The sequence below is a fragment of the Cervus elaphus genome, chromosome 29 (genome assembly GCF_910594005.1).
Source record: "Cervus elaphus chromosome 29, mCerEla1.1, whole genome shotgun sequence".
Classification (NCBI taxonomy): domain Eukaryota; kingdom Metazoa; phylum Chordata; class Mammalia; order Artiodactyla; family Cervidae; genus Cervus; species Cervus elaphus.
The window spans coordinates 57,745,854-58,028,656 of record NC_057843.1 but is presented as its reverse complement, the minus strand read 5'-3'; the positions used below and the strand labels follow the sequence as shown (position 1 = coordinate 58,028,656).

Sequence of the window (282,803 nt, the reverse complement as noted above, 5' to 3'; positions counted from 1 at the left end):
ACTCAAGGTACCAGAAACACCAACCTAGCTTCACTGTAAAGTCCTTCTAATGCGTTTTACCGTTTGGTCATTATTTAGGTGACTTTCACCCGATGTATGAATTACGGTTGTCATGATAACTCGATCCTGACGTAAAAAAACATTATAGCAAGAGGAAAGAAAAAGTATTAAGTATAAATTTATACACGTGATTTTAGGGGCTTCCCTGGTGGCTCAGACGGTAAAGAATCCGACTGCAATGCGGGCGACCTGGGTTCGATCCCTGGGTTGGGAAGATCCCCTGGAGGAGGGCATGGCAACCCACTCCACTAACAGAGGAGCCTGGTGGGCTGCAGTCTACAGGGTCACAAGGACTCTGACACGGAGCGACTAACAGCACGGCATACCACAGTAAAAGATTTTCAAGCAAAAAAAAAAAAAAATTACACTAAGATAACATGTGTGGAACCGAAATATGAGTTAGAGGGAAAATAAGCAAGTTAAAAAAGAAATCGCATATTTTGTGTATTTTTTAAGTAATAGTAGGTATCAAATCATCTGGTATTTCCAATCCATTGGATATCTTCAAAGGAGTTATTGCTTCACTTTCTGAGGTTTACAGTAAACAGTTGTTCTAAAATACATAAATACAATTAACCCAAAAATTAAAACTTTTGTGGACTATGAAAATCATGAAGAGAGCGTGCGCGGTGGAAAGCAATTCGGTTTTACAGCCTCGCCCCAGCATTATGACAATACAGTTGAAACCTAAAGGGCTAGGTTTTAAAGACGGCACAGCTCTAAAAAGTTTGGAAGCCTTGTAAAGGCAGTTTTATGCAACTTTCGCCAGGAATTAGGGTTAGCAAGATCGCAGCGATTCAGCGCTGCTAAGAGGGCGCGGACGGTCCTGGTCATCCAGCCAAGAGCCGGAACAGACGTTTCTATGGTCCAGTAAACAGAGAGCGGGTCCTCGCTTCCCCACCTGCGCATGAGCAGTAGTCGCAGACCGGAAAGATGGCGGAGGAGGAGCTAAGAGGGAAGATCCTTTTGGTTCTAGAAAACCTCCTGAAAAAGTGGAAGTTTTATCAGGTCCTCGGAGCCATCCAGGCAAAGCTTTTGCAAAAGAAGGAACAGAGGAATGGAAAAGCGGTCAAGTTTTAGCGACTGAAATGGTTCCTCCATGATTCCTAGCCGAACTGTGTGACAACTGAAAGTGAAACCTTGGCTTGAAAGTGCCAGGTAAACATTCTTTGGCCTTTGTTGTAGTCATCTAGAGGATTAATGGGGTGAGTTTACTGGTGCAGTGGACCATTGCAAGACAGCCTGAATAAGATTTTCAGTGATGTCTTTGTGAAAGTAACCCTTCAAACCATAAAAACCCTTCCTATTGTGGAACCTCATGTGGCCTGGGGATTTCCAAATCTGAAGTCTGTTCCGAAACTCATCTATGGAAGTGAACGCATAAGTCAGGTGAACCAGCAGCTGAACTAAATAAACCCAGAATATCTGAAATCATAGCGCATTTGGAAGCATGTGTTTTTGTTTTCTGGAATTGTTACCCAATATCTTTAGAGTTTATTTTCTCCTCTATCTTCAGAAACTGGAGGGGGAAAGTTCAGGGAAAAGATGGTGATATTGGCACCCCATTTGCAAGGAAAAATTCCTGTGTGTTTTCTGTGTTGGTCGCTTTCCACCTCTGAAACCAGCCAAAGACTCATGCCATGGAGGAGGGACGCTTTGTCACATCTTGTATCCTGGGGTTAATGAATGAATACCTGAGCATGAATACAAGACAGCAGTGGACCAACCCCAGGGGGCGTACTTGAACCTATTAAGAATGCCATGGTAGGGGTGGGGAGGAAAAAAGAAAAAAATAAAGAATGCCATGGTAGATTACTGAGTCCCTGTGCCATTTATGACTCCGGGAAATGCCCACCATTTAGTTCTGCTGGGTTTCAAGATGGAATTTTCTGGTTTTCCTGATGGTTTCTTAAAACCCAAGTCAGGAAAGAGTGAGCCAGTTTCTTGGTTTGGTATGGATGAAATTAGCACCATTTGGTCTTTCAGGCCCCGGACAAGCAGCACAATTGGACCCTTTCCTTATATATTCTAGAATCCAGAAGTATTGCCCTCTGCCCACTCGTGGAGATGTTAGACCTAAAAAGGAGTTCTGATCATGCTTGTGTTTGTCATTGGTGTCCATCCCTAAATGGGCCTTGCCTCTGCTCCTATCACTCATAGTTGCTTCAACTTGCCATCTAAGTAGGTGGTGAGAGTGTGCCAGGCCAAGCTTAAGAGCTAAAAACATGCTTAACTATTGTGTTCCCTGGTCCTTTAAGATCAGCTCCTCTGCAGTTTGGGTTCATGGAGCACTCAAACGTGTTAGTCCAAAATCATACTGTTTGCTACCTGACAGGTCAATAAATGGAGAGATGAGTTGTTGGGACAAGGAATGGGGACTTTATTCAGAAAGCCAATAAGCCAAGAAGATGGTGAGCTTGTACCCCAAAAAACTGTCTTGCCTGAGTTAGAATTCACGTTTCTTTTATATTGATAGGAGAGGGAGTAAAGTCAAGTATTTCTGGGTTCCCATCAGCCTTCAAAGGGGCTGTGTTAGTTGTTCACAGGTGGGCCTGGTCAGCAAACAAAGGTTTCTTAGCTTAATGCTCATTACCTGGGAGCAGATTCCCAGACATGGGCCGTTATGTATAATTTAAGTTTATAGGCAACATCCCTTTAGTGGTGAACTTGTAATAGAATACAGAATGTTCTTCCCTGTTATACACATAGCTGTGAGATTGAGTTGGAGGTATTAACAGTGCCTTAAAATGTGTCAGATTATGAAGTAATTATGTTGGTTACCCCCAGAGTTAACCTGCCGGGATTACATGTTACAGATGTTACTCTTATACTGTGAAGCATTGTGAAATCAGGTTACTTTTAAAATGATGTATCAAAAAGTCATGGGAAAAGAGCAGTTGCAAGTGTGGAAGTCCAGGGTTTATATTCTGGATCTTATACTAAATATGAGAATGTTCCCATTCTTACCTGTAAAATGGGGTTAATATAGTCTAGGCTGTCTGTGTCATATGGTTATGAGTACTAAGGAAAATAACCATTTTTAACTTAAAATTCTATATAAGTAAAGGAGGTTATAATTAAAAGTATGGTGTGAAAAATTAGATGTCTACTTAAAAGTTTTTCAAAATCATGTTGAGTGTGCGTATTCAAAAGCATTTGAGTGTTGCTGAATTAAGGAGAGTAATTACGCTGCGAGAGGAAAGGGTTCAGTGCAGGGAGGCAGGGCCTGACTGTGGGACCTGGCCTGAAAGAAGTGCTTGCCCCTCTGTCAACCCGTTTCCTCAAGTGGACAGTAAGGAGATTGGATATGATTTTGCTGCTCCCTGTTTGTTGAGCCATTAAATGGGTGGGTCAGGCTATTTGGAGTATAACATCTCTACCAATATTAACACCATTAGCAGCAATAATAAAACCCTCTACAATTTTTCGAATGATTAATATGCATTTATATGCATCATCTCTATAACCAAGTGTCTGCCCCTCCCACACAGGGTAATTCATGCTGTTCATTCTATAATCAGTCACCAGTGTCTACCCTGTGCCTCACCCTGTTCAGGACAATGCCTAAGGAAAAAGAAAAGAGAGATGGCTTCTGCACAAGGAAGCTCAAACGCAGAATTGCCAGATCCACAGAGCGACCAACTCTAACAAAGGACCAGACAGAAGCACTGTTAATACCAGTGCACTCACTCATGCCGGTTCAAACTCCAAATGGGGAGCAATTATTTCTAACAAAGGGACTGAAGTATTTTGTACTGGAGTTAGGCCTTGGGGGAAAAAATAGAAAATTTTGACGAGGGAAGAGCATTCCCCAGATGGGGAATTCTGTGTGCAGAAGCACAGAGGCAAGGAAACACAAGTCTCCTGGAAGAAAGTTCTGTTGGATGGAGTACAGGAAATGGGTGTGGCGGGAGAGGAAGAGCCAGTAATCAGGGCACTCCTGGTGAAGGGCCGGCCTTGGGTGCCATGCTTGAGTCGGGAGGGGTGTAACCAGCAAAGAGAGATGAGCAGTTGTGCATTTCACAGAAAGCCCAGGCATCCCCTCTGCCCACATGAGTATCCGTGCCTAGAGCTGTGCTTCCCCGGTGGAGGAATGAATGCCTGAGTGTCAGCACCATTTGTGGCTGAGTCATCAGTGGGGACGGGAAGCAAAGGTCCGTTCATTACAGTGTTGTTTCTCTTCTGAATCCGTTGAGGTTAGCACACCTCCGGCTACAAATCATGCCTTGATTCTTATATCCAATCCAAGAGAAAATGGGAAACCACACAAAATTCAGTTTGGGGCCATCGTTCTGCTGGAAGAGGAGATAGCGCCAAAAAACTTGTTAAAAATACTTCAGGAATTTGAATGTGAAAGCTACTTTGGGAGTTTTGTTAAATTTCCTAATTTTGATAAATTGTGGGTGTGTGTGAGAATGTCTTTGTTCACAGGAAAGCATGGTGGGAAGATGATGGTGGTGATAGGACAAAATGTGGAATTAGTGAATCTGGGGAAAGGGTATATGGGAATTCCTTGCTCTGTTCTATTCTTGCAACTTTCTAATAACTTTGAAATTATTTTGAAATTAAAAGTAACCCCAAATGTCAACAATGTTTCTTTTCTTATTATATATTTATTTATTTGGCTGCACCAGGTCCTAGCTGCAGCACTCGAAATCTTCAATCTTCATCTGCAACATGCAGGATCTTTTTTTTTTTCACGCAGGATCTTTTAGTTGGCATGCAGGATCTTTAGTCACAGCGTGCGAACTCTTAGTTGCAGCATATAGGATCTGGTTTCCTGACCAAGGATCAAACCTGGGCCCCCCCTGCATTGGCAGCATAGGGTCTTAGCCACTGGACCACCGCGAAATCCCAGGAATATGTTTCTTTTTTTTTTTAGGAATATGTTTCTTAATTCTGTTTATCCCTTAGCACTTCCCACAGGGTCTTAAAATTGCTATAATTAAAAATGTTTTATCACTTTCTTTTAATATTAAAAAAAGATTTGATGTGTGTGTTTATTGATTGATTTGGCTGCGTTGGGTCTCCATTGCTGCACACGGGCTTTCTCTAGTTGCGGCAAGTGGGAGTTCCCCTTCTTTGTGGTGCTCCAGCTTCTCAATGGGGTGGCTTCTCCTGTAGAACCCGAGTTCCAGGGCATAGGCTTCAGTAGCTGTGGTGCATGGGCTTAGTGTTTTGTAGTATGTGGGATCTTCCTGGACCAGGGATCGAACTTGTGTCCCCTGCATTGGCAGACGAATTCTTAACCACTGGACTACCAAGGAAGTCCCTACAATGTTTTTAGCTCTTGAATTCCATTCTCTGCTAGACAGTGTACTATAGGTTGTATATACATTATTTCTAATCCCGCAGAATAGGTATTCTTATACCCATTTTACAAATGAGGACACTAAGTTTCAAGAAGTTTAGATATCTGATAAGAATGAGTCAGGAATCCAAAGCCCAGGATTTTTTGGCTATAATTCTCAGTTAATTTTTGCTGAATGAAATTTTAGAGAAGTTTGAACAATTTCAGGTGCCATACAAATACAAGAGACTTTATGAATTACTGAGAATGATAATGAACACTCTGACCTAAAGAGCACCTTCATCAATAGGCAAAGGCTAAGTATTAGTAGGATACTACATAACCAGTTTTTCAAAAGAATTAGGTAAATATATTGCCATTAGGTTCGCTAGATAAAATTGCAACATACTGGAGACATATTTACACTTTAAAAAATCCATTATTTATCCAGAATTCAAATTTAACAGCATTTTGTATTTTTATTTGCTCTATCTGGCAACCCTAAATGCCATGAAATGATGTCTGTTTTTTAAGTAAACAAAATAAGCTGCTTACTTAAACAAATTGTACAGTGCCATTTGTGTTTAGAGGAATGTGTAATATAGGAAAATGTCTGGGAGGTTATACGTTATAGTGTTAATGGTCTCTCCAGAAAATGGAATTAGGGTAAGGTATGGAAAACAGACTTAGTTTTTACTTTCCATACTACTATATTGAGGCTTACTATATTGCATGTATTTTAATTGAAATCTTTATTGAGATAATTGTCGATTCATATGCAGCAGTAAGAAATAATGCAGAGAGTTCTCTTGTATGCTTTGCTCTATTTCTCTCTAACTTGGAAAAAAAAATCCCTCTTTTTTTCTAGACTGCTACTTATTCTGAACACTTTTGACACCTATTAATTATCTACAATTCAATTCCATTTTGACACTTTCTACCTGAAATTAGCATTAGCGTAAGAGCTTAGTCCCATAAAACTGGTCCCATTTCAGATGCCAGTCTGGAGTTAAGGCCTCCTGTATTTCTGACCAAACAATTGTAAAGGAGGGGTTCCCATGACCCCCTTCTTGAGTTGGATAATCTGATAAAGCAGCTCGCAGAACTCAGAAAAATAGTTTATCTACTACATTACTGACTTATTATTAAAGGATACAACTCAGGACCAGCCAAACAGAAGAGCCAAACATAGAGCAAGATGTGTGGGAAGAGGCACGGAGCTTCCATGCCCCCTCCAGGACCATCAGCCTCCTGGCACCTTGATGTGTTCAGCAGCTACTGTAAATGCTTCAGCTAGGGTTTTTGATAGAGGTTTTTCTATGTAGACATGATTGATTAAATTATTGACCACTAATGATTAGCCCAACCTCCAGCTTCTCGTCCCCTCCCTGGGTGTTAGGAGACTGGGACTCAAACTTCCAACCCTCTAATCATGTGGTTGATTTTCCAAGTGGAAATCAGTCCCCCATCCTTAAGAGCTTTTTTAGATGCCTCCAGCCACAAGTCATCTCATTAACATACAAAAATACACTTATCTCTTCAGAGATTACAAGGCTTTTAAGAGCTGTGTGCCAGGAAAAGAGGAAGTGAGGAAGGCAGACACCAAATATGTATTTCTTATTATGTCACATTGCCCCAGTGGTAACATTTTGCAAAACAAATTCATCCAAGTTGTCACATGTATCAGTGGTACATGCCTTTTTATTGCCAGGTAGCATTCCATGGTTGGATGTGCCACAATCTATTTAACCATTCACCTGTTGAAGGACATCTGGGATGATCACAGTTTGGGGCTATTAGCTCCCTGGTGGCTCAGTGGTAAAGAATCTGCCTACCAATGTAGGAGATACAGGTTTGATTCTTGATCCAGGAAGATCCCACATGCCACAGAACAACTAAGCCCATGCACCCCAACTACTGAAGCCTGGGCACCTAGAGCCCGTGCTCTGCAACAAGAGAAGCCACTGCAATGAGAAGTCTGTGCACCGCAACTGGAGAGCAACCCCCGAAGACCACAACTAGAGAAAAGCCCGGGAAGCAACAAAGACCCAGCACAGCCAAAAATAAAGAAAGAAAATTATTTTTAAATAATTTTATTTTTAAAAAATTACAGGGGCTTCCCAGGTGGTGCTAATGGTAAAGAACCTGCATGCCAAGGCAGGAGACAAGAGACACAGTTCATTCCCTGGGTCAGGAAGATCCCCTGGAGGAGGGCAAGGCAACCCACTCCAGTGTTCTTGCCTGGAGAATCCCATGGACAGAGGAGCCTGGTGGGCTGCAGTCCATAGAGTAGTGACTAAAGCGACTTAGTACATATTTTTTTAAAAAATTTTTAATGTGTATGAGTAATCTTCTGTATGAAATAAACAACAGAAAAATCCCTGTATGTGGACAGTGGTTTCAGAACTAGATTATCCTCTCTGAATGGTCTGCACTCCCAGAACCTGGGAACCTGGGCAGGAACTGTTGCTCTGATTGGAATTAATAGAATTTATGAAAATCACCAAAATTTAGAAATCTTGCCCACTCAAGGCATTAAATTGTGTGTGTTGCCAACAAAATAAAGATGTTTTCCTCAAATCTTTACCAGAACAGAAACCAGCCAATTAAGATGGTCACAATGATCAGAGAAACACTAATCCAGGAAACATAAGTTATCAGTGACAAAAGTGGGGGAGGATAAACAAAAGTAAAAATAAATGAATGAGACCTAATTAAAATTAAAATCTTTGCACAGCAAAAAAAAAAAAATCTATCAACAAAGCAAAAAGACAGCTTACTGGATGGGGGAAAATATTTGTAAATGATATGATCAATAAGGGGTTAAGATCCAAAATATAGAAATTACACAACTCAGTATCAAAAAAACAACCTGATTAAAAACATAGGCAGAACACCTGAATAGACATTTTTTCAAAGAAGACATACAGATGGTCAATAAACACATGAAAAAATGTTCAACATTGGTAATCATCAGAGAAATGCAAATCAAAACCACAATGAGATATCACCTCACACCTGTCAGAATGGCTATCATCAAAAATAGCACAAATGTTGGTGAGGATGCAGAGAAAAGGAAACCCTTGTACACTGTTGGTGGGAATTGTAACTTGGTGCAGCCACTGTGGAAAACAGTATGGAGATTCCTCAAAAAACTAAAAGGAGAACTACATATGATCTAGCATTTCCACTCCTGGGTATATAGCCAAAGAAAATCAAAACATTATTTCAAAAAGGTACATGAACCCCAGTGCTCATAGCAGCATTATTTACAAGGGCCAGTATATGGAAGCAACCTAGATGTCCATCAACAGACGAATGGATAGAGATGTGATATGTATACACAGTAGAATATTACTGAGCCATAAAAAAGAATGAAAAGTTGCCATTTGCAACAACATAGTGGACCTAGAGAGTATTACGCTTAATGAAATAAGTCAGACAGAGAAGGGCAAATACTGTGTGATATCACTTGTATATGGAATCTAAAAAATAAAATCAGTGGATATAACAAAAAAGATGCAAACTCACAGATAAAAAGAGCAAACTAGTGGTTCCCAGTGAGGAGATGGAAGATAGGGGTAGGGAATTAAGAGGTACAAACTAGTATGTATAAAATAGGCTACAAGGGTATATCGTATAGCAACATGGAATATAGCTAATATGTTCTAATAACTTTAAATGGAGTAGGATCTATAAAAATTTTGAATCACTATATTGCATACCTAAAACCATATAATACTGTAAATAACACATCAATTTTCTTTTAGAAGTGGAGAAGGAAAGGGACCTGAGTGTCACATCAAGGAAAGAAGACCAACATTTAAGAAATAAACACTGTGTATCCAGTGCCCGTGGTTGGAAGACTTGTCCCCAGAGGAGAGGCCGAGCAGGATGGCAGGGAGGACTTTGAACCCTTTCAGAGCCAGGAGGGACCGCCCCACAGCAGCCTCCCGTCCCCCTGCCTCTCTCAAAACCTGCCCTCTCTGAGCAGTTTTCTGGAAGCTGAGAGTGGCCAGTCCCCACATGTCTGCTGTCCTCCTGTGAAGGAATCTGCAAGCTCCAGCTTTCTCTAGGAGTCTTGTAGGAGTTTGGTGACTATTGTAAGCACCCCAAAACTGGGGTCTTCTGAGTCTGTGGCGCCTGAGTTGTAGTTCCCAGGAGAATGCACACTCTACCTCTGTGATCTTATAGCCTTATGTACACATCTCCAATAGTGCACTTGGTAGCAAGGTCAGCTGGTTGAATGGTGCTCCCCCAGAGAGACTCTAACTCTAGAGACCAGAATCCATGTCTGTGTGGCTTATCCATCTTGATACACGGTAGAAGCTTAGTCAACTTTCTTTTTTAAATAGTGCGTGTGTGTGTGAAAGAGAACTCAGCTTAATTTTTAATTTAAATCTCCATTCTGCCAAAGTAGCAGAAACATAATCCTTTAGAATCCACCCTTCAGTTTCTCCCCATCCCATCAAGATGATGGAGGTGAGCATCTGACCTTTGGTCATCATGACAGCCTTGGTCATCATAGTGACAGCCCGTGCCAGTGACTGTCACTACTGCTCTCCTTCCTGAGAGCCAGGACCTTCACCCCAGAAGCTCTTTTCCCCTCTGTGCCATCTAACAGTAGGGGAATCAAGCTGCTCCCTCCTTCCAGACTTCAGCTTTGCCTCTTGGGGCTCTGTACAGAAGGCAGGTCTTATCTCTTGGAATGCCACCAAAATCTGCATCATCAGGACTTCTGCTTTGTCTTTTCTTTCTTCCAGCCTTAGGGAAACCTCTTTTCTGTTTGAGGGAGGGGTTTGCGAAGCCCTGCTGTCTCCCGCAGAGGTTTTATCAATTCTTGAAGTCTTCTTTATGGAAAGGCACACATTTTTGGACACAAAAGCAAGAGAGACTCCTTTGATTTTTCTTTCATATCTATCATATTCCTTCCCTAGGGACATAAACAACAGAAAAGGGCAGCACTTTGAATGAAGGAGGGTGTTGGGGGGGATGAGTTGAGGGGAGAATAGTAAACCACATGGAGAAAGGAATATCGTTAAACATCACAAAAATGTTCAGTTCAGTTCAGTTGCTCAGTCGTATCCGACTCTTTGTGACCCCATGGACTGCAGCACGCCAGGCTTCCCTGTCCATCACCAACTCCCAGAGCCTACTCAAACTCATGCCCATTGCATCAGTGATGCCATCCAACCATCTCATCGTCTGTCATCCCCTTCTCCTCCCGCCTTCAATCTTTCCCAGCATCAAGGTCTTTTACAATGAGTCAGTTCTTCGCATCAGGTAGCCAAAGTATTGGAGTTTCAACTTCAGCATCAGTCCTTCCAATGAATATTCAGGACTGATTTCCTTTATGGTTGACTGGTTGGATCTCCTTGCTGTCCAAGGGACTCTCAAGAGTCTTCTCCAACACCACAATTCAAAAGCATCAGTTCTTCGGCGCTCAGCTTTCTTTATAGTCCAACTCTCACATCCACACATGACTACTGGAAAGACCATGGCTTTGACCAGATGGACCTTTATTGGTAAAGTAATGTCTCTGATTTTTAATATGCTGTCTAGGTTGGCCATAACTTTTCTTCCAAGGAGCAAGAATCTTTTAATTTCATGGCTGCAGTCACCATCTGCAGTGTTAGGTCGTAATAATTCAATACATAAATCATAATGGAAGAGAATATAAAAAGAATGTATATATGTGTATACCTGAAGTCACTTCGCTGTACAGTGGAAATTAACTCAACATTGTAAAACAACTGTACTTCAATTTTTTAAATAATTTTTTTAAAAAACCTCAATGCATTTTAAATGACATGTAAATGAATGAACATCCACACCTACCAAGGAAACAGGGATCTTGCATTGTCTCCCAGCTCCAATTCAGCTGCAGTACTATGTGTGTGCCTGAGATCATGGCCTTCAGAAGAACAGATTGTCTGGAGGGTCATCTTCAGTAACCCGAGCCCACAGAGCAGCCTTCTTAAAATAGCTTTAACTCTCCGTTCAGAAGCTATTCGTGCCAGCCAAGAGTCCCAGAATCCCTGAAACTGGGCTGTAGGGGGGAAAGCCCAACTTGTTCATTCTGAAGAATATTTCCAGGTTCAGGCAAGGCAGCAGGTCCCAGGGCAGAAAGATCCGGGCCAGTACCTTAGGACCAGACGGGCTGCGGCTGAGGCACTCTGGCCTGTCTCCTTGGCCTCTGTTGTGCACTGAGTCCTCTGTAACAGATATTGTGGACCCCTCCTTGTCATGAGTTCATCCCAGCAGAGCTTCCTCCACTCTGCATCCACTGGGATGTATGTAGATCTGAGCTGAAGGACAGAGAGAAGGGCTGTGACTAAGAAACGGCCGTGGCCGCAGTAAGAAGCCTCATTGACAGTCTTTTTAAACCTCCAATCCCGTAGTCATGATACTCACCCTGCCCTGGAGAAGGCCATGCAGAGCCCTCAGGGGGATCCTAGGGAGCTCACACACCATCAACCCCCAAGTCCAGAAGGGGCTGCGCCAGGCCTGGAGGTTTCCGAATCAGGGCCTGGACTCTAAGATTCTGCAGTGAGCAGGCGTGTGCTGAGCGCTTGCTGTGGACAGAGAAGGAGGTGAACGTGATTCTGCTCACTCATTAACACACTCAACAAATACCCACTTCGGAGAACACACACATAAGTGATTTCATTTCAGAGGGTGACGTTTGTTGACTAGGAAGATAAGTAGGGAGAAAGAATAGAAAGTGATGCAAAGAGAGAGTTGCTCTTTTTTATTTTTATTGAGATATAGTTGATTTACAATGTTAGTTTCAGGTGTTCAACATAGCAATTTAGGATTTTCACAGATTATACTCCATTAAAAGTTATTCTAAGATAACGGCTATAATTCCCTGTGCTATACAGTATGTCCTTGTTGCTCGTCTGTTTTATACACAGTAGTTTGTGTCTCTTCATCTCACAGCCCTATCTTGCCCCTCCCTCCTTCCCTCTCTCCACTGGTGGTCCCTGGTTTATTTTCTGTATCTTGAACCTGTTCATGTTTTGCCATATATAGCAGCGCTGTTTGCTACCGCCACGGAATGGAAGCAACCCAAGCGTCCATCAACAGACAAATGGATAGAGAAGATATGGTGGGGACTTATCTGGTGGTCTAGTGGTTAAGATTCCAAGCTTCCGATACTAGGGGTGAAGGTGTGATACCTGGTCAGGGAACTAAGATCCTACATGCCTCACAGTGTGGCCGGGAAAAAAAAAAGATGTGCTATATACATATACAATGGAACATTAGCTGAAAAGTAAGAATGAAATTCTGCCATTTGCAGCAGTGTGGATCGACCTAGAGAATATTATACTTCGTGAAATAAGTCAGAGAAACACTGTGTGATATCCCTTACATGTGCAATCTAAAAAATAAAAGAGACAAATGTGTGTAGCAAAATAGAGAGCTGCTGCTTTTGATAAGGCCATCCAGAATGTCCCCTCTGAGATGACAGGAGAGTGGAGGTAAGAAGGGGAAGAAATAGAGAGAACCAAGTGAAGATGGGAGAGAACATTCCACACAGAGGGGACAGCAAAGGCGGGCTCCAAGCAGGACAAGGCTCGGCACGTTCAAAGGCCCGTGTGGCTGGAGTGGACAGAGCCGAGAGGCTGGCAGTTAGGTGGCGAGGTGGGGCCACCAGATTGCATAAGGCCCTGAAGCCCCAGTGAAGTACTTCAGACTTCACTGCACGTGTGATGTAAAGTCATGCTTGGGGAGTGATATGACCTGATTTACGTTTTTTAAAAAGCAGAAGGCAGTTGTGCAGGCAATCAACTGGATACATTTTTAATATATCCAGCGTCCCAAAAGCTTTTCACCATCCATTACTGTCGCTCAGATCCAAGCCACTATCATCCACTTGGACAACAGTAGTGGTCTTTCTTGATTGTCTTACTGCTTAAACTCTTACCCCTTCCAGTTGATCGCTTACACAGCTGCCTTCTGATTCTGGGACGCTGGGTATATTTTGAAGGACTTCCCTGGAGGCTCATACAGTAAAGCGTCTGCCTACAATGCAGGAGACCCAGGTTCAATCCCTGTATCGGGAAGATCTCCTGGAGAAGGAAACAGCAACCCACTCCAGCATTCCTGGAAAATCCCATGGACGGAGGAGCCTGGTAGGCTATAGTCCATGGGGTCGCAAAGAGCCAGACACAACTGAGTGACTTCACTTTCACTTTCCATATTTTGAAAGAGGAAACTTTTTGAAGAATGAGGAAACAAGAAGAATCAAGGATAACTCCAAGGTTTTTGAGCTGAGCAACTGGGTGAATCGTGATACCATCAACTGAGATGGTTATATATAGGGGCGGGGTGGGAGGAGGTCTGGAATCAAGAATTCTATCTGAGGCTTGTTAATTTTGGAACAACAAGTAGGCAGCTAGATACATGATTGTGGAGCTCGGGAGATAGGTTGAGACTACACACAGTCTGGAGTCATTGTGCAGAGGTGGTATTTAAGCTCCAGGGCTAGATGAGACGAGTAGGAAGACAGTGGAGATGAAGAGGCTTGTGAACTGCACACCAGGACATGCCACCACGATGTGGTCAGAAAGACAAAAAGTGGCTGAGAGGGTACAAGGACAAGCATGTGGTAACTGGGAAGCCTGGGGAGGAAGTGCTTCAAGGAGTGCATCAAAAGCTGCTAGGAGGGAAAAAAAAAAAAAAAGCTGCTAGGAGGTAACAATAAGATGAGAATGGAGAGTTAACTGTTCACTAGGGAAGGTGGAAACGGTGGCAACCTTTCAGAGAAGCGCTAGGGAGCTTGCCTCACTGAAGTGAAGTGAGAAGAAAATGAAAGGTGAGGACATCAATGAATATGAGAGAGTCCCAGAAGGAAGCACAGGCCCGCAGCTGGGGGGTTGTCATGAAGATGCGCTTTACGGAGGTAGGTGGAGTCAGCCTATTAAAGGGGAAGTTGAGACTCCCAGGAAATAGAACAGTGAGAAGCTGAAGCCTAAGGAGCAGGAGAAGATTGTATTAACTGAAGTTGGGTGAAAAGCCATGGAAGAGGGGCAGTCTGGCGCAGAAGTTGTAGTTGAGGGAAGCAGCCCTTGGAAACCGTGGGGTGGGGGAGAAGCACAAAGTATAAATTGGGGTGAATTCAGTTGGAAGCCATTGGAAGCCAGCAGGTAAGGAAGCCTGGTGATAAAATCCACAGAAACCAGCTTCCTGGGGCAGGGACGGGTGGAGAGAGAATGGAGGAGAGGGTGGGAAGGGAGCTGGAAAAAAAAATTAGCAGAGCTGTAAGTTCGGGGAGGGAGAGGACAGCAACTACAGGTGACTCCAGCACAAACCAAAAGAGAATGCAGCAAGGCACAGAAATGTTCAAGAGAACAGTGTGGACATCAAACCCCAGCCTCGCCACTGTTATGCTACTGACGCAGTGATGAACTTTCCTGGGGGTTGTGAATATTAAATGAGATTGTAGATGGAAGGTTCTTGAGTTCAGTGAAGTGTAGCTATTATTACATGCTATAAACATGCTATAAAGATAAAGCATTAGTATCATGTTTAAAAATCACAGTGATTTAATGTAGGTTCAAAATGAGGAAACCGTGTCCCGCCTCTGGGATCTCTGCCCAATAGTGGCTCTTGTTCTGCTGCTTGAACCTGCGGCTATGCGTCCTGCTACCGCCTGGGGGCAGCATGCCCCAATCACGGTTTCATTGTTTTGAAGAGCCGACTCCTTTTAAAAGGTTTTGAACAGGGAGGTGGGAGGGGGTTCAGGATGGGGACCACATGTACACCCATGGCGGATTCAAGTCAATGTATGGCAAAACCAATACAATGTTGTGAAGTAAAATAAGTAAATTAACTAATTAAAAAATAAAATGCACATATTAAAAAGTAAAATAAAATAAAAGGTTTTGAACAGAAGGACAGCCAGACATTATGGATCTCCTGATGACGTGCACAGCGCCACCTCTGAAGCAGCCTTGCCAAAAAAGCAAACCTGACTCCAAATCAGGCTCTGGATCCAACTACCAATTTACAGAAAATACAGGAAAGAAAGAGCCGTGTTAATCAACCTCATGAGGATGCAAAGCAGCAAAACCAACACCTTGGTTTCTTTAAAGGAAAAAAAAGTGAGGAAAGAGCAAGGCTGGAAGAAGAATCTTCCAATTAAAAGGGACGGAAGAGACAAACTGAACATGTCACAATAAAGAAGCCCTGAGGGAGATGTGAATGCTGACTGGATTTGGGGTGATATTAAGTAATCACTGTTAATTTTTGGAGGGGGGAGAGTGTTGGTCTGGTAGTTATATTTTTTCAAAGGGAGTATTTTAATATCTCTTTTTAGAGATACATAACTGAAATATAGATGTAATGAAACAATGTCTGCAAACACTTCAGAATAATCTGTAGAGGGCAAGGGGAAGAGGAGATGGATGAGGAAGTGAAAACAAAATTGGCCATGAGTTAACTGCTGTTGAAGTTAAGCGGTGTACCTGGAGGTTTATTATATCCCTGTGTTATGGGCTGTATATCTGTGTCTCCCCGATATTCTTATGTTGAAGCCCTAACCTTTATGATGTAATAATATTAAGGAGTATTAGGGGATCATGAGGATGGAGCTCCTATGATGGTATTAGTGGTCTTATGAGAACAGGGAGAAGTACCAGATCTCCCTCTGGTGAGGGTACAGAAAGAAGGCCGCCGTCTGCAAACCAGGAAGACAGCCTTCACCAGAGCCCGACGACGCTAGCGCCCTGATCTGACGGACTAGCCTCCAAGACTATGAGAAATAAACGTCTGCTGTTTACGCCACCCAGTCTATGGTGTTTTGTTAGGGCAGTGCAAACATACGGTAGTTGCAGTCAGCAACATGTCAGTCACAGGGAAGCTATGTAAAATGCAGAGTCTCAGGCCCCACCCCAGACCGCTGAGTCAGAATTGCAGTTTAACAAGCTCCCCAGGTGAATCATAGGGACACTTAATGCTTAAGAAGCATCAGATTACATTCTTCTTTCTACTTTGTGTATGTTTGAGATTTCCACGGTAAAAATGTAAAAACTAAGAAATTATAAAAAGAAAATGTGTACTGTATAGCAAGTATTACATCAAAGATGCTCATTAGATATTGGTTGGGATGAACCAGATGCTGCTCAGATAGCAAATATTTCTAATTTTCTTATAAAAAATAAATATGTCACAACTTCAGTGTGTTATGGTTAAAAATATAGCACATATCAGTATATTTAATCTTTGCAAAAAACCTCTAAAGTAACCTTTTGCTACAGATTTCAGCAGTGAGTAAAATAAAATTTAGAGAGACCACGTGACTCATCCAAGATCTCACAGGTTCTAAGTGGAAAAATCCAGGACTTCTAACTCCAAAACCCTTTCTCTTTCTACCACTACACTATAATTCTAGGAATTGAAATGTTTCCCTGGTTTTTGTAGTTTGTTTTTATATAATTTGATTTGGGTTTTAGTCTTTTATACGTCTGTTTTTGAGGTTTCCTCTTATAATAGGGCTTGTTGGACCAGTTATTTTTACTTCCCCCTTTGCTTTCTACTGACACCCTGCTGGGAATATACTGCAGCTCCAGCTTTTCAATCTTTCTTTATTCAAAAGACAATTACCTCAATCCTTAAATTTATCTCATTCACAGAATCTTGAAACTTTAGGATTAAAACGAGTAAGTTATGAGAATAACATCAGTGTTTCATGAATTTGTGTGTTGAAATCCCTTGGGGAACTTTAAAAATTCCCAGTGGGATTAGTCTCTGAGGGAAGGACCCAAGCATAAGTTCCCCAGGCAATCCCAATGGGCAGTCTAGTTTGAGAACAAGTGACCTAGCTATTCTCATTGGAAGCAGGGCTACCTAAGAAACATTTCAGAAATTTGTGGAGGAATTTTGACTGCCAAAATATTAAAAATGGCTAAAATTTAAAATAAGTGATGGTGAGGATACAGAGAAAATGGATCACTCGTACATTGCTGGTGAGAATGCAAAATGATGCAGCTGCTCTGAAAAATAGCTGGATGGTGTCTTTTAAAATAAAAAATGGACTTAACATGTGACCCAGCAATTTCACTCTTAAGCATTTATCTCAGAGAAACGATTATTTATTTTCACACAAAATCATGTCCATGAATGTTCAAATGTTCATAGCAGCTTTATTCACAATAGCCCTAAATTGGAAACTGCCCAAGTGTCTCTCAACAGATGAATGGTTAAATAAACTGGGGTACATCCACACCATGCGGGATGGCTAATTTTATGTGTCAGCTTGATGAGCCACAGGGTGCCCAGATTAAACGTTGTTTCTGGTTGTGTCTGGATGAGATCAGCATTTGAATTGGTGGACTCAAAGCAGATTACCCCTCCCCCCCACTCCCCCAGTTTGAGTGGGCATCATCCAATCCACTGACAGCCCGAATAGAACAAAGGCCACAGGAGAACAAATTTGCCCTTTTTTTCCTGCCTCACTGCTTGAACTGCTGGGATGTCCCATCTCATCTTCTACCCCTGGACTAGGATTTATGCCATCAGCTCACCTCTTCTCAGGTTTTGGGACTCTGACTGAATTACAGTTCTGGCTGTCCTTTTTCTCCAGCTTGCAGACTGCAGATTATGTGCCTTCTCAGCCACCATAATTGCACGAGCCAATTCCTCATAATAAATCAATCTCTTTCCATACATACATATATATATATGTATATGTTTTTCTCTCTGTATCTATCTGTATGTATATATAGAAGGAAAGAGAGAGAGTATGTTCTGGGGGATCTGGAGATGTGTGTCCTGGCTGAATTTCAGGATTGAAGGGAACCAACAACTGCCACGTACTGATCCCTGTCTCTATGAGGGATGGGGTCTGATGTGGTTATCTTATCCCTCTTATCCCCACTTCACCACTCTGAGTTGCACATCTCACAGCTAGACCTGATTTAAAGGATAAGCTCCTAGACTTCAAACCAAGGCCTTAATAGAATGAGACTTTGCAGGGAGGATGTGAGTCTGTTTTATGTGCGGGAGAGATGTGAATTGTTGTGGTCAGAGGAGTGACTGGTAGATGGTCTCTAAATGTGGCTTTCATTCATTCCTTTCCTCCCTGTCCTTGCATGCCATCCCTCTATCAAGAGGTAAATTCTGCTTCCTCACCCCTTGAATCTAGCTGGCCTTGAGACTTGCTTTGGCCAAAAGAATATGGCAGAAGTGTGTCACTGAGCCTCCACTTTAGCAGAACCGGCTTGATGCCCTCTTATAAGCCAGCCACCATGTAAGAATGAGATTCACCTGAGACCACCATCCTGTGAAGATACCTTTCCTCACAGGAAACCCAAGGAAACCTGGAGAAAGACTGTGGAGGAGCGCTGAAGCTGCTTCCACTGCCCAATTGCCAGCCGAACGCACCTGAGTGACCCAGCTATTATCATGCAGAACAGAAGCACCACCCAGCCAAGCCTGGACTTAATTCCCGACCCATAGACTCATGAGAATGATTTGGTTTTTTTTTTACTTTTTAATTTAATAAATCTGAAGTCTTACAATTGGAAGCAGAGGGGGTTTTCTTCCCCTCCGAGAGTCCCCTGGAGGGAGATCTCTACTCACACTCCCTCACATACTCTCACTGACTCACTCACAGTTCCTGGCCAGAACCCAGGGATGGGAGGTGGAGACCTGTTCACTCGCCACCTCGAGGTGGCCTTGAGCAGGTCCCTATAGTGTCTTCCACGACCTCAACACCACCTCGCCCAGCCCTTGACAATATCCAGAGCATGTCCTCATCCTCGTGGACCTTCACTATGAAATGAGCAGGGATTAATGTGTCCATTTTGTAGGTAAATAAAACTGAGTCTCTGAAAGTCACCTGCTCATAGCAGCTGAGGATGGAAAAGAGAGTCTGGACAAAGCAAGATGGGGATGGGAAGATTTAAAAGTGTAAAGTTAAGTTAAGGAGCAGGAGAGTGTCATTGCTAATCCTCTGGTGGACTGTGATCCCAGACCTCAGAACAATATGTTATTGTTTTAATCATTGAGTTTTGGGGTGTTAGGTAGCAAGAAATAGCTATTCTCAATGGCTCGAGGCCTCCCCTGCTGAAAAGCAAGTACTATTACTTTAATAAACAGGTACGGGTAAAAATTTTCCAACATATATTGTATGTTATAATATAATATATATATAGATATATTATTGGGAGGCATATAATATATTGGGAGGCTTCCAGGTCAAAATTGGACTCCGTTTCAGCAGATTCATTCCAGAGAGGGAAACTAGGTACACAACTGGAATTATTGAGAAAGACCTGCCAAGGCGATTTGTTCCACCTTATGAAATTCTTCTGGCCACTCCCGTGACTGTACTTTGTACCAGACCACCCATGTGGATACGCGCATCTCTTTGCAAGCCTGCCAGGAGATTGGAGACAAGCCACAGCCACATCAAAAGTCCTAAGAGCTGAGAAGCCACAGCCACATCAAAACGCTCTGAAAACCAAGTACTCCTGAGTCCTCTCCAGATCACAGTACCGTCCAGGACTATGAGAGCCAGAAAGGGAATTCCTCAGTTTTCACTGCTCTGTAGTAGCTTTCACCGGGAAAGAGAAGCAACATCCATAACTAACTAGGAAATAGCCACTGTGAAGAGTTCTTGGAGAATTGTGTGGATATGCAGATAAATAACCCGAGGACTAGCTGTGTGATCTGGGACACCTCAGAGAGAATCCTGCCTATAGGATTCCTTGCAGTCTTTACCTTACTTGTGATGGTAGTTTGCTGCTGCCTACGTGGAAGGTCTTCCTTTCCCCCACTCACCTTCCCCATCATACAGTGATGGTGAATAGCAGTTATCCCTAGAAAGGCACACCCACAGCCTAGTGAACGCACAGATATGAATTCGTGGATTGATCTATCCCAAGAGGGGAGAAAATGATGGGGAAAGCAGCCCTTCCCTAATGAAACATTGGAAAATATCAGGCTGGCAAAACTCAAGTGTCAAAAATATCTCTAATGTTTTACTCACCTGCACAAATACTGTAATGCTTTTATAGAAATTCTAAATATTTTTCTGGGCAAATGACTGTGACTTCTTTCAAGTTAATGTTATTGCTACTCTTTCAAAAATGCTTTTTAAAAAACAAAGCTAGACTATTTATATTGGAAATTTTGAAATATGTGCAACAATGGACCAGAATAGTATAATGAACCCATACACTCATCAACAAGCTACAACACTTATCAGCTCATGGTCATTCTGGTTTCATCTGTATGCCTGCCTAGTACCCTTGCCCGGATATTATATCTTTTCATATAAATATTTTAGATGTCTCTAAAAATGAGAATTATTATTTTTTTTTTATGTGATACCTTTTTTTTTTTCTTTTTTTTTTTTTTCATAGATAGTATACATGCTGTTCTTTTGAAATATCCCACCCTCACATTCTCCCACAAAGTTCAAAAGTCTGTTCTGTATTTCTGTGTCTCTTTTTCTGTTTTGCATATTGGGTTATCGTTATCACCTTTCTAAATTCCATATATATGTGTTAGTATGCTGTAATGTTCTTTATCTTTCTGGCTTACTTCACTCTGTATAATGGGCTCCAGCTTCATCCATCTCATTAGGACTGGTTCAAATGAATTCTTTTTAATGGCTGAGTAATATTCCATGGTGTATATGTACCACAGCTTCCTTATCCATTCATCTGCTGATGGGCATCTAGGTTGCTTCCATGTCCTGGCTATTATAAACAGTGCTGCGATGAACACTGGGGTGCACGTGTCTCTTTCAGATCTGGTTTCCTCAGTGTGTATGCCCAGAAGTGGGATTGCTGGGTCATATGGCAGTTCTATTTCCAGTTTTTTAAGAAATCTCCACACTGTTTTCCATAGCGGCTGTACTAGTTTGCATTCCCACCAACAGTGTAAGAGGGTTCCCTTTTCTCCACACCCTCTCCAGCATTTATTGCTTGTAGACTTTTGGATAGCAGCCATCCTGACTGGCGTGTAATGGTACCTCATTGTGGTTTTGATTTGCATTTCTCTAATAATGAGTGATGTTGAGCATCTTTTCATGTGTTTGTTAGCCATCTGTATGTCTTCTTTGGAGAAATGTCTGTTTAGTTCTTTGGCCCATTTTTTGATTGGGTCATTTATTTTTCTGGAATTGAGCTGCAGGAGTTGCTTGTATATTTTTGAGATTAATCCTTTGTCTGTTGCTTCATTTGCTATTATTTTCTCCCAATCTGAGGGCTGTCTTTTCACCTTGCTTATAGTTTCCTTTGTAGTGCAAAAGCTTTTAAGTTTCATTAGGTCCCATTTGTTTAGTTTTGCTTTTATTTCCAATATTTTGGGAGGTGGGTCATAGAGGATCTTGCTGTGATTTATGTCGGAGAGTGTTTTGCCTATGTTCTCCTCTAGGAGTTTTATAGTTTCTGGTCTTACATTTAGATCTTTAATCCATTTTGAGTTTATTTTTGTGTATGGTGTTAGAAAGTGTTCTAGTTTCATTCTTTTGCAAGTGGTTGACCAGTTTTCCCAGCACCACTTGTTAAAGAGGTTGTCTTTTTTCCATTGTATATCCTTGCCTCCTTTGTCAAAGATAAGGTGTCCATAGGTTCGTGGATTTATCTCTGGGCTTTCTATTCTGTTCCATTGATCTATATTTCTGTCTTTGTGCCAGTACCATACTGTCTTGATGACTGTGGCTTTGTAGTAGAGTCTGAAGTCAGGCAGGTTGATTCCTCCAGTTCCATTCTTCTTTCTCAAGATTATTTTGGCTATTCGAGGTTTTTTGTATTTCCATACAAATTGTGAAATTCTTTGGTCTAGTTCTGTGAAAAATACCGTTGGTAGCTTGATAGGGATTGCATTGAATCTATAGACTGCTTTGGGTAGAATAGCCATTTTGACAATATTGATTCTTCCAATCCATGAACACGGTATGTTTCTCCATCTGTTTGTGTCCTCTTTGATTTCTTTCATCAGTGTTTTATAGTTTTCTATGTATAGGTCCTTTGTTTCTTTAGGTAGATATACTCCTAAGTATTTTATTCTTTTTGTTGCAATGGTGAATGGTATTGTTTCCTTAATTTCTCTTTCTGTTTTTTCATTGTTAGTATATAGGAATGCAAGGGATTTCTGTGTGTTAATTTTATATCCTGCAACTTTACTATATTCGTTAATTAGCTCTAGTAATTTTCTGGTAGAGTCTTTAGGGTTTTCTATATAGAGGATCATGTCATCTGCAAACAGTGAGAGTTTTACTTCTTCTTTTCCTATCTGGATTCCTTTTACTTCTTTTTCTGCTCTGATTGCTGTGGCCAGAACTTCCAACACTATGTTGAATAGTAGTGGTGAGAGTGGGCACCCTTGTCTTGTTCCTGATTTCAGGGGAAATGCCTTCAATTTTTCACCATTGAGGGTGATGCTTGCTGTGGGTTTGTCATATATAGCTTTTATTATGTTGAGGTATGTTCCTTCTATTCCTGCTTTTTGGAGAGTTTTAATCATAAATGAGTGTTGAATTTTGTCAAAGGCTTTCTCTGCATCTATTGAGATAATCATATGGTTTTTATCTTTCAATTTGTTAATGTGGTGTATTACATTGATTGATTTGCGGATATTAAAGAATCCTTGCATTCCTGGGATAAAGCCCACTTGGTCATGGTGTATGATTTTTTTAATATGTTGTTGGATTCTGTTTGCTAGAATTTTGTTAAGGATTTTTGCATCTATGTTCATCAGTGATATTGGCCTGTAGTTTTCTTTTTTTGTGGCATCTTTGTCTGGTTTTGGAATTAGGGTGATGGTGGCCTCATAGAATGAGTTTGGAAGCTTACCTTCATCTGCAATTTTCTGGAAGAGTTTGAGTAAGATAGGTGTTAGCTCCTCTCTAAATTTTTGGTAGAATTCAGCTGTGAAGCCATCTGGTCCTGGGCTTTTGTTTGCTGGAAGATTTTTGATGACAGTTTCGATTTCCTTGCTTGTGATGGGTCTGTTAAGATCTTCTATTTCTTCCTGGTTCAGTTTTGGAAAGTTATACTTTTCTAAGAATTTGTCCATTTCATCCAAGTTGTCCATTTTATTGGCATAGAGCTGCTGGTAGTAGTCTCTTATGATCCTTTGTATTTCAGTGTTGTCTGTTGTGATCTCTCCATTTTCATTTCTAATTTTGTTAATTTGGTTTTTCTCTCTTTGTTTCTTAATGAGTCTTGCTAATGGTTTGTCAATTTTGTTTATTTTTTCAAAAAACCAGCTTTTAGCTTTGTTGATTTTTGCTATGGTCTCTTTAGTTTCTTTTGCATTTATTTCTGCCCTGATTTTTAAGATTTCTTTCCTTCTGCTAACTCTGGGGTTCTTCATTTCTTCCTTCTCTAATTGCTTTAGGTGTAGAGTTAGGTTATTTATTTGGTTTTTTTCTTGTTTCTTGATGTAAGCCTGTAATGCTATGAACCTTCCCCTTAGCACTGCTTTTACAGTGTCCCATAGGTTTTGGGTTGTTGTGTTTTCATTTTCATTCATTTCTATACATATTTTGATTTCTTTTTTGATTTCTTCTATGATTTGTTGGTTATTCAGAAGCGTGTTATTTAGCCTCCATATGTTTGAAGTTTTAACAATTTTTTTCCGGTAATTGAGATCTAATCTTACTGCACTGTGGTCAGAAAAGATGACTGGAATGATTTCAATTTTTTTGAATTTTCCAAGACCAGATTTATGGCCCAGGATGTGATCTATTCTGGAGAAGGTTCCGTGTGCACTTGAGAAAAAGGTGAAGTTGATTGTTTTGGGGTGAAATGTCCTATAGATATCAATTAGGTCTAGCTGGTCCATTGTGTCATTTAAAGTTTGTGTTTCCTTGTTAATTTTTTGTTTAGTTGATCTATCCATAGTTGTGAGTGGGGTATTAAAGTCTCCCACTATTATTGTGTTACTATTAATTTCCTCTTTCATACTCGTTAGCGTTTGCCGTACATATTGCGGTGCTCCTATGTTGGGTGCATATATATTTATAATTGTTATATCTTCTTCTTTGATTGATCCTTTGATCATTATGTAGTGTCCTTCTTTGTCTCTTTTCACATCCTTTATTTGAAAGTCTATTTTATCTGATATGAGTATTGCGACTCCTGCTTTCTTTTGGTCTCCGTTTGCATGAAATATTTTTTTCCAGCCCTTCACTTTTAGTCTGTATGTGTCTCTTGTTTTGAGGTGGGTCTCTTGTAGACAGCATATATAGGGGTCTTGTTTTTGTATCCATTCAGCCAATCTTTGTCTTTTGGTTGGGGCATTCAACCCATTTACATTTAGGGTAATTATTGATAGGTGTGGTCCCGTTGCCATTTACTTTGTTGTTTTGGGTTCACGTTTATACAACCTTTCTGTATTTCCTGTCTAGAGAAGATCCTTTAGCATTTGTTGAAGAGCTGGTTTGGTGGTGCTGAATTCTCTCAGCTTTTGCTTATCTGTAAAGCTTTTGAATTCTCCTTCTTATCTGAATGAGATCCTTGCTGGGTACAGTAATCTAGGTTGTAGGTTATTCTCTTTCATTACTTTCAGTACGTCCTGCCATTCCCTTCTGGCCTGGAGGGTTTCTATTGATAGATCAGCTGTTATCCTTATGGGAATCCCTTTGTGTGTTATTTGTTGTTTTTCCCTTGCTGCTTTTAATATTTGTTCTTTGTGTTTGATCTTTGTTAATTTGATTAATATGTGTCTTGGGGTGTTTCGCCTTGGGTTTATCCTGTTTGGGACTCTCTGGGTTTCTTGGATTTGGGTGGCTATTTCCTTCCCCATTTTAGGGAAGTTTTCAGCTATTATCTCCTCGAGTATTTTCTCATGGCCTTTCTTTTTGTCTTCTTCTTCTGGAACTCCTATGATTCGAATGTTGGGGCATTTCACAGTGTCCCAGAGGTCCCTGAGGTTGTCCTCATTTCTTTTGATCCTTTTTTCTTTTTTCCTCTCTGCTTCATTTATTTCTACCATTTTATCTTCTACCTCACTTATCCTATCTTCTGCCTCCGTTATTCTACTCTTGGTTCCCTCCAAAGTGTTTTTGATCTCATTCATTGCATTATTCATTTTTAATTGACTCTTTTTTATTTCTTCTAGGTCTTTATTAAACAGTTCTTGAATCTTTTCAATCTTTGTTTCCAGGCTATTTATCTGTAACTCCATTTTGTTTTCAAGATTTTGGATCATTTTTATTATCATTATTCTAAATTCTTTTTCAGGTAGATTCCCTATCTCCTCCTCTTTTGTTTGACTTGGTGGGCATTTTTCATGTTCCTTTACCTGTTGGGTATTTCTTTGCCTTTTCATCTTGTTTAGATTGCTGTATCTGGAGTGGGCTTTCTGTATTCTGGAGGTCTGTGGTTCCTTTTTATTGTGGAGGATTAACCCAGTGGGTGGGGTTAGACGATTGGCTTGTCAAGATTTCCTGGTTAGGGGAGCTTGTGTCAGTGTTCTGGTGCGTGGAACTTGATTTCTTCTCTTTGGAGAGCAATGGAGTGCCCAGTAATGAGTTTTGAGATGGGTCTATGTGTTAGGTGTGTCCTTGGGCAGCCTGTATGTTGATGTTCAGGGCTATGTTCCTGCGTTGCTGGAGAATTTGCGTGGTATGTCTTGCTCTAAAACTTATTGGCTCTTGGGTGGTGGTTGGTTTCAGTGTAGGTATGGAGGCTTTTGGACGGTCACTTATTACTTAAAGTTCCATGTAGTCAGGAGTTTTCTGGTGTTCTCAGGTTTTGGGCTTAAGTCTCCTGCCTCTGGATTTCAGTTTTATTCTTCCTGTAGTCTCAGGACTTCTCCAACTATACAGCCCTGATAAGAAAACTTCTAGGTTAATGGCTAAAAGATTCTCCCCAGTTAGGGACACCCAGAGAGGTTCACAGAGTTACATGAAGAAGAGGAGAGGGAGGAGGGAGATAGAGATGAACAGGAGGAGAAAAAGGGGGACTCAAGAGGAGAGAGACAGATCTACGCAGCTGTCTGTTCCCAGAGTGTTCTCCGTAGCCCAGTCACCTACAAGGATTCACAGAATTGGATTGGGAAGAGAAGGGGAAAGGAGGAAATAGAGGTGTTCTGAGGTAGAAAACAGAGAGTCAAGATTGGGAGAGAATAATCTTTGGTTTAAAAATAGGGCTTCTCTTCTTTTTTTTTTTTTGTAAGGTTATAGTGTATTGAAAATGAAAATTAAGGAGTAGTAGAGGAGTACTAGAGGACTTTAAAAGAAATAAGAGAAAAAGAAAAATAGAAAATAGAAGAGAAAAAGGAAAGAAAAAAAACAAAAAAAAGAAAGAAAAAGAAAAAAAAAAAGAAAAAAGAAAAAGAAATTTTTTTTTTCCCCCTAATTAAAAAATCGTAAAAGTCTGTGGAAATGAAAGTTAAGGAGTAATGGGGGAGTAATAGGGGATTTTAAAGGAAAATAAAAGAGAAGAAAGAAAAAAGAAAAAAAAGAAAAAAAATTAAAAAAAAAAAAAAAGAGAAAAAAGTAAAATTATATCTAGGAGTTTCTCTGGAGCTATTGCGGTCAGTGTGGGTTCGGCTCAGTTTCAGATAGCTCCTCGTTCCAGCTTACGCTTCTCGATATCTACAGGCCCCTCCGGTGTAGTCAGCGTTTCTAGAGGGATTTTAATCTGTTGCACCAGTCCCTTCTGAAGCGGTTCCCTTTGTTTATTTGGCTTCTGTTTGCCGGTCTCTTCAGAGCCTCATTTCCGCCCTGACACAGGCGGGCGGAGGTGGACTCTTACTCAGATAGCTAGTTCCGTCGCTCTGCGGGGCAGGGAGGGCCCTGCGCTGTGGGGACAGGCTTGCGCCGCAGGGATGGGCCGGGGCTGCCGGGAGGGGCTGACGCCGCTTTCTCCGTCTGCGCTGCTCAGGCTCCCGGCCGGTCTATATGGAGCGCGCCCCGCGCTGCGCGAGGTTCCAGCCCTCGGGTGTTCCACAAAAGCGCGGAAGGAAAAGCTGCGCCCCCTCTCTGTGCCTTCCCCGTCAGAGCGGTCCAGGCAGCCAGGGGCTTGGTGGGCGCACTCTACCCAGGTGTGGCGCGCCCCCTCCCTTCCGCGGACCCAGACTCAGTTTCCGCTGGCGCCAGTCGGGCGTGCGCGCCTTCCGCCCTCCGCGTCCCCAGCCCCAGTCCCCGCCCGCGCGGTCGGGTGCCTGCGGCCTGTGTCTCACCGCGACCTTCCCCTCCCCCCTGCCTCCTGCCTCCGGCGGGGCTGGGCCGGTCCGTAGCCTGCGAGTTCCTCTCTGGACCCTCTCGGTCTCTTTGTTCTGCGAACGGCCGGCAGTGTGTTCGGGCCGGTTAATTTACTCTCTCTCTTTTGGTCTCCCACAGTTCAAGTTGGAAACTCACAGAAGTTCCCTCCGATTGTCCTCAGGGCACTCGGCCCGGACCCTACCCCAAGCAATGCCGCCTAAGAGCTCCCGGGACGGATCTCCGTCCTTAGCTCTTTTGTCTCACTTTTTATCTTTTATATTTTGTCCTACCTCCTTTCGAAGACAATGGGCTGCTTTTCTGGGCGCCTGATGACCTCAGCTAGCGATCCGAAGTTGTTTTGCGAAGTTTGCTCTGCGTTCAGTTATTCTTTTGATGAATTTGTAGGAGAGAAAGTGGTCTCCCCGTCCTACTCCTCCGCCATCTTGGCTCCTCCCCGACCTCTGTTTCTAATACCTGGCTTCAACTAAGCCAGGTATCATCAAACTAAGAGAAGAAAATCTAAAAATGAGAATTATTTTTAAACCATAACCACAATGCTATTCTCACATGTAAAAAAGTTTATAAAACTTACTTAATATAATCAAATATTCAGAGTGTACATTCCCTCAATTGTCTCATTTTTACCAGTTTGTTCAAATCAGGATTCAAAGTATAAAGATCTATACTTTGTAGTTGGTGGCAAGTTTCTAAAATCTCTTTTAGTATATAGGATCTTTCTTATTATTTTTCTCTTGTGATTTTTAATAAGAAATAGGACCAATTATCTATAGTGTTTGTAATCAAATAGTCTTTTTTAAATTGGTTAACTTATGACAATTTTTGAAATTGGCTGACTTTTGGCTATATGTCCACCACGGAGAGTCATAATGCCTCATCTGCCCTGCTTATGTCACAAGGGTCCTCCTGCAGTTTGATACTACAATCACAGGTGCTTTTGGAGGAGAATCTGAGGTTTTACCGCTGGATAAAAGGGAAGTCTCTATTTTGATGGGTTAGGGAATTAAAACTTCATAGTCCTAACCTCTGTCTAGTAAGCATTCCCTTCTTCCCTCCCTTCTTGCAGTGTAGGTGCTACAAATAGCAAGGTCTTGTTTTTCAATTCAGAGTCTGGGATCCGAGTTCCAAAACAGTTCACTACCAGCTGACTGCCTAGGATCTTGAACTTTCCCCCAGAGTAGTCCTCATATCCCCACATTTCCCCTGAACAACCAAACAACATTTATTAAGGAGATGGCAGGTAGAAACTTCAGTTCTCAAATTTACGTTTCAAGAAAAGAAACTTTATTCCAAAGAAGACATACAAAGGGCTAATAGGTCAATGAAAAGGTACTCAATGTCACTAATCGTCAGGGAATTGGAAGTCAAAACCTCACTGAGATATCACCTCACACCTGTTAGGATGGCAACAGGGAGGCCTGGGGTGCTGCCGTCCATGGGGTGGCAGAGTCAGACAAGACTGAGCGACTGAGCTGAAAGTGAGGTGAGGGAATGGAGAAAAGGGAAAACTTGTATACTGTTGCTGGGAATGTAAGTTAGCACAGTCATTAGGAAGTTCCTTAAAGCATTAAAAATTGAGAGTTCTCTGGCAGTCCAGTGGTTGGGACTCAGCACTTTTGCTGCAGGGGTCCAGGTTCAATCAATAGTGGGGAACTAAGATCCTTCAAGCTGCGTGGCATGGCCAAAAAAATAAATTAATTAATTAAAATGAGAATTACCATGTGATCCAGTAATCCCACTTCTGAGTATATAGTCAAAAAACTGAAGTCAGGATCTAAAAGTGATATCTACAGTCCTATGTTCATTGTAGCATTATTCACAGTAAGCAAGATACGGAACCAGTTTTAATACTTAGGACTTTTCTTATTCTTTTTCTCTTGTGATTTTTAAAAAGAAACAGGTCAACAGACAAATGAATAAAGAAACTGTGAGATATATACATATATGTTTATTTACACATATAAGTTAACCCTTAAACTTAGATTCTTTTTTTAAATAAATATGTTCCACAGTACTGGACTTTCCTGGCGGCTCAGCGGTAAAGAATCCACCTGCCAATGCAGGAGAGGTGGGTTCAATCCCTGGGTTGGGAAGGAAATGGCAACACACTCTGTTATTCTTGCCTGGGAAATTCCAAGGACAGAGGAGCCTGGTGGGCTATGGTCAAAGGGGTCACTAAAGAGGGGTTGCTAAAGAGTTGGACACAACTGAGCGACTAAGCAACCACAACCACAGTACTACCTGATCTGTGATCGGTTGAATCTGAAGGGACTCTCACCAGGAGGGCTGACTGTAAAGCTACGTGCATGTTCTTGACAGCAAGAGGGTTGGTGTCCTTAACATCTGCCTTGTTCAAGTCAGCTCTATAAAGGGAAGTGTTATTCATCCATAAGAAGAAAGAAATCCTGCCATTTGTGACAACATGGATGAACCTGGAAGACACATGCCTAGTGAAAAAAGCCAGACACAGAAAGACAAGTACTGCACGACCTCATTTCTACTTAAATCTAAGAGGTTCATCTCAGAGAAGCAGAGAGTTGAATGGCTGCTGCCAGGGGCTGAGGGTAGAGAAAATGGGGAGATATTGGCCAAAGGGCACAAACGTTCATAACTGATGAGTAAGATGGGTCAGTTATGGCAGTCTACTGTACAGCGTGGTGACTATAGCTATTAACACTATAACACTATGAGGAGGGTTTGGCAACCAACTCCAGTATTCTTGCCTGGAGAATCCTGGTGGGCTGCAGTTCATAGGGTCGCAAAGAGTTGGACATGACTGAAGCCCTTAGCATGCACACACACACTATAACACTATATGGTATATTCGAAATCTGTTGAGTAGATCTTAAATGTTCTTACCAGAACAAAAAAGGTAACTATGTGAGGTGATGCATGTGTTACTTAGCTTATTTGTGGTAATTGTTTTACAATGAATACGTAAATCAAATGATCACATTGTATACCTTAAATATATATAATTTTTACGTGTCAGTTATACCTCAGTAAGGCTTAGGGGGAAAAAAATAATTTATTTTTTCTGCACCTAAGTTCTGTTTTTTTCTGTTGTTTGTCAAAAGCCACTCTCAGTCACCTGGGAATCCTGCATCTTTCCTTTTCTAAATGTTGCCCTCACTGAGATGTGTCTCTGCCCCGCTGAGCTGCAGTCCTTGTCCCACGTTTGCTATCACATCTGCCTTTGATCCCAATCATGTGACTTTGAACTCAACTCTCTTTCAGCTGCCTCTGTCCCCTTCTCAGGTCCATGGGGATCAGGCAGCATCTCAAGGCCATGCAGAGTCACAAGGACTTTGAGCTGCTGGCTGAGGCCCTGCCTACCGAGCTTCTCAAATTCTTTGGTGCTTTAGCACCACCAGGAGGGCTTCTGATTCAGTGGGTCTAGAATGAGGCTGAAGAATTTACAATTCGAACAAGCTTCCAGGGGATGTTGATGCTACATGTATGAAGATAAGGCTTTGAGAACCAGGGGCCTGGACTTGCTAGGCAGTCACTAAATTCTCCAGTTTTACCCCTCTCTGGGGCTCTCACCAGTAACGGGGTCGACTGCCTGCATTCAGATTACCCAAACTGGAAGTTCTGTTATTTGATACTCTTTACTCCTTACCTGCCCCGGTTTGGTCTAGCGGGGAGGTAGGGAGACTGGGGTCACTCTTTGTGAAAGACCCAAAAATCTACCCTTTTCTCAGTTCACCAGCTGTCCTCCTCTCCCATCCAGAGAATCTTTATCTAGACCAAGAATCAGCAGATTTCTTCTGTAAAAGGCCAGCTAATAAATATTTAGGCTTTGTGGGCAATACAGTTTCTGTTGTAATTACTCAGTTCTGCTTTTGGAGTGCAAAAGCAGCCATTAACACTAGATAGATGAACAGTTGTGATTTTACATTTCAAAAAACGTTATGGACCTTGATTAATTCTTTTTTAATACAGTTTTATTTATTTTTGGCCGGGCTGGGTCTTCGCTGCTGCACAGGCTTTGCTCCAGTTGTGAGACCAAGGGCTCCTCTCTAGTTGCACGGGCTTCTCTTGCTGCCGGGCACGGACTCTAGGTGCGCGGGCTCCGGGAGTCGCTGCGCCCGCACGTGGACTCGGTAGTCGAGGCTCCTGGGCCCTGGAGCCTGAGCTCAGTAGGTGTGGTGTAGGGGCTTAGTTGCTCCGCAGCCTGTGGGATCTTCCCGGATCAGAAGTCAAAGCCAGGTCTCCTTATTCATCTCATGTTGAGTTTTTTAATAATTTAAAATTGTAAATCATTTTTAGCTCACAGACTTTACAAAAACAGGCACTGATTGGATTGGATTTAGGCCATGGGAAGAACTTGGCCTACTGGCCATAATTTGCTCACCATTAACCTTAGATCATAACTTCTGCACGACGTTTCCCAAACTTGAAATCTGGCTTTTTTAGGGATGGAACTTGAACTTGATAGTAAGTCACAAGCACATGGGATTGTTGCAGAGAAGAAGCCAGTTCTGACTTCCTGTCGAAAATTGTTTCTTTGACTTGCTTTTCATTGTTTCTGTTATGATAATCATACATAAGGGCCTGCTTCAGAGGACCCTGCCCCTCTGCCTGACTGTAAAGTGCCCGTTCAGCTCCTAGAGAGATAATCTCACCCTGCCCACCTGTGAACAGCTACAACAAGAAGAAGAGATTAACAACCCCCTTCCAAAGACTGGCCATTCCCAGAAATGTTTTGGAAGACTGAAGACGCTTTCACTTTACTTACCCACTGTCTCTCCCTCTCTATTCTACCTTTTGACTTTAGTTCTTCATTGCTTTTCTCTCTCTGACTGTATAAAAGAACCTGGCCTCCAGACCTTGACAAGATGGTTAATCTGAGACATTAGTCTGCTATCTTCTTGGTCAGCCAGTTTTCCAAACAAAGTCATATTCCTTGCCTCCACATTTCATCTCTTGGACACATTGGCCTGTTGTGCGGCGAGCAGAGTGAGCCTGGACTCAGTAACAGGATGCGTCCACTTCAGCTTTCTTGTTGTCCAGTTGCTCAGTCATATACAGCTGTTTGCGACCCCATGGACTGCAGCTCGCCAGGCTTCCTTGTCCTTCACCAGCTTAGGACAGGAAATAAAGCTGACTCTTTCATCTCACTTTAACTGTTGGGTGGTGAATGTATCTAGAACTGAGGGCTAAATCCTCACTTTATTCCAAACATTATTATTATAGATGAGATGCATTTTTGAGAGAATGACGAAGCCAAGAAAGAAAAGTAACTGACCATGATCTGCAGTTTGATACTTGACATTGATAAATGACAGTGATAAATGTTATTCTCTGAATAACTTACCTATGTGAAAAAGACACCTAATATTCTGTTTAAATGAGCTTAAAGGTTTAGCAAAGTAACATATAAGATGTCCCATAGTGAATGAATGTCATTCCTTTTAGAGAAGTGATTCTCAACCTTAGCTGCATTTTAGTCACCTAGAAACTTTTACAGCTCCGAATTCCATGGCTACACCACCATCATTGAACCAGAATCTTGGGATGAAGACTTCAGAATTTTGGAGAATGTGTATCCAACATTGGGAACCATTACTATGGCATAATATTCAGAATTTCTTCTCTTTTACCAGGTGCACTGTGTCATGTCTGATATCAAAAGACACAATTTGCAGTGCTTCCATAATCTTGTGTAGTCTAACTCCTAAGTATACTCAGATTCTTTGATTATAAACACCTTTCTGGCCTTGAACCTGTGTGCCAGCTCCAGGTGAACTCCAGGCGGTCTTCTGGATTATGGGTAACCTTGGCAACAAAGAATTCTTCATGTACAAATCAATTTAAAAAATAGCAGAAGACTTGGAACAGACACTTCACAAGAGAGGGTATATGAATAAGTACATAAGAAGTTTCCCAACATATTTAGTCATCAGGGAAATACATTTTAAAGCCAAAATGAGATACAATTTCACAACTACTGACAATACCAAAAGACTAACAGTGCTAATTATCGGCAAGGATATAGCAACTGGGACTCTCGTACAATGGTGATGAGAGCATAAAATGGCACAACTACTAAACTTAAACCCTCATTTATCCCATGAACCAGCAATTCCACTCCTAGGAAATCAAAATAAATATCCACTAGAAATACTCAAGAATGTTCATAGTAACTTTATTCACAATAAAACTGCAAGCAACTCCAATATCCACCAACAGGGAAATGGATAGACAAATTGTGCTATATTTGTACAATGGAATACTACACAGCAATAAGAAAGAATGAAAAATTAATGCATGCAAAAACACAGGTGAAACTCAGAAACATTATGTTGAGTGAAAGAAACATGACACAGAATATGTTCTGTGTGGTTCTATTTATATGAGGTTCAAAGAGAGGAAAAACTAATCTATGGTAATAGAAACCAAAGCAGTTGTTTTCTGGGAGGTGGGAGGTGCACAGGATTGACTGGAAAGGGGGCCAGAGAATGAGTGAAATTTTTGGAGTGATAGAAAAATTCTAAAGCTTCATTAGACTGGTATTTACCATGTGAATACAATTGTCAAAACTCATAGAACTGTACACTTTAGATCCATGCATTTTATTGTATATACATTGTACCTCAAGTGAAAAATCATAAAAGAAGAAGGTTGCAGTCCCTAAGACCACATATCATTGATTCCTCTCTTCAGGAGGCTTCTCGACCTTCTCTGAGGTGAGGATGGGCACAGGCTCTGAACAACACTCTGGGCAAGGCTGGGGTCCCAAATCTTCCTCCACATAAGGGCAAGAACCCAGCAGTGGCAAAGCGAAGGAGCAATCAGAGTCTATCAAGTATGCCGTTCTGCAGTTCTGCTGGAGGTTGGGGTGTGTAAAGGAGAGGCTGGGAAACAGAAATGGCCATTGAATGCCAGGCTGAAGAACTTGATCTTAACCATAGGTGATGGAGTCTGCTGGAGATTTTGAGCAGAGAGTTTCTCAAATAAATGCCTTCTTCTTGAAGGTTTCACTGATTCACCTTTCATTTTCCTTAATGCCTTTTTGAATTCAAAGGAATTCATAAAACTTATTAGCCGAAGTTCCTCCTCCTGGATTCTATCAAACTCATAACCTTAGTCTTCTGATGATGAGCAAAAGCATGAAGGCTGCTGTTTGCTTTGGATTCAGACTTGTTTAATCCTTTCTCAGTACCAGGGAGATGCTTTGATGGAAATTTTCCCGAGAAGCTTATACTCTGAGTCCATTTTCCTCATCTCCAATTCATCCCTCACACTCTGCAATCTTATTTCTCTTTCCACTATTCTTAAACCACTCTCATAGAATGCTAACCCTATTAATTAAGACTCTGTAATAGTTTATGTAGCACGGTAGAACAAATTACCCCAAACTCAGTTTCATTAAAACTGTGATAATCATTTATTATCTTTCATGTTTTTTGTGGATTAGGATATCAGACAGGGAACCACCAGAGTGGCTTGTCTCTGCCCTATGAGGTCTTGAGTTGCAGCTAGAAGACTTGAAGACTAGAGGCTGGAATCAGTTGAAGGCTCATTCACTCATGTCTAGTGATTGAATCTGACTGTCAGCTGAGACCTTAGCTGGGATTGTTGGCAAGAATATCTACACATGGCCTCTCCAAGTGGCTTAGGTTCCCTTACAGTATAGTTGGGTGGGTTGCAGAGGCAAACAGAGAGAGTGAGGTGGAATCCTTTCCTTTTCATACCGTAACATAGGATTTCACACAGCATCACCATGCCAAACTCCACTGGTTAGGGCAGTCACAAACCCCACCCAGACTCAAGGAATGGGAACACAGACACAGTCACATTGCGTGTAGAGAATGTACAATAGGATATAAATACACTGATGCAGCCATCTTTGAGAAAAACAATCTGCTACACTCTTTAGCTTTTGTGTTGTAGAAAATCCAAGACTTACTGGCTTAAGCAATGAAGAAGTTTATTGAGTCACATATGTGAAAACTCCAGGGGTGGGCCTGTCATTCCAACCTGGTTTCTCTTTCTTCATCTCTGGGCTCAGCATGTTCTGTACTAGCTTTTGTCTCAGAATCCCCCCCTCATAATGACAAGATGCTGCCACACATCCTCCATCCACATATCCTCTCTTGCTCAACTACTTCAGGAAAAGTCTGCTTTTCTGATATTTCACACAAATATCCAGGAAATTGAGTTTCTTTGGCTCTAATTGTCCTGAGGACTTGGCTTGTGCCCATCCCTGAACAATTTACTGTTGTCAAGGAAATATTCTGTATGAACCAGCTCAGACTTGAGTCACACATCCAACCTCTGGAGCTAGGGGCAAGGTCAGCATCACCCAAAGTCACAAGTCTTCTGCAACAGAGATTAAATGATCCCTACCCCTGGAGTTTTCACATATGTGAGTCAATACACTTCTTCTTTGTTTAAGCCAGTTAGTCTTGGGTTTTTTGTAACATGAAACTGTTAGAGTCTGCAGCAGACGGTTTATTCCAAAGATGGCTGCATCCATCTATTTATCTCATTGCACACTCTCTTCTTGCAATGTGACTGATACACCACCCACTGAAAAGTGAGGCTATACTTCTCAGACATCAGGAGTTTATATTTCTCACATCATAAAAAGCCTGGAGTCATGACTTCTCCTGGTGCTCCAGTGACTGAGACTCTACTGCAAGTGCAGGGGGCATGGGTTCAACGCTTGGTTGGGGAACTAAGATCCTGTAAGCCATGCAGCATGGCCCAAAGATTAAAAATAAAAAGCCTAGAGTCATACAGCTACTGGTGTCCATCCAGTGGGAAATGATTCAGGGCTGGTAGAGCTGTGACTCTCTTGATCTTTCTACTTTTTCTCAAAAGATAGATGCCCCAGCTCTAGTCATCATGTCTGACTAGACATTATGACTCCTTTGTGTCTCACATCACATTGCCACTGCTTGCTGTAAAAGCAATCAGGAAAGTGAGTATGGGGCAGGGGGTAAGCAAGGGAGAAGAGGGATGGGAATGATGTTAGGTTATTCAACCCACTTCAGTCCCAGACTTGTCACCTTCATCTGAATCACATGGCTCCAATAAGAAGGGCTGTGTCTTCTGTAACAAAATTGGAGTCACTTACTGTAAGAAGGCTAATAAAATGCTGGATGGCAAGCGTGAAAAATGACCACTAACTCCATGTCTTTTGAAATTCCTCAAGTCTTTTATTTCTGTGAGAAGCTAGAAGAAACTCTCACAAACTCTTACTGGTAATTGCCAAATTCTGTAGAAGTTTCAGTTCAGTTCAGTCACTCAGTTGTGTCCGACTCTTTGCGACCCCATGAACCACAGCACAACAGGCCTCCCTGTCCATCACCAACACCCAGAGTCCACCCAAACCCGTGTCCATTGTGTCGGTGATGCCATCCAACCATCACATCCTCTGTCGTCCCCTTCTCCTCCTGCCCTCAATCTTTCCCAGCATCAGGGTCTTTTCAAATGACTCAGCTCTCTGCATCAGGTGGCCAAAGTATTGGAGTTTCAGCTTCAACATCAGTCCCTCCAATGAACACCCAGGACTGATCTCCTTTAGGATGGACTGGTTGGATCTCCTTGCAGTCCAAGGGACTCTCAAGAGTCTTCTCCAACACGACAGTTCAAAAGCATCAATTCTTCAGTGCTCAGCTTTCATCACAGTCCAATTTTCACATCTATACATGACTACTGGAAAAACCATAGCCTTGACTAGACAGACCTTTGTTGGCAAAGTAATATCTCTGATTTTTAACATGCTGTCTGGGTTGGTCATAACTTTCCTTCCAAAGAGCAAGCGTCTTTTAATTTCATGGCTACAGTCACCATCCGCAGTGATTTTGGAGCCCAGAAAAATAAAGTCAGCGACTGTTTCCCCATCTATTTGCCATGAAGTGATGGGACCGGATGCCATGACCTTAGTTTTCTGAATGTTGAGCTTTAAGCCAACTTTTTCACTCTCCTCTTTCACTTTCATCAAGAGGCTCTTTAGTTCTTCTTCACTTTCTGCTATAAGGGTGGTGTCATCTGCATATCTGAGGTTATTGATATTTCTCCCGGCAATCTTGATTCCGGCTTGGGCTTCCTCCAGCCCAGCATTTCTCATGATGTACTCTGTATATAAGTTGAATAAGCAGGGTGACAATATACAGCCTTGACGTACTCCTTTTCCTATTTGGAAGCAGTCTGTTGGTCCATGTCCAGTTCTAACTGTTGCTTCCTGACCTGCATATAGGTTTCTTAAGAGGTAGGCCTGGTATTCCCATCTCTTGAAGAATTTTCCACTGTTTATTGTGATCCACACAGTCAAAGGCTTTGGCGTAGTCAATAAAGCAGAAATAGATGTTTTTATGGAACTCTTGCTTTTTCGATGAAGCAGCGGGTGTTGGCAATTTGATCTCTGGTTCCTCTGCCTTTTCTAAAACCAGCTTGAACATCTGGAAGTTCATGGTTCACATATTGCTGAAGCCTGGCTTGGAGAATTTTGAGCATTACTTTACTAGCATGTGAGATGAGTGCAATTGTGCAGTAGTTTGAGCATTCTTTGGCATTGCCTTTCTTTGCAATTGGAATGAAAACTGACCTTTTCCAGTCCTGTGGCAACTGCTGAGTTTTCCAAATTTGCTGACATATTGAGTGCAGCACTTTCACAGCATCATCTTTTAGAGTTTGAAATAGCTCAACTGGAATTCCATCGCCTCTGCTAGCTTTGTTCGTAGTGCTGCTTCCTAAGGCCCACCTGACTTCACGTTCCAGGATGTCCAGCTCTAGGTGAGTGTGAGTGATCACACCTTCATGATTATCTGGGTCATGAAGATCTTTTTTGTACAGTTCCTCTGTGTATTCTTGCCACCTCTTTTTAATATCTTCTGCTTCTGTTAGGTCCCTACCATTTCTGTCCTTTATTGAGCCCATCTTTACATGAAATGTTCCCTTGGTATCTCTAATTTTCTTGAAGAGATCTCTAGTCTTTCCCATTCTACTGTTTTCCTCTATTTCTTTGCATTGGTCTTTTTTTCCCCCTCTGTTTCTTTGCATTGTAGAAGTTTAAGTAATTTTGTTATTGGATCTCTTTTTCACATTTGATGCTGTTGGTTTCTCCCCTTGCAACTCATTGCTTCTTCACTAAAACTATGTTTCCCTTGCTTCTGTGACACTGAGCTCTTTTGGTTGCCTTGAACCCCTCTGGCCATATGATTTATGCATTTGAGAGGCCCTTCTTCCTCATTCTGCCCCTACCATGGACGTGACTGCAGTCAAACACCTTTCTTATTCTATCTGTTCCCTTCTCTTCGTCAAGTTTCTTAACTGGATTGCTCAGTTCAGCTATCTCCTTATTTCTATAATAAGGAAATTTAAGAGTGTTAATCTTCCTGTAAGTAGAGATTTGGCCCATTCCCATAAGCTTTGTTATGTAGTGCTCTCCCTTTGGTAAAATATCTAAATAGATTTTGCTTTCCTTGAATTTATTTCGTAATATGAATTATGCATATTCTGCTTTCTTTTGTGTTTGCACTTGCCTGTTGTCTTTTCCTAAAGGTTATGTTTAATGTTTCTGCTCATTCATATGTTGCGCACACTTGACTTAAACACACGCACTTAACTTTCATCTAGCACACATATGGACCCTCTTTATCCTCTATGTTGATTAATTCAAATGCCACTGGCACATGCCCAGGGATTTCTGAACTTAGGGCCCACTGATGAAAGCACTTTGGACATCCTTGATATACTTCATGGAAGAGATGTTAAGGGAGCTGAACCAGGCAGGATTTTTTGGTTGCCAACAACAGAAATCAGTTCTGGCTAACTTAAGAAAAAATTATATGGGCTAGCTCACAGCAGAAAAGGAAAGGCTGAAGAATTGAACTCACCCATCACCCACAGGCCAGGTGGCGCTAAGTGGTAAAGAACCATTTGCTAATGCAGGAGAGCAGGAGACACAGGTTTGATCCCTGGTTCAGGAGGATCTCCTGGAGAAGGGAATGGCTACCCACTCCAGTACTCTTGTCCAGAGAATCCCATGGACAGAGGAGCCTGGCAGGGCTGTAGTCCATGGGGTCACAGAGCAGGACACGACTGAAACGACTTCACACAGCACGTCATCCACAGGGAATGTTTCCCACCACCTCTTACGGAAATATTCAAATCCATTAAACATAGGAGAATAACCTTGATTCCTTCCCCTGAGCAGACACTGCTCTAGGCAGCAGACAGTCAATGGAGAGTATGAATGATGGCCTGCTTTCAAGACTCAGATGTTAAGCATTGAGCTAGACCCAATACTATGGCTCAGCAGCCTGCTTTCCTGACACTTTTCAGCATACACCCTAAATTTCCTGCCATGCACTTCCATGGTGCACCAGGTTCTTTAATGCTCCCGTAACGTTGATTATGCTTCTTCTTCTATTAATACCTGTAATGCCCTCTCCCACATCCTTACTTGGCAACCTTCTATTCAGTCTTCAAAAATCAAGCAAAATGTCACTACTATTGGGAAGTCAATAAATGACTCTCCCCTTTTCCCTACACAGTTCAGAACTATTTGAGATGTAGACAGAGGGACTGGCTGATTGAGATTAACATGTCATTTTTATTATTAATAAAGTCTAGGTTGGGGAATATAGCTTATGTTTGAGGTCAAATGACTGTTAATATTTGGCCATGGAATGAGTCAAACATTTTTAAAAAATTTTTATCTATTAAAGGTACTATTCCAAACATTATTTTAAAAATGAGTTTTACCTTATTTTACCTATTAGGTAAATAAAAAAGCATTTTTTACCAATGATAATATTTTAGTGAATATCTTATGATTGAATGTATTTTAGTGTTTTTAAAACTTTAAAAATAATTTATGATATAGAAATTTGATGATCTATGCTCATGTCAGCTTTTTTAAATGTTTGTTCTGAAGTTGTCCTAGCTAAAAAAGATGCCTCACAGTGATATGTAGATCCAAGACTCTGTTATGTATATCAAAACCTGATTTCTTCTTTTAACTATACACTCCTACTGCTTTTTCTTAAACTTTAGCTAGTATTTCCATTTTCCTTTATGTTAATCAATTTTTTCCTGCAAACTATTTGCAAGATGTAGCATTACAATAATTTTAACAAATGAGTTTTTAAAAATCCACTGATGCTCTTTATCTTGAAGATTTTAAAACTGGTTAATAATTTTTTTCCATTTGCTATCTATGCATAAGTAAATTTTATAGGTGACTCTCACTGGTTTTTTACAATAGAATGATGTTATTACAGAAAATGCTTTTTCACTGTTCTCCCTGCATTTACTATCTAGTTTTTCCCCAGCTTTATTGAGATATATTAAACTGTACATATTTAGAGTGTACAATCTGACATTCCTGTACACCTATGAAACTATCAACAAAATCAAGGTAATGAACATATCCATCACCTCTGAAAGCATTCTATACTCTTTTCTAACATACCTCCTGGCCCTCTCCTCATTCACCTCCCAGCAATCATTGATTTCCTGTAATACATGAGGCATGAAGGAACAGTTCAGAATATCCAATCATAAGCCACTACTTCTCCATTTAAGGTGTTCAGTCCATGAGAATGCATGAAACCTGGGATAAGGAGGTTCCTTCCTCAACAGTTCCTGTGATGTTTACCCTCATCCTCACACAGAGTTCATAACTCTTCTGGACTCCCACCTTATAAACACCTCTGTAAGAAGATATCAATAATTATACTCAGAATTCCTGGAAGATTAGCACAGAATATGTTGAGACTGCTCTGCACTTGTAGAAGGTGGTGGAAAGTCAGATGGAGTTTCAGAGACAGATTAAAGTTACACTTTATGTGTTACATCCATCTCCATTTCCCAATCCAGAAAGCAAACTCAGGTCTCCCACACTACAGGCAGATTCTCTACCATCTGAGCCACCAGGGAAGCCCTTCATCTCCATTTACTCTAGGACAATGTCTAATTGAATTTTAAGAACATCTTACTCATTTCTGGTTCCGTCGGGTCCTGGCTATGGCACAGGGCTCTCTGCTGCAGGCCTCGGGCTTCTGTCTAGTAGTGGCAGGCAGACTCCAGAGAGTCCATAGTTGTGGCTCATGGGCTTAATTGCCCCATGGTGTGTGGGATCTTCGTTGCCCAACCAGAGATAGAACCCACGTCCCCTTCATTGGAAGGCAGATTGTCAACCACTGGACCACCTGGGAAGTCCCAACCCTAGCTGGATCTTTATATGTAAAAATGGTGATGACCAGAGAGCCAAGACCAGGTTTGATGAGGAGCAGAATAGAGGCACTGTGCCAGTGCTGAGAGAACACACACACTTAGATATCCAAAGGTTTTTCCAAGGGGCGTTGTGGTAACTAGCCTCCAAGATGGTCCCCAGTGATTCTCCTCTCCTGGCCCTCACTCCCTTCTACAAAGAATAGTAACCTGTGTAATCTATGGGATGTTATGCTAGTGATGGAGAGTGACTTCCAAGATGAGGTCATAAAAGATAGTGTGACTTCTGCCTCGCTCTTTCTTGGATCTCTCACTCTGGGGGAAGCCAGCTGCCACGCTGTGAGGACACTCCAGCAGCGCTATAAAGAGGTCGACACGGTGAGAATCTAAGGCCTTCTGAGCAGCTGTATGAGGCCATTCTGGAAGTGGATCCTCCAGCCTCCACGCCAACATCTTGACTGCCATTTCACAAAAAATCTATTACCATTGACCTTATCTCATGCTTTGCAGGCTGTCTGGTTACTCAGCAGCCTCTCTGATGGGCTGTGAGCTCCTTGAATCCTGAGCCTTGAACTTGGTCATTTAACTCTGTCCCAACACAGCAGACAGATGAAAGGCTCAAAGAGAGAGCGCTGGATGAATGACGGCTGCCTTCTAGCCAAATGAATGAATGCTGGAGTGAATGTGTGAGGGAGATTCCCAGTGTTCTTAAGTCAAAAAGCAGAGACTTCATCTAAGGGTCTTTCTGAAAAACCAGACCTAGGTCTCATAATAGCAACATCCAAGGGAGAGACTACTTTCACTTGGCAAGACTGCCAACACCCACTCCCCCCTTCCCCCCGCCAACCTCTGCCCCAAATAATGGACAGAGCGGGGAGGAGTCTTCAAGTATCACTGCAAGAAGAAATGTCACTTTGGGTAACTGTGCGTGGCACAGCAGGATTAGAACAAGGAGACAATAACTACCCTACTAACACCTCACTTCATAGCTTACTTTTCCAACAGTTTTCTGAGGCATTCAGAGATAGGACTGTAGTTTCGTTTTGGTGAAGAGAAAACAGAATCAGAGAAAGAGAGCAATGAGCCCAAATTCACACGGAAAGGAAGTAATCCTTGTATTTCAAACAGAGAATTGTTACAAAACTCCCCAATGTCCTTCTCAAAAGACTCTTGTCTCCTGAGACTCGGCCCAAGCCTGCACTCACCAAAGACTCCTAGGCAGAGATGAAGTTAAAAGTAGTTTGCTTCTTACTGAGAACACTTTCAGCCTATTTGCAAAGAAATCCCAACAAACCAAGTGTGAAGGGAGAGGGGTGCAAGACTTGTGAAATGGAAGGGAAAGGATTAAAGAAGTTTCTGGATGGCAAAATTCAGCTGTAGTTCATTAAGAGCCCCTCCCTCCTCTTGGAAACCAGCTTGGGATGATGTTCTGAGCCTGAAATTCCCACTCCTTTTCGCTGAACTCATTATGAATGTTGGAGAGTGATGTGTTGGGGGAGCAGAGTTGTGGGAGGGAGAAGGACATTGCCTGGATTTCCCCAGTTGACATCATTTACGTCCCCTTCTCTATACTCGTGATGCACTTTATACGGGCTTCTATCGTGGGCCTTAACAACCTACTTCTGTCTAAATCTTAAGAACTCTTTTCTGGGATATTTGACAAAGAATGAATGATTTCTGCAGTTTCTCAGGAACCATCTGATAAACATTAATAATTGAGATGAGGATGATAGAAGAGATAATTGAATGTCAATATTTACAAATGCTTCTGCCCTCCTCTCTTCACCCTCTCTCCAGGAGAGTAACAGAAGCTGAGAGCAGAGAGAACTGCTCTTCAGGAGAAAGGATGGGAGCAGGGAAGGAGGAGGAGGGAAATCAGTAGAGGCTGAGGAAGAGAAGAGTTGGAGACTGCCAAATGAACTGTCACCCTCAAGAGTGGAACTGTAGGAGCAGGGCTTTGTAAGAAGGATTTCCAGAAAACAGCTGTATGTTTTGTGATATAATTCCCCTCTGTTTTCAAGGATATTCTGCAAAGATTTATACTACTTTTCAATGTTTCTCAGAAGTTGCATTTCTTTAATGCATCACTAACCTAATTTTGTCCTGGAAGCAATAAGATACATTCCAGTTAATACTGGAATGTACTTTTTTTTTTCTTTTTTTGGTGACACCACACTGCTTGCAGGATCTTAGCTCCTTGACGAGGGATTGAATCCAGGTCACAGCACTGTAAGCGCCAAGTCCTAACCTCTGAACCACCAGGGATGTCTCATAACACTTTTGATATTATTACTACGAATCGCAACTGCTCTTTGTTGAATGCCTATAATATGCCAGGTCTAGACATTCTGTAATCTCATTCACTGCATTTAATTTTTTTCTAATTGACTGCAAATAATTTCATATGATTATTGATTCACACATAGAGAATTGCAGTTATAATCTATTCCTGGAGTCATAAACTTACATGTCTATGGGGATCAGGTGCTAGTGAAGTGGGCCATGGTTAGCAGTATAAAATTGATATTGACCATGGGAGTCAAGTGATCTAAAGGAGGAACAGAGACTGATCAGATGGAGATTTCATGCCCCTAAGAGGGAATTTCTGCTTAGTCCTAGTCAATTTTATCCTGAGAAAATGTGCTCTCATTGTTACTGGACTTTGTGTATTTATTCCCAGAGAAGCTAGAAATGCCTTTTGTATATTCTTGATTTTTAAATTTTGAAACATTTAAATATAAATCTCTAGGGTAACTACCTTATGTCCCCTATTAAAATGGGCCACTTGGCTCTTGAGAAAAAATGGAGATCAGAATGAGGACAGGGTTTGTTGCAAAGTTTCCGTAGAAACTTGGTTTCTTTATTACCCAGTTTGTGTACTTTAAGTCTGTACTTTTCTAACTGAACCCTGGATTTCCCTAAAGGAACTGTGATTCTAGATGAGAATAATAGAGTGAAATCGTGAAGTAGAGCACTCAAATTAAAAAGGTAGGCTGTACTCCAGCTAAGGGAGATGACCAACTCTGTTCTAGGCTTCTCTCCACTTCCAACTACGTTGATTTCTGGGACTGGATCCTATTGGTAGTCCGGAGGTGAAATCCATTTCTTAATCCTTCTACCTGCATGGTAACCCCATGGCCTATAGCCCACCAGGCTCCTCTCTCCACCCGGTTCTCCAGGCAAGAATACTAGAGTGAGTTGCCATGCCCTCCTCCAGGGGATCTTCCCAACGAACTATGATTCTGTGCTCAGAGTTCTATATTGCTATTTTACTTAAGTATTACCACTCCTCTGGGGTAGTTATTCTCATATTAGAAATAAGGAAATTGGGGGTTAGAGGGCCTATTAACTTATCCAGTGTCACACTACTAGAAATGTGGAGTAACTACCAATAGAACCCAGGTCTCTCTGACCCTCAACTTTCAATCCCATGTCCACTTAACCTCTGTGCAATAATAGTTTATGAAAAGAATGATGATATTTTCACTATGATGGCTGTATTTTTTTCTTCTTCTTTTTTTTTTTTTTTACAACTTTGCAAGCTTACTTTCTATTTACAACTACTACAAAATATTGGCTATATTCCCTGTGTTGTACATTTCATCCTTGAGCCTGGCTTACGTTCAGTACGTTGTATCTCCCCCTCCCTTACCCCTATGTTGCCCCTTTCTACCCATCTCCATGGGCTTCCCAGGTGGCGCTAGTGATGAAGAACCCATCTGCCAATACAGGAAACACAAGAGATTCAGTTTCCATCCCTGCGTCGGGAAGATCCCCTGGAAGAGGGCATGGCAACGCACTCCAGTATTCTTGCCTGGAGAATCCCATGGACGGAGGAGGCTGGCAGGATATGGTCCATAGGGTCGCAAAGAGCTGGACACATCTGAACCGACTTAGCACGCATCCCTCCCCACGCCAACCACTAGTTTGTTCCCCATGTCTGTGAATCTGCTTCTTTTTTGTTATATTCACTAGTTTGCTGTATTTTTTAAATTCCATATATAAGTGATATCATGTAGCATTTATCTTTGTCTTATTTCAAGATAAGTGTGTATTAATTATGCAATTTTCCAATTTTTATTCTGAAGTGGGAGAGTGGAAAATAAGTACTTAGCGTGCTGCAGTCCATGGAGTCGCAGAGTCAGACACAACTGAGCAACTGAACAACAACCCACTGACAGCCCACAAGGAAAGGGAAAAGAGTCCTGCTGCTCAGACACAGGGGCAGCATATTTTGGTAAGCAGTGAAGAAAACCCAGCAGAATTGGGTCCTCAGGCTATCTTCCACCATAATCTAGCCGTTTGACCTGGTCTTTGTTTTCTCATATATAGAATGGTACAAAGAAAAGATTAGATCAAATGCATTATGAGGTTCCTTCCAACACGAAGGTCTATATTTCTAAGGCTAGATAGAGGTGCCCAGTGGGAAGATGTTTTTAAACCAGCAAGAAAGCTAACAAGCAAAAAAAGAAAGAAAGAAAGAATAAAAGAGTAGAAGACAGGTAGACTACAGAGAATACCTAATCCAGTATCTAAAACACTGAAAAGAGATATCTAGTCTGTAGAAATGAGCCTTTGCTCCAGTGAGATAAGCCATGGCATTTTTGGCCAGTTCTGATGGCTAGAATTCCTTATAATGAGTCGAGATTGCTTTCTTAGTCCTAGCAGTGCCATGGGGACCACACAGCCTATTTCAAATATACTTCCCCAAGTTAGTGCTACAAATATTGGAAAATAGTGAGTATATCCCCTGAGTTATCTCTTCTCCAGGTTAACTATCCTCTGGGCTGTATTCATCTTTCAACAGACATGGTGTCAAGTCCCTTGACCCAGGCTTATTTATTCAACAAACATTAGTCAGGCAATACACATGTGCCAGATTCTGTAGGTTGTTGCTATTGCTGAGTCACTAAGTCGTGTCCAGACTCTGCGACTGCATGCACCGTAGCCCACCAGTATCTATATGCATGGGATTTCCCAGTCAAGAATACTGGAGTGGGTTGCCATTTCCTTCTCCAGGGGATCCTCACAACCCAGGGACCGATCTAGTACCTCTTGCATTGACAGGCTGATTCTTTACCTCTGAGCCACCATGGAAGCATAACGTAGAATACAGAAGAGTGACTTAAAAGTAAGAGTAATTTAGAATACAGAAGGTGAATAAGATGTAGTCCCAGTACTCAAGTGGCTTAAATACAGACCCAGTTCGCAGCATCCCTGAAAATTTACGTCAGTAACATCACAGATCACTGATCACAAGTCGGCATAATGAGTATAATAATAATGAAAAATTTCGAAGTATTATAAGAATTACCAAAACAGATGCTAACTGAGCTGTTGGAAAAATGGCCCCAATAGATTTGCTCAATGTACATTTGCCACAAGCCTTCAATTTGTAAAAAAAAAAAAAAAAAAGAAAACCTCAGTATCTGCAAAGCACAATAAAGTGAAGTGCAATAAAATAAGCCATGCCTCTATTATCTAATGGGAATGACAGACAGAGAACCTCCTAAACCATTGTACCAACCCTAGTAGAAAGTGTGCAAGTCTAGTGGGAGTCCAGGAGGAAATAACTCCGCCCAGGAGGTCAGGAAGGCTCGAGGAAGAGGAAAGACTTCTGCCTCCATAGGTCCATGCATAAATTATTTTATCTTCCTCTCATCCAAGGACTTTACCTCCTTCTGTCTTCTTTTCTTGGCATTTCTCTAACACATCCTGTTGGAGTGTTATGTTTCAAGAAAAAAATTTAAAAATATATTCATTTGCCACCTTAGAAATGTTTTCATAAGAAAAAAATTTAGCAGCTTGTGACAAGAATGACTATTTCAGCACATAAAGTCTGAGATAATCTCACCAGCTCCCATTCTTCTGACAGTCCATCCAACCTGGCTTCCTCTCTTACATCATTTACTTTTTCTTTCTGTCTCTTTCAGTCTTTCTCTCAATCTCCCTTTCAAGGCATTTTTACATTCTCATGGTTATTCCTCACAACACAGCCTTTTTAAAAAAATAAACTCAAAAGGGTTAAGCAAGGGGAACAAGCTCAGAAGTCACAGAAGTCGGATTTGAACCTATCTCCTCTGATAAATATTCATATTCATTTATAGGAAATAAGTCACAAGGTTTCTACCTAACCCTTTGCTAATCTGTTATATTTGAAAATATAATCATTTCCATAACACTCCAAAACTCAGACTTAACTCTCCTTTCTAGTTGCCCTCTAGTTGCCCTTGAATAGAATATCTTCTCCTAACTGCTTTTAACCTGTTTCTACTAAAGGTACATATGTCCAAACTCTCCATCATCACTTTCACATCAAAAAGTCACCTTCTGACAATATCCTGAGGAGGTAGATTTGTAAAAGTACTTTGTTTTATCTTGCAGGGATGTAGCATGATATAATAAACACAGTGTTTCCTAAACTTTAGTAATTTGTATACTTCTTTCATGATTTTTATCACATGCTTATACCAGTTGCACATCTTTTAAAAAATATTTTAATTCATCCACCTTTAAACTTAAATTTTTTGTTAATATTTGTTTGTTTATATATATATTTATTTTATTTACTTGGCTGTGCCAGTTCTCAGTTGCGGCATGCGAGATCCTCAATCTTCGCTGTGGCATGAGAATTCTTAGCTGTGGCCTCTGGGGTCTAGTTCCCCGACCAGGGATCAAACCTGAGCCGCCTGCACTGGGAGCCACAATCTTAGCCACTGGAACACCAGGGAAATTCTTCAACTTAAATTTTAAAGGAAGCTCTAGATTACTGTATAATATCCCTATCCATAAAATCGAAGTGCTTTTTATGTTTCCTAAACATTTAAATAAAGGCATAACTATTAGTATCTTTAAATATTTGTCTTGAACTACTTCAAATGATCTCAGGAGCACTTTGGTGAAACCAGGGCTGTTGCCATTTGCATCACGGTCACGTCAGAGCTGGTCAGGGCACAGCCTGTGGCTGTACACATTAACCCTGAAAAAACCGTGGAAACCTTAAAAATAGTGGAAAATGCAGAGAGTGTTTGATGGGAGCCTGTGAACCTGTGCTCCCACTGCACACGGTCACTGATTGGCCGTGTGACTGTGGACAATCCTCCCCCCTCTCTGGACTCCATCTTCCAGATCTAAAAAATAAGGTGGTTGAATTGGAAGAGCTTTAAAATCCTTGTTTAGTCACTATGATCCTTTTTTCGAGTAGTTCTAGTCATTCTGGATATCATTCTGCGGCTTTTAATCCCAAAGGAAAGCCTTGCTATTATTGTAATCCAATCAGATACAAATGAGTATTTATTAATAGATACCGAGGAAGAGAATTTTCTTTGTCCTTTGCTCTGGAGGTAAGATCCAGTAAATCTTCCAAGACAGGGTTCATGTTGGGCCAGAGGGCAGCTCCAGGCAAAACTGTGGATTTGACATTATTGTTCAGAATCAGATACTATCACCACGGTTGCTGTTTGTGAGTGTTTCCCGCTCTTGACTAGAGAGTAAACTCTTTGAAGGGAAGCACTGGAATCCTCACAGTACATTAATGTGGCAGGATCTCAGTAAATGTTTGAATATGGGAACAGAAGGGAAAGGAGATGGGGAAGAAATTCAAGGGAAAGCAAGGAGATGGGACCGAAGGGCTTACCCTTTTATTTCTCAGAATAACAGAAATACCCTTACTCAGAATATTCCGAGAAGAGGCAGTCTCAGAATACCCTTTTATTTCTCAGATTTATTTCTCTAAATCATTTTGGTTCAATATGGGAGTGACACCTAGATGTGAAGGGAATTTTTTCACTATTCCTGTTTCCTGTTTTAATTTTCAATGATGCATTGTTTCATATAGTGGAAATATCATGTAGGATGTTTTTCTAATACTTCACCATAGTTAAGACTATTTTGAGATTTCCCTTACGTACCTTTCTTTTCCTTAATGTATCTTTGACTTATTATTCATAAATGCATCCTATTTAAATGATTTAAATGCAATGCTAACACTTAAATATTTCCACTAATTCTTTCATCTATTACAGAAATATTTTTGAACCCCTACTATGTGTCAGAAACCATGCTAGATATTGCTGAAAATATGATGATGAATAAGAAATGGTTCACAACTTTAAAGGTTTCACAGGCTATTTTGGGAGATAGGTAAATTAGAACAGACCCTTGACACTTGTGATTTACTATTCTTTGTTTCAGCTATTCAATTCACAAACAGCCTCAAAGATCCATGACATGAATTTAATTGTATTGAGAATAATTATTCTGATATTATGGGCTGTTGAAAGGATTAACTGAGATAATGCATTTTTAAACACTTAGGATGAATTTAAATCAAGAGCACTGTAAAAATATTGTATAAGAGGGACTCACTTGGCTAGCCAAGCCAATCAGAGGGTAAGTAACTGGGATGAGTTGCAAGGAGGAGGGAATCTGCGCAGAATGCCCCATTCTCCAAGTTTGGGTGAGAGATAACATTGCTAATAACCAATAAAAATATGGTAGATCGTGAAAAAATATTAATTGATCATAGGAACTGTAAAACATAAGTCATGGTCCAATTACTTGTGTGGCACTATTTTTAAAAATCACAAAGTATTCATTAAGGTTGAAAAGAAGAAGTATGAGCACCCTGGTGTAAATACAGTGAAGATCATTGCTCCTGCCGTCTCCATCTAGGGGAAGTTCTGCTTCCCTGCCTGCATAAATATGGCTGCTCATATCAATACTTGCACAACTCTGCATCATTTAGAACACATATTTATCACTCTTCTTAACTACCAATATTTGTAAACTCTGATGACATTCTTTGAAATTGTCAAAAGAAAAAAATTTTTTTTTTCTGTTTTTGTTTGCTCTCTGGCCTTCTTTCATCAGCAATGTTCTGAGAAATCTCTGTTCTCTGTCCATTTCTTTCTTTCTCTTTTGGCCCTTACTGTTTTTTTTCTTGCTGTTGCTTCCTTCTTGCTTCATCAGAATTGGTTAGTGAGTTGGTCAAAGAGACTGAGTGTCTCAGAGACTGGAAAAAAACAACCGTGTCCTAGCGTGCTTGAAGTTTCAGAACCTTGGACAGCAACACAAATGCCCTCCCCATTTAAACATTCTCCTTATACTCTGCCGTATACAGTTAATAACGAGCAGGAATATAAAGGTGTGTGTCAGGGACCTGCTATAAGACTCAATTAGGCAAGTGTTATCCTCGCAGAGTAACCAAAGAGCTGCAGGAGAACCAAAGAGGGAGAGATTTAACCTTCTCAAAGGATCTGGAAAAGTTTCATATAGAAAGGTGACACCACATTGGGACCTCAGAGAATAAAAGTCATAATATACAGCTATTTGAGCTAGAAGGGATCTCAGTTGTCCTTTTATACAATTTTGGTTTTGAAAAAAATTTTTCTTACTGTATCAGTAGAACTGGCTGCATACAACAGAAAACCTAAATAAATAACTTAAAGACAAGGTAGAAGTTTGTAAGAGAAGTCCAGAGACAGTCAATACAGAGCTGATACGGAGACTTCACAGTCATCAGAAACCCAAGATCTTTATTTCTTTCTCTTCCACTGTCCTTAGTGCATTCAATTTTGAGGGGGGAACTCAGGACCCAAGATGGCAGTTCAAACTTCAGTCATTTTCTACGTAGAAAAAAAAGAAGAGGGTGATAATGTTATCACCCTGTTATCTAAGTGAGCCTCTTTTAAGGTGATATCCTAGAAGTTCGCCTGCCACTTCCATTCACATCTCACTGGTCATCCCTGGCTACAAGAGAGATTGGAAAATGTAATATTTTGGATGGACATATTAAAGCCCATAACAAAATCAGAATTTTGTCAGTAAGGCAGAAGAGGAGAGGAAATATTAGATAGGCAAACTTCAGTCTCTGATACAGTTAGTAAACTCCATAAGGGACCTTGGGGGTCATGTTCCCTGTATCCCAGAGCCTAGCACAGTAAATGAAAATGTGCATGAATAAATTTCATTTGGGGAAAATTATGAGGCCTCTAATTCTTCACGGAAGGTTCTCCTCACTGCACTCTATTTCTCAGAATTTCCACTCACTTGTCCTGGTTCCTCTCTGAGTCATCCTGAGCAGGTTGACCTTTTCCTTTCATGGCAAGCATTTAGATATCTGGAGACACTTCTCATGTTCTGTCCTCTTCCCCCATAGCTTTACTTTGCCAGGACCATTTCTCATAACACATGACTCCTGGATTCTCCCTTTTAATTTTTTTTTTAAACATAATTTTTAGCAATTCTTTACCTTTTTTGTTTTGTTTGAATTTTTGTTTGTTTGTTTTTGGCTGCTCTAGGTCTTCCTTGTGTGTGGTACATGGTTTCTTTGTTGCAGCGTGAGGGATCTTTAGTTGTGACCCAATCAGGGATTGAACCTGGGTCCCTGCATTAGGAGCTCAGTCTTAACAACTGGACCACTATGCAAGTCCCTCAGTTTGGTTTTATGGAACTTTTGTCCCAGCCTGAAGCCAGGAATGAATGAATCCATTACAACCATGGGCAGGACTTAATTTCAGGTACTGTCTGGGCTCCGAACTGACTGACATGAAGCCTTATAAATTATGCTATTAAATTTCCTTGCAATTAAAACTCTTACAAAACAGATGGGGGCAAAAGAGAGACACATGAAAAGTAAAACACCATCCCAAAAGCTGTTACTTGATATTCATAAACTATTATCTCCCTGTGTTTTCTACAAATAGGGCCTGGCATGGTGGAGGTTTGCCTTTTGGTTCCAGCCCCAGATGCTGCTTTCCTGTTTCCTTTGGGAGTTGGTCATCCAGGTCATGTACCCCTATTTCTCCTCTCTTCAAAGCCTTGGGTCTCTCTGATCAAAACACTATTCACACACTGTACCATGGGGCTTGCATTCTCTACCCTGCAGAATCAGTGGGAGCTTTCCTAGAAGATACAGCCTCTAACCCAAGGCCTCAAATTTGCCTGATCTCCCATTAAACATCCCACCCAGCCTTGAGTCCAGCTTATTGTTCTGCTTCTGAGTTCCTGTGTTAACTTTGCTTTCACATATTTTATGAATATATACACTCACTCATGTAACCACCACAGACCAAGACGTAGAATATTTATTGCTCCCTAGAAGTTTCCTCTGTGGGCTTCCCAGGTGGCTCAGTAGTAGGGAATCCACCGGCAAAAATGCAGGAGACATAGGAGATGAGGGTTTGATCCCTGGGTGGGGAATACCCCCTGGAAGAGGAAATGGAAACCCATTCCAGTATTCTTGCTGGGAAATCCCACAGACAGAAGAGACTGGCAGAGTACAGTCCACAGGAACACAAAGAATTGGACACAACTGAGCACAAATATGCTCCTTTGTGCTTCCTTCTAACCAATACCCACTCCTCAACAACTGGTACCATTCTGGGTAGTTTTGCTAGCTTTTGAACTTCGGATCAGTGGGATTAGCCTGTAGGTGCTTTTCTCTTTCACCATTATGTCAGGGAGATTCATCTGCGTTGTGTGTGTAACAGCATTTTGCTCTTTTCCATTGCTGTGCCCACTGTGGCAAGTGATTCAAAGATTTCAATTTGAGTCTAGGGCTTCCCTGGTGGCTCAGTAGTAAAGAATCCACCTGTCAATTCAGGAGACACGGGTTTGATCCCTGATCCAGGAAGGTCCCACATGCTGCGGAGCAACTAAGGCTGTGTGCCATGACTGCTGAGCCCGCGCTCTAGAGCCCAGGAGCCTCAGCTACTGAAGTCTGCTTGCCCTAGAGCCCACGCTCTGCAACAGGAGAAGCCACCTCAATCAGAAGCCCACACTCGAGAGTAGCCCCCACTCACCACAGCTAGAAAAAAGCCCACACAGCAACAAAGATCCAGCACAGCCAAAAATAAATCAGTAAAAAAAATAATTTTTTTCTGAGTCTAGAATGTGGTCAAGATTGAGAACCATGGCTCTAGAGTCAGAAAAAAAAAAAAAAAATAAGACTGGACTCCTGTCTCCATGACCTGGTTTTGTTCCTGAAATGTCCCATCATCAGATGCTCTTTGGGCTCGACTGGAAATTTAGCTTCACTCAGTTACACTCACTTGGCGTCAGATTAATTTACAAGGGGCCTGAATAAGAAACAGCATGCTGGCAAGACAGTACCTGGTACTTCTCTTCATCAAGAGTTCTTGTAGTAATCCAGTAATCCAGCTCCCCGGGCCAAAGGAGACAAAAATCGTATCAGTGAATGTGTTGTGACAACTTCAGCTTAGAAATGCCCTTGCCCCTGGACTTCCCTGGTGATCCGGTGGTTAAGAGTCTGCCTGCCATTGCAGGGGACACAGGTTCAATCCCTGCCCTGGGAAGATTCTACATTCCTCGGGCAACTAAACCCATGCGTCACAATTACTGAGACTGTGCTCCAGAGCCAGAGAGACGGAACTGCTAAGGTCACGGGACACAAGAACTGATGCCCACGTGCCCTCGAGCCTGCGCTCTGCCACAAGAGGGCCACCGCAACAGGAAACCCACACGCAAGAAGAGTAGCCCCTGCTCGCCCCCTGCTCGCCGCAACTAGAGAAAGCCCGGGCGCAGTGAAAAGACCCAGTGCAGTCAAAAATAATAAATAAATAAATAATCAATCTTTTTTTTTTAAAAAAAGAAATACCCTGTCCCAAATAGGAATCAATATCGTGTGTCCCACAGGCATAACTTTCAGGTTCTCTGGAGGAGACGAACCTACTTACAAGAGTCACTGTGCTTAGCGAGGCCCAAAGCCTTGGCTTCGCATCAGGTACTTACATATCCTGGCCCAGATGCATTTTACCAACCAGGGGTTATTTTTACCATAACCAATGCTGCCTAATGCTATAGCTGACGTTTCACCTTTATTACATTTCCAGGGGAATAGAACTATAAAGTTAGCCCAGATTGGTCCTAAGAGAAGGAGAAAGTAAATTCTCTATTCATACCCCCCTTTAGCTAACATACTAACCCTTATAGAAAACCCAACAAGTTCAGATTAGGTCTGAAAATGTCCCTTTTCCTTGAGTTGAAAACGGTATCTGGCACATAAAGGTGCTTAATAGATGTTTGTCAATGAGCAAATTAATGATAAATAACAACAAACTGCTTGACTAAATAATAAAACTACTTGACTTCTGTGTTATATTGGGCAAGTCTTAATTTCCATTAAACCCCTGCTACCTCATTTGTAAAATGAGAATAATAATACTCCTCATCTCTATAAGATTATCAATCTATAAGATTGCCATAAGGATTAAATCGATGAAGTATATAAAAGCTATTACAAACAGCTACATTTAAACTTTATTATTATCGATGGCGAGAGGAAGCTTAGGGAGAGAAAGGGATTTGCACCACATCACAAATGGTGGCAGAACCACTTAGGTTTCCTGACTCCCAGCCCAGCGCCTGTCCGTAGTACCACAAGGCTCCTTATCCAGTTTATGTGTAAAAAATCATAAATCTCAAACCAAGTAGGATTTTCATCCAGGAGAAAAAACACTGTGAAAGTCCACTTTGCAGACTTACCACCCATCCTTTACAGAACACAGTCCATTAAGGGTACTTCACCTAGTGTTAAGGGGGAAATAAAAACTTTTCTCAAGGGTATGAGAAGCGAAAATTATGTTCTTAGCTTGCTGCTTATGTTCTTAGCTTGTTGTTCTTAGCAGACAAACAGCAAACAGAACCTCTAAGCATTCATTCTTGAAAGTTCTGGTTCCTTTTTCCCTTCCAACAGTCACTGCAGGGAGGGGAATGTGAAAAGCAAAATGATCAGAATGCAATGCAGGAACAAATCTCACTAGGAGTCAAATACCATTGTTAAAAAAAAAACAAAAAACGGTACCATGGCAGAAGCCCAAAAATCAGAGGCTTCCCCCAGTGTTCTTTGAATCCGTTTTTTTAAGCTGTTAGAAACAGCCTTAAAATAAACCTGCCATCTTGTGAGGACAGGAAGAAGGTTGCCCGTCTTTCCACCACCATCTGCAGGGCTAGCTCAGCTTTAGGCTTCCTTGAGCCACACTCCCCCGCCTCCAACCTGTTCCTTACAACACATCAGGGTGAGGTTGGTTATAGTCTTTTTCCCTAACTTAGCAAAATTTAGTTACAGTTAAAATTTGAAGTGAACCAAGAAGAGACCATAGAGGTTGTAACCCATTTCACAAGGCATTTTCTTATAATTTCACTTTCTCTAATACAGTTGACCCGGAAACAACACAGGAGTTAGGAGTGCCCACCCATCACACAACTGAAAATCCCTCTATAACTGATAGTCAGTGCTCCTGACCTGGGGTTCCTTCATACCAGGGGCTCCTTCATACTCCCAGTTACTACATATCTGCGGTTCCACAACTGATTCAACTAACCACTCATTCAACAAACAGTGAATCTGATTCAACTAACCATGCGTTCAACCAACAGTGGATCCTACAGTATTCGAGAAAATATATGCCATAAGGTCTGTGCAGCTCAAACCTGTGTTGCTCAAATGTCAACCGTAAGTTCTAATGCTGTGCTTGATCTATTTTTATTTATCACTCTGAGTTTGGATCAGGTTGGTCTGAGTAGGCTCAGGGCTCAGGCTATATCTGACATTAGAGGTTGGTCTGCTACTGGGGTCATGGCTCAGACTGTGATTGGTATCAGGATTCACCGTGTAGCTGTGATTAGGGCTCAGTCTGTGGTGGGCCATGTGTATAGTCTGTGACTAGGGAAGAGACCTGTCCGTGATCAGCATTAGGCCTCAGTCTGTTCCAGAATTGGGTCTTAGCCTGTAGCAGAGATCAGATCTGTTTGTGGTAACCACTATGATTCAACCCATAGCGGAGGTTATAGCAGAAGACGGCTGTCTTCCGGGAAAGAAGGCCTGGTCACATTGATCAGGAGTCAGAAAAGGCCACTGAGGTGCAGTTAGACCAGGTGACTGAGCAGAAAGGGAACCAGAGAACCGAGGCTGGGAGGGTGAGGGGAGATCGAGATAGAGTCAGTGACCCCCATCAAAATAGCTCATATTAAAAGAACTGCCGATATCAAGTGTTGGGGAGGATGTGGAACACCTAAAACATTCTCATATTATGGGTAGGAGTATAAACTACACCACCACCGAACAGCCGTTTGTCGTATTTTTAAAGTCAGGTGTGTGTAGACCCTTTGGTTCAGCACTTTCATTCCTGGAATGAACAAACAGCTGCTACCTACCGCGTGGATAGGTCTCACAAAACTGTGTTAAGCAAAAGAAGCTAGACACCAAAGAGTAGAAGTTTCATGAGTCCATTTATGTGAAGTTCAGAAACAGGCACAATTAATCTATAGTGGCTAGGAGCCAGAATAGGGGTTACATTTAGGGGGTGGTATGAGCAGGAGGCGCCTTCTAGAAAGGTGGTATGGTGTTTATTTTGAACTGGGATGGTACACAGTTGAACATATTTAACAATTCACTGAGATGAACATTTAACATGTGCACATTTTGTCCCATGTGAGTTATTTCTCATTGTGAAAAAAAGAAACAATATAGAAGTGTGATTGGTTAAAGACTAGTTGGGGAGTTAACTTCACAGGCCTGACTCTTCTGCCATGATAATTGTGATGTTGCTGCCTGGTTTCTGGAGCCTGGGGGTTGGGCCTTAGGGGTTTGAGGAATGGCAGGGTGCAGCCCTTAAAGCGATCAGTTCAGTTTAGCTGCTTAGTCGTGTCCGATTCTTTGCAACCCATGGACTGTAGCACACCAGGCTTCCCTGTCCATCACCAGCTCTTGGAGACTGCTCAAACTCATGTCCATCGAGTCCGTGATGTCATCCAACCATCTCATCCTCTGTCATCCCCTTCTCCTCCTGGTATACAAACAGTCACAGACTTGGTGTCAGGAGCCCTGAGTTTGGATCTTAATACTCCGCTCAGTATCTAACCCAGGAGGAAGCACTGGAGTGTGGTAATTGGTCCTGAGGTGAGTTACAAATTATTCATTGGTAATTATAAGTCACTGAAGCTTTTAGTAATTTTCTCTTCATTCATTTGAATTCATAACACATGCATTTGGTTAAAAAACAAATTAAATCTTATAGAAAAGTGTACAGTGAAAAGTCCATTTTCCTCTCATCCCTGAGTCCGGACACTGGTCCCCCATTCCTCCTCTTGAGAGGCAACTACTGTCATCAGTTTTTTAAATACCCTTCCAGAGACAGTCTATGAATATTCATGAATGATTTCCTTGAAGAAAATTAGAGCAGTTTCAAGGTATGCATATAATAACGTTGCTTTGCATACTGAATACTTTATTTTCAAAATGAATTTAGGTTTTCATTATAAAAATAATACATAATTATTTAAAAATTATATAAAGTAAATGTGAATGCTCCCTCCATCCACTCTGCCCACATTTTACTCCTTAGTTACAGAGTTAACCACTGTGAACTCTCTCCTATATGGACTCACTGATAACTTGATACATGTGTAAACATACATAGAATATTACAATAGGTAGTACATTTGCAAACTGATTTTTTCATCAATAATGTATCAAAGATATAGTTCCACATGAATTGCATATAGTTCTTATTACCCTTCTTTTAAGGCTGTGTAACATAAAATACTTTACAATAGGCGAGAAAGGGATAAAGATACGGCAAGAATTACAGTGGGAACTGTGTGCAACTGAAAGCAGCATCTCTCAAAATGTCCCAGAAGAAAAAAAATTAAAAGCAGTTGATTTACTCCATCTTGGTCTCAGTTTCTCATCTGCAAAATGGACACAACAATGAAAGCCCTGATCGTCTCACAAGATTGTCACAAAGATTACACAGGAGGAGAATGAATGCAGAGTACTTTGAAAACTGAAAAGTGCTGTGTAGACATGGAAGACTGTTATTCCTGGAACAGAGAAGGAATGGTAGTTCCAGGATCTAAAGTATACAACCAGCACTAATAAAAATTGTTTTCCTGCCTTTCTTCACCAAATGAACTGTCCATTTTTGCATAATTGTGAACATTTATTGAGTTCTTACTTTGCCAGGCATTCTTCTAAGATATGATTACAAATATATGTAAATATGTATATTGTGCTTTGCAGGTGGCTCGCTGGGTAAAGAGTCCACCTACAATGCAGGAGACACAGGAAACTCAGATTTGATCCCTGGGCCGGGAAATCCCTTGTAGCAGGGCACGGCAACCCACTCCCGTACCCTTGCCTGGAAAATCCCATGGACAGAGGATCTTAGCAGGCTACAGTCCATAGGGTCGAAGAGAGTCAGACATGAATGAAGCAACTTAGCATGCACGCACGCATGATATATATTATGAGGTAGATACTCTCATCATCTTCATTTGACTATCAGGCAATCGAGGCTGACATGGTTGGCAGATGGCACTCTTATTTCTGAACTGTGCCAAGTGAAAATCACTCAGTCGTGTCCGACCCTTTGTAACCCCATGGACTGCATAGTCCACGGAATTCTCCAGGCCAGAATACTGGAGTGGGTAGCCTTACCCTTCTCCAGGGGATCTTCCCGACCCGGGGATCGAACCCTGATCTCCTGCATTGCAGGCTGAGCCGCCAGGGAAGAAGACCAAAAGTGCGCGTGTCTCAAACTCTGTGCTGTTCACTTTGGAGGCTTATCCGTGCTTCAACTACGTAATTAGGTTGAGACTTAGACAGTTAGGGAACATGACTATGCACTGAAGAAAGAAGGGGCTCATTCCTCTGGTACTAAGAAATAAAAAGCAACTAAGGACTCAAAATCTCGAGTCTCATAGGTAGTCACACAGGTGGTTTCACTGCTACTTGCTCCAAAACCCTTCGTGACTCCTCTCTGCTAAATAAAGGCCAAGTTCCTCAGCCTGGCGTTCCATCTCTTCCTTAGCTCAAATAACCTTTCTAGGCCTTTGTTTTATAAGACAGGAACTTCCAAGCCCAGCTTCCCCGGTGGCTCAGATGGTAAAGCGTCTGCCTGCAATGTGGGAGACCTGGGTTCGATCCCTGGGTCGGGAAGATCCCCTGGAGAAGGAAATGGCAACCCACTCCAGTACTCTTGCATGGAAAATCCCATGGACAGAGGAGCCTGGTAGGCCATAGTCCATGGGGTTGCAAAGAGTCGGACACGACTGAATGACTTCACTTCACTTCTAAGCCCATCATTCATACCTGTCTGTGGAAGTCATGAGGGGTTAAATTGTGTCCCCTAAGAAAATGTGTGTTGAAGTCCTAACCCCCCAAACCTCAGAATGTGACTTTGGGAATAGCATTACTGCAGATGTGATTCGTTGCTATAAGTCATAGAGAAGTAGAATGGACTCCTAGCCCAATATAACTGATGTCCCTGTGAGAAGATGGCCACATGAAGAGACAGTCAGGGAGAATGCCATGTGACCACGAAGGCAGAGGTTGGAGTTATTGAGCTGCAAGCCAAGGAATGCCAAGATTGCCAGGAAAGGTGGCGCTAGATGTAAAGAACCTGCCTGCCAATGCAGAAGACACAAGAGATTCAGGTTTGATACCTAGGTTGGCAAAATCCCCTGGAGGAAGGCATGGCAACCCACTCCAGTACTCTTGCCTGGAGAATCCCATGGACAGAGGAGCCTGGCAGGTTATAGTCCACAGGGCTGCAAAGAATCAGACACAACTGAAGCAACTTAGCATGCACTCATACATCAGGAACCAGGAAAATGCAAGGAAGGGTGCCTTTACAGGTTTTGCAGGGAGAGTGGTCCATCTAATACCTTGATTTGGGACTTCTAACCTCCAGAACAGTGAGACAATACCATTCTGTTTGTAATACAGAAGTGGTTTGTAATACTTTTTACCACAGCTCCAGTAAACTATTGCAAGCCTCAGCCATTTTACCCCCTGATACTGCATCAGGCCAAGATGTGTCAGGCCTCCTTTTTTCCTATCCCATTCCTATTCTCCTGGTCAGCCGTAGCATCCTCCACAGAGTGCTTGTATAACGCAATCACACCCATGACATTCCCCATCTCTTCTGGTAGCAGCACACCAATGGTCTGTTTACTTCCCAACACACTCTGGGCAGGGCCAGTTGGGTCCCCTGCCCCCTGCTTCTTTCTGGCTCAGGGCCAGCCCAGCCCCTCTGGGGAGACAGGAGATTGAAGCCCCCTCCTGCGTTGCCTAGGCAACAGTGCCGTCTGAGTGCCCTGGAGCCAGGCAGCTGTGGCTGCAGGGAAGGGAGGGACCAAGCGAAGGGGGAAGGGAGAGAGGAGGACTACCAGAAAGACCCAAGGAGAGTCCTTAAAAGTGGTTCTGGTATAAACCCAGAAGGTGCAATTAAAACTGCCTCACCAGCATTATAGAGCAACAGGCAAGACCTGAGCTGGAGAGGAAAGACTTTACTCAGAGCGTTCAATAAGGAGCTCAGTTCTGTGGGCCTTTCAATCCAAACTCCATTCAAACCTATGCTTGAGACCTTTTGACAGCATGAGAGATCAAAAGATAACAAAATTCAGGCAAATGGGGACTGGCATTTTGCACACCAAGGGCAAGTCTTCTGTAAACTGCCTTAAGATGCACAGTAAATGAAGAGAAAGATGAATGCGATTTTTAGTCCACCATAAGTAAGGACTGCTGTATTCAGGAAAACAGGCAAGGTGCTGGTTAGTTGGGGAGGGAATACAGGGAGGAACAAGAAGTTATACTTGCCCTCAAGCAGCACATCGTCCTTCCTTCAATCATTCCTGCAGGGATGGACTTCTATAGTTGCATGATGGAACATTTGGAGGCATTTTTTCTTATTCCATGGGGTTAGGTTGGGTTTCAAGGGAACCTAAGCAATCAGGTTAATACATTGCCCCGGCCACAGATTGGTTCAGGGGTGGGCACACCCAAAACTACTCGCCAGTGACGAGTAGTGAGCGTTGGTGGGATTGCTGAGAGGAATGCATGTTTTCTCTTCTGTACTAGGAGCCGCCATTACCATCTTGCCCCCACATGGAATCTTGCATGAAGCCAACCTGTGGCTCTCGACAGAGGATGAGATAGTTGGATGGCATCACCAACTCGAGGGACATGAGCCTGAGCAAGCTCCAGAAGTTGGTAATGGACAGGGAAGCCTGGTGTGCTGTAGTCCACGGGGTCTCAAACACTCAGACACGACTGTGTTACCGAACTGACTGAATTGAACGTGGTGGCAAGCACAGCTGAGAGATGGAGAAATATCGGGAGCGGGTGACACCATTTGAGCCCCCAACTCAAGCCAATAAATTCTACATGTTTCTTAAATGTGGTGTCTGTTACTTCCAATTCAAAAAGTTCAGTAAAAGACAAATTAGGAACCCTTTTAACTGATTGACCAGACTAACCAATGTTACTCATTCCGTACGTAAAATACTGATTTATGCCCTTGTATATTGAACACAAAGAGTCAATAGACTATTCTGGTACTTTGTTCCCCAAACCATTTATGTTAGCTGTATTTATTACTGAAACTATGTTATTTAATTAACTATTAAGTAACTGCAGAAGCACAATGCTAAAGGAAAGGCTTCCTGGTTGTATGAAAACTAATTTATAAAATGCTTTTGAAAGACTTGATATAAAGTGAGTATTTCAAAATTGCTTTGGGGTTAGATATAGATACACACATAGTTAAAAATGAAACAATAAAAATAAGGATGAGTTTTACGCTCCACTTTGGAAGGGTCTTTAGTTCTTTTTCCCTCTAAAGGGCCCATTGCTGGACATAATGGATGATACATACTGGATGAGAAAGAAATCATTAATTGTCTCATAAGAAGTCTTGCAGTTTTGACCTGGGACACTTGGAATATTAACTCTAGGGGGAGCCAGGCACTATGTAAGAAGCCTATCTACCCTGAGACCATCTAGCTATTAGGAAGCCCAGGCTAGCCACACTGAGAGAAAGAGAGATACCCTGCTAAGCCCCAGCTGTTTCAGCCATCAGATTAGGGACCAGATGAGTAAGGAAGCCATCTTGGATATCTATCCTAGTTGAACTTTGTCAGATGACTCTAGCCCTAACTAGAATCTGACTATAACCTTAAAAGAGATTCTGAGGGAAAAACACCCAACTGAACCCAGTCCACCCACAGAACCATGAGAAATAATAACTTACTATTTTAACCATTTAATACAAAGTGGGTTTGTTATATAGCAACAGATAACCAGGCTTTTGTGGATGAAAGGAGAGAGTTACAAGAAAAAGGTGGCTTCTAATGTCAAATACCATAAAGAGATCATGGAGGATGAGAAAAGACCATTGTGGTTAGCAATTGAGAAGTCACCATTGTCTTTCCAACATTTCAGTTTCAACAGAACGGTGGGAGCAGCAGCCAAATCGGAAGTGTTCTAGGGCAAGTGAGTGGAAGGAAATTGATACAAAGGTAGATGGGTTTTTTTTCTTTTTTCCTTTTTCTAATAGTTTTACATTCACTGATGATCCCTGCCTGAATCAATTATCTTATTGGAGATTGCAAAATGGTGATTTTCTAATTTTATCAGTCCTACATTTATTAGTTGACATTGTTCTATAAAGAAGAGTTTTCTCTCATCAATTGAGACTGAGCCTAATTTCTTCCAAAAATGGCAGATTAAATGCTTCATTCTTTCTCTTTAATTATCAATTTCCTGACAAAGGAGTTGGTGTTACAGTATTTCCATTGGTGGCAAATGAGTTTTTTTCTCCTGTCTCTCTTTCTCTCTTTATCATTATGGATTCATGTGTGGACTCATGTATCACATTTATTCAATGTGTTACAATCAATTACAAAGTAAATTAGCCTTCAAAGAAGCAATGGAGGATAGGGCTAAGGATGTGGTAAGAAAACTCCTGGAAGAACACACAGTGGTTAAAAATACACACACACATGCACAATTTATCCTTATCAGTAATCAAAAAATGAAAATCCAAGTTATATAAAGGAGAAAAAAAAACTATAAAATATTCAATTCTGCTACTGAATATATAACACCTCCCAAATTCTCACAGGTCCCAATAATGGGATATAAAGATATTCATATAGGTATCAGGTGGCTCAGTGGTAAAGAATCCGTCTGCCAGTGCAGTGGACACAGGAGATGCAGGAGACGCAGGAGATGTGGGTTCAAATCCTGGGTGGGGAAGATCCCCTGGAGGAGGAAATGGCAAACCAGTCCATTATTCTTGCCTGGAGAATCCCATGGACAGAGGAGCCTGGTGGACTACAGTCCATGGGGTCACAAACAGTCAGACATGACTAAGCACGCACAGAAGGAAAATATGAAGATATTCACAGCAGTATTGTTTCTGGTTGTGGGGAGTTGGGAGACAATTTGCATGTCCATAACTGAAATTATGGGCAAAATGTGGTGGATGGAGTATAATGCAGTAATTATAAGCAGTGGACTAGATCATAAAAACATGTTGCTGCAGGGAAGAAAAAAAAGAAAAATTATACTATTACTTATATAAGGAAAAAACATACGTGTCTAAAACAACGATACAGATCACAAATAAACATCTTCAGACAAAAGGATGTACACTAAACAGACTGGAACGATTTCCTATGGTGAGAAAGGGGGATGAGATTGGAAAATATGGAAAAAAGAGAATAAAGAATAACTAAATAAAGCAATGTGAGAGGCTTTGCAAGTGAGGAATAGGATTGAGTCAACCCCCTTCATTTAAGTAAAAATAAATAAGACTATATAAACAAATGGCCACTACAATCATTCTGGAAAGTAAAATTTTAAAAACATTGACCTAGCAATTTTACTTTTAGAAATCTAGCCTAAGGAAATAGAAACTAATGCATATTAGTTATAACAGTGAGAAAAATACTCGACATGTATTCTTGTGCCCTCGGCCCATACCTTGCAATACACATCCCCAGGTGCTTCAGGGCAACCTCAGAGGTGTTTCACAGGTGTTTGTCCTGTGCCTGTGAACAAGTATAGTCACGTGGTATTCGTATTTAAATTCATCATCTCATGCTCCAGCCCCTTCCACCTGGTGTTGCTATTTCCACTGCCTTTACTGGATGTGGTTACGACTCTGTCACTCATCTGGAATCCTTCAGCTGCTAAGGCTGCAGAGTGTTATTCTGCAGTGTAGCCAAGCCTGTCTTGCTCTTCTCTTTGTTTTATGTACTATTAGAAGTCTATCGTTGTTTCCAGGAAATAACTCTTTCATTCTTTTCTTACCATCTTCCTTCCTCTGTTGCTATCCCCACCCCAAACTTTTGCAAACCAAGTTGGAAAACAAATACAAGTAATAGACATGCTGGCCTTGAAAGTGAAATGGGAAATTAAAATCAAAACCACAATGAGATACCACTTCACATCCATTAGGATGGCTAGGCTAATATAAGAAAGAAAAAATGGAAAATAACAAGTGTCGATGGGGATGTAGAGAAATTGGAAACTTTGTGCATTGCTGATGGGAATGTAAAATGGTGTAGCCACTGTAGAAAACAGGTTGGTGGTTCCTCAAAGAGTTAAATATAGAATTACCGTATGATGCAGCAATTCCACTCTAAGGTGGAATTCAACAGAATGGAAAGCAGGGACTCAAACAAATACTTGTACATCAATGTTCATAGCAGTATTATTCACAATAGCCAAAGGCGAAAGCAACATAAATATCCACTGATGGATGAATGGATAAAGAAAATGTGATGTCTACATACAATGTAGTATTACTCAGCTTTAAAAAGAAATGAAATTCTGATACATCCTATAGCAGGGTTGAACTGTGAAACATTATACTAAGTGAAATAAGCCAGACCCAAAAGGACAAATATTGTATGAGGTACTTAGAACAGGTAAATTCATAGAGACAGAAAGTGAAATAGAGGTATCAGGGACTGGGGGAAGGGAGAGTTGGAGAGTTACTGTTTAATAGATGCAGAGATCCTGTTTGGGATGATGGGGAAGTTCTGGAAATGGATGGTGGCGATGGTTGAAAAATATCGTGAATGTAGTTGCTGTGAACTGAATTATGCACACCCCCCCCCATTCATATATTGAAGTACTAACCTCCCAATGTGATAACAGTTGTAGATGGTGCCTTGGGGAGATTTTAGGTTTTGAGGTCTTGAGGGTAGGACCCTCAAGATGAGATTAATGCCCTTATAAAAAGGGATACAGGGGCTTCCCTGGTGGCTCAGAGGTAAAGAATCTGCCTGTCAGCAATGGAGAAACAGACATAGAGAACAGACACACGGACACAGGGCTGGGTGGTGGGGAGCGGGGCTGGGGAGGAGAGGGTGAGATGTATGGACAGAGTAACATGGAAGCTTATATTACCATATGTAAAAGAGATAGCCAATGGGAATTTGCTTTGTGACTGGGAACTCAAACAGGGGCTCATCAACCTAGAGGGGTGGGATGGGGAGGGAGATGGGAGGAGGTTCAAGAGGGAAGGGACATATGTATACCTTTGGCTGATTCATGTTGATGTTTGACAGAAAACAGCAAAATTCTGTAAAGCAATTATCCCTCAATTAAAATAATAATAATATAAGAATCCAGGAGAAGGAAATGGCAACCCACTCCAGTATTCTTGCCTGGAGAATCCCATGGATGGAGCAGCCTGGTAGGCTACAGTCCACGGGGTCGCAAAGAGTTGGACACGACTGAGCGACTTCAAGACAAGACAAGACAAGACAAGATGGATACTATATTTAGAAACTTAAGTAGAAAGGCCAAAAGACTCCACCAATAAACATTTGAGAAAAAAAAAAAAAAGAATCCGCCTGCCAATGCAGGAGGTGCAGGTTCAATCCCTAGGTTGGGAAGATCCTCTGGAGGAGGAAATGGCAACCCACTCCAGTATTCTTGCCTGGGAAATCCCATGGACAGAGGGACCTGGAGGGCTACAGTCCATGGCGTTGCAAAGAGTTGGACATGACTGAGTGACTAACCAATAACAACAAGAAGAAGGGACAACAGGGAGTTTGCTCTCTTTCTCTCCCCACCATGTAAGGACACAGGGGGAAGTCAGCCATCTGCACGCTACGTACGAAGGGAGCTCTCACCAGAAACTGACCATAATGGCATGTTGATCTTGGATGTTTAGCCTCCAGAATTGTGAGAAAATAAGTTTCTGTTGTTTATACCACCAGCCTGTGGTATTTTTAAAGGATTTTTAGAAGCTTTATTTAGTTAGTTCTTGGCCATGGTGGGTCTTCGTTGCTGCATCCGGGCTTTCTCCAGTTGCGGAGAGCAGGGCTCCTCTTCGTTGCGGTGCTCGGGCTTCTCATCGTGGTGGCGTCTCTCGTTGCAGAGCATGAGCTGTAGGAACACCGACTCCAGTACTTTCGGCTCAGGGACTTAGTTGCTCTGAGGCATGTGGGATCCTGGACCAGGGATCGAACTGGTGTCCCTCGTATTCCAAGGTGGATTCTTAACCACTGGACCACCACGGAAGCCCTGAGCCTGTGGTATTTTGTAATGGCAGCTCAAACTAAGATATTAATAGTAGCTAATGCCACTGAACTGTACACCTGAAAATTATTAAAATGATAAAGTTATATATATATATATTAACCACAATAAAACAAAATGGAAATAAAAAGTGAAAAGGGCAATTCTGCTATCTTGCCTCTCTTTGTAAATCTCTGGGTACCAATCTTAGAAGGACTTTATTAATAGTATAGTAGTGAGTCTAGATAATTTCCTCAGCCCTTCCGCCTTATATGAATAGGACAGTGAGGATTAGAGAATTAAACTGATTTAACCAAGATTATAGTTCTCTGTTCCCCATCCAGGATTCCCCACCTTCAGGAATGGCACCACTCTCACCGTTGCCCAAGCCAAAAATCTCTGTCATCTTTGAGTCTCTCTCACCTTTTTCAAGTTATCTATGTCTTGGTGAATTTACCACCTTACTATCTCTCTATTCCTATCATCTCTGCCTCAGTTTGGGTCACTTTCATCTTTTGCCTGATATGATAACTTTTTAGTTGGTCTTATCACCTCTCTTCTTATTCCCTTCCAACCTATTTTCTACACAGCAGCCAGAGTATTTCCAAAATTGAATTGACCATGTCACTCTCACTAAACCCTTCAGTAGCGCTCTTTAGTTACTTGGGTTAAGTTCAGATGCACTCAAGATTTTTTATGGTCTTCTGATCTCCTGTTAATTCTCTTGCCAGATCTCTCTCTCAACCCTCTACCCAGGCTGTGTTCCAGCCCTATTAAACTTGTGGTTTCCTGAATACATCATACTTATCTCCTTTCCCGATCCTTGCTGGAGGACAGAAATTTTCAGAGATAAAGGTCACAGAACACAGGGATGTCACCCATTCTTTCTTTCACATCCCTTAACTGGCAAGATGAGGTGGCCCAGGGCCTAGCCTGGCCCTCTCCCTTGTTTCTTCCTGGCCTGCAATGAAGCCTCAATGGGAGCCTTTGATTACTGGGTTAAACTGCTTTCCTGTTTTTTTTCTTTTTTTTTAAGTTTTATTTTTATTTATTTATTTATTTATTTATTTTTTTATTAGTTGGAGGCTAATTACTTCACAACATTTCAGTGGGTTTTGTCATACATTGATATGAATCAGCCATAGATTTACACGTATTCCCCATCCCGATCCCCCCTCCCACCTCCCTCTCCACCCGATTCCTCTGGGTCTTCCCAGTGCACCAGGCCCGAGCACTTGTCTCATGCATCCCACCTGGGCTGGTGATCTGTTTCACCATAGATAGTATACATGCTGTTCTTTTGAAATATCCCACCCTCACCTTCTCCCACAGAGTTCAAAAGTCTGTTCTGTATTTCTGTGTCTCTTTTTCTGTTTTGCATATAGGGTTATCGTTACCATCTTTCTATTTCCTGTCTTTTTTCTTCTAGGGATACTGTACAAGACATTGGACCAAGCTGAAGTTGTAAGAGTTGAAACCGGAGCTTGGGCTTTGGAGTGGAAATAGGCCTGATTTCATGCAAGGCTGTGAGATCTATCAAAGGTGATAAGAGGGACTTCCCTAGTTCCCCGACCGGGAAACTAAGATCCCACGTGCCTTGGAACGACTAAGCCCAGGTGCCACAACCACTGAGCCCCCACGTCACAACTAGAGAGTCCAAGTGGCACAACGCAAGATCCAAAGACCCCACGTGGGTAACTAAGACCCGATGCAGCCAAATAAATTAACATTAAAAAAAAAGAGAGAGAGAGATAAGAATGCTATTAGCTTATGGGCATTCTACAGCAGACACTGGGACCAAACCCAGCTAGTAATATGTTACCTGCCTCCTCTATGACCAGAAAGTCAAGGGTGGGATTCAGACAACACCAGGTCTTTTAGCTAATTGTAACTTTACCGTCTTCCCAGGCCACTTTCCTCCAATCTGCTCCACCTGGTAAACTCCTACTCATCCTTAACCCCCTTTACTTCTAAGAATGTGTCTCACCAACCTCCAAGGAGACTGTAAACTCTTTAAAGGCCTGGACTGTATCTTTATCTTTATGTCTTTAGAGTCTAGCATTGGTCATGACTGTATAAATGAAAAGATCATGCACTTCATTAAGTGTTAGGGTGGAATTAGAAATGTCTGTGGCCAAAGATTCACCTGCGCTTCTCCCAGCCAGCCAGCCGCCAATGTAGCACTGTGCCTTGTCGACCTGCAGCTCTCCCTCTCCCAGCTCAGTACCCAGTTGGTGGCTCCATGTGAGGAAAGGCTGAGGACAATACGGAAATTATCTATTCAGCAGTTTAGCTGCACCCTCACCCTCATGGCTGTACTTAGAGGCACTCCCAGTACATGACTGAGATTATTTTGCTCCCCTATGGCTTTGATATGAGAGTCAGAGAAACATGAAAGGAAAGTGGGTTCAGTAACTAACATCACATCCCAGAAGAGGAAGGAGCAAGGGGGGCATGAATCTGCGGAATTCTTCTCTAATAAAAAAAAGCTCTCAGCACAACTCAAAAGCCTTTCTGCACCCCACAGCCTCTCCTTCTTTTGAGACTAGGCCCAGCCGAGTTGGATGGCTTCCTGCAAGTCTTTTAACAACAAGGGCGTTTAAAGTAGGAAAGAGGAAGAGAAAGTCAGAAAAGGGGCGAGGGGCCAGCGCTGAGCCAGATTTTTGGCTTCTGCTCATAATTCAAGATGGGTCTCTAGATTCAAAGAAGGCAGCACACCTCCATCCGTTTCGTTTCTGCTTCTGCTACTCTCTCTGGGTCCGCAGGGATTGATTCATCACTGAGATACAGCCCAAGAAGGGAAGGGAGAGTTTCTGTCCTAAGTGTCTGAAAAGGAAAAACTTTGAGAAAACAGCCAAGAGAGGGAGAGGAGAGGAGGCTGCGCTCTAGTGTGGGAAGAGGTGGAGGAAGGAGGCCAAGGCGGCACAGCCCATGGAATGGGAGCCTGCGGGCGGGCGCGCTGGCGGGCAGCAGCTACCCGGGCCAAGCCCCGGGCGAACTCACAGGAGCCAACGCCGGCGCCAGAGGCAGCCGCGACGGAGCCCAGGTGCACCCGGGCCTGGGTCGCTAGAGGCCTGGCCCCGGAGGCCCGCGGCCGCGCCCCGGAGGCGGACCGGGGGCGGAGCAGCCCCCGAAGCTGGGCTCTCCCGGCAGGCGGCCCTCAGCCTCCCAGCCTCAGCGAGCGGCAGCGGCGGAGGATGCCCCACGGCGCCGCCCGCCCAGCCCCGGAGCTCGGTCTGCGGAGGAGCCCGCCGCCCATAGGCGGCTGCGGCGCTGCGTCCCCGCCCCCCTCCGCGTCCCCGCCCCCTCCGCCGCCGCTGCCGCTTCCCGGCTCCTCCTCCTCCCCCTCCGGGAGCCGCCTCTGTCGCCGCCGCCGCCACTGCCGCTGCCGGCCGGGGCCCAGCCAGTGCCCGCCGCGCCGGAGTCGAGTCGCAGCCGGAGCCGCTGCCCGCGGCCCCGCCATGAGCGGAAGCGCCGCCGCCGCGGTCGCCGCCGCCGCCGCCTCAGCAGCCGCGGCCGCCGCGCACTTCCAGCCTCAGTCGTCGTCTCCCAGGCCGGGCCCCGCTGAGCTCGGGCCCCCGCGCCGCCTGCGCGCCCCGCCGCCCCGGCTCGAGCCCCCTGCCGCCGGCCGCCTCAGTCCTCCGGGCCACGGGCCTCTCCGGCCGGGCGCCCAGGGTGGCGGCGCCTGCGGCCGAGCGCCGGGAGCAGGTACGGGGTCCAGGAGCGGGCCAGGCGGGGAGGGGCGTGGGTTGATCCCGGGGATGGGGGTGGGCAGAGGCGTGCGGTCCAGCCGCCCGGCCCCACGGAGGGGGTGGAGCGTTGTCCGGGTCGGGTTTGTCCGGCCCCGGAGCCCCTGGGAGTCCTGCGTCCTCGCTGTGCCGAGCGGCTCACAAAGCGTTTTTCCACCGGGTTGCTAACCGCCCCCACCCCCCCCCCCCGCCCGCCCCCAAGAGTGGGCAGGGCAGGACCTCTCCAGGTCTCCGCTGGGCGGAGGAGGAAACTGAGGCTTACTGGGGGAAGTGACTTGCCCAAGGTCACATAGCCGGCGAGAGTCGTAGCCTGGCTGGGACCCAGGGCCACTCTTGGCTGGCCCGGGCCCCTAGTAGGGGGCGCTGGAAGGAGGAAGAGCCCCCAGCCCCGAAGAACTGAGATTGATCGCGGAGAAGGGGGCGCTAGGCCCGTCCCCAGGCACGCCCACCCGGCGCTTTGGGGCTGGTTTAGGAGGAAGCATCTGTTGCGGGCTGGGACGGCGGAGCGGCGGCGGATTGGGGGGCTTGCTGGTGTGCTGGGGAGTCGATTTGGGGATCCGCAGGAGGAGAGACTCCTGTGAGGTTGTCCTCTCGGGGAAGAGGGCTTTCTTAAGTGAGTGGGTCAGAGCTTCCGAAACTTCTAATCGCGGGGACCATTTGGTCTCTGCCAGGCCACCTTCCCCACCGCTGCACGGATTAAACCAATCCAGCTGGAATTAATAGGAGGGAGGCCTGCTTGCTTTTGTGGAGACGCTCGTAAGGTGTCTTTTCCACGAAATGGCCCGAGTTTCGTTCATGCCCCAAACAAGTGTATATATGACCCTCGTAAAGGCGTTTCTGCTACAGAAAACCAAGTGAGGTTTTCCCTGGTGATCTGGACTTGACACACTTGGGTAACCCTCAAAGAAAGAACAGCTGTCCTGGGCATGGAAGGGGGAAGGAGTGAGAGGATCGGGACTGGTCACACCCGCCTGCCTGCTATGGAAGAGGACCATGCACCCCTTGGGGTTCCCGTTTTTCTTTCGAGTGGGTTGTTTTTATTGTAGATACATCTTGGAAAGGAACTTGGGGTTCTAGAGGTGACAAAGATAGAGGAGGGTCCCGTGGAGCGAGAAAATAGAAGCATTGGAAGGGGGGAAAAGGAGAGGGTATTTTGTCATTGTGGGGGAAGGGAGATGAAAGGGTTGCTGAAGGGAGGGGAGACAGTGTCTAGTGTAGAGGAAAAGATTGGACTGTTTCAGAGAGGGAAGCCAAAGGTATAGAGCTTGAAAGGAGTCTGTTAGAGGAGGATGTTGTCTTGCAGGGTTGAGTAATAGGTATTGGTCGGCAATCACTTCATTTTCTTTTGAGTAAAGACTGTTCTAAGTACTTTTACATAAATGTTTTAGCTGTTCTTCTCCCCACCCCCATTCTCTGTCGGCTTCTAAGGCAGGCCCATAGTATTGTCTTGGAAGTAAGGCTTGACAAAAGAGGGAAGGGAAAGACTAATTAGCAAATGCATTAATTAGGGCCCTTTGTCCAGGATGGTTCGTTGTTTAAGTCGGCTGTTTCCTTGCTGCCCTCCTGCACTTCAGCTTTCCAGTTGTGGCTGTTGGCAAGGTTCTTTGGGAACAGCTCCCCTGGTTCAGATAAGGTGGTTACATATTTTAGAAAACAGAAAAACCTATTTGACAGATACACATGAAAGCATGAAAATTTACTTGTCAAAAACTTAAAATCAGGGAAATGCAAATCGAAACATCATTGAGATGCCATTTCACACTTATCAGATTGGCAAAAATTAAATGCTGTGATAATCAAGTATTAATGAGGTTATGAGGAAATCATCTATATACTGCTAGTGGGAATGTAAATGGATACAGCCATCATGGAGAGTAACATGATGTCGGTTGAAGGAGTGCAGACAAACCTATTTACCTAAAATGCCCATTTCTGGGTATATACTTTAAGAAATCTCTGCACACTTGTCCAAGAAAATAAGTACAAGAATGTTCATTGCTGCTTAAATGTCCACCAACAGGGAAATACATAAATTGTTAGATAGTCCCACACAATTGAGTATTATAGCACTGTGAAAAATAAACTGTAGCCTGCATTAAACTGTAGCATGCATTAAAATGGTTGAATCTTAACATAATATGGGGTGGGCGAGCAAGTCACAGAAGAGTTATTAGAGAATGTTTTCACTTGCATAAAATCTGAAAACATGCACAATAATATTTTCTGTGTTTGTGTGTGCTCAGTCGTGTCCAACTCTGCGACCCCATGGACTGCAGCCTGCCAGGCTGTTCTGTCCATGGGAGGAATACTGGGGTGAGTTGCCATGTCCTCCTCCAGGGCCTCTTCCCGACCCAAGAATCAAACCCGTGTCTTTTGCGTTGGCAAGCGGATTCTTTATCACTGAGCCGCCTGGGAAGCCCCCTGTATGTGTGTACATATGTAGTAATAGTATAAAAACATTTATGGTAGCAACACCAAATTCAGAGAAGTGGTTATCTCGTTAAGAGTGGATGAGGAGTGGAATTGGTCAGGGGTACACAGAGGGACACACAGAGGGCTTTAATTATATCTAGTATTCTATTATTAAATCTGAATCAGACAATTGCAAATTAAGATTTGCTTATCTTTAATGTAGGATACAGGGATATTCATTATATTATTTTAAATATTTTTCAGATGTTTGAAATATTTCTCACATGCAAAGCAATTTCTTGTTTACATAGCACAGGGGTTTTATGCTGTAATAATGAAAGTCTGGCTGCAGGCTCCAGCCCTGCACAGCCAGTTAGGCATGCTGGCTGGTGATCTTTTTCTCACCCCTTTTTGACCTGCAAAGCCTAGTTTTGTGATGGATGACTTTTATTTTGGAACAGCTGATAAGGCACGTGGAGGATTTCCCAGTCTTTCTAAACTTTCTGGTAGACCTAGGTCAGCAGTTTTTGAGCTTTGTCAAAATATGAGTGCGCCAGGACATTTTCATCCATCAGATGTAGGAAGGGACCCAGAAATCTGGTTCTGAACATGTTCCCTTGTAGATTCTGGTGTGCACTGGAGTTTGAGACCACTGCCTTAGGTTTCTTCTGACTCTGGGCTGTGGTCCTTCTCAGCTTTGCCCAGCCTGTCCCCAGGACTGCCTTCTCTTGCTGCTCCTGCATGACTGGGACTTATTTGGACCCATGAGATATTTAGCTCTTTTGCAGGGCATGAAAGAATGATAGGGTTGGAAGCCATTGGATGTTAAACCCTTCATAATCTGGGTTGTCTATTCCTCTTACTTTCATGCAGGTATCCAAGAGGCCCACCACCTACTAGGGCTCTTTATCGGGTTTTACAACTTTAACCACATGTATCACTATATATAGTTTTATAGTTAGTGTAGAGGCAAAATAGTGTCTGACTGAGAAGGAAAACTAGCAAATTGGAGAAAGTAAACCCCCAGAGGTAAATGTATGTGATCTTGCCTTTCTCTGTAGATGATCGTGGTTGAGTGTTTTAACTTAGCACATGCATTTGAAGTTCAGTTATTTGAAGCTGTAGTCAAAGATTAGGGGCTTTAGGAACAACTCATTATTACCCTGGACAGAAGAGTTTCCTTCCTCCCAAATTTGCTACTTTTCCTTCTTTCTAGACCCTTTTTCTCTAGTCCTAATATGTTTATGAATGAATTTATATTAACGTGTGAGGATTTCTGGTGATGAAATATGTGAGATGCCTGTTTGCCATTGGTGAGGTTCTTTCTGGAAACCTATTTTGGAGGTGCGGTTTTGCCCCAGGTACACTTTTGTAGGGCTGCTGATACAGGGTTGTATAACTTATGCTCAGCCCAGGGCACCTGTTTTGTTTCTCAAGTGGGAGTACAAACCCATTTTGTGCTCCACTTAGCAAGATGCACACCTTGTGTAGAACTGTGTCCCCTTAGTTGGGCACCCTTTTCTAATCCTCTAAAGGTGCTCTCTGAACTAGCATGGCCCTGCGGCTTTGGAACTATTGTTCCAGCTGTTACCCGTCCGTACTCATCCCAGGCTCTGCGGATAGGGCTGGTCATTGTTGGTCCTGGCACTCTGCAAGAGTTTTCTCCTTGTGAACTTCTCATGGGAAGGGACTTAGCTCTGCCTCTTCATTACCAAGCTCAGTTGAACCAGAGAGTTCAGCTCAAAATTGTAAAATTTGTTATGGGTGTAGAGCAATGTGTACAGAATAAACAATTTGAAAAATACCATTATTTATGGAAAGACAATGAGAAAGAAATCATTGAAAAGACAGAAGCATCTGGTAAGCGAAGGAGAGAAAGTAGCTGTGTGCCACATTTGCTCTTGCATTCATATAGTGCTCATTTTGAGGAGGAAATTCGATGCTATTTTTTTCCCTTCCTATTTCTCTCTACACTAGCATTCCTGAATTTCTTAGGACCTGAGGCTTTTTAGCCAGTTTGGAAAATATTTACCCATTTGTATTTTCCATTAAGTGGTTGTTTACGTTTCCTGCTGTTTCGTTTTTTCTTGGAGAGAGAGGAAGGGGGAGTGCTGAACCTAGGACAAGACTGGACTTCCTACTGCTTCTGCAAATAATGGCAGTGTGTTTTTCAGAGCAGTTGTCATGGAAGAGTGCTGTTCTGCGGGCTCGAGAGATACAATTTGAAATGGTTTCTGTTGCTGTTTTTATTATTACTTTTAAACGTGATTGAGGGTAATGGATAGAGGGTACCATTGTGCTTTTGCTGCTGTCTTAAAGAAATTTTTAAAAAAATGTATGCAAATAAAACTGAAAATGTTTACCAAAGTAGTCTTCTGTCCATACAAGGAGAATAAACAATTCTTACCCGAAGCAGTTTCAGGTTGGTTTTTTTTTTTCCCCTGTTTTTATTTTAAATGGTTATTAGTGCTATTCTAGGGACTGCTCTGGCAGTTAACCAGAGTGATGTTGGGCAGATGGAGGAGAATGGTGGGGTTATTGTGTTAACCTTTAGCAGCAGCTCCTTCCAGTCTTGATATGGAAAGCTATCACTGCATTATCTGCTTTGGTGATAAAATATGCATAGAAATGAGGGAGAGAGTGTAAGTTTTGATATGACCATTTGACCCTGTTGATAGAAGGGAAGAAGTGATAAAGAGGAAGAAACACATACATGGAAGAGAGCTGCAAGCAGTCAAGTTGGTAGAATATTTTGTAGTGCTTCTGGGATGTTTCTTGAGCCGAAAGTTACCTGTCAGTATCTGTTCTGCCTCAGCACCTTTTATTTCAGTGTTTGCAGATGGTGCTCACTGATCTTCAGTTAAAGTCTGTTTTATTGTTGCAGAGCTGTAAAATGAATGGTTTTGAAGACTTAGGCTGAAGTAGTAGGGTGGGCATCATTTCATAATCACTTTTGCAATTAGGAGATAGGACTCATAATTAACAAAAATATCTTTGTTTGGCTTTTGGGCTATCTGTTTTTTTGTTTTTTGTTTTTTTCATTTTGATAGATTTGTCTTCCTGTGTAGATTTCTGTTGATGCCTGAATACATGTTTGAATGAGCACTTATTGGGTGGTCGCCAGTGATTCACGGGATGATGGCGTCACTGCCAGAGACTTCATTACCTGAAGTACTGAGAACAGCACAAAGGAGGATATTTCAGCCACAGCTTTCTTTTCTCCTGCTTTTCTTGCTTCCTTCTGGGCTTGGTGGTGATCTGTCTGTCTGTCAGGACAGGCCTTGTCCTTTACTGTCCTCATGGGAGGGGTACAGAGGCTTTGCAGAACCTTTAGGCTGGACACCCATGAATAAAACCCCTCAAACTATTGAACCAGACCCACGGGCCACCAGAATGGCCCCAGCTCCTCTTCTTTAGTTGCTGCTTATGTTGCCACCACCCACCCTTTGTTGTGGAGCCTGGAAGGTGCACCCCTCACCCCTAATCATACAAAAAGGCTTTGTGCTTGGAGGATGTTTTAAAGGCAGGATCACTGTAATTATAATTCCCTAAGCACAACCAAGTAATGGGGGCATGCAGGGTAAAGATGGTATCCAAGTACTTGTTGGTAGGGAGAAGTCAGGAGGGGATTAAAAATCATCTGGAGACAGTACCAAAATGATGGATAATGGAGTGTTGTTGGTAATGCTGATGGGAATGTGTTTAAGTGAATACTTTTCAGAGTTTTAAATTCTAATACTTTCAAGATACTTGAAGCTTTAAAAAGCACAAGACAGCCAGAACTTTTTTTCCCCTAGTCTAAAATTGTAACTGAAAAGTACTTTAGAAGAAGGTATGTAGAAATCCAGGCCTACTTTGCTTTATGTTTGTGTTGCCAGAATGATTGATTGCCCAGGAAAGCCAAATAGATAACTTACTTACTATCCAGGGGGACTCTTGCTAATCTGTTTGTTTTTAAGTTTCTAAAAGTTAGCACTGACTGACATTTTGGGAAGCTGATTTTCCCCTACCACCACCAGAAAAAAAAAATCAATTAATATAGGGATATATGCTTAGTAGGTCTTCCTTTGTGGTTTAGTGGTAAAGAATTACCTGCTAGTGCAGGAGATGTGGGTCCGATCTCTGGGTTGGGAAGATCCCCTGGAGGAGGAGATGGCAACCCACTCCAGTATTCTTGCCTTGGAAATTTCACAGACAGAGGGCCTGGTGGGCTACAGTCCATGGGGTGACAAAAGAGTCTGACACAACTTAGCGACTAAACAACAAAATGTGCTTAGTAACCTCTTATATCAACCATCCTGCCATGATACGCTTCTGAGCTCTGTCGGCAATCAGTCTTCTAGAGAACCCTGATGTTAGCTATTAGTGTATTATTTAAACTAGTTTCTTACACTTCTTTCTTTCTCCTCCTCCCTCCTTCCCTCTCTTTCTCTTCTCCTTCCCCATTTTTATTGACAAATAAAATTGTGCATATTTAAACTGTGCAACATGATGGTTTGATATTTGTCTACACGGTGAAATGATTACAATGATCAGGTTAATTAACACATTCATTACCTCACATAGCTACCTTTTTTTTTTTTTTGGTGAGAATGCTTAAGATCTATTCTCTTAGCAAAATTTCAGGCATACAATATAGTACTATTAACTGTAGTCACCATGCCGTGTACGTGAGAGCCTCAGAACTTACCTGTCTTAATAACGAAAGGCTTGTGCCCTTCAACCAGCATCTCATTTCCTCCACTCCTGAGGCCCCGGTAACCACCAATATACTCTTTGTTTCTATCAGTTCGGCTTTTTAAATTAGAACAAAATTTTTTTTATTCTGCATAGAAGTGAAATCTTACAGTGTTTGTCTTTCTCTGTTTGGCTTATTTCATTTTACATTGTTTCCTCCACTTATATCTATGTTTTTGCAAACGGCAGGATTTCCTTCTTTCTTCATGGCTGAATAATATTCCATTGTATCCATTTACCCAGCTCCTTCATCCTTTCATTGATTCATCAGACACTTGGGGTCTTTATCTCAGCCATTGTGAATAATGCTGCGATGAACATGGGAGTGCAGACGTCTTGAGGAAATCTGCCTTAAATTTGTCATCACTTACGAATACTGGCGTGCTGTGATTCGTGGGTCCGCAAAGAGTCGGACACGACTGAGCGACTGAACTGAACGGAAGAATACTGGGTAGTCCATGCAAAGATGTTACCCAAAAAATCCTTAAAAAGACTGTACCCATTTAACAGCTAAATTTTGTGAGATTTGAAAATACACAGGGTTCCATTTTATCTGCTTTTAATGAAATGTAAGGTTGATTTCCTCCAAACCCCCTGCCCCACCTGTTTTAGGCACGTGTATTGCTGAGCAGTGACTTATATTTTACCACGGTTACTCAGTCACTTTGTTTGCTTCATTGATAATACGTATTTCTTACAGTATATATACATGTAGCCTCTGATGGTTTACTTCACCGCTCTCTGGTGGCCAGGAAAAGTAATGATTAAAAAAAAAGTAATGATAAAACATTTATTGAATGCCTACTATATACCAGACACAGTGAGAATTTCAGATTTGATTCAGATATGCAGCAGTTTAGCAATAGACTCTGACTGTGTGTTAGCTGACCAAACAAATTTTTTGAATCTGCTAACCCCTAATAAGAGGGCAGAGAACATCAAAATTGCATTAATAATAGTGATATGATATAGTCATGATAATTAATATTGCTAAAGCACAGATCTAATCAGATCATAATAAACTTAAGTGACTGCCTTATAAGAAAAAGAAATATTTTTTGGTTTGGCATTTGAGGCCAGTATAATTGGGTCTTGATTATTCCAGTTGCTACTGTTCTTCATGGGTATTCTACAGGGAAGTATAATACCCTGTTGTCCATATATTTGTGTATCACTTTTTCACCTCTATTCCTTTGTTACTTCAGCTTGGAATGCCTATCTTCCTCCAGTTTTTCCAAATCATACTAGTTTTTTAATATCTAGTGGTCATTTATTGTGTGCGAGGCTGTTCTAAGTGGTTTAGCTGGATTAATTAATTTAATTTTCACTACAGTCCTCTAAGATTGATGCTTTTATTATCCTTATTGTGCAGATGAAGAAGCAAGATTGAATATAAGCAAAGATGATTACTGTTTTGGCCACTAAAGGGAATTTGCAGTCCAGTTTTACCTTTGCTCCTCCTGAGAAATATGCTCCTCCCCCCTTTTTTAAGTTCTAAATTTTTCTGTTGGGATTGTTTATTATAATTAATTTCCTTTTTAGTCATTTATTACTTTCCCACATAACATGGAGTAGGAGTACCCGCATTGGAGTGGGTTCATTCAGATCAGGCATGTTTAAATTGCTTCTTAGGAAATCCCATGTTCTGTGATTCTGAACACTGGTTTTAACTTGGTGCTTGTTTGGCCCCTTAAGGAGATACAAAACTTCTCATGGAGAAATTTGGCCCTACTCAGAATCCCACCTTTTTGTGGGATTTCCCTCTCTGAAATTAGTACAAGAATGGATGTTAGACTTCTTTTTAGCCTTCTTAATTTCCATAATAAACTTTGATTTGTCACAAGCTAAAGCATAAACATGTCCCTTTATTCAGTGGTGTAGAATATGAATATTTCAGGCGTCAGCTAGAGAGCCTGGTGCTGTGTTGATGCTGTCTGACATAGTAGATTATTTGGGGAAGATAATGTAGGATGGTTTGGTGTGGTTTAGTCGCTAAGTCCTACCCGACTTTTGCAACCCCAGGGACTGTAGCCTGCCAGGCTCCTCTGTCCATGGGATTCTCCAGGCAAGAATACTGGAGTGGGTTGCCGTTTCCTCCTCCACAGGATCTTCCTGACCCAGGAATAGAACCCTGGTCTCCTGCACCGTGGGCAGATTCTTTACCTACTGAGCTATGAGGGAAGCCCTATTGTAGGATAGTGGTTCCCAAATGAACTACTTAACTTAGTTGGTATTCTTGTTAAAAATTGTTAAAAAAATTTACAGTTAGAATCTGAGATTAAATTTTTCCAAGCAGTTACAGTGTTTCTAATATTATTTCATCTGTGTTGTGGGCTTAATAGGCACTGGTGAGCCATCCATTTAGAAAATGTTCCGTGGGAAGGTAGGATTCTGAGGTCATAACCAGGTAGGATAGTTACAGACTTTTGGAACATGGCATGTTTTTGAGTTGAGCACTGCCAACTCAATCTTTTTCTTCTACTTCGTTTATGGATACCTGGAAAGGAAGATGAATTCTCCTTTCAAATTACTAAGCAATATGAAAATTCATAGGAGGAAGATAGTGTTTCTGTTGTTGAAAGTCACTTAGTCGTGTCTGACTGACTCTTTGTGACCCCATGGACTGTAGCCCACCAGGCTCCTCTGTCCATGGAATTCTGCCATTTTAAGGCAGAATAAAAGCTGATTAAATCCAGATAATTGAGGAATTTCCACCCACCTTCTGGTTTGCATTTCTTTAAGAAACTTAGCCTCAGAACTTATCAGAACATATGAGAACATAGTTACAGTATGTTTGGGGTTCTAATGAAAGACATTGTTCACTGTCTGCTATATATGAAGAGTATGAGTCATGAAATCTTGTGATCTGATCATCCAATGTTTCTTTTAAAAACTGCATGTATTGTTGAAAACAGAAATTACTAGTCCATGATATGTTTGAGTTTTAATTTTAAATAAAAGCTACCATTGTATGCTTAACAACAACTAACAACAACAAATAAACCCAAAACTAACAAAGGCAACAAGTCAAAAGATATGCCTTCTTAAAGTGAATCTGTGTGGAATTCATGAAGTTAGTAATGTCTGTGAAATTAAAACTAAAGTACGAATTTGACTCTAGAATATTGTACATACTTTGAGTCTAGCTTTTGGTAGAACAGTCTTTAAAAAAAAATGAATTCTCTCTCAGTTGACATAAATGGTATTGACAATATCTGTGTGAGGTGGGGGTAGAAATCAAACTAGTTTTACCATACCAAAATCTTTTTATAGCACTTTTGAGATGTAAGCATGTTTCCTTTCAAAATAGAATTGTTTGATGGAATAGTTATATTATTTTTCCTGATACTGTGTAATTAAAAACCCAAGGCCCAAATTCAATTCAAGAAACTTCCCTTCTATGGAAGAAGAGTTATCAAATTGAAAAGGGGCTTGAGAAATTTTGATTCTGAGATTTCTTTAAGAAGGGAGAGGCAAGTCAAATTGGGTTTCAGCCCCGCAGAATTGATTGTGTGACTTCCTAGGTCTGGCGAGGTGGGGATTGTGCTACGTTGGGGCAGGGCATAAGCCTGGTAGGAACTAGAAGTGAAACTGGAAGTGCCTTAAAAAAGCAGATCGTTGTGTTAGCCCGAGTTTGGCTGCCACAAACAGTGAGACAGAATGATTCTCAAGCACAAATGTATATGTAGTTACTTTGGCAGATTTCCTGAGAGAGTCAACATGTTTGCCTGTGACTCAGGACAGACCTGAGACTCAAAGGAGGAAAATGAGAGAAGAGCAAAGAAGAAGCTGAGTGAAATAGGGGCTCTACGGTGCAGGTTTTGCATGAAAATTTCTGAACCTTTGAGGGTGGCAGCAGGAAATTAAAGGTGGAATTCTGGGGACATTTTCCCTCCCTATGAGCTCTGTGGAGGTGGAGGCTGCAGCGTGGAATGGAGGGTAGATAAACTTGTAAATATTGATGAAGTTATCCTTGTTACAGCAGAAAAGGTATATCCCCCACACCCTGCACTTTGTTTTAAAACGATGGACTCCCACTATAGTATTAGTGATACAAACAAAGGTTAGCTAGCCGTATGTAATTTTATTATGCCTGGGGTTAACATTGACATTCACTTATTTTAAAAGAAAAACGAGAACTTAACCATATAATATTGACTCTTAAGAGCAATACATTTCCAGGGTGGTTTAATGGTAGTTACGTGCTATCCATCACGCACCAGAGATGACACTCCTAACATGTTCTACCTCACTGGGGCATGCTGTGTGGATGTTTTTCCCACAGGCATGGTAGATTTAAATTCACAGTGGTTAAAAACCACTGCTCTTTCTGCTGGCCTCTGCTTCCCATCCCTAGAAACCACTCATAGATACCTTGTGTGCGGATAGGTGCAGGTAATATGGATGAGGGTTAGGTTTATGGCTCAGGACACTAATTTACTTACGCATCATGCTGGGATCTAGTTAAAAAGCAATTCCTAGCAAGGGAGGTGGTGGAGTAGTAGAACTCAAACTTTAGCCTGTTTAGTAGTCATATGGAGGGCTGGTTAAAAGGAAGATTACTGGACCCCACTTCCTGATTCACTGGAATCAGAAACTAGGGAGGGTCTTTTAAACAAATTCCTAGGTGATGCTAATGCAGCTGTTGGAGGGGGTTTGTGGTTATTTTGGGAGCCATTGAGGACAAGTATAAATAACCCTGAGGAGACTCAAACTGTTCCTCTTGGTTTCTTGAGTGTTATTTTATAACTGAACCGAAAATGGTGAAGGAAAAAAGGTTGCAGAAAGTAATAGAGTAATTAATACTGTTTATGTTAAGCAAATAATGCTTCATAAAACAGTTCTGCATGTTTTGTTGTGGTGAGTGTGTGTCTGTCTAGAAAAAAGTCAGTGACAGACTCCATCAAAATGATGAGAATAAAGATGATTCCTTTCGGAGAAGGATCCAGGATTAATGGAGGGTGGGATTTTAACTTTCTGTGTAAGGTTTTCATTTTTTAATGACGATAAAGTACTTCTGTTTATGTAGTTAATTTTACAGAAAGGTAAAATAAATCTGGGTCAGATACCTTGCATTTACTTCTCCAGGCCTGTCCTTCACCCATTTCCACCTGGCTCTTTGCCACAGAGAGAGTTCCCAGATCTTCTGGTTTCTGGTGGGGTTCAGCCTCAAGAGGTGATTGAAAAGGAGGAGAAGAATGGGGTCAGAATGTTTATTCTCTCTCCTCTCAGAATAGTTGGTCTTGTATTGCCTGGGTTCTGGTGTTCTCTGTGTCCTGTCTCTTTTTGGGGGCCGGGGCAATAGTTGTTCTATTGCTAGTTCAGGGCTCTGTTCCTCCCCCGTGGTTTCTATAGGCCTGACCTCCCAACTTTGTAATCATTCCTTTTATAAACAACCCCCTTCAGATTATTCTGATTTGAGTTTGCCCTCTCTTCCCTGTTGGGGTAATGACCGACGGACTCCCCCTTGTCATTCTCTCCTTACTATAATCCCAGAGAGTATCAGTGCGATCTGGATGTGTGTTTCTTTCCAGATATTTTCTGTACACAGCGTGGCTCTCAAACAAATGAGTAAATAAAACACAAGGGATCATGTTATACGTCCTGTCCTTTACATTGGTGGGTTTTTTTTTTTTAACATCATACTATAGTGTGATTATCTTTCTACATCAGTGTAATCTACCTCATTTTTAATAACTGTGCAATACTCCATTATACTTGATAATGGACGTAACCACAATGTAATCAGTTCCTTATGTATTTAACATGACATTTTAAATTGTATACTGAATTTTCATTAATACTTTAAATCTGTTTCTCACTCTTCTATTGATCTGTCAGTATTATGGCACCAGTATTGCATGTTTTACTTACTGTGGTTTTATATGGGTATTGGCTTTGTAGGGCAACTCCTGGTAGTATTCTTATTTTGGAAAAAGACTTTTGCCTTTCATTACTTGCTTTTCCCTCATCCAGGTATATTTTTTAAAAGTTTTTGTCAGAGTTACTACAAAATTTCCACTGGTGTACATATTGGAAAAGCATTACATTTATTAAGTTGGAGATGATTGATCTCGTCACACTTTCGTGCCTTTTCATCCATTAATATGATTTTCCACCCCCACTTTTTTTTTTGATGGTTCTATAGTTTTACTATACCAGCAGTTAGTTCTCATCCGCATTGTCTGTAGATTTTTGAAAGTGGTAACAGGCACATAGGTACTGACATCTAGACTTGTTTGGTGAATCTTAATTACATTTTCTGGACAGCTGCACATGGATCAGGTAGGGGACGTTCTTTTTTCCTTTGGCCCAAACAGCTTTGTTGAGCCTAGTGTCCATGCACACATTTGGGGTTCCCATCTCCTTCATGGAAAGTTGCCGGATTTCTTTTGAGTGCCTGAGGGGCATACTTCTTGAAACTTACTCCAGGGATGTGCTTGCAAATGTTGATAGTGTATTATCTGGTCACCACCTCAGTGATGCTGACCCGCCCTTTTTTGTGGGAGGGTTTGGAAAGGAAGTTTCCAACAATTTTTAAAAAAGTATTTTTATTTATTATAAGTTTGTCAAATGCCATAGTATGTTGCTTAGTGGAGTTTTGTAGTTTAATTCACATGTCATTTCCATAGTATTTTACATTCTTCCTGCTTTTGACAGTGGGGTGTTTTTCATCATGTTTTTTGAGATTTGCTGATGTTAGGGAAAGCTGTTAACTTTTTTGTGTTTATTTAAAAACTTGCCAATATCTTGAGCTCTTTTAGCCATTTTAATAATTTTCATAGGTTTTTTTTTTTGGCATTCCAGTTGAACAACTCTGTTATTGGCAAATTTGCTAATTTAGACTCCTCTTCAATACTTCCCTATGTTATTTTTCTTTGTCATTTCAACTGGCTAGACTGTAACATCCAGAAAATGTCATGTACTTGATTGTTGTCTAATGAGGCTGCCTCAGATGTATTTCACTGTTCATTGTGGGTTGACTGTGGGTCTGAAACCTAGTAAGTTAAAGAAGTAGTATTTTTATTTATTATAAGTTTGTCAGATGCCTGCCAAACCTGTTATCTACCCTTACAGGTTATGTCTTCTTTTTATTTATTTATGTATTGAATTACATTAACCCATTTTTAGTATGGAATTATCCATAAATTTCTGTAATGGATCTCAGTATTCAATTGACTTGTTCATATTTAAGGTTTTGGTATATATTCAAGGAAGAAAAGCCTTGTAAATTTCCTTCCTTGTACCATCCTTGATATCAGGAGTTTGGTAGCATGGACAGCCAGCCTTTTAGGAGGAGGGGCAGTAACCATTTTTATCTTGTTTTTTTAGCTCATTTCATTTAGTTCTCGGTTTTTGTTGTATGTGTGGTGGGGAGGTAGTCAATTTTGATAAAAAATTTTTTTAAGAAATTCTTTTCAAGCTTTAAAAATATATGAATTAATTCATTGTTTTCTTTTACTTTTTAAAATTTTCTCTGTAAATGGTTTTGTGAGCTGTATTTTGTTCTATTGGAGAAGGAAATGGCAACCCACTCCAGTGTTCTTGCCCGGAGAATCCCAGGGGACAGCAGAGCCTGGTGGGCTGCCGTCTATGAGGTCGCACAGAGTCAGACACGATTGAAGTGACGTAGCAGCAACAGCAGCAGCATTTTGTTCTATTTTGATTAGATTAAAATCTCCTGACCTATTTCCTCATCTGTAAAATAGGTGTAATATAGGTATAATGAAAATGGGCCGATGTATGTGCCAACTATATACTAAGCAATCAAATGAAGGTTGCTCTTGTTTTTTTTAAAAATAACTACCTTTTAGTCTTGGATCTATTTTATATTTTTGTATACTGATTGAGGAATTTCTGTTCTTTATTAAATTCTTTTTGTATACCTTAAAGTATTTTTTTAAATGTGTGGGCTTCCTTGGTGGCTGAATCGGTAAAGAATCTGCCTGTAGTTCAGGAGACCTGGGTCCAATCCCAGGGTGGAGAGGATCCCCTGGAGAAGGAAATAGCAACCACTACAGTATTCTGAAAAATCCCATGGATAGAGGAACCTGGCGGGCTATATAATCCATGGGGTCTCGGAGTCGGATACAATTCAGAGACTAAACCACCACCATACATGTATTGTCTTCTAATTATAAAAATGCACATTGCAAAAAATTCAAATGTTACAGAAATATGTATTAGAGAAAATAAAGTCCCTTTATTTGAATTCTTCAGGGATTAATGAGAATGGCTGGTTGTATATAATCATTGTGTGTGTTTTACCATGCACATACATATGTGTGTATGTGTGTACATGTATTTAAAAATGTGGCCATTCTATATATATATTGTTCTGAAACTTGTTTCTGCTTTATATCTTGGGTTTCTTTCCAAGTCAGTATTTATAGATCTAGTTATTCTTTGCTAAAAGCTTTATTTGACATGTGATAATATGCATAAAACATGCACATTTTGTAAGCTTACCACTTAGTCATCAGTGTGAATACACTTGTGTAACCAATAGATCATAAAATAATGTTATTACAGGGACCCCCAGGCACCTTCCATTGGGCTCCCTATCTCATTGTTTATAAAATTTAACAGGCTTGTTGAAATACAACTCATGTATCATGCAATTCACCCATACTAATTATACAATTCAATGGCTTCTAATATTTTGGTATATTCATAATTGTGCAGCCATCACCATTGTCTGATTCTAGAATCTTCTCATTCCCTGAAGAAGAAACCATGTACCCATTGGCAGTTGCTCTTCATTTTCTCCCACCTCAAGCTTAGGAAACAGCTATCTTCTTTTTCTGTAGATTTGCCTATTCTGGACCTTTTATTGTGAAATCATACAATATATAGTGTTTTATGACTGGCTGCTTTCACTGAGCATAGTGTTTTCAGGTTCATCTATATTGTAACATATATCAATGCTTCATTCCTTTTTATGACCAAATAATATTCACTGTATGTATGTACTACATGTTATTTATCCATTTGTCAATTAATGGACATTTGAGTTGCATTCATTTTTGGACTGTTAATGAGTAATGCTGCTGAGAATATTTGCATACTAGATTTTGTGTGGACATCATGGTTTACATTTCTTTTAGGTACACAGACACACAGACACACATACACACACACACCCTAGGAGTGAAATTACTGGGTCAGACTATAACTATGTTTAACCTTTTGAGGAATTGCAAACTATTTTCCAAGGTGGTTGTACCATTTCATTTTACCAGCAATGTATGAGAGTCTTGACTTCTTCATATTCTCATCAAAATCTGTTGTCTTTTTTATTATAATCATCCTACTGGGGGTGCATTGGTAGTTCATTGTGGTGTTGATTTGCATTTCCCTAGTGGTTAATAATATTGAGCACCTTTTCATGTATTATTGATCCATGTAGACTTTAGAAAAAGCTTTTAAACTTTCTCTAATTGTCAGAGGCAGAGCCTCATAGTATCTTTAGTGTCCTCATAATTTTTATACAAGCATTTCAGTACATCTTTACTTCTCTACTCTCTTTACTGTTTCTTTATAGATATAATCTGTGGTTTTATTTGTTAGTATGTATTGCATATTTTCTTTTGAGAATGATTTTTTAAATGTTTCAGTGTAATTATATAGCCAGATTTAGAATAGAATTTTAAATTGTTTTCCTGTTGCTTTCCTTTCTTAGCTATACAATAACTGTTAATCAGTTGATGGATGAATACTGTAGATTCCAGGATCCGTGTTTTCACAGATTTTTGTAGGATTTTACATGAATTGATCCTTTGTTGTTGTTCAGTCTCTTAAGTTGTCTCCAACTCTTTGTGACCCTGTGGACTGCAGCACACCAGGCTTCCCTGTCCTTCACCATCTCCTGGAGTTTGCTCAAACTCATGCCCATCGAGTCAGTGATGCCATCCAACCATCTCATCCTCTGTTGTCCCCTTCTGCTCCTGCCTTCAGTCTTTCCCAGCATCAGGGTCTTTTCAAATGAGTCAGTTCTTTGCATCAGGTGGCCGAAGAATTGGAGCTTCAGCTTCAACATCAGTCCTTCCAATGAATATTCAGGACTGATTTCCTTTAGGATTGAGTGGTTTGATCTCCTTGCAGTTCAAAGGACTCTCAAGAGCCTTCTCCAGCACCACAATTCAAAGGCATCAATTCTTCGGCGCTTGATCTTCTTTATGGTCCAACTCTCACATCCATACATGGCTACTAGAAGAACCATAGCTTTGACTATACTTTTTTTTCATTTATTTTTATTAGTTGGAGGCTAATTACTTTACAATATTGTAGTGTTTTTTGTCATACATCGACATGAATCAGCCATGGATTTACATGTATTTCCCATCCCGATTCCCCCTCCCACCTCCCTCTCCACCCGATTCCTCTGGGTCTTCCTAGTGCACCAGGCCCGAGCACTTGTCTCATGCATCCAACCTGGGCTGGTGATCTGTTTCACCCTAGATAATATACATGTTTCGATGCTGTTCTCTCTAAACATCCCACCCTCGCCTTCTCCCACAGAGTCCAAAATTCTGTTCTGTACATCTGTGTCTCTTTTTCTGTTTTGCATATAGGGTTATCGTTACCATCTTTCTAAATTCCATATATATGTGTTAGTATACTGTATTGGTCTTTATCTTTCTGGCTTACTTCACAAACTGATGTCTTTGCTTTTTAATATGCTGTCTAGGTTTGTCATAGCTTTCCTTCCAAGAAGCAAGCATCTTCTAATTTCGTGGCTATAGTCACTGTCCACAGGGATTTTGGAGCCCAAGAAAATAAAATCTGTCACTGCTTCCCTTTTTTTCCCCATCTATTTGCCATGAAGTGATGGGACCAGATGCCATGATCTTAGTTTTTTGAATGTTGAGTTTTAAGCCAGCTTTTTCACTCTCCTGTTTAACTTTCATCAAGAGGCGCTTTAGTTCTTCTTCACTTTTCTGCCATTAGAGTGGTATCATCTGCATATCTGAAGTTGTTGATATTTCTCCTGGCAGTCTTGATTCTACCTTGTGATTCATCCAGCCCGGCATTTCACTTGATGTCCTCTGCATATAAGTTAATTAAACAGGGTCACAATGTACAGCCTTGTCATACTCCTTTCCCAATTTTGAGCTAGTCTGTTGTTCCTTGTAAGGTTGTAACTGTTGCTTCTTTTTTTTTTTTCCCATAACTGTTGCTTCTTGACCTGCATACAGGTTTCTCAGGAGACAGGTAAGATGGTCTGGTATTCCCTTCTCTTTAAGAATTTTTCACAGTTTGTTGTGATCCACACAGACAAAGGCTTTGGCGTCGTCAATGAAGCAGAAGTAGTTGTTTTTCTGTAATTCCCTTTCTTTCTCTAAGATCCAACGAATGTGGGCAACTTGACCTCTGGTTCCTCTGCCTTTTCTAAAACCCAGCTTGTACATCTGGAAGTTCTCAATTCACATACTGCTGAAGCCTAGCTTGAAGGATTTTGAGCATAACCTTATTAGCATGTGAAATGAGTGCAGTTGTGTGGTAGTTTGAACATACTTTGGCACTGCCCTTCTTTGGGACTAGAATAAACACTGAACTTTTCCAGACCTGTGGCCACTGCTGAGTTTTCCAAATTTGCTGACATATGAAGTGCAGCACTTTTAACTGCATTGTCTTTTAGTATTTGAAATAGCTCAGCTGGGATTCCATCGCCTCCACTAGTCGTGTTTGTGGTAATGCTTCCTAATGCCCACTTGACTTCAGAGCTTGACTTTAGTCAAGCTCTACGTGAGTGACCACAAACATCGTGGTTATCTGGGTCATTAAGATTTTTTTGTGTGTGTAGTTCTTCTGTGTATTCTTGCCACCCCTTTTTAATCTCTTCTGGTTCTGTTAGGTCCTTGCTGTTTCTGTCCTTTATTGTGCCCATCCTGGCATGAAATGTTCCCTTGATATCTCCAATTTGCTTGAAGATATCTCTAGTCCTTCCCATTCTATTGTTTTCCTCTACTTCTTTGCATTGTTCATTGAAGAAGGCTCTTATCTCTCCTTGCTATTCTGTGGAACTCTGCATTCAGTTGGATGTATCTTTCTCTTTCTCCCTTGCTTTTTGCTCTCTCCTTTCGTCAGCTACGTTTAAAGCCTCCTCAGGCGACCACTTTGCCTTCTTGCATTTCTTTTGCTTTGTGATGATTTTGGTCACTGCCTCCTGTAGAATGTTACAGGCCTCTGTCCCATAGTTCTTCAGGCACTCTGTCTACCAGTTCTAATCCCTTGAATTTATTTGTCATCTCCACTGTACAATTAAAAGGGACTTGATTTAGTTTATACCTGAATGGCCTAGTGGTTTTCCTTACTTTCTTTGATTTAAGCCTGAATTTTGCAGTAAGGAGCTGATGATCTGAGCCACAGTCAGCTCCAGGTCTTGTTTTTGCTGACTGTATAGAGCTTCTCCGTCTTCGGCTGCAGACTGTAATCAGTCTTATTTTGGTATTGACCATTTGGTGATGTCCGTGTGTAGAGTTGTCTCTTGTGTTGACGGAAAAGGATGTTTGCTGTGACCAGTGTGTCCTCTTGGCAAAACTCTGTTAACCTTTGCCCTGCTTCATTTTGTACTCCAGGGCCAAACTTGCCTGTTACTTGCGTGTTCAAGGTATCTCTTGAATTCCTATTTTGCCTTCTAATCCCTTGTGATGGAAAGCACATCTTTTTTTGGTGTTAGTTCTAGAAGGTCTTATAGGTCTTCATAGAACTGTTCAACTTCAGCTTCTTTGGCATCAGTGGTTGGGGCATAGACTTGGATTACTGTGATGTTGAATGGTTTGCCTTGGAAACAACCAGATAATTCAGTCATTTTTGAGAATGCATCCAAGTACTGCATTTCAAACTCTTTTGTTGACTAAAAGGGCTATTCCATTTCTTCTAAGGGATTCTTGCCCAAGTAGTAGATATAAAGGGTCATGTGAATTAAATTTGCCCCATTCCAGTCCATTTTCGTCTGATTCCGAAGATGTCGATGTTCACTCTAGCCATCTCCTACTTGACCACATCTAATTTACCTTCATTCACGGACCTAACATTCCAGGTTCCTATGCGATATTGTTCTTTATCGGACTTCACTTTTGCCACCAGACACATCCACAGCTGGCCGTTGTTTCCACTTTGGCCCAGCTGCTTCATTCTTTCTGGAGCTGTTAGTAACTGCCTTCTGCTCATCCCCAGTAACATATTGGCCACCTTCTGATCTGGGGGTGGCTCATCTTTCACTGTCGTATCTTTTTGCCTGACGGTGGTTTTCATGGGGTTCTCACGACAAGAAGACTGGAGTGGTTTGCCTTTCTCTCCTTCGGTGGATCACATTTTGTCAGAACTCTCCACTGAGACCTGTCCGTCTTGGGTGGCCCTGCATGGCATGGCTTACAGCCTCAGTGAGTTACACAAGCCCCTTCCCTATGACAGGAATGTGGTCTCTGAAGCAGTGATGATCTTAATGACTGATTCAGACATTTTAAAGGTATGGTTCAGTTCAGTTCAGTTGCTCAGTCATGTCTGACTCTTTGTGACCCCATGGACTGCAGCACGCCAGGCCTCTCTGTCCATCACCAACTCCTGGAGTTTACCCAAACTCATGCCCACTGAGTCGGTGATGCCATCCAACCATCTCATCTTCTGTCGTCCTCTTCTCCTCCCGCCTTCAATCTTTCCCAGCATCAGGGTCTTTTCAGATGAGTCAGCTCTTCCCATTGGGTGGCCAAAGTATTGGAGTTTCAGCTTCAGCATCAGTCCTAGCAATGAATATTCAGTACTGATTTCCTTTAGGATGGACTGGTTGGATCTCCTTGCAGTCCAAGGGACTCTTAAGAGTCTTCTCCAACACCACAGTTTAAAAGCATCAGTTCTTTAGCACTCAGCTTTCTTTATAGTCCAACTCTCACATCCATACATGATTACTCGAAAAACCGTAGCCTTGACTAGATGGACCTTTGTTGGCAAAGTAATGTCTCTGCTTTAAGGTTTGCATTTCATTGTTGTAACCCAGAGCTTTTTGTTTGTTCTTAATTCATCAGGAGTTTCAAGGTAATATTTTTAGTCAGTTACCCTTTTAGAGAGAACAGCCTAAGATAGGGGGTTTGCAGAGAAAAATGATATAGTCTGTTTCTTCATTATCAGCGAGATGAATAGAGAAACCAGATGGACAGACTGGAGAGCATAGTTCCATTATTTGGAAGAATCAACTAATCCCAGAGCGTCATACCTACTTGCCTTTGTTCAAATATAATAACCACTGCAATATTGTAAAGTAATTAGCCTCCAACTAATAAAAATAATTTGGGGAAAAAACAAATATAATATGTATGTATCTCCATATTTGTGTGATTCATCAGTACCACTCTTCCCTCGATGGCTCCTTTTCTGAGTTATTACACATAGTTTATATCCAGTGTATTTTGCCTTAGCCGGAAGTTCTATTGAGAACAGTTCATATTCAAATCTAAATGGAAATACTCCTTGAAGAGTCTATAAGGGATGGCCCACAGGATGATATTACAGTGAATTTTCCAAGGCATAGGGACTAGTATTCAATTTTATGGGCTCAGAAACTAGGCTTTTTCCGGCATGTCTCCAGGTGATCAGACTTACACTGTCCAAGTAACAAAAGGCTTATATCCAGACTGAAAGCACCAGTTTATTAGTTTGTAAAGTGAAAGGGCCTTTTTAACAGCTTGGTGGTGATGGTTTAGTTGCTAAGTCGTGTCCGACTGCTTGCAACCTCAGGGACTGTGGCCTGTCAGGCTCCTCTGTCCATGGGATTCTCCAGAGAAGAATACTGGAGTGGCTTGCCATTTCCTTCTCCAGGGGATCTTCCCAACCCAAGAATCGAACCCAGGTTTCCTGCATTGCAGGCACATTCTTTACTGACTGAGCTACAGTGCAGCAGATAAATAGGAGTTTCTGCTGTGTGCCAGGCCTTCTTGCTGGGCGTGCAGTCATGAACAGAAACAGTTAAAACCTCTGCTCTCATGATGAAGCTTGCATTCTGACAATGTGAGACAGACATTGGTGAACACATAATATGTCACAGAGATGGTAAGTTCTAAGAAGATAAATAGAGTAGGGTAAGGAAAGATGAGCAAAGAAGGAAAGGTGTGAGTGCTGTTTAAATCCATTGGCCAAAGAAGGCCAGAGGAGGGTTTGCTGTCAAGGGGCAGAAGGGAATTCTGAGCGGCTAGAGAAGGGTGACAGGAAGTAGGATGGTGATCTAGGCCATTATAAAGACTTTCTTTTTGACTTTTGCTCTGAGTGAGATGAGGTCACTGAGCAGAGGAATGATGAACCACCTGATCTTTTTAGCTGAGTCTCCGGCTGCTGTGCTGAGGAGTGTAGGGAGGGTAAAGATTGAAGGAGGAAAAGCAGTTAAGAGGCTGTTTTGGTTGAGCAGGAGGTGAGGCGGTTTGCCTGCTTCTTGGTTATAGCTAGGAAGTCAGCCCTTGTCTATGTAACTATTTTTCCTACTTTCTGAAACTGCTCTTGCCAAGATCAGTGATAGTGAGTTGGTAAACCAGCGGACATTCAGGTCACATCGCACTGTGTGTCTTATCCGAATTCTCCATAGAATTGTCCCTCTTTCTTGAATCACCGTCTCTTGACTTCTTGGATAGCCATGGTTTTCCTCTCACTTCTGTGTGTACTTTTCGTTAGCCCCTTCCCCTCAGTCGCTGCAGGTTTGAGTTGCTTAAGGCTTGGTTTTGTACCCTCATCTCTTCTGTTCTCTCTTGATGATATCATTTGTTCCCAAAGATTTTATATATCATTTATATGCTGAGAATTTCCAAATTTATATTTTACAAGGAGCTCATATTTTACATGTCAAAATCCAAACTTATTATCCAGCCAAAACTGAAGAGGAACTGATCTCCCCCTGACCCCCCATTTTCCCTCTCAGATAACGACATCCAGTTGCTTAAACTGGGAACCTCGGAGTCATTTCAGGCACCTTTGTTTCCCCCTGCTCCCTCCCATCCTTCACTGAGTCCTTTTCAACTCACCTCCAAAATGTGTCTTGTACCTTTCCATTTTTCTCTATCCAATCCATCTCGCCTTTTTCCTTGAGCTACTCCTCTAACCTTTCATTTGGTCCTCACACTTCTCTGGCTTTCCTCCCATTTTCTCTGCGCAGCAGCCAGAGAGCTTTTAAAAGAATAGGCCGCACGGTTACTTAAAACAATTCACTGGCTTCCTGTTGCATTTGAACTTACCCGGTTTTTCCTTTCCCTCTCACAAGCTGTTTTCTCTGCCTCGACTTCTCATTCTGCCCTGGCTCGGTTCCTCCTCACCCGTTAGCACTCAGCTTTCCTCCGAGGCCTTCCTTGGCTACCCTGTTCAAAGGAGGTTCTACTTCTCTGCTCTCTCATTACACTGTTTTTTCTTTTATAGCACTTAACCACAATTTACAATTACTCGTTCATGGGTTTACGTATGTGGCCCAGATACTTGTCCCTCTAAGTCTGGTGGGAGAGGTGAGTCTGTACTTTAGCAGAAGAGTTTGGTCTTGATTGTAGTTTCATTCTGAAGAAGCTGCAAATAATTTTTCACTTTGTCTTAGGTGAGTTCCCAGAAGCCCATTCTCTGATCTTCCTTTCTATAACCTTCCCCCGCCATCCCCAAGAGTGGGAGATCTTTGACAGCTGGTGTTCAAGCCTGGGTTGTCTTGTTCCTGGATCCATCCGATAAGGTGGCTTTGATCATCATGTTCTTCAAAAATGAACATTATAGGACAGACCAAGACCTCCCTCTTATTTGGCTATCTCTCTTGATTTAACTTTGATATATTATCCCAGAGTACTTCCTTCTGACCACCAGTTTGGCATTGGGAACAATGGAAGGAATGAAGGGGATCAGGTCCCCTTATCCTGCCCCCCAACCCCTTTAGAAATTGTCTTCCCTGCTAGGCTGCAAGCAGCATGAGGAGTTACTCTGCCTCCTGTTTTCACCATCATGATGTACCCAGCGCTTATATAGTGCTTGGCACTTAGTAGCTGCTCTGTATAGAATATGCACAGAACAGAATTAAAGCAAAACCAGGTAGCTCCTTTTGTGAGAATTTCATCTGAGTGATAGGAGGCTTGATGGAAAATCTTCCTTTTATCAGTAAATGCCTCTGGTATCCAGAATATTTGCCTGTGTCCTCTCCTCCCTGTCTCTCCCGGGCAGAGCTGGACATGACAAGAGTGGTTTTAGAGTCTGTTTCTCATTGCTGATTGCCAGCTTCAGGTGTCCTTTTGTTTCTTTATATGTGCTTATGTCACTGATTAAGTTAGTTTTTCTCCCAGTCCACTAAGTGTTCTGGGCCTAGGAAAAACCTATTTCTTACCACTGCATTTTGGAAAAGGAAATGGCAACCCACTCCAGTACTCTTGGCTGGAAAATTCCATGGATGGGGGAGCCTGGTAGGCTACAGTCCATGGGGTCACAACGAGTCGGACACGACTGAGCCACTTCACTTTCTTTCTTTCTGTAGTACACACACACACACACACACACACACACACACACACACACACACACACACACACACACACACACACACACACACACACACACACACACACACACACACACACACACACACACACACACTGCATTTTAATTTCCTTCACTGTCTGAATCACCCCAGTTCTCGTCGTGGCGGGTAGTGTGGGCCAGGCACTTGGACCCCCGTACTTTGTTGCTGCTGTATTTAATTTTACTCCAGTATGTGTGTGTACTTAATAGCTTGACTGAACCAGTGGAGGTGGGAGAAAGTTCTTTTTACTCCTGCCTCTGAATTTTGTTTGGTTTCTTAAGCTTTGAGTTAAGTTAGTTTCTTCCTACTTCTGGTCACTTATGCTGGAGAAGTAAACTATGAGGTTTACAACTAGTGCAACCTATTCTTCCGTTCTTCCCTCCTTATTTATTTATTTAGGGGTGTCATGTCTTAGGTATTTTGGTTTGTAATGTCATGTAAGTTTCATGTGTATAGCATTATATTTCTACTAATGTATATACTACAGCATGCTCACCACCAAAAATTTAGTTTCCATCCATCATCATACAGTTGATACCCTTTGTCCATTTCACCCTTCATCACACTCCTTCCCCTCTGCTAATCACTAAGAACAACCTATGTTTAATACTCTCCACTACCTTCTATGTTTGTCAGACACCTGTATGGAGTTGTGGAGAAGATGTACAGATTATTAGTGGTGTGTGCTTATATCAAACAGTTATGCTATGCCTATACATAGGAGAATTGATATTTCTAATGTATTTATACATCATTACAATTTTTAATTTTCAATGTCATTTTGTAAGCAGTTGATCATGACCTTAAGAAACCACAAGAAAAATGGTTTTTTAATTACATGTGTGATCTTTAATTGAAAGCATTGGTTTTGGCCCTGAATATAGTTTTCATGTATTAAGAGATACAATTTCAGTGAATGAATGGAATTTCTCTGCCTTGTAAGCTTAAAAAATTTTTTTTGCATGAAGATAAAAATTTTTCCTCTAAAGTGTTGGATAGCAGTAGCCTAAAAACACATAGGTATAAAAGAGTACTTGTGTGACGTTACCAATCACTGGAGAATCTTGTGTTTACAGACTTCCTGACTGAATAATTCTGTTTTCTTTTGAAAGAACTTTGAAATCAGTTAAAACTCATTCTTAGCGTTTTACATGGTAGTGGAAGATTAATATGAAAATAAAAATTTCAAAAATTCACAAACCTCTAAAGTGAACAATTTTTACTTAGTGGTAGCGGAAGAAAAGGATTTCTGTGTAAGCAGCATAGAGTATTTAGAGTTAATGTTTTATGTGATCGGTATGGGATGGAGTATATATACATACGCTCTAATACACACACATATACTCTTGCCTTCCTCCTTCCCTCCCTCTCTCATATGCATCCAAGGTGTTAAATATAATTCTTTATTCTTGGGAAACTCTTAAGAGGGTTTGTGATCACAACTTAATAAAATCATGATAATAGATTTATTCTCATAATACTAAGTATTCAAAATACCAAATGAGGACAGTATTCTATTCCCGATGTTTGACAAAGAGGTTTTATTTTTGGGCCATGGCAGTGAAAATGCCAAATCCTAACCAGTAGGCCACTGGGGAGCTTCCTGTTTGGTTTATACAGTGCCTCCGTGTTCTGGGAGAAAGCAAATACCTGTAATCAAGCTGGTCTTATCTTAATACAAGTTCCCCCAGCAGAAGTCAGGTTTTAGGATTTTGTTGTCTTATTCCTAGAAGGACTAGTGTCTCTGAATTTAAAGAATTTGGGTAAAATTTGTCCCACTCAATGGTTTTATCAGCTTGTACCTTATCACATGATAATCTTGGAGAATGTGAATGTTCATGTAAGTAGTGCAGAAAGCACTTGGACTAGAAATCAGCAGTTCTGACTATTAATATCTTTATGCCACTAAATAATCCTGTGACCTTGTCTGGGTCACTCCATCTTCCTGGGCTTTACTCATCTGTAAAACAGGAAGATTGAACTCTTATTGCTAAGATTCCCTTATCTTATAATACAAAAATACATCCATCATTAAATAGATCAACACAATGGTCAAAACAGCCCAGTCTGTTGATCTTCACACCTGGCACAATGTGGATTTAGCTGTTCTGGACCCATGGAGGTGTGGGGCATTTGAGCTAGCCAGGAGCAGAAGCAATGGGCATTTGTTAGATTGACCAAGTTCAGGAGGTGGGGAGCTGAATTGCTGGAAGAGGCCAAGAGAAACCCTCAGCTCAGAAGGGAAGGTAGTTCCCCTTGCAAGTCAGAGCTTAGGATAGGTCATTGAAGAGAAAACCCAAGAGCCTGGCATTCAGGAAAGGAAATGTCTAATTCTCCTTTGATTCCACAGCAGCAGACATCAGAAGTTGGAAATTGATGTTAGTGATGCTTATGTATCCTGACAGCTTTTTATTTTTTTTTTTCTTTTTTTTTTTTTCATTTAAAAATATGGAACGCTTCACGAATTTGCGTGTCATCCTTGCGCAGGGGCCATGCTAATCTTCTCTGTATCGTTCCAATTTTAGTATATGTGCTGCCGAAGCGAGCACATCCTGACAGCTTTTAAATTAGTTTTATTGTTTTTCAGAGCAGAAGAATACAGATTATATTTTGAAATAATATCAGTAAATATGGTTGAAAAAAATTATTTTAAGTCAGCCAAATATCAAGAAAATTTACCCAGGTGTAGCTTCTACTCTATGCCGATGCTAGAAAAATTAAAAATTACTGGGTTGACTTTTCTGTGATCTGGTCAACTGGCAATTTTGGAAAGAAAGCAAGAATTAAGGAAAATTAGTGCAAGTTTAAATCGACTTATTTGCATCCTAGCTTCCTTCCTCTGGAGATGGTTAAGAGCCTCCTTTTAATATTTGTGCTTATTATTAAAGAAACAAAACCTTCTTAATTGAGATTAAAGTCCAGTATTGCATTTGCAGTTTCTCATGAGTTTATTTCTGCATATACGTGGAAGTTGAATACTAATACATTTGATTTTTCACATTTGTAGTAATGAAGCTTAGTTGGATATAACACAAAGTTTTTGTTAACTAGTATAAAGATGTAACCTTGGAAATCTGTCTAATTATAAGAATTAATATTAATGCATATCAATACTTAGGTATAAAATATTTTCCCAGATTTTAAAAATACCTGGGAAATATATATGTATAAAAATATATGTAACAGGTATATTTTGTTTTCAAGGGTTAAAAAAGGTATGAAATCGCTATATTTGTAATAGGCACACTTTTTATATTTATTATAGTAACTTTCAAACGTGTATAGATTTGGAGATACTAGTATAACGAACCCCTGTGTAACCATCACCTGGTTTCAACAGTTAGCAGGCTGACAATTTTATTTCATCTACACTTCTGCTTACTTCCCCTGTACCTGACCTGGATTATTTTGAAACAATTCCCCATCTTGGGCAGCCATGATACTCTCTTGCCACCTGGTGGCAGCATACCATAGTTTGAAAGTTATTACGGCTTTTGAGGTTATAATTATAAAAAACAAAGGATAGGAGAATGAGGAACTATTGCTTAATGGTTATAGGATTTCTGTTTGTAGTAGTGAAAAAGTTTTGGAAGTAGATAGTGGTGATGGTTGCACAATACTGTGAATATAACTGCCACTGAATTCTACACTAAAAAATGGTTAAAATGGCAAATTTTATATCACATATATTTCACTATAATACAGAAAAAACAAAAAAGGGGGAGATAACCTCATGACTGTATTTGATCGCATATAAATGCATAAAGGGATTCAATAGTATGGTTCTTGTGAAAAGAACGAATATGTGTTTGTTATGCTGTCTTCTTTTTGAGGAGAAACTAGTGAGCTTCCAGAATTTGAACAGCAAAACCATGATAAGTAACACACAAAATTCGAACTCCTTGGATATAACGAGGGGTCTGGAAAGCTTATTCCCTCTAGTTGAACAACTTCCCCCACTCCCACCCCATTGTATGGCCCAAAATGTTTTAAACCATGGCAGATCTCTGAATAGTTCTTTATGAACCCAAACCATTATTCATTAGACTTAAAAGTATTTGTAGAGGAGATCCGTTATTGGGTGTTTTAAGCGGTTTACTGTTCAGGTCTAATTCAACCTGAGATAATCATATACTAAAAATTTTTATGGGAGGAAGGTATGGATGTAGGCACTTTCTGGAGAACATTGCAGATGATAAGAAAACATGTTTAGTGTTCTAGATGCTGTTTTTAAAGGTGTGTAAATAAATTCCAGAGAGATTGGCTGGAACACTGCCTCACGGCCAGCCAGTCAGCAGTAGGGCCGGGCTCTTTGTGCTTCACCATCACTGCTTTATAGCACGTCAAGAGCAAGGTAGTATTCATTCTGCTTTTTCCCTTTTCTCGTGTTCTTTTTCCTGATAATTGAGAGGTTCGGTTATCAAAGCCAATTTTTGGTAACCAGAAAATTAAAACAACTATAACATGCAGTTTTTCTGAAAAGTCTGCTTGGGGAGGTTTTACTATATTTGATCATTTCAGCTTGCATTTGCATAATACTTTGATACAATGTATCACAATAAACACACATTTAGTAGCTGCAAAGAGAAGCTTTGGGTTAGTGAGTCACTGACCTCACTTGGCTTTCAGACCTGTTCTGCCCTTGCTCTGGCGTTAGCTCTCTGTATGCCTCAAGCCAAGTGATGCTCAGTGGAACTGGTAGAGAAGGATTTTTTTTTTTGGTCACATCACGCAGCTTGCAGGATCTTAGTTCCCCAACCAGGGATTAAACCCATGACCCTTGCAGGGGAAGCACAGATTCTCAGCCACTGGACCGCCAGGGCATTTCCTAGCTTTGATGAGCTTTAAAGGCTCCTTTGAGCAGTGCCATCCGGAGCCATTAAACTGACTGCGGGCTTCAGTATTGCAATGAAGAAGCACTCTCTTCCACGCCTTTAGTTAAAAAGAGTTCACAGGGTGGAAGCAGCTACTTTAGGTTGCCCATGACAGTAAGTATGCACATAGTGAAAACAAACCCAGTTTTGAAGTTAACATGAGTAAATTTTTGTTTAGGGTTCAATACAGTTATTAAATTTTTTGAATGTTGAAATCTCAGGCTGCTTCTTGGTGGAGGTCCTTAGGTTATTGGATTTGAAAGAAAACAGAAAGTAAAAAAGGTAGTTGGCAAGACCATTTCCTTTCTGGGTTGACATTTCTGTTCCTTATACAATAGTTGTTTTGAATCTCAGGCATGCTGCTGCTGCTGCTAAGTCGCTTCAGTTGTGTCCGACTCTGTGCGACCCCATAGACGGCAGCCCACCAGGCTCCCCCGTCCCTGGGATTCTCCAGGCAAGAACACTGGAGTGGGTTGCCATTTCCTTCTCCAATGCATGAAAGTGAAAAGTGAAAGTGAAGTAGCTTAGTCGTGTCTGACTCTTAGTGACCCCATGGATTGCAGCCTACCAGGCTGCTCCGTCCCTGGGATTCTCCAGACAAGAGTATTGGAGTGGGGTGCCATTGCCTTCTCCATCAAGCATGCTAAGAGGGCTCAAAAATTCAGAGTCTGTAAAGTACTTGTATTTTCTTTGCTTCTCTAGGGGCTTATTCCTTTCGTTGGTTATCTGTTTTAACAGGTCATTGGTTACTCAACCTTACATCATATTACCAAATGCCCACACATCTAGGGCTAATTACTAGTAGTTATTACTACTTAATAATGATTGCCTGTGGCTCAGATGATAAAGAATCTGCCTGCAGTGCAGAACACTCGGGTTTGATCCCTGGGTTGGGAAGATCCACTGGAGAAGGGAATGGCTACCCACTTCCAGTATTCTTGCCTGGAGAATTCCAAGGGCAGAGTAGCCTGGCGGGCTACAGTCTATGGGGTAATAAAGAGTCTGACATGACGGAGCAACTGATCACAATAATAACTTACTTAGTAGTTATTACTAATTTGGAGTCCTTCAGAGAGTAGCCGAAGGGAGGGAGATTGACATCTCCCCTTGGCGTCCCAGATGGCACAGTGGTAAAGGGTCCACCTGCCAATGCAGGAAACACAGGAGACGCAGGTTGGATTCCTGGGTCAGGAAGATCCCCTGGAGACGGAAATGGCAACCCACTCCAGTATTCTTGCCTGGAGAATTTCATAGACAGAGGAGCCTGGCGGGCTGCAGTCCACGGGTGGAACAGTCGGCTACGACTGGGCGACTGAGCACAGAGACGGCAGACTCTGTCTTCTGAATCCGTACTGAGCATCACGTCTCTCCGTCCTGAAGTGTTTCCTTAGTATTTATGATGTGCCCAGCACTGTGTTGGGCTTCATGTAGCGGAACATGAAGTCCCGGCTTCTGTTCCTAAGCAGTTCTTGGTCTAGAAGGAGAAGCAAATGTTGTGATGTGTTTTGGCACGTTATGCAGGGGTCTGTGAAGCACAGGAGTATCTAGATCCTGCTGTTCAGGCACCGAGATGAGACTCTAGAGTCAACATTTTTAACCACACATAGTCACAAGAGCTTAATCAGTTTACATGTATTTAAACTTAATAGTCTTTAGGTTGCATTTTTATTTTAATGCAAAGAAATACAGTTGTTTCCAAACCATGTCCTTGTTCCAAATTTTCTTAACAAGAAGCATAAGGAAAAAAAAGCATTTCATATAAGCTGTTATATTGGACTCACATTGTTCTCAGCTCTTGAGAAATTGCTGGGAAAATCGCACTGTGTTTATGAGCCCTTTATATTAACTCCTTGCCCTCAAACTCCAGGAAAAGAAAATAACACTTCATGTGATAAAAATCAGCATAGCATTGCCAGAGCCTGTGCTTGAAGGGCCAGAAGTCCTGCCTGGAGGCTGTTAGCATAATTAGGGCTTTGCAGGGCTGGCTTTCTGAGAAACTCCCCAATGTGAGTGAGGTCCAGTTGTGCATGTGGACCACACAGAACAGCGTGTGAGCTTCTGGTGCACCCTAGACTTTCCTATGCAAGAGCCAAAACTTTGTGGGGAGGGGAAGAAGAAAAACACGGACTAGAGCAGAGGCAGAGTGAGTGTAGGAGAACCAGACAAAGCAAGTCGTAAACGATGCACTACGTAGGACTGGCTCTCCTGTGCCACTTCAAGGTGATGTGTTTCGAGCCCAGGTGAGAGTTGAAAGGGAGAATTTCAATACATCTTTTCCTAGGCTGTCTCTTCAGGAGACATGTTAGAGCTGTGAGTTGTTTTTGTAGAGGAACATGCTCACTGCTGGTGTTCGTTGTTTTGTGACAGTCCTCGAGTTCAGCTGATGCTCAGAAGTAGGGAGTTGAAAACCTGGATTAAGGAGTTGCTGCTTGGCTTTTAGACAGCCATGTGCCTCTGTGCTTTAGGAGACTCTCTCACTAGCCTGGTTCTGGCTCTCTCACCCTCCCCAGGTATTTCTGGTCTATGCTTTGACTTCCTGCCTTAGCATGAACTGTTTGCTTACACTTTTTCTCATCCCAACTCCATAATTTATTGTAAGCATCTCTATACCAGTGTTATAGCTCCCATTGCTTTGATACATATGCAGCCAGTTATCCAATCTCAAATTGTGTACATGGCTGACGAAGGATTTCTTGATTTATAAAACCACTAATATGAAAGAGAATGGAACAAATGATGATCAAGTTCATTTAGTTATACAATTAGCAAGTAACAGTTACTAGAAAGCAAAAATTATATGAAATCATATTCTCTCGAAGTTGGAGACACGGCCATGAAATCAACTTTGTCTTAATATGTCCATTGTCTTTTTTGCTGACCGTGTTCAATTTCTCTGTCACTTTCAGATTTTCTCAAAGAGCATGTCACGATTAATTTCTTCCCACCTGGAATTTATCGTCGTTCTTTGCTTCTGTTGAATGATTCTTGTTGTTAGGTGGTCTTTGAGTGTCCCTAAGTTACACCGTTGGTGGGGCTCTGTCATTCTAGGGTGGGAGCATCGTCAGAACACGCTGCCCACGGTAAGAAGGAGTGAGATGGTCCCCCCTAGTGTCAGGCGCTGAACCCTGCTGAGGCACCGTGTATGCCGAGTCAGCCCGTGTACCTTAGGAAAGTTGAGCCTTTGTGGTCTCTGCAGAGTCTGCTGAGGCCTAAGGGATACTGCACTAACCAGAACGTATTGGTCAGTGATCTCCAGAGGTGGCTGTGAGAAAAAAGGAGGATAGTCCTCTATGCCACAATATGAAGTCATGCTGTTTTCAGATTAATAAGGAGCAGTGACCACATTTTGCGAGAAGGAAGGAGAGTGTTCCTTTATTTATTCAGATTTTACTCTTTTCTTTCTTCTGAAAAGCTTAACTATGTAGTTTTAGTATTTGTAAAGCCAAGGTCTATTTGATTTTTAATCAGGGATATGTAGAAAAGTTTGTTAGATTAGCAAGATTTTCTGAACTACCCATTCTGTGAGTTCTCAAAAATGACATTTTACTGATGTATTTTGCTGCAAAGTAGCTGCCAGTTTATTGTCTCTTCCATGCCTTTATTTCGTCAGTAACTTTCTAGTGAATTGGATTCTTTGGATACTTTCCAGCCTTGATTTTTAGCTGAACTTCCATCACTGTTGAAACCCCTCTGCCTTTGCTCCAGTGAACTGTTCCGTCCTGATCGGTCAGGCTCCCCTTTTAGGTGCTTTGGTGGCTTTTTCTTGGTTCACGCCTCAAATCAGCAATGGCAGACTGGCAATCTGTGTTTCAGATCTGGTTTGCTGACATGTTTTGTTTAGCCCTGAAAGTGTTCTGAAAATGTTTATGGTAGTTGCCAATAATAAAAGGGTAATACTCTATGTTAGGAATCTGAACGCAGCTTCTGATCAGGGGAATGAGCTGGCTGCGCTGGGTGGCCACCCCCTTGTGGCAGTTCGTCGATCCCTGGGAGGGGCGTGTGTGTGCCTCCGGGGCTGCGGCTCCGCGCAGTGCACGTCCTTCATCGGTTCACTGCCTGGGCTCTGCACACTTGCACTTGCAGCATCTGAGATCTCGTCTTCTCTCCCCAGCGCCTCTGCCGCCCTCAGCCGCAGGAGCCAGGGACAAGTCTGTCTGCAGTCTTAAGGAACCGTTGTTCAGTTCAGTTTGTGCCTGCTTCTCAGTGTTTGAGTTCATTTCTTCTTTGCGTTTTAGTCACGTTATTTTTGTTGTTTTCAGGTCTGTAAGGTTTGATAGCTTGAAATAATTTTCCAGTTCTATGTATTAGTTGAAACCTTTTATCTGCTTGTAGTGATTCCTAATTGCCATTCAAGTGTTCTACATCCCAACAACTGGATGGATGTTTTATTGTGCATAAAAAATGATAAAAGATTAAGTTGCTTTGCCTTTACTTTTTTAATGTATATATATAGTAGCATTGTCATTTTTCTTACCCTTGTAAATTTCATACCTTTGCTCTAACACCTTCCTGTAAAAACCTGTCTTTGAAGTTTATACCACACTGTCCTTTACTCCTCTTTGTGATCATCCACTGAAACTCCTGGCACTGACATTTCTTTCATCCCGCTCCCCTCAATTCATGCGGGATTTTGTCATCTGTTCATAGTGTTGCTTTCCTCACTCTGTCTGAATCTTACTGCCTGTATGCCTGGGGACAATCCATTTAACATGCTGCCCTCTAGGAGCTTAAAATCTACTTGGAGATAATAAACATAGTATGTAAAAACAGTAAAAGTCTTACATAAAAATAACATTTTAAGGTGTCTCCAGAAGAAGTGGCATAGGTCTTTGTTTGATAAATTGCTGATAAAGTTATATAAGCAGTTTTTTGAAGGGTTGAAGTCTCTTTCAGCCTAGACTCATGTTTCTGTGCAGAGGGATGTCACTCCATGTCATTCCCTTGGTGTGTCTTTTTCTGGGGAGGAGTAGCTGATCTTATTAGAGAATATGGGCAAGGGACTAGTCAGGCCTACCTCTCATTCCCTGTCCCTTCCCCTTTGCTGAACAGCCAGCCGCTGGTAGCCTGTTCCTCTGACTTTTCCATAAACACACCTCCCTGTGGGGAAACCTGTGGTTTTCTGACTATGACTGTGATGGAGCCAGTAAATTAGTTCAATTCTGCAGTGAAGTTTTAGGAAGACATTGTTGCTGTGCCTTTAAGTTACATTTTAAAACATGGGATTTAACTGTAATAAAACTGACAGTTTGATCTCCATCTGTTTGGCTTTTCTGTCTTAATTTCTTAATTATTCCAGAAGTGGGTAGGATAGGTAGCTGGGAGGAAGGGATTTTATTCAATGATCTGCTAAACCACTGTGGTAACAATTGCTAAAATGTTCTTAGGGAACATGATTCTAGCTTTTCTGAGGTTTGAGTTGAGTATTGACAGATAGCAGAATTCAGGTAGGATTTTGTTGTTGTTTTATAATTTTATTTGTTTATTTTTGGCCGTGCTGGCTCTTCATTGCTGTGAGGGCTCTTCTCTGGTTGCAGTGAGCGAGGGCTTGTCCGCAGTTGTGGCGTGCGGGCTCCGCCCGTCGTGGGGCACGGGCTCTGGAGCAGAGGGCCTCCAGTGGCTGCGGCTCCGGGCTCTAGAACACGGGCTCCGCGGCTGCGGTACATGGGCTTGGTCGTCCCGCAGCACGCGGGATCTTCCTGGATCAGGGATCAAACCCGTGTCTCCTGTATTGGCAGGCAGATTCTTTACTACTGAGCTACTAGGGAAGCCCTCACGTAGGATTTTGGAAGTGTGTTGACTTGAGAAAATGTAGGGAGATAAAGGTGAGTTCAAAGAACAGGAAGTTGATAGCTGGCTTGAGCAAAAGGCTTTGGAAGATGTTGGTAGTGATGATTGGCCAGCGCAGATTGTATAGGACTTTGAATGCCTGATTGAGAAATTTGACTTTTTAATCTTATAAGTAGCAGAAAGCAATTGATATAGGGGAATGATAATGCTAAAGTGACACATTAGGAAAGAATTTTTTGAATTGATGTTTCAATATAATATAATACATTAAAGAATATATTATCATTAGTATCTAAGAGCCGGCTAACATTCGGTGGTAACACATAATGTTCACTGTAAATCATTTTGGAAGCACAAATGATTTAATATACTAGGAAATAATCTTTCTTGAAGATAGTCGTTCCTTAAGTAGCTGTGATTTCTTTGAACAGAAGGCTGCTTCACAGGCTGATTTAGATGGACTTGGAGTCATCTTTTAGTGTTAGAATTAACTTCCCAAAGCAAGCCTTTTTGAAGGAGGTATACAATTTTATTTTATTTTTTTACTGAGGGATGTTTTTATTAATGTGTGTTGCACTGTTTGTAGTGTCTGGCAAAATAAAATGAGATGAGAAAAATAGTTTTGGAATCTGTCCAAGGTGATGTAATTCAATATTAAGAAAGATTTGGCAGAGTAACCCTGAACAGGTAAAAAGCCTGCTAAATGAAATTACATAAATTACATCCTTACTTAGCAGCTGACATTCATGGAGAGGTTGGCTGTATGGCATGTACAGATGGCTGAGGTCACAGTAGGTGCCCACCAATGAGGGCAAAGACCACTTTGTAACCTCAACAGTACAGTATGAAATAGAGAACGGTGCTCCTTTTCCACTGAACTTTTTGTTTCTCGTTATTTCTTCTGCCGCTTTCTCCTCTACCCACTCCAGCACCCCATTCCCCCACTTCCTAGCCACTATTGTGGTTACAGGGGCCATGCCCAGCTTTGCCTTAGCTGTGTTAGATTGGCTGGCAGATGGAACCAAAAATAAGTCTGTTTGTGGGATTTTCAGGACTGTCAGACCATGAGCTACTTTAGGAAGACAGTGTTTTGGGTAGAAAGGTTAAATCAGTATCTGGGGTGCTTTGTGTGAGTAATTTTTATTTTAATTATTATACAGGTAATACTTTTTTCTCTTTTGTTATTGGTTTTTAATTATGCAAGTAGTACTTGAAGATGCAGTCAGTATAAAATGTGTAAATACCCCCAGTCCCGCTATCCTTTTCATGAATAATTACTGTTAACAGTTTGTATATATTCCTGGATAAATGGGACCTTTTTGTATTTGTTTATTGTTTTGCACCTTGCTTTTTTTCACTTTATGTATATTTGTGTCTTTTTATGTCAGTAACTTTTATGAGGTTTGTATAACAAGTAGATCATAGGAAGGAATAGCAATGATTTATTTAACCACTTTCATATTGATGAATACTGGTAAGATTTTCCCAGTTACAGGCTATGCCAGTTTCTGTAGGTCTGGAGAAAGGAGGTTGGCACTTTAACTTTTTCTTTGATATGTTTTAAGAATAACCACTTACTAATTTTTTAGTGCCAGACAATGCTAAGTTTTCTACACACATCATATAAACTTTGCAATAACCTATATCATAGGTGTTACACCCTTTTCCACATAAGGAAAAAAAAATTAAAGCTCACTTGGCCAAGGTCTCATGGTCTATGAATGGAAGAACAGGGGTTAAAACCCAAGCCTGTCCCATCACAAAACCTTGCTTCTTTTCCACTTTTCATTTCTAAGACTATATTAGCAAGTAAAAAAAAATTTTTTTCCACCTGCGATGATATTAGAATTAGCTTGAATATAATTTTTGTGTTCTAATTTAAAATTCATTTCTTGTCTATTTGTAGTTTTCCTCTCTGTTGCTTTTCATGCATAGCTCTGTTCTGTGTAGATTTGAAATACGGCAATATGAACTTTTTGAAAGTCTCTTCCATTATGGTTTATGAACTATATTCCCTATAGTATACAGTAGGACTTTATTGTTGATTCTTTCTAGATATAAGAGCTTACATCTGCTAACCTCAGCCTCTCACTCCATCCCTTCCCCAAGTCCCTCCTCCTTGGCAACTACCAGTCTTTTCTCCATGTCTGTGATTCCATTTCTGTTTCATAGATAGGTTCATCTGTGTCATAGTTTAGATTCCACATGTAAGTGATATCATATGGTATTTGTCTGTCTCTTTCTGACTTATTTCACTTAGTATGATAAACTGTAGTTGCATCCATGTTGCTGCAGATGGCATTATTTTGTTCTTTTATTATGGCTGAGTGTATCTCATTGTATATATGTACCATATCTTCTTTATCCATTCATCTGTTGATGGACATTCAAGTTGTTTCCATGTCTTGGCTATTGTGAATAGTGCTGCTATGAATGAAGGGGTGAGCAGAAGACCTAAGTAGACATTTCTCCAAACAGGAAATACACACGGCTGATAGGCACATGAAAAGATGCGCAGCACCGCTCATTATTGTTCAGTCGTTCAGTCGTGTCTGACTCTCTGCGACCCCATGGACTGTAGCACGCCTCGCTGCCGTGTCCTTCGCTGTCACCCGGAGCTTGCTCAGACTCAGGTCCATTGAGTTGGTGATGCCCTCCAACCATCTCATCCTCTGTCACCCCTTCTCCTGCCCTCAATCTCTCCCAGTATTAGGGCCTTTACTATACCTATGGCTGATTCATGTTGAGATTTGACAGAAACAGCAAAATTCTGTAAAGCATTTATCCTTCAATTAAAAAAAAAGACAACTATATGGTCAGAATGAGGTGCCACCTCACGCCAGTCAGAATGGCCATCATTAAAGTCTGTAAATAACAAATGCTGGAGAGGGGGTGGAGAAAGGGGGACCCGACATTTCCCCCTCCTGTTAGTGGGAATGGAAGTTGGTGCAGCCACTCAGGAAAACAGTGTGGAGGTTCCTCAGAAAACTAAAAATAGAATTACCATGTGATCCAGCAGTTCCGCTCCTGAGCACATATCCAGACAAAACTATAATTTAAAAATTCTAAAAGACACATGCCCCTAATAATAATTCTTAAGCCTCTGATTTCTGCATTGTGAAACTTTTTACCTTGTGTATTGCTTTGCCCTTCCCCGGAGATGCTCAACATTGCTAATTACTGTTGTTCTAATAATTATCATACTAAGAGAGCAAGAGAGGGCATCTCTCCCCAGGCAGGGGAAGATGTCGGGCCTCATACCTAGCCAGCTGAGTGGAGAGAACTTTTTTCCTTCCAGTTAGGAACGGCATTGACAGTTCCCCCACCTCCCTGCCTCTTTGACTTTGTGGAAGTAAATGTATCCGAGAATGAGCGTGCTTTCCTACCTCCAGGCCTTTGCCCTCGCTGAATGAAAGCTTTGTACTGTACTGCGCTGTACTGAATGTCTTGAAACTCTTCCTGCTTGTAAGTGGATTGGGATGAAATATGGAGAGAGGAATCTTGACTACTTGATTTAGAGCAGTGAATCTAATTGAGAATCCTGGACTACTTTGAAGATCTGTTTTAAAAAAAAGCACTCACTGGATTGCCTTTGCACTTAAGGTCTGAAGTTAACCATCTTGACAAGCTATTTTAGGCTCTGTTTTCCCTTCGTAGGTTGAAAGCTGACTGAAGATAGGACCCATGTTTTTGCTGCTTTTACCCTCCTTCCAGCACCATGCTTAGTCTGACAGCGAGTAGCATTAATTGGCTTATCACTCATCAGATGATAAGTGGACACTATTTTTTAGAAATAATGTTGCCCTTAGAAAGCTTTGAGTTTGAGTGGGAAAGGTTAGTTACCCAGATGGAGGATAAACATTTTACAACCAAGGATGTATGAATAATTTTAGGAAAGATAACAACAGTAACTGACCCAGGCTTAGGTAGATTTTCCTCCGAGTTGGTATATTTGGTCTCAGTAACATCATCATAGATAACCAAGAGTTGATATAAATGAAGATATTTTAGTTGTCAGATTTGCTGAGAAGAAAAGCAGATGGTACATACATGACCCATCTGATGCTGGGTGAGAAATGGTGTCTTGGATAGTAAGATTGATGGGTGAATTCTCTCATTCTTCTTGCCTTCCTCAGCTGAAATGCCAGGAGAGAGAGGGAAGGGCTGGCCACGTGCCACTGCAGCCTGAGTGGCCTTTTAGTAGCCACTCCTATCCTATTTGCTTCTTCAGTGTTCATCTGTGTAGGGGCAGCAAAAAGGGAAAAGGAAGGGCCTGACTTTTGCTCCTCTGGTGGTAGAAACTGCTTTCTCTCAGAACTAGCAAGTCAGGAAACAAACTTCAAAGATTAGTGACCCAGGTTGCCATGGCAAGGCTGAAAGATGGATGGCTATTCATTTTTATATTTATTCTTATGTTCCCATTCTTTAGTGCTAATCTTACTGTGTCTTTTCCTGCTATTGATTATGCTTCTGTAAATTAGGATATTTCCCACACATTATGGAAGAAAAAAAAATGGATGTAAATGAATCTAAGATGATTTTTTATCTATCATGACTGTTTTAATAATGGGCAGTCTTCTTTTAGAAAAGGAGCTGAGTAGTTTCACTCTTTCCAAACTGAATTGAGCTCTCTTTTCATTTGGATTACCAGTTTAATGTCAGCTTTCCCATGGAGATCCTTTGGTGCCTCCCCAGATACTTCACAATGAACTTAACCCAGGTTTTTACTTTTCTACTCACTCTTCACATTTTGGTACCTTCCTCATAAAAACAAAACAGAACACCCTGCTACCACTTGGGAGCAATAAAAGCTTAATTTTAGTGGAAGATTCATCTATAAAACATTATTACACAATTATGCATATACACACAGAAGGCGGTCTTTAGCATTAAGAGCTGACAGCATTATATGGGAAGCTTAATATTTAAAGGAATTGTTTTGTGATCTGAAACAGGTGTTGTTTTTTTTTTTAAAGGCAGTTCAGAGAACTTTTAAAAATTTTAGTTGATTTACAGTGTTGGGCTAATTCCTACTGTATAGCAGAGTGACTCATTTATACGCATGTGTCCATTCTTTCATATACTCTTTTCCATTATGGTTTGTCCTGGGAGACTGGACATAGTTCTCTGTGCTTAACAGTGGGACCTTGTTGTTTGTCCATTCTCTACATTAAAGTTCGCCTCTGCTAACCCCAGACTCCTAGCCCATCCCTTTCCCACCCCTGTCCACCTTGGCAGGTCTGTGTCTGTGAGTCTATTTCTGAAACAGGTGAAATTTTTTAAGAACTAAAAACCTGTAAGCCCTAGTATATAGGAAAACACAGAATTCCAAGAAACTAGGTTATGTTTGTTGCCTAGAAAACTCTACTCTCCTTAGGAGAGCTTACTTATTTCTGAAATTTCTATGACTTATCATTTTGATCCAGACACAAAATGTGACATAATTGTGTTGGAGGACTGGATGAGATAGGAAGTGGAACAGGAGGAATGGAAGAGTTTAGTTGTCTGATAATAGTATGACCGAAATTGAATAGTGAAAGTGTCAGTCGCTCAGTTGTGTCCAACTCTTTATGACCCCATGAACTGTAGCCCTCTAGGCCCCCCTGTCCATGGAATTGTCCAGACAAGGATACTGGAGTGGATTGCCATTTCCTTCTACAGGGCATCTTCCTGACGCAATGATTGAACCCAGGACTCCTACATTGCAGGCATATTCTTTACTGTCCGAGCCACCAAGGAAGCCCTATAAATAACATGAAATTTGATAGCCAAGCAGTAGTCACATATGCATATTATGTAGGAAAATTGAGGTCAGTTCTGGAAGGAATGCCTAAAAGACTTGATCATGCTTGCCTCTGGGAAGGGAGACTAGAGACTGGGGCGGGGGTGGTAGTAGAGTTCTATTTTCATCGTAAACCACTTCATTCTTTTTTATTTTTTAAACTGAAACACATGACTTAAGCTTACGTTTACAAGATGATGTTTCACAGAATTGGCTGGGAAATGCATCTTTATAGAATTCATTAAAATATAAGGTAAATGAAAGGCAGGGAGAGACCTTTTCTTGTATACACCGTGTCACTAGTGCCTAGGATAGACCTGGCACAGTAGGGGTTTGATAAATATTTATTAAATGAATAAAGCAATTGCAGCAATGAAACGTGTGGAGTATGAGTGAGATTAGAACCTTCAGGATAGAAGGCAAATGCTGTCTACTGAGCTGCAAACTCCATAGAGCGAGGGAGCTTTTTGCTTGCTTTTTGCTGGGCCTTATACATGGGTGTCTGCTACAGAGCAGGTACTTAGCAGATGCTCAGGGCTCGCTTTAAAATGGATAATTCAAGAATTATAGTCTTGAGGGCTAGAAATAAGGGTACTTCCCTCAGCTTGTGTCTTGCTGCCTCTGTTCAGTTGAAGCATACTCGTTCACTCACTTGGTGGATCCTTTGTTAGGCATAAAATCATAGCTAATCAATTGGGCAAAGTCTTTGTGTATTCAGTAAACTTTTTTGTAGGGCTTTCTATGACCAAAACTTTGCATTAGGTTCCACAGAGGTTATAAAGATGAATAAGGCTCAGTCTCTTGACTCTAAAGAAAATATAATCCAGAAGGGAAATCGAATTTCTCTGCATTTAACTGTTATATACAAAATGTATTATGAGGCCTGAGTAGCTTGTGTGGGAGAAAGGATGATGATTCAGGAAGGCTTCCTTTCCTCTCTCTCCCCGTCTATTCCTACCACCCTCTCTTTTGCTCTTTTATCTCATTTCTACCTAACTTTGTTTCTGCATCTGCTTAGTTCCTGCCATGAGCCAGAAATTGTGCTCCATGCTAGAATATGAAAAGATAAATTAAGGATCTTATGGTCTGGTTGGAGAGACATGTAACCAAAAAACGACAGTGTGATCAGTGCAATTGAAGAGTTCTAGTGAAAAATTAAGGAGTTAGGCAATGTTTCACAGGCAAATCAGCAGCCTTGGTTTGAACAGAAGTGTTATTCATAGCACCATTTCTTGAATTACTGTGTGCCAGGCACTGTGCTGTGAGCATTTTCATATATTTAACCTTAATAATAATCCTCAGAACAACTCTGAAGTAGATGTAAGTAGATATAACTATTCCCACTTTAGAGCTGAGGAAGGCATGTAATATGTTGAATGATTTGCCTTAGATCACGTATTCAGTAGATGACTGAACTGTATCTAGGTCTGACCCCAAAGTTCATTCTATTCAAGAAAGAAATAGAAATGTATAATGGTGTAACCACTTTGGAAAATAGTTCCTTAAAAGGCTGAGAAGAGGTCCGTATCACCCAACAGTTTCACTCAAGAGAAGTAAAGCAAACATCAGTGCAGAAATGAATGTCATGACAGCACTGTTGACAATAGTGCTGAAGTGGAAACAGGCCAAGTGCCCATCAGTGGATGAACGGTTATCATACACCGGGGTATTATTTTGTCATAAAAAGGAAATGCATTGATACATGTTATAACAGGGGTGAACCTTGCAAACGAACATTAAGCTAAGTGAAAGAAGTCAGTTATTGTACAAAAGCCACATTTTATGATTTCATTTTTATGAAGTATCCAGAATAGGCACATACACAAGTTAGACTGGTGATTGTCAGGGGCTCTGGAAGGGGAAAATGAGGTGTAATGGCCTTAGGTTTCTTTTTAGAGTAATGAAAATGTTCTAAAATTGATTGTGATGATGGTTGCACAACTTTGTGAATATACTTAAAAAAAAAAACAAAAAACCTTTGGGACTTCCACTGCAGGGGCCTGGGGTTCGATCCCTGGTTGGAAACTAAGATCCTGCCTGCTGGGGCTTCCCTGATGGTTCAGTGGTTAAGAAGTTGCCTTGAAATGCAGGGTAAATGGGTTCAAACCCTGGTCAGAGAACTAAGATCCCACATGCAGTGGAGCAAATAAACCCTCGAGCCACAACTAGAGAATTCATGCACTACAACAAAAGACCCTGCATGCTGCAACTAAAATCTGACACAGTCAAATAAGTATTTTTTTAAAAAAGATCCTGCATGTCATGTGGTACAGCCAAAAAAAAAAAAACAAAACACCCAACTTTTAACTTTACACTTTAAATAGATTAATTGTATGATATGTGAATTATATCTCAACAAAATTGTTTAAAACAAAATATCCTGGAACTCTGAAATTGAGTTTTCTGCCCTTGGTAGCTAGAAGTATCATTAAGATCTCATTGTAAAAGTAATTAACCAACTGAGTCACTTACAGAGTAAGACTGTCTTTTTCCTCACATGTTATTTATCAAAATTTACCTTACATTAAAATTACCTTACTTTACCTGGGCTTCCCAGATGATGCTAGTGGTAAAGAACCTGCCTGCCAGTGCAGGAGATGTAAGAGATGTGGATTCCATCCCTAGGTAGGGAAGATTCGCTGGAGGAAGGCATGGCAACCCACTCCAGTTTTCTTGCCTGGAGAGTCCCATGGACAGAGGAGCCTGGCAGGCTACAGTCCATAGGGTCGCAAAGACTCGAACATGATTGAAACGACTTAGCAAGCACACAATTTACATTAATAATGTCTTTAAGTGTATTAGTTAATAGAGTTTGTCTTATAAGTTTTTTTTTTTTGGTGGTCTTTTGTTCTTTTTTATTTTTGTATTTCTTTTTGACGGTGCTGAGTCCTTGTTGCTGCTAAGGCTTATTCTCTAGTCAGTGAGTGAGGGCCGTTCCCTGGTTTCAGTGCACGGGCTTCTCGCTGCAGCGGCTTCTCTCGCTGCCGAGCGTGGGCTCTGGGGCACGCCGGCTTCAGTAGCTGCGGCTCCTGGGTGCTGGAGCACAGGCTTGATACCTGTGGTGCAGGGGCTTAGTTGCTCTGTGGCATGTGGGATCTTCCCGGATCAGGGATTGAACCCAGATCTCCTGCATTGGCAAGTGAATTCTTTACCGCTGAGTCACCGGAGAAGCCCTGTCTAGTAAGTTTTAAATAAGTTTTCTAAAAACAGTGCAGCCTGTTCTGCAAGTTCATTTGGAGAAAACTTGAAACATTAAGGATAGATATGTGAGTAAGTAAAGTTGGATCTTAACAACTGGGTGATACTAAATCTTTGGAGCAGATATCTTTTGGAAGTTACTAGTTGGTTGGTAAATCCTGGGACCTTTGTGATCCTTTTCTTTGCAGCTGTGCTGTAGACTCTGGTTTCCCGGCACCAGTTGTGAAGGCTGCTGCAAGTGATATGACTAAAACCCAGCAAGATCATGCTCTAGAGTTGTAGCCGTCTCCAGGCCAAGGATTGGATAAAGCTCAATATGTTTTCCTGTCCTACTATAAAATCAGTCACTTTTACTCTTCTGCCAGAGTGAAAGGAAAAGAGCCCTAAAAGAAACAGTATATGGGAGCAGACCCAAAAAATCAGACTCAAGTGCTGAGAGTATCTTAGACAGTAATTACAGTGACAGTAAGTACAGGCAAAGTGCTGGGGCTGGCTTTTATAAAGTCTGCCTGTCTTTCTTAGTGTAGAGTGAACAAGACTTGGCTTAGGGTTTTGTTTTGTTTTTTTTTAATTGAGTTCAAATGCTTTTTCGTATCTATGCCAATTATTTGGATTGTGGTGGTTGTAGGCTAATTAAAGTTTTCAAAAGACTGATTTGGAAGGGTTGTTAATACCTCAGAAAACAGGACCAAGTTTCAGAATAATTAAGTTGTATAGAATACCAACTATGTGAAGGGCCTGTACCAGTGTCCTGAAGAATCTAGAAGCTGTGTAAGACTTAGTATCTTTTATCTAAATTTTACTGCCTCCTTGTGAGAACTTACAAATCCATCTGCCACAATCAAAGAATGAATTCTGCCTTGCTCTTCTGTCTTTGGATTATCAAGGAGATTCTATCAGGACATGACTTCCATCGTAGCCCACTTCTGACCCAAGTTAATCACTTGACATCCTTGGGACATACGGGAAATAACTATTCCAAGCCTTGATCATCACCTTGTGTACCTAAGTGAAAGTCACTCAATCGTGTCTGACTTTCTGCGACCCCATGGACTGTATAGTCCACGGAATTTTCTAGGTCAGAATACTGGAGTGGGTAGCCTTTCCCTTCTCCAGAGGACCTTCCCAAGCCAGAGGTTGAACCCAGGTCTCCCACATTGCAGGTGGATTCTTTACCAGCTGAGCCACCAAGGAAGCCCTTGTGTACTTAATAGGTGTGTAAAAAGCCTGGTTAGATCACTGAAACATGAGGTTCAGTCCTTACCTGCCCATTGTTGGCCTCGAGCCAGGCCAGGCCAGTGATTCTGTGTCTCTACTCCTATTTCTTGGTATGTTAGAGACATCACCTTTGAGGAGTTTCATGCATGAGGCAGGCAGGAGCTCATAGGTTGGTCTCAGCTGCTTTCTCCAAGGTACTTTTGTCAGAAGTCATTATAGATTTGGACTAGAGCTTAATAACAAAATGAGCAGAGTAAAAATATGCCTGCCTCCACATAGACTGACAGTTGCATCTTAGCAGAGATGCAGCAGTTGCCACCGAGATCATTCTGTAGACAGGGTCTCCGAGGAGAGAGAAGGTAAAGGGTCGTTCACCTCAAGAATCCTGCTTTGGTCATGGGGGTGCTGTTGGAGCCCCCACACCGTGTGGCTGACTGTGTGGCTTGTGGGAGCTTAGCCCCCGACCGGGGATCCAGCCTGTGCCTCCTGAAGTGGGAGTGCAGAGTCCTCACCACTGACCGCCAGAGAATTCCGTCTTTTTTTTTATTTTGAGTCTTTTTTTCTTGAGTTTGCTTGTTCTATTTGGTCTAGTATTCCTAGGGATACTTGAAGCTAGGCCCCCCCTTTTCCATGATAATGGATATCATGGAAAATCAGAAATATGGATAAACAAAAATAAGAAAAAATTTCCTGTCACCCAAGGATTATCATTGTTAAATCATAGTGTATATTCTTATGAATGTTTCCTTCACACATCTGTGTATGCATGTGTTTGTTTAACCACCATGAAATCATACTATTCATATTCTTCTTTACTCTGCTTCTTTTAAACATTTTTATTTCCATAAATTTTCATCTCATCTAATTTTACCATATTCAGATTTTTCCAATTATCTCCCAAATACCTTTTTAACTGGTTTGTTTAAACTAATATGCAGTCTGGTATGCACATTGTATCTGACTATTTCCTTTAATTTCTTTTAATCTAGCACAGTGCCTATCTTTCCTTTCCCTTTTAGAATAATAACAACACTGACTTACTGAGATCCCCTGCAGAACCAACTTTTGGATGAGCTGATTGCTTCCTGTGATGTCTCTTCCCCGTGTTTCCTGTAAACTGGCAATCACATCCAATAGTTTGATGGAGCTGAGGAAAGTATTTTTTGCTTGATTACCAAGCAGAGGTGATGGCTGAATTTCACAGTGTATCACATCAGAAGTCACATCTGGTTGGCCCACTGTTAATGATGCCAAGATGAGCAATTGGATTAAGATGTTGGGATTTCATCTCTTTACCCTGTCCTTAGGTCCTCCCTGCAATGACAGATAGTGTTTCTTTGGCAGTTTACAAACTCCCATCAGCCATTCACCTAATGATTTTAGCCCTTGGTGATCCTTGCCTGAATCAACCGTTTTGTGCAAAATGATGTTTTCTAATTCTGAAATTCCTTCTTTCTGTGTTGGCACTCTTCTATAATACAGAACTAGGGCTGTTCATTTTACTCTAAACGGTAGGATAAATGCATGCTTTTTAAAAAGTTACTATTAAGGAACTCCTAGATTTTCATGAATATGAAGCGCTTTTGGCTAGTTACAGTCGTTTCTTATTTTTGTGGTTTTTTTTCAATGCTTAAACTGGGAAAACTTTGGCCAGTGGGCGCCGCTGCTTTTGGTCCTGTAGAGCAGGTCTCAGAAAGCAGGTGGTGCTTTGGTTGGTGCTGTTGCTCTCACTGTTGTCCACTTTTGTAGCTCAAAACCTTCACTTTTCAACCCCTAAATCTTTGGGAATTCCTTGGTGATCCAGTGGTTAGGATTCTGCGCTCTTACCACCAAGGGCCCAGGTTCAATCCCCAGTCAGGGAACCAAGATCCTGCAAGCTGTGCAGTGTGGCAAACAAACAGAAACACAGAAATCTTTGTTTATGAGGTGACAGCTGCTAGCTGTTGGGTCTCGGAAATGCTTAAGAGAGGCCCACTTCATACTGCGGGATTAACACACCGCCATTACAATGCAGTGAGGAATAATTCTAACAGTGTTCAAAATGCAGCATTCACGTGACAGCTTAAAGATCCCTAACCATTTGTGCACATTTGTGAGAGTTGTGCACATTTTGCCCAGGTCTTTGCAGTTCAATTTTGTGGTTTAGTGCCTCTTCTTTTTTATACTCAGATTTCAAGGAATTTGCATGTATCTCAATGTTTTTTCTGCTGATGTTTATTTAAGAAGATTATATGTTTGTTTCACAAACTTAATACAGCAATTTCCTCTTCAGAGCAATGTGCTGAAGAGTTTCAGTTACATTCCAACTATCCTTGAGAGAGGATGACATTTGGAAAACCATGCTACATGACAGCGAAAGAGATGTGAGTTCTAGATGGGCCTGGCATTAGGAGACAGTATTACTGCGTATAAAGAACTGTTAATGGTCTTGTTTGACAATGTTTTAAGTATTTAGTGGTGTTGAATGACAGTGTTTCAAGTATATAACATACTAGCATGATAATTTGCTACAGGTTGTGTATTTATTGTGTTTTTAGCTCCTTTTTAGGAAAGAAAAACCGGTAGGAGATATGATCAGAAAGGTCTAGGATACCCAGGTCATGTGAGACCTGTAGACCAAGGAGTAAGGACTTTGGATTTTATTTTGAGTGGGAGAAGTAACCAAGGGTTTTAGGGGAGGAGTGACATGATCCATCTGAACCTTGAAAAACATTCATGCTACAACGTGGAGAACAGACTTGGGAGGCGGTACAGAAAGTTCATGGGGAAAAGTAGAACTAAGGAGACTAATTAGGAAACTGTCACATTAGTCCAGGTGTTGGCTTAGGTAGCAGCAGTGAATGATGCCGAGTAGTTATATTTCAGGCATATTTTTGAAGTAGGACCAACAGGATTTGCCAGATCATCGAATGTGGGATGTGAATTAAAGAGAGGAGTTGAGGAAGATGCCAGGGGTTTTGACCAGAGATGCTGGTGAATAGTTATGCCGTTTACTGAAACTGGAGGTGGGTTTAGAGGACAAGGTCGAGAGCTCAATTTTGGACATGTTATGTTTGAGATGATGCTTAGATATCTAAGTGATATCAAGTAAGTGGCAGGATATAGAAATCTGGATTTCCTTGGGGTGGGAGGTGGGAGAGCTGGGGCTTGGAAATTAAAATTTTGGTGTCATCAGCCATGGGACTCATTGGGATCACTAAAGGAGTGAATATAGATAGAAAAGAGAAGTCTGAGGATTTACCCTTGGGACATTCCAACCTTTATAAATTGGGGAGATGAGAATCGAGCAAAGGGGACACAGTCAGTGATGTAGGAAGCTTTCCTGAGGCCAAGTGAAGAAAGGGTTTCACGAAAGAGTAGGGTCAGCTGTTAACCTTCTAGAAGTCTTACACTCTTGTATTTTACATTTAGGTCTGTGATTCATTTTGTGAAAAATATGGTCAGTGTCTAGGTTCTTTTTTTTCCCCCTTTGGTATGTGGATGTCTGTTCATTTATTTTTAATGCTCTCTTTTGGAAGAGGTTTTTAAGTTGCTAAATTAGGTATCGCAACCTTCATCTTTCCAGGTTTGCGGAGCCCAGCTTTTTGACGACGGCCCCAAGTGGCGGCCTCCCCCAGCTGTTAGATGGTGTTATGTGAGCTGTTGCCAGCAGCCTCATTCTTCTTAGAGTGTGTGCAGCAGAAACACGCACAACGTCAGACCTTAGATACAAGGGTTTTGTGTAAGGATGAGATAAATGTCTGTTTTGGTACCTCATTGAAAGGTATCTAATGTATGCTTGTATTTCATCAGTTCTTAGAATTCTTTTCACCAGTCTGATTTTAGTATTGCGTGGTATTACACTAATAGGAGACAGAAAATATAATTTTTACCAACTTCTGGAGACACATCTACCAAATCTTTGACAGAATAGTTTGATGTGACTAAATTTGTCATTCTATACTCTCCCAGGAGATTTTAGTATTTGGGGATATTGCTGTGTATATATATTCTTCCTTCCAAATCATGGTTGTTGACTATGTTAAATGACGTTAACTGTTATTATTAGTACCCATGGGAACTCTGTGGTTTATATTATTCTTATCCATAATTGTACCTTTTTGGCAACTGCACCTTCTCCCACCTTATCCTTCCCAGAATTGTCATCCAGTGGCAAAAACTTGCTAAGCTTATTAATGTTTCTTTCTTTCTTTTTTTTTTAATTGGAGGATAATTTCTTTACACTGTTGTGTTGGTGTCTGCCGTACAACAGTGCAAAGCAGTCATAACTCTCTCTATAAATATCCCCTCCCTCTTGAGGCTCCCTTGTACCCCCAGTAAGTTTATTTCTGAAAAATAGAAATTGATAATAAATATTTGCAAATGTTTTTTCAGCATCTTTTGATGTGATCAAACTTTTTAAAGATTGGTTCTTATGCTAATACTTTGTTGATAAATTTTGTTGAATTAGTTAAGGAATCAGGCTTTTCTTAAATGAATAGATCATGGTGACATACTGTATCACATATGCAGTTAGTGTGCGCTAATATATATGCTTAACTATGTTTAGCATTTTTATCCTTGTGTTTGAGGTTAATTTGTTTTCTTATTTTAATCCTCTTTGTATTTTATAATCAGTATCATATAAAATGGGAGACAATGGTTTATATTAGGAAGTTAGGAATGTCACTGTCACTGGGATTATTGAATCTGTACATTTGAAGAAATTATGTTACATTTATCTAGTAAGGACTCTTTTGGCCGTACTGCGCTTGTGGGATCTTAGATCCCTGACCAGGGATTGAGCCTGGGCCCCTGGCAGTGAAAGTGCCGAGTGCTAACCACTGTGCCACGGGGGAATTCCCTGGAGACTTTTTATCCTCTGTAGCTTTTAATAATTTTCTCTGTTACTGACAATTATATTCTCATTTTCTTTTATGAATATATAAGGCTAATATATGCTAAAAATCTGTCTTTAAAGTCTAAAGAGTTATTTCAGTAAGTGTGAAATAAAAATTTTTAGTATTAAGCAAATGTGTCAGAGTTTAGTTGGTAGCATTCTTTCTCAAGGATGTGGAATACTGGGACATCTGAAATGATGACATTGTCAATTTTATAAAATATGGTACCTATCAGCGTAACATCCACAGGAATGGCAGTGGGATATCTTCTTAGGTTCAACTAAACACTTGCACATTCAGACTGCTAAAGCCACCACAGATCTCACTTGGCAACGCTTTATTCAGAAGGATATAGGACAGAAACTGTAACTTTCTGTCAGATAAACTGTAAGGCAGTGGGAGTCCTCGCAGCGGTTCATTCTTCCTGAAGTGCTCTTCTCACAGCCAAGGGTCCGAGAGATAAGACCCACGATGGGTGGTGCGGGGAACTCCATGGGCATGGTTCCAGGGTCTTTTGCCAGGGACATACATGCCTAATTAATTACATATCACCACACTCAGAGGAGTTCAAGAACATGGCTTCCTACACTCTGTCTGCTTCCAGTCCAGATGCAGTTTACTAATTTGGTAGTTTCTGTCATAAACAGTGTTGCCAGATAACATAGGTGGCATGCTATCTTAATCGGGTTCACAGGGATTAACCCACGGTTAAATTCTTATATATAAGGAGAAGGGGTTTTGCCCATTTTGGTCCACAGTCATGCTTGCTGATTTTCTCACTTATGCCCTCTTATTTTATACAGTATCATCTTTCAGAAGGCTTTTCTTACTCCAAGATTATTTTTTAAATCGGCATTTTCTTTTAAAATTGGTTTTACCTAGATCTTGAGCCATCATTGTCTGTATGGTGAGGTAGAAACTGAAACTTTTTACAGATGGCTTGTCCCTTGTTCCAGTCATTTATTGCACGGTCATTTGTTTTCCTGTTGGTTAGAAATGTCACTCTTGTCATAGAGCAGTTACTAGGAGGTAGTTCTTCAAATTAACAAATGGTTGGGTATATTAAAAATGTGTATTTTTTAAAGTAATAAAAACCTACTTATAATCGTGTGATTGTGTATTAGATTGTGTTACTTGTATGCTGCGAATTTATAGTGTCAGTTTTTTTCCTTAAAGCAAGTATATGTAGTGTAAAAAGCAGTATTCTTTTTTTCTAAACAGAAGTTTGCCTTATTGAAGGCTGTTGTGCTTATTTAGGTGGCCTTACTCAGAAAGCTAACCACTCAGTGCCGTGGAAAGCGGCGAATTAGGGGTTTGAATCATGGGGTTCTGGTTTCAGACCTGCTACTTCACTGACTGCCCCTTTGTGCAAGGCAGCCTGTCAGCGTTTTGTTTTGCTCAAACTGCACGAATAACAATCCCTGTCCTGCCTATTTCCGAGTATTGTTGAGAATTAGATGGGCTGATGGATATAAAGGCACGTGTAATTGGTAAAGCAGGTTAAATGTGAGGAATTATTGCATCTTAACTTTTCCTCCCTTTCTCTTGTAGGTAGTGTTGGCGCTTCTTTTCAGTGCCAGTCCATCCATCACGACCACATTTGTCATGATGACAGTGACAAGGTGAGGTCCGTGTTGATGTCTACGATGGTGAAAATGCATGCTGCCCTGTATCACTGAATTCACTTGCATAACTCTGGATGTAGAGGCAGGAGTGTGTGACTTGGGGGGCACAGTGTTGAGATGCAGAGGGCCTTTCTGGTTTGTTGCTGGGTTGTTAGACTGCTCCAGAAAACTTGCAGGTAATTCCAGGAGGTGGGCTGGGCTCCTGATAACCCTTCCATTTCCTTACCCCCATTCCTGTCTCTGTCACTGCACTTCCTCTTTTCCTGAACAGCCTGGATGGATTATCTTCATATCCGAACAGGTGTTTCCAAAACTGATAACTATCTCAGCAATTTGTGTGTGTTTCCAATTTGAAATATCTTCGACATTCCAGTTTGGTCTGTTTTGTAGTTGACTATATTATGGCTTCTTCTTATATTTACTTTTTCTTTTTTTTTTTAAAACTCCGTTTCCAAAGCCCAATTTAAATGTTGAGGATTGAGAATGGAACCTCTCTGATTCATGCCAAAAAAAAACCTGCTTTAGGCTTGTTTTGTTTTTTAAATCAGGTCCAGACTTTTGGTATTTTGCTTCTGTTCTTTTATCTATAAAGAAACTGATCTCTGGGGGCTCTTCAGTACTCATGAGCACCCGTGATGGCCCAGGCCGTGAAGTGAATACTCACGTGGGCTTGGTGTCTGGAACCTCTGGCCGCTGATGTTGGACGGGCTTGAATTCAGCCTTTTCCGTCATCAGTTTCCAGTGGTTCCCCCCCGACTTCCTGTGTCTTATGGACAGGAATGTATCACTCCCCTGGTAGTTTCCCCAGGCGGACCAATCCAAGTGATGTTTTTCTCTGCTGTTTTAATCAAGATCCTCCTCCCTCATCCTGTTGGAGCCTGATCAAGAAGTTGGTTGAACACTGGGATTTTCCAAATGGCCTTTGTTCCGTGTGTTGATCTCTCTATGAGCTTTGCTCAGTCAGATTTTGGTCTGTTTATGGAGAGAGTGGTATACTTACAGTATTCCAGATTCTCTCTTATTTATGATAGTAATCCAGAGGCATGGGCTTAACTTTTAACTTCTTTCAGAAGCAAGCCACTGAAAGAGACTTCTAGACTATATAGTTAGCTCCTTAAAATGTGGTATACCACAGATTTTAGAAGTTAGCATCTGAAAATAAGACAAAAGGCAAAATCACTTTAGGTCAGTAATACTCCGAGCTGTTGTGTTACATAATTGTAAAGATGTGTGGGGGTTAAATTTTCTTTCCCCTGCTCAGTATAATATGCCTCTATCCATTGTTCACTTACAGTGGAGAAGCCAGATTTAGAGTCTAGAGATGAGATTTCTGTCCACCTCTGCCACATATTTTTTATCTACTTTAAAATGATTTTCTTCCTAGTGTCTGAACCTTTGTATGACTGATCTTGTGCTTTTAGGATGGGGTCTCTCCTGAAACACATGGAGAGAGGGAAGAGAAATTTGAGGGATTTTGTCACTTGGTCAGCCTATCAAGGAGCTGTCAGAAACTGCTCTGCTGTCCTCTCCCTCCTGCCTACCATGCATATATTTATGATTGTCTCCCAGAGGGAAATGGAGAGAATGGATTAGGGTCTCTTGAATATATTTATAATTTATTCAACTGATTCAGTCAGCAAATAATATTTGTTGATTGGCAGCTATGTTTCTAGGCACTTAGGGAATATATCAGGAGACAAAACAAAGACTGCTGTTTTTTCTTAAATGTGCAGTCTGATGGGGGGGCAGACAATAAACATAAACATAATATGTTGTACAGTATGTTACAGTAAGCACCGTGGATTGAAGAAAATGTACAGCAGAATAAGTGGGATGTGGACCACCAAGAATTGGATGGTACAGATTGCAGCCTTGAATAGGCTCATTAGACATTATTCTGGGAAGGAGAGTGGTAGATAGGATAAGAAGCAGATCACTATGTTTGTAGCAGCTTCTGACTTCTTTCTTTCTATAATAAATGGGTGTTGGTTTTGCAAAGCGGCAGGGACACCTGCTCCCTGGTACATGCCACCTGGATTACGTGTTCTTTTCTCTCTCTCCCTGAAAATTGACAGGATTACAGAGCGCAGCTAATTCAACCCTGTTTTTAAAATAAACTTGGAAGCTGTGATCCCAGTGGAGAAAAGACTCCATTCCAGGGAGTCACCCTGGAGTGCTGGGGCTAGATCAGTTCTTCTATCCCAGATACAAGCCACATAAAATAATTGTCTGGTTATTTCTGAAGACATTTTCAAAACACATTGATACTTAATATCCTCACTTAACTTTCAGGCATGGTTCACTTCTCAGATTTGGGAATATAAGTTGATGTTTCTTAAAAGTTGTCTGAATTTTAACTAATGCATGTGTGATGGAGGTGAAACCAAGGAGTAAAGGGGCCATTTGTTGTACATCCCTTCTGTAGCCTTGCAAGTGGCAAGCCCTCAAATCCCACGATTGAGCTTGTTTTCCAACTTAAGTTTCTCTGCTGCTGTACATCGGCTTGATGGTGCTGGAAGGAGCTGATTGCAGCTCTGAGGTTTACTGCTGAATACTGTGAGTTACATACTTCCATGTTCAGTTTATAGTGGGCACAGCAATTCACACAAAGCCCTCTAGGAATATTTTTATATTCATTTATAATGTCATACCCCATAATTTCCAAGTAGCAAACATCAATTATATATTTGAGTACCTACTATAAACTAAGCATTGTTTCAGGCATTGGAGACAAGTATAGTGAACAAACCAGACAGGAATCCTTACTCTTAAGGGGCTTGCTTTCTCTAAATGGTTAGGGAGATGGCAGAACATAATTAAAGGTACTGTCAGTTCATTCGTGTTATGAAGAATAATAAATCAGGTAAGGGATATAGGAGTATTAGGAGAAGACTGCCTTCCAAACACCCTTTGAAATAGGGATTGTTTTATTCCCATTTGTGAAGTGAGGAATGCGAGACAGATGAAGTAATTTGCCCACGATTACCCAGTTAGTAAGTAGTAAACAGGGATTCAAACTCAAGCTCCTTAATTCCAGAGTCTGTATTTGACCAACTGAAGAAATCTGTTCCTAATGTTGCTTTATATACTCAACTCTGATGGGCTCAGAGAAAAACGTGTCTTCTAGTGAAGGCCCTGGAGAACCACAGTGAACCAAGTCAGTCGGCAGGCAGTTTTGGCCTGTTGGTTTTTTCTTGTCCAGCCTTTCGACATCCAAAAGGATTCATGACCGTTTGTTACTCCAGGCCTCTCTAAGCTGAAAGCCCTGCTTCATGCTCAAAAACCTGTGCTTCTTTGTAAGAAACCTCACGTCCTGTGTTGCTGTATTGCGCTGATCAGATGTGATGGTTATGTAAAAGGACTTTAAAAGGATAAAGAATACGGGATATATGTGATTGTGAGAGCATATTTATGTTTCACTTAGGTATTGAAATTAACCTAACTCGGCTGATGTACTTGAGATCCTGGGAATTAAGTAGTCACCTTCACAGTGAGAACACGCCTGGCCTGGGGGAGTAGGTCTGCCCTGAGGATGAGGTAGAACATCGCATAGTCTGGTGAGAGGAGACTCAGGTGAGAGGGGCGAGCTTGTAGCATCAGTGGGACACTCTTCCTGAGTGGCCTGGTACTATGTCTGGGAAAGCTGGCCGTCTGAGAGAAGGAAGTGGGAGAGCTATTTCTAAACTGCATGTATGTAAATAGCTGGTCAGAGCAGAAGTCCTTTCTGGACAGAATTTCCTTGTGCTGGCCTTCGGTCCTTTGGTCACGGAAGAAGGCACCAATCCGATTTGTGTGTGGTCATCCTGCAGACACCACTTTCAGGAAGGTGGGAGATGTGCTGTTGGTTTTCCTTCCATGATTGTATACTTCCTCTTATCTTTTAAATATTCAGTTGTTTTTTTTAATTACATGGTGATTAGAAAAAAAATATGCAGCACTACATTCAGTCCCTCTCCCCAGAAGTTAACAGCCATTGGAATTTTAGTATTAACAGGATTTTTTAAGTTATATTTGTATAGGGTATTTTTCATCTTGCAAACAGTGGTTTTTTAGTATATTCAAAGAGTTGTTCCTCTGTCTCCACCATCTAATTTTAGAACACTTATCATCACTACCCACCAAGAAACCCATACCCTTTAGCAGCCTCTCCCCATTGTTTCTTCCCCTCAGCTCCTGGCAACCACTGATCTTTCTATCTCTGTGGATTTGCCTGTTCTGCACATTTCATATAAATAGAATTACAAAAAAATGTGGCCTTTTGTGTCTGCCTTCCTTCACTTAGCATGATGATTTCATGGTTTGTCTATGTTGTAGCATGAATCAGTACTTCATTCCTTTTTATGGGTAAGTAATATTCCATTGTGTGGAGCTAGCATGTTTTGTCTGTCAGTTCCCTAATTAGTGAATATTTGTTTCTATGTTTTGGTTATTATCAATAACACTTTTATGAACATTTGCCTGTAAGTATGTTTTTGTTTTCACATGATTTTAACATTTTGAGGAGCTGTCACACTCTTCCGAAGTGGCTGTACCATTCTGCATTCCAACAAATGCCTGAGGGTTGCAGTTTCTCCACACACTTGCCGATACTTCTTTTTCCTGAATGTCTTTACACTACAGCCACTGTAGTGAGTGTGAAGTAGCATCTCACTGTGGTTTTAATTTTCATTTCTCTAGTGACTAAGTATGCTGAGCATCTTTTTATATGTTTATTGGCCATTCTTAAATCTTCTCTGGTCAGTTAAAAAATGTCAGTTAAAAGTCTTTTTATTGTTCCTGCCCCTTGTGCTTTAAAACAAAAGAGAGAAAAACAAAACCAAATCTTCCTGTGCCCCGTATTATATAGTTACACGTGTTTATTAGGGAAATAGAAATAAATTGTTATAAGTAGGTACACCATCTTGCAGTAGATAACACTCTTAACGTGCTTTTTTTTCCTTTAAATTTTTCTTTGCCTTCTTTGCACAGTTACATTAAAACTAAACTGCACTGATTATCTATGGTTGTGTAATTAATTATCCTAAAACTAAACTGCACTGATTATCTATGGTTGTGTAATTAATTATCCTAAAACTTAGTGTTGCAAAGCACCATATCTTAGTTTCTTTCATGGTTCTTAGGTTTTCTGTGCTCAGCTAGATGGTTCTTGCTTGGAATTTCTCATGCATTTGCTGTCAGATGGTGGCTAAGACTGGATTCATCTCAATGTCTTCACTCACATGTCTGATGGTTGATGCTGATTGTTAGGTGGGACTTCAGCTGGGGTCCTCAGCATGAGCACCTGTAGGTAGCATGGGCTTCCTCACAGGATGGCAGCTTGATTCTAAGGGTGACCAAGAGACCCAGGCAGGTGCTATATGGCCCTTTATGCCTAACTTCAGAAGTCATAAAGCTTCACTTCCACCATAGTCACAGGCCTGCCCAAATTTAAAAGGAGGGAGCATCTATCCCAACACTGGGGAAGAATGTCTACATAATGAGAGAATGAAGGATGGGAGAACTTACGGTTCTCTTGGAAAGTGTGATCTGCACATTATATACACATGAGACATCAGTTGGCTGCATAATGTTGCACTGTAAGGATACATGGTGATTTATTTAACTTGTCTTTAACTGTGGAGCTTTAGGTCATTTTTTTTAAATTGTGCATTTATTCATTTCAGTTCAATTCAGTCGCTCAGTCGTGTCCGACTCTTTGCGACCCCATGAACCGCAGCACGACAGGCCTCCCTGTCCCTCACCAACTCCCAGAGTCTACCCAAACCCATGTCCATTGTGTCGGTGATGCCACCCAACCACCTCATCCTCTCTTGTCCCCTTCTCTTCCTGCCCTCAATCTTTCCCAGCATCAGGGTCTTTTCAAATGAGTCAGCTCTCCGCATCAGGTGGCCAAAGTATTGGAGTTTCAGCTTCAGCACCAGTCCTTCCAATGAACACCCAGGACTGATCTCCTTTAGGATGGACTGGTTGGATCTCCTTGCAGCCCAAGGGACTCTCAAGAGTCTTCTTAAACACCACAGTTCAAAACCATCAGTTCTTTGGTGCTTAGCTTTCTTTATAGTCCAACTCTCACATCCATACATGACCACTGGAAAAACCATAGCCTTGACTAGACAAACCTTTGTTGGCAAAGTAATGTCTCTGCTTTTTAATATGCTGAGTAGGTTGGTCATAGCTTTTCTTCCAAGGAGCAAGCGTCTTTTAATTTCATGGCTACAGTCACCATCCACAGTGATTTTGGAGCCCAGAAAAATAATCAGCCACTGTTTCCACTGTTTCCCCATCTATTTGCCATGAAGTGATGGGACCAGATGCCGTGAACTTAGTTTTCTGAATGTTGAGCTTTAAGCCAACTTTTTCACCCTCCTCTTTCACCTTCATCAAGAGGGTCTTTAGTTCTTCTTCACTTTCTGCCATAAGGGTGGTGTCATCTGCATATCTGAGGTTATTGATATTTCTCCTGGCAGTCTTGATTCCAGCTTGGGCTTCCTCCAGTCCAACGTTTCTCATGATGTACATATAAGTTAAATAAGCAGGGTGACAATATACAGCCTTGACATACTCCTTTTCCTATTTGGAAGCAGTCTGTTGTTCCATGTCCAGTTCTAACTGTTGCTTCCTGACCTGCATACAGGTTTCTCAAGAGGCAGGTCAGGTGGTCTGGTATTCCCATCTCTTTCAGAATTTTCCACAGTTTATTGTGATCCACACAGTCAAAGGCTTTGGCATAGTCAATAAAGCAGAAATAGGTGTTCTTTTGGAACTCTCTTGCTTTTTTGATGAAGCAGCGGATGTTGGCAATTTGATCTCTGGTTCCTCTGCCTTTTCTAAAACCAGCTTGAACATCTGGAAATTCGTGGTTCATGTATTGCTGAAGCCTGACTTGGAGAATTTTGAGCATTACTTTACTAGCGTGTGAGATGAGTGCAATTGTGAGGTAGTTTGAACATTCTTTAGCATTGCCTTTCTTTGGGATTGGAATGAAAACTGACCTTTTCCAGTCCTGTGGCAATTGCTGAGTTTTCCAAATTTGCTAATATATTGAGTGCAGCACTTTCACAGCATCATCTTTCAGGATTTGAAATAGCTCAACTGGAATTCCATCACCTCCACTAGCTTTGTTCATAGTGATGCTTCCTAAGGCCCACCTGACTTCATATTCCAGGATGTCCAGCTCTAGGTGAGTGTGAGTGATCACACCTTCGTGATTATCTGGGTCGTGAAGATCTTTTTTGTACAGTTCTTCTGTATATTCTTGCCACCTCTTCTTAATATCTTCTGCTTCTGTTAGGTCCCTACCATTTCTGTCCTTTATTGAGCCTATCTTTGCATGAAATGTTCCCTTGGTATCCCTAATTTTCTTGAAGAGTTCTCTGGTTTTTCCCATTCTATTGTTTTCCTCTGTTTCTTTGCATTCATCACCAAGGAAGGCTTTCTTATCTCTCCTTGCTATTCTTTGGAACTCTGCATTCAAATGGGTATATCTTTCCTTCTCTCCTTTTCACAGCTATTTGTAAGGCCTCCTCAGTCAGCCATTTTGCTTTTTTTGCATTTCTTTTTCTTGGGGATGGTCTTGATTCCTGTCTCCTGTACAATGCCATGAACCTCCATCCATAGTTCATCAGGCACTCTATCAGATCTAGTTCCTTAAATCTATTTGTCACTTCCACTGTATAGTCATAAGGGATTTGATTTGGGTTCATACCTGAATGGTCTAGTGGTTTTCCCCACTTTCTTCAATTTAAGTCTGAATTTGGCAATAAGGAGTTCATGATCTGAGCCACAGGCAGCTCCCGGTCTTGTTTTTGCTGACTGTTAGAGCTTCTCCGTCTTTGGCTGTAAAGGATATAATCAGTCTGATTTCGGTGTTGACCATCTGGTGACGTCCATGTGTAGAGCCTTCTCTTATGGTGTTGGAGGAGGGTGTGTGCTGTGACCAGTGCGTTCTCTTGGGAGAACTCTGTCTATTCGCTTAGCAAACACTTGTGAGTGCCTCCTCTCTGCCAGGCACACCTGAGCCAACAGACTACCACGGTGAAAAGACCGACAAAGAAGGTCCTTCTTCGTAGGGTGCTTGCTTTGTGGAAGGGGCAGAAAATGAACCATATATGTAAACAAGTAAATAACCAGATACTCTAAAGTACTGCGCAAGTAGTTGAGCAGTTGGCTACTCTAGTTAGGTATTAGGCAAGGCCTTTAAGAAGGTGACACTTAGGCTAAGATCTGACTGATGGAAAAGAACAAATCGAGAAAATCTGGGCCATAGAACATTCTAGGGAGAGGAAACAGCTAGTGCAAAGGCCCTGATAGAAACAAACAGAAGGAGAGCTGATGTGCTGCAGCAAGGTGGATGAGGGTAGAAGTGGTGATATGAGATGAGGTCGAAGGGGAAGGTATAGACGAAATTGAGTGGATCTTGGTAAGCCAGGGAAAGAAGTTTAGATTTTATTCTGTCTATATGGGAAGCCTTTGGAAGGTTTTAAGCAAAGGAATGACATTATATATTCTTTTACAGTATCCCTTTTGCTGCTGTGATAAGAATTTTTTAAAATTATTGTAAAATCTGCAACACAAAATTTACCTTCTTAACCATTCATTTAGGCTTACAGCTCAGCAGTGTTACGTCCATTCACATTGTGCAGCCAGTCTCTAGAACTCTTTTAAGTTGCAAAACGAAAACTATATTCATTACACAATAGCTTACTCTTCTCCTCCCAAGCTCTGGCAATCCCTCTTCTAGTTTGTCTCTTCATTTGAGTGCTCTGTGTCCCTAATATAAGTGAAGTCATGTAATAGTTGTCTTTTTGTGACTGACTTAGCATAGTGTTGTCGACATTCATCCATGTTGTAGCATGCTTCAGAACTTCCTTCCTTTTAGAGGCTACATAACATCCCACTGTATGTGTGACACATTTTGTTTATTCGTCCATGGATGGTCACGGGTTACTTGCACGTTGTGGCTGTTGTGAATAAAGCTGCTAGGACCCTAGGTCTGCAGATGCCTCCTTTAGACTCTGCTTTCAGCTCTTTTGGGTATATGCCTAGAAGTGGAATTGCTGAATTTTTTTCCCCCTATTTTTAATGTTTTGGCGAACCACTATTGTGTTTCCTGAAGTGACTGCACCATTTTACATTCCCGCCAAGAGTGTACAAGGATTCCAGTTTGTCCACATCCTTGTCAACACTTTTTTTTTCTGTTTCTGTTTTTTTGTTTAATAGTATCCTCCTAATGAGTGTGAGGTAGTATCTCATTGTGGTTTTGATTTGCATTTTCCTCCTGACTAGTGATGTTGAACATATTTTCATGTGCTTATCGGACATTTGAACATCTTTGGGGAAATGTCTGTTTCAATCCTCTGCCCATTTTATAATCAGGTTTTGGTTTTTGCTTGGTTGTAGTTCTTTATGTGTGCGTGCTTGTGTGCTAAATTGCTTCAGTCATGTCCAACTCTGCAACCCTATGGACTGAAGCCTGCCAGGCTCCTCTGTCCATGGGATTCTCCAGGCGAGAACTCTGGAGTGGGTGGCCATGCCCTCCTCCAGGGGATCTTCCCAACCCAGGGATCAAACCTACTTCTATTATGTCTCCTGCATTGGCAGCAGGTTCTTTACCACTAGCACCACCTATAGTTGTTTATATATTCTGGATATTAATCTCTTATCAGACATGACCTGAAAATATTTTCTCCTATTTCATAGGTTCCCTTTTCACTCTGTTGCACTGATGTTTTTATTTTGAAGTAATCCAAATTTATCTATTTTTTTCTCTTGTTGCCTATGAGTTTCAGAATGAGATCTTCCTTATATATGTTCTAAGATTATAGTGGTTTTCTTTTGTTGGAATAAGGAAAAGGGACTTCCTGGTGGTCCAGTGGTTAAGATTCTGCACTTCCAATGCAGGAATCACAGATTGGATTCCTGGTTGAAGAACTAAGATCCTGAACGCTGCAGGGTGGCCAAAAGACAAAAGAATTAGGAAAAAGGCAGAAAATCTGACAAGAAATTCATAATTACTAAAGAAATGTAATTTCCAAGTTCAGTTGACTAATCAGCAAATTCTTCCAAACATTTAAAGAAGGCACATCACCAATCTTACAGAAGCTCTTGTAGAGAACAGAAAAAGAATACTCCAGGATTCATTTTCTAAGGCTAGCATAATATCTGTGACAAGACTTGATAAGGATGTTAAAAGGACGGAAAGTGACAGCTAATCTCACTTAAGAACACAGATGTAAAGATTGTAAGCAAAATATTAGCAAACCAAATCCAACAATGTTTAAAAAAAGAGTAGCACAATATGATATGGTTTTATAGGAATGTAAAATTGGTTTAACCTCCAAAAAGCAATGTAATTCACCCAGCAACAGAAATTCTCTGATTATCTAATAGATACAGAAAATTTTGATAAATATCCATTTTATGGTAAACTTTTAAAAAATTTAAAATAAAACAAAACTCCCTTGATTTGCTAGAGGGATCTACAATAAACCTACTGCCAACATCATACTTAAAGGTGAAATGTTGGAAGCTTTCCAGTTTTGGAATAAGACAAAAATGCATGTTCTCACTGTATCTATTTAGCATTGTACCGGGAGTCCTAGCCAGTGCAGTAAGACAAGATAAGGGGAAAACACATTGGAAAGATAGAAATTGAATGATTATTTTGTGCCAATGGGATTATATGTGTAGGAAACACAAAAAAGTTAAGAAAACTATTAGAATTAATAATTATGTATAAAACTTAGAACAAACCCAAGAACAATTGTGCAAGATCTCTTCAGAAAACTGTGAAGCATTAATGAAAAAATTAACAGCTCAGTTAAGTAAATGATGCATCTTACTTACAGTTTGAAGATTTAATATTATAAAGATATCAGTACCACCTAATTCATCTCGAGATCAACGTGACAGTGAAAGTCACTCAGTCGTGTCCTACTCTTTGTGACCCCATGGACTATACAGTCCATGGAATTCTCCAGGCCGGAATACTGGAGTGGGTAGCCTTTCCCTTTTCCAGGGGATCTTCCTAACCTAGAGCGATCTCTGCATGGCAGGTGGATTCTTTACTAGCTGAGCCACAAGGGAAAGCCCAATAAAAAAATCTCAGCAGTTATTTCCATGTACTAGAATGTTAGGACACCAGAGTAGGCCAATGACCACACACATTTGAAGTAACTGCAATATTTTCCTCTTTGGTAAGCAACATATATTGATATATTTTTATTTTAGAAGTTGAGGGGACTTAAATGACCTAGATACCCCAGGAAGAAGTTTTTAGTAGTTATTTATGGTTTTCACTTCTGTCATGAAAACTAATTTTTTTAAAAACCAATTTTAAAGGCAGTCTTGGAGTCAGAATTCTCAAAAAGCACTTACTACAAGCAACTACTTTTCCCGCAAGTGCTGTAGTGTTCCCTAGCCACGTGTGGCTGTTTATACAATCCTGGTTAATTCATTAGTTGCACTAGCCCCATTTCAAGTGCTCATTCAGTAGCCATGTGTATGTAGATAATAGCTACCTTTTGGATGCTGCTGGAGATGTTGAACTTTTCTATCATTGCAGAAAGATCCATTGGACACCTCTGCAGCAAGGTTCCCGACGTTTTTGTACAGACTCCAAGTAAAATTTTAGGTTGACTAGGGATGAGCAACTGCTCCAGTATAATTTACTCCCCACCACACTAGGTGGTCAGTGGCCCACCTTAAAACTTAACCCACTCATTGGGTGTTTGTTAGCAGGGTACCAGATTTTCTGGTTTAGAAAATCAGTTAGAAAAATAATTGCAGTACAAATTTCAAACTATTCAACCTTGAGGTGTGGAAGCATTGTTTACCAGTGGACAGACTTCTTAGGTCAAGTCCTCACACCCCAGTTAAGTAAGATCTCAACCATTTAAGAAGGGTTTTGAAGAGTTTGCCTGATAAAGGGTTGACTGAAGGCCAGGGGAAATGCATAGAAGTTTAAGGATTAGGAACCCTGGAGGACTGTAATAGGTTTTTGCCACTGAGATTCAACACTTGAGGAACCTGACTCTTACCTTACAATTGGACAACTTCCAAATGGTAATTTCCTTCCCTGTTTCCCAACCCCCCCACTTTTTTTTTCTTCTCTTCTGTACTTGCCCCTCTTCATTACATACCTGTTTAGTTAAACAAGAAAAGCTGTTTCAGGGTGGTCTGTATTGTGCAAGGAAGCTTGTGTGACAGATTCTGTTGGAAGATCTGTAATGCCAGGTGAATCCACAGCAGGAGACAGAGGTTAGAAGTGAATTACACTGGATGCACCTAAAGGTGTGGTTGGGATTTATGCGTCTGTACAATGAAATGAGAGGCGGGGACCTTAAAAGTTTGGATGTAATCATCTCCAAATTGGCTTGCTTTGGAAGACTGGCAGAGAGGGCTTTGAGGGGGAAGAGTAGCTAGATAACAGGGCTACATAATGGGGGTGTGGGGCTGGGGGACGGGACGTGTTCATGGGGGCCCCTTATCTCATTTTAGCTTCTCTTTGTTAGGAGTTGTAAAAGCCTGTGATGTGATTGCTGGAACTTTGAACTCAGCAGTTGCTAAGCACCTGCTGTTGTGTTTCACGCTGTAGGTTTGGACTTTAGGGTTATAGTCAAAACAGTCTGATCTCTGAGTCTGACACGGGAGACAAATGTATTCAAATAATTACCATATTGTGTTATTCATACATAGAGGTTCAGAGGATCCTGGAACATCATTTTAGTCTGGTTCCTTAATTTTCTATCGGAAGCAGCTTTGGCCAAGAGCAGGCTGGAGACTGGTTTGAGCAATGCCGAAAGAACTAGAACCTGGGTTTTTTGATGATTGGCCTGAAATATGGTCCCCATCCTTGAAGACATATAATTCCTATCTACTTAAAACCCACTTCTTGGATGATGTCCCCTTAACCTCCCTCTTTCCTTCGATACCACTTAAACCATTTTGTCCTTGTATTTACTGCGCTTTATGGAAGATGTTACATCCTCTTTTAGTTCTTGAATGTGATTATCAGGACAGCCAGCATGCCAGCTTCTGTCTCCGTACCTGTCTCATTTCCTCTTCTCAGCACAATATAAATGTCAGGTTTAATTGAGCCTTACAGTAGGACAAATTAGGGTTGAATCAGCCTCTCCAGAGATACATTGGACAAAGACACTCGGACAAATCACCTGCCTCTACATCAATAAAAATTCTTAACATTTAGGCCACATGGATACATATACTGTATTTGGAATCTGAATGAAGTCAGCTACTGTTTGATGGCTAAGTTTTGGAGGCGCTAGGCACGCACTTGCAACAACACTGTGGGAGAGATGTGTACGAATTGGGAGGCTCGGCCCGCCCGCTGCCGCGCGTAGCGGCGGCCTTTCTGTGCGCGGGGGGCGGGACGGGGCGGGACGGGGCGGGGCTGCGCATGGGCGCTGCGCGACGGCTCTGTTGCCGGAACTAGTCCGAGTCGCGCACCGGGACGCGCGCAGCCCGCCCCGCCCCCTCCCCGCGGGTGGAAACAAAAGGGTCTCCGCGCGCCGAGACCAGCCGAGGGGGAGAGGGGCGGAGCGTCTGGCGGTCCTGCACCCTGGTCTCGCTAGGTTCGTTCCTGCGAGGGGTCGGAGTGGGCAGGTGGGCGACCCGGGGCCGAGAGTGGGAGGGCCGCGTGCTCGCGCATCTTGCGGCCCAGCGCCGGGGGGCGTCGCCTGCGCGCGCAGTGGAGCGTAGTGCGCCGGCGCGCGGCGAGCCCTGTCTTCGAGCACCGGGGCGGGGCGCGGCGGGGCGGGGCCCCTCGTGCAGCGGTGCGGGGCCGTGAGGCGGCCCGGGCGGTTAGGGCGCGGGGGCGGAGAGGATGGAGCCCCCGAGGCGTTAGCCGACCCTGTTAGGTCTGGGCGTGCAGCCGTAGTTTTGTGGCGCGGCCCGTGTGATGGTGCCGGGAGGAAGGAAGCGCCGTGACAGCGCCTGGGTCGGAGTTCGGGTTCCGGGGTTGAGAAGGCCCGGGAACGGAAGATCTGGCGAGCTGGCCGCTGGCTGGGCGAGCGGTCACAATAGGAGGCGGCGGCCCAGCGAGGAGCTGCGGGAGTAGCCCCGCAGGGCGGAGCCTCCCCTCGCAGGTACTGGCTGCCGCAGCCGTTGATTCCCGCAAGAGGGCGGGACGGACCGAGCCTCGGGCGGTTAGCAGCCTGCGGGGCCGCGCTAGAGATGTGGTTGCCTAGTGTTCAGCGGGGCGCGGCCGGGCCGCCCGGCGCTCTTTGTTCCCCGGGCAGCGATGAGGAGGTGCGGGCACAGCCCGAGGGAGCGCCAGCCCACCGCCGTCTGGTGGATGGCCTGGCTCTTTTGCTGCCTCCCTGTTTGCCCAGGCGCAGGTGAAATGATGTCACTCAGGAGAACGCAGAACCCGGTCCGAAGGGTCCTCTCTCGCGTCCTTCTGCAGCCGCGGGTTTCTGAACAGGCTGCGTTTTGTTCTAGGAGATGGAAGGTCTTCCATTCAGGGCTGAAGAATGAAAGAGGTTGGTTTTGAGCCGAGAGTTTTTCAAATTATTGAGGGATAAAGAGAATAAAGTTTTTATTTGCGTGTGTAGGACTTGTAAGACCTTGCTTTTTTATTTGTGCTGTGAAAATGATGTATTAAGTTGGGTGTGTGAATCTTCCACCGTAAATAGAAACAAAATGTAATCTTTAATTGCCGTTTCTGTTTTCTTAACTTAACACACGAAGATTTAAGTGTATGCAACTCATTCACAATCGTTTATTACCTTAAAATTGCAAGACTTTTTGAATCCTGTTTGGCCTTGATTGCAGGTACTGTTGTTAACACAATTACCGCGGAATTCCTTTAAATAGCTCCCAGCCTTGGTAACTAGGCTTAACTTTTGTTTTTTAATCCATTCCCTCAGTTTTTAAGAAATCAAAACTTAATGAGGATCTAGAGACAGTTGGGATCAAATTAAAATTGTTTTTGTCTTCCATTAGGAAGAAATTTGGGGCTTCCTACAGAAGTAACAATACAAGACCAAATGTAGGGATCAGATCATTTGCATTGCAGCAGGCATGTACTTGTAATAAAAAGATAAAATGGAATTTTAAGTAGAAATTGTATCCAGCTCTTGCTCGCTCTTAAAAGTATTCGTGTAATATATTTCACTTTTTGAAGACCTAATGTGCCTTGAATCTGTTAATTACAGGGGTTCAATTTTAAGTTGATATCTATAGTTTTCTTTAAGGCTTGTTTCTGAAAGACTTGGTGGCCTTTAGAGGCTGTAGCGGAATAAATTTTGCCGCAGATTAGCCGTGTGGGCCTCAGGTTCTTATCTGTAAAATACGAGTTGGATTTAAATGATCTCTGTGGTCCCTCCACTTCTGATACCTTCTGTGACTCTGAAACGTAGTGTGTTCCTATACTTGTTGAATTTCATATACTCACCCTATTTTTATAGCTAAACTAAGTTGGAAGTTATTAATTTGAGTAAGTATTGAGGATTTTCTGTACTAAGGTAACCTGATTGTTGAGGAAGAGTGGATGGACAGAGGGTGACACAGTTAGATACACTTGAATATGTTAGCATCATAATGTGGAGTTTAGGCCTATTGTGTCTCTGCCAACTGCTTTGGATGAGGCTTTTAGTTACATCACTAGCCTGTTTTTATTTGTGCTCATTTTTTACTTTTCCCTGCGAGGAGGAGAGTGAGAAGTATGAGTGAGAAATCCTCAGATAAAAGTCTCTGAAATAATTGATCAGTGTGGGAAGATGATTGATCTTTGCCTTCTACTTCCAGTCTGTTCCATCTCTTTCTCTCTATGCTGCCCCAGTTTTGTTTAAGCCACCACCATTTTGTAATTCATTTTGCTGGTAAGGTAGCTCTTAATTAGGCCTGTGATTGTTGTGCAGTGTCTAGGTCTACTTACTAGTTTTCTAGTTATTTTTCTACTAACCGCATATATCAGACATCCATTTTCATGTTGTCTTGGTTAAATCATAGCTTGTTTTATTTATTCTCTGGACAGAGTATAGGGATTGTAAACACACATTTGAACTCTATAGTTGTAGTCTAGTTCATTTGTTCAGCAAATGTGAAATTCTTAACATCATATTGTCTATTTGGATATCAGGCAAATGCTTGAACTCTATAATAATAAACAAGTAAGAAATTGGAGCAAGTAGACAAAGAGGGGCCATATACACAGTCTTGTCTTTCCTCCAGCTCTAATGTAATTTCATGTTCCTTTTTAAAGGATCTGAACACTTTTCCTTCTCTTAAGTTAGGGGACCCTGTTACCCTCATTTATTTCTATTGAATTTGCCCCTCACTAGACTGAATCTCTTTGAGGGCAAGAAATATTTATTTTTGTTTTCATAGTATCTAGCATATGATAGATAGGCAATAAATATTTGAATTATTATCTTTAGTAAGATTTATGAAGAGCTCAGTCACACTTCATTTTTTCAAATGTTTATGTGTGTAAGTTTTTTATTGATTGGGAGTGTTCCTGGTTTAGGTATTTTCCAAATCCATATAATTCTTAGAAATCTTGAAGAGATGGTTTAGAGCAATTTACAAAGCAACAACAACTTTGAGGTTAGCAGCTTAAGTAAAATGGTTTAGAAGCACTTCCTTAAGGAGAGAGTAATCCTTAGGCTGGCAGATCCTGGATTGTGAAAGTGAACGAGAGAAAAACTTAATAGTAGAATGTGTAACTCTTATTTTTCCTAACGTTTATGTTCACCAGTTCAGTGCATTTAGTGGTTAGAGACTTCCTTAGTTGCACCTTCTTCACCCCTCCCCATTAATTTGTGTGACTAAGGGGTGAGAGAGAAGGGTGGAGCCTTTCAGCTATTTTCACCAACCCTGATTTTGCTCTGCTCCCCCAAAGACATGGATCCAATTTGTTGTTGCTCTAACTCATGAATGGGAATAATTTATTTTTTTTAAAAAGTATCCCAGTACTGGAAAGTAATGATCCTTCTCAGGTAAGTAGTACCAATTCTTAAATGGTTTAAAAACTGCATAATTACACATACCATAAACTGACTTAACAAACACTTACTTGTTAAATGTTTAGGTTACTTCTAGTTCCCTTTGAAATTGTTGATGTGATGAACATATTTATGCATATGACTTTTCTCATATTTGAAATATAATCTGAGAATTTATCAGATAACAGATCAGTGATTTGAACTGTTGTTAATAAAATCTCCCTGATTACTTTCCAGGAGATTAACATTTGCCATCGTGGAAGCAGTGAGAATATTTGGATTTTTGTATAATTTGGATCTGACCTCTTCATTTTTTAGGTACCCAGACTTTGACCAAAGGGACTAAGGGACTTGTTGGAGTCAACAACCAAGCACCTAACTCATCATCTTTTGTTCTTTCCTTTTTCGTGTTAGCCTGTGATTTTACTGCCTTTGAACAGTTGGTGTGCAACTTGTAACAGTGAACAGTTTTTTTTTTTCTTTCCTGGAGAGTATTGTTACCATTTTGGAGAAGACTGTTTGGCCTTTTGAGCAATTTATTTTGTGGAAGGTACACATTATTTAATACTGGCCTAGAGGTTATCATACACTTGTATATTCTCTACTTTTATGAGAAAGATGTAAATGAACAAAGAAGGAAGCTGTCGTAAGAAGTGATTTTTGCCTATGGCTGATTCACATTGTTGTATGGGCAGAAGCCAACACATATTGTAAAGCAGTTATCCTCCAATTTAAAAAAAAATGCCATACAGGATTTTGTTAGTTTTAAAGGAGTCATACATAGTAAGCTTCTAGCACAACCAACATAAATATCCATGGTAGTGTGGTTTTTTTGTTTTTTGGTTTTTTTTTAGTGATTTTGGAGGAAGCTGATTCTGGGACTATGTGGACCTAAGTCCTGTGTTATTTTTAACACAATAACTACTGTAATTTACCACAGTGATGATAATAATAGCACACTCTCAAACACTGAGGTTAAGTTGTTGGTAGCGTGGCTACCAGGCCGGGGAAAGGCCACATTAAATAGAAGATGACCTTAAAATAGTAATGTATTGTTTCTTAAAAGGTTGAAGTGTTTTCTATAATTTCAGTCTTATAAAACAGGAAAGAGTTATGCTGGATGAACTAGTCATATTGTTATATGTAACATTAAAAATGAAAAGTGTGTGGAGTTGCAGGCTCAGTCCCATCTCAGGGATGTTTCATGGCAGGACTTCTAAAATACAGTTGCATCCCGAGAGAGGTACCATGTCTTTGTAATGCTCAGCAGTTGGTATGTTAGGGGAAAATAGAGCTGTATTGGTTTTCAGATACTGTATAACCTGACTAATTTTAACTGAGGGAGAGTTAGGGAAGTAGCAGAAGTCAGAAACAATTTCCAAGGAAACATTTATTTTTAAGTACTTAAAATAGCTTTAAGTAAATAGGCATTGTGGAATAGTTGCTAGTTACTAATCCAACTAGATAGATTACAAAGAAGAATGTTACTTTTAAAATTCTGCAATTAGAAGGTGGTTTAGTGGGTTGAGTCTGAATCTTAGAACCAGATACACTTGGCTTCAAATTATGGCTCTGGTATTTATGTTTCACTTTAAGCAAGCAAGCTGGTTAACCCTAACTTGTAGCATGTAAAGATGAGAAAGCCCAGTTTGATTCCTGGCATGAAATTTACTATTACCGAATTGAGGTTTTAAAAACTGCTGTATTGCTTAGGTATTTTTAAAAAAGTTTTATGTCTTTCATAATCAAATTAATACAGATTTTTTCTCTAGAATTCTGGAGAAGAAACTTTCCTTGAGTATGGTACCCAATTTTTATTCTGTTACGTACATGTTTGTTGTGCGAGTTTTCTATTGTGTAACAAATTGCCACAAGTTTAGTAGTGTAAAGCAAATCTTGTTACCTTACAGTTTCTGGATCAAAGTCCTGGTATGGGTTAGCTCTAGAGCCTCTGTCAAGGTCTTATTTGGCTGGGCTCTGATTTTATTAGAGACTTAATGTCCTCTTCCAAGCTCATTGTTGTTGTTATAATGTGGTTCTTGTGATTGTAGGACTGAGGCCCCACGTTTTCTTTGAGGGGATCTTGATCTTCTCGAGCTATCAACTATCAACTGATGACCGCGTTTAGCTTCTAGCTGCCCTCAGGGGGCTACCATTCATGTGCCTTCTCAGAACACAGCAACTTCGTCTGTAGGGTTGGCAGGAGAGTCTCTTAAGGAAGTGCTCAACTTCTCTTTTTAGAGCTTTCTCTGATTAAGTCAGGCCTACCCAAGATAATCTCCCCTTTGATTAACTTAAAATTCACTGGAAATCTTAATTATATCTGAAAATCCTTTCACCTCTGTGAACGCGTTTGTATAACTTAGGTCATGATTGAACCCAATCAGGGGAATGAAATTGACTATGTTTACAGTGCTCCCCACATACCACGCAGGGTGGAGGTACACACCCTAGGTGGGAATCTTGAAGGCCATCTTAGAATTCCCTCTTCCCTTCTCTCTCCTTTTCTCTCCCCTTTACCCCTCTCCCTCTATGTCTGCAAGGACCAGGGTTTGTCAGTTTTTTATGTATTACTGAAATTTGTTTTCCCAGCCAGCTTTTGTACTAGCAGTTTGTAAGAGTGCTGCTCACACTTTTCAAGTGTGTAAGACTGCTTAAGTGTGATAGTTGATGGTATGTCACCTTATTAAAACACTCTTCAGATGTACTTTATTGTGCAGATTATAAACTTGTAGAAAGAACATGAAGCCTGCATAAAGGAACAGGCCATTTTGAGAATTACTTTAAAGTGGTAAAAACACTCCTTAGATTGAATGGAGTCAGGAATGTGAAAAATACTTCTTCTGTGAAATATTTTCTTCCTCCTGCCCTCAGATAAAGCCATGGCTCCTCCCTCTATTTTTTTTTTTTTAAACAAGAATAAGCTCCTTGAGCATGGGATCTTGTTTTCTTTTCTAAGGTAACTCTTTGCCTCTAGGAGGCAATCAGTAGACATTCCTTGACTCACTCATTCCTGCTTCTTCACAGTGATGAAGGACGTTAACACATGCATGTTTATATACAGAGGTGAGCTTGAGTTCATGTCCGCAGCCTTTGTGGAGCAGTACTAAGAAGTTCTAAAATTACTGCCTTCAGTCCTAGGAAGGTCTTTGGAAGTAGTTATTTTCTTAGCAACAGGCCTAGTTATCTGTTGATGAGGCTCATAGCAAGCCAGAAAGAAAAATTTCTAGAGGGGCTAACAAGTTTACTATAGCAGCGTTATTCATATAATTAGCATGCCACTTTATGCTCTGTCTATTCCTTCCTCTCTGGCTACTTCCTTACTGACCAGTTATGCTGATCATTTTGTAGTTTCTTGACAACACTGTTTCTTACCAATTACCTCTCCATAGCACCAGCATGGACCATTACCACAGAAAGGTACTTTTCTATACTGTATGGTGATCTGCTTTTCTTTTTATTGCATATACTTCTTGAAGGTAGAAAATCATGACTGTTTTTGTTTAGTGCCTGTTACAGGATAGACACTTACACGTAAGGGAATGAGTGCAGCAATGAAACGAAAAAACAAGACAGCCTTAAAGCACACGGTCTTTAGGGACAAGCAGGTCCACAACCCTTAATCCCAAAGGGCAGTTCACTCCACAGCGCAGTGGAATGGTGATTGATACTCATCATGTCTGGTCAGAAATGCTACAGATTAAGTATATTTACATATGAGTTTAGGGCATTAACTCATAGTCTAGTCAAGCATTTAAAACATGCAGGCATTTACTTTGAGGCTTGTGATCTTGTCCTTTATTCATTAAGTAGGTTTCTAGGTTTGTGTTGAATAGAGCTGAGGTCTCCACAATATAAATCTTGTTTTTCATACCTGTGATTGCTATAGAAATTTGGCCATAGATGTTAACTAAAGTCTCTCTTCCCTTGCCTGATAATTTGGAAGTTTAACTAAAAAGAATGAAAAATTAATCATAGCCAAGTAGACACTAATCTTTCTGTACTTAAGTGTTTTTTACTTCTGGTTTTCTTGACATGAAATCTTACCTGTCTTTTAAGATTTCAGAATTAATGCCAGCAGGAAAGATATCGATAGGTACTACATGGGAAGCATAGGAAGGACTTTGTGTTTTTGAGCAGTGCTGTTTTGCCTTTAGAGAAAGTTTTTATAAGAGAGATCCATTGCCAGAGGCAGTCTTTGTCTTCCTTATGTTTGTTTTGATGTTTAAGATTAATTTTTTATTTCTTTTGCTCTGCTAACAAAATCATCAAATACCTAGAAAATCCAGACTGTCCTTCATAGGCATGATTCTCCACATTGGTGCAGCTAGCCATGAACTATCCTTTTCTTCTCCCTCTTTTTCCCAGATATCTCCCGGGGCCAATTCAGCACCTCTACCTGGCCATCCTAACAAGGTGATTTGTGAAAGGGTGAGACTTCAGAGCCTGTTCCCTCTCCTCCCAAGTGATCAGAACACTACCGTTCAAGAGGATGCTCACTTCAAAGCTTTCTTCCAGGTTCTTATATATTTACCCTTTGCCTTCGTAGGGCTGAAAGTCACAAGATACATACTAGGTTGTCTCTAGGAAGGCTTGAACCAACATTCTTAGTATCTTCCTACTTCTTGTTTTCTATTGTTTGTGGGAATAAGTATTCTTCTTAGAGGACATCTTTAACTTATTCAGCCAGCTTTTCTGAAGAATGTTTGTCTTCTCTTGAGCTGCTGTTACTATTTGACCACTTAATATTCTTGTTTTTTAATCTTTTGGTCTTAATCACGCGTCCTAATAGGTCAAGTTCTGTAGAAAAGTAGAAGATACTACAGAATATGTGAAATTGTATAGAGAAAGGAAAATAGAAGTATGTAAGATATTTTTTAAAGCCATCACTGCTTTGATAGTAATGCACACTACAGAGTTTGATAGTGATGCACATTTCAGAGAGAAAATATGATAACTTGCCTTCTATGACTTTTGATACCTATGGGTAAATATGTTTAAAATTTCATTACATATGAAATGAAAAAAAATTAAGGTATAAATGGATGTAAACTATCATTAGGTTATTAACAAGATTACTAGGATGTGCTCACAGAAATCATTGACTACTGTATTTAAAATCCATTACTCCCTGAGATTCAAGATTTAGTAATGGAAGTCATCATTACCAGAAAGGAGACTAAGTTACAGAATTGCTTCTGGATACTAGGGCTGTGGGCCAAGACATGTAATTGTACATGTTGAGGTAGTGAGAGTTGCTAGTCAAAGCTAGGACTTTCGGATAGAGCCAGCTTGCTTTCTGTTGTGGGAGTGGTAGGCTGGGACTTGAGACCGCTTCTGAAAGGGGAATGTTTATGCCGCGTTGGAGAGGCAGGATTTAGAAGCTGACGTAGAGGAGGATCGTGTATAGGTGATCCAGGGCTCTCAGTCTGTTATTCCTTGTGGATCCTGTGTGTCAGGTTCTCTGCTTGGCGTGTGTTGTCTCCTTTTGTTTTTAGCCATCATAATAAAGTTCATCTGGATGGTTTTCTAGATGAAGAAATAGCCTCAGAGAATCTCACTGAGATGCCCAATTTACATATCTAGTTATTGACAGAATAGAGACTCAAATCCAACTTCAGCTATTTCTTATCTCTGTCATACCACCTTACCGGTATTTTTGTAAACACAGTTCACTGCATGTTAAAAGACATCGTTTATTGAATTGCATGACATATTTACTGCCGTTTTGGATACAGCATTAGCTTGCAAGAACTTGATCTTTAGTAGTAACTAATGAAGAAACTGCTTTCATACCTTCACTGCTGCCACCAGTAAGCAGTTATTTGACACTTCCTGTGTTCTCTGTACTTCCTCTGAGTCTTTAAGCATTAAGGTAACATTAACTAAACTCAAAGAGTAGCTGCCAAATGCAGTAGATTAAAACCCATATTTTGAAAATGAAACCAAAAAGTTAGCCAGTTCCACTTGAGTGTTAGCAGAAAAGTGAAAGGTTGTTTTTTTTTAATTTGTAGTCCTAATTTAACTTAAACCTTTCTTTGCTCTAACTTAAAAATCAGGCCCTCAGTGTACTTTGCTCTCACGAGAGACTGGAGATTTTCTTTGTCCACTTACTACCCCTACCACTGTTCCACATGAAGCAAAGTAAATCCTTCTCACATCCCCTTTGAAATATTGTCAGGTACTTTCAACTAATTCTGATACCAAAATTGAGTATGATGTCCTAGTTCCAGTTATGGTTCTCATCATCATAAAACTGAGTTGCCAAATGAGAAGGAGAACCCGGGCAGCCGTGTCCTGCTCCTCAGAAACTCACTGCCTTGATGCATTGTTTTCTCGAAGCTTTGCTCCAGGTTCTTTCCCTCCCAACTCTTTCTACTTTTCCTTTCCCTTTTTACTCCATCCATTCCAAACAGAATCACCTTACCTCTTCCATTTTTTCCCCTAAAACACCCCCTGTACTTTATATGTTAGCTGAAACTATTCTCTTTTGTGAGGACATCATTTCTCCTATAGCCTTCTCTAGGAGTAAAGAAGTGATTGGCTTTTCGTGCTTCAAGCGTGGAATTGGATATGTGACGAGTAAGTAGGATGGTCACAGAGATAAAGGCAAGTGTTGACACTCTCCTGGATCCTTGTTTTTAACCATCAGTCTTTGAACAAAAAGCTCCTCCTATTTTTGATCTCTTTTTTGCCTTTTGTCTTCACTACTTAACCGAATTTGCATCACTATCCTTGTTTATTGCTTTTTCACTCTGCTCTTTTTTTGCTTATTTTTCTAGTCAAAATATTTTAAATTTTGTGTGCTTTTTAATTTTTAAAATTATGAAATATTTCACATATGCATGTTGTAAAGTATGAAGATATATGTATTCAAAAATCTACCATGTAGCTTAAGAAATCAACTATTACCAATATTTTTGAACATTTCTATAAAAATGATGGTTTTGTTTTTCTTGCTTTGAATTTTTTTTTACAAAAAAGGTTTAAGAAGCACATTTACATCTCTATAAAAATAGGCCTATATTTAAAATTAGAATCAAGGTGCTTATCATTTTTTAATTTAAAATTAAGGCATAATTACAGTGGAATTCACCTTTTTTGTGTACAGCTCTGTGAGTTTTGACAGAAGCATACAGATGTGGAACCGATACAATCAAGATATGATAGTTTCAGCAGCACCCCCCCAAAATTCTGTCACATCTGTTTGCCATCAGCCCCCTGCAGTTTTAAAATTAGCCGTTGCATATAGCTACAGGGAGCGCGACTCTGTGCTCTGTGATGACCTGGAGAGGAGGGGGTGGAAGGTGGGAGGAAGGGGGTGGGAGGGAGGTCTGAGAGGGAGGGGATGTGTGTGTACACACAGCGGGCTCACTTCCAGCGTAGCAGAGCAGTCCCAGCCAGCAGACTTGAAGTGAGCAGTCACTGTACCCCCAGCCAGCTCGGGGATTGTGAGTGGAGACTGCACGCTTTCATTCAAAAGTCAGCTGCATTGTGGAGAACTTGAATTTCAGATGTGGCACAGCCCTTGATTTCAGGAGTGTGTGTGTGTGTGTGTGTGTGTGTGTGTGTGTGTGTGTGTGTGTTTAACATACATATACTTTTTAATATCCTTTTCCATTACGGCTTATCATGGGACAGTGAATATAGTTCTTTGTGCTCTCCAGTGGGAGCGTGTTTATCCATTCTGTGTATAAATGCTTGCATCAGCTAACCCCAGCCTCCCATCTCACCCTCCAGCCCGCTCCCCCCCTGGCAACCGCAGGTCTGTTCTCCATGCCCGTGGGTCTATTTCTGTTTCGTAGATAGGTTCATTTGTGTCGTACTTTAGATTCCACATATAAGTGGTATCATATGGTATTTGTCTTTCTCTGACTTTACTTTTTATGGTAATCTCTAGTTGCACCCATGTTACTGCAAGTGGCATCATTATCATTAATCTGAGTAGTAGTCCATTTTACTTATAAATTTTTTATATATATATAAATAAATCATATCTTCCTGATTCATTTATCTGTCAGTGGACATTTAAATTGTTTCCATGTCTTGGCTATTGTCTGTAGTGTTCCTATGAACATAGGGGTGAATGTATCATTTTGAATTAAGAATTTTGTCTGGATATATCTATGCCTCAGAGTGGAATTGCTGGATTGTATGGTAATTTTAGTTTTCTGAGGAAACTCAATACTGTTTTCCATAGTGGCTATACCAACTTCGAGTCCCACCAATACTGTAAGAGGTCCCCTTTTCTCCTCAGGTAGGCATCTTAATACAGCTAGATAGCAATTTCAATCTATACATTTACTGAAGTTAGGTGATTGAAATTTGTCGATTTATGCAAATAAAGAAATACATTGTTTCTGAAAAAGAAGACTACTTATTGTAAAAATGTGTATTCTCTTAAGTTCATAGACGTAATAAAAATTTCAGCCAAAAAAATAAAGGAAAAATTTCATTTTAGAACTTTACAGTTATCCTTAAATTCATAAGGAAAATTAACAAAGGAAACACAGGAACTTTTCCCAAAATTGTCATAAAGGGAAATATGCCACAATGATACTAAATCATATTGTAAAGAAATAGTTCCATGTTATTGAGTTCCATGTTGTTTAAATCCAGTGGCTGTTTTTCAACCCTCCTTCTACATGACCTCTTAATTAAGTTGGTGAAAAAATAATTGAGGTTTCGGACCATGAATTTTGAATCATTGTAACTAGGCTCAAACACACCTTTATTGATGAAAATAGGAATCATTACAATCAACAGATTTTTGCCAACAAGAAATAAGTTAGTTTATTCCCATAGCATAAAAATTTGTGCCTTGGGATTCGACTGACTCTTGGAAAGCATTTTCTGCCTCCTGCTGGTTGTGGAAGCATTTTCCCTGCAAGAAGATGTTGAGATGGTTGAAGGAAGTGGCAGCCAGTTGCTGAGAAGTCGGGTGAATATGGTGGGTGAGGCAAAGCTTCGCAGCCCGATTCACTCAGCTTTCGCAGCATCACTTGTGAGATGTATGATCTGATGCTGTGGAGAAGAGTTGGGCCCGTCCTGCTGACCAGTGTTGTCTGTAGGCATTGCAGTTTTCAGTGCATCTCACTGATTTGCCGAGCACACTTCTCAAATGTAACAGTTTCACCAGGATTCAGAAAGCTGTCGTGGATCAGAGCGGCAGCAGACCACCAAACATTGACCATGACCTTTTTTTGGTGCAAGTTTGGCTTTGGGAAGTGCTTTGGAGCTTCTTGGTCCAACCACTGAGCTGTCGTGTAAAATCCACTTTCTGTCACACATCACAGTCTGATGAGAAATGATTCGTTGTTGTTGCATTCGAAACGATATTTTTGATTTTTCGATCAGCTCTTGAGGCACCACCCACTTAGCAAGCCTTTTCACCTTTCCAGTTTGCTTCAAATGCCAAACGACTGTAGAATGGTCGATGTTGAGTTCTTTGGCAACTTCTCATGTAGTTGTAAGAGGATCAGCTTCAATGATCCTCTCAACTGGTCCTTGTCAACTTCCAACTTCCATTATGCTTGTTATCGTCAAGTCTCGCATCTCCTTTGCAAAACTTGAACCACCACTGCACTGTATGTTTGTTAGCAGTTCCTGGGCCAAATGTGTTGATGTTGTGCATTGTCTCTGCTCCCTTACGACCCGTTTTGAACTTGAATAAGAAAAGCGCTCCAATTTGCTTTTTGTCTAACATAATTTCCCTAGTCTGAAATAAATATAAACAGCAGGTTACAAGTTATTAGCAAAAAATTTAGAAATAATGCATTAAAATGATGTATAACATAACCACATTTATTTAAGAATGTGTCTCAATATCAAACAGGAAAAGTGCAACATTGCAAAACTGCAATTACTTTTGCATCAACCTAATAGTTGACTCCTTGAAACTCCATTCCATTGGCTTTCACCTTCACACTCCACGCTCCTTTCATCAGCTACTCAACATAAAATGTTGGAGCTTCTTAGGGTTTAGCATTGGACCTCTTTTTCACTATATAAATCATTGATATTTTGAGCAGTTTTCTCACTGCCTGCAACTTCTTTGACATACCATCTATCTGTATACCAAAAATTCCTGAATTAACATTACTAATTTGAGCTTCAGTTGTCTGCACAACTCCATGTGGATAGTTCAGAGAGATCCCTTGATTTCAGGTTGTTCTTAATAGCTTTCCTGTTTTTGTTGGTTTCATATTTATGCCTCAGATTATTTTATTTATCCTTGTTTATAGCTTCTGTGGAAGTAAACACAGCATTTAAACACAGTACATTTACAGCATCAAGATAAATCAGTTTGTGAACCAGTGGTGTTTTGTGTAATTAAAAAAGAAGAAAAATCTAGGACTTAGGTTGTTAATAATTATTCAGAAGTTAGCCATACAGGCCTCCCTAAACTCAGGAAGCCACTGCTGGCCAGTGATACAGTAATTTAATATTTTCACACAGTATTTTATCCTCTTCATTATGGTGGGACTGCATTAGTTATACCACTAGAGTCCCTTTGTAAGCACTCATTGCATTCTGTTCTTTGTCATTCTGTTCTTTGGCCTTTTATGGAAAAAAAAAAAAAACACACACACACAAACTTGGGCCATATCAAAAGCAAAGTCTTGATTTTTTTTTTTTTATAATGTCTCCTGCAGTAACTTTTGAAAACAGAACAGTAAAAGCCCCCCCCTCCCCCATGTCTTTAAGTAAAATAACATTCCAGGAGGATGTACTTTCAGAGTCGTTATGAAGTTGGATTTTGTTCTGAAACATTTTGAGCTGAGAACTATCAAAGCTGTACTTTAGAAAATTAAAGTTCTGTGTGAATTATGTCAGACAGGACTGTATATACCTCGTGTAGTTCAAAGGCAGTATATCACTGAATTGTCTTTGGTACATCTTCACTAATAGAAACACCTTTTACATAAATTTGAATATAGTTTAAGTCAAGACTTCCGTTTGTGGAGAATTAAGTGAGAGAATGTGTGGAGATCATTTTGTACATTACATTGTGTGGTTCCAATATAAAGTTAATTTCCAGCTTTCCCCCTGCTTATTATTTACAAAAAGGGAACTGTCTGTGTTTATTCTTTATCAGTTGCTCTATGTAGAGTGAGCGTTTCGGTTTTCTGATTGCTTTCATGTCTCTTAGTTGTTTAAGGAACCTCCATACTATATACTCCATAGTGGCTGTATCAACTTACATTCCCACCAGCGGTTCAAGAGGGTTCCCCTTTCTCCACAACCTCTTCAGCATTTATTGTTCATAGACTTTTTTGTTGTTGTTGTTCATAGACTTTTAAATGATGGCTGTCGTCATGTCTTTTATTTTTAATTCATAGAATTCATTGAGTGTTTTTTTTGCATACTTGCATGCTAAGTCGTTTCAGTCTTGTCTGACTCTTTGTGACCCCGTGGACAGTAGTCCGTCAGTCTCCTCCGTCCATGGGATTCTCTAGGCAGGAATACTGGAGTTGTTGCCATGCCCTCCTCCCAGGGATCTTCCCCCACCCAGGGATCTAACCCGTGTCTCTTGAGTCTCAAGCTTAGTCTTTTGTCAAAGATGTAAGGCAAATAGAGAAAGTCTGGAAGTTTAAAAGAGGATTGGAAACTCATAAGTCATTCTGTACTTACTTGTGAGTCTGAGATGAGTGGTGGTCCTAAATAAGGTCCAGGTGGAGAGGGGACCCGGTTTCTGGAAATTTTACCTCTTGATTCTAGTTGCCCCCTTGTTCCTTTGAGAAGGAAGTCCTCAGGGCTCACTAGTGGTTGCTGAAGTCGGAGGCCCATTTAAATCACCATTTTAAATCTGGAACTTGGAACCTGGTTCTGCTTTGCAGAAGGTTTGCATTATCTTCCAAAACTTCCTGGTTGAGATATATAAATATATATTTATATTTTATGTGTGTTTATATATGTACATATGCACATGTGTTTGTGTATATTTTTTCCCCCATGGCATTTAGCATTTAACAATTTGTGATTTGCTTTTTTTTGAAACCATGCAATACTTTTATGGGGTTTTTTACTTCTAATAAGAATGTTTGGTTATAGAGATTTGGGGTTAGATAGATGTAATCTTCTACGCATTTTATTAGATGCTAAATACTGAGTTAGAGTTTCATAGAGTACTCAAATTGATAAGGAATATGAAACAACATTGCATGTAATAAACTCTTTAATAATTCCCTGTCCCTAAATATCAGTTTGTGGTTTCCTATTACTTTGACTGGAAAAGCAAGGCTTATTACCATAGTGAATGAGCTCGCTTCCACGTTATTTCCTAGTCTTTGTCTCTTACACCCTGAGAACCTTTTACAACAGAAAGAGAAGGGATGGGAAATTTTCTCAGTCATCTCCATTCTTAAAAGTAATAGCTTTGTTGTAAAATAAGAATATGCTAATGCACAACCTGAACATCACTGAAAATCTGATAGCCTGAGGTTTTTAAGGTTATTTTTGTGAATCTGTCCATTCTCCTCAGTATCAATAACCTCAGATATGCAGATGACACCACCCTTAGGGCAGGAAAAAAAGAACTACAGAGCCTCTTGATGAAAGTGAAAGAGGAGAGTGAAAAAGGTGGCTTAAAACTCAACATTCAGAAAACTAAGATCATGGCATCCAGTCCCATCACTTCATGGTAAATACATAGAGAAACAATGAAAACAGTGAGAAACTTTGTTGTCATCGGCTCCAAAATCACTGCAGGTGGTGACTGCAGCCATGAAATTAAAAGACGCTTTGCTCCTTGGAAGAAAAGCTATTACTAACCTTGACTGCTAATATGCTAACTGACACCATATTAAAAAGCAGAGACATTACTTTGCCAACAGAGGTCCATCTAGTCAGAGCTATGGTTTTTCCAGTAGTCATGTATGGATGTGAGAGTTGGACTATAAAGAAAGCTGAGTGCTGAAGAATTGATACCTTTGAACTGTGGTGTTGGAGAAGACTCTTGAGAGTCCCTTGGGCTGCAAGGAGATCCAACCAGTCCATCCTAAAGGAGATCAGTCCTGGGTGTTCATTGGAAGGACTGATGCTGAAGCTGAAACTCCAATACTTTGGCTACCTGATGCGAAGAGCTGACTCATTTGAAAAGACCCTGATGCTGGGAAAGATTGAGGGCGGGAGGAGAAGGGGACGAGAGAGTTTGAGATGGTTGGATGGCATCACCGACACAATGGACATGAGTTTGAGTAAGCTCCAGGAGTTGGTGATGGACAGAGAGGCCTGGTGTGCTGCAGTCCATGGGGTCGCAAAGAGTCAGACACAACAGCAACTGAACTGAACTGTGGTGCTGGAGAAGACTCTTAGGAGTCCCTTGGAGAACAAGGGGATCAAACCAGTCCATCCTAAAGGAGATCAGTCCTGAATATTCATTGGAAGGACTGATGGCTGAAGCTGAAACTCCAGTACTTTGGCCACCTGATGCGAAGAGCCAACTCATGAGAAAAACCCTGATGCTGGGAAAGATTGAAGGCAGGAGCAGAAGGGGATGACAGAGGATGAGATGTTGGATGGCATCACTGACTCAATGGATATGAGTTTGGGCGAGTTCTAGGATATGGTGAAGGATAGGGAAGCCTGACATGCAGCAGTCCATAGGGTCACAAAGAGTCGAACGCAACTGAACAACATTCTTCTCCATTTGGGCAGTGGATTTTTAGAATTCAGAGTTCTGTGTCTTAGTTTGCATTAAGCTTTGAGGTACAGGTTATACATGTGAAGGAACAGATAGTAAAGAATCTGCCTGCAATGCAGAAGACCCAGGTTCAATCCCTGGGTTGGGAAGATCTCCTGGAGAAGGGAGTGGCAGCGTACTCCAGTATTCTTGCCTGGAGAGTTCCATGGACAGAGGAGCCCCGGGGGCTACAGTCCATGGGGTCACACAGAGTTGGACACGACTGAGCAGCTGAAGCTTTCACCTTTTATACATATGAAAGCTGGTGATGACATATCACTAGTATTTTGTACTTTAAAAAGTCAATATTAATGAAGTCTGTTTTACGAAATTTGGCGATTACTTACACGTGTAGTTCATGTTTGAGTTTGTGAAGTCTTAGTTGTTCTGTCGTTTTGTTTTAATCAGAATATCTAAATTTCATTGGTTATTTTTCACTTTTCTTAGGATTATCGAAACATAGCTGATTTTCTTATTAAAATCAGGGGTTAAAACAAGTATAGTTTTAATAGCACCATTACGTATAGGGTTTCCCTGATAGCTCAGTTGGTAAAGAATCCACTTGGAACGCAGGAGACCCCGGTTCGATTCCTGGGTTGGGAAGATGCTCTGGAGAAGGGATAGGCTACCCATTCCAGTATTCTTAGGCTCCTTTGTGTCTCAGCTGGTAAAGAATCTGCCTGCAGTGCGGGACACCTGGGTTCTATCCCTGAATTGGGAAGATCCTCTGGAGAAGGGAAAGGCTACCCACCCAGTATTCTGGTCTGGAGAATTCCATATAGTCCATGGGGTTGGACACGACTGAGCGACTTTCACTTTCACTTAACTATAGGAATAAATAAAGTTAGTATGGTGAGGAAATTTACAAGAAACTTGTATATGGTTCAGAAAACTACTTCCTATTTTTGCTTTAATGGCAAATTTGAATTATAGTATTCCTTAATATAATTTAGAATCATCCAAAGCAGTTGCTTCATTCCTATCAGTTTAGTCAATTGTTTTATATGCTTTATATCTTAAAATCTAATGTTGTAGTATGTAGCCTCATGTATTCTTTAGCTGATATTAACATGATTTTTGTTCTAACAGCAGGTGCCAACCAGAAGTGCTCTAGGGACTTTCCTGCTGGTCCCTGGTTAAGCCCTTTCGCGTCTGATGCAGGAGGCGTGGTTTTGATCCCTGGTCAGGGAACTACGATCCCACATCCTCATGGCACAGCTGCCTGCCCCAAAATGCTCTGATACCCAAATAGAATTTGCAGGAGTAAACTGGAGACAGGAGAGGCTCTTATTAGAAAACACATGGCCCTCATCAGACTGTTAACTTACAGTTTTGACAGTTTTGGTGAAACTCAATTGGAAGATTGAGTTGTGTGAGGAATCCTGGAGAGTTAATAATTCAAATAAGTTATCCATACCAATTTTGTAGCTAGTGAGCAAGAAAGCTTGAATTATCCACCACTCTGATGATCTACCTGAAATGTCTTTCCCCAAGACATATCATATCTTTTTATGATATTTTAGTTAAGAACTGATGAAATAAATAGACTGTTTTTTAATGTTTTAAGTAAATCTTACTTTGTCCACATAATTGCTTTAAAGAATAAATGTAATTGCCTTAAAACAATGGGAATAAAGAGGTAGACAAGTGTGGTTTAGAATCAAATCACAGGCCTACTTAAATTATACCCTCTCCTAAATGGATCTCTCAGCTGCACATTAATGCCTAGAAGAGTAACTAGTAACTATGGGAAGGCATAGTAGAATTTCAGTTAAAATTGGAGTTTCAAAGAGGTGGTCAGGTGCCATTTGTTGTTTAGTTACTAAGTTCTGTCCAGCTCTTTTGCAACCTCATGGACTGTGACTCGCCAGGTTCCTCTGTCCATGGGATTTCCCAGGCAAGAATACTGGGGTTAGTTGCCATCTCCTTCTCCAGAGGACCTTCTCAACCCAGGAAACGAACCTGCATCTCCTGCGTTGGCAGGTGGATTCTTTACCACTGAGCCCCCTGGGATGCTCAGTCAAGTACAATACAAATTGCTTATTACCCTATCATATATGTATGTTGTTACCTGATTAGTTTTATGATGATTTTAAAGAAAGAGTTAACTTTGCATTTGATCTGTCTTTCTTATCCCACCCCTCACATCTTTTATAAATATTTAATTTGAGTTGATAGTGTATCTTTTCCCTCCTTTACGCTTGGAGGTAAACGTACTTAAACATCTATGCATGTAAATAGTAATGCAAAAGCCCTTTCAAAGTCTTACCCTGTTGGTTGGTTTTGTTGCGTTGGCAGAGTGAAGACAGTCCAAGCCCCAAGAGACAGCGCCTGTCTCACTCAGTCTTCGATTACACGTCAGCATCACCAGCTCCCTCTCCACCAATGCGACCATGGGAGATGACATCAAATAGGCAGCCCCCTTCAGTTCGACCAAGCCAACATCACTTCTCAGGGGAACGATGCAACACACCTGCACGCAACAGAAGAAGGTTAGTAGGTTATTATTACTTATTAAATCTTTGGTCACTGGTAGAGTGTTTTTAAACATCAGAAACCATTTTTTTCTCTAGGCATTTTATAAATATATCAACACCTTTATCTCTGTACACTCACACACAAACAACATTACAAGTTGTTTAGACTACCACACTACATCATGATAATTTGTTTAGCTTGGGATTGACAGATGTAGAAATTGTATAATAAGAGGCTCAAGTGATTTACTTAAAATCAATCCATACCATTATATATGAATTCAACTACCTCAAGGTTTAAGACTTTTTGTGGGCTAATAACCTTCAATCCATATTACTGAAAAATGCATTTTGTAATTTACAATGGTACTTTAAAATCCCTGTAGATGATGACTGCAGCCGTGAAATTAAAAGATGCTTGCTTCTTGCAAGAAAAGCTATGACAAACATAGACAGTGTAGTAAAAAGCAGAGACATTATTTTGCCAACAAGTCTGTATAGTCAAGGCTGTGGTTTTTCCAGTAGTCATGTATGGATGTGAGAGTTGGACCATAAAGAAGGCTGAGCACCGAAGAATTGATGCTTTTGAACTGTGTTGCTGGAGAAGACTATTGCAAGGCCCTTGGACTGCAAGGAGACCAAACCAGTCAATCCTGAAGGAAAAGAGTGCTGAATATTCATTGGAAGGACAGATGCTGAAGCTCTAATACTTTCACCACCTGATGCAAAGAGCCGACACTTTGGAAAAAGACGCTGATGCTGGGAAAGATAGAAGGCAGGAGGAGAAGGGGACAACAGAGAATGAGATGGTTGGATGGCATCACGGACTCAATGGACATGAGTTTGAGCGAGTTCCAGGAGATGTTGAAGGATAGGGAAGCCTGGTGCGCTGCAGTTCATGGGGTCACAAAAAGTCAGACACGACTTGAGCAACTGAACAACATCAGTGGAAGTCTTAGGAATGAGCAGTCTCTTCTTCACTCCATTATTATCCATCCCATTCTTACAAATGAATAACCTCTCTCCACAAATATTCCTTCTGTATTCTCTAAGGTAGCTGTGGCTTAATTAAGTTTCCTTTTAAATTGAGGACCCTGTGATATGAGTGACTGAAGTTTAGTTCAACTTTCAGTCCTCTCTTCTATGTGGGACTTGGCTCTTGCTTTTTTTTCTCCAGGGAATACGTTTCCTGAGCTGCTTCCTGTTTAGTAGTGGCCTGAGGTCATACCTTTCCTTTTCCAAGGATATAGAGCATCCTTGAAGTGAGATAACTGTTTATGTTTCCAGGATGTTGATAATCTAAGAAGTACTGATAATCTTGAAGTAGTAAGGTGTTACAGACTGAATATGTTTCCTGAATATGTTTCCATAGGCTGATGCCTTAACCCACAGTGTAGATGAATTTGGAGATGGGGCCTCTAAGGAAGTAATTAAGGCTAAATGAAAAAATCAGGACAGGTCCCTGATCCAAGAGGATTAGTGTCCTTACAAGACTCCAGGGAGAGAGCTTTCACCAGAAATCAAGCATGCTGGCACCTTGACCTTGGACATTTAGTCTCTAGAACTTGAGAAAATAAATTTCTGTTAAGCCAGTCTGATATGTTGTTAGGGCAGCCTTAGGGAACTTAATTTTGGCTCAGACGGTAAAGAATCTGCCTGTAATGTAGGAGACTCGGGTTTGATCCCTGAATTGTGAAGATCCCCTGGAGTAGGGAATAGCTACCCATTTCAATATTCTTGCCTGGAGAATTCCATGGACAGAGGAGTCCGACGGGCTATAGTCAGTGGGGTTGAACGAGTCGGACACAACTGAGTGACTAACACACAGGTAACTTAATACTGAAGGGATCTTAAAACCCATCATTTGTTGTTCCAAATCAGACAAGATAAACCTGTTCCTGAGGTACATTCTGTTGAGACCAGTAAACTTTCACATTATCTGATGCATTATTACCCAATTATATGGGAATGTTTAAGTAAAATAATGTTATGCCAGCCAGGTAAAATATTTCATAGCTGTTAAATATAATAACTTGAGGAAATAACGCCTGAGCACCTGCTGTAGTATTTTCTATTGTTTTATGGTGAAATGTGCCATACATTCAGGAGAACTTGTAAAACAAGTGAACATTTAAGAAGGGTAACACACAAGTGTGCCCTACACTTAGGTTAAAATAGAACATCAGAATCCCTCCTTCCTGGAAGATAAACCCTTTCCTGTGATTTGTCATAACTCCCTTGGTACATCTTTTTAATACCTGTAAATACATTCTAAAAACACCGTTTTGCATTCTGTTTAATTCATGTAAGTGTATTGTTTACTAAACAGTCTTTTTAAATGTGGGTAGCAGTAGTTCATTTATTGTGATATAATCTTCCATTGAATTAATGTACCATAATTTATGTACCCACCTACTGTTGGGTAATAGTTATGCCCAGTTTGGGTAATAAAAAGAGTTCTGTTAGGACCCTGTGTGTACACAAGTCCTAGTGTGCATGTGTAAGCATTTCATTAAGATAAAAGCCTAGGAGTACAATTGTAGGTCATCAAATGTGTTTTGGACCAGAAAGGGCATGTCAGTGTCTGTTGCTGGATGGCAGTAACTAGTTTTCAGGTTGAAAAGAAGCATCAGTCTCCATGTCCGTCAAACACAAAGGAGAAATAGGGAGCACTTACCTAGAAAACAAGCTGCAGATTTGTTACGCCCAGCACTGTGTGTTATTTGTTACCTCCTTCTCACTTGAGTACTATACTTTTGCTGCTGCTGCTGCTAAGTCGCTTCAGTCGTGTCCAACTCTGTGTGACCCTATAGATGGCAGCCCACCAGGCTCCTCCTTCCCTGGGATTCTCCAGGCAAAAATACTGAAGTGGGTTGCCATTTCCTTCTCCGATGCATGCATGCTAAGTCACTTCAGTCATGTCCAACTCTGTGTGACCCTTTGGACAGCACCCCACCAGGCTCCTCCATCCACAGGACTCTCTAGGCAAGAATACTGGAGTGGGTTGTCATGTCCTTCTCCTTAGTACTTAGAGGCTAGCTATAAGTTTAACTGCTAGCTTTTCTGCCAGAAGTAGGGTTTATAAACAGATGGCAGTATTCAGCAACAATCTGATACAATTTCAGATGCAAAGAGGAGCCAGCGCACTGGGAATTTACCAAACATTTGAAGAAAGCCAACAACGTGAAAGAGTGTCTGAAACTCAAAGGAAGAACTTGAAGTAACAGTTAATAAAATAACTAAAACAGTTAAGAAACAAGAATAGTTTTCAATTAAGTATAACATGAGAGAAGTACAAGAGATTGTATCCCTAAAAATCAACTGGAAATCTTAGTTGGTAAATTAATGAACAGGCAGAAAAAGCATCTTGGTCCTTGGAAGATCAAGTGAAAGAGTTTTCCCAGAATGTAATGTGAAAAGGGAAAAATGGAAAGTGTGGGACAAGAAATTTAAATATTGACAGAGTCATCAGTTATAAATACATCTAATCATATTTCCAGATGGAAACAATAGAAGGGAACAGTTTTTATAGAAATAGTATAAAAATCATTTTCAGGAATTAAAGAACAGGTGTTGAGCAAGATCTTGGTGAAATTCAAGAATGTGCATAAACATTCAGAGAGAAAGTTGAGGAATAAGAGATCTTCCCTTAATCATACACCTTGATCAAGAGGGATTTATCCCAGGGTTGCAAGGATTTTTGTTCAATATTTACAATTTAGTCTGTGATACACCACATTAGCAAATTGAAGAATGAAAACCATATAGTCACCTCAGTAGATGTAGAGACAGCTTTTGATAAAATTTGACACCATTTATGATTTTAAAACTTCTCAGTAGGTAGGCATAGAGGGAACATCCCTCAACATAATAAAGGTCATATGTGACAAATCCACAGCTAATGTCACACTCAACAATGAAAAGCTGAAAGCCTTCCCTCCAAGATCAGGCATTAGACAAAGATGTCCACTCTTGCCACTTTTATTTAGTATGGTTTTAGACATCCTATCCAAAGCAGTTAGATGGAAAAAAGAAATAGAAAGGATCTAAATTGGAAAGGAAGAAATAAAACCATCACTGTTTGCAGGTGATATAATACTATACATAGAAAATCCTAAAGATGCCACCAGAAAACTTCTAGAGCTCATCAATGAATTCAGTGAACTTGCAGGATTCAGATTTAATATACTGAAATCTGTTGCATTTCTACACATGAGCAACAAACTATCAGAAAGAGAAATTCAGGAAATAATCTAACTTACATTGCATCAAAAACAATAAAATATCTAAGAATGAACCTACCTAAGGAGGTAGAAAACCTTGTACCTGGAAAACTCTAAAGACACTGATGGAAAAAATGGCAGGTGACAAAAACAGATGGAAAGATACACCATGTTCTTGGATTGGAAGAATTAATATTGTTAAAAGGACCAAACTGTGCAAGGCAGTCTACAGATTCAGTGCAATCTCTATCAAAATACCAATGACCTTTTTCACAGAACTAGAACAAATAATTTTAAAATTTCTATGGAAACACAAAATACCCAAATAGCCAAAACAATCTTGAGAAGAAACAACAGGGCTGGAAGAATCAATTGCTCCCTAACTTTCAGACTATATTGCAAAGCTACAAGCATCAGAAAAGCATGGTACTGGCATAAAAAGAGAAACACGGATACTGGGACAGGGTAGAAAACCCAGAAATATACCCACGTACTACGGTCAGTTTATGACAAAGGAGACAAGAATATACAGTGCAGAAAAAAGTCTCTTCAGTGATGCTGGAAAAATTGGACAGGTACATGGGAAAAAAATAGAACATTCCCTAACATCATGTAAAGAAATAAACTCAGTGTGGAGGAAAACATGGACAAACTCTTTGACATAAATTGAAACAGTACTTTTTTGGACCTGGCTCCTAAAGCAAAGAAAATAAAAGCAAAAATAAGCAATTGAGACTTAGTTGACCTTAAAAGCTTTTGCACAGCAGAGGACGTCAACAACAAAATGAAAAGACAGCATACTGAATGGGAAAAGGTATATGCAAATAATATAACTGGTAAGGAGTTAACTGTCATACGTATATAAACAGCTCATAACAGAAAAACAATTTGATTTTAAAAATAGGCAGAAGACCTGAATAGACATTTTTCCAGAGAGGAAATGTGGATGGCCAACAGATGCCTGGAAAGATACTCAGCATCACTAATCATGAAGTTAATGCAAGTTAAAACCACAGTGAGATATCACCTCACCCCTGTTAGAACAGCTATTATCAAAAAGAACATGAAAAGCAAATGTGAGAGAGGCTGTGGAAAAAAGAGAACCCTTGCACACTGTTGCTGGGAATGTAAATTCGCGCACCCACTGTGGAAAATAGTATAGAGGTTTCTCAACAAAACTAAAAATAGAACTACCGTATGATCCAGCAGTTCCAGTCCTGGGTACATATTTTTAAAAAAGAAAAAAACTAATTCAGAAAGATACACACTCCGATGTTCATGGTAGCACTGTTTTCATTTGCTGAGGTATGGAAACAGCCTAAGTGTCCAACAACAGATGAATGGATAAAGAATATGTAGTAGAATACTGCTCAGCCAAAAAAAGACTGAAGTTCTGCCATTTGCAGCAGAATGGATGGACTTGGCATGATGCTAAGTGAAATAAGTCAAGAGAAAGACAAATACTGTATGGTATTACTTACATGTGAAATCTAAAAGGTACAACAAACTAGTGAATATAGCAAAAAAAAAAAGACTCGTAGGGAGAGGGAAAAAAGGTGAGGACCAACACAGGAATAGGGGATTAAGAGGTACAAACTATTAAGTATAAAATAAGCTCCAGGAATATATTATACAACCCGGGGAACATAGCCAATATATTATAATGATTATAAAGGGAATGTAGCTTTTAAAAATTTTGAGTCACTATGTTGTATATTTCTAACTTACATAATATTGTATGGCAACTATACTTCTAATTAAAACAGAAAACCTTTTTGAAAGAATTATTAAAAACTGTATTCTACCTAGGAAGTAGAAGAATAAATGCAGAAAGGAGGATTTAATACGATTTGGTTAGGAAAGGAAAAAAGACATTGCTAAGTCTGAATAAAAGTCTCTTTAAAAAAGATAAAATTTAAAAAAAAAAATCTGAACATAAAATGAGGACAGAGCAGAGAGAAATAAAAATGTGCAATCCAGATTTTTTTTTTTAATGTAAGTATATGTTTAAAAATCTTAAGTGTAGTCACTGGAAGAATAAAACTGGTATATATAGCTTCCACACAATGAAACAGATAAACAGCAAGTAGTCTAGAAAACTCAATCCAACAAAGGTACGTAAGTGAACCAAGGAAAACAAGGAATAGCCTTGTGCTGTTTATATGTCTAAAACAAAGTGATAAAGTAGTATCTATCACTGATATAAAAGTCAATTGAGAAATATTTGTCCATCTTTTATCACTGTTTCTTATTTCTATATTTTCAAATAATTATGCTTTCTAAATGTTCTACCACAAAGTCATATACATAACATTTAATAAGAGGAAATTCAGGAAAGATAGGGATCAAAATTGTCAAGGAATATGCATTTCAGCATGAGGACTTGGGTCTTAATTTGTGTGAGTTTTGAGTTTCTGAGATTATGTTTGAGTAGGGAAGTAAGCGCAAGAAGCAACAATGGATTCAAATAATAATAAAGGGGCCCTTAGATTTGTGAACAGGATGAGTGTTTTTTGGGAGATGATCTGGTCGTGATCTGGGCGTGTATATTTTGTATTTTGGTTTTAAAGTGCACATTTTTTCACATCACAATGTATCTATATTGATGGTATAAAGTGAAGTGTTAGTCTCTCAGTCGTGTCTGACTCTTTTCAACCCCATGGACGGTGGCCCGCCAGACTCCTCTGTCTGTGGAATTGTCCAGGCAAGAATACTGGAGTGGGTTGCCATTCCCTTCTCCAGGGGATCTTCCTGAGTCAAGGATTGAACCCAAGTCTCCCACATTGGAGGCAAATTCTTTACCATCTGAGCCACCAGGGAAGCCTGTAGCATAGTCTGATTGGCAGCTTTCTCCCTCTTTTTAGTGATACATTAAATGGTCCTTTAAAATAATTGTACAGATACAGATATGTGCATATACATAGATAAATCTTCTTGTTCTTTTCTCTTAGGCTCAAAACAGTGAAGCAGTCAGCACACTTAGCTTTCAAATACCATTCCGCAGTTGAAGGAACCAGGACTCTCTGGAGTCTCCTTTGGAGAGCTGGTTAATTCCAGAGTCTGTGTAGGAAAATACTAGATGAGCCTAGTGCACATTGTGGTCCCTATATTAAGGAAGTACTCAAAAGGATAGAGACAATAGTAGAAGATCACAGGAGCCAAAATGCTCCCATTGAACAGAGTTGAAATAATTTGAACAACAAAATAAAATGACTGTGGTGGATTATCACCTAAAGAATAAAATAAATATCCATTAGCCCCTACTCATAAATAACTAAACAAGTGAGAGAGAAGGAGCAACTCTTCTTTACAGAATTGCAGTTGATATATATGGAAGATATTAAGGGAGTAGAAAATCACCATTAGAATATCATAATAGAGTGACTGCTGAAGGTCCATTCATGCAATCTAAAGTTATTGGCAAACTTTTAGCAAAAGCAGAGTATTTGCATGATTCAGTGTATCTCCCCAAGAAAACAAAATCTATCACTGCTTCCATTTACCCCTTCTCTTTGTTTGCCATGAAGTGATGGGACTGGATGCCGTGATCTTAGTTTTTTTATTGTTGAGGTTCAAGCCAGCCATTTCACTCTTCCTCTTTTACCTTCATCAAGAGGCTCTTTAGTTCCTCTTCACTTTCTGCTATTAGAGTGGTACCATCTGCATATCTAAGGCTGTTGATATTTCTCCTGGCAACCCACTCCAATATTCTTTCCTGGAGAACCCCATGGACAGTAAGAAAATAGGGTCTTGGCAGAAACCTGTTTAGCCAAGTGATTGGTAATACATACATGTGCGTGAGCGATGCATATCAGTGTCGTGGCCCTTTATACAGTGCACTGAAAAGGGCCTGTCAACTCCGTGATATCCTTTCCAGTAATAGGTAACGTCGTGCAAACCATGAGAAAACATCAGACAAACCTGGGTTAAGGTTCATTCTGCAGAGTAAGTGTGTCTTCAGAGGGATCAAGGTCACGGAAGACTGAGCTGTCATGGATTGGCAAAGACTAAGGAAGCTTGACCACCATGCAATAATGGGACCTTGTGTTGATTATGAAACAGTGAGGGAACATTGGTAGAAAAACTGGGTGAAATTGGAATACATTGTGTTGTTTAACTAATAGTATGATACCAAGGTTCATTTCTTAATTTTGATTATTTTTTGTATTCTAATGGAAGATACTAACATGAGGGAGAGCTGGATAAGGGTTATGCAAAGACTATACGAAAAGTATCTCAAAATAAAACATAAAAGTAAGTTCTAAGGTAGATGGCACCTGAAAATCAATGAAATACAGTTTGTCGATTTTGAAGCAGAAATGCAAAACAGTTATGCTGAACATAAAGATAGAGGAAGCAGTGAATGGAGGAGGAGCCTTGCGGGTTAGTATTAAGAGCACCATGGAGGAATTAATATCACAAAAAAAGGTCCCTTGTTCTTTTTAAGATTGGGCAATTGAGAGAAAGAAGAAACAGATTTAGAGGTGCAGAATGCAGCAGTGAAGGGAAGGGTGACCTGTCCTCAGTGAAGACCGCTGAGGTGGCTGTGTGCAGCTGTGTCCAGAAGGGGGCTGTTCGCCTCTTGTGCCTGAAGTGGAGTCCATTTTTATTGAGGCCTGCTGTTGTTTTGAATTGTTACCCATGCTGAGCCCTTGTAAAAAGCAGTGGAACTGAATTGTGGAATTAAGGGACATGGAAAATAGAAGTCTACTTAGGATAACAACTGTTATTTGTGTTTAACTATGTAGATGACAAGTGCATAGAGAGTAAAAGTGGTTTCTTTCAGTAGCCAAATTGTACCTAAAAATTCTGTATATCGCTAGAGTATTTATGCTGACACCATCTCACATTTTCATTCTCAGTATTTATTGTTACTCAGTTATTTGCAATTGTAAATAGATTAAATGCTTTTTAGTTATTAATCATTTTTTAAAATTGTCATCTTGGGCGTGTGGGAACTATGTATTTTCTATATGTCTTAGCCAGACAGACAAATATAAAATACCCATTAGGCATAATAGGATTATTGCCAAGATATTTGCAGATTAAAATTTGTTGTACAATGTTTATAAAATAAAAGGAACAGAATAGTAAGTTAAATCATAAGAACTTACTGATATTTGTCTGTAAAAAGGGCAATTTTATACAAATAAACCCCCACCCCCAAAATGACAGTGATTGGCTATTGATTTCTAAATACTCTGAGCTGAATATCGATTTTGTTTTCTTCCGTTATTTTTTTAAAAAGCATGCATTCTATTTTGTGTTTAGAGCTGATGATGAACCACAACAATTCTTTAATACTCAAGCCTATGTTAGCTTATACTGCTAATGGATTACAAAGAGAGACAGTACAGAACCCTGATGGAACACAGCAGTAAACATCGTAACAACCTTTTTGACATTTTTACTGTATTACAGTCCTCCTGTCAGGCGTCAGAGAGGAAGACGGGATCGTCAGTCTCGACATAATTCCATTAGTCAAGATGAAAATTATCACCATCTCCCTTATGCACAGCAGCAAGCAATAGAAGAACCTCGAGCCTTCCACCCTCCGAATGTATCTCCCCGTCTGTTACACCCTGCTGCTCATCCACCCCAGCAGAATGCAGTAATGGTTGACATACATGATCAGGTATAGTAACAGAATATCCAGGAAATACAGATGCTCAAAGTTGGTAGCAGCTTATTAAGGTTGATTGTTTTTTGTTGTAGATTACTTTTATCTAAAAGAAAACAGTTTTACCTAAAATGAATCCATTTTAGATAAATTCATCATTCTTCATTGAAGATTAAAATTTAAATTCTACACAGCTTCCTTAAAAGAAAGTTGAACTTTAAAAAAATTAAGATCAGGGTTATAAAAGCTCAGAATGACTTCATTGTTATAGTTGATTTGAAATGACTGATAGAGGATTTATAGTGAGGTCAGTCAGTCAGCTGGTGGTTTGAGGATATACTCCTGTTTTCTGCTTCCTTCCAGTTTCTTCTAGAGTAGTTCAGTAGGCAAGACAGTTGGGTGCAGCTTTGCTTACAAGTTTTCCTAGGTCTCCACTGAGATGACAAGTACTGAGCTTTCTTTCCCTTTGTTCTGCCAGTAACTGAGGAACTAGCTGAGAAGAGGGTTTGCCAGACCAAAAATTGACCAAAATTGTATGATTTTCTGAGGTCAGAGATACAAATCTAGACATATTCTTACAAAGTTCCTGGATTTTAAGGGTTAGGGAAAAAAAAATCTTCCAAGTTTATAGACAACAGAAATTACAGTGGAAAGAAACTCAGACTAGCATTCAGTTTTTCTTTTTTTTGAAATTACTGCACTGGAAGATAAAAAACAATGAAACTACCATATAGTGACAATTGAAAGAAAATATGATCTTGCACATACTGTGTAAAAGAAACCGGTCACAGGAAGCCCCAGTTTGTATAATTTCTTTTATATGAAATGTCTAAACTAGGAAAATCCATAGAAACAAAGAATGAAGTGATTGCTTATCATCAGTAGAATAATAGGATAAACTACGACACCTTCATGCCGCGGGCTGCAGCTGTTAGAAAGAATTGCTTACAGTTATGCCAGGAAGAAATTATTGCTGAGCAAGAAAAAGCAAAATTGAATTAGGTGTTATGTTCAGTTTTGTAAAACATGACAATTAAATGTTTGTATACATAGAACTCTGAACATAGGGAAAAATATGGAGAAAGATACACTAGGCTTGGGGTTGGGGGGTGGTTACTAAAGTGTAGGGATAGAGAAGGTAGGCAGAGGTGGAACCAAAGAAAAGGTGAAGTCTTCGGGAGAGGTGTCTCATTTATGTTGTATTACTTGAGGCTACATGTGTTCAGTTGCGTCAGTCATGTCCAGCTCTTTGTGACCCTATGGGCTATAGCCCACCAGCCTTTTCTGTCCATGGAATTTTCCTGGCAAGAATACTGGAGTGGGTTGCCATGCCATTCTCCAAGGGATCTTCGACCCAGGGATCAAGCCTGTGTTTCCAGCATTGCAGGTGGATTCTTCACTGTCTGAGCCCGCATATGTATAACCTGTACCACAAAGCTTGATGCAAACAAGACACGGAATGCTGAGCCCCCCGGGAAGCCCGAGTCTACATATTGAGAAATGAAACAATTGCATATGTAAATACTGGGACAGTGCAAGATACAGAAAACCTGAACAGACCAGCAGCTATGGAAGAAATTGAAGGCATAATTAAAAACCTGTTCATAGACTACATCTGAATTCTCATTTCTATAAAGAACTGAAAGTTCCAATTTAAACTGTCCTAGATCATAGCCACAGATAGAAATTTTCCGAGTATGTTATGTGAAGCTCCTTAATAATAAAACCTCATAGACAATACAGCAGATGAAACCTTTCAGCTAGTTTCCCTCTTGCGTACAGATGCAGACGCTTTAAATAATAAATGATAGCTAGTGTTACAGGAAAATAGTCTTATCCTGATGGTGCAGGGTAAATTCGACATTAGGAAATCTTCAGTATAAAGGGAGAATGTTTTATTTTGTTAATAGATGCAAAAATATAAAATTTTGCCATCATATCCAATAAAAGATCTTAAAATGGAAAAAGGGAGTTTTATTTTCTAGAGCTGTCAGTCCGGGTTATTGAGAGCATTCCCCTTGATTGAGGGCCATCTCCCAGAGTTTGCTCAGTTTCATGTCCATTGAGTCGATGATGCTATCCAACCATCTCATCCTCTGTCACCCCCTTCTTCTCCTGCCTTCAGTCTTTCCCAGCATCAGGGTCTTTTCCAGTGGGTCGGGTCTTCACATCAGGTGGCCAAAGTGTTGAAGCTTCAGCAGAATAAGAGTAACTGGCACCAAATGTAATTTGCAGTCAAATTCACATCAACTGTGAAATTAGTCAAAGTATTTGGGGCTGCAAGGGCCTAGAAAACATGTATATTCTCTTTGGAGGATGAAATCTTCATTCTAGTTTTCAAAGAATTTCTTCAACTAAATTTTCAAGGACAGTAAGTAGTAAAGTTACCAAATACACGAGGAAAGAAAGACTAGAAATGAAAACTAATAGGAATAGACCCACAGCGAGTTCACATAACATTTCAAGCAACATAATTACGGTAGAACTTAAGAGTGCTTTCTTGCTGATTCCTGGACTAAGCCAGGGTGATCACTATCACTGCATCTATTCAGTGTCCTGGGAGCTAAGCCAGGACTGGGGACTTCCCAGGTGGCTCAGTGGTAAAGAATCCGCCTGCAGTGCAGGAGACGTGGGCTCGATCCCTGGGTGAGGAAGACCCCCTAGAGAAAGGGAATGGCAGCCCATCCCAGTACTCTTGCCTGGGAAATCCCATGGACAGAGGAGCCCGGCAGGCTACAGTCCATGGGGCTGTGAAAGAGTCAGACCTGACTAGACAACAACAGGCCAGGAGTGATGATAGGAAAAAGAGGATAAGAATAAGAGAAGAGCAAATAGCATCATAAGTAACTGCAGATGAGATCATCATACAGGTAGAAGATCCCAAATTATTAAAGCAACAATACAGCAAATCAGTTGTATTTCTTTATACTAGTCAGCATAATTAAAAAAAAAAACATACTAAACAACCCAGTTTTTTCAACATAGAAGCTGGAGCATTGAGGGTAAGGAGAAGAGATGAAAGTGGCAACTATAAATTTAAAAAGACATTGTTTTTGTTTGCAGTATGTAAACCATTCTTGGATACTGATTGAGAAACAGAAAAAAAAAAGTTAAAAAAATCATTTATAACATTGATGATACAATTGAAGTTTTGAACACTGACTTCTTTTTTTTTTTTTTTAAGGAACTTTTCGTTAAGATATGTTGATGTTGGCTGTGGTGGTTATTTTAAGTGTTGTCTTTTAGAAATAAGTACTGAAATATTTGTGAAGCGATAGGTTTGTAGAATTCAACAAAGTATACAAAGGGAGGAGTTGATAGGAGTGGATTGGATATGTGGTCTTGTGGTTTTGGAGCTATGTGATAGATACAGGGGTTCATATACTGTACATTATACTATGTGCATAGTATATATGTATATATGCATAGTACATTATACTATACATACATTGAGCATGTTTGAAATTCTCTATATTAAATATGCAAATAAGAAAGTACAACTGAAATCAGAATAGCATGAAGGAAGTTAAGAGTCTTAACAAAAGATGTTCAAGTCCTTTTTGATTACAAAACTGTCTAAATAGATATTTGGCTTGAAAGATCCAAACTTGTAAAAACTGTCTGCTTTCAGAGCTCACATACGTAGAATTAGTATATTCCAAGTAAATTTCCAGTAAGTTTTTGGTGTTACTTGAGAAACTGATTCCATGATTTCTGCGGCCTTTTAAAGGGCCAGGGATTATCTGGAGCAGGAAAAGCAAACTGCTGCCGACTGTTTCCGTGGAGCTCTGTCGGAACACAGCTTTGCTGTCTGCTCATCTGTCACTTGTGGGCGCTTTGTGCAGGAGCCGGGGTGGCCCACAGACTCAAAATACTTACTTTTCTGGCCCGCAGTGAAACAGCTGGCCAACTAGCACTTTGGTCTCGGGTCTCTGAGTCTAGGTGGTTCTCAAAATATGTCTTGAATTAGCTGATCAGCAGCAGCAGGACCTGGACATTTATTAAAAACGCAGATTCTCAAACTATACACCAGACTTATCAGGTGTGGGACCCAACAATGTGCTTTAAGCCAATTAAGAGAACTTTTGGTGTCTAATTCTGAAGTAGAACAAGTTGGGCAGAATAGCTCTTCCAATTATTAGGACTAATTATAAAGCTGTATGAGGCATTTTTGCCAGAATAATTAACCATTTGGTATGGAAATAGACAAAAATAACCTATCAGCAATATAACAAAGCCTCCAAACTTCACAAAAGAATTTTGAATAATAAATTTAGTAAGTGGTATTATTTATGAAGAAACCTAATTTCTTGGAGGTATAGTACTATAGTAGTGATCATGTAGTGACAGGATAGTCTAACAAAAAGACTTAATATAAAATTGTTCTTTGTAAAATAACATACAGTTAATATAAATTAGGATTCCAGTGGATTTTGAAACTGAATAAAATTATTTGAGGTTATTTATGTAAGAATAAATGTATAAAAATGGCCCAAAAATAAAATGAGAAGAAAGTATGGTAATGAGAAGAACTTGTCTTACTAGATACTGACTTTTCTAGTAAGAGACTATAATTGAGACAATACAAATTTGATGCAAAATAGATCCAGGGATGTTTGGGGAGTTACTGAATAGAAAGAAAGAGGTAGTTCAGTTTAGAGGAAAGGGGAATGTTGAATTACCATTAAATAAAAGATTTATCAACAGAGAAATAATAGACTGAGAAAATATTACATGTCTTTCTAAGTAAAAAGCCAAACTCTTAAGTTAATATGAATGGACAGCCTTACAGAAAGTGGGCAGTGAACAAAGGATATAGATGATTTACATAAAAGGAAATCTAGATGATTAATAAACATATTAAAAAGATGTTCAACTTCTCTAATCTGAGAAATACAAATTTAAAGTAAGCCTGGTTCATCGCAGCACTGTTTATAATAGCCAGGACATGGAAGCAACCTAGATGCCCATCAGCAGATGAATGGATAAGGAAGCTGTGGTACATATACACAATGGAATATTACTCAGCCATTAAAAAGAATTCATTTGAACCAGTTCTAATGAGATGGATGAAACTGGAGCCTATTATACAGAGTGAAGTAAGCCAGAAAGATAAACACCAATACAGTATACTAAAGCATATATATGGTATTTAGAAAGATGGTAATGATAACCCTATATGCAAGACAGAAAAAGAGACACAGATGTATAGAACAGACTTTTGGATTCTATGGGAGAAGGCGAGGGTGGGATGATCTGAGAGAACAGCATTGAAACATGCATATTATCAAGTGTGAAACAGATCGCCAGTCCAGGTTGGATGCATGAGACAAATGCTCGGGGCTGGTGCACTGGGAAGACCCAGAGGGATGGGATGGGGAGGGAGGTGGGAGAGGGCTTCAGGATGGGGAACACATGTAAATCCGTGGCTGATTCATGTCAATGTATGGCAAAAACCACTACAATATACAATATTGTAAAGTAATTAGCCTCCAACTAATAACAATAAATGGAAAAATAAATAAAATAGACAAGCTGAAAAACAAACAAATAAATATATTTAAAAAATAATAAAGTAAGCCCGGTAGATACTGGTTCCCCCGTCCCCCATTGTAGTATTTGTATAACAAGCAAGCATGCTTGTTATGCAAATATGGTGCATCTGCCTTGAGTGGAGGTGCTGAGAGTCATGTTACTACTATTGGGATTGTGATTTAATCCATCCAGACTTTTGCTAAAGTTTAAAATACATTCACCCCTTTCTTTACCCAGTAATCCCTGTGAAATAAATGAAACTAATGTGTAAGGATATATGTTCAGTGATGTTTTTTATGGTTGTTAATTTGTATTGGTAAAAAAGGTGAATACAACATAAAGTCCTTTAGTATATGAATGATAGGATTGTGTTAAAGTGATGAGTGTATTTGAAATATCTTGTTAGTGTCAAAAAGAATGAATTGGCTTTAATTTCCTTCAAGAGATATCTACAATATTTATTGGAAAAAGTAAGTTGCAGGGTAATATCTCATTTCTATTAAGAACAAAAACAAGCTTGACAGTAGTTCATGCATATGTTTATATGCTCATGGAGAATGATAGAGGAGGACATATTTTTAAACGTTGTTTGCTTCCAGATAGATAAGATGGGAATAAAACTGACCAGGGGAGAAGGGAATTATTTAACTTTTTTAAAACGATACTTAATATTTCACTAGTTGCAATTAAACAAATGGTTTTTTCCCTCCTGTTGAATGTGAGCAGGTTATTAGCAGACATGTTTCTTTTTTCCAGATTTCCTCCTTAGAAAAATTTTCTGCTCTATAGAGCAGGCTTGAAGAGTTATTATTCTCCTGGTGGACTTTTCAAGTTTTTTTGAGTCAGGCCCAGTTCAGTGGATATCATATACTGCTCCTGAAACAGCTTTTCTCTACAGTAAAAAGAATATTTTGGTTGAAACTGTTGCAGAGGTACATTGTAAACAATCTGTGCAGCTAAGAGCAGAATCAGTAAATGCCCAGATTTTCGTTTTTAATGACTGATGCTTTATCCCGACTGTAAGAGCTCACCCAGACTCACCCTCTCTTCTCGGCGTTCCGTCTCTTCTCTGACAGCTCCATCAGGGCAGCGTCCCTGTGTCTTACACGGTGACCACCGTCGCGCCCCACGGGATCCCGCTCTGCACGGGCCAGCACATCCCCGCCTGCAGCGCACAGCAGGTCCCGGGGTGCTCCGTGGTCTTCAGCGGGCAGCACCTCCCCGTCTGCAGCGTGCCTCCCCCCGTGAGTGCGCAGTCTTCTGCGGAGCGGCTAAATACGCTATAAACCAAACCCGAGAGGCTGGGGGCTTTCACCTTCGAGTAAAAAAATGCAGTTTTATTGCAACAGAAATCTCAGTTGCACCTGTACAGTAACAGTTCAGTAGAATTAGCTTTCAAACTTGATATGTTTTTACACTAATTAATTTACACATATTTTAACATTCTTTGAAGGTCAAATCATGTTCCTTCACATGTCTGCACTGTTTAAAATTAAACCTTAATAAAGATTGTCCTTCAGGTTTTAACATAGGATATTGAACTGATTAGTAATAAAGTCTCAGAATTTCGTGATCAACATTAATAGTCTCAGCACTTGCTGGGTTTTTAATAAGCACTTTGAGTTGCTTAGGCTTACTTATTCCATACCATAGGAAGCCTGTGATGAAAATAGTACCCTCATTTTCTAAATGATGAAATTGAAAATGGTTTGCTTAATATCATAGAAGCAATTAGCATGAGAAAACAGGAGTTCACACTCACTTCTTTCTGCCTCTTATAAGCTTATACTTTATCCTTTACCACTCCCTAGTTCAACCCCTTATTTGAAAAATAGGTAGCTGAAAACCAGAGAATTTAAATGACTTGTCTAAGGTCAATACAGTCTTCAAAGTAAAGCACTTTGCTAAATCTTAATATAATCCTAATAATCCTGTCTGAATTTGAGATTAAAACAAACACATACATACAAATACTAACACCAATTTAACATTAATTTACCCATGCATGGTTTCTCATTAATAGATTATAGAACCAATGTGCTAAATTAGCAAACTAAAATATTGAGAGATCATAAAGCATTTAGTTGTGAATTGGGCTCTTAGAAATAAAAAAATCTACAAGATTGAAAAGGACAGCTTCTTGGAAAGTAGTAATGTCTGCTACATTTTAAGCCAAGCGGGAAGAGATTCCTTCTCTGTGGCACTTTCCCTTCATTTTCATATGTGCTACAAAAGCTTAAGCAAAAGATAGGTGTTTTGACTGATTTATAAACTATGTAAAATCCAGAATAATTACTAGTTACCATTTATTTTACTAATAAATGCAAACATGTGCACGTATCTCATTGTTACTACAGGTTATTAAGACATTTTTATGATTCTGGGAGGACGATGGTAGTAACATTTCAATCTGATTGCATAGTTTTTTTTAAGTAATATGTTCTGACCCTCAGCAGAGAACGATGACTTCTCTTACAGATGCTCCAGGCGTGTTCTGTCCAGCACCTGCCAGTGCCGTACGCTGCCTTCCCCCCGCTTATCCCCAGTGACCCGTTCGTCTTACACCCTCCCCTCTCTCCTCACCACCCCCCTCATCTGCCGCCTCCGAGCCAGTTTGTCCCTTTCCAGACACAGCAGTCACGATCGGTAGGTGTCTCTTCTCTTATGTCTGTAACTTTTACAGAAGATTTAGAACTAAAAGATTAATTTAGTTGATGTTTAAGTTGTTATCATTTAAAAATTGTAACTTTGACACTTTCCTGGTTCTTAAAAGAACTAAGAATCCCCACACATAGGTACAGTTACCTACAGTTACCTTGGTTTATTAAGTTTTTCTAGTTATTTTATATGAAACTTGTCTAATCAAATTCTTTTGTATCTGCAATCCTTTGGAAATTGAATCTGGAAAAAAAAACCCCACAGTTCTAGTTTTTCCTTTCATACATTTCTAAAATGGGAAAATGAAAATACTGTAAAAATGTTTATACTTGTTAGAATAATATTTATATTCATTTAGGCAAGTAAGTAATCCTTTGAACCTCAATTGTTTTTTTCCAGAGGCTGGTTTTATACTGTGTTCTGATGAAAAGTAGATGAGATCCTCTGTTAGCATAGTTCACTCTGTCCTGGAGCTGGAATATAGCTGAGAGGCATAATATTTCCAGGGGCTGGAGGGATCAGTGGGGGCAAACACACTGGAAGAAGGCCCCATTGTTTTCTAGACAGGCCAAGTTGAACATCTGAACCATGATTAAAGGAGAATAAGGGAAAGAACGTATGGAAATGGTTAGAGTGGAAATGGCCTTGTGAATGGAGCTCGATGGTTTACCCTAACAGAGCCTGACCATGCTTTACTCAGGATTTATACATCATGCTTGGTCTCAGGAAGAGGTGAGATACGAGCTTACGTGGCTGCTTTCCTGAAAACTAGAAGCCAATTATGACAGAAGTTTGGCTAATCTGAAAAGTTGAAACGACTCCCACAAGAAAATCTTTTATTAGAATCAGGACAGGATTCATGCCAGGATGTTCCTTAGGAAGCTTCCAGTACCTGAGAATTCAAGGTTAAAACTAAATTTAGCCATTATACAAGCATACATAAGCTTCCAGAGTAACTGTTAGCAGTTACTTCTATTTGGATAATGTGTTGCTGTTCTCTTAACTGTGGGAAGAAGTTAGACTAACATTTAAGAATACATGTTCCCAAGAGATCAGATTGAAAACATCAGCCCCAAAATGTGTACACAGATGTTCATAGCAACATTATTCCTAATAGCCATAAGTGGAAACATTCCAGATGTCCATTGACTGATGAATGGATAAACAAGGCATGGTATATCTATCCAGTAGATTATTATTCCACTCTAAAAAGAACAAAGTACTAATATACAAACTACAAGATGGATGAACCCTGAAAACATGCTAAGTGAAAGAAGCGGATACAAGGGCCACATCCTGTGTGATTCCATATATACATTAGATGTCCAAAATAAGCAAATGTATAGAAATATAAAGTACATTAGCAGTTGTCTAGAACTTGGGAAGGACTGAGGGAAATTAGGTAGTGGTGATGATTGTACACCTCTTGTGAATATACTGAAATCCACTGAATTGTACCCCTTAGCAGGGTGACTTCTATAGTATGTGAATTTTATCTCAGGCTATTTTTTAAAGAAAGATTGGGTGGAGTGGCAACATAGGCTGTGAACATGTCAGCTCTGCAGATGACAGTATTGAGGTTCAGAGCGAGTAATTTCTGTGATAGCCACAGGGCTCATCATTTACAGCCCTGAGTTTGTCTAACGCCAAAGCCCGTAAGCTTTCTGCTGTAAAATAACCGCCTGTAGTGTCCTGTCCTGGTTAGCCCGCGCTCTCATTCACAGCATATACACCGTCTTGGGTTTCGTCTGTTAAAGGTTGTGTCTGCAGTTGATGCCGTTCACTCTGCCATGACTTCAGTAACTTCATCTTTCATGTAACTGGCGCACGACGTGACTTTTTGTCTTTCTCTACATCATTTTTAAGGGAAAGTTCAAATAGTGAAAGAAATGTATCCTTTAGTGAATAGTGGAAATGTTTAACAACATGTTTGAGAGATTTTCTTATTGAAATTCAGTTAAAGGCAGTAAGATTTTACTGTAGGCTATATGTCCACTTGTATGAATTTAGATTGATGTGAACATCAGAAAATGCATGACCCGAAAGAATTCTTTGGTTTTTTTTATTTTCATTTTTTGATTTTTGTTATAAGATGCAGTCTATTGATCTGAACACTTACATTAGTTTGCTTCCCCCGCCCCGCCCTTCAGCCTCTGCAAAGGATAGAAAACGAAGTGGAGCTCTTAGGGGAACATCTTCCTGTGGGAGGTTTTACTTACCCGCCATCTGCCCATCCCCCGACGTTACCTCCATCGGCTCCTTTGCAGTTCCTGACACATGATCCTTTGCATCAGGAGGTTTCGTATGGAGTAGTAAGTTTTCATTTGTTATTAATTAATTTACTGCTTGCTTCGGTAACTAACTTGAGTTCTGCTTCAGTATAACTCTGCATGTTTTGAATTTTAAATGTATTCTTGCAGTCAGTTGGAAAATTGTATTTAGAAGCATACCTAAGAGTATTCTTATTTTAAACTAGTTGTTGCACCTTTGTTAACATTTAAGAAATACTAAATACCCTTGAGCAATAAATAACTTTCTAGGTTTTTAAAAAAGAAGAGACTTTATTCAACACCTTAAAAAGTTGTGGGTGTGGAATGACCTTAAATTGTCTGAACATCCTTTCCCTACAGCCTTACCCTCCATTTATGCCTCGGAGGCTCACCGGACGCAGCAGATACCGGTCCCAGCAGCCCATGCCACCTCCCCCCTACCATCCCAGCTTACTACCATATGTGTTGTAAGTTCTGTCTTGTTTTTTAATGAGTTCTGCATTTTGACACCCTTGAGATACTCTTCCCTTTGTGAACAATTTTATGTGTGTTAGATACTTGTTTTTATTTGATGTTAAGAGGTTGGGGTGGGGGACCATTTAAGGCTGAAAGAGAAGAGCAGGACGGGGGAGCAGTGGGGGCGGGCTGCGGCAGAAGTCAGGCAGAGAAGTGTAAGGCGCTGGCCTCTTTCACGGCAGGCTTCACCTGCCCTTTCCGTGGTCATCTAGCATCTGATGCTGCCACTTCTCTCAAGGGACGCGCGAGAGAGGTTATATCTGTGCCTTAGAAATACTCTGCTAGGGCTGGGTTTGTAACAGAAACACCCATGGGTTAAGCATCATAGTTCTTTTTATCTTTCTCGTGCAGTGAAGTCTAGAATTAGGTGATTCAGACATGGTTTGTTAGCTCCATAACTCTGAGGAATGGGTCTACCATCCTCAAAATTTTATGGCTTCCTCTGAATGATATAAAATGACTTCTCAGGCTCTGGCCGTCACATCCACATTCTAGCTAGCAAAAATGAAACTGAATCTCTCTGCCTACCTGCTTCCTCTCAAGAATAATTCCTAGAAGTTGCATGTATGACTCCTGCCGACGTCCTGTTGGTTAGAATCTAGACCCACGTCTCTAAGTCCTTCTAGAAAGGCTAGGGAATGTTGTTTTTATACCAGAGGGCCACGTGCCTATGTCATACTATTTTGAAAATTGTAGGTTTATTATCTTAAAATCAAATACTATAAATCTCCCAATTTTGTTCTTAAACTGATTTTATTTAAAGTCTTTTGCATGTCCATATAAATTTTAAAAGCAGCAGATCAGTTTCTACTTTAAAAAAGCTGGAATTTGGTGGGATTATGTGAAATCTATAGATGAGTTTTGGAAGAGAATTGACATCTTTATTGAATCTTCTGACCTACTTATATGGTATATTTCTCTCTTTACTTCCTTTTCAAATTTATCCTAGCAGTATTTTTACAGTTTTTATTTTATAGGTCTTGCACATGTTTTGTTAAATTCATCTGTAATATTTCATGTTTTTTTTAATTCTGTTGCAAATGATATTCTTTTAATGTCAGTTTTTAATTGTTTATTGCTAGTAAAATCAGATTCTTTAAAGGGTAGTCACTGATCAACACTGATCATTCTTTATCCCTGTAGCACTGGCCTTGTTCTTCTCATCCTGTCCATTGATACAATGCATTAATGTATCAGTGCTTGTGTTGGTTATTTTCCCTGCAGATCAATGCTTCCAGTGCCACCTGCAGTGGGCCCAACTTTCAGCTTTGAATTGGATGTGGAAGACGGAGAAGTAGAAAATTACGAGGTTAGTAGCTGAACTGTGAGTTGATTTGGGGAGTTTTTATGCATAAAAATACTGTACTACTCAGCTCATTCATCTAATTAAACACTAGGTAAATCCATTGTATATTTCAAGATACAAATATGTCAAAAATTATTTCAACATGTACCACACAGTTACGATAACAAGATAGACTGGTGTTCTGTATTAGAATTACGTACAATTCCTGTGAGAAAATGATGAATTATGACTGGATGTTCTGAAAACATTTTGCAGCTGCAGAAGTGTGAAGAGTTAGTTCCTGAGGGATGGGAAAGCTTTTTCATGCCTAAGATTGAGGCAGGGAAATGCTGAATATTCTTGAGGAAGAACATAATATCTGGCTAAAGTGAGGGGAGAAAATGGAGATTTGATTGAAAAACTCAACTGGTTGTATTTGAGTGCCCTGTGCTTGCTCTTGTACGGAATGAACATAATTTTGAATATTGTGGGAGGAAGGAACCACTAAATATTTTGGTGTTTATCGATCAGATTGCTATCTTAAAGAGTCAGAATTAGTAGCATGAAAAAATAGATGAAGTGGTTCAGAGTTGGTGGCGGGGTAACCAATTTTTACCAGATAGTAAATTATAAAACCATGCAAGTTCTGAACTTTGAAAACTTGAGGTAGAAAAGAATACACTTTGAAAGACATTTTAACACTAGAATCAACAGGATTTGATCATTGAATGGTTTATGGTAGTGTCAGGATTGTGAGTGGGGGGTTGCAAGAGAAGATGCTCTCCAAAAGGACTGCGATAGCTTGTGGAGAGGGCTGACTCCAAGGTGCCAGGACAGATAGACAATACCACTTAATTTAGATGATGTTGACATTGTTATATTATTTGAGGTCTGGAGTAGAATGGACAAAAAGTGTTGGAAGACATATTTGGGTTTGGAAATGTTGAATGTGAGTGACTGTGACTTTGTTTTGGTACTGTGGGCTAGCTGCTGCTTACCCCACCCTCACTCAGTCTCTATACAATATAAGTATTGGAACAGATTTTTTGTTGTTTGTTTTTAGGTAAATGGAATCTGGGTACAGAGAGGAAAGACACATAGACATAGTCTTAGAGCATCCCTCCCCCCTTTCCAGTGCATGTGGAAGAAGTCAGGCCAAATGCTATCTTCTTCTGTCATTTTAAAATGCTGCTGTGTTACTTTCTGCATGTACAGTCACACAGCAGTGTTGTTTGGATTCCATTCTCAGATTTCTTGAGAAATGGGCTATAATAATTTTATGTTTCTACACTGTTCATGCTAGTTTTGAACAGAGTAGTAAGAAAAGGAGTTGGTTATCTTTTTGGTATTCTGTACTAAAATTATCATAAGTCATATTGCTGAAAGCAAGACAGAAAACAGATCATATACATATCAGTGGTAAAAACAGTGATACCATCCCAGTAAAAGAAAAATATTTTGAAAAAAAAAAAAAGAAAAATATTTTGCGTGCGGCATTAGAGTCTCTTTCTAAATTGTAGTTGGGTTTGACTGTGTTTAATCTTCTGCAAAGTCGTACTTTAACCCAGTCAAGAAAGTACTTGCTGTTTGTGGCTTTACTTGATGGTGTGCATGCCCCCCGCACTCCCCGTCCCCGAGTACTCATTGTTTGGAGTCTCTCCTCTACATCCTTGCTTCAGTGCCTTTACTCCCCTTGATTCTTCTCCTTAAGAACTTTGCCTGATCCTTGCACATGGCTGTCTTTCAAGACCCAGCTAATGCTGCCTCTATGAAAGGCATTTCTGGTCTATTCCCAGGTCTGTATGAGTCTCTCTCTCCTTTTTGCCTTCATAGGTGTTATAAAACTTTGCATAATTAGTATGTCCTGCCTTCAGTTGTCTTGCCTTCTGATCATGTAGATTTGTTGAGGGCTCAGTATCATTTTACTCCATCCAATAAGGCCTTAACGTAGTAGTCATAAATTGTATTAGTTGACCTAAGTGTCCTATAGAATATAAAATAGAGGTATAAAAGATATATCACCTGTATCATAAATTTTATAGCTAATTGTAGTCAGCATTGATAAAATGTAACAAGTTACCATCTATTTAGCATTCAGGGACACTGAGGGGCACGCGTGGGGCCTGGGAAAAGGGTCTCTGGGTGACCCGCTTCTCCGAACAAGGTGGCACCAGAAGGAGCAGCAGTGGCCACAGCATTGACTGTTGAGTCTGCGGAAAGTTGGACTTCTTCCTCTCATTGTCCATCACTGTTTCTTTGTCACCTGTGCTCTTAACCATGTCACCTATTCTCTTAACCAGTAGAAGCCTTAAAAAAGGGGGTGGGGGGCAAGCGACCTGTATGTGGCTGCCTGATTGTAGAAAGCAAAGGAGCGGTTAAAACTATGGAAAACCAGGAAAATGGAGAGACTAGGGTAAAATCAATTAACATAATAGTTATAATGTGTTGAAACTTACCACCTGAGTTAAAATCCATGAGTTCATGAGTGATTCTTCAAAAAAAAACAATAGAAAATAAATTCGTTGATCTTATCCTTCCTATTTCATATAAATTATGCAACTAAGTATAGTTTGATATGAGGCAGTTGATCAATATAAGAAGCATTTTATTTAATAAATGAAGAAAGAGTAATAGAATATTACAATTTTTAATGAATTAATGGATCCTAGGCAGTGTTCCATCAGTGCTAACTAACATAAAAACAAGACATGCTGAGCCGTAGGATGGAAATAATAAAACCTTCCAAATTATAGAAAGTAGAGGGGACAAGGAATGTATTAAACCACAGGAATTGGTGTGGGGAGGTTCAGTCAGCAAAACTCAGACTGGGAACTTCTACAGGCCGTTGACCTGGTTTCTTTAACAAATATAAGAGTAAAAATACATACTTGAGACATCAGGCAATGGTAACAGGTTTATTTGGATCCTAATTTGAACAAACTATTTCAAAGAGTATTGAAAATAATTGAAACAATCAAAGATACTTAACATTAAGGAATTACTAGTTTGGAGAGTATAATGATGTTACTCTTGTTATATTTTAAATAGTCTTTTAGTTTTTAAAGTGCTGGTGGTTCTCAACCTGGGGACAGTTTTATCCCTTAAAAGGTATTTACCAGTGCTTGCTTCGGCAGCACATATACTAAAATTGGAACGATACAGAGAAGATTAGCATGGCCCCTGCGCAAGGATGACATGCAAATTCGTGAAGCGTTCCATATTTTTTCACCAGCCCAGGTTGGATGCATGAGACAAGTGCTCAGGGCTGGTGCACTGGGAAGACCCAGAGGGATGGGATGGAGAGGGAGGCGGGAGGGGGGATCGGGATGGGGAACACATGTAAATCCATGGCTGATTCATGTCAATGTATGACAAAACCACCACAATGTTGTAAAATAATTAGCCTCCAACTAATTAAAATAAATGGAAAAAAAAATAAAAAGTAAATCAAATTAAAAAAAAAAGATACTTAGCAAAGTCTGGAGATCCTCTTGTATAGACCAGTGCACGTGTGCTGAGTTGCTTCAGTCGTATCTCACTCTTGGCGATCCTCCTCGCCAGGCTCCTCTGTCCATGGGATTCTCCAGGCAGGAACACTGGAGTGGGTTGCCATTCCCTCCTCCAGGGGATCTTCCCGAACCAGGGATCGAACCCAGGTCTCCTGCAGCTCCTGCGTTGCAGGCAGATCCTTCAATGCTGAGCCACTGCAGGTAGTGTAGAGGCCTGGATCACTGCTAAACATCCGACTGTGCATAGGACAACCCCCCACAACAAAACTTTACCCAAGCCTCAAGTGTCCAAAATGCTGAGGTTGACGGACTGCCTTAGACATAAAAGCAGAACTATCTTACCGGTGAAATACCATGTTTTAGATTTCTTTCAAAATAATGTGGGTGTAGGAGTGGACAGTGAAAAATGAAATAAAATTAGCCATGACCTGTTGAGCCTGGGTAATAGGCATATGGAAGTAATTTCTTTATACTATTTTTATACTTCAGTATATATTTAAATTGTTTCCATAATAAAGCTAGTTTTAAAAAAATAAATGTGTGTGAAGATAAAACTCAAAGAAGGATATGCAGATATGTCTGTCTTTCCCTCTGTAGGCCCTGTTAAACCTGGCAGAGCGGCTGGGAGAGGCCAAGCCTCGAGGACTGACTAAAGCAGACATTGAACAGCTTCCTTCTTACCGGTTCAATCCTAACAACCACCAGTCAGAACAGACTTTGTAAGTACATTTTTCTGACATTTTTCTGTATTAAACTTCCTTTCCACCTTCATGAAATAAAAGCTTGAAAGTCAAAGATAACTTGATGAAGGTAAGTAAGGACAGTTTTCATAGTCTAGGCTTGTGCTGTCCAATAAGATAGCTGTTAAAGTTAAAATTTTTAGTTGCACTTGCCAGTGACGCTGATTCAGACGATGTAGGCGTATGGCATTTCTATCACCTGAGAAGGTTCTAGACAGTGCTGTTCTGGACTTTTATGTTGCCTAGAAATCTTCACGGTTTTTAACTCTAGAATGTTTTATATTAGATCGAAAAGTCTCATACCTGTAAAATTTGAGAGGTTTACCTAAAGATTCTGCTTATTATAGCATCTTTCTTAATAGCAACTCTACTGAGATATAGTTCACATTTAAAGTGTACAATCCAGTGGTTTTTAGTATATTAATAAGTTTTCCAACCATCATCACAGTCAAATTGATATCATTTTCATCACCCCCAGTAGAAATACTTTATCAATTAATAGCCACTCCCCATTTTTCCCCAACCCTCTAAAGCCCTGACTCAGCCCCCCACTAATTTACTTTTATCTCCATAGATTGGCCTGTTCTGAACATTTCATATAAATGGAACCAATATAACATGGGGTCTTTTGGGTCTGGCTTCTTTGATTTAGCATAATGTTTTCAAGGACCACCATATTGTAGCTTGTATCATTTCATTCCTCATGGGCTACACCATTTTACATTCCCACCAGCAGCGTACAGAAGTTTCCTTTTCTCCACATCCTCACCAAAGCTTGTTATTGTCTGTCTTTTGATTCTAGCAGCCCTAGTGGGAGTGAAGTGTTATCTCTTGAAGTTTTGGTTTTCATTTTCCAGCTGGGCTAGTGATGTTGAGCTCTTACTATACTTACTGGCCATTTATGTATCTTCTTTGGAGAAATGTGTATTCACATTCTTTGTTTTTTAATTGGGTTGCCTTTATTGAGTTGTAGGAGTTATTTATATTTTATATGTATAGGTCCTTGTAAGACACATGATTTTCAAAAATATCTTTAATTCTGTGAGTTAGTTGTCTTTTCACTTTAGATTTATAAAGCATCTTTAGTACCCCCCTTTATTTTAAAGGATAAAGGTAATTTATCTGCCTTTTTTGGTTGTTGTTTCTTAACGCTTTTGATATCATGTTTAAGAAACCATTGCCTATTCAAATGCAGAGTTCCAAAGAATAGTAAGGAGAGATAAGAAAGCCTTCCTCAGTGACCAATGTAAAGAAATAGAGGAAAACAATAGAATGGGGAAGACTAGAGATCTCTTCAAGAAAATTAGAGATACCAAGGGAATATTTCATGCATAGATGGACTCAATAAAGGACAGAAATGGTAGGGACCTAACAGAAGCAGAAGATATTAAGAAGAGGTGGCAGGAATACACAGAAAAATATACAAAAACAATCTTCACGACCCAGATAATCACAGTGGTGTGATCACTCACCTAGAGCCAGACATCCTGGAATGTGAAGTCAAGAGGGTCTTAGGAAGCATCTCTACGAACAAAGCTAGTGGAGGTGATGGAATTCCAGCTGAGCTATTTCAAATCCTCAAAGAACATACTGTGAAAGTGCTGCACTCAGTATGCCAACAAGTTTGGAAAACTCAGCATTGGCCACAGGACTGGAAAAGGTCAATTTTCATTCCAATATCAAAGAAAGGCAATGCCAAAGAATGCTCAGACTACCTCACAGTTGCACTCATCTCACACGCTAGTAAAGTAATGCTCAAAGTTCTCCAAGCCAGGCTTCAACAGTACATGAACTGTGAACTTCCATTCCAGATGGTCAAGCTGGATTTAGAAAAGGCAGAGGAACCAGAGATCAAATTGCCAACATCCTCAGGATCATTGAAAAAGCAAGAGAGTTCCAGAAAACCATTTACTTCTGCTTTATTGACTACACGAAAGCCTTTGACTGTGTGGATCACAACAAAGTGGAAAATTCTTCAAGAGATGGGAATACCAGACCACCTGACTTGCCTCCTGAGAAATTTGTATGCAGGTCAGGAAGGAACACTTAGAACTGGACGTGGAACAACAGACCAATTCCAAATCGGGAAAGGAGTACATCAAGGCTGTATATTGTCACCCTGCTTGTTTAACTTGTATGCAGAGTACACCATGAGAAATGCTGGGCAGGATGAAGCACAAGCTGGAATCAAGATTGCTGGGAGAAATATCAATAACCTCAGATATGCAGATGACACCACCCTTATGGCAGAAAGTGAAGAGGAACTAAAAAAAGCCTTTTGATGAAAGTGAAAGAGGAGAGTGAAAAAGTTGGTTTAAAGCTCAAACTAAGATCATGGCATCAGGTCCCATCACTTCATGGCAAGTAGATGGGGAAACAGTGGCTGACTTTATTTTTTTGGGCTCCAAAATCACTGCAGATGGTGACTGCAGCCATGAAATTAAAAGACGCTTGCTCCTTGGAAGGAAAGTTACGACCAACCTAGAAAGCTTATTAAAAAGCAGAGACATTACTTTGCCAACAAAGGTCCGTCTAGTCAAGGTTATGGTTTTTCCAGTAGTCATGTACGGATGTCAGTGTTGGACCATAAAGAAAGCTGAGGGCCAAAGAACTGATGTTTTTGAACTGTGGTGTTGGAGAAGACTCTTGAGAGTCCCTTGGACTGCAAGGACATCCAACCCATCCATCCTAAAGGAGATCGGTCCTGAATATTCACTGGAAGAACTGATGCTGAAGCTGAAACTCCAATACTTTGGCCACCTGATCTGAACTGACTCATTTGAAAAGACCCTGATACTGGGAAAGATTGAAGGCAGGAGGAGATGGGGACGACAGAAGATGAGATAGTTGGATGGCATCACCGACTCAATGGACATGAGCTTGAGTAAACTCCAGGAGTTGGTGATGGACAGGGAGACCTGATGTGCTGCAGTCCATGGGGTCACAGAGAGTCGGACACGACTGAGCGACTGAACTGAACTGAACTGCCTATTCCAAGGTCGTGAAGATCTACACTTGTATTTTCTTTAAGAGTTTAATAGTTTTTAGCTCTTATATTTAGGTTTTTCATTTTTTAGTTAATTTCATATATTGTGTGAGGTAGGAGTCCAACTGCATTCTTTTGCATATGAATATTCAGCTGTTTCAACACTGTTGAATATAATAGTATCTTCAGTATTAAGGCTAGCTTGGATGTTAAACCAGATATTTTCTTGATGATCTCTCACTAAGCAAAACAAAGCACTCTTATTAAATGTTTAACATCATGCTTTTCTTAAGGTATTTGATAGATTATTTTAGTTTTAAAATTTAGATGGTATTTTGATATGTGAGATGACTATTTTAGTCTTAAAATTTAAATGGTATTTTGATAAGTGAGATAGTAAGTGGCTTTATGGTTTCGATAGATGTAACAAAATAGAAACTATTGGTTTTATGGTTAAACAATCTTTCTGGTTTATTTCAGGTGTGTAGTATGCATGTGTGATTTTGAGTCAAGGCAGCTACTTAGAGTTTTACCCTGTAACCATGAGTTCCATGCCAAGTGTGTCGACAAATGGCTTAAGGTAAAATGATGGCATCTGAAAAGAATGACATTGAATTTTCTCTTACTGACCGTAGTTTCATGTAGAGTACGTCCATGGTTTGGTGGAGGGTGCTTAAATTGAAACACAGCTTTCATAATTCTGACCATTTTCTCCTTTGTGTATATGGGAGGGTAAATTCCAAAGACACAAATTCTGATAGTATGCCAGGGTGAAATTATTTCAGGGACTTCTTCTTTTCTTCTTCTTTTTTTAATAGGATAAAGGGACTTCACTGGCAATCTGGGGTTAAGACTGCCTTCCAATGCAGGGGGCGCAGGTTCAGTCCCTGGTTGGAGAGCTAAAGTCACACATGCCGTCGGGTGTGGCCAAAAGAATTTTTTTTTAATAGTAGGATAAAAATGTGATACAGTAAAATAATTTAAGTCAACTTTAGGGTTGCTTTGTTTTAGATTATTCTGAGTAGGAGATGATAATACTGGCCTAGATAATTTGACAGTTGGTGAGGAAGACAGATGAGTTAAAATAGAATCAGTCTTCCATGTGAGCACAGATTAAGAGTACCCAGTTTTGTCCAAACTGAATCCTAAAGGTAAAGAGTCTAAGCTTTTTAGAAAACGAACTTACTATATATGCATAGCCCTGACATGTGAGAACAGCATGACCAGAAAGACATGGGTTCCATGTGGCTGATGGCTAGAGTGTGGGGGAGAGTAGCAAGAGAAGGGGATTCAGAGGTAAAACCAGGAGTCAGCTTTTTGCGAAGTCACTGTGAAGTGTGCGAGAGTTTGGACTGGATCCCGAAAGCATGTTTTAGAAAGATCACGGCCACTCTTTGAAGAAGGTAATAGAGGAGGTTGATGAAATAAGGATGTACTGGGCCAGATGGAGAACAAATAGTAGAAGCTGGATGAAAAGAAGAGTACTTGACTTGAGAGCTATCATGATGTAGAAATGAGAGCATTTGATAAAAAATGCTTTGTAGAACGTAAGAGAGCAGGTGTTGGTTCTGTTTCTGACTTTAGCAGCACACGAATGGTAGTGGCATTTGTTGAGATGGAGTTTTAATTTTAAGCCAGTGACTACAGTTGTCTGAAGTGGTGATGGATAGTCTTGTCTGTGTTAAAACAAAGCAAATAAAGAATTATTCATAGGCTATTATTGTTTTAGAGATTTGTGGAGTATTTTTAAGAGATTAAATGATTGTACTTTCTTAACGGAACAAAGAATGTAAAAACTATGTGGAAAGTAAAATAGTTCTGTTGCTTTTAATATGTTTCACTATGTAAGTCAAAATTCAGACAAGTGCTCTTTTCTATGTTTTAGGCAAATCGTACTTGCCCAATCTGCCGAGCTGATGCTTCAGAAGTGCATCGGGATTCAGAATGACCAGCCTAAGAGCACAAATTCAGTTTGGGTGTTCCTCATCACATGTATATACGGACTGTCCATTGAACTCAGTCTGTGTGGCTCCCGGCCTCCCTTTACCAAAAGGGTCAATGGACCTTTCTTTGCACTGTGTGACTTAATCAACTATAAAAGCTTACAATTAGTCTTCACAATTATGGGATTGTTATACTAACCGTGTGATTGGAACTCCAAAGACTTTTTCTTTAGCTTAATTTTGTGTGTGCACTAACATTCCCTGGTTTTTGTGTGATCATTCCGAGTGTTGCTGCAAGATTACAGTGGACGTGATCTTTTAGCATGTGCTTTCATAAAAAGTGGTAGCTCCAGATGATATAGCAATCTACCTTATATAGAGCCTTCAGAAACTGTGAGTGGAAATGAGTGCAGCGTGTGACTGTTGATGGTAAATGTATCTGTGCGTGAGAGAGAGAATGTGTGAAACTACTTGTGTGCGGGCATGGTAGCTAACGTGTGTATGAGATCCTATATACCAGCATGTACCAAGAATGTGTGTGTAGTTTTAATTATGCTGCAATGTATACTCTGGTGTGTTATTTAAACAGCACTAGTACTGTACACTGGTTTTTCCCCTTGTGTTTGCTGTTGCACACTGATCGCTAAGGTGCATCAACTATAAGCATCGAATACTCCACCCCCTCCCCTCCCAGTGAATGGAATGAGAAAAGCCTTCTTCCTTTGCTTCAGGCAGCTGTCACCTTCTCTTCGTTGGTGGTCCCAACTGGGTCACTTAAGGAAAAAGTGTAATAGATTCTCACTCCATGAACCTGAAATTTTGATTTTGTCGTGAAAAAGAAATTTTTAAATCTCCAACTTGCTGTTTCCAAAAGAAGGTGCAATATCATACATCATCAGTTAGCAATATTAGCATTTCAATCAGTGATTTGAATGTTGATACTCTCTTGGTTTTCCTTTACATTTTCAGTAAGCTTCTTAGCCGGAAGTGCTTGTGATTTTTTTTTTTTTCTTTTAATGTTTAGGTTTGTAGTCTATTCTGAAGATATTTGAGTAATATATTTCTAAGAATACCACTGGTCCCATGAAGTGTCACCTCCTCTGCTTCCACCAGAAAAAAAATCTGTTAACTCAGCTTGACTTCTGATATGTTATTTGTTCAGGCTCCCATAGGCAACTAAATTGTTTGAAGAAGACTATATTTCTGTTCTGCCAAGCTCCAATTCTGAAAGTTATCTACTTCTTCCCCCCCTCAGTAAACGTGCTTCTCACTGAAATCCTCATTTCCAGGATGGATCAAGTGCTGTGACGGCTCTAGTTCCCTAGACCTGGTGTGCTTTGATGTTTTATCACTTTTCTGTTTTGTTGAATGAGAAAAAAATTAATATAACAGGTGTCCAGAATACTTGCAGTATAAATGAAGATTTGATTTTTGTGTAAAAAACAATGCTGTCAAACAGGAATGGACCTGCATTTAGTTGCTCTGAAAAGAATACATAGCTGCGTGGGTCTTTCTTTTTTTGATAGGTTCCTTGAGCGTAATTCAGATTGTTTAAAGTCATCTTTTCCAGCAATGTTTGGATTCCCCTCTCATTCCTCCAGTGTCCTCACCGCCGTCTGCCTCTTCCTGCCGTTGATCCCCTTGCTCCGTTGCGGCAGCACAAGCTGCAGGTCTGGGGTCAGGACCGCAGTGACTTGCTGCCAGCCTCAGCGTTCAGTCGGCTCTGTGTCCGTTTTCTGCTCAGACAGTGTTAACTCCTTGTTACTGCCATGCTCCTTGCCTTCCCTTGAAGACTATAAGCTCATCACAGCTTAGAGTTCAGTAAAGTCAATTCACACAGAAGCACAATTTTGCCCTTTTCCAGACACTGTTGCCTCTATCTCGTCCTACAAGTAGGATTTTGCATAGTTTGTTTGTCCCTGTATTTGTCAGTGCATCAGAAATACATCTAAACAGTGGTAAAATGCACATGTTACTTTTAAATCATTAGAGTATTCCCTACCTGTTCATAATGAATAAAGTGTGTTAAAGACCAAAATTATTGGCGTAATAATCAACTACATTACAAATCACGTATAGTTTAATCTTTATTTTTTTTAATTAAAAAATCATGTTTAAAATGGCAAAAGCCCATCTTATACATAGACTCTTTTATATAGCTGCAAAAAATTTATATCTGTACAGATCTAACATAACATTACTACACTCAGTATTCATTTTATTGAAGCATGCAAGTAAAGCACTTTTTCTAATTTATATAGATACTAATTAACAAGGCACACTGTACTAATGACTAGGAAGAGTAGCTCTCTCCCCTCCCTGGGATGGTGAATTCTTGTCATACTACCCCTTTTCCATTAAATTTTTGAGAGGCCGTTGGCAATTTAGGAGGCAGCAGGGTCTATTTTGGTAAAATCCAGAATTGTTGCACTCTTGTGGCTGATCTCTCTTTGGGAATGTCTCTTCTTCGCATGGGGCTCTTAGAGATGTGTGCAGATTTGCTTATTAAGTAGTTAGTGTGTGTTAGGAGCGTACATGCATGTGTTCCGAACCAGCTCAGCCTAGCCACAGTTAGCAACCATGTGGCTAGCAGCAGAGAAAGAACGGTTGATTTGTACCCAGCTGTGGACTCCTTAGGTGATGCACCAGATAGCAGGCAGATGGTTTCTTGCCTTCCCCTTTTCTCCTAAAACAATATTGGCTTTACCACCTTAACTCTGCTGTGTTTTTTTGTTTTCCTTTGCATGAAATACCACCTTTGTTTGTTTTTAGCACCCCCTCTTCCCCAAAAAGAAAAAAATGAAAAACAAGGCCTCCAGGTATCAAGATCTCATTAGGGTTTTCTGTCCTGAATTTTTTCGAGCAAAATCTAGAAAATGTGAAAGCCTATTTAGATTTTATACACTCTCTGAAATGTGATTTGTTAAGATTCTTATATTTGGGCCTCTTATAATATTTTAAATGAGATCTACCAATTCATGAGAATATTTTTCACAGATATCTTTAGGCCTTTATTAGAAAGCTATTTTCCCCCTGTTGGTACATTTGGTTACCTCATTTTGCTGTTTGTTTCAGATTATGGAAAGCTCACAGGGGTGTATTTTGGAATCATTTGCTGAGTCATTTCCTCAAATCATACTCCATTGTATCAGTTAACATATAGTTTTAAATGTACGTATTATAAATATCTGTAACCAAATCATTTGAAGGCTTGATAAATTTTTAACAAAGTTTGTACATTTTTTATGAAAGTTACTAGTAATGCTTTACTAAGTAGTGCAATGAATTTTTATTTTTAATCCCTGTGCCCAATTTTGGAGTTGAGAGGGTTGTTGGTAATAAATGTATGATGTACACTTAAAACATTGGGTTGTGTTTGGTGTTACTGTGTTAGGGAAGGGTAGGCGTCATGTCTGGAGGGAGGGATGTGGGGGACTTCCAGCAGGAAGATAGAGCTCCTGAGCTCCGAGCAGCCAGACTTGACTTTGAGGCAGTGATTCAGATTTTGTTTCTGTGTTTGTGTGAACAACTTAGAAACACAAAAGCAACTTGCTTTATAACTCATGTGGTCCATATTTATATCTTTAAAAAGGCCAAGAAGACAGCTTGAGTGTAGTAGACACATGTGTGCATGGTATAATTTCATTGAACAGTTAAGTTACATTGAGTGGGTATCTAGAGTTCTTTCTATTTGTGTCAACCATAAGATACAGAATATAGTTGGGCAGATTTGTTCACATTAGCTACAGTACGTTATGTCTGACTTGTCCACGTAATATGGAAAGAGGAGCTCATCATTTTCCATACATGTTTGTGTAATTGCTTTCCTTTGACTAAAAAAGGAAGAGAGTAAAGCCATCTGCTTATATATTATTACATGCTGAAAGTGGAAATAGAATGCCAAAAAAAACTAAGTAAGGCTAAGTAATAGAACCCAGTTCTCCCCCTAGCAGGAAGTAGTCCTTTGCCTTAAGTACTCCCGTGACAGAAGCATTCAGAAAAGTGACCAATCAGGGTCCCTGACTGTGTCCCTGTTTCCTACCATACTTGAAAGAATGTTTGCATTTGAACTGTGAATGTCTCAAAACTTGTTCTGCCTTACAGTACAGAGTCATTTACTGCTCATTCAGTACCTGTGCATTCTCTCCCGCCTCCCTACCTACTACTGTAGGCAGCGAGTCCCATGCGGCTGCTTCTGACCAAGGGACCACGCGGGGAGGCCATGCCGCTCGCTCTCCTGCCGTGGTGATGGCAGCCCTGGGTCCTGCGTCACTGCCTGGAAGAGAGCCGTCCTAGAAAGCCGCTGGACTCCACGGGCTTTCTGTTAACAGGAAACTGAGGCCCTTAGACTACTCTGTCAGGATTTTGTCTTTGCCAATTTATTCCCCCCTTTCAAAAGACTTAGGTCTGTTTAGTCTTATTCTAACTGCACTTTGATGATACTAATCCTCAAGTGTACCAGTTAAACACCACTGGCTACAGTTAACTTTTAATAGATCACAAGGTCAGATTTGCACCACATGATAAAATTCTGAAGGATGTTTGCAGTCAGGTCATTACCAAGTATCTCAGGTCTGTGTGCTTCAGGCTAATGATAATGGAACATTACCTTTGATATCCCTAGACCTCTCAGTTTTTTCATTGCATGCCTTAATACACTACAGTATGATTAGAAATATTTTACTGTTTGTATAGTTGAATGTAATTTATTTCTATATCAATACATAAATATGTAAAAAGCAGAGTTAGTTTCTGTGAACATCATATATAGCTTCCCTGGCTAACATTTAAGAACAGAATTTCCTGTTGGTTAGTAAATTCCCAAATTAAACATTTGTTTATACCGCCTTCCAGATTCATACCTATTTAAAAGATTAACTTGCCAATCAGAGAATTGGACATTCTAAAGAGAGCACCAAACTTGGAACCCACACAGAGTGTGTGGGGTAGACTCCTCCTAAATTGCTCTAAAGTGCACCTGCTCTTCACCTTTCTCACGTGGTTCTTTCTGCAGGAACTGTAGGAATGAGAAAGATTGAGGGGGGAGAGAAGAACATAGTGACAGCCAGGGATACCGAGTATCACGTTACAGTTTGGAAATGGGCTGTAGGCTCAGTATAGATGTTTCCTCACTACAAAGATGAGGAGAATTAACTCGGGATGAAGGAACCCACGTTCCCTTCAAACCTCTGTTTCTTGGTCTACACGTGGAAACAAAGTTTAGTGGCTGGTCAACAAAAGGACCCACAGCCCACACCCAGTCCCCTGCATTGTATACAGTCGGCAAGTTCACCAGCTGCTTTCTGGGCCTCCCTTTCAGTGTTAGAATCCCCTTCCCACAACCTTCTGTCATAGTGAACTTAGAGACCCTGAGGCAGCCTCCTCCCCACCACCCCAGCTCCGTCAGGTTTAGATGACAGTTTTACACTATCCATCCTTCTTGGCAGTAATAATAGACATTTCTGTAGTCGGCATAAGCAATATGGTATCCACATGTCTTAGTTGGTTCTTTTCCTCCCCTTTTACTTGGATATGTTCATACTGAACTTCAGCTAAATCAGAAGACTATAACTTTAACCCCATTACCAAAACAAGGCCAGCCTTGCCAAGAGAAAATGGATCACTGTCATGTGGCTATTTAGGCTTAAAATGTTTTAATTTCAGTAAGGAAGATCATAGATTCCGTTTACTCGAATTCCAGAATATATAAAGGAAACTTGGATCCTCTGTCTAATCCAAGTTGCTAAATTTTAGTCAGGGAAGCAAATCAGAATGGAAAAAGTGAGTTCAAGTTCAGTAAATTTCTGTTTCCCACAAAATAAGGAGAGATCCAAGTCCTTCCTAAGGAATGTTCACAGCACAAATGCGCTCCACAGGTTTTTGTTAAGCAGCAGTGTGGGCCAGGAAGCCTCCAGAATCAGGAGTTCAAGTACTGTGTGTATTTGTTTCCTCTGAGTGCCGCAACAGATTACCACGAATTCAGTGATTTAGAGCAACTTTAATCTCTCAACTTCTGGACCAGAATTTCAAAATCATTGTTGCTTTTGCTTGGAGGCTCTGGGTGAGAACCGCCCATGCCTTTGTCTCCTTGGATTCTTTGGCTCCTGTAGACATAGAACTTAAGTCTCTGCCTGTGTACACGTGGGCTTGCACATCTCCCTTGCGTCTCTTACGTGTCTTCAACTGAATGGAAGTCCCCACTCCTCTGCATAGAAGCCAGCTACGGAGGCGCTTTAAGGAAAGCCAGGTTTGTCCGATCTCTGTAAATTGCTTGAATGTTTCAATGAATGAACTCAAGATTCCAGAGTTTCTTATCAAAATGCATGACCAAAATAAGTAAACTGAAATGTACCATCAGGTAAGTGAGCAAATTAGCAATTGTTCTTTTAAGGGTAATAAATAGGAACAAGCCTGGACACCTGTGTCCCAGGTGTGCGGTTTGATCCAAGATGGCTCCTTTGTTGAATCAAAGTCTGATGAATCTTGAAAACATGATAAATGAAAGAAGCTGGATAAAAGGCCACATATCAAGATAGCCCACGTCCAAGGTCAGGAGTGGTGGCCACGAGGAGATACCCCACGTCCAAGGTGAGGAGCGGCGGCTGCGCTTTGCTGGAGCAGCCGTGAAGAGACACCCCACGTCCAAGGTAAGAGAAACCCCGCTAAGACGGTAGGCACTGAGAGAGGGCCTCAGAGGGCAGACAGACTGAAACCACAATCACAGAAACAGGCCAATCTGGTCACACGGACCACAGCCTTGACTGACTCAATGAAACTAAGCCATGCCGTCACCCCACTCCAGTACTCTTGCCTGGGAAATCCCATGGACGGAGCAGCCTGGTGGGCTGCAGTTCATGGGGTCGCTAACAGTCGGACACGACTGAGTGACTTCACTTTCACACATTGGAGAAGGAAATGGCAACCCACTCCAGTGTTCTTGCCTGGAAAATCCCAGGGACGGGGGAGCCTGGTGGGCTGCCGTCTATGGCGTTGCACAGAGTCAGACACGACTGAAGTGACTTAGCAGCAGCAGCAGGCCATGCTGTATGTAGGGCCACCCAAGACGGTCAGGTCGCGGTGGAGAGGTCTGACAGAATGTGGTCCACTGGAGAAGGCAATGGCAAACCACTTCAGTATTCTTGCCTTAAGAACCCCATGAACAGTATGAAAAGGCAAAAAGATAGGACACTGAAAGATGAACTCCCAGGTTGGTAGGTTCCCAATATGCTACTGGAGATCAGTGAAGGAATAGAAATAACTCCAGAAAGAATGAAGGGCTGGAGCCAAAGCAAAAACAACACCCAGTGGTGGATGTGACTGGTGATAGAAGCAAGGTCCGATGCTGTAAAGAGCAGTATTGCACAGGAACCTGGAATGTTAGGTCCATGAATCAAGGCAAGTTGGAAGTGGTCAAACAGGAGATGGCAAGAGTGAACATCAACATCTAGGAATCAGTGAGCTAAAATGGACAGGAATGGGTGAATTTAACTCATGACCATTATATCTACTACTATGAGCAAGAATCCCTTAGAAGAAATGGAGTAGCCATCAACAAAAGAGTCTGAAATGCAGTACTTGCATGCAGTCTCAAAAACAACAGAATGATCTCTGTTTCCAAGGCAAACCATTCAATATCACAGTAATCCAAGTCTATGCCCCGACCAGTAAACGCTGAAGAAGTTGAAGTTGAATGGTTCTATGAAGACCTATAAGACCTTTTAGAACTAACACCCAAAAAAGATGTCCTTTTCATTATAGGGGACTGGAATGCAAAAGTAGGAAGTCAAGAAACACCTGAAGTAACAGGCAAATTTGGCCTTGGAGTACAGAATGAAGCAGGGCAAAAAGGCTAATAAAGTTTTGCCAAGAGAACGCACTGGTCATAGCAAGCACCCTCTTCCAACAACACAAGAGAAGACTACACATGGACATCACCAGATGGTCAACACCAAAATCAGATTGATTATATTCTTTGCAGCCAAAGATGGAGAAGCTCTATACAGTCAGCAAAAACAGGACCAGGAGTCGACTGTGGCTCAGATCATGAACTCCTTTTTGCCAGATTCAGACTTAAATTGAAGAAAGTGGGGGAAACCACTAGACCATTCAGGTATGACCTAAATCAAATCCCTTATGATTATACAGTGGAAGTGACAAATAGATTTAAGGGACTAGATCTGATAGACAGAGTGCCTGATGAACTATGGACGGAGGTTTGTGACATGGTACAGGAGACTGGGGTCAAGACCATCCCCAAGAAAAACAAATACAAAAAAGCAAAATGGTTGTCTGAGGAGGCCTTACAAACAGCTGTGAAAAGAAGAGATGTGAAAAGCAAAGGAGAAAAGGAAAGATATTCCCATTTAAATGCAGAGTTCCAAAGAATAGCAAGGAGAGATAAGAAAGCCTTCCTCAGTGATCAGTGCAAAGAAATAGAGGAAAATAATAGAATGGGAAAGACTAGACATCCCTTCAAGATAATTAGAGATACCAAGGGAACATTTCATGCAAAGACGGACTCAATAAAGGACAGAAATGGTATGGACCTAACAGAAGCAGAAGATATTAAGAAGAGGAGGCAAGAATACACAGAAGAACTGTACAAAAAAGATCTTGACCCAGATAATCACAATGGTGTGATCACTCACCTAGAGCCAGACATCCTGGAATGTGAAGTCAAGTGGGCCTTAGGAAGCATCACTACAAACAAAGCTAGTAGACGTGATGGAATTCCAGTTGAGCTATTTCAAATCCTAAAAGATGGTGCTGTGAAAGTGCTGCACTCAATATACCAGCAAATTTGGAAAACTCAGCAGTGGCCACAGGACTTCAAATGGTCAGTTTTCATTCCAATCCCAAAGAAAGGCAATGCCAAAGAATGTTCAAACTACTGCACAATTGCACTCATCTCACACACTAGTAAAGTAATGCTCAAAATTGTCCAAACCAGGCTTCAGCAATACGTGAACTGTGAATTTCCAGGTGTTAAAGTTGGTTTTAGAAAAGGCAGAGGAACCAGAGATCAAATTGCCAACACCCTCAGGATCACCGAAAAAGCAAAAGAGTTCCAGAAAAACATGTATTTCTGCTTTATTGACTATGCCAAAGCCTTTGATTGTGTGGATCACAACAAACTGGAAAATTTTTCAAGAGATGGGAATACCAGACCACCTGACCTGCCTCCTGAGAAATCTGTATGCAGGTCAGGAAGGAACACTTAGAACTGGACGTGGAACAACAGACCAATTCCAAATCGGAAAGGAGTGTGTCAAGGCTGTATATTGTCACCCTGCTTATTTAACTTATATGCGGAGTACATCATGAGAAATGCTGGGCAGGATGAAGCACAAGCTGGAATCAAGATTGCTGGGAGAAATATCAATAACCTCAGATATGCAGATGACACCACTCTGATGACAAAAAGTAAAGATAAAAAGTGATGAAAGTGAAAGAGGAGAGTGAAAAAGTTGGTTTAAAGCTCAACATTCAGAAAACTAAGATCATGGCATCCGGTCCCATCACTTCCTGGCAACTAGATGGGGAAATAGTGGAAACAGTGGCTAACTTTATTTTTGGGGGCTCCAAAATCACTGCAGATGGTGATTGCAGCCATGAAATCAAAAGACGCCTACTCCTTAGAAGGAAAGTCATGACCAACCTAGACAGCATATTAAAAAGCAGAGACGTTACTTTGCCTACAGAGGTCCATCTAGTAAAGGCTATGGTTTTTCCAGTGGTCATGTATGGATGTGAGAGTTGGACTATGAAGAAAGCTGAGCACCGAAGAATTGATGCTTTTGAACTGTGGTGTTGGAGAAGACTCTTGAGAGTCCCTTGGATGACAAGGAGATCCAACCCATCCATCCTAAAGGAGATCAGTCCTGGGTGTTCATTGGAAGGACTGATGCTGAAGCTGAAACTCCAATACTTTGGCCACCTGATGTGAAGAACTGAGTCATTTGAAAAGACCCTGATGCTGGGAAAGATTGAGGGCAGGAGGAGAAGGGGACGACAGAGGATGAGATGACTGGATGGCATCACCCACTCAATGGACATGAATTTGGGTAAACTCCGGGAGTTGGTGATGGACAGGCAGGCCTGGAGTGCTGTGGTCCATGGGGCTGCAGAGTCGGACACAACTGAGCAACTGAACTGAACTGATCATATGATTCCATCTATGTGAAATGTCAAAGGCAAATATGTAGATAAGGGAAGTAGATTAGTGGTTGACTACAGCTGACTTAGGGTTGGGAGTGACTGCCAAGGAGTGTGGGTTTCTTACAGGGGTAATAAAAGTATTCTGAAATTGTGATGGATGCAAAATTCTGTGGATGTATTGGAAGCCATTGAATTGTACACTTTCAGTGGGTGACTTCTAAGTTGTGTGAATTACATCTCAATAAAGCTGTTAAAAAAAAAACACAACACCTGTCAGAATGTCTATCATTAAAAAGATTAACAATACCATGTGTTGGTGAGGACATGAAACAATGGAATTCTCATACACTTTTTTTTTAAATTTATTGATTTTAATTGGAGGCTAATTACTTCACAATATTGTGGTGGTTTTTGCCGTGCATTGACATGAATCAGCCATGGGTGTACATGTGTCCCCCATCCCGAACCCCCCTCCCCATCCCATCCCTCTGGGGTCCCAGTGCACCGACTTTGAGTGCGCTATTTCATGCATCGAACTAGGGCTGGTCATCTGTTTCACATATGGTAATATACATGTTTCAATGCTGTTCTTTCAAATCGTCCCACCCTCACCTTTTCCCACAGAGTCCAAAAGTCTATTCTTTATATCTGTGTCTCTTTTGCTGTCTCCTGTATAGGGTTGTTCTTACCATCTTTCTAAATTTCATAAATATATGTTAATATACTGTATTGGTGTTTTTCTTTTTTACTTACTTCACTGTGTATAATAGGCTCCAGTTTCATCCACCTCAGTAAAACTGATTCAAATGCGTTCTTTTTAATGGCTGAGTAATATTCCATGGTGTATATGTACCACAGCTTCCTTATCCATTCGTCTGCTGATGGGCATCTAGGTTGCTTCCATGTCCTGGCTATTATAAACAGTGCTGCCATGAACATTGGGGTACACGTGTCTCTTTCAGATCTGGTTTCCTCAGTGTGTATGCCCAGCAGTGGGATTGCTGGGTCATATGGCAGTTCTAATTCCAGGTTTTTAAGAAATCTCCACACTGTTCTCCATAGCGGCTGTACTAGTTTGCATTCCCACCAACAGTATAAGAGGGTTCCCTTTTCTCCACACCCTCTCCAGCACTTATTGTTTGTAGACTTTTTGATAGCAGCCATTCTGACCAGCATGAGATGGTACCTCATTGTGGTTTTGATTTGCATTTTTCTGATAATGAGTGATGTTGAGCATCTTTTCATGTGTTTGTTAGCCATTTGTATGTCTTCTTTGGAGAAATGTCTGTTTAGTTCTTTGGCCCATTTTTTGATTGGGTCGTTTATTTTTCTGGTATTGAGCTGCAGGAGCTGCTTGTATATTTTTGAGATTAATTCTTTGTCAGTTTTTCATTTGCTATTATTTTCTCCCATTCTGAAGGCTGTCTTTTCACCTTGCTTATAGTTTCCTTCATTTTGCAAAAGCTTTTAAGTTTAATTAGGTCCCATTTGTTTAATTTTGCTTTTATTTCCATTACTCTGGGAGGTGGGTCATAGAGGATCTTGCTATGATTTATGTCAGAGAGTGTTTTGCCTATGTTTTCCTCTAGGAGGTTTATAGTTTCTGGCCTTACATTTAGATCTTTAATCCACTTTGAGTTTATTTTTGTGTATGGTGTTAGAAAGTGTTCTAGTTTCATTCTTTTACAAGTGGTTGACCAGTTTTCCCAGCACCACTTGTTAAAGAGATTGTCTTTTCTCCATTGTATATTTTTGCCCCCTTTGTCAAAGATAAGATGTCCATAGGTGTGTGGATTTATTTCTGGGCTTTCTATTTTGTTCCATTGATCTGTATTTCTGTCTTTGTGCCCGTACCATACTGTCTTGATGACTGTGGCTTTGTAGTGTAGTCTGAAGTCAGGCAGATTGATTCCTCCAGTTCCGTTCTTCTTTCACAAGATTGCTTTGGCTATTTGAGGATATAACAATTATAAATATATATGCACCCAACATAGGAGCACCTCAATACATAAGCAGATGCTAACAAGTATGGAAGGGGAAATTAACAGAAACACAATAATAGTGGGATACTTTAATACCCCACTCACACCTATGGATAGATCAACCAAACAAAATTAGCAAGGAAACACAAACTTTAAATAATACAATGGACCAGTTAGACCTAATTAATATCTGTAGGACATTTCACCTGAAAATAACTAATTTCACCTGTTTCTCAAGTGCACACAGAACTTTCTCTAGGATGGTTCACATCCTGGGCCATAGCTCTAGCCTTGGTAAATTTAAAAAAATGAAATCATTTCAAGCATCTTTTCGTATCACAAAGCAGTAAGATTAGATGTCAACTATGGGAAGAAAATTATTAAAAATACAAACATATGGAGGCTAAACAACACACTTTGGAATAACCAACAAATCCTGGAAGAAATAAAGGAAATCAAAATATGCATAGAAAAAAATGAAAATATGACAACCCCAAACCTATGGGATTCAGTAAAAGCAGTGCCAAGGGGAAGGTTCATAGCAATACAAGCTTACCTCAAGAAACAAGAGAAAAATCAAATAAATAACTTAACTTTACACCTAAAGCAAGAAAAAGAAGAAGAACCACAGGGTGAGTAGAAGGAAAGAAATAATTAAAATTAGAGCATAAATAAATGAAAAAGAAACAAAGGAGACTATAGCAAAAATCAACAAAACTAAAAGCTGGTTCTTTGAAAAGATAAATAAAATAGACAAACCATTAGACAGACTCATCAAGAAAAAGGGGGAGAAGAATCAAATCAACAAAATTAGAAATGAAAACGGAGAAATCCCAACAGACAATACAGAAATACAAAGGATCATAAGATACTACTATCAGCAACTATATGACAATAAAATGGACAACTTGGAAGAAATGGATGAATTCTTAGAAAAGCATAACCTTCCAAAACTGAACCAGGAATAAATAGAAAATCTTAACAGACCCATCACAAGCATGGAAATAGAAACTGTAATAAACAATCGATGAGAATATAATTGGGACAACCAAGTTAGAAAACTGATAGCTATCTACTAAAGCTAAGCATACCCTGTAACCCAGGAATTTCTCTCCTAAGTATATACCCAACAGAAACGCATGCTCAAAAAGGTAAGTACAAGGGTGTTCATAAAAAGAAAAGTTATCGCTCAGTCGTGTCCGACTCTTTGCGACCGTGTGGACTGTAGCCTACCAAGCTCCTCCGTCCATGGGATTCTCCAGGCAAGAATACTGGGGTGGGTTGCCATTTCCTTCTCCAGGGGATCTTCCTGACCCAGGGATCAAACCAGGGTCTCCCGCATTGGAGGCAGACGCTTTGACCTCTGAGCCACCAAGGAAGCCCTAAGGGTGTTCATAGCAGACTCTTAATAGCTCAAAACCTAAACAACCCAAAATTTTACCGGCTACTGGATTGATAAATTATGGTTGATTTTTACAATGGTATTTTAAACAGCAGAGAGAATAAACTACTAATACACATGGCTGAATCTCAACAAATATAGCGAATAAGACAGAAAAGAATACATACTGATTATTCCAATGATTGAAAATTCAAAAATAAAATGTGAGCAGTCATTTTCATGGTTATTCTCGGCAGCAGTGGTAGTAACCAGAAGGAGAGAGTATGAGGGACATCTGGGCTGTGAGGAATTTTCTCTTTATTAATCTATGTGCTTCCTTACATAGTGGTTCAATCTGATAAATTCATTGTAATCTATACTTAGGATTTTTTTTATGTTTTGTTCTAGACTTTTGCCTTTTCAAATAGTTTTTTTTTAATTTATTTTTAATTGAAGGACAGTTGCTTTACAGTATAGTGTTGGTTTCTGCCAAACATCAACATATTTTCAATTTTCAACATTTAACTCAATTTTCTGTATGTGTAATTTTATGAGTTTTATTTTTAAAATAAATGGTAAGTCCCATTCTGACCCTTTGACAGAAGCACAGGTATCCAGTGCACATGGGCAGATGAATTCTTCTTTATTGGGAGTATAAGTGCTTTACAGTGTTGTGCTTCTGGTGTACAACAAAGTGAATCAGCTATATATACATATATATAGATATACACACATATACATATATAGATATACACACATATATACATATATATAGATATATATGCATATATAGATATACACGCACATATATATGCATATATAGATATACACGCACATATATATACATATATAGATATACACACACATATATACATATATATAGATATACACACATATACATATATAGATATACACACATATATACATATAGATATACACACATATACATATATATAGATATACACACATATACATATATACAGATATACACACATATACATATATAGATATACACACATATATACATATATATAGATATATATGCATATATAGATATACACGCACATATATATACATATATAGATATACACACATATATACATATATAGAGATATACACACATATATACATATATATACACACACATATATACATATATATAGATATACACATATATACATATATATAGATATACACACATATACATATATAGATATACACACATATATACATATATAGATATACATACATATAGATATACACACATATATACATATATATAGATATATATACATATATAGATATACACACATATATATACATATATATAGATATACACACACATATATACATATACATAGATATATACATATATATACACACATATATACATATATATGCATATATAGATATACACACACATATATATACATATATAGATATACACACATATATATACATATATAGAGATATACACACATATACATATATAGATATACACACATATATACATATATAGATATACACATATATATACATATATAGATATACACACATATACATATATAGATATACACACACATATATACATATATATAGATATACACACACATATATATACATGTATAGATATACACACACATATATACATATATATAGATATACACACATATACATATATAGATATACACACATATATACATATATCTAGATATACACACACATATATATACATGTATAGATATACACACACATATATACATATATCTAGATATACACACACATATATACATATATATAGATACACACACACATATATACATATATATAGATACACACATATATACATATATATAGATACACACACACATATATACATATATCTAGATACACACACACATATATACATATATCTAGATACACACATATATACATATATATACACACACATATATACATATACATAGATACACATATATACATATATATAGATACACACATATATATACATATATAGATATACACACAGATATACATAGATATACACATATATACATATATATAGATACACACACATATATACATATATAGATACACATATATATAGATATACACACATATACATATATGTAGATATACACACATATACACATGTAGATATACGCACATATACATATATGTAGATATACACACATATACATATATAGATATACATACACATATGTACATATATAGAGATACATATATATACATATATATAGATACACACATATATATATACATATATATAGATACACACACACATATATACATATATATAGATACACACACATATATACATATATATAGATACATATATACATATATATAGATACACACACACATATATACATATATATAGATACACACATATATACATATATATAGATACATATATACATATATATAGATACACACACACATATATACATATATATAGATACACACACACATATATACATATATATAGATATACACACACATATATACATATATATACATATATATAGATATGCACACATATATACATATATATACACATATATATACATATATATAGATATACACACACATATATACATATATATATACATATATATACATATATATAGATATACACACACATATATACATATATATATACATATATACATATATATAGATATACACACATATATACATATATATAGATATACACACATATATACCTATATATAGATACACACATACATATACATATATAGATACACACATATATACATATATATAGATATACACACATATACATATATGTAGATATACACACATATACTTATATAGATATACACACATATACATATATAGATATATACACATATACATATATATAGATATACACACACATATATACATATATAGATATACACATATATATATACATATAAATCCCCTCCTTCTTGATCCTCCCTCCCACCACACCTACCCCCCATCCCACTATGAATTTTTATCGCTGGGTTTTCTTTTTTGTTTTTTTGGCCACGCAGCTTGCAAGCTCTTAGTTCCCCATCCAGAGACTGACTCGCCCTAGCTAACACCTGGACTGCCAGGGGACTCCCCATTTTTACCATCTTAAATGAGCCGTACTAGCTACATCAATACCCCCAATGTTGCACCACATAAAGCTTAAGCTCCCCAGGTTGAACACTTCCCCCATGTAAAACATCTGTATCTTAAACTTGTTTTCAAGTTAAAGTGTGACAGCAGCAACAATATTTCCAGAATATTGCCTCCATGCTAATAATGGGAAAGTGTTGAAGCATAATATCCACACCAGGGGGCACTGTTGTACACAACCAGGTTGCAACCAAAAGCCGTGTCAAGATTGCTGTGCATACAAGCATCCAAATGTACTTTAACGTTGCTTCTATTTACAGAGAGCATAATATTAAAAAACTGTTTCCCAGAATAATACAGGATCACTACAGCCCAGAGACTCCTCTCTTCCTAAGCAGTGTTGTGTTTATTCCATGCAAAAACAGAGCTGAAAGTTTAAATGGTTTTTTAATATTTAACTTACAGCTGTTTTAGTTTTTCTTTATTTTAAGCTGAATTCTAAAATGCAGCTTTGTTTAGCTTTCAAGTTAAGCGCTCTTGATGTTGATGAAGACTGATTTCTGTGTGTGATTTCTGTGAACTTGACTCCGGTGCTGCTTCCACAACCACACGGGTACAGTGAGATCAGGGCTACACTGTCTGCCAAAGCTGCCCTTACCAGTCACAAGCTCACCAGGGTTTCCTAAACCTCCAGTCGAATGAATGTCTTCCAGTCTCACTGGGCTTCACTATGGTTCCTGACACCGCTTGTGTATCCTCGCTTCTTAAAGTGCTGTTGTCTATTACTGTCCTCTCCTTGCTCCATCCTCCTATTTCTCTTGGAGTTTCCTCTCTCCCCTGTCTCTCTGTTTTCTTGGCCTGCCGCTTTAATATTAGGGCTCCCTAGAACATGTTCCTCACCCTCTGGTTTTCTCCTTCTGCATCCTTTCTCTGGAGTGACCATATCCTCCTCCTGATCCAACTGTTTGCTCAGTCCTCCTGACCCAGAGGCTCACATCTCAGATCCCAACTTCGCCCCAGAGCTTCTGCCCCCTACGCTTGGTTCCGGCCTCAGTGCTTGACCCCCTTGCCTTGTAGTTTACCCCCTAACAGCAATAAAATTGCTTACAGTTTTCCAGACACACCATTTTTCCAGCTGCCTGCTGGACATTTACTCCTGAACTCCCCTGCCCCGAACAGCCCATAGGTACTCCAGTTCAGTACATCCAAATATGAGCTCATCAAATTTCCCTCAAACTTGTGTCTCCTCCTGCATCCTCTTTATTTCCTCTGCTGACCTCACCACCCACCCAAACGGCACAGCCAGAAACAGGGAAGTCATCCCTGACTCATGTGTCTTCCGCCTCCATGACATCTCATCAACTTCCCTTTGTCTCCTTCCCTTCCTCCATAGCCCCTAGTTCAGGTTCCATCACAGGCCTGTTTAAGACTTCACTTCTAGCTTTGCACCCCACGCCACTCATATTCAGACCCTTCCACAGCCTCCAAAATGAGTCGTTCAAAATATCAATCTAACTCCCTTCACCCCCATCCCCACCCATGGCCTCAGACCCTTGAACAGCTACCACTGCCTACAGGTCAAAGTCCAAGCTTACAGCGTGAGTCCCTCTCCAACCAAAGCCCCATTTGGTCTGCTGCTGACTGCGATTCCAGCCTCAACGCTCAAGATCTCTTTCCCTTGGATTTTACCCTCTAACAGCATCAGTCTGCCAAAGGTTTCCCAGACACACTGTGTTCTTCCTTTCTCTACATTTTCTCAGGCGGACTCCTCTGCCTGGAAGGCACTTCCTCCCCTGCTGTCTCCTCTCATGACTCAGATCAGGTATCATCAGATCTCTCCTTATCTTGTGAGTCAGATCAGATGCTCTAATTGCTTCTGTAATAGCCTGCGATGAACCATTTCCCTCCCCCGGGGTGTGGCCAGCACTTGTTCTTGTGGGGTTTCCACTGGCCTGTCAGTATCTGGAGTCTGCACCGAGGTAGGTCTTTACCTCTGGGGCCTAGCTCGGAGCATGGCACAGAGCGGAGGTTCGAGGACTGTTTCCTGAGTGAGAGGGTGGAGACTGGCGCCTGGCTTGAGCAGTGGGGCGGCTGGTGGGGACAGTCACCCAGGGGACGAACCTGCAGAGGAGCAGAGTTTGGCCGAGTGAGAATGGAGAGCAGTGTGTGTGTGGAGGATGAGGTCCCGGCCTTTAGATTCCTGGGGAGGTGCCCACAGCGGGCAGATGTCCAGTGGGCAACGCGATGACCAGGTCTGGAGCTCCCGGGAGAAGCCTGGGACATTGGGTGCTGGAAGTATTTAACTGTGTCCCCTAAGAAGACGGGGCTGACCTCAGGAGGGAGTCTGTTCCGGGCTGGCTGGGGGGCCCCCACGCTGACACTCCTTTACTGAAATGTGTCAGGGAGCGGCTGCTCCAGCTGCCGTGACTCTCCTGCTTCAGAGTGAGCCACCCTTCCTGGATCTGTGTGTGGGCTGAAGTGGCTCAGGTCACCGCTAACTCGGCAGGGGGAGCCGCGCCTTCACACTCGCCTCACTCGCTTGGAGACTGTGATCCGGAGCGCGCCCTGTCCGGGGCACCAAACACAGAGGCCATCGGCTCTTTGACCACGCAGGTCCAGCAAGGCCGACTCTCCAGAGAGGGCCTTGCTTGTGCCCCGGGGGCTGCAGTGTTACGATCCTTCCCAGGAGCCCGCGTACACACAACCCGGAACCAGAGGCCACGCTGGCGGAAAGGCCTCAGAGTCTCCTCACAAGGCCACGCGGCAGGAGACTGAGGTCCCGAGTGACTGTCTGCTCACGGGCTGTCAGTCACTTTGTGAGTTGCACAGTAAACAGCCACGGGGGCTGCTTGGACCACATGCCCGCGGAGGGAGAAAGGCGGCAGCCAGCAGAAGCGGTGGGCTCCAAGCCCCGCTCTCAGCAACCCACGAGCCCAAAGTTATGCTCCTTGTCGCTGGTCCGCAGAGAAAACACTGCTTCCAGCCTGTCCACTGGCCTCACCACGACCTTGCTCAGCGGCATCTGTCCAGAGGGCGGCCAGGGGAGCGGCCCTTTCTTATGATGTCACTCACCCCGTGCCGGGGGTGTGCCTTCTCCAGGATTTATGGAGGAAGGGAAGGACAGTAACTTAATGGCCACCTCTCCCGCCGCAAGGCCTGGAGAAGCCAAGGATGTGTGTTCCAGACGGGAGGAGAATGAAGCAGAAACACAGAAGTGAGCAGAGATGGGAGAAGAGATTCTTGACGGCTCTTCAGCCCCTGCTTCTTGGCCCACCTGTGTCTCAGCCCTCCCCGTGAGATGCTGCTGGATCTTTACAACAAGCTTCCAGGGGTTTGACTCTGCTAAGGCCGCTCCAACTCCCTGAGAATCCTAAATAGTCCTGGGAGTGTGCCAAGTGAGCTCTGTGCTCATGGGTAATTAGCTTAACCTCTTTGGGCATCATTTCCTCATCTTTCAACTGAGGATAATAAGATTCTTCACAGAATGAAAGGAACTAAATTTAAAAATGTAGCTCAAGGGCAAGTGCTCACGACAGTACCACCCACATGGCGGGCTCGTGACTGACGATTTCCCATTGACTTCTTCCCTAAGAGACCACAGGCCCCGTAAAGTTCTGGAGCAAAGATTCCAGATCATGCACATACTGGTGATGGTTGGTTGGAACCCAGAATTGGATAAAAAGATCAATCCTTTCTCCCCCTAAAGTAGGACCAGAGCATTGAGTGTCTTCTGAACTGAAAAAGCAGCGTCTTCTCTGGCTGTGTTCTTACAATGGCAGATCTAGACTCTTGTCTAACAGATATTTGTCATTTTGTATCATTCCCTAAAGTCCCTACCACCCTCCCCACTCACCACACATTCTCAGGAGGAAATGGACTTGAGTCCTGGCTCTGGGTGACCACTGGGTTGTTCAAGCCAATGAGAGCATATATTTCCCTGGGCAGTTAGGGCTTTGAGGGGCAAGTTATGATGAACTTCCTGCTTATTTGGAACGTTGGTTCAGAAATGCCCTCTGTCCCCTGGATGTAAACATGGATGTATGTGTCCCTCCTAGCTACCCAGCGTCATCCTACAGGAATTAGCCACAGGGTAAAGCTGACCCCATGAAGGCAAAGGAGCTTTGGAAAGAAATGGGCCCAAAGTTCACCTTGGTCTGACTTCTGGCCAGAGGAACCAGCAAAGCCCCTGTTCAATTTGGCTCTTCTGTGACTGGCAAAATAGGATCCTAACTGAAAGAACCATGCAGACATCCGGGGTTCGTGATTTCAAAAAGATGCCAGAGTCAGTGTTTACACAGAAGCAGCAATGGTATTTGAGATGAAAAATGATTTATTCAAATTTCTCCCCAAACACTGGAATTCTCCACCAAGACAATTCCTCTAATCACCCAGATTTGGCTATTGCTCATGTGTCAAATATCGCTGGTAGCTCAGCAATAAAAGAATCTGCCTGCAATACAGGAGACCCAGGTTCAATCCCTGGGTCAGAAAGACCCCCTGGAGAAGTAAACCCACCCCAGTATTCTTGCCTGGGAAATCCTGTAGACAGAGAAGTCTGGCAGGCTACAGTCCATCAGTCACAAAAGAGTCAAACAGGACTTAGCGACTAAAAAACAACAACATATATCAATAATGAACTGATCTGCATCGCTCCTAAATCTCAGACTGGATATCCCTCAGGCAGCTCTGAGAAAGAAGAGAGGCGCTCACGTATTAATAGGTTGGAGGGTTGATACAGTTGAAAGGCCTGAGCTTTTGATCAGGTCATCCTTCCAGACGTTAACCCTTCCAGGTTGCAGTTGTCAGCAACAGTAATCCTGAATTTCTGACCTTATGTTAAAACCACATAGAAATATTTGGACATTATGGAGGCCCACAGCTGCCGCGTTTAGTTAAGTATAAAGTAGGAGAGATCAAGAGCGACAACCTGTAGTCAAGCTGTTTTATTTAAAAAAAACAAAAAAACTGTGTTATAAGGCAGGGCATTATTTTCCCCCTGCATAACAAATTATTCCAAAACTTAGAAGCATAAAAGAGTGTACATGTATTGGGTTGACCAAAAAGTTTGCTCAGGTCTTTCCATATGGAAACCTCCTCCTTATGGAAAAACCCGTACGAATTTTTGGGCGAACCCAGTGTTATGTCACACAGTTTCTGAGGGTCGGGAATCCTGGAGTGGAACCAGGTCTCTAATGAAGACATGATCGAGCTGTTGGCTAGGTCTGCAGTCTCTGGAGACTTGACCGAGACTGGAGGGTCTGCCTCCAAGCTCATTTTTGCGGTTGATGGAAGCCCTCGGTTCCTCACTTAGGGGCTCTCCATAGGGCTGCTTAACATGGTAGCTTGCTTCCCCCAAAGCAAGTGATGTAAGAAAGAGAGTTCAGACCGTTCATGACCCAGTAACCTCATAACCTAATCTTAGGAGTAACATGCCGTCTCTTTTGCCATATGCTACTGGTTACACAGAGCAGCCCTGGCAGGATGTGGGAAAGGACTACTTAAAGGTGTATGTACTGGGAGGCAGGGATCAGAGGGGGCCTGCTTGGAGGCGGCACATTTCAAGATGTCCCTTGAGGCACAGAACACCTCTAGGGGCACAGGACGATAACTGCATCCCCTGAGGTCTGGCACCAAAGTCCTAAGCAGCTCACTGCAGAAGAGGAATGTTTTTGATGTCTCCCGATTTATCCCTCTTGTATTAAATCCTGAATAATTACATTATATCACCTCTTCCACCAAAACTTTTACGTACATGAGGTGCTCTTAAAAACCCCACGGCATCCATGGGGAATGTCCAGTGCTAAGCTTTTCCCAGTGTGAGAAGCAGGGCAGGGGGACCTGTTTCAGGACTGGCAAGATGGCCTGGGAAGGCTAAAATGATAATCATTTAGATGAGTCAGCAGCTAAATTAAAAGCCTGTCTGCGGTTGCTCGTAAGCATATATACACACACGCACACACGTACCCTGGCAACAACCCAATGCCCACCAATGAAAACTGGTTGGTGGTATATATGGCTGGACATTAACATGAGATTCTTTCTTTGTTTCAACTGAGACTCCAAAGGCTGAGAATACATGATAGAGGCTTAATTTCCTTGTATCCCAAGAGAGGAGCCAGACCACACATACAGGACATGCCAAGGTAGCGTGAAACCATCCTTGCTGGCATTAATGCTCTCCCGATGCAGCCCACAAAGGGACAAAGGGCTGGAGATTTACTGGAGTGCTGAGGCCTCTCCTCCCCGCACCCCCCTCACACCTCCTGCTTCCTTCTCACCTAAAGCTACGTGAGGAAGTGTAGGGGTTGCCTGAAGAGGCTGAGAGCTGACTCTTTTGAAAAGACCCTGATGCTGGGAAAGATTGAGGGCAGGAGGAGAAGGGGACGACAGAGGATGAGATGGTTGGATGGCTTCACCGATTCGATGGACATGGGTTTGGGTGGACTCCGGGAGTTGGTGATGGACAGGGAGGCCTGGCGTGCTGCGGTTCATGAGGTCGCAAAGAGTCGGACACGACTGAGCGACTGAACTGAACTGAACTGAAGAGGCTGGGCAGGGCTACAGTCCTGAGAAGCTGCCTTCCCAGTGACGGCGCTGAGCAGCAAGCCTGGGAGCAGACTCCCTACACTTGAAGGTCTAGAGGGACAGACACCAGAACTTCAGCAGTGACTCTCTCTGCAGTCGAGACTGGAATTAAGGGTCAAGGAATGGAAAGAAACTGATGTTTCAGTTAAAATTCTTCTATAATGTTCCAAATAAACATGTTTGTATATTACCAAAAAAGGAGAAGATCAGGACTTACCTGGCAGTCCAGGGGTTAGTGCTCTACACTTCCACAGCAGAGGGGCACGGGTTTGATCCCTGATCGAGGAACTAAGACCCTGCATGCCGAGAGGTGCTGCCAAAATAAAATATAAAAATAAAATAAATTTTTTTAAAGGAGAAAATAAAGAAAAAAGAAGGACATGTGGTGAACACATAACAATAAATTGCTTGCTCTTGGGGGTAGTACTGGGAGACATTATTTCTAGTGATTTCAGATTTTCGCTATATTGAGTTATTTTATAATAAGCGCATTTTATTTTTAGAAGCAGAAAAATATCCAGAGACAGCATTGAATGATGGGATGAATGAAAGCTTGGACCAGAAAGAACAGCTTGGCATCCCTCTTCTCTCATTGAATGCAGGACTCTGACTAGTTGGTCAGTCCAATCTCTGCCTCGGGAAAGCTGCTGGCCCCAGAGAACTCCTCTTTTCCCTGCCCACACAGAGGAGGAGACTTCCAGCCAGCCCTGGGGAACTGGTCTGTTTTTAGGACCAGTCACCGTAGGGACAGAAGTGCCTTGAGAGTCCTGTCCGTCTCTGCCTGGGACTCTGCCCCTGCCCAGACCTCAATGCTCCCTCGGTTCTCCCTGGGTGAGCCTGGCCCCCCAGACCCTCACCCACCTGCCCGCTTGCCCTTCTTCCCTCTTTCTCGTCCACTTATCTTCAACCTTGGTTAACTTTCTGACAGGGAAACTGAGGCAGCCTGGGACAAGGGAGGCACCCAAGGTCAAGCAAGGGGTGACAGGCAGGGTGGGGCGAGGATCCAGGTCTCCTTATGGCTGCTAGCATGTTCGTTCCACGAGTGGCTGTCACGTAGGTGGTGGGAGCAAGGGAACTTTTTCTTCCTTCCCTGTCCTTCAACCAGTAATACACTTATTTTTTCTTCAACAAGTAAATCGGTTCAGCAGGGTTTGGGGGTTTTGGTTTTATTTTAAACACTGGATTCCTGGGGGAAATGAAGAGAACACTCTTTACTTAATCTGCCCTGTGTAAACCTCAGCTCCATCAGACGAGAAGCCCAGAGCTCTGTCACACAGCAATTATCTTCCTATACCCGTGCTCCTCCTTCATCCACACATTAGCTGGGGTGACTGGAGAAATATTCCTGGTGCAGCAAACCCAAGGAAAGAGCTCTGCAGCCCGGAGCTTGGCGTCCCCGAGAGTCGCCCCCACCCCCAGAGCCGCACACACCAGCTCCAGGACTGCTAAATGCCCCGAGCCTCTGTCCTCTGCTCCATGTCCCTCCTGTTGTGACACTCTTCCATCCCCCATTCGAGGACCGACCCAGAAAAATAGGGTGGGCCCAGAGTCAACGTGTCCCCGACACATGGCCGGACAATAGCGTTCTTAATGAAATGGGGAAACGGCAAATTCAAGTGGGCGTTTACTACTGAGCTCTGGCTCATAAACTCAGTGATCAGACAGCAGTAGTCTCATCAAACAAGGACTGTGAAGTTCATCTCAGCTTTCTTGAGGAAAAGATAGTTGGGATCTGGGGTTTTCAGGAGGCCGGGCAGGTGTTAGGAGCAGCCCAGGAGTTTTGAGCAGACAGCTGCTGGGCAGTGAGAGGTGCCCAAGGCTGCGGGCTCAGAGCCTCTGCTGGCTCAGCCCTGACTTACAAGCTTGGCTGTGGCCAGGCAGTGTGCTGGGGGATGGTGGTGGGGAGTGTCAGCCGTGACCTTCCCTTTCTGTGTGGCTCCTGGGCCTGCCACCCACTCTGCTCCCAACATTTCCATCCTGTTCTCATTTGGCCCTTGATCAACTTTGGAGGCAAAAGACATGAGCAACAAAGGGCTTTGTGTCCTCCAAAAGGATGTGGATACGGAACTCAACACATATCTTGTGTTTTTCGGAACCTCCCCTTTTCTGGCCGCTGTTCTTGGCTCTAAATCTTTCTGTGTGCCCTGACTCACCCGCTCTGGCAGCAGTGAGTCTGTGGACTGAGTCTCACAATGCTGATTCTAGTGTAGAATAAGCACAATACAGGGAACCAAGCATATTAGAATATAGTTATTAAAATATAAACAAATTTGTGATATGGAAAAAATGCTAGTTTACTAATGCATTAAATGACAAGATCTAGCAATAGGTCTAATTACGGCTGAGGTTTTGAAGAAGTGATGGATGTAAGTGATATTTGAGGGTCTCTATGAAACCAGAGTGTGATGGTGAAAATGTTCTGTTTGTGACAAAGTCACAGGTTCTCTGAAGCATGTGGTTTGTTGCCTACATGTTCAACTGAAGGGAAATGTAAACTGCAGTTAGAGGTTAATGAAAATCAGAGTGTAATTTTTTTCCTTAATGGTCAGTACCGAAATCAGATTGATTATATTCTTCCCAGCCAAAGATGGAGAAGCTCTATACAGTCAGCAAAAACAAGACCTGGAGCTGACGGTGGCTCACATCATCAGCTCCTTATTGAAAATTCAGACTTAAATCGAAGAAAGTAGGGAAAACCACTAGGCTATTCAAGTATGACCTAAATCAAGTACCTTATGACTGATTATACAGAGGAAGTAATGAATAGATTCAAGAGATTAGATCTGGTAGACAGAATACCTGAAGAATAATGGACAGAGGTTCATAAATTGGTACAGGAGGCGTGACCAAAACCATCCCAAAGCAAAAGAAATGCAAGAAGGCAAAGCAGTTGCCTTGAGGAGGCTTTACAAATAGCTGGGAAAAGAAGAGAAGCAAAAAGCAGAGAAAGGGAGAGATACACCCAACTGAATGCAGAGTTCCAGAGAATAGCAAAGAGAGATAAGAAGGTTCTTAATGAACAGTGCAAAGAAATAGAGGAAAGCAATAGAATAGGAAACACTAGAGATTGCTTCAAGAAAATTGGAGATATCAAAGGAATATTTCATGGAAGGATGGGCATGATAAAGGACAGAAATAGTATGGACCTAACAGAAGCAGAATATGTTAAGAAGAAGTGGCAAGAATATACAGAGCTGTACAAAAAAGGTCTTAATAATGATGCAGATAACCATAAAGGTATGATCACTCACCTAGAGCCAGATGTCCTGGAATATGAAGTCAAGTGGACCTTAGGAAGCATTACTACAAACAAAGCTAGTGGAAGTGATGGAATTCCAGTTAGCCAATTCAAACCCTAAAAGATGATGCTATTAAAGTGCTGCACTCAATATGCCAGCAAATTTGGAAAACTCAGCAGTGGCCACAGGACTGGAAAAGGTCAGCCTTCGTCCCAATCCCAAAGAAGGGCAGTGCTAAAGAATGTTCAGACTACTGGACAATTGCATTAATTTCCCATGCTAGTAAGTTTATGCTCAAAATCCTTTGAGATAGACTTTTAGCTGTACTTGAATCGAGAACTTCCAGATGTACAAGCTGAGTTTAGAAAATCAGAGGAACCAGAAATTGAATTGCAAATATTTGTTGGATCATAGAGAAAGCAAGGGAATTCCAGAAAAACATCTACTTCTGTTTTATTGACTATGCCAAAGCCTTTGACTATGTGGATCACAACAAAGTGTGGAAATGCTTAAAGAGATGGGAATACCAGACCGTCTTACCTCTCTCCTGAGAAACTCATACGCGAGTCAAGTAGCAACAGTTAGAACCAGACATGGAACAACAGACTGGTTCCAAATAGGAAAAGGAGTATGTCAAGGCTGTATATTGTCACCCTGCTTATTTAACTTATATGCAGAGTACATCATACGAAACGCCAGGCTGGATGAGTTACAAGCTGGTATCAAGATTGCCAGGAGAAATCTCAACAACTTCAGATATGCAGATGATACCATTCTAATGGCAGAAAGTGAAGAGGAACTGAAGACTAAAGAGCCTCTTGATAAGGGTGAAAGAGGAGAATGAAAAATCAGCTTAAAACTCAACATTCAAAAAACTAAGATCACAGCATCTGGTCCCATCACTTCATGGCGAATGGAAGAGGGAAAAGTGGAAACAGTGACAAATTTTCTCTTCTTGGACTTCAATATCACTGCAGATGGTGATTGCAGCCATGAAATTAGAAGATGTTTGCTTCTTGGAAGGAATGCTATGTATGACAAACCTAGACAGCTTGTTAAAAAGCAAAGATATCACTTTGCTGACAAAGGTCTGTATAGTCAAAGCTATGGTTTTTCCAGTAGTCATGTATGGATGGGAGAGTTGGACTATAAAGAAAGCTGAGCACCCAAGAATTGATGCTTTTGAACTATGGTGTTGGAGAAGACTCTTGAGAATCTCTTGGACTGCAAGGAGATTCAATGAGTCCATCCTAAAGGAAATCAGTCCTGAATATTCATTGGAAGGACTGATGCTGAAGCTGAAACTTCATTACTTTGGCCACCTGATGCAAAGAACTGACTCATTGGAAAAGACCCTGATGCTGGGAAAGATTGAGGGCAGGAGGAGAAGGGGATGACAGAGGATGAGGCAGTTGGATGGCATCACCAACTCGATGGACATGAGTTTGAGAAAGCTCTGGTAGAAGAAATCAAAAAAGAAATCAAAATATGCATAGAAACAAATGAAAATGAAAACACAACAACCCAAAACCTATGGTACACTGTAAAAGCAGTGCTAAGGGGAATGTTCATAGCATTACAGGCTTGACCAACAAATCATAGAAGAAATCAAAAAGGAAATCAAAATATGCAGAGAAAGCTCTGGGAGTTGGTGATGGACAGGGAATCCTGGTGTGCTGCAGTCCATGGGGTCGAAAGAGTGACTGAACTGAACTGAACTAATGGTCTTTCTAGTAGTCATGTATAGATGTGAGAGTTAGACCATAAGGAAGGTTGAGCGCAGAAGAATTGATGATTTTGAACTGTGGTGTTGGAGAAGACTTTTGAGCGTCCCTTGGACAGCAAGGAGATCAAACCAGTCAATCCTAAAGGAAAATCAATACTCATTGGAAGAACTGATGCTGAAGCTGAAACTCCAATACTTTGGCCACCTGATGCAAAGAGCCAACTCATTGAAAAAGACCCTGATGCTGGGAAAGATTGAAGGCAGAAGGAGAAGAGGGTGGCAGAGGATGAGATGGTTGGATAGCATCAATGACTCAATGAACAAGAACTTGGACAAACTCTGGGAGACAGTGAGGGACATGGAGGCCTGGTGTACCACAGTCCACAGGGTCACAAAGAGTCAGACATGGCTTAGTGACTGAACAACACGGAAAAACAGACCCTCTCGGTTCTCTCTGTGGGTCTCTGACTGTGAGTAGCCAGGTCAAGGCTTTTGCCTGCAGCGGTTCCTTGCCTGGCTGTGCTGGCCTGGGTCTCACAGCCTGGCCCCCTCTTTGTTCTTACCTCCCACTCTCTCTCTCTCCCCTCCTTTGATCTCTCTTGGGTGCTATTCCTGTAGGGCTGAGGGTTAACATTTTCAGATTAAGATTTACTTGGCCAGAGGCAGGAGTTGTATATATAATAACTCACCTGATGACCCCTGTAACATGGGCAGGTAGTGAGTGTCGGACATCATTTTGTCAGTGTCCAAAATAATTTTCTTCCCACTAGGCCTGGGGCTCTTTCCCCCAGGAGAGCAATGATGTCCCTGCCTCCCTCTGGCTCTAGAAAGTGTTCATCTAAACCAAGAGCTGGGCCTATGATAGTGGGATTTTCAAGGCTGCCAGCGTACCTCGGGCAGTAGGACGCTCTCTTGGCCTTGCCTGTCTTTTCAAGGGCTCTGGCCTGGTGCACCCCAACAAGTGGGGGGTTCCAAATGTCATTTTGCAAAGATTTAAAAGTGCCTTTCCCTTCAAGGTCACTACCAAAACTGAAAAAAGGAATCCAACCCCAAACCTCCCACTCCCAAGGCCAGACTTGCCTGTGTTTATCATCTCTGTGTCCTATAAGCATTAATCAGAAAGCCTCTTTGGCTGGACACAGGGGAAATAAAGGTTGCACTGTCTCCCACACACAGAGCTCTCAGGCTGAACAAAGGCAGAACCACAAAGGCACATGTCTGTTCCTGTTCTTTGCCTGGAATTTAAAAACCTATTCATTAGACCTTTTTCTGGATGACTCACCCACCCCCTATGCGTTTTATCTGAAGATGGTCGCATGAGTTTTATGACATTTTTGCATGTTTGCCTTGCCTGCATTTAACATTGCTAAGTTATTTAATTCAGCCATGCCTAGGTCTTCTCTCCAAGTTCTGAAGGGGCTTCTTTGTAACTTTTCTTACATCTGAACTTGTTTTTCAGTTAGCTCACACCTTGTCTCTCCCTCCTTGAGTAGAACCATTTATTTAGCATCAAGTGCCTAAATAAACTGCGAGCCAAGGGACCCATAAGTTTTTTCATCTGCCATAGTCTTGGGAGTCTTGTGGACACCGGCCCCATGGGCTTTCAGATCTAGGTGTTCTGGGGGCTGTCCCTCAGGCGGGAGTCTTAGAAGTTGTGGGACTGGATACCTTGCTTCTAACCCAGTGGGACCCATTTTGGACTTCCAGCCTCCAGAACCTTGAGATGATAAGTTGGTGTTATTTTAAGCCACTGAGTTGGTGGTAATTTCTTGCAGCAGCAATTGGAGACTCACATAGAGAAGTGAAGGGGCGTCACAGAGACAATTTGGAAGGGGCACGATGGCAGTCTGGAGATGGCCCAACTGGCTTACAGCTTCTGTTCAGCCCCAGCCAGTATTTCTTAGAGGGAATAGAGGGTCAGAATTGTCAGATTCTTCAATTTTCCAAATAAGGTGAAAATACAATTTCCATGTCAAAAAAAAGTTGGGGGGGGTGCCTAGATGTGTGGTCCAAATCATTCACTCCTCACAAACAGTGAAATCACCCCCTTTTAAAACTGAAGAACTAGAACGTCAGCTTGTGGAAGCAAATCACTCAAGGTCACATAACTTGCCAGCAGTAATATTCCTTCCTTCCAACCTGACTTGCATTAGGAAAAAATTAACTATATATGTGAATTTCGGAAGGCAAGACAAATTGACTATCAAGTTACTACTCTCAACTACACCCAGAAAACAAATATGCCCAAGACAGTTTATGCCGGAAAGATCCTGGTGCCCTGGAAGGTGTCAGGGCCATCCAAACATCACACTTTAGCCAAGAGAGCAAACAGAGGCCTGAAATTACAAAAGAAGCTCAAAAGGTCTGGTGGTTTAAAAAAAAAAAAGTTCCGCATACCATAACCCGAAAGTCTGCTTTTTGAGTAAGAGTTATTTTCTGAAAGTCAGGACAGCCTTTACCCATTTGTTTATTCTTTAATTTGTTCATTCATTCAGCAAAGTTCCATAAACATCCCCTAAGGAGCTTATTTCAGCCGTGGAGACAGGGGCGTAACCAGTAAATAAAAGCTATGTGATATGGAATGAATTGGAAGAGGCCCCAGTAAAGAATTAGGAGAGTATCCAAAATGAATAATAATAACTAATCTTCCTGGGCACTCATTACGTTCCAGGCATTTTCTAAGTGCTTTACACGTATCCGTTTATTTAATCTTCACAAAACCTCTGAGGAGAGCAGTAGCCTGCTCCCTACATTTACCTTAGAAAATTCAGGCACAGAATGGTTTCATCACTCACCAAGATCACAGAACTAATAAATGGGTTTAGATCATCTGGCTCCACAGCCTGTATCTTTCATCATCTCACTCCAGCTGTTGGGAGGACAAGGCAAGTGTTGACGTTGCTTCTAGCCAGAGGGATTGGGGAAGGCTTTGTGGAAGAGGTGGTATTGGGTTAAGCCCTGAAGGAGAAGGGAAAGAGCATTCCAGGTTGAGAGGGGAGATACAGAGAAGCAAAAGAAAAAAATTGTATTGGGGGTAAGCAGTTGCTAGCAGGAGTAGGCAGACCGTGTGGATGGGGAGGGTGAGATCTCTGATAAGTTTCATATTATTCTGAAGGTGTTAGGAAGTCAGAGTTTTTCTGAGCAGGGAAGGGCTCCATTCTAACACTTTCTATGTATCCTTTCAATCAATACTTACTTAACATCTAATTAAACACCTGTTTGAACAGTTAATTTAACACCTAATATTGAATGCTGGTAGAGGGGAATTGTTTCTGCTGTCAAAGAAGTACACCTTAATTGAAGGCACAGGAAATAATACTTCAAAAAACTGTACCACAAATTTAAAAATATGACAAGAGGTGTTCCAAGGCAGTACATGAGAAATTGTTCAACAAACCATTTCGTGAAATTTGGCAAATTTCAGGGTCTGTTAATCCTCTCTCTGGCTTGGGTTGAGGGTTTGCAAGGGCAAAGTAGGGGAGCAGTCTGGGGAGCCAGCTGGAGAAGTTCATGGTGCCACATACACGGCTAGCCCTTGAGCTACCAAACACAGGAACAAAATAGTTAATGTTGGATCTGGCTCCCCAGCACCCTCTTCCTAATCTGCATCATGGCCTAGGGAGAGGAGAGTTCCCTGTAATCAGAAGCTAGGAGGAAGGCAGTGGCTAGAAATAGGAGCCTATTGATTCCCTTGATTCAGAGTGAGAAAATTCCAAAGCTTCTCTCCTAGACTACAGTCTAATGATCTAAATATCACTGGGGAAAACTGTCCAAGATTTGGAAATGGACAGGGGAGATTACTAGGTTTCCTTTCAGTGGAATGCTTATTACTGCCTGCTGTAATCTCTGTGATTTTCTGATTCTACAGGTTTATACAATTTGATTTCTTATTGGCCAGGCTATTTTTTTTATCTCTGGAGGAGTTGAAGTAAATTTGTAGAAAAAATTATAATAATGCAAAGTTTCTTATTTATAGCAATGTAAGTGAATTTTGTCTGGTGAGGATACAACTGATTTCTGTAGAAAATGGAACCCCAAACATTACATTTTATTGCATGAAGATATTAACCAGTTTTACATGTATTAGCAGAACCATTTTATCTTTCCTCATTGCCTCTTCCTCAAATTCTGCTTTGAAACAGTCTTAACATCTTTCTGGTGCCTTCTTCCGTTTCTGGGTAGCAGTAAGATGCCCCCTAATTAATCTTTACTGTGGGACCATTGTATTTTCACATTAAAAAATGATTAAAAATCATGCTTTAACACTGTTAATTCCTGCAGGTTTTCCAGCATCTAGGATAATCAGAAGAAAGGAAATGCCACAATTTCCATTAGTGAGCCAAAAGTCGTTTCCAGAAATTGTAACTGAGGTGCTTGTTGGCAATTCTTTGAGAATTCTAACTGGAGTTTTAAAACAAATGCTTTATGAGAATTTAGAAAGAAAAAGGAAAAAATGTTTACTATTATATTGCCAATTACTGCACTAGGTGATTTACATATATTATCATAACCCTTGGGAAATCTTTGAAATAGGTATTATTGTCCTAATTTTGTAGGTGAATAAACAGGAAATATTTGATTAAGTATTGTAGCACCCATCTGCAGATCAAATCACATAAGTGGAAAATTACTGTAATGGTTCATAAACCACGGTGGTTAAAAGGGTACATGGTAAATAAGGGTATAAAATTCAATAAAGATGTGAGTGAAAGGACAATGAGCAAGACCAAAGTCCCAAACAAGAAAAACTGGCGGCAGTGCTTGGGCGGGAGCTCTTAATTACATGGGTATGGCTTGAAAGCTTCTTTAGATAACCTGTTTCTTTAGACCTCACCTCACGACAAACCTGCCCACACATCCACCCTCTGCTGTCTGCTGGCCTTCCTGAGCAAGAGAGAGGGAACTTAGGACCACTTCAATGTCTGCCTTCCTACATCACTCTCAAAGGGATGTGTGGTCCACTCCCACAAGGCAGCCCCACTAACCATGTGGCTGATGGAGATGAAGCAGCTTCTTAGAAAGACTGGATCCACAGATCCACTGCATCTGCAATATTTCCTCTCTCAACTGCAAGATCTGATGCAAAATGGCATAATGCTAAAATTGTAAACCTGGGTTGTTGCGTTCTTCTATACTTGCCTCTTATATCTCATACAAAATAAGTTTATCATTAAGTAAAAAAGGGAAATCTGGAGGGAAAAAGGTTTAATTTATTAGTTTTGATTTTGAAGTGAAAGTTGCTCAGTTGTGTCTGACTCCTCTTGACCCCATGGACTATATATAGTCCTTGGAATTCTCTAGGCCAGAATACTGGAGTTGGTAGCCTTTCCCTTCTCCAGATCTTTCCCAACCAAGGGATCGAACCCAGGTATCCCGCATTGCAGGCGGATTCTTTACCAACTGAGCCACTAGGAGAGTCCAGTTTTGATTTTGAGCCCTCCCTTAAAAGCAGAGACAGAGGCAGAGGGAAAGCAGGGACAGGTCCAGGTGTGCCCAACAAGCCTAATTAGCTGAAGCATATCACTGCCCTGCTGCTGCCAGACCTCAGGCTCTTCTCATCCACGTGGCCTCCTGATCAACAGTGCTTTTTACTTCTACTTTATCAACACTCCTGTTTTTGGACACCATCTCCTCAGAACGCAAGACAACTCCAAGAGATCTTTCAAGCATAAGATCTGGGACTTCAGGCCCCAAGAGTCTCTTCAGGCCTCGTGTCCTCCTCTGGCTCCTGAGTCCTGCCTCCAGGTCTCACCCACCCTACCGTCCATCTCTTCTATTCCTCCTCTCTGTGCCTGCCTGTTTTATTTTATATTCTCATGAATGTGTCCCCCATCAAAGACACACGTACATACAGCCCAGACTAGTGTGTTAGGAGTTCTGCAACTCACTGACATATATTTGTTGATAGAAACCAGAGCCTGGGGTGGGAATTCTGCCTGACGCTAACACATCTCCTCTACCTCTGGAAGCTGCCACCGTGATCAGGTGGATGGGAGCCTGGTCCTACCCCATTACATTCTAGGGCGTCTGCTCAGGTGTTTGACGCAATTTGGGCCTCCTGTTCCAGTGGCAGTGGGACGCAGCTCTGGGAAAGCACCCTTCGTTCCTCCCCAGGACGCGGTTCCTGAAGAGTGGAGGCCCTTCTACTGGTTGCATTCAGGACCCGCTGCTGTTTAAAGCGGGTATTGCCACTGTCTGACAAAAGGAGCCTGTGTGCAAAGGCCTCCAAGCTGGTGCAGTGTGGGTGGGGGGTGTGCAAAGGCCTCCAAGCTGGTGCAGTGTGGGTGCGGGGAGCCTGCGGCGGCGGCGGGGAGAAGGCCTGCCCACGGGCTGTCCCCGGAACGCTCTCCGGGGCCTCTGGCTCCCTGTCCCTGTCCTGGAGGAGCCTCGCTCCGGTCGTCCTGACACAGGCTGGAGCCTCGGGAGCCCTGCCTTCTCCCCGTGTCCCCCCCACGGGTGCTTAAGGGGGAGGGTTGGCTTCACTCTCCCCTGGCGACCAGGTTGGCTTCCCGTCCACAGTCTACGACGGGAAGCCGTGACTGTCGCCTCCCCCGCCCCGACCTCGGCACCCAGGTCTGCACTTGGCCCCGGCAGCTCCCCAGCTGGCTGCCTGTCACAGAGGGCAGTGCGGCGGGCCTGCCGCACCCTGTTCCTTATGGACCTCCTCATTCCTCGGGCCACCTGCCCCCAGGCTCACTCTTCTTCTCTGAAACCCTGAGCTGTTCCCGCCAGCCTTCCCAGAGGCCTGGCCATGAGGCTTTGGGCATTTCTGGTTTTAGTTCTGGGCTCCGAGAGGGGAGGAGAAGGCAGCCTTTCTCTCTCGCGGAGGCCGATGCCGGGCAGGAAGGCAGGGACCCAGAGGGGCCACTGCCGGAGAATATGAGTGCGGGGCGACGGGAGGGCCAGACGGCCCAGGTCTCTGGGTGCCCTGGGCCTGCGGGCAGGAGGAGATGGGTTGGGAAGCCTTCAGATGCGGCAGCTCGCGGCCGTCTGGTGCTGGTGGCTGGGGAGGGTCCTCGCGTCCCAGGCTCCCGGGGTCAGCGAGGGGCCTGGGAAGGCCACTGCTGGCTCTTAGGAGAGCTGTCTCAGGAGTGTGGCGGGGCCTGAAGACAGATGGGGAAAGTCAGGAGCGAGTGGGCGGTTGGCAGGCGGAGACCCTCCGTGCACCCCGCTCTCCCAGGATACTGTGTGAGGAGGGAGAGACAGGGCGCTGACAGGCCGGGGACGTTCACAGTCACAGGGAGAACCGGTTTGCACTGCCTGTGTTTGTTTTTGCCCTAGAGACACATGCAGGTACTCAGAGAGAAGACCTTGGAGAAAGGGGCAGGCCAGAAAGATGTTACAAAGGCCATGTTGACAAAGCCCAGTCCCCAGATCACACTGCTGGTGGGAGGGAGGCCGCCTGTGGGACCACAGGTGTGACCGCCGGGCTCAGTAAGGCCCACTGAGGCCCTTGGCTTAGAGTCTAAGCCAAGCTGAGTCTCTCCCCAAAGCTGAGTCTCCCCGAAAGCTGAGTCTTGCCATTTTAACAGGGCCTCGCCTGAAGCCCAGGGCAGCCTTGTGAGAAGAATGTGGGTCCCTCAGGGGAAGGAAGAGGGTGAGTCACACACACAGACACACACACACACCACCCCCAGCCAAACCCGCAGAGCGGGCATGAGTCAATTTTCCTTTCAGTCACCTATAAGGAAGAATTAGATGGAAAACAAGAAAACACCCAGGGTTAAAATAAACCCTGTCCTTTCTAACCTCCCGCCTATTGCACAGAGGCAAATGCGGAGCAGAAGGGAGCCTCCAGCCTGGAGTTTAGTGCCCTGACTAGGGGCCTTGGTAAACACGCGGCAGAGCTTCCTAACCAGGGCAGCAGGTCGTCCACTGACCCTCTCAGCCCTGGGAATGAGTGGGTCTGGGGTCAACTGCCTTGCCTGGTACTCAGCTTATAGCCGTGCCAGGCTGTTTGTGCATATTGGATTGGCCCAAAAGTTTGTTCAGGTTTTTCCATTAGATGTTACGGAAAAGCCTGAATGAACTTTTGGGTCAACCCAATAAAAAGGCACTCTAATACCTGCTGAATGAATGACTGCCTGAATGTATTCATTTTGACGCATATTAGAAAAAAGATCTATAATTAGCATGTTAATCCTATGAAGATCATAAAAGGCACCGTTGAATGAGTGACAAAGTGTATTTACTGTGCACTGGAAAATGTATATAATTAGCAAGTTAAACCTATGCTTTCACAAATATTATCTAGGACAAGGCTACGTTTAGAAAAAGAATTGATTTAAAGTTGATTTCAGGAGAAACAAAACAGCATGATTACAAGCAGATCGGACGGGCAGTCATCAGACAACATACACTGTCTCCCCCACTGCCTGCATCACTCACGAGGGCCTCGTCATCGTTCTGTTTGGGTCTGGGGAGAGCAAGGAAACTCACTGAGAGTCAGGGGCTGCGTGTACATTTTGCATTGGTACCTCCTTCCACCTGGTACCAGCCTTCTGAATATTCCCTCTACAGACATACTATCAGCCTTAGAAAAGTTAAGTAACTTGTCCAAGATCAGTCAACTGTAAATGACAGAGCCAGGATTCAAGCTTGGCTCCAGCTGACTTCACAGCCCCACTCCTGTCACTATCTTCCAGGCACGAAGAGTGAGTCAGTCTACAGGAAATGTTCAGCCTAGGGTAGGAAGAAGGAGGGAGTTTCCTTGGAAGGTTCTCTCTCTCCATGACGTCAATGATGAGTCCATCTGCTGAGCCACGGTGGGGGATTTGAAAAGAAAACACCCTAACTGATAGAAAATGAAAAGAAATAAAAGAACTGGGAAAGGAAGACCCTTAGAGAGGGTGGAACACCCATGGCACCCCATGTCAGGAACTAATACCTGTGGATTTGTCCTCTGCAAGATACCTTTACACTTATCCCCACATTCAGGGGGAAGTCTCCAGTTTTCACAAGTCCGCTCCTTTCCTAGAGTAGGTACTCATGTGGCAGGTTGAGTGGTGGTACCCTGTGTTGGTCAGGGTTCTCCAGAGAAACAGAGCCAATAGGATGTATTGATTTATAAAGAGAGAAAGAGGCTTATTTTAAGGAATTGGAAAACGTGATTGTGGGGGCTTGGCAAGTCCAAAATCTGATGGGGGAAGTGCCAGGCAGAGACTCAGGGAAGAATTGCAGTTGAGTCCAAAGGCAGTTAGGCTGGAGACTCAGGAAGAGCAAATACTGCAGATAAAGTCCAAAGGCTGTCTGCTGGCAGAAGCGTCCTTCCTGCTCTGGGGAGGTCAGCCTTTGTTTTATCCAGGCCTTGAACTCATTGAGTGAGGCCCAATCATGGAGCATGGAGTACAATCCCTGAATAATGTTTGAGCACATATCTAGGCACCATGGACCAGAGAAACTGACATAAAATTCGCCCCATCACATCCCCCAATCCCTGTCAAATCCTTGGAACCAGTGGGTGTTACCCTATCTGAAAAAAAGAGTTTGGGGAATTAGGTGTCTTGAGATAAGGAGATCATCCTGGACCATCCAGGCAAGCCTTTAGTCCAGTGATAAGGGTCCTTACAGGAGACACACAGGGGAGAGATGCACGGGAGGGGAAAAGGCCGCATGGAGACAGGAGACGGGAGTGACGAAACCACAGTCCAGTCAGCCCCTGGAATAAGAAGAGACTAAAAAAGTATACTCCCCTGGAGCCTACAGAGGGGGTGCAACCCTGCCAGCCCCCAGATTTTGGACTCACAGCCTCTAGACTGAGGGAAATACTTAAACGTAGTTTGAAACCACCCAGTTTGCAGTGATTCCTTACAACTGCCTGGGAAAACACATTCAGCAGGGCAATGGCGAGTGCCCCGCTTCCTTGCTTGCGTGCTGTGGTTCCTCAACCTCAAGCTTGCACACACAGAAGGAAGGCGAGAGGCAGTCTCCTCTACTCCTCGTTCTTTTTGGGGACTTCAACTCCAGGCCCCCAGGCCCCTAACAGGACCCTTAGCCTCTCTTCTCCATCTCCTGCCCAGGCTCTACTCCACCAAAACAGCTCAGTTCTGCTGCCCCAGTGCTAGCTGGCATCTCTTGCCTGCTCAGCACCCCAACCCCCTGTGCCTGCTTCCTCCCAGACTGCCTGTCCCCAAGGACATGGTTCTGATTGTCTCTTTGGACCCAGGAGGACTTTATCCTTCTACTCAGCCTTGGACCCACCTGCTATTACCGTCACTCAGGTCAGCAGCATTTGTCGTGTGTAATCTAGGAATCAGACCTCCTTCAAATTTCTAGAGGCACCTAAAAGTCCCTGCCCTCTGTAAGCTTACCCTCTGCTCAGTAATTTCCCTTCTCCTTCTCTCCTGGAACACATGGTCTGTGGCCACCAGTTTCTAGCAATCTGCTTTGTACCTGCTCCTCCTCTGACTTTCTGGGGGTGAGGGTCCCACTGTGCAGGATGTTAGGACCAGGATCTAATCGCGGGCCCTCTTTGAAGTGTAATTTGTTGATCTTTGCTATGGAAGAGGCCATAGGCCAAACGGAAGCAAGGCAGGGGCTAAATTTGACACAAAGAGTCACTAATGGTTATTTCATCAAAGCTGTGTGTTATTTCATCAACACAATGCTTAGCTATGTTTGTATAAGAAAAGATAAGAAACAATGATGTAATGTTTCCCAACCTAGAGTAGTTAAAATTTACATAAGTGTTAACACGGGCACCAGAAAAACATGAGGTGAGGCCTGATTTTAAATCTTACATCTTAAAAAAAAATCACATTGCAAAATCCACTTTAATAATCAAGATATTTCATAAAAAAATATATTTCATCAGTATAGATTTGGATTTATTTATCAATGTATCATATTCTTTGAGTACGAGTATGCTTTATCTACATCTGAATTTCTTTAAAAAAAATCCTCTTTCATATCTTTAGTATAGTTGTTCTCACTTTCAGTAATCTAAAACATGTTGAATCACTTTTAATAGTTCAAATAGTCTACCCTAGACATAAATCATGACTATTAAGGCTGAACTGGGAAATTCCCTGGCGGCCCCGTAGTTAGGACACTGTGTTTTCTCTGCCAAGTGCCTAGGTTCAACCCCTGATCAGGGAATTAAGATCCCTGATCCAAGAGAGCTAAGCTACCCAGTGCAGCCAAAAACACACAAAAAAAGCAAATAAAAAGACTGAACTGAACTTCAGCTCCAAAAAGGCCATTCTGTCTGTCTCAGGTTTCTTTCACTGTCTCATGAATACCTTATCCTAGCCCATTTTAATTTAATTCACAATTCATTGAATGCTACTATATTCATTGAGTGCTACTATGTACTTGGAGCTCCCCTTGGAGCTCAGCTGGTAAAGAATCCGCCTGCAATGCGGGAGACCTGGGTTTGATCCCTGGGCTGGGAAGATCCCCTGGAGATGGGAAAGGCTCCCCACTCCAGTATTCTGGCCTGGAGAATTCCCCGGACTGTACAGTCCTTGGGGTCGCAAAGAGTCAGACATGACTGAGCGAATTCACTTTCACGTGCTTGGCACTATGCATGATTCTGGAAATACAAAGATGAACAAAATAGCTGCGGTGATCCTATTGGGGTCTACTCCCAGTGTCAGGCTGGTGAACTGCCGGGTACTGGGGCAGCAGTTCTCAAAGTGGCCTCAGGACCCTTGGTAAGGAAGGAGGAGTCCCTGAGACTGGCTGTGTGTGAAGCCCAAATATATTTCTGTGTTCATCATAATATAGATTATTCTCTCTTTTTTTTTTTTTTGCAGTATTTAGGGGATATACGGTTGCTGTGAAGGCCAAGGTAGTGAATACCCAACTGTTTATTGCATCTAAGAGAAGCAAAAGATTAGGTTCCTGCAAGCCTCTGGTCACAACATTTTTGTCAACCGATTGATATATAACCTTGTTTGGTGTGTGTTTCTGTTTAAAAGGCAACTTACTGAGAGAGAATGGGAAACTTCTAGGGTATCTCCCATCTACTTCCCTGCCTTCCCTGGGAGGATGTCATGGTATGATTTCTCAGGCCTTCCGGGTTCTGAGGAGGAAGGGGCTTCTGCCCCAGTCCCCTCAAAATAGGGCTTCAGAGTGTGAACCTCCTTGCTGCAGTCTGGAGCAGGCTCCAGCAGGAAGATGCCCCACATCCCGCATGTGGTCAACGGGCCGTTTGGCTGTGTTGTCATTCTGGGTGTCTGTGCTGGGACCAGGGGAGTTGGCACCTAAAAGTAACCTGTTGTATGTTTACTCTCCAGCCAGCCGGGCCCATCTGCGGCCTGATGTGTGCTTAACAAATATGAGCAACTGAAGGGCAGCATCGCATGAGTGGCCTGCCCAGGGACACTGCTCACAGCTGAGCCAGGGGGCCCCCAGAGCCGCAGCCTGAAAACCAGCCGTGAGACTATTTCCCAGGTCCGCTCTCAGAGCTGGGCTTTACTGATAGAGACTAGAAACGAAGGGAGAGGACTTTTTAAGACCATGTTTTTATGTGAGAAAAAGCAAACTGGATGTGAAGAGATGAATGGGAATGAAGAGTGGACATTAATCAGAAAATGATGCCGAGGGTTATGTATACCCTTCATCACATTTGGGAAATGTAAGAAAATTTTTCAGTTATTTAAAAATTACTCTTTGGTGGTCCAGCTGGTTTCTCCGGTTGCAGCACTGCTTCAAGACCAGACCATGGTTTGCTTCAGAGTCCGTAAATACTGATACGTAATGATTAACTAGGAATTTCTGTGCCTGGAGGGGAGTCCATGATGCCTAACACTCCTGAACTTCCCAACCAAATTGCAGGAGACAATTCTATTATTTTTTATGTAATTATAAATTCCATAAGCTTTCTACATGTAAATATTTCAGTGGAATTTCTTAGTAGGAATATTCCCATCATTTGGTATTGCGCTCAGTCGTGTCTGACTCTGCACCCTTTTGGACTGTAGCCTGCCAGGCTCCTCTGTCCATGGGATTTTCTAGGCAAGAATACTGGAGTGGGTTGCCATTTCCTCTTCCAGGGGTTCTTCCTGACCCAGGAATCGAACCTGCATCTCCTGTGTCTCCTGCATTGAAGGCAGATTTTTCACCTGCTGAGCCATCAAGGAATCCCATCATTTGGGGCAGAAGAAGTTTTTATCGTGCAGGACAATTTCTGACATTGCAAAAAAGTTCCTATCCAGTAAAACTAAAAGCATCTGTTGCTCATCGTGGCAAATAAAGATCATCCCCCCCCACACACTTTGTAATATACCCCTTTGGGGTATGGAACTGCCTCCCTTGAGAATGATTGCCACCCAGAAGTAGATGGAGGATACCTGGGAATTTCAGCTCCAGCCTCCCTCAGCCTAACCCTGTCATAATGTTTATTTCACTCCTGCAGTCTTCTTGATGGGCTGAGTAAAGGGGCCCCATTCTGAGAGGCATTGTTATGAACTAAACACTTGTGCCCCCCAAACTCACATGTTGAACTCCTCCCAAATATGATGTCTTGGGAAGTGGGGCCTTCATTGGAAGTGGCAGTAGAATGAGAGGTTTTTTGTTTCACCGTCACATGCGATGCTTGCTCTGGATTTCGGTTGTACTTTAATGAGTTAAGGAAGTTTCCAGATATCCTACATGACAAAAAGAGCTTTTCTCTTGGTTTCAGTTTTTTTTTTTAATTGGGAACAGGTGTAGCAAACACTTTTTCAAAATCTAATTTTTGTAATTTTTCTCTTTTGTTAATGTAACGTCATATCAAAAGACCTCTAAAGCTGGATCATACTCACAGTCCAGAGACAAACATTTGGTCATTTGGTATTATTCTTTTCATACATAGTTAGATTTTATTTACTATTCTTTAAGTCAATTTCATTTCTCAGTTTGTGCCAGCCTGTGATAGTTCAGTAAATGTGCTAGCCTATGCTCAGCTATATGCTCCGCATTCCATTCATCCGTTTTTAAAAACAGCAGTATAGAGTGTTCTCGTCTTAAAAACTGATTATTTTTCTTTTTTGGCTGTGCAGCTTGCAGGATCTTACCTTCTCAACCAGGGATAGAACCCCAAGCCCCGACAGTGAAAGCTCCAGACCACCAGACCACCAGGAAATTCCCCCAAATAGATTACTTCTAATCGTAGCTTTCCTTAAGTAGAATGTACAGTTATGTGGTAGATAAGGCTAGGACGGTGATGTGTTCAAATGAACCTATACCAGTGAAATTAAAATAAGCAAATCATCAGCCTATATCCCTTGCCGCCAATCTGGCTATGGGGGGGTTCCTGAGCCCCCAAAATATAAGATTCCTCCCTTATAAAATGTATCAACAGTTTTCAGTCCTAATGCAGCTTAGATAAAGTGCAACAGTATTGATTTTCCTTCAGTCTCAGGAAACTAAGGGTTTTAAGTATCTTGAGGCCTGTGACTGTGAAGGAACCTTAAATCCTCTTGTTTAATCTTTTTATTTTCCTTCTTTGCTCTAAACAATACATCAGTAAATGTTTTGCCTCTGTGTGAAGCCAATATGAAGAACACTATTGAGATTTTGATCGTAGATTTTTGTTTCTACCTTTAAGAAACTCAGAAGGAAATAATTTTTCTAGTGGAAAATAAAATCATCAGGTAGAATAGCGCATCCAAAACAGGAAACTAACACTCAGACACTGACTGTCCTACTTTTAAGCTCCTGTCCAGGCAGACAGGAAGAGTTGAGAGTCACATTTTTTTTTTTTCTTCCTTTTCAGAGAGGCGGAGCTCAAGATTTAGTTTGGAATTCAGACGCCTATTTATGACTGCTCTGGGGTAGTTAAGCCAAGAGAACACACGGCTGCTCTGCTCACTGATTCAAACGCCAGGTACAGAGCCTGTGATCCAGGATGGACATTAACATGTATGCTCACCACGCCTTGGGCCTTCCCGGCCCCCATGTAAGTAACTTAGTGATTTGACAGACTTTTATCATTGAACATGCAATCAGGAAAAAAAGGAGAAAATGACCAGGAGGAAGAGGAAAAGCTTTGGTTTTAAATCTATCACACCTAGCAGTTTTTTCTAGTGTCATTTTTTTTTTTAACTGCTGACTCCTGGCAGCAGGAATTCTCTGGTGGCTAGTTGTCTCTGAGTTCCTGTGTTGAAACTCACAGTCTCTTAACAATTCTAAACACAAAACCGAAAATGGAATCTTTCCATAAGATTCCTGATGCTTTCATCACATAAAGAGGGTAGGCTTTTACTTTTTGAGACATCTGCTTCATAAATGTAGTTTTTTTCCGTAAGTGCAGTGTTTACTGCAATTTTATTTTTTCCTTTGCTTTTGAAACATGGTATATAGAGCTGCCTGGCTTGTAGCACTTTTTCTCCCAGCTATTTACCTATTGACTGATTATACTGGTGAGGGAAGTATATTTATTTTGAATTTAATTAGTATCTGAGCCAAATTAAATGGAAATTGCTTACATTTATCAATATATAATATGTCATATCATATGCTATACTATAACATAGCTTATTTAACCTCAAATTTTTACTGAGAAATATGGAAATGCAGATGTTTCAGAAAATCATCATCACAATTCAATTTGGTGATTTATTAAAAAATGTCTATATATATTCAGTTTAAAGATCATTTATAGTTAAGGAATTGATTTATAAGCACCTTTCAATTAAATTATGTCATTCTTGCAATTATTTTCAACACAGTCTACTAATTATATCACTAATGCCTAATTTCAATTTATCTTCTTCAATGAGAATTTATTATTTTTTATTTTTTAGTAGCACTTCCATTTAAATTCAGGGTCACATTTTCTAACCTTCTAGTTGGAACTTCGTAGGTTTTGTTTTTTCCTCATGTCATCAATGAATTGTGAGAAATGGTTGTCTCTGGTTACAAAGTTACTCCTATTTTTCAAGTGACTGCTTTTTTAAAATGCACTTTGAAATGACCATTTCATCCATCTGCCTAATGTCTGGTCCTTCTACAACCACATCAGTTGTGAAATACTCCATGTGGCCTCTTTCAAGTCACTCTCCCACTTGATGGTACAACCATATTTTCCAATATTTCTCAACAAAACTTCTCCTGTCAGAGCTAGTCTCAATCCTTCCTTACTATCTTCAACCACACTGTATCCTCATCTGGGAAAATGCTCACTTAAAATGTGAAATGGGTAGGATTTCACGGTAAACTGAGTTTGAGAAAGAAAAGAGAAGTCAGGAGCGGCTCCCAGGTTACGGGGAGGGTGACTCCCATCACTGAAAATTAGACCAGAGAAAGGCCAGGTGTGGGGGGGAACGGAGAACTTCACTGCGGCAAACTGAATTGAAATGCCCATGGAACACATGCGGAAAAAGGTATCCTAAAAGGAGTTGGATATTTGGACTTGGACTGAGAAGACTGGGCCACAGATTCAGATTTAGAAATAATGTTAATGGTTGTTTTTTAAGCCCCGCAAGTGGATGAGATCACATAGTGCACTAAAATGAGATGAAAGGAAGGCTAAACAGGGAAGCCTAGAAAACTTTAAGTAGGGGTTTGGTGACATATAGCAGTCAGAGATATTGGAGGTAGGTGGAAAATCAGGAGATGTCGTGAAGCCCAGGAAGAAGAAAGCTTTGAAAATAAAGCAGTGGGGACTTCCCTCGTGCTCCAATGGCTAAAACTCTGAGCTCCCAATGCAGGGGGCCACGGGTTCGATCTCTGGTCAGGGAAGTATATCCCGCGTGCTGCAATGAGGACTAAAGAGCCCATGTGCTGCAACTAATACGCGGCACAGTCAAATAAACTAATTAACAACCACAACAAAAAAAGATAAGGCTGTGACCATAAGTGTAGAGAAGGGGTTAAGAGAATAGGAGGTGGAAGGCAGAGAAGATTCTATGCATGGGCAGTTGGATGAAGTGAGCTGGAAAAGAGGGAACCCGGCCAGGACACACCACAGTCTATTGTAACATAAGGTGCAATAAACTGGGTTTCCACGGAACTTTACTCCTTATGAAATTAAACAATGTCGAAGAGTCTGTTTAAGACTTACGTAACGACTCTATATAAAATATTACAGAAAGAGTTCTGAACTGGCCAAGAGTAGAAATATAACGAACTGGGATCCAGGAACATAATAAAAATCTGATGAAACAGGTAGGACAAGAAATGTAGTTGGCTGCGTGGGCTGAGAGTGAACAGTGTATTTCAAGACAGATACACATTTTATTGGGTGAGTTATACCTATCACAGGTCTGTCTCTCCAACCCATCTCTCGCTTCAGGTCCTCAATCACAAATTCAACGTATCCACATCAGACTTCATTGTCTTCTCACCTACTCCAGCCCATCCCCAACCTGCTTCTCTACTTTAGGGAAGAGCTCTGCCAGCTACCCCATTGTTAAAAGTGCAAACCTGTGTCATTCACTCTTTTCCATTGTCATCTTTTCCGTCTCATCTCTGCCATGAAGTTATGTCCATTTTTCCTTCACATTCTTTTTTTTTTGACAGGAAAGTAGGATTTATTGGTGGGCATGAGTAAGGAGGGAACGGTGTCAAGGTTCTCACGAGTGCAGGCCCGCTGTTTGTCCAGATTAGGAATGTATTTGACCCCACAGTCATCCAAGATGAGCCACTTTTATGCCACCATGTTCTCAAATTCTTCCACATTAAACTGAGTAAATCCCCACTTCTTGGAGATGCAGGTCTCCTGGCAGTCCAGGCACTTGAATTTGGCCCTGTGTAGGGCCTCAATTGGGCTTCCTTGGTGAATCAGACAGTAAAGAATCCACCTGCAATGTGGGAGACCTGGGTTTGATCCCTGGATTGGGAAGATCCCCTGGAGGAGGGCATGGCAACCCCCTCCAGTATTCTTGCCTGGAGAATCCCCTTGGACAGAGGAGCCTGGCAGGATACAGTCCATGGGGTCACAAAGAGTTGGTCATGCTGCTGCTAAGTCGAGTCAGTCGTGTCTGACTCTGTGCGACCCCATAGATGGCAGCCCACCAGGCTCCTCTCTCCCTGGGATTCTCCAGGCAAGAACACTGGAGTGGGTTGCCATTTCCTTCTCCAATGCATGAAAGTGAAAAGTTAAAGTGAAGTCGCTCAGTCGTGTCCGACTCTTTGCAACCCCATGGGCTGCAGCCTACCAGGCTCCTCAGTCCATGGGATTTTCCAGGCAAGAGTCCTGGAGTGGGGTGCCATTGCCTTCTCCCAATTGGACGTGACTGAGCGACTAAGCACAGCAAAGGGCCTTAATCACATACTCCTTGTTCTGCAACTTGGACATTATGATTTGGCCAATGCGGACCCTGGCCACTCTGCCCTGGGGCTTCTTTGGAAAGGCACTACACACACCTGTCTGGAACCTAGATTGGGGACAGCATGCCAATCATAAATGTCTACTGGAAAGGGCTGACTCCAAGGTACCTTAGGGCAACCTGCACAGGCTACAGGCTTCCGACACTCCTAAGGAGGCTGCTGTTTGCAGCCCTTGTGCACTAGGCCCCCTTGGGGAAAAGAGCACAGCGGGCTCAGTGGGCTGCAAATCTCTACGTTCTTTTGACTCCGTTCTCTTGCTTTGCAGTCCTACCACCAGCACTACCGTGCTGAAATCGTAATCTTAACTGCCTACCTTCTCCCAGTCTTTCCTCCTCTTCCCTACCCATCTCCCACACCTCTAATGAAGTAAATCTGATCAGGTCCCTCCGTGACATGGCTGGCTGATTAAAAAAACCTCCCAGTTCCAGTGATAAGAAAGAAGGTCCCACCTCCTTAGCATGACATCTTGCTAACCAGCCTTGCCCTACATCTTAGCTGACCCAGCCTAACCTGCTGACCCAGCCTTGCCCCACATCTTAGCTGCATCTCAAGACTTTCTGCCTCCTCACATCCACCTTCTAACACTGCTAAGTTTCTCCTTGTTCTTCAACTCACCATGTTCCTTTACATTTGATTTATGCTAAAGCCTGCGCAATAGTATTGTTCTACTAAGATCATTAGCTTGGGTGCTGGAGGAGGGCCAATGGGAGAAGTTGAACATAAGTGATTAGGACCAGCCATAGAGCAAAGAAGAGAGGTGGCCATGACCTTTGCTAAGAGATGTGATCCCACATTGAACTCAGTGCTTATTAGACTATTTCTTAGACAAATCACAATTCAAGGGAAACAAGTATATCTAATAGAGATAACTCCAAAGAATTTGTAATTTGATGAGAGAAATAAGACATAGAATGAGGCAACTAACGTGACTGATTTTTTCCTGGGTTCATTATAAAACATCAGATTAATGGCTTTACACTCATAAATATATCACTGACTCAATGGACATGAGTTTGAGCAAACTCCGGGAGACAGTGAAGGACAAGTAAGCCTGGCGTGCTGCAGTCCACAGGGATGCAAAGAGTTGGACATGACTTAGCAACTGAACAATCACAACACACATATATACAGACATTCAAAGATACTAGATAACTAATAATGTATGTGAGACACGGTGGCAGAAAAGCGGCTCATCCTGGATGGCTGTGGGATCAAGACAAGTCCTACAGGAATTTGGAGGAAGACAAGAGTATTTGGGGACAGAGTGCTCAGGTTACGTTTACAACAGAGCTAGGACTTGCAGTCTGAGTAGGGCATATGCAGCAGGAGGAATAACCTCCTAATTATGGGAAATGACACAGACAGGCAGAAGAGGATGTGTGCAGGGCAGAAGAATCCGGGTAGGGGGATTATGCTGACAAGGACAGGAAGACGTCAGCGTGTGATTGTGGGGTCCCTTCAACGTGTACTTTGATCCCCTAGGCATACCTACATACTTTGCCTAGCAGAGAATGGGTACCACTGAAGTTGTTTTTTTTTTTTTGGTCACACCTAGTTCTCCGGCCATGGATGAACCTGTGCCCTGCAGTGAAAGCACAGTCTTAGCCAGTGGACATAGCTGATTGCAGTCTTTTAAGGAGATTAATCAGGCAGTAGTGTGCAGGACAGGTTAGAAAAGCAAGGGAATTCAGGCTGAAAGAGCGGTAGAAGCACAGTAATCTAGGTCTGAGATGTCACAGTTTTTTATTCTAAGACACTATTGAATAATAGGTTTTTGTAATAAGAAGCTCTACATTAAATGTCTACACTGATTATAAAATTTTAGGTATATAAAATTACAAAAATGCTGGCATCTCAGAATTAAGAACATAAGATAAAGATCTGAACTAAGGTGATGATGAAAGGAATGAGAAGAGTAGATGCAAAAAAGAAAACATCTTGAAGAATTTAGATATTAAAAGTCAGAAGAGATTAAAATAAGACTCCATTGTCTTGAGTCTGAATGAAAGTGACAAATTGTTACCTTTAAAAGAAGCCGGAAGGTCAAGAAGTAAAAAACCAAACTAAATTTAACGTAGAGTTGGAGGTGAGGAAATATCTAGCAGACAGTTGAAGATACAGGCTTAGAACTAGGAAGAAAGATCAGGCCAGAGTATTATCCAAGGAATTACCTACAAACAAGTCATAGTCAGAATGGAAAGTCTGAGAGTGAATGACATTCTGAAAGACCAAGTGTGTAGAAGACCTGAGGGAAAAGGTGTCATTGCAAGGGAGTGCCCACATTTCAGGACAGAAAGGAGGGTAGGGGGAAAAAAACAAATTATTTGAAAGTTTGACTTAGATCCAGAGTAGGAACATGGAAAACGTGAAGAAAGGCTGAGGTCTTCTTTTCATGTTTAGAATTTATTGTTGTTCACCATGTATATTTGAGTGTGTCTTAAGTATTCACCCAACCTAGATAGCATATTAAAAAGCAGAGACACTACTTTGCCAACAAAGATCTGTCTGGTCAAGGCTATGGTTTTTCCAGTGGTCATGTATGGATGTGAGAGTCGGACTGTGAAGACAGCTGAGCACTGAAAAATTGATGCTTTTGAACTGTGGTGTTGGAGAAGACTCTTGAGAGTCCCTTGGACTGCAAGGAGATCCAACCAGTCCATCCTAAAAGAGATCAGTCCTGGGTGTTCATTGGAGGGACTGATGCTGAAGCTGAAACTCCAATACTTTGGCCACCTCATGCGAAGAGTTGACTCATTGGAAAAGACCCTGATGCCGGGAGGGATTGGGGGCAGGAGGAGAAGGGGACAACAGAGGATGAGATGGCTGGATGGCATCACCGACTCAATGGGCATGAGTTTGAGTAAACTCTGGGAGTTGGTGATGGACAGGGAGGCCTGGCGTGCTGTGATTCATGGGGTCGCAAAGAGTCGGACAGGACTGAGTGACTGAACTGAACTGAACTAAGTATTCACAGCCTGGGCTTCCCCGGAGACTCAGTGGTAAAGAATCTGCCTGCCAATGCAGGAGATGCAGGAGACCTGGGTTCGATCCCTGGGTCGGGAAGATCCCCTGGAGGAGGAAATGACAACCCACCCCAGCATTCCTGCCTGGAGAATTCCATGGACAGAGGAGCATGGCGGGCTACAGTCTATGAGGGTCACAAACAGTTGGATATGACTGAGCATTCACGCCTCTAAGTACCTTCACACAGGTATGAAGAAGCCCACTGTGGCATTCCAAAGGAATGTCCATGTGGGCCCCCACTTTCATCCTTAGCTGGATGCCAAGTCCTAGCTGTGGGCTGTTCCTCAGCTCCAGAGGTTCTGGACATGTACCTGGCCTAGTTCCTCAGCTGTTGTGGAGAAATCATGAGATTTTTCCAAAGGTTTATTGCTCAGCAGTTCCTTTAAAGTCCAAAAGAACATATTTCCCACATTACTCTTTGATGAGCAGTTATTTAAGAATGTAATTTTGTTAATCCAACTTTTTATAACAGGGTCAAAGTTAAAAACGAACTAGTTTCTAACGCTTTTCCAGTTCAGCTGGAATAACTGTGCCCATTCAGCTTTCTGGACCCTGCTGGTCAGGGATGACTGAGCTGTCTCTGGCTTAGCTCATTGCCCTAGCAAGACAGATGAGAAATAAAAGTATTCATCAGTGCAAAATATGATATTTTCACAGCCCACAAAAATACATTAAGAAATTGTCCAATGAAGAGCAGCATTTCACAAACACACACACATGGTCCTTGCATTTATTTGTACTTTTCTTCTATAATTGGGGAAACTAGCAGAGGCATGGCTCACCATGGCAGGCACTCTACCAAGCTAATTGGCTGACATGATTAGTAACTGGGGATATGAACAGTGATTATATTTTCCCAAAATATGAAGCTGAAAAAGGCTTCTCTTCTCATCACAAATATTTTAATCGGGATGTTTGTAAGCATATCTTACAGTCTCATGTTCTTACAAACCTGAAGTTGACCCATACAGTTTGTTCGCATTGTTACTGAATTATTTTCCGCCAGTATAAACTTACCCCTTACATGACTTTCCCAAGAGGAAAAGAAGTGTTTTCTCCTCTATATGGTGAAGCCTGATCAGTGTCACAGAAGTAATTCTCTCTTTCGAGGAGGTACCCACATGACTTGGTTAGGCTGTAAGCAATCTGGCTTATGCAGTGATACTTGCTTTGTAAGATGTGCTTTATCTCTTTATATACTCAGGAGGCTCTGACAATTAAAAGGTCATGGTTGAAAAAAAAAAAAAAAAAAAAAAAAGGTCATGGTTGAAATACAGAGCGGGGTAGGAGGAACAACTAAGGCAAGGATATTTATTAAACAGAATCATCCAGATAATACGGTGATTAATTACTCAGCTTTTCCCATCTGAGGTTGATTTCTTCATGATACGGGCCGAGAGCAGGAGGGGCAAGCTCATGTCACTATTCCTGCCTCTCTTCCACACACACCCCACCTACCACCCACCTCCCCCCAAAAAACCCACGTGGCAGACATCACAATTTTCTTTTCCATTGGACTAAGCCTTGGAGTTTGGTGTTCATATCTTCTGACTACAAGGAGTAGGGCACCTTAAGGAAAAGAGGATTTATTTTAAGGATACACATAGTTTGAAGTCAGAGAGTTGTTCAGGATCCAAGGCAAGTCAGAGACTGGATTCTTGCCCTATGGCCCACCTGTTCAACCTCTCGTAACGTAACTGTGCTCTCATTTCTTGACTGACCAATCTTCTTTATATTCCACAGTCTAAATGCTTCAGAGAGTCAGTTTAACATGCTTCCTTAATTACCATTGTATCTATTACTAAGCATAGCTTTGGTTCCAGGTTTTGTCATGGGTCATGGACAGGCAGCTCTTGGTTAGGCAGCCCATGGATACTGGTACTTTTTGTCTTTATCTTAGTGGTAGTTATCCAAGTGTGTTCAGTTCATGAAAACCCAAAATTCAACCATGCTTGTTATGTGCAACTTTCTTTGTTATAATAAGTTTATTTTTTAAAATTATGCCAGACTGACCTCATTCTCTTTTTTGAAGCATATCAGGAGAATGTCATAGGCATATATGTTGATTTTAAAGATATCTTTTAAAATTTTCTAAGACCATTATGTGCAATTCAGAGAGAGATGGGCTGTGTAGTAGAAGAGTTATGTGAATTCTTAACAACTTATGCAAAAGTTGACAATTAAGATCACCCTGAAGACAGGTTTCTGTCATGATATATGTGGGTTCTGCAGTACAGAGAGGAAATGTAGGTCGAGTATGTGAGATCAAGGGCTGGGCTCTTCTGCTTAATAGCTGTTTGACCTTAAGGAATTTTTCCTTCTATGCTTCAGTCAGTTTTTCTGTCTATGAAATAGAGGTGATAGAGTCTACATCTTAAGATGGTCAGGAGTACTGAGTGAACATAAAGTGTTCAGAACCCTACTAACGTGTAGGTAGAGAGGCAGAGTACTTTATCATTAAGTCACGAAGTTAAAGAGCAAGACAAGTCTCTGTTAGAATAAATGTGCCCAAAGTGGCCAGATGAATGTCTGTCTGGATGCTGTAGAGAGATCTCTTCTGCTAATGAGAAGGCTGAATTAGATGATCTCTCAAGGTCTACGGTTCTTTGACAATCTAATTGTGCCCTGAATACTAAATTCTGTTTATGGAGTAATTCTATAGAGTTACTCACTAAGAGGAGCCGGGGTCACCCATAACAAAATGGGTGTGCTTTGGAAACATCTGAGAACCCAGAGAACCAGTAGCTCCTCTGTCTAACGTTAGGTGAAAACATGAGAAAGTTCAATAGCCACAAGCTTGGGAAAAACACTTGCCTGTAAGATTGAAGAATCAAGAAAGAAACACGTTTGTCTGCTTCATTTCTTCTTTAAAATGACCACCTGGCTTTAGCCATCATCGGGAATGTACTTTAGGCTCAAAAGGAACAAACACACACCTTCGGTGAGTTGCCAAGAGTAACAAGGTAACTGCCTTGCTTTGTTTGCAAGAAATGTTTGCTAAATTTTTTTAACTCTGATTTTATTTCACTACAAAGCCATCAGTACTTTTTTGCAGTTTGTAGAGCTCTCAGATTAAAGCCAAAGGAAATCAAGCCAAACAAAACATAATGACTTGAGGAGTGGCCAAGAGGATGGAGCAGGAAGACCTGGTGTTCACCTCCTCCCAGAGGCACACCAAAACTGCAATTATTTACAGACAAAGTATCCATAAGAGCACCCTGAGGACTAACAAAAAAGGTCTTCTAAAAGCTGAAGCTGAAACTCCAATACTTTGGCCACCTCATGCGAAGAGTTGACTCATTGGAAAAGACCCTGATGCTGGGAGGTATTGGGGGCAGGAGGAGAAGGGGACAACAGAGGATGAGATGGTTGGATGGCATCACCGACTCAATGGGCATGAGTTTGAGTAAACTCCGGGAGTTGGTGATGGACAGGGAGGCCTGGTGTGCTGCGATTCATGGGGTCACAGAGAGTCAGACACCACTGAACTGAACTGAACTGAACTGAACTGAACTGAACTGAAAAGCTAAAGTTACAAAGAAGGAACCACAGTGAGAAGGGGAGGAGGGGCAGAGATGCGGTTAGTCAAGACTCATGTCCCCCAGGTGAGTGATGCACAACTGGAAGGATAATTACAGTTGCGGAGGTTCTTCCCCAGAATCAGGGGGTCCAAGCCCTGCATTGGGCTTCCATCCCAGGGATCCTGTACTGGGGAGCCCAGCCCCCAGAACATTTAACTTGGAAGGCCAGTGGGACTTTCTTTAGGGAGACCCAGAGGGTTATGGGAAATAGAGACTCCACTCTTAAAGGGCACACACAAAATCTCACACGCTCCAAGATGCATGGCAGAAGCAGTCACTGGAAAGGAGCCTGGATCAAACCCACTTGCTGATCTTGGAGAGCCTCTTGTAGAGGCAGGAGGCAACCGAAACTCACCCTGGGGACATAGATGCAGCCATTTCAGGGAGGTCAACCCACCAGGAGGGCCCTGGCATGGGTAAGCACCACTTTAGAGTCTCCCCTGTAGCTTATTAGTGCTGGAAACTACTTGCCCACCAGCCAATCAGCACCAGTCCAGGGATGCCCCAGGCCAGGTGCCCCAGATGGGTAGGGTCTTGACCTCACCCCCTAGCAGAAAGGACTCCTTGAGGCTCCAGCCTTGTGCCAGGAAACACCCTCACCTACCAGATGGCCCAGGGCCCAGCCCCACCCACCTAGTGGGTCTACATCAGCGACAGAACCTTCAGCCCCTCAGTCAGAGATCCCAGGACCCAGCTCCACCCGTGGGTTGACACTAGTCTTGGAAAGAGGCCTCACCCACCTCTGGTAGACACCAGCTCCGTGAACACCAAGACCCCGCAGCCAGCTGTGTGAGGACCTGGTGTGCTAATCAGCAGACTAACACCAGCTCCAGGAGCACCAGGACCTGGCCTCGTCCACTAGTGGATGGGCGCCAGCCCTGGGACCCCCTGGGCCCAAGCCCCACACACGAATGGGCTGACCAACCCTGGGTCGCACAGACCCACTGCCCGCCATGTCAAGACCAGGCCCATCTGTTAGCAGGCCAGCGCCACCTTAGTATGGATTAAAGACTTAAACGTAAGACCTGAAACCATAAACTCTAGAAAGAAAATAGGCACTACACTCTTTGACACTGGCTTTAGCAATTTTTTTTTTTTGGATGTATCTCCTCAGGCAAGGGCAACAAAAGCCAAAATAAACAACTGCGACTACATCAAACTATAGTTTCACACAGTGAAGGAAACTATCAACAAAATTAAAAGGCCGCCTACCAAAAGGGAGAACATATTTTCAAGTGATACATGCAATAAGCAATTAATGCCCCAAATACATAATGAACTCATACAACTCAACATCAAAAGACAATTTTTAAATGGCAAGAGATCCTAAACGGGCATTTTTCCAAAGAAGACATGCAGATGGCCAACAGGCATGTGAAAAGATGCTGAACATCACCAATCACCAAGGAAATTCAAATCAAAACCACAATGAAATATCACCTCACATCTGTCAAAATGGTTAGCATGTGTTGTCAAAAAGATAACAAATAATAGCTATTGGTGAGGACTTGGAGAAAAAAGAAACTTTGCGCATTGGTGGTGAGAATATAAACTGGCATAGCCACTATAGAAAACGGTAAGGAGGTTTCTCAAAAAATTAAAAATAGAACTAACATACCATCCAGAAATTCCACTTCTGGGTATTTATCTGCAGAAAATGAAAACACTAATTATTAGAAAAGAATGCTCCCCTATAGCAGAGACCCAGAAATCCAGAATGGTAATCTTTACCCATAGAAAAGTGATCTTAAAAAGCCAAGAGAAAATCCTTCCTACAGCTTCTTGCTGCAACTTCATCTTAAGAGAACATAGGAGAAAATCCTAAAAAGGGATAATCTAGGGTTAAATGATTCTATGAACACAGAACTATTCAACTATGTATGAAACTATAAAATTCTCAATATTGGTCAAAAAACAACAAAATCTGTGAGTGGCTTAATACGTGTACAAATTCTCAAAATTGTATTTCCTATTACTACAAGTATTTATATTTCTAGTTACATTTTCCCCAGCTATCATCTTAAGCATTAAGTATTTTAGAAACATATTGTACTTACAATATAAACACAAAAAGTGCACATATCTTAAGCGTACAATATGAAATTTTACAAACTAAACACATCCATGTAATAAGCCACCAGATAAAAACTGAACATTAACACTGTTTTGATATTAATTTTTATTCAAGAAAAGAAAACTGATGTTCTGCTCTGGATAGGGTCTTCTCCAGCACAATTCGAAAGCATCAGTTCTTCAGTGCTCAGCCTTCTTTATGGTCCAACTCTCACATCCATACATGACTACTGGAAAAAAACATAGCTTTGACTATGCAGACCTTTCTTGGCAAAGTGATATCTCTCCTTTTTAATATGCTGTCTAGGTTTGTCATAGCTTTCTTTCCAAGGAACAAATATCCTTTACTTTCAAGGCTACAGTCACCATCCACAGTGATTTTGGAGCCCAAGAAAGCAAAGTATGTCACTGTTTCCATCCCCTCCCCCCCCATCTATTTGCCATGAAGTGACGGGACTGGATGCAATGATCTTAGTTTTTGAATGTTGAGTTTTAAGCATCAAGAGGCCCTTCAGTTCCTCTTCTGCTTTCTGCCATTAGGGTGGTACTACTTGTGTATTATCTCCTACTATCTGCAAATCTGAGGTTATTGATATTTCTCCCAACAATCTTAATCCAGCTTGAGCTTCATCCAGTCCAGCATTTTTTCATGATGTACTCTGCATATGTTAAATAAACAGGGTGACAATACACAGCCCTGATGTACTCCTTAAGCCCAACTTTGAGCCAGTCTGTTTTTCCATGTCTGGTTCTAACTTGCTTCTTGATCTGCATACAGGTTTCTCAGGAGACAGATAAGGTGGTGTGGTATTACCATCTCTTGAAGAATTTCCCACAGTTTGTTGTGATCCACACAGTCAAGGGCTTTAGCACAGTCAATGAAGCAGAAGTAGATGTTTTTCTGGAATTCCTTTGTTTCTTCTGTGATCCAACAAATTTTGGCAATTTGATCTCTGGTTTCTCTGCCTTTTCTAAATCCAACTTATACAACTTGTAGTTCTCAGTTCATGTACTGTCAAAGCCTAGCTTGAAGGATTTAAGCATTACCTTGCTAGCATGTGAAATAAGTGCAGTTGTGCAGTGGTTTGAACATTCTTTGGCATTGCCCTTATTTGGGACTGGAATAAAAACTGACCTTTTCCAATCCTGTGCCCACTGCTGAGTTTTCCAAATTTGCTGGCATATTGACTGCAGCACTTTAATAACATCATCTTTTAGGATCTGAAATAGCTCAGCTGGAATTCCATCCCCTCCACTAGCTTTGTTTGTATTAATGCCTCCTAAGGCCCACTTGATTTCACACTCCAGGATGTCTGGCTCTAGGTGAATGATCATACTATCATGATTATCCCGGTCATTAAGACCTTTTCGTGAAGCTCTTCTGTGTATTATTGCCACCTCTTCTTAATCTCTTCTGCTTCTGTTAGGTCTTTGCCTTCTGTAGATTGTTGTTGTTTAGTCGCTAAGTTCTGTTCAACTCTTTTGCAACCCCCATGGATTGTAGCCTGCCAGGCTCCTCTGTCCATGGAATTTCCCAGGCAAGAATAATGGAGAGGGTTGCCTTTTCCTTCTCCAGGGGATCTTCCCAACCCAGGTATCGAACCCATGTCTCGTGCATTGGCAGGCAGATTCTTTACCACTGAGCCTCACCAGGGAAGTCTGAAGGTAGCCTCTAGAAATTGGAAAAGGCAAAGATACAGATTCTCCCCTGCAGCCTAAGGAAGACAAACCTACTGATACCCTTTTTTTTAAATTGAGATATATTTGACATATAACTTTACATTAGGTTCAGGTGTAAAACACAAGGATCTTGTGAAATGATCACCATGATAAATCTAGTTAACATTGATCACTACACATAGTTATAATTTTTTTTCTTGTGATGATATCTATACTGCTTCTTTTATGTTAGCCCCTCAAAAACCCATTTCAGACTTCTAACCTCCAGATTGGAAGATAATATAATTGTATTTTTAAGCTACTAAGTTTTGTGTAGTTTGTCACAACAGCAGTAGGAAACTAATACACCGTGAATCTGTGTGTTCAGACCCACACAGCTTTTGTACACATCACTTTATTTATCTTCGGTTGTGCTAGGTCTTTGTCGCCATGCAGGCTTTTCTCCAGTTGCAGTGAGTGGGGGCTACTCTCTAGTCACCGTGTCTGGGCTTCTCACTGTGGCGGTTTCTCTTCTGGAGCATGGGATCTAGGTGCACACGAGTTTCAGTATTTGCAACTCCCGGGCTCTGGAGCACAAGCTCAGTAGTTGCGGTGCGTGGGCTTAGCTGCTCCTTAGCATGTGAGATCTTCCTGGACCGGGGATCGAACTTGTGTATCCTGCATTGGCAGGCAGATTCTTTACCGCTGAGCCACCAGGGAAGCCCTAGATTCATATATCTTATTGCCTTTATAATAGCTTCATGTGGCTGTCTCATAGGCATCTCAAATCTAACACATCACAAATTATGCCTTTACTTTTAAATCCCTAAACCTGACCACTCCCCCAGCTTTTCATCTTGGTAAATGGCACTAATCACCCAATTACTAATACCAGACATCTGGAAGTCAACCTTCCTTTTCTCTGTCATCCTTGCATGTGTACCAAGTCACTTCAGTCGTGTCCAACTCTTTATGACCCTATGGACTGTAGCCTGCCAGGCTCCTCTGTCCATGGAATTCTTCAGGCAAGAATACTGGAGTGGGTTGCCGTGCCCTCTTTCAGGGGATCTTCCTGACCCAAGGATCGAACATATCTCTTATGTCTCCTACATTGGCAGGCGGGTTCTTTACCATTGAGCCACCTGGGAAGTCCCATCCTTTCACATCTAATTCATAATTAAGTTTCATCAATTCCACTTCCAAGCTAAATATCATAACCAACCGCTTCAATTGAGTTTCACTGCCACCATTTTTTTTACCATCAATTTTCTTTTCTTTAATATGGAATGTGTGCATATACTACAAAATACAAAAGATATTATAAAAATAAACTCAGTGAAAAGTCTATCTCTTCCCAGCTCTGCCAAATGCAATTAGTGGTATGGGTTTTGTCTGTATATGTGTGCGTGTGTATCCTTTCAGAGATTTTTTTTCACTACCACCATTCTCAACTTTCAACCAGTCCATTCTCCACAGAATAGCAAAAGTGATATTTTAAAAAAGAAATCTGCTGGTACTTCCTTGCAGGAAATCCCCTAATATCTGTCCTTTTGTGGCTGATGTGACCTCTTGGTGACAACAAGCTAGCTGCAGGGGAACTAACGGTTCACAAATATTCTGTAAATTAGAGCATCATTAACTGAAATAAATTAAGTGCAAAAGTTTATTGGGCTTGAAATTCACTTTAGCAAGAACTGACAATGAATCATTAGGCTGTTTAAATAGTTTCACTTGCGGTAAATTATTTACTAGCTGTAAAAAATATTTTAATATATTGCATCACCAACTCAAAGCTTGTCTGTGGTGACTAAGGAATTTGCAACAATCATTAAAAAGCGTCCGTCAGGAGCTGTGTGAGCCCTTTCCCGCCACTTTCTCTGCCACCTCTGTGTTCCTCTCTGTGAGTCTCTGGGGCAGGACGGCATGGGGGTTCCGCGCATCCTAAGGATCAGCAGGTCTCCGCCTTGACTTGGTCTTCAGCATCCACAGATCCTTCTAGTAGACGCGGTTCTGGAGCGGCAGGTCTTCACTCGGGAGAGGGCTCTGGGAGGACCGCCACTCGACCGTATTGTTTTGGTCCTGCCTCTGAGATGACTGCGTGAGAAGGCCTGAGACATTACCTCTAGGGCGCAAGGCCAGAACAACTACCCGTGAGGCGCTCGGGTTCCGAACTTTCCCTTGACAGGCCGAGAAGCGGTCCAGGGGCGGGAACACCGGCGGAGAAGAAGAGCTGGTCGCCTGGGGGCTACGCCACGTCCACGGAAGGCGCCGCCCCGGCCCGTCCTCCTCGCTCAGCCAATCGCAGGGTTCCTCCCCGCTGACGTGGGGCGCGACGGCCGATTCGGCGCTCGGGTGGGCGCGCAGGGCGCGCGGGGTGCCCCAGGAGCCGGGCGAGGCGCGTCATCGTTCGCGGTGCAGCGTGGCGGAAGCCGAAGGGGCGGTCTCGCGCCGGCCTGCGTTCCGTCTCGACCCTCAGCTCTCACCCGCGAGGTCTGGCGGCGGGGACGCCGCGGAAACAGCGGACCCGCTACTGGTGAGATCTGCGTGCCCGCCAGGGACTCGGGGGAGGAGGACGCGGGCTCGGGGAACGCCACCTGTCGGCCCCCGGGGCCTTTCTCCTTCGGCCTCCACCCGGAGGCCTCAGATCCCCGGCCGGCGGCTCCGCACCTCACCACGCCGCAGGTCCGCACCCGGCCCGGGCCTCGCGGTCTCCGGGGGGCCCGCACGCCGGAGCCCAGTTGTGGGCTCAGCTGTTGGCTGGTGCAGCAGACAGTTTTGAGTGCGGACCCCGGGTGAGTAACCCCGGAGTGGGGCTCGGGGTCTCAGAGGAAGGCCGGCTGCACTCTGTTCCTCCGGCTGTCCTGAAAGACGGCGAGCAGCCGCTCACGGAGATGTGCGGAAGGCAGGGAGCTCCGTGGAGATGAGTGGCCCTGGGATGTAAAGTGTCGGACCAACGATGATCTTGAAGGTCTGCTCCTAACCCCGACTGTCCTCTGAGTCTGGGCTTCCCTGGAAGCTTGATATGCATTTATTCCACTCCGCCGCCCCAGCACACTTGTCAAATTGTCAGAGCACGGAAGTTTTTTTTTTTTTTTTTGAATCCTGATGGAGAAGAGGCGTAGGGTACAGCTTGGCATTTAGAGGTAACTGTTCCAGTCGACTATGGAAGCTCTGGAAGGAGTCACACCCGAGTATAGCTCAGGATAGTGTTCTGAATTTCAGACCACTTTAGATAGGCCTCCCCTGATTCTTGTGAGCCTCATCCGGTCTGCACTGAGGGAAGAGAGGGATTCATCATGTGTGCCCTTCACTCCCGCGGTGCCTGGAAGGAACGTTCTCACTCATGAGTGCTTATGAAATGAACAGACCCAGGCAAACACTGGATATGGGCACTATCTTGAATGCTGATTTGGTGTTTGTTTTCGCAGTTATTAGTTATGATTTGGGGCAAATCACTGAGGTATGCCCATTTGTAAAACAGGGCTAGTAAGATAGGGCTGTGAGGATGAAGTGAGTTAATGCTTGTAAAGCTCTTTAACATGTGCTTGGCAATTGTTTGCTTTGATGGTTTCCTCTGCTCAGAAGGGCTTCCCCCTGTGGCTCAGCTGGTAAAGAATCTGCCTGCAATGTGGGAGATCTGGGTTCAGTCTCTGGGTTGGGAAGATCCCATGGAGAAGGGAAAGGCTACCCACTCCAGGATTCTGGCCTGGAGAATTCCATGGACTGTGGTCCATGGGGTCACAAAGTTACTCAACTGAGCAACTTTCACTTCACTTCTGGTCAGAAGCTGCTTGAGCCAAGTGTCTTTTTCAGTAGTTGAGTGGGACCACAGTATTTATTTTTCTGGAAAGGGTCACTCACCTTTTTGTCAGTATTTGTAATAGTCTTGAGAGAATGTGGGTTTCTCAGATTGCCAGTGAGTTCGAGGCGAAGGCTTATTTTCATACCAGTATCTATGTTTTAGTGGCTCTGGTTACTCTCATGGAATTGAGTGAAATGAATGTAAATATCCAGTCCATCTGCTTTCTGAGCGTTAGGCTTTAAGGACTGTGGACAGTGCATCTTCGTTGTTCATTTAAAAGATTTCTCGTTTTCCATACAATATTTCATATATGCTGAAAAGGACAGAAGACAACATGACACCCTCTACCAGTCCTCAAGATTTAACACATATTAATATGGTACCGTGTTTGTTTCAGATCTCTACTTAAACGATTTTTAAAAAAATGTTTACATAGACAACAGAAGCCCTCTAAGCCTTATTTTCCTTTCCCTTCCCTCCTTCAGAGGTAACTACTTTCTTGAGTTGCTGTAAAATTTTACTATAGATGAGTAAACAACATACAGTAATGTTTTACATATTTTTAGATGGTGCCCTATTGTATCTTTTTAGAATATGCTGTTTTTGTCTAACATTATGTTTTAGATGTTTGTTAATGTTGACACATTTCAACATAGTGCATTTGTTTTCATTACTCTCTGAGAGTCCACTGTGTAAATAAAAGTTTTATCTTGTTTTACATTGCACTTTATGCAACTTAAAAACTCCTGGTATAGTTTAAGTCCATTATGTCACATTTATTCATTTCTTACTGGTCATGGAGACTCTGATCATAGTTAGTGTAAAAATGGATCCTTGGGCATGACATTTTATCCAGAACAAATAATAATTATACTGAGCAGTGAAAGAAAATTTGTTACTTTTGTTCCTAGTGCTTCTGTTGGGAAGGTGATCTATTAACGTGGCTTGGTGGCAGGTACTAGGTTCTAAGTTCCTCAAAACTGGAGGTGAGATCTTCCTCAGCTCCACATCTCTGCTTTGCGTTGCTCTGCACAGAGTCACTTCTCAATAAATGTTTGTGGCACTTTTACTTTCAGGGCTCTCATAACCCTACATATATTTGAAAAAGTTGATGGCCAGCAAATTTCAAAATTGCACCGTAAAAAATATAATTGTATTTATTTATTTTGGCTGTGCTGGATCTTCACCGCCGTGCAGTCTTCCCTCTAGGTGTGGAGAGGCGGGGCTGCTGTCCACTTGCGGTGAGCGGGCTTCGCATTGTGGGGCTTCTCTCGTGGAGCACTGGCTCTGTGGGGCGTGGGCTTCAGTGTTGGTGGCATGCAGGCTCCGTAGTTGTGGTTCCCAGGCTTTAGAGCACAGCTGCCATAGCTGTGTGCACAGGCTGAGTTGCTCTGCAGCCTGTGGGATCTTCCCAGACCAGGGATCAAACGCTCATCTCCTGCGCGGGCAGGCAGATCCTTTACCACTGAGCCACCAGGGAAGCCCGGAATTGCACTTTTAGATTTGATATCTCTAATGCCTTTAAGGGCTTCCCTGGTGGCTCAGTGGTTAAAGAATCCGCCTGCCGATACAGAAGACGAGACTTTGATCCCTGGGTCGGGAAGATCCCCTGGAGAAGGAAATGGCAACCCACTCCAGTATTCTTGCCTGGGAAATCCTGTGGACAGAGGAGCCTGGCGGCTACAGTCCATGGGGTCACAAAAGAGTTGGACGTGACTTAGTGACTAAAAAGCTACAACAACAATGTCTTTAAACCTTCCCATTTTACCACTTGATTCAGAAACTTAATTAAGAACAATTAAAAAGCAAGGTATGTGACAACAGTTTGTAGACTATATTACTAATTGCATAATGCACTCTCTCTATATTTATAAAATATATTTGTATTTATGTATGTGAAGAAATATATGTGTATTTTTTGTATATATATAGTTTATCTGTAGAAGGATGGATAAGTAACTAGTAACTCACTAGTAACTCTAAGCATCCAGGCAGAACTACATGTCTGAGAACACAGATGAGAAGACTTTTACAGCCTCTGTGCCTTTTCAGTTTTAAACTATGTAAATGTACTATCTAATCAAAAGTTAGTTAAATTAAAATTATTTTTTAAAAAGAATTCTCCCCTTAAAAAAGGATTTTTACCATTATTAAACTTTTTTTTTTTTTTTTAAGATTTAGCTTTTTTCTTTAAAAAAACTTTTGGTCTTAGTAACATTATTGTATTTTTCATAGTTTGTATATATGGCTACTTACTTTCACTTTTCGTAGAATAACCTTTGAATTACCTGATAAGCACTAAGTGTTTTAGAATTGCTGGATAGAAAGTTTACTATTCTAAAATAAATACAAATTTGCCAACCATTTGGTCGGTAAAAAAAATCCATTTGCTTTGCCTCACCTAGCAAATTAAATATCATTAGCAATTTATTCAGCTCAAATTTAATGAGTGGAGGAAGATTTACATACAAGAACACTCAGGCCAGCTGGTTTTGGAAAAATATCTTTGTCTCGGTAGTGCTTGTGGGGAAAAAAATGTGAAAGTGTTAGTCACTCAGCTGTGTCTGACTCTTTGTGACCCCATGGACTGTAGCCCACCAGGCTCCTCTGTCCATGGGATTCTTCAGGCAAGAACACGGGAGTGGGTAGCCGTTCCATTCTCCAGGGGATCTTCCCTGCTCAGGGATTGAAGTCTGGTCTCCTGCATTTTAGGCAGATTCTTTACCGTCTGAGCCATAGCCAGTGCTTAGACCTTACAAATACAACTCCCTTGACAGAATGTCCATTTCATTATCTCATAAATGCTTTCCATTGGGTGGAATTAGTTCTTACTGGAGATTAGAAATTCTGAGTGGGCCTAATGATGGGCAATTTGTGTGATTACGGGAGTTCAGCATAAGAGAGATGAGACATCAGCAGCAGAAGGTTACTGGCAGTATTTCCACTGAGTCTGGGTCTACCTTGATTGCAAAGGCAGCTCCCCTTTTATTGGCACCCTTACTCAAGCCTCTCTGGATTCCTGATCACAAAGTCTAAATGTTGATACACTTCCTGAGACCTAGGCATTGAGATTAGTCCATGAAGTTAAACTTTACATTGATATAAGGAAGTTTTAAAAACTCCATGAAACATAACTCTTATAACCTTGTCCCTGGTTTTTACTTTTTGAACTGAGTACAGGATGGTGGGGGATGGGGGACAGAGGAGTTGAGCAGTAGTAGGTGGCTCAGTGGCAAGGAGTCCACCTGCCAAGCAGGAGTCGCGGGTTCGATCCCTGGGTTGAGGTGATTGCCTGGAGAAGGAAATGGCAACCCACTCCAGTATTCTTGCAGGGGAAGTCCCATGGACAGAGGAGCCTGCAGGGCTACAGTCCATGTGGTCACAAAGAGTCGGACAAGACTTAGCAGCTAAACAACAATACATGTGTATGTTAGGGCCACAGTGCTCAGAGGGAGGCAGCAATGAAAAGGGGTGGAGTAGGGAGGAATTGAGGTTTATGTGAAGGCTTTCCAGAGGAGGTGACACTCAGACTGAATTTTAAAGGTTGCGGAAGAATCCAGGCAAGAGGGAAAGGAAGTTTTAGGCAGAGGAATGGGCATCTAAAATGGCACAGAAATATGAAGACCCACTGGTTGAACTACAGGCATTTCAGCATGGCTTTGGCTCAGAGTAAGGGTAATTATAATGGTTGGAAGAGTGGACTAGGTCCAGATCTGCAATTTGGAATTTATCCATAGGTGGTATATGTTTAGCAGTGTAGTCAGGTTTACAAATTTGGAGAGATCACCCTGAAAGTTTGTGGGAGGCAGGGCAAGACCAGAGGCAGGGAATCCACTTTGAGGGGCTTCCCAGATGGCCCTCGTGGTAAAGAACTTGCCTGCCAATGCTGGAGACATGAGAGATGCAGGTTTGATTCCCTGGGTCTGGAAGATGCCCTGGAGGAGGACATGGCAACCCACTGCAGTATTCTTGCCTGGAGAATCCCATGGACAGAGGAGCCTGGCGGGCTTCCAGTCCATGGGGTCACAAAAAGTCGGACACAACTTAGACTAAACAACAATCCACTTTGACAGCTGTTAGAATAGTTCTGACCTGAGGTCAGATATTAGACTAGGAGATGTCCTGGTGGGTGGGGATGGAGAGGAGACAGATTTGAAAGATATTCGGAAGGTAGAATTGACAGGGCTGAGGAAGGACAGGGTGAGGCGCAGAGAAGGCAAGGATGTCAAGGCATTTGGATGAATGGGGGTTCATAACGGAGTTAGAGAATCAGGAAGGAGGAACAGGTTTGGAGAAGAAAATGAGTTCTGTTTGGGACAGTGACTTTGAGGTGCCTATGGCGCAGGAGATAGCTGGGAGGCGTTTGGAGGCGTCAAGTCTGTAGGCACTGGCTCGGGATGCGACTGAGGCCGTGGAGGTCGGGGTTCTTGTTTCAGCTTACGCATCTTTTCCTCAGCACGAATCACAGTGCTTTGTGCATAGTGTGAAAGTGAGTCACTCATTTGTCCCAGGATGTGATCTTGAATCTTGGGGAAGTCATTTCCTCCCCTGGCTTGTCTTTCTCTTTCTCTAGGTGGGGAAGTTGAACTAGATCAGTGGCTCTCAACCAAAGTTTTGCTTTAGTCTGGTATGTTGGGATTAATTGTGGGGAATGGCAAGTCATTTTTAATTAATAATAAAGAGCTGATGCTTGCTTGCCTTTTAAATGAGAGTTGATTTGTTACTCTTTAAATAACAAGCAATATTTTACTAAAACATAAGATTTACCAAAATTTCCAGACAAACCATACAAAATGGTCACAAGCTTTTTCTTAAAGGGAGAATGCTACACTTGACAGCTAACACAGTGTTATTGGTGAGTTTGCTTAATGTTCCCATTTTGGTTCAATCAAGCTTGTCCAGCTATAGCGTCTAAATAAAGTTAGACTTGATTAGAGACCATATTCTGAAGAACTGATTAGTTGCTTTTAACCAATGCAATTAGATCACCATAAAAGGGGGGAAAGGAGCCCATAAAATTAAAATAAAACTATCTTTCCCTCACCAAAAAAAGAGAGAGAGAGAAACAGTCACAGCCCTGCAACTAATCCTGACAACTACCTTCATTCACAGAGGTGGTGGTTCACTCCCCAAGTTGTGTTTGACTCTTCCGACCCTGTGGACTGTAGTCCCCCAGGCTCCTCTGTCCATGGGACTTCCAGGCAGGAATGCTGGAGTGGGTTGCCATTTCCTTCTCCAGGTGCTTTATTAAACTTAAACCATGATGAGGAAAATGAATAAAAGCAGAAAGAGGCTATTGCTTTTATACCTTTCGCCGCAATCCAAACGATACTTCTAGCCTCTGCTCATGCTGATTTACAACAGTGAATGAGGACAAGACTAGATCTGCTCATGTGCATTTAATCAGCAAAGGACTGGCGGCGTCTGGGCTTTTATTCTGTAATGTTTCTAAGACTCTGTCCATTAAATGCAAACACAAAAGGGAGACGTCTTGGCAGAACAGGGGGAGCGATGCATACTTGATGATTGATGGATTTAAGTATTGTCTGTGGCATGTAGCCTCGCCCATGCTTCAGCTGTTTCTGTGGCTTGGGCTTCGTTGGCCTTCCACTGCTCGGCTACATCATTTGTTGATGGATCATGTGGACTGGGAGCACTTAACAGAGTCTGGATGGATAGCAGAACTATCCACATCTGCAGTGCCGGGGACTACTTGTCTTTCAAAATATCTAAACGTTCTTCCCAACTTGTCTACATTAGGATGATAAATTCTGGTCATGAAACATACTTTGGGGGCTGCCATTGGGTATTCTTCTGAAGGGATGGTTCAGATTTAAAAGTCCCTCCCTTTATTCCTATACTGAATGGTGGTTAAAGATTTAAGACTGCAAAATCTTATGTTTATATCTGGGATCTGTCATTCTGATTATAAATACATTTTTTGTCTCTGTAATGCCTTATTATTGAAGTATAGTTGAACAATAGTTAATTACTGTTGTGCAGCAAAGTGACTCAGTAATACATACATACGTTCTTTTTGTATTCTCTTCCATTATGGTTTGTCACAGGATATTAATTTTTTATTTTTGCAACTTTAGGAACTCTACTTTCAGAACCTCTCAAAAAGAAAACAAGTCATGGAGAAGAAAGAGAATAACCGAAAGCTTCGGGTTTGTGTTGCTACTTGCAACCGTGCTGATTATTCTAAACTTGCCCCCATCATGTTTGGCATTAAAATGGAACCTGAGTTCTTTGAACTTGACGTGGTGGTACTTGGCTCTCACCTGATAGATGACTATGGGTAAGATGAAAGCATTTTCTTATGATATTCTTCATTGCAACATGGTGTACCACAGAGAACTTGGGTCCTGGGGCCATGTGAGCCCAGCTTCAAATGCCAGTTCTACCACTTAGTTTTTAGGTGGCCTTGGAGACGTTGCCTAGCACTTGTGAGCTTCAGGTTCCTCAGTTATAAAACGGAGTGGAAACTTGTATTGCAGGTTACTCTGAAGAATGGAGATAGCGACATGAAGTGTCTGTACAGGGATGCTGCCTACTAGATGCTTGGTAAATTATAGCCATTATCATTATTACTACTATTATTTGCTACTACATTCAGAAATGCCATTTATAAATGTATATTGTGTGACTATAATGTGATTCTATACAATTTGTTTTGTGAGTTCTAATGCTAATCGTACATGAAAAAACTGTGTATAAAGTAGTAGGTACTGAACAAGATTTTAAAAATCAAATCTATAAGATAAAGTAGAATTACCATTACCATTGATCCTTATTTTGATGACATTAGGTTTGTTATTGATCACAGTCTGAATATGAAAGATGAAACTTGGGAAATCTTTGAGGGAGCAGAAAGAATGTATGTACCAAAGATGAACATTCATTGTTATATGTGTTAATAATAAAGTGGCTTTAGTGCACCCTTGTGGCATGAGAACAGTAATGCAGCCTCTGAAGAAGGTAAAAAAAAATACAATATGAAAGAAGCTTGTGTTAAGGTAAAATTGTCTTTTTCAGACTGTCCTTTAACAATAAGATAATAACAGCAAAAACAAAAACTGCTTCCAAAAACAAATTTGGCAATTTGCGATAAGAAAACACTTTTAAAGACTAGAGCAGAAACTTATGGATAGCTTAAAAGTTCATAGGTTTTTAAAATGTGCAATGAGTTTTGGCTATCTAAGAAAACCCGCTTGAGTGTTCTTACATTATTGAACAGAAACTGGACAAAGTAAAAGAGGAGTTTCCGTTACAACCTGAGGTAGAGATCTAAGCGTGTTCTTTTACTTCTTTGAGAGAAGTTTGGCAGAAGACTGGTAGGGGAGAGGCTTTCACAGAGATGGTGGCAGGTTCCTCACCTGCCTGCCATAGTAATTAAGGGGGAAGGTAGTGTTTGCCAGGCGAGGTTAAAATGGAAACTAGACTGGTACTTACTGGAAATATTTGTCTGTAGTGCATTCTTACACAGGAAATTGGTTGCTTATGGGGAGAAGCATTGGATGACTGGAAAACAAAAGTGAGAAGCAGCCTTTTCACCGCACAGCCTTTTGTATCCTGAGTTTTAAACCATGTGATTGTATTATTTAAGACGTTAGGGCTTCCCTGGTGGCTCAGTGGTAAAGAACTCACCTGCCAGTGCAGGAGACGTGGGTTTGATCCCTGGTCAGGGGAGATCCCACGTGCCATGGGGCAGCTAAGCTTTTGGGCCACAACGATTGAGCCTGTGCTTAGAGCCAGGGAACTGCAGCTGCTGAAGCCCAAGGGCCCCAGAGCCCGTGCTCCATGGCCGGAGGCCGCCAGTGAGCGAAGCCCGGGCACTGCGGCCGGAGGAGAGCCCACGCAGCAACGCAGACCCAGTCCAGCCAGAAACAATACATGAATAAAAACCACAGGAAAAAAAGAAGACGTTCAGTCAACAGAAGCAGTTAGCTACCTTTCTACCTCAACTAGTTGGATATTTTTTTAAAACATCATTTTTATACTCTTAAGAATTGGGCAAAAAAATTCAAATGAATAACAGACTCCTTAAGAATTCATTGGTTCATTTATCCAGCACATTTTTTTTCAGATTGGTATTACAAGTTTTTTTGTTTTTTGAAGTATAGTTGATTACAATGTTGTGCTAATGTCTGCTATATAGCAAAGTGACTCAGTTACATGTACATATACATTCTTTTTTGTATTCGTTTCCATTATGGTTTATCCCAGGAAATTGGATATCGTTCCCTGTGCTATATATACAGTAGGATCTTGTTTATCCATTCTAAACGTAATAGTTTGCATTTACTAACCTCACCCTCCCAGTCCATCCCTCTCCCTTCCCTCATCGCCCTGGCAACCACAAGTCTATACTGGATGTCTGTGAGTCTGGTTTTTGTAGATAGGTTCATTTGTGCCAAATTTCATTTCATTTATTAATTTGGCCACACAGCGTGGGCTTATGGGATCTTAGTTCCCCGACGAGGGATTGAACCCTGACCCTCAGCAGAGAAAGCACCAAACCACTGGGCTGCCCAGAAGTTCCCTGAATTACCTATTTCTTCTGATTCAGTTTTGGTGGGCTGCATGTTTTGTATGTTTCTAGAAAGTTGCCCATTTCTTTTGAGTTGTCAAATTTGTTGGCATATAATTGTCCATAGTATTCTCTTAGGGGTTTTTGTATTTCGTGGTAGCAGTTGAAATTTCTCCTTTTATATTTCTAATTTTTTAAAAATTTGAGTTCCTGTCTTTCTTTTTGGTGAGCCTGGCTAAAGGTTTGTCAGTTTTGTTTGCCCTTTCAAAGAATCAGCTCTTGGTTTTACTGATTTTTTTTTCAATTGTTTTTTTAAATCTCTATTTTATTTCCTCTCTGATATAAATTTATATTTTATTTCCTTCATTCTGCTGACTTTAGGTTTTGTTTGTTCTTTTTCTAATTATTTTAGGTGGTGGGTTAGGTTGTTTATTTGAGATTTTTCTTATTTTTTTGAGGAATATCTGTATTGCTATGAACTTCCCTCTAAGAACTACTTTTGCTGCATCCCATAGGTTTTTGTATAGTTGTGTTTTCCTTGTCATTTGTCTCAAGGTATTTTTAAATTCTGTTTTGATTTTCTCACTTACCACCCCCCAACCCCCTTATTTTAGTAGCATGTCATTTAATATCCATGAAATCTTTTCCCTCTTTTTTTCCTTGTAATTGATTTCTAGTTTTGTGCTCTATTTCAAAGGGATTCTGATTATGGTTACTGATTCAGATGGTTAGACATGAACATTCTGTAGGTAGTACAGTCTCAGAATTAAAGCTGTGTTGCAATCTTAGAAGACATACCTGCCAGAGGTTTCCAAATTTGGTTAAAAAAAACCAAACAAAAACCCAGAAAAACCCAACATTGATGTACATATACAGAAAGGTCAACAACCCTTAATAGATAAATACAAAGAAGAAAACTACATGTACACATAGCATAGTCAATTTGTTGAAGACAAGAAAATCTTGAAAGCAACAAGACCAAAAATTGCATTTCTTACAGGGGAACTAATGATAAGAATAATTAACTCATTGACAGTGGAGGCCAAAAGACAATGGAACATCTTTAATGTGCTCAGAAAAGGGGAAAAAAACCTCTGCTAACCCAGAATTTTTTTATCCAGTGAAAGTACCTTTTAAAAATAAAGTTGAAGTAAAGATATTTTCAAAGAAAAGCTAAGCAAATTATCACCAGCAGGTATGTGCTGCTAAAAATGCTAAGGCAGATTCTTGAAACTGAAGAGAAATGATACCTGTTGGGAACTTACATCTACAGGAAGGAGTAACTACAAATGGTAAAATACATGCGAATATGTAAAAGAAAGAATGCCTTTAAAAAATAGATTTTAGAATAGTGTTAAGTCCTGCAGCAAAACTGAGCAGAAGGTACAGAAGTTACCCATATACCTCTCTTCCTCTGTACATGCCTAACATCCCCCACTATCGGCATCCCCTACCATACCTCATTGGTACATATTGTTCAAACAATGCACCTCCACTGACACCTCATTGTCACTCAAAGTCATAGTTTAATTGATTTCAACTTGGTGGTGTAAGTTCTATGGGTTTGGACAAATGTATATTGACATCTATCTACCGTTATAGTATCACAGAGTCATTTCACTGTTTCGTTCAGTCAGTCAGTCGTGTCCAATCTTTGTGACCCCATGGACTGCAGCACGCCAGGCCTCCTTGTCCATCACCAGCTCCCAGAGTTTACTCAAACTCACATCCATTGAGTCGGTGATGCCATCCAACCATCTCATCCTCTGTCGTCCCCTTCTCCTCCCGCCTTCAATCTTTCCCAGCATCAGGGTCATTTCAAATGAGTCAGCTCTTCGCATCAGATGGCCAGAGTATTGGAGTTTCAGCTTCAGCATCCATCCTTCCAGTGAATATTCAGGACTGATTTCCTTTAGGATGGACTGGTTGGATCTCCGTGTAGTCCAAGGGACTCTCAAGAGTCTTCTCCAGCACCACAGTTCAAAAGCATCAATTCTTCGGCGCTCATTTCACTGTTCACTGTCTCCCAAATCTTCTCCTCTACCCATTCATCCCTTCCTCTCCCCCCAACCCATTTCCTGGCGGTCACTGATCTTTTTACCATTTCCATAGATTTTTCTGCCTTTTCCAGAATGTCATATTGTTGGAATATCCTATATTATGTAGCCTCTTCTTTCATTTAGTAATATACTTTTGAATTTCCTTTATGTATTTTCTTAGCTTGATAGTCATTTCTTTTCAGTGCTGAATAATATTGCATTGTGTGGATGTATGATAGTTTATTTCTGCATTCTCTTACTGAAGGATATTTTGATTGCTTCCAAGTATTGGGGATTATGAATAAAGCAGATTTTTGTAGATTTTTGTGTAGTGTAAGTTTTCAGCTCCTTTAGGTAGATCAAGGAGCATGATTGCTCCTTGTAAAAAAGTATGTTTAGTTTTGCAAGAAACTGACAAACTATCTTCCAAAATGGCTGTATCATTCTGTATTCCCCCAACGATAAGTGAGAACTCCTGTTGCTCCATATCATTGCCAGAATTTAGTGTTGTCAGTGCTCTGGATTTTGTCCATTCTAATAGTATCTCTTTTTAATTTGCATTTCCTTGATGACACGTGATGTGGAGCATCTTTTCATATGCTTATTTGCCATCTTTATATCATCTTTGGTTTAACCCATTTTTAAATTGGGTTGTTTATTGTTGAGTTTTAAGCTCAGGGGCCAAACAAGAAATCCTAAGGGAAATTAGAAAGTATTTTGACCTAAATAAATATTACAGTGTCTCAAAATTTGTGGTTATAGGTTAATCAGGGCTTGTGGGGAAATTTATCATTTTAAATATTAATACTTATGTGAAAAAAGAGGTTAGAGTCAAGGATCCATTTCCACTTTAATAAACAAGAAAGAAAATGAAGCCCAAAGTAAGTAGAAGGGAGGATCAAGGACCAATAGAGTCAAAATCAATGAAATGTAAAAATAGATTAAACAATAAAGAAAGTTAATTGAGCTAAAAGTTATTTGTTTAAAATAATAAAATCAACAAGCTTCTGCAGAACAAGGAAGGGGTAACAGAAATTACCAACATAGGATAACAAAGAGGATATCACTACTGATCTCAGCCATTAAAAGAATAAAAGGAGGCTATTAGGCCAGTAAATTGACAATCAATTTAGATGAAATGGACACACTTTTGAAAAATATAGCTTACAGTATTTTTTTCTACAGAAAAGATAGAAAATCTCAATAGCTCTATATTAAAGAAATTTGGTTCATTACCAAACCCTAGAGATACCTTCACTTTTGAATCCTATCAAACATTTAAGATCCCATTAAATTCCTATGGGAATTCTCAGAGGATTTTCTTTATTTACAATGTCATAGCTTTTGTAGGAAAATCCAAAGAAATCTATAAAATGACTGCTAAGACATTTATATGATGTATGTAAAAAATCCTTCATAATCTGAGAAAATATCATAGTGTTAAATGGGTTAAATAGATTACAAAATTGTACTGTGATGTATTCTCAATCATGTTAAAATATTACGGGAAAAAATGATGTATAAAGTGGTTAGAAAGAGGGACTTCCCTGGTGGTGCGGTGGTTAAGACTCCATGCTCCCATGTAGGGGGTGCAGGTTGGATTCCTGGTCAGGGAACCAAGATCCCACACGCCGCATGGTATGGCAAAAAAAAAAAGAAATCATGGTAATAGTGATGGTGCTTAGTGGTAGGTTTATGCATGATGATTTTCTGTATTTTTCTAATTTTTAAGTAATGTTTTATATATTTCCAGAAAAAAAGTCAGATCTTTTAAAATTTAGTCATAACAAACAGGAAACTTTAAAGCATTGAGGATTGCTATTGCTGTTGAAGCATGAGACAGACCTGAAACTGCATTTTACAGACAATTTAAGCCACGTTTTCACCCCAGTCAGAATTACGCTGCGTGACCGGTACCGTACGAAGAGAATTCAGGAGATGATTCCCATCATTCAGAAATGTATAATATAGTACCATATCGGGTATCCCGGTTCCATACTGCTTTTTTAGGAGCCTTTATAAGTAACATTTTTTCTGTTAAGTGCCATGATTTCTTTTAAAAATATTATATATATTTTTCAGTTCAGTTCAGTTGCTCAGTCATGTCCGACTGCAACACCATGGACTGCAGCACGCCAGTCCTCCCTGTCCATCGCCAATTCCTGGAGTTTACTCAAATGAGTAAACTCATGTCTTACGAGTAAACTCATAAGTCTACATAAGTAGACTTATGAGTTTACTCATGTCCGTTGAGTCAGTGACGCCATCCAACCATCTCATCCTCTGTCGTCCCCTTCTCCTCCTGCCCCCAATCTTTCCCAGCATCAGGGTCTTTTCTAATGAGTCTGTTCTTCGAATCAGATGGCCAGAGTATTGGAGCTTCAGCTCCAATGAATATTCAGGACTGATTTCCTTTAGGATGGACTGGTTGGATCTCCTTGCGGTCCAAGGGACTCTCAAGAGTCTTCTCCAACACCACAGTTCAAAAGCATCGATTCTTGGGTGCTCAGCTTTCTTTACAGTCCAACTCTCACATCCACACATGACTACTGGAAAAACCATAGCTTTGACTAGACAGACCTTTGTTGGCATATAATATTTTTAAAAGGAAAGAAAAAGTTGTGATCACTGTAAAATTTAGTGTCTTTTTTCCTAATAAAAAATTCTCCCTCCAAAGTTCTCCCTCCAGGTGCTCACTGAAGCAGGGCACAGGTGAGACCTGCAAGGTGTGGGAGGTGTTGATCTAGGTGGTGACTACAGGGGTGTTTGTGTAGAAAAAGTAATCGAGTGATCTGTATATTTATAGTCTATGCTTTTAATTTTTGTGTGTAAGTTATACTTCAGTTTATTTTAACAGGGAAATTTTGTGAAATATTTCTCCCTTCAGAGTTAATGTTGATGTTTTTATAGCCCTATATTTAAGAACATGCTCTCACATTTTTATTTCTCCCTGCTTTAGAAACACGTATCGCATGATTGAACAAGATGACTTTGACATTAACACCAGGTTACACACGATTGTCAGAGGGGAAGATGAGGCAGCCATGGTGGAGTCAGTAGGCCTGGCCCTTGTGAAGCTACCAGATGTCCTTAATCGCCTGAAGCCTGACATCATGATTGTTCATGGAGACAGGTTTGATGCCCTGGCTCTGGCTACCTCTGCTGCCTTGATGAATATCCGGATCCTTCACATTGAAGGGGGGGAGGTCAGCGGGACCATTGACGACTCCATCAGACACGCCATCACGAAGCTGGCTCATTATCACGTGTGCTGCACCCGAAGCGCGGAGCAGCACCTGATATCCATGTGTGAGGACCACGACCGCATCCTGCTGGCAGGCTGCCCTTCCTATGACAAGCTGCTCTCCGCCAAGAACAAGGACTACATGAGCATCATTCGGATGTGGTTAGGTATGTGTCAGACTTTATTCAGTCTAATAGTTGCTTTTGTCCCGAAGTTTGGTTATGTTTCAGTCCTTTTGGTAACTGTTGTGTATAGAAGGTACCATTAGCAGTCGGAAGGCTAAAATTTTAGTTCCTAAATCTTGCCCTGTGGTATGACTTTACCTCTCTGAGACTCATCTTTTCTAAAGGTAGGCTTAATGGACTGAATTTTTTAAATCTATGCTATTTTTATATAACAGAATGCTTTTCATCCATTAAATACAACGTTACAGGTGAATATTTAGTTACAGGGACAGATCCTGACATATCAAAAAGGGAAAAAAAGGAAGCTACAAATTGTATAATGTGATGCTATTTTTATAAAAAACAATAGCATAATAGAAAAGTTGATAAGTATGTACATCAAATCATTTATAATATTTACTTCTGGTTAGTAGAATTATGGGTATCTTTTTTCCTTTGTTTTTTTAGCACAATGAAAAAATTAATTTAATGCCTTTCTTATGGACTTGTTAAAATACTCAGATGAGATAATGTTGAAAGGAGTAAGCCATAAGTACTTATAAGGGATTATGATTATTGTTAAAAAGCAGAAGTCATAGTTGTGCAATTAGAGTTTGTTAGCCCTGTAAATAAGCCTTAAGGAAGGTTGTTCATTTATCTTCAGATCAATGATCTAGATTCCTGGAAGTTACTTTTTGCTAATCAGAGGCAAAGAAAAAAGATTTGCAAACAATGTCAGTTGGTTAATTTATAATGAGAGTACTATCTTGAGGATAAATCAGAACTAATTGTCTGTTTAGGTATTTAGGACTCTCTGTGAAAAGGTAGATCAGTTGAATAATGAAGTTAATGAATAGTAAATTAATCTAGTGGTTGTATAATTTAAGATTTTAAATCCAGATCACATTAGAACAGGAAAGAAACTGAATTTTTTTTACTCTATAGTTTAGCCCATTCTGTGTGTTTCTCACCCCTGGACAGATCTGTGCTGTCAGGGAACCTGCCGAGATAATGCTGATGAAGCAGACTTCCGTCTCTCGGTCTCCCCTTCCTTCATGCTTCTAAGTGAGCATTCCTGCACTCTGTTCTGGTTATACTGTTAGCTTTGTATGTCTTCTGAAAAACTTATAATGAATAAAAAATAACCCTTTTAAAGCAGAATACAACAGATTTGTACTTGCGGGGCTTCAGATTCTATTCGTAATCATTTAAGCAGTTTCTCTGTGAAAAGAAGAATGACAAAATAGTAAAAACTGGATTTTTTTTTTTAAGCCAGTGGGGGAAAATAAGACTTCTTCTGCAAAGCTTTTACCTGCTTCTAGACCTACAATTTCTGATGTTATCCTTCTCCTTATAGGAAAAATAGCATTGGGTAGGCCACTCAAACATACAGCTTTGTAACCAGAATATTAATAAATAACAGCCCTAATAAAAAATATTAGCAAAGTTAAATAGACATGTTAACATTTCTAATAATGAAAGAAATACCATAGTAAATATAGAACTTTTGACACAAAACCAAATAATGGTACCATAATGGAAAGGCTTTAAATAAATGCTTTAAATGTGTGGAAGGACTGAAGCTGCTGAGTTCTGGAGACAAAGGCAGATAATGTCAAAGTCATACATCACATTGAGGAACTAGTGTGGGATTTGCACAGACTATGTTATTACTAGGGATGGGTAGCTCCAGCCCATTGTCCTGTGTTTTCTTTTTCATTTTTTTTTTTAAGATGTCTAATTTTTGCTCTTCTGTTTTCCCTTTTTAATGAAGAAACTGCTTAAATGGCTCCATATAAAGCATTAAGTTACAAAGTGCAGTCCTGCTGCATTCTGCGTTATAGGGTTATTTTCTGTATACTACAAATATTTCTCAATCACACTTAAAGTAGAAGATAAATGAGGTGTGGAAAGCTCTCACGGGGTAAACTGTTGGAATTTTTCTTCCTCTTCACCTTCCACTTGCCCCTTAGCAGTAAGTTGTGTAGAATGATCCTCTGCGTGGGACCACAAAAGCTCTGTTTATCCCCATTCTCAAAGAACAATTGCCACCAAAAAAGAAAGGCACAAAGATCAAAGAGACTTGCCCAATAAGTGTTCTCAAGACAGAGTACATGGGCAGACTGAACTCCAAGAAAGAGCGTGGGGTGAGGGGCCTGGTGACAAATACACTATTTCACCACAGCTTGTCTACATTTGCTTTACGGTTCTTAGCAATCAGTCTTGGGGAATCATGAATGAATAACTCAGCTACTGCATTCCTCTGTTTACCACTCACAGATGAGCTGATTCTCATTGTAGAAGTAACACATCATAGTGAGACTAACTTGTACCTGTGGCCAGACTGCAGCATACACGTTTCCATATCTGTTACAGCAGACACCTCTTTTGTTGGTTTCCTTCTCCCCAAGTTTTTAATTCTCTTTGAACTAGTTTCTTTCTAATGGCCTTGCTCTATATCTAATAGATTGCCTGAGTTTGTGTTGATGGCATCTTTGTTTCTGATAGAGTCTTTTAGGCCTTTAGGCCTTTTTTCTGCTTTGTACCAAAATGTAACGATGATATCCCCACGCCACCCGCAGTTTAGAACATGATGAGTCCAATAATTTTTTTAAATAAAATTTTGGAGCCTGTGGTCTTTTGAATAATACTGAAGATTCTTAGTAACATCTCTCTTACTATTACATCATAAAAAATAACTGCTACTGGTTGAATTTGGATTAATGATAAACATAGTTCATGATAAAGTTGTTCATTAAAATTAGTATCACAAAGAAATTTATTCGTTCATTAAAACTTAGTGAGTAGGAGCTTCCTTGGTGGCTCAATGGTAAAGAATCGGCCTGCCAATGCAGGAGAGACAGGTTTGATCCCAGGTCTGGGACGATCCCACGTGCCATGGAGCAGCTCAGCCTCTACACCATGGCTACTGAGCCCGAGCTCACGGCCCGGGAGCTGCAGTTACCGAGAGCCGAGCGCCCCAGAGCCCGTGTTCCGCAGCAGGAGAAATCCGAACACCACAACGAAGAGGAGCCGCCGCCCACTGCAACTAGAGGAAGCCTGCGTGAAGCAACAGCAGTCGCTGCCCAGCGCAGCAAACATAAATAATTTTTAAAAATTAGCAAGTAGAACTAATTTCCAGTTCTATGGGATAACATAGGCGCTGTTGCAAAATGGTTTGTTATTTGACATAGCACTCTTCATCCAAATTTTTACACTTTACATTTTTGCTGAGGAACTGTCCTTGAGAGCCCTGGGGATGAGTTAAGCCTTTCTGGTCTTTTGAACAGAGTTAGAAACACTGGCATTCTATTGAATCTGGTAAGTGAGAGTGGGGAAGCTCCTGTGCATTATATGAAATTTATTTAATGCTCAACCAGTCTCTGAACCCTCTGATTTGCAACACATTATTACTCATTGACGATAAGTCATTAGAAACACCAGTTAAAAACTGGAAAGAGTCGCATTTTTCTAACACTTTGAAATATTTTGGATTTTAAAACAATGAAGTCTAGTGTCTGCTATTTAAAGTTTTATATTTTGTTTGTGGTAGCAAGCACCTTTGTAAAATGTTAAAAGTTTGCTGAAGAATCCTTGGACTTGTTGCTAAAAGTTCTTATTGTTAGGTCCTAATTTACATGCCCTGCTTAGATTATGACAAACTGTTTTTTCCTTAGAATTTTTAAAAGCATAGACTTCGGGGTCTTGCTTTTCAGAATTTGCTCCTTCCTCCTGTAAGATTCTTAATTAATGAAGCCATGTGATTTGATTTTCTTTAAACAGGTGATGATGTAAAACCTAAAGATTACATTGTTGCTCTCCAGCACCCTGTGACCACTGACATTAAGCATTCCATAAAAATGTTTGAATTAACATTGGATGCACTTATCTCATTTAACAAGCGGACCCTAGTTCTGTTTCCAAATATTGATGCAGGTAATTGAACTTGAAAGTATGCCACCTACCTTTCCAGTTTTTTGTTTCTATCATGTCTTCTTTTGACTGACATTCTTGTCCTGCTCATCTTATCATTGAAGGCCATTCTATTCTGAAATGTATTCTGATTTTCAAAGGATCACCAATTTTTCAGTAGATTGAAGAGTTTGTGATATTATTGTCAAGTCTAGTAGAAACTTAATAGGAAAGAAATACTTGTAAATCTCCACTCTGTATTTTCATGTTTAGTTTCTCCCCTCCAGTTTCCATCCATGAGAAAATGCAGTAGCCAACAGATATAAACTTTAGAAGCTGAGTGTCTCTAGGAAAGTAGTGATCCCACTGACCACAGTAGAATAGCCATTATTGTTATTTCTTGTGAACATTTTTCGTTTATCTCGTAAACCATTTAACAGTTGGCTCTTTTCACAGGGAGCAAAGAGATGGTCCGAGTGATGCGGAAGAAGGGCATTGAGCACCACCCCAACTTCCGGGCCGTTAAGCACGTCCCGTTTGACCAGTTTATACAGCTGGTTGCCCACGCTGGTTGCATGATTGGGAACAGCAGCTGCGGGGTGCGCGAGGTTGGCGCTTTTGGAACACCTGTCATCAACTTAGGAACACGTCAGATTGGCAGAGAAACAGGTATTTACCTTTATCTTTCAGCTGACTAGGCTTACTACGTGTGTTTGCATTATTACAAGTATGCATGTATCAGTGCTGCCATACATGTTTATGAATAAATGAGTAAATGAGGTTAATGACCAACTGTAGCCTGAAACCTGTAGATAGTACACATATTACCAAAGTTTTTAGGGCTCTACTTGTATTTTTATTGTCTTTGTAATAGCAGAGCTAAAAGTTTCTTAGTTAATTATGGTCTTTGATAGTTGTGTTTAAGAATGTGTTTAAATGTTTAAGTATATGAATGCTAGCCTTTCATCTCCCTGGGCCCAGTAAAATGAAGGGAATCAACAATACCCTTACACTTTTGGTTTGAGCAGTGGGGGTTCTCTTTCCTGATACGGAGGACCCTGAAGAAGGAGCAGTTTGGGAGCAGGTAGGATTAAGACTTCTCTGCACTGCGCTTAGTCGTGCCTGACTCTCTGCGACCCCATGGCCTGTAGCCCTCCTCTGTCCATGGGGATTCTCCAAGAATACTGGAGTGGATTGCCATGCCCTCCTCCAGGGGATCTTCCCAACCCAGCTCTCTTGCGCTGCAGGCGGATTCTTTACTGTCTGAGCCGCCAGGGAAGCCCAAGAATACTGGAGTGGGTAGCCTATTCCTTCTCCAGAGGAACTCCCCGACCCAGGAATTGAACCAGGGTCTCCTGCATTACAGGCGGATTCTTTACCAGATAAACCACCAGGCAAGCCCAAGAGTTCTCTGATGGCCATGTTAAGTCTGAAATGCCTTTTAGATATGGGAGTGGAGATGGCAGGCTAGCAGCTATATTGTTCCAGGAAAAGCTGAAGTTGAAGATAGAAATTTGAGAGTGATTGGCAAATGGGTGGTGTTAGGATATCGGTTCAGCTGCTGTAACAGACACAAGAAAGTAGTGCCTCAAAAAGATTTTCTTTGTTTCTCACTGGTAAGTCATCGGAGACTTAGCTTCCATCTATCTTTTTTTTTTTTTTCTGTCTGTCTTCTTGATGGTTGCTCCAGCTCTTGCTGTCACTTGACACTTTGGCACATTTTAGCCATTGGGAAAGGAGGAGAGGGGAAGATACCCTTCCCTCTAAAAGCACAACTTGGAAGTTGCAAGTATTTCTTCTTACATCCTATAGAGTATTGTCACCTGGCCACATCCAAGGGAAGCTGAAAAATACGTATAATCTTTAGCTGGGTGATCAGATGCCAAACTAAAAATTCTGCTACTGGTACAAAGGAAATTGAGGATAATGGCACACTCTGCCAGGAATGGTACTGACATTTAAAACCAAGGGATGAAATGAGATTACCCAGGGGGGAACATGCAAATAGGGAAGAGAATGGAGCCCAGGACCAACCTCTGGAGTCTTTCTGATGAGGAGGGAAGAGCCAGGAGGAAAGACTGAAGAGGAGCTGCCAGAAGATCAGGAGTGTAATATCATTAAAGCCCAGAAAAGAAAGGGTTTCAAGGAGATGACGTTGAATGATGCCGAGAGCTCAAACAAGACGTGAACAGAGAATTGAACCCTGGATTTGGCACCAGGGTCATCTAGCAAAAGCAGTGTGTCCTTTCTGCCACCACACTCACACAAACACATGCTCTCCATTCTTTCCTTCTTCCCTGCTTTACATTGGAGGGTGTGGGGTGTGGGGTCACCCCTGCCTGTCCACTGCTCAGCCTTCTGTGTTCTAAATCCCCGCCCTCCTGCCTTCTCAAGGACTATCAGTCATCCTTTCTCTTCCATGTATCTTTAGCTTCCTTAGCATTTAAACATGCCTAGGCCTCTGGTATCTTAAAACTACAAAACAACCCCTTCCCTGACCCCACACCTCTCCCTAGCCACTACCCTTCTGCTCTTCTCTTCTTCATAGCCAAGTCCACTGAAAAACATGTCATTGTCACTGTATTTACTCCCTCAAATTGGTGAGAAAATGTATGGAGAGAATGTGCCTGTATTAACAGCTGACTGGCCAACTGACTGATGCCCTAGCCTGACCAGCTGATCCAGCAACTGGCTGAGTAGATGGAAGTCAGGGCAGATGGAGAGAGTGGATGTGCTGGATGACTTTGTGAGTGGCAAGTGGATACTGGATTAATTACCTTATTTATTTCAAACCAAAGCTTGATTTATTCTCTTTGGGAATAAAGGAATCTATGGCCCTCAAGTATCTGATATATGGAAATATTGCCGAGAGTGCTTGCAAAGGTATAAAGTAGAAAAGTTCATTTCTCTAATAGAAGACGACTTGTTTGAAGCCTTCTGGGTTTCAGGACTAATTATGAGCACGACACACTGCTCATTTCTGTCTTCTCTGGTTTCTCCCACTTCTGAATCACCATGACGTCACTGGACTTACCTAGGGGAGAATGTCCTTCATGTCCGGGATGCTGATACCCAAGACAAAATATTGCAAGCATTGCACCTTCAGTTTGGTAAACAGTACCCTTGGTGAGTGTATACTTTTAAAGTGATTTAAAAGGGGAGCTGCCTTAGGCACCATTTTCAAACTGTTTAGTCATCCTAACAGCATTCTCATTCTGCATTCTTAGGGGTCCCTGTCTGCTGGTGAGATAGGGCTTGTTAATACCGCTGTGACTCTACCAAGGGTTCCAGTGGAGAATAATTTATTTGTCTTAATTAATGTAGCACTTCTACCAGGAAATATTGCTTTAGCCTATTTTGAATTTCTGTAAGTATTAGAAAATAATGTAACTGATTTTCTTTAAAAATAGTACATTTCAGCATTTTAATTTAGACTGTCCTTTCTGTTTCAAATTAAAGACGTTTTCCTTTACTTGAACCTTTTTTTCTGAAAATAACTTTTTCCCCATAAAAGTAAGGATAAAAAGCAAAAAAATACTTCTTTTTTTAACTATCCCAAACTATGATATATTGGTTTAAAAGAGATAATTTTCCTTTGATCTTATTGGCATTTTTGTTAGTGATATCTCAGTCTGGAAATAGTTGTATTTCAGTCAACAGTGGTGTTAGATATTCCATTGATAATATGAAGGTATTTAAGTAAGTGTTGCTGAAGAGATCCAGGTGTTGTTTTATATTTTAAAGGGAAAAAGCCCAAACTATTAATTACCTGAAGTTTCAGATTCCAGTAATACTGTGTCTTCCATATAATTTAATATGTGCAAGAGAAACATTTAATTTAGTTGACTTTTTGGACATTGCAGTTCAAAGATATATGGGGATGGAAATGCTGTTCCAAGGATTTTGAAGTTTCTCAAATCTATTGATCTTCAAGAGCCACTACAAAAGAAATTTTGTTTTCCTCCTGTGAAGGATAACATCTCTCAAGATATTGACCATATTCTTGAAACTCTAAGTGCCTTGGCTGTTGATCTTGGCGGGACGAACCTCCGAGTTGCAATAGTCAGCATGAAGGTAAAATAACTCCTAAGGTTATAACTTTATATCCCACATGAGTAGTTGATTTTCTTAAAGTATGGTTGGAAGGTAGGACTATAAACATACACAAGAGCTTGTAATCATTTGCCAATAGTATTGACTTAAAGGTCCATCACAATGCTTGTCTTACTATTTTACTAATCACTAACATTTTGAAGAGGTAAATTCTCAAGGAATTCAAGTTTGTAGATTTGAGTCGACAATGGGAGACCCATTAGACACCAGAGAGGGCATCTACCATGCAGGGGACCTGAAATGCTACACTCATTAACAGCATGGAGCATGTTGACTACTCTCTCTGCCCTGGGGAGGGTATCTTCAGATGGTGAGGGGAATTGCTTCTCCTCTGGATCATGATTTTAGTTGAATTCAGCATACCTTCAATCTCTTAAGCAAACCAGCACCATAACTTTGACAGAGCCTTTATAAAACACCAAAACATCCGTGTGAAAATAATCTTCGATGATATAACAAGGAAGAATAAAATTACCAGAAAAATCTTTGAAATGTTATAGGTGTATGAAGTTTCAGGAGTCCATGAGAAATATAAAGGACTTTAAACACAAAGTTGTTTAGATCAATTTAAAAAAAGCGAAACAAAACATGATTTTATCTAGTGAAGCCAAAGGGCCTCCTTTATAAATTTTTTTTTTCTTTTGGGCCACACTGCATGGCTTGTGGGATCTCATTCCCTGACTAGGAATTGAACTCAGGACCTTGGCAGTAAAAGTGTGGAATCCTAATCACTGAACCGCCAGGGAATCCCCTATAAATGTATTAATAGGGAACTTCCTTGGTGATTCCTTCCAAGAATCTGCCTGTCAATGCAGGGGACATGGGTTCAGTCCCTGCTCGAGGAAGGTTCCACATGCCTTAGGAGCGGCTAAGCCTGTGCGCCACAACGGCTGAGCCCAAGTGCCCCAGCAACAAAGACCCAGAGCAGCCAAAAACTAAATAAATAAATTAATTTTAAAAATATTACTAGAAAAACATTTTCTTAACATATGATGATGATGATGATGTGAGGTTGCTCAGTCGTGTCCAACTCTTTGCGACCCCATGGACTGTAGCCCACCAGCCTCCTCCATCCATGGGATTTTCCAGGCAGGAGTACTGGAGTGGGTTGCCATTTCCTTCTCCAGGGTTCTTAACATATATTCCATATCAATGACCAACACCCTCAATAGTGGCAGGTCTAAAGATACTCTTATTAAAATCAAGTGGAAAAGGATATTTTCTGCAACATTATTTAACATAATTCTCAGAGTTAGGAAGGGAGTAAAGCAAGGAGTGAACAGCAAAAATGGCAATTGTGCACAGGATAAAAAAACGTTACTTGCAGATAATATGAATAAACCAACAAGCTTGTAAAATAACACAACTGAGTAAAATCGTTAGGTATTATGATAAATATGTAAGTATCAGTAACTTTTACTTATATGAAATTGCAGATAAAGATTTGAGTTTTTCTGTAGGTGAGTATTTATCAACCCTGATTGCACATTCCTAGTGTTACATGGAAGCTTTAAAAAATTGTATGGATGCCTGGCCCCCACACCAGACTAGTTAGATGCCAGTCTTTGGGGGTAGGGACCAGGCATCAATATTTGTTCAAAGCTTTCCAGGTGATTCTGATGCACAGTGAAGGTCAAGAAGCACAAGGAGGTTTATTTTTAGTGACAATCATTAGTGACAGTTTTAACCCTTGGAAATGGATAAAAAGCCATTAATGAGCTTCTCTGGTTGCTCAGTGGATAAGAATCTGCCTGCCAGTGCAGGAGACATGGGTTTGATCCCTGATCCGGGAAGATCCCACATGCCAGAGCAGCTACGCCTGTGCAGCACAACTACTGAGACTGTGCTTTGAGCCCGGGCGCTGCGGCCACCAGAGCCCCGCAGCGCTCTGGGGCCCGGGCGCTGCGGCCGCCGGAGCCCTATGGTTCTCTAGAGCCCGCGTTCTGCAACAAGCCACCGCAGAGAGAGGCCCACGCACCGCAGCTAGAGAGGAGCCCACACAGCAGTGAAGACCCAGCACAGCCAGAAATAAATGCATTTTTTAAAAAAGTCATTCGTAACAGAAGAATGGAAAAAGAGACATATTTAGAACAACATAACTTCTAAGAAAAATCTAAACCAGAAAACTATGTGACCTATATAAAGAACATCTAAAAACTATAAAATAGAAAGCCTTGAAAAATCTCCTGGATGGGAGTGCTGAGTATTTTTTAAATGCCAAGAGTTTCCAAATTGAGTTTAACATAATTTTAGTCAACATTTCAGTGACGTTTTTTAAAGTTTAACAACATTTTCTGAAATTTACTTAGAATACACAAGTGGGAAGAGCACAGAAAAAAAATTTAAAAACAAGAATAGTTAGGAGGGACTGTGTCACCAAGCACAGTAATTTAATAAACATCATGGTTCGATACCATTATTGGCTTCAGTTATAGGAGATGATTAATGTTTACTTAGCATTTTTATTGAGTTGCTTCAGTATTTAAACAGGGAATTTTATCAGCCTAAAAGAGTAAAATATGATCTTTTAGTGAAGATTCAGATTAGCCAGAAGAGAGGGCCCACCTGGCTGGCTGTGGAGCTGTCATTGCTTCAGTGGCTTCCTAGAAACTAGTTGGGTGTAACCTAGGGCTGGCCCAAGCCAGCAAGGGTTCTCTTCCCAAGCAGTCATCTGAGTCTGCAGTACTGTGCTAAAGCAATGTCTGACTTATCATGAAAAAGGTCAGAGATTCACTGTATACTCCTCAGCTAAGACCAGTGAGACAGATCTGGTTTTTCTCTTTCAGGGTGAAATAGTTAAGAAGTATACTCAGTTCAATCCTAAAACGTATGAAGAGAGGATTAATTTAATCCTACAGATGTGTGTAGAAGCCGCAGCAGAAGCTGTAAAACTGAACTGCAGAATTTTGGGAGTAGGTGAGACTGAATTACATGTCCAAGCATGTTCACTGCCACATACAAAGTGTGCTCAGTTCTGATGCGTGACGCGGAACGTCAGGTCACCGTCGCGTGTGTAGACGGCTCCAGTCCCGCCTGTGGGCCCTCCGCAAACATTGTGAAAAGCATCATGGAACTGTCAGTCTGTTGGGGGGCACAGGTTTAGCCTTACATTACCTTGCAGTCCTTGGTAATGTCTGTTTTAGGAGATCTTGGGTGAATAATTTGTGTTCTAAGCCCAGAAAGCCAGCATAGTCTCTGAGATTGCTCAACAGAATTATTTTCCTTGTGTTTGTTGGGGAGCTCAGGCATTTCCACAGGTGGCCGTGTAAACCCTCGGGAAGGAATTGTGCTGCATTCAACCAAACTGATTCACGAATGGAACTCTGTGGACCTCAGAAGCCCCCTGTCTGACACTTTGCATCTCCCTGTGTGGGTAGACAATGATGGCAACTGTGCTGCCCTGGCAGAAAGGAAGTTTGGCCAAGGAAAAGGCCTTGAAAACTTTGTGACGCTCATCACAGGCACAGGTAAGAGGGGTAGAGACGGCCGCTTCGGATCTTGGGTGTGTGCTGGGCACCTTCACCACTCAGGCAGTCTTCACCTTCCCTCCCTGCTTGAGTAAGCCTGTAGGTGAGAGCTGAGGATGCCCAGGGCTTTTCTGGGCATGTGCCCGGCCCTGGGCATGAATGTGACCTTCTAAATTGCCAGGAATCGTCAGAGCTCTTCAAAGCCCTTATTCCCCAGAGCTTCTCACTGCTGGTTCCCCAGCTTTTCTTCCCACTCTCTTTGGTTTGTCACAACTATCATCCATTGCCCTAAGCAGTAGAAACTAATAAGTCTATCTTGCCTTTAAATGTCTTTGACAAGTGCCCCCTGGGTAGGCCCTCAGCCCTGGGAGAGTTCTGAGGAGGGTGAGATAGAGACCAGCCCTTTGAGCTCGTCCTCCGGGAGCCACCAAGCAGGTCTAAACAAACCGCCCCAGTGTTCTGAGACTAGTTCCTTCTCCTCCCTCCAGTGTTGCCGTCCGCACTGGGAATGCAGGCGGTAACTCATGGCCGTTGCCAAGCTGGGAGGTGAAGGGTGGGGGTGATGGGACCAGGAGATGCCAGAAATCCCTAAGACTCAGCTGTTTTCTCTCAATTCCCCTGTTTGCTGTAAATGTTTGGTTAGTTTCCAGAGTTCCAAAAAGAGTTGATTCTGACAGTTTTTACTAGTTTATCATTGCTTTAGTGGAGGGGTGGACTTTTGGAGTTCCTCCTTGGTCACTTCTGCTGATGTTCCAATTCGTTTTTCAAACGAGGAAGCGGATTCAGCCAGTCAGTGTTGGAGGCGACACTCAGTCTCCACGTTCCTCACTGCAAACCCTGTGTGCTGTTCACCTCCACGTCAGAGCCCCTCCCCACGCGGGCCGTGCCCTTGGTCTCAGACGCGGTGCTGACAGCTCGGATGTCACTTCCCAGTTCAGAGGAGTGCGTGCCTAGTCGCTGCAGTCCTGTCCGACTCTGCGACCCGATGGACCATGGCCCGCCAGGCTCCTCTGTCCCTGGGATTCTCCCGGAGAGAACACTGGAGTGGGTTGCCATTTTTCTCCAGTGATACCCTGCAGAGAGGAGTGCGGCTTGAGGAGTAGGCGCCACAGAAAGTAAGAGAGGGCAGCTCTAAAATGCAGCACCCATTCAGGCAGAAGGCCCTTTCTAACTCCTCAGCTCCATGACCAAAAAAATTCACTGATATTCATAATTGTTGAATCATACATTTTTAGACAAGGTGGCATTAAGAAGAGCCAAAACTATTTACTATTTTGTTTAAGAAAGCAGGTGTTTAAAAAAAAAAAAAAAGCAGGTGGTGTATGAAACCTTTTAAAAAGCTTATCTTATCTCAGATTTCCCCCAAGGCAGAGCCTGAGGCAGGAGTTTGGTGTGGGTGTTTTATTTTGGAGGTGACTCTGAGACCCAGGAATGAGGCGGTGGGGAGAGTGGAGCAGCAGGAGAACCATGAGAAGGCGCATCATCAGAGCTACCTCGGAAGCCTGCCTGTGAGCAGTGTGCTTCCGGGGCTGCTAGGCTCTCCCTTGAGTGCTAGAGAGGACCTGGGTGAGAACCAAGTTGAAATCACAGTGACTCCAAGCAGATGCAACACAGGGCGTCAGAGGATCAGCTAAACATTTCCATCCAAAAGGATTCCAGGTGGCGTTTTGGTGCCTGGTGAAGTTTTAGCTGTTTCAGGAAGCAGGCGCCACACAGGACCTTCAGATACATCCTGAAGCCTGGTAGACAGGAGGCAGGGCTCAGCTTTCTGTGTCGGGCGCAGAGCCGCGTCAGTGACTGGCGTCTCTCACCGCAGGGATTGGCGGGGGCATCATCCATCAGCATGAACTGATCCACGGCAGCTCCTTCTGCGCCGCAGAGCTGGGCCACATCGTGGTGTCCCTGGACGGGCCTGACTGCTCCTGTGGAAGCCACGGCTGTATTGAAGCCTACGCCTCCGGAATGGCCTTGCAGCGGGAAGCCAAAAAGCTACATGACGGTGGGTTTCTTTCACCTGACGGATAAATAGCCAAGGGGTAGATATTTTCGAAGTAGATACTCCAAAAAGGGCTGAATGCTGGAAGCCAGAACTTTCAAGCTTTTCACTCTCTAGAGGAAAGTCAGGACTCCGCATACGGAAGCTCAGAGCCTCCCTGGTTTTGACCCCGATTAACACTCTTCCCCTCCAGCAGTGGACAGGGACTAGGGTCTTGAGCTCCAGGAGAGCAGGGGAGATTACTTTCATTTTTGTCTTCTCAACCCCTGACACAGGTTGGGTATCTTAATACAGATTTAATGGAGAAGTAAATGGATAAACATACACAATTTTTCAAGTCTGAGAGGTCTTTTGCATTATAGCTGTTTCTGGACATGTTATAAAAATCAGGATGGTTTCCAGTCGAATATAAGAGGGAATCATTTAATGTCATTACAATATGGTGTGTCAAGGGCACTGAGGATGATGGCCAGGGAGCATAGATGCATACAGGAGGCACATCAGTGTCCCCCCCAGCCCTCTCCATATAGGGAAGGGAGCCTTAGGCTGTCTAGTTGAAAGTCAGAGGGTAAGTCGAATTACTGAGGCAAGTTTGGATGAGCCAGGCAACACTTCCAAGCATAGGAAACAGAGGTGTTGGTGCATAACGGCAAGGCAGGGTATAGCCAGAGGTTTGCCAGGACCAGCAGCTAATTGGAGAAGCCACTAAAAAATTTTAGGGAAAAAGACAGATCTGAATTTTAGGTTGTTCACCAAACTTCTGTTTTCTGGGAAGACAGTGATAGTTGAATGGAGGATGGCTTTCAGGGGGACAGTGCTGTGTGTGACTTGCAGTGTTTGGTTGGGAACATAAGAGAAGGAGCAGTCTGGCAGAAGATGATGGTTGGGAACCAGTGGGGTGTGAGGAGCAGTGCGCAGAAGGCAGCTGGCCACCGGGACCTGATGCTCAGGAGAGGTGATGGGGCTGGGCTTGGAATCCTTGGCATTGAGGTGGTTCTTAAGCCTGTGAGTGAGACCTGGAGTGAGATGAACTGAGGGTGGAATCCAGCGAAACGTCAGTACTTGTAGGCAGAGAGGAAAACCAGGAGAGGGTCAAGCCACAGGCACCAAAAGGGAGAGAGCGGTGGGCAGTGTCAAGTGCTGAGGACAGGGAAACCGGAAAGTTCACTGGTTTGACCCTGAGGACGGGCACCATTTGGAGCCCTGAAAACTGTGATTTCCCACCTCATTTGTATCACCAACCCCCTAAGAAGTCTAAGTGCTTGGACACTTTTTCCTGATCATTCCACCCCAGGAAACTCGAATACCGCAGATACGTTGTTTGTTTATGTACTCTCTGTATAAAAAGAGAAGTTTTTTGCCCCCAAGAATCAGTTTTTGCCCTCATGGGGATAAATGCTTAAAGAAGTTTGGTCAGGTAGTGGGAGCAGAAAACGGACTACCCTGAGGAGGAGGGAAGGATGCCTCGAGGGCGAGGAATCTGGGTGCTCGCATGGGTGGAGGGGAGACAGCGAGGGCGCGAGGAGACAGCGGGAGCAGAAGTGAGCGTTGAGAACACAGGGGAGGATCAGTGGGGGCGCCCTTACAAGGCCCCTGGGGAGGCAGGGGGCAGTGAGCTGCAAAGCCCAAGTGGAGGGCGCGAGGAGAGAGCCAGGGTGTGAGAACACAGCCCTGTTCATAGGCAGGGGCAGGAGAGTAAGGGAGCTCCTGCCTGGAGGTGTCCTCTGTCTAAAGTCAGAGGTGCCGGTAGTGGGGGCAGGGATGGACAGTCTGAGGAGATGAAGGCTGAGAAGGGCTATGAAGGGGAATGGCAGGGTGGGCAGGGCGGCTGTGAGGGCCCCTGAAGATGGGAAGCCCCCAGCTTTTGTCTAGATAACCGTCTGCTTGGTTGGGATTTTCTCCCATCAGAGACGGAGCAACAGCCGATGAGGAGGGAGAGTGATCTAGGTTGGTGACTTGGCAGCGTTGGGGTAGATAACAACGGAGATATATACATTCATTTAGCATTTCCTCTGGCCAGCGGCTGGAATCCTGCGAGGGTAGGCCTCGTCACCCTAGTCTTAGAAGAGAAACGTGTGGAGGCGACGCATGTGGGCAAGGTGGCACAGCCGGCGCCGGCGGAGCTGACAGCTGAACCCAGGCCTGTCAGCTTCTGAGGCGCTGGGCCCTCCTGCTGTGGGGCACTGGCAGCGGCCTGGCATCTCAGCTAGACAAGGAAGGGGATGAATGCAGAGGAGTTCTGGTAATTTGGAGGAAAAAACACTTCACGACTGTTTAATACAGAATGGAGAAGCGAGGGAGGATTTTCTAGTTAGAGAAGTTTTGGATGATGTATAACCAGGCAGCAAAGGCCTCTTTGGCAGATGTATATTTATGATGATTGCAAAGCTTTGCAAGTGTGAAAAAAGATGATCATCTTCCCACTTGGGGGCCTGCTGCCCACAGACACAGTTGTAAGTGTGGCCTTCCCACGGGGCTGCTGCAGCTCGTGAATGACTGCTGCTCCTTCTCGCCTCTGCCCAAACAGAAGACCAGCTCTTGGTGGAAGGGATGTCCGTGCCAAAAGATGAGGCTGTGGGCGCACTCCATCTCATCCAGGCTGCAAAACTGGGCAACGCGAAGGCCCAGAGCATCTTAAGAACAGGTGAGCACACGGCCCTGGGCAGCTCTGCCTGGGGGGAGCCTGGAGTGCCCGCAGGTGCCCAGCCGGCCTCAGGATCAGTGCTCTGTCGTGTCTGTCCAGAGGTAATTTTTCTGCTTACTGAGACAACAAGGAATCGCATTCAAGGTATTTGGTAGCATTGCCTTTTTATTTTTTAATTGGAGTATAAATGCTTTACAGGGTTGCATTTCCTGCTGTACAGCAGTGTAAATCAGCTCTAAGTGTGTATATATGTATCTCCCCTCCCTCCCACTCCCCCCATCCTCCTCTACGTCATCACAGAGCAGGAGCTGAAGCTTCCCACCAGCTATTTCACACGTGGTGGTGTATACATGTCAATGCGTCCCACTTCTCCCCTCCCCACCCCTCGTGTCCACAGATCCATTCTGTGTCTGCATCTTGCTCTGCAAGCAGGTTCATCAGTACCATTTTTCTAGATTCCATATGTATGCGTTAATCTATGATATTTTTCTCTTTCTGACCTACTCTGTGACAGACTCTAGGTTCATCCACATCACTACAACTGGCTCAATTTTGTTCCTTTTTATGGCTGAGTAATATTCCGCTATATTTATGTACCGCAGTGCCTTTATCCATTCGTCCGCTGATGGACGTCTACGTTGCTTCCCTGTCCTGGCTGTTGTAAACAGTGCTGTAATGAACATTGGGGTACATGTGTCTTTTCGATTATGGTTTTCTCAGGGTACATGCCCAGTAGCGGGATTACTGGGTCACGTGGTAGTTTTATCTTCAGTTTTTAAGGAACTTCTTCTGTTCTCCATGTTTAGTTTTTTAAAGACCTTCCTTACTATTCTCTGTAGTGGTTCTATCAATTTATATTCCCACCAATAGTGCAAGAAGATTTCCTTTTTTCCACACCCTCTCCAGCATTTACTGTTTGCAGACTTTCTGATAATGGTCATTCTGACTGGTGTGAGATGACGCCTCATTGTGGCTTTGATCTGCATTCTGCAGTGATGAGCGATGTTGGGCACTGTTTCGTGTGCTTGCTGCCGTCTGCGTGTCGTCTTTGGAGAACGGTCTGTGTGGGCCCCCTGCCCGTCTCCTGACTGGGCCGTCTGCAGCACTGTCTCCCTCTCCCCTTGTGTCTCTGCTGGGTCTTCGCTGCAGCTCAGGCTCTGTCGAGTTGCAGCGTGCAGGCTTTTGATTGCAGTGGCCTCTCTTGGTGGGCAGTGCGGGCTGCAGGGCACACAGGCTTCAGCAGTTGCAATGCATGGGCTTAGCAGCTGCGGCTTATGGGCTCTGCAGCGCAGCCTCAGCTGTTGTGGCACATGGGCCTAGTTGCCCTATGGCATGTGGGATTTTCCCAGATCAGGGATCGAACTTGTGTCCCCTGCACCGGCTGGCGGATTCTTAACCACTAGATCACCAGCAAAGTCCATAAACAGCTGTAAAAGCACTGCTTCCCATGAGGCCGTGTAGGTGAACTATTCCTGGCTAGTGCCCTTTTCACATTCCTCTTTGACTTTGGATTGGGCTCTCTCCCAAAAACTTATTTTAATTTTTGTTTTCCTGTAGCTGGAACAGCTTTAGGTCTTGGGGTTGTGAACATCCTCCACACTATGAATCCTTCCCTTGTGATCCTCTCTGGAGTCCTAGCCAGTCACTACATCCACACTGTCAAAGACGTCATCCGCCAGCAAGCCTTGTCCTCGGTTCAGGACGTGGACGTGGTGGTTTCAGATTTGGTGGAACCTGCTCTGCTCGGCGCCGCCAGCATGGTTCTGGACTACACGACTCGCAGGATCTACTAGGCCTCCCGGGAATGCACGAGGACAGAGATGCAAGAGCTCCTTGGTGGAACCAGGTTGTCTCCTAGATGAGCATTTCTTATTAGGCAACCTGGCAGGTGACTACGGCAGAGAAGTGTTTGCTTTTAGTCTCCTCCTCCAAAGTCACTTTTCCCAACCTGATTTTGTAGATGCTGCTCCTCCTGGGGTTATTTCAGCTCAAACCTTGTCACACTCTTCTGTGCCAAAAGGAGCTACAACAGTAGCCAAGGATGCCTTGGGACTCCGTTTACTAGATGTACCACTCAGACCTGCAGGCCTTGCTTGGGGTGGGACCTTGATACTGGAGTTTTGAGTTATTAATCCTTCCTCCTCTGACCCTAAATTCAGAACACAGAAAGGGATCCAGTCAGGGAATGGAAAGAAATCCCACCACAAAAGGCTTAAGTAAACTCTTAAAAAGCAGTTTTATTGAGGTATTTTTTTAAGTGCACAATTCGGTAAGTTTTGACATCTATATGAAATCATGGCCACAATCAAGATATCAGGCGTATCTCTCACTGCTGTACGTCACTTGCTGAAAGATGTCGTTTGCTATTACTCTCTCAGAATCTTGAGCAACTGTAGATCGGGGTCTGAATTACAGTGGCCTTAGGGACCTTGTCCTTATCTTCTTAAGGACTGCTGAGAAGCCACTAGGACTTAGCCTCTGAAAGGAGATTAACCACCCCAGAAGGATCTTTGTTGCTGAGAACAGGCGTCTCTCTTCAGCAGCTTTTCACGTGGTGTTGAATATGGCTGGAGTACTGATAAAGGCAGGGTTTGTTGTGCGTCATATACCTAGAGCCCTGGAGGCTCAGACTTACGGTCTGCCTACAAGGTGGGAGACCTGGGTTCAATCCCTGGGTCAGGAAGATCTCCTGGAGAAGGAAATGGCAACCCACTCCAGTGTTCTTGCCTGGAAAATCCCATGGATGGAGGAGCTTGGTAGGCTACGGTCCGTGGGGTCACAAAGAGTCAGACACGACTGAGTGACTTCACTTTTGCCCAGAGCCCACATCTGTGAATCTGGATTCTGGCTAAATACGATTCCACGCCTGTACTGGTGTCAAGATACAGAGGCCAAGGTTCTTGCTATCAATTTCAACCTGGAAGAAATACTAATAGCCACCACTTATTAAGTGCCTACTGTGTGCTAGGCTCTGAACTTGGTGCTTCATATACATTATTCTAAATTCTCACAACCAGTAAGGTAGGTGTTTTAATTCCCATTTTATAGAACCCCAAACTAAGTCTTAAGTGGTGTGCCTAGAGCCACGTGGCTAATGAGTCTTAAAGATAAGGTTTGAGGCAGGTCCCTCTGTGCTTTTTCTGCTAAGCTACACAAGCTCTATTCATATCAAAATCTTCCAAAGTGCAAATATATTCTGATTTATTCCAGGCTACCGAAAGCTTTCACAGTATCTCAGTAGCAAATGAATTGCTTTATCCTTGACACTCTCAGTGATGAATTTAATAAAATATTCTTGTATGCTGTGGAAATTTTGCCAATATAGTATTTCGTCTAGTGACAGGTTTTTATGGGTACTTTTAGACAATCTAAAAATTAGCGTATGTTTTTAAGATTTATTATTTTAGGAAAACTTGAAGGTTTCTACAACATATTATTTCACTTGTTCACATATGAAGGAATCAAGATTATTGTATTTGAATTCCTTCCTTCCTGGTGGGTTAATGTGAAAAGAGGTTGGCTGATTCCTAGAACTCTGTCAGCTCTGAAATAATCTCCAGGTCCTGGTTGAAACATTCCACGTTGATTCCTGGGAAGGAAGCTTGATGGCTTGGCCACCAGTGTCTGGGGCCAGTCAGTGTACTGTGAAGGGGCATCCGTTGTTCCTTGGTGAAATCTACAACCACTGTATATACCAGACAGTTGCATTGCTATCAAGTTTCATACCAAATATTTGGAAGAATGGTACTGAATCTATAAAACCAGATCTCCATTTTTATTAAATTCATGGAAAAGCTAATATATTCCAACATAATTATTATGACAAGCTAAAATGATCACATTTTAATTTATTTTAATGTAAATATTTTTATGTTACTGTTCTGAGCCAAATTCTAAAGAAAAAATAAATTATTTCCTTGTGGAAATCCTGACATTTTTCTATTTTGTTTTGTTCTTAATTAGCTCATTAGCTAAAAACATTTCCCTCCCAAAGAGATTTGTTATACTCCTTACTATTTGAAGGTCATATAACTTCTTTAAGGCATTTAATATTGACTTAACAATCTCCCCCAAAAAAACCTTGTTAATAGATAGCATTGTTATATAACTTAAAAAAATATATATATTGCAAAATGATCACCACAGTTTAGCTAACATCATCACAATCCATAGTTAAGAGTTTTTTTCCTTGTGATGAGGACTTTTAAGATTGAATTTAGTAGCAACTTTCAAATATGCCTTATGGTATTATCAACTATAGTTGCCATGCTGTATATTACATCCCTGTAACTTATTTTGTAACTGGAAGTTTGTAGCTTTTAACCCTCTACACCCACTCCCCACCTCCCAACCCTATCTGTGGCAACCACCAATTTGTTCTCTGTGAGCTGGGTTTTATTTTTTTTAGATTCCACATAGCACTTAGATCATATGGTATTTGTCTTTCTTGGTTTGATGTTTTACTTATTTAGTATAATGCCCTCAAGGTCTATCCATGTTTCACAAAGGGGAAGATTTCTTTTTTTTAAATGGCTGAATACTATTCTATCATATATATTTACACCACATTTTATCCACTCATTTGTTGATGAACACTTAGGTTGTTCCCATTACCTTGACTATGTAAGACTGCATATGCCTCTTAGAGTTAAGTGCTTCTGTTTTCTTTAGATAAATACCCAGAATTGTAATTGCTGGATCGTATGGGAGTTCATTTTCAATTTTTTGAGGACCCTCCGTACTGTCTTCCATAGTGGCTGCACCAGTTTACATTCTCACCAACAGTGCACAGGGCTCCCTTTCTCCTCCTCT

At 41.5% G+C, this 282,803-nt stretch overlaps 2 protein-coding genes, 1 long non-coding RNA gene and 3 other non-coding genes across 20 annotated transcripts; 3 read left to right on the top strand and 3 right to left on the bottom strand.

Annotated features, from left to right (window-relative positions):
• Positions 1-66,473: 66,473 nt before the first annotated feature.
• LOC122686135 lies at positions 66,474-70,276 on the bottom strand. 2 transcript variants are annotated; one of them, XR_006338631.1, is made up of 4 exons: positions 70,084-70,276; positions 69,799-69,906; positions 69,227-69,335; positions 66,474-67,160 (listed from the first exon to the last, which is right to left on the bottom strand). It is a non-coding gene; the product is annotated as an uncharacterized LOC122686135 (long non-coding RNA). The 2 variants fall into 2 exon arrangements; XR_006338630.1 differs by having other exon boundaries at positions 69,799-70,276.
• A 188-nt stretch (positions 70,277-70,464) lies between these two features.
• On the top strand, positions 70,465-190,642 carry RNF38 (ring finger protein 38). 10 transcript variants are annotated; one of them, XM_043890730.1, is made up of 12 exons: positions 70,465-70,788; positions 122,793-122,863; positions 155,816-156,009; positions 165,639-165,852; positions 172,449-172,616; positions 173,851-174,018; positions 176,181-176,342; positions 176,661-176,767; positions 178,041-178,125; positions 182,208-182,329; positions 185,817-185,916; positions 187,222-190,642. In XM_043890730.1, exons 1-12 carry the CDS (start codon positions 70,542-70,544, stop codon positions 187,282-187,284), a joined length of 1,701 nt encoding a protein of 566 aa, XP_043746665.1. In that variant the 5' UTR covers positions 70,465-70,541; the 3' UTR covers positions 187,285-190,642. The 10 variants fall into 10 exon arrangements, with proteins under 10 accessions (XP_043746665.1, XP_043746672.1, XP_043746670.1 ...); XM_043890736.1 differs by lacking the exons at positions 70,465-70,788; positions 122,793-122,863 and adding exons at positions 136,329-136,458; positions 144,202-144,249; XM_043890734.1 differs by lacking the exons at positions 70,465-70,788; positions 122,793-122,863 and adding exons at positions 136,329-136,458; positions 144,202-144,351.
• Positions 97,945-98,051, bottom strand: LOC122686389. The gene has a single exon (XR_006338748.1). It is a non-coding gene; the product is annotated as a U6 spliceosomal RNA (small nuclear RNA).
• On the top strand, positions 181,220-181,326 carry LOC122686392. Its single transcript, XR_006338751.1, has one exon. It is a non-coding gene; the product is annotated as a U6 spliceosomal RNA (small nuclear RNA).
• Positions 190,643-230,227: 39,585 nt separating the features above from the next.
• On the top strand, positions 230,228-281,923 carry GNE (glucosamine (UDP-N-acetyl)-2-epimerase/N-acetylmannosamine kinase). 5 transcript variants are annotated; one of them, XM_043891332.1, is made up of 12 exons: positions 230,228-230,366; positions 253,978-254,180; positions 261,411-261,862; positions 265,643-265,795; positions 266,228-266,440; positions 268,810-268,897; positions 269,635-269,845; positions 272,671-272,800; positions 273,130-273,351; positions 275,168-275,350; positions 277,875-277,991; positions 279,549-281,923. In XM_043891332.1, exons 1-12 carry the CDS (start codon positions 230,316-230,318, stop codon positions 279,782-279,784), a joined length of 2,259 nt encoding a protein of 752 aa, XP_043747267.1. In that variant the 5' UTR covers positions 230,228-230,315; the 3' UTR covers positions 279,785-281,923. The 5 variants fall into 5 exon arrangements, with proteins under 5 accessions (XP_043747267.1, XP_043747270.1, XP_043747271.1 ...); XM_043891335.1 differs by lacking the exon at positions 230,228-230,366 and adding an exon at positions 246,392-246,610; XM_043891336.1 differs by lacking the exon at positions 230,228-230,366 and adding an exon at positions 246,650-246,869.
• On the bottom strand, positions 233,832-233,966 carry LOC122686356. The gene has a single exon (XR_006338724.1). It is a non-coding gene; the product is annotated as a small nucleolar RNA SNORA70 (small nucleolar RNA).
• Positions 281,924-282,803: the final 880 nt, after the last annotated feature.

What these genes read in the sequence shown, in the direction of transcription:
- RNF38 (XM_043890730.1), top strand. Translation starts at nt 70,542, where the DNA reads ATGAGCGGAAGCGCCGCCGCCGCGGTCGCCGCCGCCGCCGCCTCAGCA. An exon ending in GTCATGATGACAGTGACAAG is followed by an intron (nt 122,864 to 155,815) that starts GTGAGGTCCGTG and finishes TTGCGTTGGCAG; the next exon opens with AGTGAAGACAGTCCAAGCCC. An exon ending in TCTGCAGCGTGCCTCCCCCC is followed by an intron (nt 172,617 to 173,850) that starts GTGAGTGCGCAG and finishes CTTCTCTTACAG; the next exon opens with ATGCTCCAGGCGTGTTCTGT.
- GNE (XM_043891332.1), top strand. Translation starts at nt 230,316, where the DNA reads ATGGACATTAACATGTATGCTCACCACGCCTTGGGCCTTCCCGGCCCC. An exon ending in TCAGATTGGCAGAGAAACAG is followed by an intron (nt 266,441 to 268,809) that starts GTATTTACCTTT and finishes GGACTTACCTAG; the next exon opens with GGGAGAATGTCCTTCATGTC. An exon ending in TTTGGTAAACAGTACCCTTG is followed by an intron (nt 268,898 to 269,634) that starts GTGAGTGTATAC and finishes TGGACATTGCAG; the next exon opens with TTCAAAGATATATGGGGATG.